Source organism: Podarcis erhardii (genome assembly GCF_964252035.2).
Source record: "Podarcis erhardii genome assembly, chromosome: 13".
NCBI lineage: Eukaryota > Metazoa > Chordata > Lepidosauria > Squamata > Lacertidae > Podarcis > Podarcis erhardii.
Window position 1 is genome coordinate 16,861,727 of NC_138502.1, and position 242,290 is coordinate 17,104,016.

General features: G+C 45.8%; 5 protein-coding genes and 1 long non-coding RNA gene across 7 annotated transcripts; 2 read left to right on the top strand and 4 right to left on the bottom strand.

The window, feature by feature from the left end:
• Window positions 1-22,451: 22,451 nt before the first annotated feature.
• Window positions 22,452-34,762, bottom strand: LOC309327848 (beta-2-glycoprotein 1-like). Its single transcript, XM_081837423.1, has 8 exons — window positions 34,425-34,762; window positions 27,708-27,863; window positions 26,674-26,859; window positions 26,354-26,465; window positions 25,500-25,576; window positions 24,881-25,060; window positions 24,516-24,713; window positions 22,452-23,918 (listed from the first exon to the last, which is right to left on the bottom strand). The coding sequence occupies exons 1-8, from the start codon at window positions 34,492-34,494 to the stop codon at window positions 23,854-23,856; spliced, it is 1,044 nt and encodes a 347-aa protein (XP_081693549.1). The 5' UTR covers window positions 34,495-34,762; the 3' UTR covers window positions 22,452-23,853.
• Window positions 34,763-34,885: 123 nt separating this feature from the next.
• On the top strand, window positions 34,886-85,142 carry PRKCG (protein kinase C gamma). Its single transcript, XM_081837386.1, has 18 exons — window positions 34,886-36,171; window positions 53,746-53,777; window positions 59,778-59,860; window positions 62,098-62,209; window positions 64,296-64,427; window positions 67,229-67,385; window positions 67,539-67,673; window positions 68,117-68,204; window positions 68,536-68,565; window positions 70,854-70,991; window positions 72,427-72,600; window positions 73,293-73,384; window positions 77,034-77,096; window positions 78,058-78,196; window positions 79,309-79,389; window positions 79,556-79,663; window positions 80,682-80,822; window positions 81,786-85,142. Exons 1-18 carry the CDS (start codon window positions 36,005-36,007, stop codon window positions 82,056-82,058), a joined length of 2,145 nt encoding a protein of 714 aa, XP_081693512.1. The 5' UTR covers window positions 34,886-36,004; the 3' UTR covers window positions 82,059-85,142.
• Window positions 85,143-97,565: 12,423 nt separating this feature from the next.
• On the bottom strand, window positions 97,566-128,908 carry CACNG6 (calcium voltage-gated channel auxiliary subunit gamma 6). Its single transcript, XM_081837493.1, has 4 exons — window positions 128,380-128,908; window positions 101,058-101,132; window positions 99,190-99,327; window positions 97,566-97,907 (listed from the first exon to the last, which is right to left on the bottom strand). The coding sequence occupies exons 1-4, from the start codon at window positions 128,702-128,704 to the stop codon at window positions 97,669-97,671; spliced, it is 777 nt and encodes a 258-aa protein (XP_081693619.1). The 5' UTR covers window positions 128,705-128,908; the 3' UTR covers window positions 97,566-97,668.
• LOC309327910 lies at window positions 99,791-174,279 on the top strand. Of its 2 annotated transcripts, XR_014150672.1 has the most exons (5): window positions 99,791-100,693; window positions 107,852-108,057; window positions 158,708-158,741; window positions 167,035-167,133; window positions 173,964-174,279. It is a non-coding gene; the product is annotated as an uncharacterized lncRNA (long non-coding RNA). The 2 variants fall into 2 exon arrangements; XR_014150673.1 differs by lacking the exon at window positions 167,035-167,133.
• On the bottom strand, window positions 137,553-161,953 carry CACNG8 (calcium voltage-gated channel auxiliary subunit gamma 8). Its single transcript, XM_081837458.1, has 5 exons — window positions 161,438-161,953; window positions 151,317-152,696; window positions 146,903-146,986; window positions 140,048-140,188; window positions 137,553-139,230 (listed from the first exon to the last, which is right to left on the bottom strand). Exons 2-5 carry the CDS (start codon window positions 151,537-151,539, stop codon window positions 138,587-138,589), a joined length of 1,092 nt encoding a protein of 363 aa, XP_081693584.1. The 5' UTR covers window positions 151,540-152,696; window positions 161,438-161,953; the 3' UTR covers window positions 137,553-138,586.
• Window positions 174,280-178,644: 4,365 nt separating the features above from the next.
• Window positions 178,645-218,513, bottom strand: CACNG7 (calcium voltage-gated channel auxiliary subunit gamma 7). The gene is made up of 7 exons (XM_081837478.1): window positions 218,260-218,513; window positions 216,920-217,173; window positions 201,576-201,815; window positions 199,605-199,709; window positions 190,468-190,608; window positions 185,040-185,185; window positions 178,645-180,411 (listed from the first exon to the last, which is right to left on the bottom strand). Exons 3-7 carry the CDS (start codon window positions 201,769-201,771, stop codon window positions 180,154-180,156), a joined length of 846 nt encoding a protein of 281 aa, XP_081693604.1. The 5' UTR covers window positions 201,772-201,815; window positions 216,920-217,173; window positions 218,260-218,513; the 3' UTR covers window positions 178,645-180,153.
• Window positions 218,514-242,290: the final 23,777 nt, after the last annotated feature.

Here is a 242,290-nt window from a genome sequence, read left to right on the forward strand (position 1 = left end):
AGGCACAGATTGCAGGTATAACAAAGGCGGCATTTTTTCATCTCCATCAAGCTAAGCAGTTGGCTCCTTATCTCTCTTGCCCTGACCTAGCCACTGTGATCCACGCAACGGTCACCTCCAGACTGGATTATTGTAACTCACTCCACGTGGGGCTGCCCATGAGACTGACCCAGAAACTACAGTGGGAGCAGCGAGACTCCTTACAGGGTCCTCGCCACGGGATCACATTCACCCGGTGCTATACCAGCTGCACTGGCTCCCGGTAGAGTACAGGATCAGGTTTAAGGTGCTGGTTTTAACCTTTAAAGCCCTATACGGCCTAGGACCCTCATACCTATGGGACCGCCTCTCCTGGTATGTCCCACAGAGGACCTTACAGTCTTCAGACAAAAACATCTTGGAGGTCCCGGGCCACAGGGAGGTTAGGCTGGCCTCAACCAGAGCCAGGGCTTTTTTGGCTGTGGCCCTGATCTGGTGGAACGCTCTGTCACAAGAGACTAGGGCCCTGCAGGACTTGACATCTTTCTGCAGGGCCTGCAAGACAGAGCTGTTCCACCAGGCCTTTGGCCAAGGCACAGTCTGACCCCCCTGCTTTGGTAATCCTCACAGAACTCTAGCCCAATGGTTGCCATTAATTTGATTTTGAATTGATTTTAGAATGAATTGATTTTAGAATGCTGTGTTACTTTTATCCTTGTTAGCCGCTATGATTATTATGTCCGCCTCCGCCTCCCCCGAGGATTGTGCAAAGGATTCCTGTGGCTGCAGCTGCTTCCACTCCAGTGGCAAGTTCTGGCTGTGCCTCAGCCTTGGGATGAGGTCATCGTAATATGTGTGTGTGTGTGTGTGTGTGTGTTTTGTGTGTATATCTGGCAGGAATGTGTTTTCCCAATACTGTGGCTCGCCTTGACGCTAAATCCACGCCCAGGCTGAGAGCAGGATCCAGGTCTATGGGTGTGGGTGAGGGAGAGGGAGACTCTTCATCGCTCCCATTGTGGAATAATACATAAGGAGTCTTCTATGTTTAGTCCTCGAACTCCGGCTAGCTGGGTGTGTCCAGCAGCTATTATTAGGCATTACCTCCCATTCACCATTTCCAGCTCATTCTCGATACTTATTTAGAATATTTATAGATTGCCATTAAGAAAAAACCCCCAAACAAACATTTTTTTAAGCAGAGTGAAATTGGGGGGGGGAGCCCTCCTGAAACAGCTTAAGGTTTTCCCTAGAGTAGGGGTGTCTAATGTGTTTCAGCAGGAGGGCAGCATTCCCTGTCTTCATTAAGCATATTTAGGTGCCAGGCAAAAACATTCCTCTAATCCCAGGCCTTTGACTAATTAAACAATCTATGGCCCTTTTAATGTGGAGATGGAGGCAGTGTTTTCCTTTTTTTAATATAGAGAAAAAGGTGAAGGTACTTGCCATGAAGTTGCTACAGTAAGTGCCACACTTTTAACATGGTGGAGGGGGGCCATGGGCGCAGCCAGGATTTTTATTAGGCGGGGCAGGCCTTTTGTTTTTTTTGGGGGGTAGAAACTCAGTTTGCTATGTATTTTTATTGAAGGGGGGCAGCTGTCCCTCCCTGGCTACGCCCATGGGGGTGCTGGTACTGCGTACCCTTGAGTATCCCCAGGGGGGGAAAGCACTGGTTGGGGATAATGTTTTTGCTCGTTACTATGGTATGTACGGTGGGGTGTGGATGGCACTGTGGGTTAAACCACAGAACCTAGGACTTGCCGATCAGAAGGTTGGTGGTTCGAATCCCCGCGACGGGGTAAACTCCCATTGCTCAGTCCCAGCTCCTGCCCACCTAGCAGTTCGAAAGCACATCAATGTACAGGTAGATAAATAGGTACCACTCTGGCGGGAAGGTAAACGGCATTTCCGTGTGCTGCTCTGGTTCGCCAGAAGTGGCTTCGTCGTGCTGGCCACATGACCGGAAGCTGTACGCCAGCTCCCTCGGCCAGTAAAGCAAGATGAGCGCCGCAACCCCAGAATCGGCCACGACTGGACCTAATGGTCAGGGGTCCCTTTTACCTTTATGGTATGTACAGGGGACGCGGGTGGCGCTGTGGGTTAATCCACAAAGCCTGGGACTTGCCAATCAGAAGGTCAGCAGTTCGAATCCCCGCGACGGGGTGAGCTCCCGTTGTTCGGTCTCTGCTCCAGCCCACCTAGCAGTTCAAAAGCACATCAAAGTGCAAGTAGATAAATAGGTACCGCTCCGGTGGGAAGGTAATCGGCGTTTCTATGCGCTGCTCTGGTTTGTCAGAAGCGGCTTAGTCATGCTGGCCACATGACCTGGAAGCTGTACGCTGGCTCCCTCGGCTAGTAAAGCAAGATAAGCGCCGCCACCCCAGTCATCCGCATCTGGATCTAATGGTCAGGTATGTACCGGGTGAGTCTTTTAAAAGAGGCCCCGTGGAACATGTGTACTCTGTATCCACAGGGTCTCTTTTAAAGGACTCGCCCTGTATTTTTGTGGTTTTATGCTGTAAACCACCCTGTGATCCTTGGATGAAGGGAGGTATAAAAATCAAACCAATAAACAAAAACTGAAACCCTCTGAGGGGCACATGCCAGTGGTGGCCATGGCCAAAGCAAAACGGGTATGGCTGCATTACCTCCATCCCACCCCATCCTCTCTCTTGCCAGAGCAGTTATACACATACAGATTTTGTTATTAGGCAGCTGGGGCTGATGCGAATACTAGTTCAAAATGTCTGGAGGGCACCCAGTTAGGGAAGGCCATTGCCTTTTGGCCTAGTAGCTTTTGAGATCCCACATGCATATTTCCAGCTAAAGTCAGAAACAGAATGCTGGTCTAGAGAGTTCTTTGGTGCATCTAGACTACAGTTGCATGGACACCGTACATTTTTAAAAGTACACACATACCCCCAGAATCCTGGGAACTGTCGCTTACTATAATTCACAGCACCCTTAACAAACTTGCTGGGTTTGTTTTGGGTGGGGAAAATGTGCTTTAAATGTATGGCTGTGTACTAGACATTCTACGTGGGTGTAATCCTGCCCATTTTGGGGTGCCCCCGCCCCCTTCTGTTTCAGCCTGCCCACCTCTGGCATGCAGACCTTGAAAGAGTAGCCATGAGGGAAGGAGGCCCTTGGGGTGAATCGTGTCCCTGCCACCTTCAGATCTAGAGCCAGAGATACTGTACATGGGAGACTTTTTCAACCATTAATTTTATGAGCTGATCACCAACTTTCAGCCTGGCCTACGTCATAGAGTTATGAAAGAGGTGGTGAGAAGAGAACCAAATCTTTTGCCCCGAGTTTGTCCTTGAAGGAAGGGCAGGAGAAAACGGTACTTTAGATTAGAATAATGTTCTGACCTAGAACAACTCTGGTTTTTTAATTTTTTTGGGTAACCTTTAAACCTGGCTCTCCTCCTTTTGCAAACCAGCATCTCCACCTTTGGCTTTGCTAAATTAAGGGCTTGCAAGACAGTGTTCCTCAACATTTTTGAGGACGAGCCAGTTCTCATGCACAGACTTGTTTTCATGCAGAAGAGATTTTGGCTTCCCAAATTCCATGAACGGAGCAGGGGAGGATTCAGCAACATAGGCACAGCCTCAAATAGTGTGGTCCAGTTTGCACCTGTGATCTACGGCAGGAATGGGGAACCTTTGGTCTCCCACTTGTTCCTGAACTACAGCTCCCATCAGCCCTAGCAGGCATGGCCAATGGTCAGGGATGGTGGAAATTGCAGTTTAGTAACATCTGGAGGGCCAAAGGTTTCTTGCACCTGATGTAGGGCTATACGCTTTAATACATCTAATTTATAGCATTAGTTACAGGTTAAAATGTGTCCTTCCACTAAACTGGTGTTTCTCAAACTTGGATCTCTAGCTGTTTTGGGATCACAGTTCCCATCATCCCTTCCCACTGGTCTTGCTAGCTAGGGATGATGGGAGTTGTAGTCCAAAAACAGATGGAGACCCAAGTTTGGGAAGCGCTGCACTAAGCTGTGGAACAGGCGGCAAATGCTTTGGGGTAGGGCTAGTCTACTCATGGTCTCTGGGCCCAGCCTGACTCCCATGTCTCCAGCTCAGAAGGAAAGGAGAAGGAGATGAGCTGATGCATTAGGGACAAGGCGGCAATTTGGAAGAGAGCGTGTGTGTACATACTTCCAGTGAGTCCTTAGCTCTCGTCTAAAAAGTGACCCATCACCAAAACTAGTTGCTAACCAAGGCCTGAGAGCAGGGATAGGCAACTACTACATGCCTATGAGTTGTATCCAGCATCAAAATAGTTCTAGCCAACCCATGCAATGGGTGGGGAGTGATGTGACCTGCTAACATTTAAGCAACATGTTGTAACGTTTTTGCTTGCAACGAGGAAAAGGCATATAACCGTCCGTCCTTATTTCTCAGGGCAACTCCCAACTCTCTGGACTTAGTCTTGTCTTTGGTTATTTACTATCTCTAGTTTCACCTCCTCAAATGCTTGAGTCAGCTGTGTTCTTGTTCTTCAGCAAATTTAGGGAATGTGTGGCCCTGCAGATCTTCTTTGACTCCCGCTGCCAACAGTACCAGGGTCAGGGATGCTGGGAGTTATATTTTGCCAGTATCTGCAAGGTTCTTTAGCTAGGTCTGTAGACACTAAAGCCCCTGAGGGTCAAACTTGGTGTGATGTTCCTTGCACAGTGCTCTTGCTTCTTCTCCATATGTCAAATGTTGGCGGGTACGAAGATTATTTATAAAAGATTTTTTTCAGGAAGTAGAGAGCCCCCAGTATAAGCTTCTCTTTGTGGTTTTGCATGTGATGCCTGAGCATGTGACTCATAGAATCAGAGAACTGTAGAGTTGCAAGGGACACCGAGGACCATCTAGTACAACCCCCTACAACCTCCATCCAATTTGAAAGCATACCAGACCCTGCTTAGCTTTGCAAATGTGCTGGCTGTTTTATTGCTGTACCACTGTTCTGTACTTCATGATTTCATAATTTTACAATTTTGTGATGATTTTGTTGAACGTCATCTTATTATTTTTTTTAGTGAGTTGGAGGGTTACAAATATTCTTATAAAATAAAAATATGTGATCTGTAACTGTGAGGTCCTTTCTGCTAAATTGGGGGAGAGGGAATAGCTTTATAATGGGGTCAGCTTGGGAAACTAGACTAAAATATTTCTCCCTGTTGTTCTGGCTGACTTTCATGGGGCAGCTTTCAAGTACGGTATCTGTCTGATACCTGCAGTATGAAGCCCATTCTGCTATCTCATTCCCCCTTACTTTGGCACACATTGTACATGCAGGCAGCTTGGCCTCTGTAACGGGGGACAATGAACAGCACTTTATGGAGAAGTGTACAGTGGTACCTTGGGTTAAGTACTTAATTCGTTCCGGAGGTCTGTACTTAACCTGAAACTGTTCTGAACCTGAAGCACCACTTTAGCTAATGGGCCTCCTGCTGCCGCCGCGCCGCCGGAGCCCGATTTCTGTTCTTATCCTGAAGCAAAGTTCTTAACCTGAAGCACTATTTCTGGGTTAGCGGAGTCTGTAACCTGAAGCGTATGTAACCTGAAGCGTATGTAACCCGAGGTACCACTGTACTTACTTTTCTCTGTCCTGTATCTTTGTCACTTTCCACTTAAAATCAACATCCGTGCATCTATTAAATTTTGGTCTTTTCATCACACAGCTGCATTTTGAAGTTGTTTTTTTAAAAAAGCTATTTCTATTCCTTATCTATTCCCCAGTAAAGATTAAGTGAAAATGTTAAAGATGCCCTTTTCTCCTGGCTAAAGGTAGCAGATGGTGTTTATTTGGTAAATGTCAAGTCATCCAATGGGAGCCATGAGCTAGAGGTTTATAAAATTAGGTATGGAGTATAGAGAAAGTGGATAGAGGGAAGTCCCGGCCCCCCCAGCCCCCAGTCTCAAAATTCTAAGGTAAAACTCTGGGTCACCAAATGAAATTGATGGGCAGGTCATTCAGGGCAGGCAAAATAAAAATTTACTTCATAGGACATCGGTTAATTTATGTTCACTGCCGCAAGATGTGACAATAGCCTTAGGCAATTTTTAAAATGGGATTAGATAACTTTACAGAGAGTAGTCTTAACCAATGGCTATCAGCCATGACTGTCTTATTTTTTAATCTTTGTACAGTACTTAGAAAATTCTAGACACTTTATACCGTAAGTGATAAATTAAAAAAAAAATGATGGTGATGGCAAATTGGATCCTCTGGATTCAGAAGCAGTGCTGTATACCACTGAAGATGTTGCTGTCCTAGCAGAGACTTCCTGGAGGAAATTGGTTGAGTAATTAAGGGAAGCAAGATATGGAACTAGATGGATCAATTTGTTGGATCCAGTAAAGGCTCTTCTTGTGCAATACGTTTTTCTGCCAATGTGAAGGATCCTGCCTTTTTATCAGGTTCCAGTTCAGGTGGACAGAAGTAATTTGTAATGATTATGGCTACAAACAGCAAGCAAGTCCTGTGATGTTTCTAGTGAGGGCCAAAATACTGAGTTTTATGTAAATTCTGATGGGAAGCTGGTGCTGAATGAGACATTGCTATTTGGTTCCAATCCCAGAAGCTCAACTCTGAATTTCAAAGGATGCAATGCAACACCCCCACCCCCTGTGCAAACTCAGCCAAATGAGCAAAATTGCATGAAGGTTATTGATTTGTGTTATTTATTTTGCATACTGTTTTTTAAAAAATGTGTGTAATATACCGATACCGCACAGGCTGCCCTGTACAATGTGTCATATTTCCTGTTTCTGATTCTATCTGTTCTTTTAATCTGAAAAACAAACTAGTGATAGAAAGGGGTGGGGAGGGGATGTTTTGACTGACTAGTCTTTGCTACACCAGTTTAAGACTCAATATATAAAATTGGGGCTACTCGGTTTTTTCTTCCCTCTCCCCCGCCCTGCAATATTGATTGATGTGAAATGTAATGAAAATGCAGGAATTATTCTCTCCAGGTACTTCAAGGTGGAGCTTAATATTGTAAATGGGTTGTTCAGATGTTGCAGGAAAGGTATTGGGAACAGGGTTTCTTTTTTCCTTAATTTTTTTTTTTACTGTACTTGGATTCTTCCCAGAAAGAGTAAATCTGAATTAGATGGGAAAGGGGGAAATATGGCTGCCATTTTTATGCCAACAGTGTCATGTGGATACGGTAAAATAAAATGCATTTATTATGAACGTCTGACAATGGAAGCCCCCCCCCCCGCAAGCGTTCCCTGCTTTCCCCCAGGCTGCAACAATAAATTAACCTACTAGTAAATTTCATGTAGGCAGGAGGATTGTGCAGAAAGTGTCTCCATTTCTTTGTTCCTTCTAGCTCTTTCCTCCCAGCAATAATAAATTGCTTCCTTCCCAGGCTCCTGCCTTGTTCTGTAAATATGGCTTAATAGGATTGCTTTTCGATCCCTGGAGAGGTGGGGTGAGGATGGTCCGGCCATGAGCTAAGAGGGTGGTTCCCTCCTTCTCTCCGATGAATCATTCAGAAGTCATTTCCGAGAGAGCTGCTAATGGATTGAGAAACAGGAGAGAGAGGGGGAAAAACCCCTTTATGACCAGAAGTCTAGCTTGGGCTTAGGGAGCCACTACACTAGGGACAGATGTCTGCACCAGTCTGCACAGGGGTGAGCCTGAAGTAGATTGTGGTAGACCGCTGGCCAATTTCTGCTGAACCACAGAGTGTCTGTTGGTTATTGGGGATTTCTGCAAAGAATGCCAGATGGGTGTACTTTGGTCTGACCTTGTTGGGGCAGGTCAATATATTTCTAGGCAAGACAACAGGATCTCTTAACCCAGATAAGTTGTGCCTGAACTCTGAAGAGATCTTGAGATTTGTAAAGGCTGTTTGCTTTGTATGCTTATTTTCATTTTCGTTTTCCTCACTGACTTTTTATTCCTTTGCACATTTAAAACACACGGGTGGAGCAGGGAGAATTATCATTAAGGAAGTAGGCAATGCAAGACTGCTGTCAGCCCAACCTTAAATTAGGAGTAAGAAATAAAACCACCAGGAGGGTAAAGAGATAAGCATTGTGTACTAAATGAATACAATGCGTGTCTGGTTTGCCGGAGGGCAAAAGTAAACATTACACAAAGATGCAGGTAAGATTTCCCCTATTTAACCAGAACAGTTACTTCTGGAGAAGCAGCTAGGATTGAAAATGTGGAAAGGCTTAACCCTTTCCCAAACTTCCTCGAACTGCCCCCAGGTGCTTTTTCAAAAAAACGAGAAACTGACCACATTTTTGAACTTTGCAAAATGGTTTCTTAGAAGCCATTTGGACCACCCTCCCACAATTGGCTTTTCCTGCTTAAAAACACCAATAGGAGTTCAATGTTACAAACATCTCTGCGTAATCTCTACTCTGACTTCTTAAAAATGTCTTGTTGGTTCTGCTTCAAGCTGGAACCATCTACTCCAGGGTAAAATGAACAGTTGTGAATTATGAATCAGTTCCCACACTACAACCCAAACTCCTTGACAATGGTGTCTAGCCACCTGCAGTTTTTATAAGTGTTTGTAGTAATATATGCAGAGACACTTTTTTAGTAAATCTATTGATTAAATGTTACACCCATGGCCCCCAGTCCTGATCTACAGGTACAAGGGGGCATTTAAAAATGTGGTGCACACCCTTGTAGTCAGATTGGGACAGCCCCCTCTGACATTCAGCCCCCTCATTCTGCTGCATGGGCAGGCCAGGTCCGAATGTTGAGTCGTTCCTCATGGAGTGCATGTTCCTGTACGTAGCAGCAGCCCTCTGTAAGCTTCTAACTTCACACACTGGCAGGGAAATTAAGTGCCAAGAGATCAAACGTGATATGTCATGCCAGTGCTGTGACCAGATGCACAAAATCCAGGCCCAGAAGGGTATGTTCTGCAACTCACGATCCCTGACACCATGCTGGTGCCTGGGGCTGGAGCCACAGCGCTGGAGTAGCTGGAAGAAGTATCTACTTTGATAGCCAGGCAAAGGCAGAAAGGAAAACCAGTGGGAAGCTGGACTATCTCCAGTGTGGAAAATTGCCACCTTTGGAAAATTGCCACCTAGAGGCCCACTTCCTCTTCAGTGAGCATCCTTCCTGATGCTGGGTGCCTCGGAAACCGCCATTTAAAATGGGCAACAAGCACCAGATGTAGGTTGTGTACTCTCTACACTTCAAAAGGACATTCAAAACACATTTTCAGCCCTCCCTGAAGGATTCTGGGCTGTGTACAGTGGTACCTTGGGTTACAGAGACTTCAGGTTACAGACTCCGCTAACCCAGAAATAGTACCTCGGGTTAAGAACTTTGCTTCAGGATGAGAACAGAAATTGTGTGGTGGCGGCGCGGCAGCAGGGGGAGGCCCCATTAGCTAAAGTGGTACCTCAGGTTAAGAGCGGTTTCAGGTTAAGAATGGACCTCCGGAACGAATTAAGTTCTTAATCCGAGGTACCACTTTAGTTTGTTAAGGGTTGCTGTAATTTGTGTGGGATAAACTGCTGTGCCCAGAATTCTCCTGAGGATAACAAGGGGCTTTGAATGTTGTTTGAATGTATTCCCACACTGGGGCATTGTGGGAAATTTTAAAGGTGGCCTGTCATATTCACATACTGTCCAGCATTCCTCTGATGAAAATCGGGATGTGCGTTTTTTGATGTCGCACTTGTGGGAGCCAGCTGAATCAGCTCATCCTCCTTCCTGAGCTTGGTGGTGGCAGTGCAGGGAAGGGATCAGATCAGATCAGAAGCTGGGGTGGCTTCTGTAATTCTGGGAATGTCTCTGAAGGGCATGTTCTCAACCATCCAGTATGGTGGGGCTGGGAGAGGCGTTGATACTGGTGGCCCCTGCTTGAGTTTTGGGGTCACTGCAGCTCCTGGGCCTCCCTTTTAGTATTTATTTGAAGCCTAGTCAATCCAAGGGCTTCATACCGCTAATTAGACACTGTTTCCTTCACTACCTCAAGGGAATTGTGGCCTGAACTCGCAATCACTGGACCAAGTTCCTGCCCCAGGTTATAAGATTCTGGATTGAATCCTTCACACATGGCCGGAGGAGGGGCTCTGATCAGGATTGGGAACCTAAGTATGGAAATAGGGGATTTAAACCCTTTACCCTTGCTGTGTTCCTGATCCAGATTGGGCCCTGGTGTCTGCAATTTGCCTTTGGAACAAAATTTCCCATTCACATCAATGACTGGGATTTGGCTAGATCAACAAGAGAAAAGGAAAGGTCTTCTATGAAAAAAAACAAACCTTAAGACCTAGAGAAAAATATTGATGGGTAAGCATAATCTTGAAAGTTGCTGTTCCAGAACATGATGGATGATGCCTACTTTTTAATACAATTGTTTGTTTGGTTTTTTTATATAAATAAAAGTTTAGGAGAATTGCATCAAATAAACAATACGTTGTACACAATCTTGGCTTCAATACATCACAGCACTCTTAAACGCCCTGCTATTATTTCTCATATGTTCTTATATATTACATTGCAACTTGTTATATTAAGCCCTTGCTTCTGTTCTGCAAAAGGATGGAACTTCCTCATTGATATGTTGAGGTCCTTGCCCCCCAAAATCTGTTATCCAGCTGAAATGATATGACATCACTACAATATATATTAAAAAGAATACTCCCCCAGTATAGGGTTGCCAATCTTTCACAAAGTGAAAATCCGGGCATATGGCAACTGTACCCAGTACATACTTACTATCCAGCCAACATCTTGAAACTTGTGGCAGTAGCACCATCTGGTGGATACTGTAGTATCTTGTAAACTGCAACTTTGAATTTTTGCCAACAAGTCAGAAGGCAAAGTTAGTTCCCCCTCATTGTCGTCCAAACTCCCCACAAACAAATCAGATGTTCAATACTCAATGAAGGCTGAGTACAGTCTAAGCTTTGTGTAAGTTCTGGCAAGCAAATTGGTATGAATGCTAAAAGAACAGTTTGTCTGGAGGAGCCTGCTGTAATTATTTTGGGGTGGGGGTGGGGAGTGGGATTGTGCCTGCTAACTACATATTCAGTATGTTTGCAAGCCAAGCTGCGTGGACGTTCATTTGCTGGTGGTTTGAAACAAGATCTCTGCAAATTCAGATTTGGGTTTCCAGGGTATATATGAGCCCTGTATGCAGACATCTGCATACCTACATGTAAACTCATTTTAATCTGCTGCTAGAAGTGTGGCTAGTGGGTGCATCAGGGGGGGTAGTGGGGTAGCTGTAATTCCAGTCAGGCATTCACTGAATGGTGGTGTGTTTGTGTATACATTGTTTCTCAAAACCTTGGTGCTCAAACAACTTGGAACCCAAACACTGCAAACCTGGTAGTAAGTGTTCTGGTTTGCAACCTTTTTTGGAAGCTGGGCATGCTCCATTTTGAGTGTTACGCTTCCGTTTTGAGTGTTACACTGAGGTCTGTCTCTTTTTGCTATTTATTTTGCGGCTCTTTTTTGTTTTGTTTTTGTGATTGTGTGGAACCCAGTTCAGCTACTGACTCATTAATTGTGTGACTAGTACATTGTTTATTGCTTTAATTTTATGGCTCAATGGTCTTGTTAGAGAGTAAAATTCATGTTAAATTGCTGTTTTAGGGGTTGTTTTTAAAAGTCTGGAATGGATCAATCCATTTTGCATTACTTTCTAGGGGAAAGCGCGCCTTGGTTTTGGAACGCTTCGGTTTTGGAACGGACTTCCGGAATGGATTAAAGTTTGAGAACCAAGGCACCACTGTATGTGTGGATGTGGAAGCCATTTGCATGGGCCTTGTGTTTGGCAAGAGAAATCTCTCCTATGCCACATCCTTAGGCCTAGTTTATTGATGCAGCAGAATGAGATGGAAGAAGGCTGTTAGACTTATTGGACTGTATTACTTCAGAGAGACCCATTTATGAACTATTATTACTATTATTTATTTATCTATAACTTATGATCTTTTCTAACCACCGTATAGAGAATAAAAGACAGTCCTTGCCCACAGGCTCAGTATCTAAAAGGCTGGATTACAAGAGGGGGACGTGGGTGGTGCTGTGGGTTAAACCACAGAGCCTAGGATTTGCTGATCAGCAGGTCGGTGGTTCAATTCCCTGCGACGGGGTAAGCTCCCGCTGCTCGGTCCCTGCTCCTGCCAAAGCACGTCAAAGTGCAAGTAAATAAATAGGTACCACTCCGGCGGGAAGGTAAACAGTGTTTCCGTGCGCTGCTCTGGTTTGGTCAGGGGTCCCTTTACCTTTTTTACAAGAGGAAGGCAGGGAACAATTATGATAAACAAATTCAAGCCCCAATTCTTGAAGTTGCGTAACTGGTCAGCATTATTATCTGACCTAGACAGGTGGACCTCCCTGCTTTTAAGGGCACCAGTCCTCACTGACCTGATGCCCTCCGGGTGATTGGCAAAGCTGTTGGCACCACGTTGACAAAGGATGAAACATGCATACAACCTAGCAGCCCTTAGTCCACTGGTCAGTGGCCAAGGGCAGAGTCTGTTCCCTTCAGCTCTGCAGTCTCGGGACAGCTAGTACCTTAGTTTATTGCACAATCACATTAAGGAGAGGAGTCAATTTAACTCTGCAGGTCACCTACAATGTCAGAATTCCACTCTCTCATCACTCCCTTTAATAGCAAACACAAGTGGTAAGTGCTATCGACAGAAATGAAGCTTTAAAATGGGGCTGCTGAGAAATAAGTTAGGGAGGTATCAGCACATTAAATGGAGTCATGAGGACTGTGTTGGTGCAAGGGCGAAAAGTAGGTATATAGAAAGGATAATTCCCTGGATGCCAAATCCAAGTACAGTGGTACCTCGGGTTAAGTACTTAATTCGTTCCGGAGGTCCATACTTAACCTGAAACTGTTCTTAACCTGAAGCACCACTTTAGCTAATGGGGCCTCCTGCTGCTGCCGCACTGACAGAGCACGATTTCTGTTCTTATCCTGAAGCAAAGTTCTTAACCTGAAGCACTATTTTTAGATTAGTGGAGTGTGTAACCTGAAGCGTATGTAACCCAAGGTACCACTGTACTCTGTGTGTCACTTGTACATGACTTGCCTATTGAGCGACTTGATTTGCTTGTGGGGAGATTGGCTATGTATTGAACATGCACTCTGATTTGTTCGCAGGTTGGTTCTCCAATTCTGTTGCAAGCAATTATTATGCCACACTTTCCATGGCATCATCTTGACGCTTTCCTTGTTGCAAAAACGTCCAGTTTTGAGGGGACGTGGGGTTTTTTTTTTTGTACCAGAGCTCCAAATAACGTTTAATTGCACAACCTGAATTTGCTGGTGATTGAATCCCACCTGAAAATAGTAACAGTTTGGAAGAGCTTTAAGTGTACAGTGGTACCTTGGGTTAAGTACTTAATTCGTTCCGGAGGTCCGTTCTTAACCTGAAACTGTTCTTAACCTGAAGCACCACTTTAGCTAATGGGGCCTCCTGCTGCCACTGCGCTGCCGGAGCACGATTTCTGTTCTCATCCTGAAGCAAAGTCCTTAACCTGAAGCACAATTTCTGGGTTAGCGGAGTCTGTAACCTGAAGCGTATGTAACCTGAGGTACCACTGTATTTAGCGAGGGCAAATGGAATGGCATTGCCTGCCGGAAGACAGAATTGCTAGTGGGAACCTGAAATAAGAGCACTCCTATTCAAAAGTGAGTATATATTCTAATTTTGTCCTACTTGTCCTGTATACCAATAGCAAACTCCTTTTCCTTATACAGCCAAAACAGCACCACCCATGCACAAGAGAGAAGCATTGGTAGGCTTGAGGAAACTGCAAGGTTTGCTGGAGATTTTTAGTTTTAAAAATCCCTAAGCAGAGGAAACCCTCAAAACAGCCTGGAGGGAATTGCATATGCTCAGTAACTATGGAATGCTGGGTGGCTGTTGAGAGGGAAAAAATTAAGCAGTGGAGGGGAATGGAGTGGCAGATCATGGAAGAAGGCATGCCTGGAACACCAAACAGGTGCACTCCATACCGCAACATTTTGTTGCAGTTTCCCACCACCTTTCCTGCCCTGAATCTGCCACTTAAATCCCTGCAACTTAAATTTCCACTGCACATTTAAACCAGTTTCAGGCTCCTGAACTCAATCCAATGTACAAAGATGTACACAGAGGCTATAAGGGATCTTAAAGCAAAGACTTCTCAGCACTCACAAACTAGTTCCCAGGGTTTTTGTGGGGGAAACCCAATACAAGTGACGCTTCCTTATTTAGCCTTTGTATTTGCCTTTGGTGACCAAGCAAGTGCTATTTACAAAAGCAGTTTTCCATTTGTATTACAAACACAAGGAAAGGCAAAGAGCACTTTTAATGCTATGCGTGAAAGTCATCTCCATAACTGACTGAATCTGCTTCCAGGCTAAGCTGTGTGTCCTCTGTGTTTATGTGTAACTGGAATTCCCGGTAGTTTTTCTTACTGACTCTGCAAGGACGCTCTCTCACCACTGAGTGCTGTGGGCTCTTCTGATCAGACAACCTAGGAACATACCTGCTGCCAAACTGGAGGATAGCAGTTTTTCCAGGAATCCCTCACTAGAGGCCAGCCTGTACCTTTTAGGAAAACTATGGACAGGGAACTGTGTTCTCTGCTCTTGGGCAAGACCCTACCTCTTTTCTACCCACTCCTCCCTGCCATTGACTTCACACTCTGTTCTTTTGCTCATGGCTTGCAAATCATTAATAGGTCCAAGGACGGGACAGATAGGACAACTCTCGGAAGGTTCAGAATCAGCCATCATACGACAATTCAGCAAGAGCTAGGAGCAGCAATGGAGGAAAACCCCGACTCGGTTCGAATTTAAAGCCTAAACTATCACTTTTGCACTTTCTGAAGCAATATGAGAACTGAATCTCAGCCGTCCTTTGAAATTTTTGGCTTATCTGCATTTTGTGATGCAGTTCTCTAACCAACCAGTGTTTACAACAATGCATATGGAAGGCGAAAGTGTGCATTAAAAAGAAAATAGTATTAAAAATGCCTTATATCAGGAGACAATATGTATGCTAGTCAAAATTACATACAAAACTGTGTTTAGTAGGATAAATATGTGCTATAATACTAGAAAAAATTCATGTGGGTTTTCAAAGAAATTGCAGAAATAGGGAGAACTGAATTCCAGATGAGAAAGAGGACCGAAACCGACAGAACTTTCCATCCTTAGCTAGGAGCAGACTCTTCTTCACCATGTAGAATCTTCTGCCTGCTGTCAACACTCATCAGTGCTATTGAGATTAGAAGGCCCTGCCATTAAACAATGGGCCTCACTCACTGCCCCAAATACCTTACTTAGTACAGTGGTACCTCGGGTTAAGTATTTAATTCGTTCCGGAGGTCCGTTCTTAACCTGAAACTGTTCTTAACCTGAAGCACCACTTTAGCTAATGGGACCTCCCGCTGCCGCTGTGCCGCCGGAGCACAATTTCTGTTCTCATCCTGAAGCAAAGTTCTTAACCTGAGGTAATATTTCTGGGTTAGCGGAATCTGTAACCTGAAGTGTATGTAAGCTGAAGTGTATGCAACCCGAGGTACCACTGTATTCTGTTGATGGGGAAAGTGTCAACAACGGAATGCTCACAAGCTACATCCTAAATGTTCCAAATGCTGTGGGGAAAAGAGTCAGGGTGGAAAGGGTAGCTAATTGGACTCTAGGAAGGCTGAGGTGAAAGAAGCCTCAGCTGAAATCTATTGCTGTTAAATGAGACAGGAAGTGACCTAACAATGCAAATCACCTGCCTTGTGATAGGAATTCTTAGGATGTTATGTAACAGGGAATTGTCCTCCACTAAAACTTCCTTTTTGTGAAGCTATATCCCAAGTAGGGATGGGGGAGAGGTTTGTTTAAGTTTGCATTTAAAGGTGGAACTACCTAATTTGCAGTTTCCAAAAACAATACTCTGCACTTCTGCAGATTTACAGTGCAATTCTCCAGCCAAGTAAACCGAGTAATTGTTACAAAAATGCATCTACTAGGGTAAAGTATGCATAGAAACTCATATATTAGTGAAAGAATACTATATAGAAATGCTTTCTGTCTGGGAAAATTGCTTTGTGAAAGAGGTATATTTGGCAAAATTGCTTAGAAAAATGTATATATTAGGGTAATGTCACACTAAAATGTAGATGATTTTTCAAAAGGTCTTTAAAAATAAATTTCATTCTGACATGTGGAGGACTAAATTTAATGCTAGAAAAATGAGAAACTAAGAGGAATAGAAACTGACAGATTCAGCCCTTCTGAAATTCAGATTTTGGGCTGGGAGAACATGTTGCTCTAGGTCAGTTTAGCTAGCAAGTGACCTAGGTTTTGTTTGGGCATTTCTCTCCCCCTGCGTTGTGTGGCTCCACTTATTGGCTTAAACCATCTCTGCTCTGCAGGTAAAGGTAAAGGTAAAGGGACCCCTGACCATTAGGTCCAGTCATGACCGACTCTGGGGTTGCGGCGCTCATCTTGCTTTATTGGCCGAGGGAGCCAGCATACATCTTCCGGGTCATGTGGCCAGCATGACTAAGCCGCTTCTGGCGAACCAGAGCAGCGCACAGAAACGCCGCTTACCTTCCCGCCGGAGTGGTACCTATTTATCTACTTGCACTTTGACGTGCTTTCGAACTGCCAGGTTGGTATGAGCAGGGACCGAGCAACGGGAGCTCATCCCATCGCAGGGATTCGAACCGCCGACCTTTTGATTGGCAAGTCCTAGGCTCTGTGGTTTAACCCACAGTGTCACCATAGGCGCCGACTCCATGGGGCCTGAGGGGGCCCGAGCCCCCTCAAAAATTTTAAGAAAATTATTAGTTATATTATGCTTTGTAAAATCACAAAATTATGTTGGTATTTTTTATTTTCCTTGTTTGACGATAGTTACCTTTTAAAATACATTCAGTAATGAGTTAAAACAAAGCCACTCCCGATCTAGAGAGGGGGTGGGGTTGCGGGCTCTCGACCCATCAACAATCTCGCGGGGCTGGCGTTAGCCCCGCGAGAGGCCCTCACAGGTTCACTTAAGGTCGGGGCAGCCCGGGGCTCGCCCCTTTCGTTCCCCCAGCAGCAGCGGTTTGGAGGTCTTGGGCCCCCCCAATATTTTTTATAAGTCGGTATGGGCCCCCGCCCCCCCAATATTTTTTATAAGTCGGCGCCCCTGAGTGTCACCCGTGTCTGCAATTTTCCTGTTCCTTCTCTTGTCTGGACTGGACTGCCATTGACTATGGTTGGCAAGAGGAACAAAGAGAAGGTGGGTTTTGCTTTGCAACCAGATCTTCGTAGCATCCTTCTGTTTTGCTTCTGTTAACATGTCATCCAGGAATATAGTTCATGCAACCATTCTGCAGGGAGTTCAAGAGATGTATCTGGAAAAATAAATGGCACAGTTCCTTCTTCCTTAAGCCTAGACAGTTGCAGCAGGAGTAGGTCCAGAAATGAAAGGGACACTGCTGAAAATGGCTGTCCCCTTGAGAGGAGCTTCAATTCCCCATCCCACACCCTCCAACATTTCATAGCTGAAAATAAGGACATACTTGTGCCCCCCCTTCCTGGTTATTGCTTGTCCAGTCCCAGCCCCTCCATTATTTCACATGCTTACAGGCTCTTTGCCTGCAGTATGCTGCATTCGTTTATTCTGAAATTGCCCAGTGGGTGCTCCTACAAACCATAAGAGTAACTGATGGTGCTTTACAGAAAACATAATTGTCCTAGAATATCTTGTCAACTCAGCAGTGGAAGCAGCGGGCTATGCTCTTGCTTTGTGTTCATGCCTAAGGCTTGATGCCATAGTGTTTGTGCATGTGCCTTCGGTGTTGTGGAGCAGCGGTTGCCAACGTAGTGCTCTGCCACCAAGTTTTGCACTACAACCCTTATCAGTCCCAGCTGAAGATCAATGATCAGGGATGATGGGATTTGTAGGCCAGAGCATCTGGCAGGACAGTGTGCACCCATTCCCCACTTAGAGATGATGGCTGCCCTGGCAGCTTTCATTCTGGAGGAATAAGATCTGGAGGGTGGGGGGTTTTGTTGATAGTACAGGAGAAAGAGGTACCTCTCTGTCCTCATCGGCTGTGGTCCTAACTCTGGAGATGATGGCTGCCCTGGCAGCTTTCATTCTGGAGGAATAAGATCTGGAGGGTGGGGGTTTTTGTTGATAGTACAGGAGAAAGAGGTACCTCTCTGTCCTCATCGGCTGTGGTCCTAACTCTGGTTGTTTCTTCTACACCTTGGCTTCCTTCGTTCCTTCCAACAGGTACATGAAATGCAAACACATATTTCACATATTTCTGGATTGACCCTGAAACACTGAATATTTGCAATGCCAGCAACTCAACTCACACAGTGATGCACTTAGGTAATTTTTAGACTCTGGACTTTTATGGGGGTGCTCATCTTTTGATGGCAATGGGTATTACTTGGTTTGCTTAATAATGTAAGGTAGCAATGCTGCATTTTTTTGAAGGGGTCTGTTTATTCTGATTGTTGGGTTCCTGGATTCCGCCCCCCCTCCCCCAAGTCCTGCCATGAATACCACACAGCTCACACTCCATTAACATTTTAACAAGGCATCTCATTTAAAAGCAAAAATTAGGGACAAGAAAAGAGGCTTGGCTATATTTACCAGAGTCTAGATAATAGGGGCTGTCCCTGGCAGTTGGAGCATATAGCATCCTAGTTACTCACTAGGTCACTCACCCTTTTCAGGTGGCTTCCAGGAACTTGGAGGGATGTGGAGGCTGTGTTTTTGCTTTTATCTCAGTGGCAACCATTACTTATACTTGGCCTGTGGTTTGGCAGGCAAGAGAGAGAGAGAGATCATTTTGTCGTCAATAGTGACCTTCACCTCTTTTTCCTACACACATGGTCACACATTGCATACAAAAATTGTCGGATTATTTTTTTTTCTGGAATAAATGCTTGTGTACATGACCTTTGCTAGCAGCTGGCAGCTATACTTTGCATATCCAAAAACTGAAGGTTTTTATTTTATTTTAGAAAAGCGATGATTAACACAAAGGGCAATCCTGTGCTCAGCCATTTTGTTCACCTTTTGCCTCGTTTTATCTTTTGTTCACCTTTTGCCTCGTTTTATCTTTTGCAGTTTGTAAATCTTCCGTTTATATGCTTCTCTCCTCTGTTTTGTTTTTGTTTTAAACCACGTCCAGACTGTCAGTATTTTGAGAGAGCAATTCATGTGCATACCAGGGAAGTTTGGTTTGCTCAAGTGGATCAAAGTCATTCTAGCATATCAAATGCACTTTTGAAAAAGAAACCAACTTTTTGCAGCTAGGAAAGTGACAGGGAAATGTCTTGAAAAATGTGAGATGGGAATTAATGGGAAGACAAATGCAAACCCCATAAGCAAATTGGAATGACTGCTCAGTGTCATATAACCTCCCCATAACCAAATCAGAACAAATGCTCCATAAAGACTGGATATAATCTAAGTGCCCCATAAGCTTTGGGCAGCCTGTTGATTGAGCATTCATTTTTATTTGTTTGCAGGGACAGGGAGGATTAGTAGACAGTGGCTATTTAATTCATTCTGAATTCATTCTGAACAGTGGCGTAGCGTGGGGGGTGCAAGGGGTGCCAGCCGCACCGGGCGCAACATTTTTGGGGGCGCACTCGGAGCTCTCTGCCCCTACCTGGTCCTGGCTCACTCTCTCTCTCACAGTGCTGGCTGTGCGAATCTGATCCGAGCTGCCGGGTCGCCGCCCACTGTGGAGGGGGAGGGTGCCAGGCGTGCATTGCGGAGCGGAGAGAGAGCGAGGGAGGGACTATCTGGGGGAGGGAAAATGCAGCGGCCGCCCAGCGCAGAGCTGAGCGCAGGAGAGAACTACATCCGACCAGCCCAGTTTTGGAGGGAAGGTGTTAGTTGCGGCGGAGCCCTGGCGCCCCGGGAGGCTGGCCGGGCCGGTAATGGGGCTGGCCGGTGGCGCCGCTGCCATCCTGCGGACAAAAGGGCTGCCGCCCCCGGCCGAGCCCCCCCCCCCCCGCGAAACCAGGAGCAGCTCTCTGGTGCTCGAGGGCTTCGCAGGCCCTTCATCTCCCCTCCATTGGCGCCTCAGCCCCCAGCCCTGCCTGCGCGGCTCCTGCGTCTGGGGGCGCGCTCGCGCGGATGGGGTGCCGCTCCCCGCTTGCAAATGGTGCCCGTAAAGTCACATCAGAGACGCCCCCGGGACCCAGTTGCTGCCTTCTTCCCCGCCATGTGATTAAGCCTCGCACTACTTTGTGGCAGTGGTGTAGCGTGGGGGGTGCAGGGGGGGCCGGCCGCACCGGCCGCAACATCTGGGGGTTAGGGTTAGGGGGCGCAAATCCACGGGTTAGGGGGCGCAAATTACTTGCCTTGCCCCGGGTGCTGACAACCCACGCTACGCCACTGATTCTGAATTGTTTGCAAGTGAGGTTAGATGACATTGCATCAAAGCAAGTGTTATCCCTCACTTTCCGGTGCATTTTCCCATCACTTTCCTCATTGCAAAGAACTCTGACCTTTGGGGGAAGAAGGTTTGCTCTGCAAGACCTCCAAATCAACTATAATTGTGCAACCTGCAATTGCAGGGATGTGATTGCATCCTTCCCCAAAATGATGAGAGTCTGGAAGCACCAATTCACCCAAGCAAATCAGGATGAATGCTTAACAAATAGGTTGACTGGATGAGCCCTAAGTTTTCTTTGTCTGGTTTGTGAGCAATAATGAACATATTTGAAGATGGTGATTATTGAAATGTTCCTTCATATTTAGTCCCAATGGCTTTATTCTGTGGTTATGCATGATTTTCTCAGTCAAACAGTTCTGATGTCTTTTCAAGTCTGTAATAGTAACTTTGATAACCAGTGACATGGGTTTGAAACTAGAGCCACTGTAGCTCAAAGTGCACTGGGTAGGACTCACTGAAAGGCATCATACTCAATACTAAATTTCCTGGTTTTCTGTTGCTTTTGGGTTTGTATAGTCTTTAGATTTGCTGCCTCCCTTTTCTACACGTTAAGTAGTGAGGTGAAATCCAGTTCCCACCCAACATCTTGTCACCTCTTTGTTAATCTAAGGGGTTGAGTTGACCTCACTTGCAGATCTTTGTGGGAACTTTAAGGCCCTCCTCAGAGACTCACCCCACCACCCACCCCAGGCCCCATGTTCCTTATATTTCTCTCAATTTAGGCGCTGGTGTCGCACCCCAACCCCTGTCACCATTGCTAAGGCTCCAGGGGGAAATAGGCCTGTTGTCTAGCAACAAGCCAGGAAGGGGTTGGGGAGCACTTTGTGACAGAAAGGGGACTGCTAAATGTTTCCCGTCTCTATTTGTAAAGGAGCTTAAAAATGGAGGCACAAGACATATGGTTTTCCCTTCCACATTTTCATCAGGCTGAAATATGCTTGGCCCCAGTCAGTCTAAATCTCGGCCTAGCCTCTCTCCCCTTGAACTGGCAAAATGGTTGGCCAAAAAGCATAGAGTGGAGAGAAGAAGGTACATGTGAATGGTAGCCAGTAACCTCAAATTGCTGCATCCCTGTCAAGTAGTGCTCCTTTGTCTTTTAAGAGCTACATGAAATGCAGAAATTCAACAGAAGTAGACCTTCCCAGTGTCCATATTTTCCAGGGATGTCCCTCATTTAGATAAGACATCCCAGTTTCTGATTTGATCCCAGAATGTCCAACTTTTCCTTAGGGTGTCCCTATTTTTACTGGAGAAATGTTGGAAGGTAGGGAGTTATCCGGCCCCCAAGCCATCTGAAGACAATCCTGTATAGCAAAGTTTTTTTAAAAATTTTTTAATGTTTAATTATCTTTTTATATATGTTGGAAGCTGCCCAGAGTGGCTGGGGTAATGCAGGAAGATGTATGGGGGTATAAATAGTAAAATTATGGAATGGGACACCCCTGTTTTCACTGGAGAAGTGTTGGAGGGTATGCAGATGCAGCCAGAGCCCTCAGTTCAGGGGGCCCTCAAGACAGTGCTACTTGTAGGCCTTGCCCTAGTTAGAGTGGTATGGGCTACATTTGTAGTCCTGTTAGAATGGTAAAATCTGAATTTGTTGTGGATTCCCTGCATTCCGAATTGGCACAAGCTCTTCTTGGTGTCCTTCTACCTGCTGATAGCAGACTGCAAGCTATTGTAATTAGAAACTGACTTAGAGCAGACATGTCAGTGCTGGGAAAGCAAGGTATGATCAGAAATGCCTACCTGCTGTGTTGATCGCAGTGGGTCTCAGGTCATGACATTCACCTGGGTCCCATTTAATGACACCCCAGGTTATCAAAACATGGCGGACAGCCACTTTGGATGGGAGCCGAGGTTTGCTTACATTAAAGAGTTTCAGTGCCACCCACCCAAGTGATGGGGATTTCCCTAATTTCATCTGTGGAAAAACCCTGCTAGAAAGAGTGACAACTCTAAAACCATCTGCAGCAGCATGACCAGTGCACCTCAGAGGTCTGTTTTGTTTCTCTCTGTTGCATGGTGAGCACAAGTTCACACTGTTGTATAACAAGTGCCGTTTATTATGTACAAATCAATTTACACGAGTATTCAGTAGCATCAGCTGTAAACCTCATTCCAGGCTTGTTTTTCAGTTGCCTTATGTTTCCATTCTCTTCATACACAGCCCCATGTCACAAGGCCTCGGGGCCTGGGATGAATGTTGCACCTGCCCATTGTTACGATTGGCTCCAGCCTGCTTCCTGTAGCACCACCAATCTGAGGCTATGTTCAGTTTTTTTGCCTGTTGCACAGCTCAGTTCTGTGGATGAGTTGTAAGAAAGAAGGCTGCAGTTCTACATCAGCTTCCCTGGGAGTAAGCTCCGTTCAGCTCAATGGGACATACTTCTGATGAGATGTGTAGGACTGCATTGTAAGCCTCCCTCATCAAGTTAATTTATGTTTACTCCAAGTAAGAATGCATAAGATTGCAACTTTAAACTCTTTTCCTTACCCCTTTTTAATTTACTTGAATACAATCCCTTTCGTGGTGGAGGAATATTTTCTAAGCATACAGAAAGCTGGTGTAGCATAATTCGTAAGATATGAACTGCAATACAGTGGTACCTCGGGTTAAGTACTTAATTCGTTCTGGAGGTCTGTTCTTAACCTGAAACTGTTCTTAACCTGAAGACCACTTTAGCTAATGGGGCCTCCTGCTGCTGCCGCGCTGCCAGAGCACGATTTCTGTTCTCATCCTGAAGCAAAGTTCTTAACCCGAGGTACTATTTCTGGATTAGTGGAGTCTGTAACTTGAAGCGTATGTAACCTGAAGCGTATGTAACTCGAGGTACCACTGTATAAGATCAGAAGTCCTTGGTACAGATTAACTTCCTTGAGCCACATATACTCTCTGGGTAACCTTAGCCATTCACTGTTTACTCAGACTCAGCCCTCCCCTCGTATATAATGGATAATTCAAATCTCACCTTCCAGGGCTATGGGTAGAATCACTGCAAATAATTTATGTGAAGTGTACTGAATGCTTGACACACTATATAAAAACTACTGCATGAAGCTGCCTTCATGTTTAAAAAGCCCTCCAGTGGTATCATGTTGGCACTGATTTGTCAATCCAGCCATACAGCTTGATGAATGGAGAAAAACAAGGGGTACATAGGAAATTGACTTGCATGTTTTTATGACCTGAAAGGGATCTCTTGCTCATCTGGGGAGCAACAAAGATAGAAAATAAATAGAGTACAATAAAATAGCTAGCTGTTGGCCATCAGTATACTTAAATTCCCAGGCCCGATCTCTGTTTCAAATGTGGCTGGTTTCCTATTTGCTTGTGTTGATTGCCTCTTTTCCATCTGTCTTTTCTGCACTTCCAAGAGGCCTGCTGAGCCAGAACAAGAAGAGAAGGAATCATCTCATTGGGGAATGTATGGGTTGAAGGTGTGCTCAACAAGCAGGTATTTCAGATACAACTCTTTTGGGAAACAGGTGGTACTGCAGATAGGTAGGCTCTGTAAGAAGAAAGAGAAGGGAATCAGTAAAGCTGTTTGCAATGAGGGTTGGAATTTAATGAAAATGGACCCTCTTGACTATGTATGGTGTCCCCCATCCCTCAAACAGGGGGTGGTCAAATCCTCTGTGAAGCTAGCAGAATATCTAAAATAGGAATACTAAGATTTTATGCTATGCATTTCCCAATCCCATCTCAAGCTCTTTGATCAGAAACGAACGGTTCTATAATTGCGGTTAATTACTCAAGTGTACTTCGGTTCCTTTGCGTGCTGATTGCACAATTTTGGTGTTAGAGGGATGAATTTTTTTTTATATACTTGTCAGACTTCAAGTTCGTTTTAATGAGGAACTGAACTTCTCCACAATGAAATCTGGAAGTGGAGCCCCAAATCGAGGACAGTGCCTGGAATATGGCACATACCGCGCCAGTCATGAGCTCAATGTTCTGAGATATATTGCAAGAGAGACTAGCTTGTGGAGACCTGCCTCCCAAGAGCATAAAGCAATAATATTCGTAACAGTTCCAGTCTCCTGCCCCCAGTCTACCAAAACTTAACACCCAATGTTGTTTTGTGCAGGGTTGTTTTCTGTCTCACCATCGTAGCAGTCGGGCATCTTCAACACACCATCGAAACACTGGCTGTCGGCCGTAAAACTGCAGGTCTTGTTCTCACTACGGCAGAAAAATGTGACAATTTCTCCATGATGAACCAGACCATCAGGGATCTCATAGACCCAGAGCTTACGCCCTTGGTAGATCATCCGGCTTCTCTTGGCAGTGATGGGACAGCGGGCTGGTAAGGGTAAGAAACAAAGCCTGTTAAGTATGGTTGACAGACCCATTGGCTTTTCACCATCTGGAACCTCAAAGACAATGGGGATGCTGGTATGGAATATAATGGCTGGGTTGATAAAGTAATTGTGAGTATGTAAAAAGCAGTGGGGATTAGGAGGAAAGTACCTCTGCAGTAGGGTAGTTGGGACCAGTTTCCATTCTCCAGGCAAACCACTCGATTAGAGCCATCTAAGAGGAAGTCCTTGTTACACAAGTAATAGATGACAGTTCCCACGGGGTATTCAGACTGGTGCACAGCAACCAGGGTTGCTTCAGCAATATTGGGGGGTCGGGAACAGGTCACAGCTAGGGAGAGAAAAAGAAAAGTATTCTAAGTATGTGTGTGTGTGTGTGTGTGTGTGTGTGTGTGTGTGTGTGTGTGTAAATGGATGGAAAGGATGTACAGATAGAGAACTCATGGATGGGTGTTTATTTGGATTTATGAACAGAGAAATAAATATGGAGTGAAGTATAGAAGGATGACGGATGCTTTATTGGGTAGGTCAGCATATGTATGTGTGAATGGATGAATATATCAGCCTATTGGTTGGTAAAGGCAGAAGTTGCTTGGCCTTTGACTCAGAACTTATAATGTACTTCCAGGTGGAGTTTTTTTCTGGTTTATTTGAGGTATATGTGGTAAAATGTGTGGATCTGTGTTACCAAGGAATAGAACACTACTGAAGACTAATCAAGCGGCCAGAAAGAAGCTCGGTCCTCTACCCCAATAATCTTGACTACTTACGGTGGCAGGTTGGGGCTGCATGTGACCATTCCTCATTCTCTTGGCATAAAAGAGAACTGGGTCCCTCTAGGCGATATCTGTGAGGTAGGAAGAAGAAGAAATCAGAAGGAAGTATTCAGTAGCTTTCCGCTTGAGGCCAGATATGAGATAGTATTTATTAGATTTATATTTTGAGGCAGACAATGTTTTTATGCTTTTTAAAAACAGCTGACTGACTTTTTTATTGTTCTACCTCGTTTTATGAAATTGTAACATTATATATATGTTCAGACACTCTCAGTGGTGTTTTTGCATGAGAATGGTATGATAAAGGTAAAGGTAAAGGACCCCTGACAGTTAAGTCCAGTCGTGAATGACTCTGGGGTTGTGGTGCTCATCTCGCTTTACTGGCTGAGGGAGCCGACGTTTGTCCACAGACAGTTTTTCTGGGTCATGTGGCCAGCATGACTAAGCTGCTTCTGGCGAAACCAAAGCAGCGCATGAAAATGCTGTTTACCTTCCCCCTGGAGCAGTGCCTATTTATCTACTTGCACTTAGACGTGCTTTCGAACTGCTAGGTTGGCAGGAGCTGGGACCAAGCAATGGGAGCTCACCCCGTTGCAGGGATTCAAACCGCTGAACTTCCAATCGGCAAGCCCTAGGCTCAGTGGTTTAGACCACAGCGCCACAAATAAAATAAAATGGGATGTGTATGCTGATCAGCGGGTTGGAGTAAGTGATGGAGTTGAGGATAGTTTTATTTACATCATTTCTAACACGCTCTTTAGCCCAGAAAGACTCTTTGAGCCACTTAGAACAAATCAGTTCTAAGACAGTCCCTGCCCTCAGGCTCACAACCTGAACAACTGACTTACCCATAGTCACACCAGTAGTGCACTTCCCTTCCTGTGTTGTAAGGGCCCCCTTCATGGGATCCATTTTCGATCTCTGGTGGAGATTTGCAGTGGGATGGTGGGTTACGAGCATCTGATAAAGAAGAGGAAGGGGAAGAAAGAAAATGCTTGATAAGTCTGTATCCTTGGTGCATTAGACCAATTGTTGGGTTTTGTTTGTCATCTGGTGGAGGCACTGTAGTGGTGGAGGGTTATCAGTGGCTGTTCTAGATTGAATAAGAGGTGCTTGAGAGCCTGGTCCCTCCTGGTATTGATGACAATGGTAGGAAATGGTTGATTACCTTCACAGGGTAAAGTGAAGCTCCACTTCGCGTCTCCTTGGCAGCGACTTACTGCCACTTCCTGCCCATCAGCCATTATAAATCCAGGCTTGCATGTCACCTCCATTAAGTCCCCAAACAGAGTGGATTCCTGGACCAGTTGTGTCTCAGCATTGTCAATTGTCACCGGCCATGCACACCTCAAGCCTTGGAAGAATACAGAAAGAAAGATGGTGGCTGATGAGAACCCTGAATTTTGTGGGAAAGAGTTGAGCCTGGATTCTCAGGGTCTAGTGAGCCATGTTGGAAGAAGAACTCCTGGGTTCTTGTGAGGAAACGGAAGGTCTAATGGACAGAAAGAGATGAAAACCAGGAGTTCTGATCTTTTGGGAACTGGCAATCAGGAATATTGAATTTTCTTAAATGGGGCAAAGGAGGGGTTAAGGAATCTGGAGACCAGGACTCCTCTGGAAAAGGAATAAATGGAAGGCTAGATGCTAGAGCAGGGCTGGGAATACTAGAAAACAGTTCTTCCCACCTAATGGGATGGTGAGTGTGGGCTAGGTGGTGTTTTGGAGTTATGGGAGCCGGAAGAGGAATGAAACCTGTTTCATAAGGAAAAATGAGAGGCTATGACCTAGCATCTTGGGATCATTGCAAGTGGAATGTGATTGGAGATGTGCAGGGAGGAGAGAAGGATCTGGGAATGATTATTTATTAAATTTATTGATTTTTTTTAAAAAAAACCAAAGTAACTCAAAGCAACTTTCAATATATAAATAAACACATACATATCTTGAAACTGACATAAATCTTAGGTTCTTAGGTTCTTCTGGAATGGGGGATGAAACCAGATGGCTGAAGTTTGGAGTTTGGGAATCAGAAGTCTCAAGTTCTCTAAACTGGTTTAAAGGATTTTTTTCTGGTAACGGAGCACTTCTGAAATCTCTATAAAGTGGCTAGGGCAGAGTTAGGTAGGAAGGACTGGGAAGCATGTAAATGCCTGGATTTTCTGTGAATTTTCCTGTGTATGGACTAGGTAGTCAAGTTTCTACCTGTAGAAATGCAGCTCATTCCACATTCCCCGTCACATTCACACTTCCTGCTTTTAGAGCATCTGCGGCGCTCACAGTTCTTCTGGCACGTCTGCCCTGTCAGCATTGTAAAATTCTTCTTCCGCAGTGGACATTTGGGGTCAGTCAGATTCCTGACTGCAAATAGAAGAAAAGATAAGTGGTTACACAGATACGAGGGAATGAGACCGGGGAAAGAGGCAAGTGATATACAATCGTATTTAAGAGCTACGTCTGTGTGTCTGTAATGGGGGAGTCGAAGGTGAAAATACCTTCCTTCCCTTCCCTAACACATAGCTGTCAACGTTTCCCTTTTTTTTAGGGGAAATTCCCTTATTCCGAATAGGATTCCTCACAAGAAAAGGGGAAAGTTGACAGCTATGCCCTAACAATAAGCTCCAAGATGCTTTGTTGCCTCAAACAAAAAATTCAAATAGTGTCTCCTCCTCTTGAGGCGATAGAAAATATCACAGTAAACTAAATAATTGGCAGTTGGCCATCCTTTAACGTTGTTTTGAAATCTCCCATCTGAGTGGGCTGTCTCATGGTAGGCCTGGTCCTGCTTTTCCCTGTGGTGAATGAGATAATTTCGGCATCGTGGCTCATTTCCTCCTAGCGAGCTTCTCAAATGTCCCTCAGCTGAACCTAATTTTTAAGCTGTGCCTCATTACTCTCGCAATGTCTCTGACTCCTGCCGTGTGCTTGTTTGTTTAGGTTTGTGTACAAGCAGGATGTCAGACTGAACCTAAATCTGAACTCAAAAAACCACACAGAACCTTCACCCCCCCAACCAAATTGTAACAGAATAAGAATTATTATCTGTTGAATCTGTTGACGGCTATCAACAACAATTGGGTTACCTGTTAGAATATGAACCTAGCTTTTTTTAAAAAAAACAACAACACGCCAAATCTTTTGTTTTTATTATTTTTAAAAATTCAAAACCATTTAAAAACTGCTTATTATTAAACCAATATTTAAGTGATGTACAACAGAACATAACACCCCCCCCCCAAAAAACCCCAGCATGTTGTGCTAACCCCACTGGCTCCAATCAGAATGAATCACGATGAGCACATAAAAACAAAATAATATCTGGAGATTTTGGGAAAGATATTTGGGGGCTGCTCAGTGAAGAGAAAGGCTGACAGCAGGGAATATCCACTGAGGTGGGAGAGAAGTGAGAGACACAGGCTCCCTGATGCCTTTAGGAAGCCTGAGAGCAAGGGCCCTCTCCCTCCTGTGGTTGCCACCAACTGGTATTCAGAAGCGTACTGCCTCTGACTGGGGAGGCAGAGTGTGGACTTTGTGGCTTGTAGCCACTGAAAGCCTCTACCTCAGCGGACTTGTCTAATCCTCTTTAAAAAGCATCCAAGATGGCGGCTATCACTGCCTCGTGTGGCGGCAAATTCTGTAGTTTTACTGTGTATGTACTGTGTGAGGAAGTACGTTCTTTTGTCTGTCCTGAATCCTCCAAAATTCAGTTTCATTGGATGTCCATGAGCTCTGGCAGAAGGATTCCCCCCCTTCTCTATCCATGTTCTCCATGCCATGTGTAATTTCATAAACGTCTAGCCTTTTACTCGCCTCTTCTCTAAACCGAAAAGCCCCAAATGCTGCAACATTCCCGCACTGGGGAGTACAGTGGTACCTCGGGTTACATACGCTTCAGGTTACATATGCTTCAGGTTACAGACTCCGCTAACCCAGAAATATTACCTCGGGTTAAGAACTTTGCTTCAGGATGAGAACAGAAATCGTGCTCTGGTGGCACGGCGGCAGCAGGAGGCCCCATTAGCTAAAGTGGTGCTTCAGGTTAAGAACAGTTTCAGGTTAAGAACGGACCTCCGGAACGAATTAAGTACTTAACCCGAGGTACCACTGTAGTTGTTCCATCCCTTGATTATTTTGGTTGCGCTTTCCTTAACCTCTTCCAACTCAACAATATCCTTTTTGAGGTAAGGCAACCAGAACTGTACACAGCATTCCAAATAGGATTTACCCATGGATTTGTGTAACCACTTTATAATATTGGCACTTTCAGTTCCTTTCCTAATGATTCTTAGCAGCAGCAGCAGCAGCAGCAGAGGCTGGCAGCCGGTGCCACCCCTTGGAAGGCAGACACATGGGGGCTGGCTGAAGGCAACTTGACCTTGGTGGGGCAGTGCCCCATTCACTCTAATGGGCTGTAGTTCCACCGGCTGTAGTTTCCCAGTCCAAGGTAGACGACATGTTCCAGTCAGGGTTGTACTCCCTCTAAAACTCTTATTATCACGTCATTCACTTTCCGAAGCAAGTTGGGTCCATCAGTTACCCTGGTTCTCTTACAGATGACAGAATCACTGGTGGCCTGAACAAAAGTCCCAGAGTTGTGTTCCCTGTCTGCTAGGCTACCGTATTTTTTTAAAAATAGCCATGAGTCTTGACTGTGTACTTGCAGTCTCAAATGTGGGGCTGAAATTCCACATATGCGAATGTCGAAAGGCTACTTTGTCACTGGTCCTGATTACGGGAAGGGTTACAAATGGACCAGAAAGAAACTTCTTTGGCATGCTGTTCCCATAGTTTTAAGAGCCTTTTTGCAAGTGCCAGTGAAATCAGCCAGTGGAACTTTCCACAATATGGAGATAATAAACATTATCACCTGCTAATTCCTGCAAAACTAATTGTGAGCATGACAGCAGTTGGTAGGGTGTTAATGGGAAGTAACACTCATTTGAAGAGATCTTGAGACTTTGGCTTAAATATATTCTGTATGGAAGGGCATGAGGGTTAAAAAGAGGGATATTTAGAGCTTTGTATCTTAAGCAAAATGAACATTTCCTTCCTTTCCAAACTTGAATGAGAAAAGTTGTGATGCTGGCAATGGCCACCAGGTGGAGAAATATATACTTGGCTTGAAAAGCTGCCTTATACAAGAAATGCTGTCTACCTGTTTATGTCCATACATGTTGTTGTTGTTTTTTTTAAAAAATATTTATTTTAATGTTTAGACTGCAACACTCGAAGGTGCCATGTGAGTAGCAATACATCCAAAGGTAACACGCCTAATTATAGCTGACCCAGAAAGGAAAAAACCTCCAAAATCCATAGCTGGGTTTTGGAAAAAACACCCACCCCAAAGATCCACTTTTATTAGGGCCAACCAAATTAAAAAATAATGGCAAGCTTTTACATTCTCCAGAGCTCTGCAACAGGCAAAGTGTTTCACAAAACAGGAAGCAAAGGGACAATGGGAAAGTACAAGGAAAAGTACAAGAATTAGATTGCATGTTGTAGCTCTAACATCAGCTTGTAAACTCAGTTCCCAAATTATATTGCACCGAGGTACAAATTTTAATGGTCCTGTAAGCTAACAAAATTAAAATAAAATGCACAGAATATTGAATAATAAATATATAAAAAGATACTATTATTAAACAGCTTACATTTAATAACATGACTTATGCAGTCCGTCATGAGGATGGTTTATTTGTGCAGGTAACCTAGCTATGTAGCAGTCAGTGTGCTTACCCTGATGATCTGCAAAGTGAGCCTCAGTTGCCTTGCTTGCTTTGTATAAGCTAAATTGCAATAGTGCTACATCCATTCTGCAGTCACGTTACTTCACATAGCCCTCTAAATTCAAGAACTAACTTGTGGGGGAGGGACAGGAAACCTATTTTCTGGGATTGGTAGGAGATATATATATATATATATATATATATATATATGCTTTCGTAGATTTTCACGGGTACAGGAATGCAGGTTTTGGTGTCCTCGGGTGTCTTCCCGTGTAAAAGTTGGGGTGTCTAGGCGACGTTTCGACGAGGTCTCACTCGTCATCTTCAGGCTGGTGCTTTCGGCTTCTTGTTACTGGAACAGAGCAGGATCTCAGTGTTTGAGTTCCTATAAATACTGTAGAGGGGGTGTGGTGTATAGCCTCCAATGTTCTGGGCAGAGAGGAAGTTCCCAGGCTAGTGTGCCTTTTCTTCTTTTGTTCCTTAATTACTTGAGAGATATCTTGAGTGATTTCTTGAGTGATATCCTGAGTACCACTTAGGTGGGTCATTAGGTGTGGATTAGTTGTTAAAGTCTTTGTGTCTTGACCTCTTGAACTTTGTGAAGAGTTTTCCTGAGAAGATGGCTGTACTGTACTTAGTTGTGCTCTGGCTTGGCTTCGTGTATAGGGGCGAGCTGTGGTTTTGTGGCTTGTGTCAGCCAGATCTGTGTAGCCAGATCTGTATATGCATGCTTTTAATTGCAGGGGAAATGTGATATCCTTGAAATAGAAGTGTGAGCTTAAAGAAAGATGTCTGGATCTTTCTCAAACCCATTAATCCTCAGCAACACATTAGTAACAACTGTGTGCATTAAAAAATTTTTTTTTGACAATTTGCACCATGAGTAGATGGATAGATACATTGATTTAATAATAGACAGAGATAAAATTAGGCATAAAAGCTTGATACTTCCCATTTTAGAAATTGTACACTGGATGGAGAGAGAGAGAGAGAGAGAATATGTGTGGGAATAGAGAGAAGAAAAGTGAATGGAAGTTAGGAAAACAGCAGAAAGAAAGAAGCCCTACCTGGCAATCCTACACAGTAGGCAGAGAATAAGGTATCTGGTTAGCCACTGTGAGGACAGGATGCTGGACTAAATGGGCCACTGGCCTGATCCAGCAAGCTCTTTTTAAGTTCTTATGAGTAAGGGGCTCAGACTTCAGTGAGCTAACTAGATTCCTATTGTAGCTCAGCCCAATTCCAGTCTCTCTCTTTGTATGCTTGGCTTTTGCTTCAGTTTTCTTTCTATAAAAAGTGTTGAAAGTGACTGCGAGGGAAGGGATTCTGGTTATACATCCTCAGTTTTAAGACTGCAGAGCCTAGAAATCTAAATATATGCAAGTGTCTTTATGAGGGTAGAGCGTGTTAGGTAAATGGAAAACTATTTGGACACAGGACAGGTCTGAGAAGGTTAAGAGTCCTGGCGTCTTAAAGTATGTGTCAAAAGCCAACAGATAGTTCAGGATATATAAATTCCACAACTCTGTGGCTCTACAGTTCCTTCTCACAAAGTGGTGCTTTATACTTCGGGCTGCTTGTATTCTGTGATCCTCTCCAAACACAGAATGAGATCAGAAAAATCTGGCACCCTGAGCCTTTAGTGAAAAACGCTTTAGGGAAAAGTACAAAGGGGTGAGAGAAAATGAACAGATAATAAAGTGTTCATGGGAAGCTGTCTTATACCAAGTCAGACCATGGTTCATCTAGTTCAACACTGTCTGCACTAACTGGTAGCAAGTCTCCAGGATTTCAGACTGCTTTCTCTTCTAGCATAGATTGAACCTGGGACCGTCTTCCTGCAAAGCAGCTGCTCTACCACTGAGCTTATGGCCCTTCCAACCTACTCGTCTTTGGGGGCAGGGGAGAGTATATTATTTTCTCCTGTGTCCTGTTTGAGGCACACAGCTGGTACAGCTGGGGGTTTTCTGCTCCAAGTGGCTGAGCACTACAGTCAGATCCCCAGAATACTCCAGGACCCCCTGCAACATTGCAGCTGATGCCAGGATATATCATTTCGCTGATGGGCCTAACAAAAATTGTTGCTTTAACTATGTTTGGCTTGCTTGTGCCCAGCAGCCTGGATTTATATAAGATTGGAGCTCAAGTTGCAAATGGGCAGAACGCAAATACAGTGGTACCTCGGGTTACATATGCTCCAGGTTACAGAAACTTTAGGTTACAGACTCTGCTAACCCAGAAATAGTACCTCAGGTTAAGAACTTTGCTTCAGGATGAGAACAGAAATTGTGCTCCGGTGGCACAGTGGCAGCGGGAGGCCCCATTAGCTAAAGTGGTACCTCAGGTTAAGAACAGTTTCAGCTTAAGAACGGATCTCCAGAACAAATTAAGTTCTTAACCTGAGATACCACTGTACAATCTTTCCACAGTGTGTAGAGATGGAGCACAGCTCTAGGGCCGGTCCAAGACATTTTTCTCCCTGAGGTAGAATAGCAAATGCTGCCTTCCCTTGTCCCTCCCTCAGCAAGTCAAGAGCTTTGAGTTTTGTCAGTGGCTGGAAGGTGGAGCGGAACTGGCCCAAGACATTTTGCTGCCTCAGAAGGAGCGGCAGATGGCACATAACACACCTGCCCTGCCAAAGTGAAGGCACATAGTAGTACCCAAGGCTTGCTTTGGCACATGAGGCAGAAAATCTCTCTCACACGCCTCTCCCAGGAAATGAAAAAGAAATCACAATAATCTAAATCACTGTTGTTATTTTAAATCACCATTATTTATTAATTTATACAATCCTTAATGAAAGATAAAAGTCTCCCAAGCAGCTTGCCAAATATAAAAACTAATCACACAATTCTGTTGCCCTTTCATGATACCCCAAATCATGACTGCCTCACACTTCCTAATGGTAGAGCCGGCCCAGCATTGCTCACTGCTTAACGTGCTGGACGTCCCAGGTTAAACCCCTGTCATCTCCAGTTAAAAGGATCAGCTAGGAGCTGATGGGAAAGACCTCTTTCTGCAGAGCTCCTGCCTGTCAGACAACAGAGGACTAGATGGATAAATAGCCTGACCTAGTATATGGCACCTACCGACGTTCCTAATATAGCAGCTTGTAAGGAATATGAGGAAGGGGAGGTGAAAAGTCAGGTAGAGGGACTGAAAGCAGAAAAGGGGTGAAGTGACTGTGGGGACTCACCTCCCACTTGTCCAGAGCCTTGTGAGAACCAGAGAACCGCCAGCAGTGCCAGGAAAAGGAGCGAGGACATGATGCGAGGAGGATGCAACCCGCGTCTCTTGATTACACCTAAGTTTTGGGGAGACAGGTTCTTTCCTGCGTTCTCTGGGAGAGAGGCAACGGTTAGCTGGTCTGAGGAAAGTTTTTGGGAGTGGGTATTAGCGCCTCCTAGATAATGCAGTTTGAGACAAGGGGGCAGAGACACAAGATTCCTGGGTGCTCTGAGAAAGGAACCAAAATTAATGGGTGCCAGGGTGGCAGCCGAAGCTCCTGGATTTTGTCTTGCAGGCTGATGGGACGGCCTTATAAGTAACTGGGATTTGAGCACCCCTCTGAAATATATGTCCATTTCTCCCACTGTGTGTCCAAAGTTATTCATTAACAAGGCCTGGATGGGACCCTGCCAAAGGGCAACCTGCCTTCCACATTTGTCACAGGGAACTCTGAACTCCAAAGCAAGACAACAGACAGCTGGGGGGGGGGTCAGCATACAGAGAGGAACCCAGGAGTCCTAAACCTCCACAAATCCCACACCTGCCTAAGCCCTACTCTTCTCCAAAAAGGATCACCCTAACTCTCTCCACTCTGGATTTCTCTGCTCCCCCAGAGAATCCAGAAAAGCTGGCTCCCTGTTGTGAGTCTTCTTTAATAGCACCGCTTTATTCTTCCACAATCCCATTTAGGAGGCGATCCTTTTAGTATCTCAGCTTCTCACCTCTGCTGCTTTCACCAATTTCTTTAGATTTTCCTTACTCTTGCTTAGAAATTCTGGTTTCTTCAGGGAGTGAGAAAGAAATCCGATGGGTGTGTGCATGTGCCTGGTGTGTGGGCGAGAGAGGGGTGGATACCAAGGCACCTGGTGGGTTTTCTTAGTGGGCAGCACAATGTAGAAAAAGGGTTAGAGGGGAGAGATCCCTGGCTGCTTCTGTGGGGGGAGAGAAAAGCCTTCCCAGCGATTCCTCTTTAAACTCTGACTCCTCCCCCTCCTCCCCCCTTGCTCAGCCTCAGCCTCCCCCGTCCAAATCTCCCATTCCTGGGCGAGAAACAGACACAGCCCAAATCCACAACCTGTTTGTTTCTCTCTCTCTCCATCTCTCTCTGTCTCTCGTTCTGTGGAGCTGTTGCTGGGAGCTTTCACCTCTGCCTCTTCTTTTTTTTCCATCAGCAGTTTTGCCATTCTCCCTATCACTATCTTCTTCTCTTTCTGTTCTCTCTTTCTCTTTTTTACTCCATTCACCTCTTCGTTGCCCATCCCTCCTTCATCTCCCATCCCTCCCCATTCCTTTTTCTCCCCATCCATCCTTCTACATCCCTCCAGTCCTTTTCCGTCCTCCATCAGTTCTCCACTTTCCATCTCTTCTCTCATTCATTGCACGATCCACCGGTCCCTCTTCCTCATCCACCTATCTGCTCCCTCCAGCTCCCATATCTTTCTTGCCTGCTTTTAATCGCCTCTTCCCTCTGGTTCTTTCCTACCCCTCCGCCCCTCCCTCTTGAAGACCCTAGCAGTTAAGGTGCTGGGGCTTCCCCCAGGTGGCACCATGGCGCTGCTGAGCTCCCCAACAGAGACTGAATGCTTGACTAAGCCGCTTTTCTGCCGCAAGGGGGCGCTACGCCAGAAGGTCATCCACGAGGTGAAGAGCCACAAGTTCACCGCTCGCTTCTTCAAGCAACCCACCTTCTGCAGCCATTGCACAGACTTTATCTGGTGAGAGAACCTGACCCTGTGATGTGACCCTATTTGCACTGACCCCCTGTAACCCTTTGCCTTTGATCTTGCCACCCCTTTTACTGCTGCTTGTGCAATCCTGCGCCCCACGTTCCATAACCCTGTGGTCCTATCACTCTTCTCCATAAAGGGCTACCTTATTCAGGGCTTCCTGTGTTCTGTAGTTCTGTCTAGATGCTGAAACAGTAGCAAGCACAGAATTCAGCACCCTGATAACCTGATTGTTCTGTTTTTATTTTCTTTCTAGTCCTCATTGTGGTTGTGCAGATTAGTCTTGGGCCATGCTTGGTGAAATCTCTAAAACTCAGAGGTTACTAAGTAGGAATTCTAGTGGTTAAGGGGGTAAGGCTGCAGTGTCCTGTGTAAGTCCTTGTTCATCTCTGTAACAAAAAAGTGATGCTAATTTATGTAAAATTTGGATAGGTCATATAATTTCTTGCTGGAGAATTTGGGCAGTCTTGGTCCTGAAGTTGAGCTGACCAATGGTCTTGTCCTCCCCTACCATTACTGGCTTTTATTTCAAGTTTTTTTTAACTAAGGTATCTACTTTTACTCTGCCTCCCAAGATGATGCCAAGGTTCAAACGGAGGAATTTATACAAGCAAAGTGATATTCTCTCTCTCTCTCTCTCTCTCTCTCTCTCTCTCTCTCTCTCTCTCGTCTTCCTTCTTGCAGATGTTCCTTGTCCTATAATCCCATTACTTCTCTATATGTCTCTGAAGCCCCATAGATCTACATGGTCTGATCACCTTTTACCACCCTAGTTTTGTTTCTGTAGATTTTCCTCAATCTATAAATCCATACTTCCATCCATGCAGCCTCTTATTTATATTTATATTTATTGTATTTGCATGTAATACCAAGCCTTTGGCACAATTGATCTAGTTAGTTCTTTCCAATATATCTCTACATCTTGCCATATCCTCTGTCCCTTCATCTCCCCCATAACCCATGGCCCTATATAATTCAGTTTGACCCTGCAGAGCCTTTAGTTTCAGCCAAGAGCCCCCATGACTACCTGTGTCTCTTCTGTGCTTCTCTCTTTTGCCCACATTTCTGCTTCCGGGAAATCTAATTCTGCAATCAGAATGTGTTGGGCGAATTGAGTGTATCAAAATATATTATGCAAATTAAGTGTATTTGCGTAATGTGTCTAGTTTTGCATAATTCATCTTACTTTCTGTGATTCAGCTGTGGAAATAAGTAGGATTTATTTGTGGCAAAGATGATGTTGATGGAGGTGAATAGAAGTGAGGGAAGGGCAAGGAGATGTTTCAACACATAATAACCAGGACTAGAAACTTGGATAAATATTTTTAAAGGATGTGATCCTTAGGATGTCAAAACCCACACTAGAAATAACTGTTTAAATAGTCATCATTTCCAGGATCCATAATCCTGACCCATATTTTGGAAGTTTGGAAATAGGTTCTGAGTTTAAACAATAATGCATGACCCATGCATTGCCTAGGAACACTCAGGTATTCCGAAGAGATATTGCTGGTCAGAGATATCCCTGGCCTTTGGTTTCAATGTGTTTTGTTACTAGTTGTCCTCATTTTGGGATTGTTTTCCTACAGCCTGTAGTTCTGACAGGTGCAGAATTGTGGTAAGGTTGCTGTGTTTGTAAATTCTCAAATGGTGGACTATCTCTCCATTAAACCCATTTAGTGAGGAAGAGCATTTAAGTTTTATATAGTAGGATATCAGGGGACTTGCTAAAATCACAGTACTCTCATGGGCTTCTTGTCATCTTGAAGAGATACATATGTTATTAAGTATGGGATATAGGTCCCTGCTGCCTAATACAGTCCTTTATATACCAAATGGCAATTTCAGCTTTCAGAGTGGGTGTAGCAAGAAAAAACTACAATGTGATGCTCTATATTTCTAAATATCAATGTGCCACAATTATGTATGATTCCCTCTCCGCAGCCTTTCTTATTTGGGGTTCCTCTTTGCTGCCTCCCGAAGTGCCTTTTCTCAAACACACACACACACACACACACACACACACACACACACACACACTTCTCTCAGACATATTCCTGAAGGCTGCAGAAGTGATGGAAATTTGTTCTGACACATGGTTCTGTGGTCACACACACACAACGCACACACACACCAAACAGCACATAATACATTTTTTTCCTGCTTATTATGGGCAGGGAACATGAAGGATCCGTAAAAATATAACCAACAGGTGGGAGGCAAAGCAACGGTTGTAAGGCTCAGGTAACAACTGTTTTTCAAGTACGCAGAAAGGTTGGATTGCTATGAATAGACAAGGAGAGCAAGCCATATTCCTCTGCAGCTGAATGGAGAAAAACAGGGGGATGGAAAGAAAGTGTTTTGTGTTAAACATGTCATGCTGATGATATATTTCTCATGGTTAAGCTGCCCCCTTTATCACTCTGCGCTCAGATCCCAATACAGATCCCCTCTCCAAGACTATTGCTCCTTCAGCAGCTTCACCACCCTCAAGCTGAAGCCACACCACCCATTTAAAGGACTTTTATAGCGCTTTTAACAGTTATGGCTTCCCGCCCCAACCAAAAGAGAGAGGGTGCTGGGAACTGCAGCCTGCATCCTTAAAAAACCTACAGCTTCTAGGCTTCTCTGGGACTGTTAAAGCTATACGAGTGCTTTAAATGGATGCTGTGGATATGACCTCAGCCATCTAAATGTCTCCTGTTCCCACAAATGACTCCAGCCTTTCTCCCACGCTGCAGTCAGTAGGGGACATGCCTCGATGGCAGAGGACATGCTCTGCGAGGAATGGATCTCAGGCTCAGTCCCTGGCATCCCCAGGTAGGCCTGGCAAAGACCACCTGAAACCCTGCCAGTCAGACAATAAGACCAGTTTCCCAAACTTGGGACTGCAGCTGTTTTTGAACTACAGTTCCCATCATCCCTGATCACAGCTCTTGTTAGCTAGGGATGATGGGAGTTGTAGTCCAAAAAAACAGCTACAAACCCAAGTTTGGGAAACCCTGCTATAGGCAGTGCTGTATTTAGGCCTTGCAGAATCCCTGTCTGCTGCTGCTTCTCTCACTTCCTTCAAATTCCATCTCAACCCTTCCCCTCGACCTTTTCTGTAACTCCTTAGTCCAGGGATGCAGAAGCTGTGGCCCTCCAGATGTTGTTGAACTACAACTACCACAGAATAGTACCAAAAGGCACACAGCCTATAGCAACGATATATTAATAATGATAAGTTTATATTGAGGTAGACAAAATACCAACACAATTGCAGCATATACATTTCAGCACAGCTTACAAAGAACCATATGGCTCAACAACAATTATTATTGTGTTGAAGAAGGCTCTGTAGTGCAGCTGCCTATAACTTTGCACCCTAGCAATGGTGTTATCCTTTTGGAATCAAGCAACTTCCTTGGAGATATAAACATTCTGGTTGTGAAAACTGCGGCTGGGGCCTTGAAATGCTTTTTGCGGGTTTGTCATCTGAGGAAGGCCTTCGAAGCAGGACCTTATCCAGAAGCCTGTCTGTTGTCAACTGCTTAGAGCATTCTTCGATGCAATAATAATTATCGTTGCGCCATATGTTTCTTTGCAAGCCTTGCTGAAATGTACACATTGCAACAATATTTTTCCTACCTCATTGTAAGCTTCTTATTGCAGTTACAGTTGTATGCCTTTCCACACTTCTCTGTGGTGGTTTCATCTAGGACGGTGTCCTTGTATGTGATGTTGAACTACAACTCCCATCAGCCCTAGTCATTGTCCTTGCTGGCCAGGGCTAATGGGAGCTGGAGTCCAGCAACATCAGGAGGACAACAGCTTCCACACCCCTGCCTTAGTCCCTGACCCCTACTGAAACTGAAGCCTTAGTACAAGCACGTGAAGTTCTTAGCCTCCATCTCTCCCCCTCTCTTTTGCCTCCCTGAGGTCATTTGTTAAGAGCCGTGGATTTTATTGATTTTTAGAAACAACAAGCAAAAGAAGAAGCATAACAGGTGCCTCATGTCAAATTTTAGATGGTAAGCTCCTTGCAGTAGGAACCTGTCTTCTTGTTCTTTGTAAAGGTAAAGGGACCCCTGACAATTAGGTCCAGTCGTGACCGACTCTGGGGTTGTGGTGCTCATCTCGCTTTATTGGCCAAGGGAGCGGGCATGACTAAGCCGCTTCTGGTGAACCAGAGCAGCGCACGGAAACGCCGTTTACCTTCCCGCCAAAGTGGTACCTATTTATCTACTTGCACTTTGACGTGCTTTCGAACTGCTAGGTTGGCAGGAGCAGGGACTGAGCTCACCCCCGTTGTGGGGATTCGAACCGCCAACCTTCTGATTGGCAAGTCCTAGGCTCTGTGGTTTAACCCACAGCGCTACCCGCGTCCCTCTTGTTCTTTGTAGGCTGCTACAAAACTTTGATAGCTCTATATGAACAGAAACAAACAAATTCAGATAAAAGAGCAAAGGTCCATAAGAAAGACAAAAAAACCCCTCTGATATCCACCGTAGGGTATTAACTTTGTTAGGCCTAACCAAACTGTCACAGAGTTGTTGCAAGCTTTTGAGTTCTCTAGAACTGTTTATTGGGCAAGATGTTGCAGGAAATCAATGGGCGTGGAGGGAACAGGGCAGAAGGACAAAAGAAGAAATCAGGGTCCCACCAGACTGTCACTATTTTGCAGGAGTGATTAAGCAGCATACTGGCAAAATTAGGATTGCACAACTAAAAGTGGATCAGAGAGCTCTTCTGCAACAAACCCACTTCAAAACAATTCAGACTTTTTGTAGTAAGGAAAGTGATGGGAAGGTGAAATGGGGTGGAATGGTGGGCCAGACTATATTTCTTTTGGGTGGGGGAATGAACGAATTTCTATGTCCCACAAATAATCCAGAGATGCATTTTAAATAAAAGGACACATTCTACTCATGTAAAAACATGCTGATTCCCGGACTGTCTGCGGGCCGGATTGAGAAGGCAATTGGGCCGCATCTGGCCCATGGGCCTTAGCTTGCCTACTTCTGATTTTGCTGCTGTGCCATGCTGAGAAAATCTATGGCTTGGCTTAGTGTGTTCCCTGAACCTGGGTGCTTGCAATTTAGCTCTCTCTAGGCTAACCAAGGTTTGTACTTGTTTTAGCTCACTGTGGCGTAGCAGCAAACTCCTCCCCTGCTTTCGAAAAAGACATCATGGGTAGGGGGAAAGCAGAATGATGTCACAGATCCCAAATGGGAACCTGCAACAAAATGTTGAAGTGCTTTGGTTCACTGGATCTGTCAGTCAGCCATGATCTCCTCTAAGATTCCTATTTCATGCTCTGCACCCACAAGAGGCAGTCTGTGGCCACTGAGCATGCTAGAACCTTCTTTGGGCTGCTCTTTTTGAGGGTGGGTGGGTGGGTGGGTGGGGGTGCACATTAGGTTGTTTTTCCTATATATTCTTTGTACTTTTTGCAGGTTAGCGTTCACCCAGAAGTTCTGATGCTACCTTGCTATTTCTTACTAGGTAGCATCCTGTTGGCAATCACCAGCTGAGTTCATTATTAGAGGGAACGACGACAGGGTCTGTCACATTTAAGGAGAACTTGTACAAATGACACCAGAAAGTTCATGAAATTACAGTATTGGCCACACCATCTGGTTATGTGTGTGTTTTATGCAGCTACCTCTTCCTTCAGGCAGCTCAAGGGAGTAAACATGGCTCCCCCTTTTGTCCCACTCAACAATTCTGTGTGAAGCAGGTTAGGCAGATTGCCGATGACTGGCTCAAGCTCACTCAGTAAGTTTTACAGCTGAGCAAGGATGTGAACCTATGTCTCTCCATTCCTAGGTCCAGTACTCAGTATTTGCATCGCAGGGGGTCTGAGTCCATGATGTAACTAAATTTGAGGGGAGCCAAGGGGTTGAGCTTGTGGATTTCATTAAGGGCACCCTTGCTTTTCCCTCCTAAGCCCTGACAACACTTTCATCACTGCCCGACACTACACTGGTCCATGCTGGCTACTCTTTAGATAACACAGCAGCTTCTGCTTGTAACGGGATGTGGAGTGTTGACTTGGTGGGTGGGTGGGTGGGTGGTGGTGGTCCTGTGCTCTCACTGGTGGGTGGAAGAGATGGGAGGCATCCGGGTCAACATGGCTGCATCATGGCTGAATCGCCAGAAGTGACTGTGCTGGCACTGGGCTCTGATCTCACTGAGGGCTGGGCTACACTCCCACTAGTCCCACGGCTAGGAAGCACGAGTCCGAGTGGTTTTCCCCCCTTGCCCCACTCCCTTCCCAATGAAGACCTGCTCTGAATCGGAACAAACGCCAATCCTCGGAAAAACCCAATTGCCTTTTGCTCCGACTGAGTGCTAAAGAACAGTTTTCCCCAGGAAGAAGCAGCAGGACAAGAGGAAGTGTGGATAAGCCCTTGACCAGTTAGACAGCTGAGGTACTTACAGCCTGATCTTAGGTGTTTTTATAGGGCTGTGAGCCCTGTTGAATCCACCTTATTCTTCAAAGGGGTGAACTACATGTTACACTCGGCTATGAGGAACTTTTATCAGATTTTCTCCTTTAAACCAAAGGCTGCTTCTGAAGCTGTTTTCTGCATGGATATGAGAAAGTAGTAAAGGGAGAGATGTGCCACTTACCCCTTTCCCTTCCAGCTGCTTTCCCATTCAACCCCCATGGCTGCTTCCCAGCCCCTCCAGGAAAGGATACAGGTTCCTGCATGTCTCCTCCACAGGGCAAAAATCCCCCCACCATACTGGGGTGGGAAGGAGCTTCAGTTCGGAACAGGTCAGAGAGGCAGTGGAGTGTAACACTTTCTTTCAGTGCTATTTTGCTCAATTAAAACAATCTCTTCCCAAGTGGAGTCCCGTGGAGGAAAACTTGCAGGTACCTATATGTTTTGCCCAGCAGGCCAAAAAAATATTAGGACTTGGAAAAAACCCCTGATAATAATCCCTGCTCTTGAATCTCCTGTCATGCCATGCCAGACATGGCCCTGATTCTGCACAATATTTCCCCTTGTTAACCATTGCCTTTGTTCTGTTATCCTCCATACTATCTAGATTTGTAAGCTCCACAGGGCAGGGAGTTCTGCTATGATTGTGTGACTCTATAAAGTGCCACATACAGTAATGGCACTGTATGGATAAGAGGATCCTTCCCAAAGACTGATAAGGATGTGATGAGGAGAAAAGGCTGTTGGAAGAGGTATGAAATTCTGTTTGAAGTTAGCCGAAAAGGCAGCTGTGTGTCAGCTTGTGGAAAAACCTGGAGCTTCGACACCAGCACCCCCGCAGCCTCGGGAGTTAGTGTCAGGCGGAGACAAAATATGCTAAACCCCTCATCTCTGTTAATGACTCACATAGCAGAGGGCACAGAAGCCTTTATAATAACTACTAACTCCAAAGACATACAAACATTTCCATCCCCATTTGGGGGGTGTGACAGCTGGGGACTTGCCACATAGACACCCAGATCTTACCCTCGTATTTATTTCATTCTTTATTTATTTATAAAATCTCATGAGTCAACGTTTGTAGCCCATACTGGGTGCTCAAAGTGACATAACACAAACATACAGAGAATCTATTTAAAACGCATTAAACACAGTAAAAGCAGAAAAGTAAAAATAATGAAAACCGTCAACCCTTAACTCTGCTAGAATTTAAGGCAGAGAAGAAACAACAGAGGGACAAATCCAGTTCCCAGCTCATAAGGCAAGAAGCAAAGTTGCAGTCTGTTGAAAGTAAGACTCCGCTGTATTCAGTGAGACTTACTTTGAGTAAATGTGCATTTGCTTGGGCTGTGAAACAGAATGCTGGCAAAGGCTGAAGAAACCAAACAGTTCCCACTAGTGTGTCAAATGCTCATTTGGGAAAGGGGCCAACCAGCCCAATCTCTCTTGGGAATAAGGTCTTAAATGGAAGTTACCACCATAAACACGGTCCTTCTGAAGCAGGCTAAAATATTTCACCTGTTGATCTTACAGAGCAGGTGCAGTGGCATATAAGGGAGAAGATGCTGGGATAGCTCAGTTGGTAGAGCAGGAGACTCTTAATCTCAGGGTTGTGGGTTTGAGCTCCACATTAGACAAAGGATTCCTGCATTGCAGTGGCTTGGACTTGATGGTCCTTGTGGTCCCTTCCAGCTGTACAATTCCATGATACTTAGAGCAACATGACCTAGGACCACTGCCTTGAACTGGGCAAGGAAGCAAACTAGAAGCCAGTGCAGATGGGTCATGCACCAGAGTAAAAACACTTTTTCCTACTCAAGCTGGCTAACGAGCAGGCTTGCTGTATTCTGCAGAACCTGAAGCTCCCGATTCATTTTCAAGGGCAGCCCAGTGCCAATGCATTCCCATAGCAGTTAAAATGAGAGGTTACTGTTGCATGCATGAGAGCGTGCTGCATCTCCTAGTCAGAAAGGAGGGATTTCAGCTGGTTTGTTGGCCAAAGCTCATGCAAGGTGCTCTTGACTGTGACCTTCACCTGGATAACTACCAGCAAAACAGGACTGAGGAATAGGGTAGCCCCTTTTTGAACCAACACTTACCCCCCTGCTTTAAAGTGCCGTTTGGTCTGCAGGTGTTACCAGGCAATTGATACTAGGTGTTTAGCTCTGTGTCATGAAAAGCTTTGCTTGCTGATTTCCGTAGAACAAGGTCTCACTTCCAGACAGCCTGTTTATTGAATGTTCATCCTGATTTTTTTGTACACTGTTTGCAAGGAGGTTAGACAACACAAGCTATTCATGGAAAATTCATTCTGATCTTTTATATGGGGAGGCTTCACAATGCAGTTGTTACCCACAAAAAATGTGGGTTTTTGAGGAAGTGGATTTGTTGCAAGAGTGCCAAGTCAACTTTGATTATGCTACTTTAATTTGCCAGTATGTGATTGAATCCCACACGAAAACATCAACAGTCTGGAAGTGTCCTAAACCTCAGTTAAAGACAGAGACACAAGACAGGTCCCCCCACCTTGATTAAGTAGAATAACTACCATCTCCTGCTTCCATAAGCACAATTGCAAATGATATGTTCTCCACACCGGTCATTTCGCTAATAAGCATGCTTGCATGGTCCATAAGAAAAACCACAACCATGAACATGCCATGTGAGTTCTGAGATTCTGCTAAAGCATGGGGCCACGTGTGCATTTTGACATGGTGTGCAGAAGTTAGCATCATGAGAATCTTAGCTTTCAAGTAAAATGAACCAAGTTTCTAGTCCTTAAGGCTGTAAAGATAGGCCTTGAAAGAGTGTTAATGTTAATGCTTTGCAAGTAGAAGGCCCCAAGTGCAGTCCCTAGCATCTCCATGGAGGGCTGGGGAAGATTTCTAAACGAAATTCTAGGAATTTAAATTGGGGGGAAACATCATGGCTTTCCTGTATAACCTATGGTTTGGTCCTTAAAACAAGGTCTGCAGTTCAATTTCAGGTTACCACTGAGAGCAAAATGGCAAAAACAGAAGGCCCTTTTCCAGAGCCAGGAGGGATTGAGTCCTGTATCAAAATGCAACTCCTTCTAGATTCCGGTGCTACTGAACTGCAGCATGCAGAGCGAAGGGTGGGGTAGGGCAGTATTGCTAGATGTTGCTAGAGCTGTGAATGCTTTGTGCCACTTCCAGTCCATGCCCTTTGCTACCTAGATGCATTTTCCTTCCACCCTGTCTGTTTAGTAGAGCTGCACCCAAGTGTTGAAAAACATGAGTGTTAATTGCCACAACGTAATAAAATAAGTGGTGTGTTGCGAGGAAGCAAAGCCAGCCAGCCAGCCTACTGGTTGGTTTGTAATATTAGAATAAGAATTGCTGACATATCTGTTTAACAGTTCGTGCTTTGTTGGATTTTAAATACTAAATGTGTGTGTGTGTGTGTGTGTGTGTGTGTGTACACCCACCCACACCCATGCACAAATTGTACTGTGAAGCCCCTTTACCCTGGCCATGGGTTGGACAAACCATGTGGTCATTCTTTCTACCCACCTGCCACCTTGCCCCTCCTTGCTTACCTTCAAAGAGGTTGACAATTTAATTTAAATTAAAGAGGTTGACAATTAAAGAGGTTGACAATTAAACTGTTTCTCCTTAGGTCTGTATGCATTTATGTGGCAGCAAGTTCCTTTTAAATCACCAGGGCTTACAGTTTATGGTTACAGATTCTGCTGACATTCACCTACTATGGTGGGCATCTGCAGATGTTTGCCTGTTCTCCGTTCTATGCAGACAGAACTCTCTCTTGAACTTTATTCCCAAACCCCCTTCAGTTTCCAGATTTATCAGTGGGAAAACCCCCTGACCTCCTCCTGTACCGTTCACAACACTTTGATCTGCAAACATCAGCAAATACAGTAAAAAAAAAGTTTCAAGGCCTGGTGGCAAACATTATCACCTGCTAATGTCTTCAGAGCAAGCTGCTGTTAAATGCAGAGCAGAGGAGCAGGGGGCCGGTGTGAACCACACACCACACAGTGCCTGTTTATTTTGGCATCACTTTCCAAGATTATGCACGCCCCAGCAAAATCAGAAGTGTCTATGTAGAGCAAGCATTGAACTGTGTGCAGTTTTGGAATGATTAAAACACGTGTTCTCATGGACACACAGAAAAATATTTATATAAACCCAGTCTTTCCCTGTTCATCAGTGGCTACTAATTCTAATGTCTCTTTTCTAGCTCCTCTGTCAGAGGTAGTATGCTTCTGAACATCAGCTGTTGGAAACTTCAGGAGGGAAGAGTGCTCTAGTGCTTAGGTCCTGCTTGCAGGCTTCCCATAGACATCTGGTTAGCCACTGTGAGAACAGGATGATGGGTTAGATGGGCCATTGGCTTGATCCAGTGAGGACTTCTTATGCCCTTAGTCTCAGTGTTAACCCTTATAGAACTCAGCAAGGAGGAAGATGGGAAGAAATGCTGCTTGTGGGCTTCTCTGAGGTGTCTGGTGGCTTAATCTGAACAAGCTTTTCTTTTGTTCTTTTGCTCAGCACCCCCTAACAGGTGGGGTTATTGAGCTGTTTATAGGGCATAACAGGCACGAGACTCAAGGCTTATCCATACTTCCTCATGTCCCATTGGTTTCCCTCAGGGAAAGCTGCTCTTTGGCGCTCAATCAGAACAAACAGCAAGTTTTCCTTGGGTCGCCATTTCTTCTGAACTATCACTAAAGAGTGGGTTTTCCCTCGGAAAGGAGCGAGGCAAGGGGAAAACTACTTGGACCCGTGCTTTCTAGGCACAGGACAAACGGAAGTATGGATGAGCCCCCAGGGTCGTTCCTGATTGTTTACTTGCAGGCCCGGGCTCCCTACTTGACTTAAAGGAGCAAGGGTGAATCCTGGATGAAGTTTCAAATATGTCTGCCTCTTCAGATAATCAACAAACGACCTTAGATCATATTTCCATACAACAGAGAAACTGCCTCCTATGTGCTGCTGTAAGGAGCTGTCCAATTTTGTAAGTGGGTTTTCTTCAACCCTCACATTAAAATAACAATTATAATAAAGGGTTGGGGCACTGCACTCCCAAATAGTCCTTGGTAAGTCTTCATGAGGTACTTCCTGATCTATGGTTTGGGGTGGTCCAAATCCTATTTTGGTGTACAGCTGTGTTTAATCCCCCTTCCCACATTCCCGTACTGTTCTGAACCTGTTTTTTTTTAATAAAAAAAAAAAGCTAAAAAAATAGGGAACTAGGAACTGCAGATAAGGAACTAGGACAGGAGCCATCTTCAGCTTGTCAGCCTTGTTTGTTGTGATCCCCATTAAGGGATCTCTAGGCTTCCCCCTTGCTGCTCCTCCACTGAGAGAAAAGCATCACCTGTCAAATGTCCGCTTGTCATGAGGCAGCTGTGAAAGGCAGAGAGGCTCTGACAGGGACCGGGGAAAAGGCTGGCAACCCGAACTGTGGGGCAGAATCTATTCTTTACCCAAAAATTCAAAGCCTACAATTCTGGGTTATATCTCAGCATCCTTCCTGGCCACCTCCTGCTCCGTCTTTGTCCTCACATTTTAAAAGCTGTAAAGATGTAGAGTGGCTTTGATCCATCCCTGGAACACCAAGGGATCTGGAAACTCAAAGACATAGACCTGTAGTGGGGGGAAATAAAGAAAAACACCAGTCAGAAACAGAGAAATCAAACCCTTTCACTGCACCCATTAGTCTTTCCTCCCTCCCCCCCCAAAAGAGGTGGGATCAAATGTTTCAGGGTCTTCACCACCACCGCCCCACCCTGCCAGCTTTCCGTTTCCAAACATTTGTCAGGCCCAGAGATATGAGCTGTTTTTCTTTCTACACCCCCTTTTTTCTTAAAATATCTCCACAGAATCTCTGGGTCAATTTCTCTGGTTGTATTCACCCACTCAGGCCTGGGAAGGGAACGCCCCTCGGGCATATATATCTTCAGGATCTCTCCTTGTGGAGTAATTGCTACGAAACATACTTCAGCTCACATTTCTTATCCATAGTTTGGGAGGGGGGGTCTCTCTGGGTTTGTGTTTAAAAATAAGTTTGTTTTTCCTCTTCACGGTTTTTTGGTGATAAATGGGAGACACACTCCCGTGTTGTACTCACATGTTAGAATGTGGGAGGGGTGAATTCCTATAAAGTGGGGTGGAGATAGAAAACACAATACTGGAGAGACGGAAAGGGGCATGAATCTTCCCAAGTCTCCTCCACCAAACTTTTCCATCTATTTACATTACTTAGAGCGACAGTAAAGAAAAAGTTGCTTGGGAAATAGTGCTGTTTTTATGCCTGGGGGAGGCATGGGTGTGAGGAGGATTCAGCCCCCCCTCGCATACTATGCTTTATGTTGGTCCTACATCTCTACCCCTCCCTATAGGAATCCAGTTTTAAAACACATGTCCGCTGTGATTATGTATCATTTACCCCAAGAGGAAGATCTACCTTAGAAGGAAGAGCCCACCTTTTGGGCCTCCGCATGAGTCACTGTTCTATTATTTATTGAAGATATTTTTAGGTTGCCTATTAGGGCCAAGCCCTCACAAGCTTCCAACTTGTAAGAGCACAATATACATAATAAAATTATATATCACTAAAAACAGCAGTATAATCCAATAACTGTTTTGCTGAATAAGAGTACCATTCAACCCAGTTGTGGGCATGTAACCCTGCTGCATCTCTTGCTGTATGAATTCATCCTTCCTGCAGCAATGACCATAGAATTGTAGAGTAGGAAGCGATCCCAAGGGTAATCTAGTCCAACCCCCTGAGAATACATGCAGCAGAATGGCTTGCCACCCGTAGAAGGTGATTGGAAGAGGTGAGGCAAGAACAGGGACTCATTCAGAGATGCGGTGGGCAGCCTCGTTTTGCAGTAGGTTCACAAGGTGCATCTATCTATCATCTATCTATCTATCTATCATCTATCTATCTATCTATCTATCTATCTATCTATCTATCTATCATCTATCATTATCTATCTATCTATCTGTCATCTACCTATCTATCATCTATCTATCTATCATCTATCTATCTATCTATCTATCTATCTATCTATCTATCTATCTATCTATCTATCTATCATCTATCTATCTATCATCTATCTATCTATCATCTATCTATCTATCTATCATCTATCTATCTATCTATCTATCTATCTATCTATCTATCTATCTATCTATCATCTATCTATCTATCTATCTATCATCTATCTATCTATCTATCTATCTATCTATCTATCTATCTATGTATCTTGTATGAAGGTGCCCTGTTACACATCTTAGGAATTACTATGCTTGCTAGCGATCATGAATTGGCAGGCAGTGGTAATTACCTTGGATTACAGTGCAATCCTACCTGTTCCTATTCAGAAGTAAGTCCTATTGAGTTCAGTGGCACCTACTCCCAGGTGAAATGCAAATAGGACTGCCTCCTTAATCTGGAATAAAAGGGTGGTCTCCTGAATGCCAGCCACCTTTATACCCTCCCCCTCCAAACCCACACTCCTCTTTTAAGATTGCTGCCTTCCCTTTATGGCAGAAACTCTCTGCTTTTAACACACACTTTCCTGCCCTGCAGAAATTCAACAGGTAGAGCATTCCCCCACAAGGATATGCAGGGATGGGGAATGTTGCACACGATACGCACACACTCCTGTTTGCTCTGGACCCAGTGAGCTCCCACTGCTGGTTTGAGAAATGGTATACACATGACTCCAGCCACAATCCATATCCTGTATCCATACAGTTCTTTCTTGTGAAACACGGCATTTCGAGTTTTGACGCATCTTCCCCACAAGCCGGCTTTGGTTCAAACTGAGAAAAAGAACAGCCTTGCTGTGCTTTAAGCCAGTAATGCGTACACAGCATGTCTTATTTGTTTCTAATGGCACAAAATCTTTTACATCTTCCACACAACACCTTCTTCCTCCAAATCCCATCCCATATCCCCCCCTCCCTTTTACTCTGGACTTACCATTTCTACCTTTTCTGCAGATATAGTAAAACTGGATGCAATGAGAAAATAATGCAGAATAGCAGTTTGGTGAGGACAGTGTCGTGTGGATGCTGGGAAAAACCCTGCATGCATGAGCAGGGCCTACAAAAACTATTGTGCGGAACTGGACAGGCCCCGTTTTTGTTTTTGTGCGGATGGGTGGGCAGGAGGAACAAAATTTATGACCACCATTCCTGGCCCAGAATTCCTTTCTTTCTGATTGCTCAGAACTCAGGACTGCTGAATCCTAATTCTTGCTCCTTAACCCCTTTCCTTCACAAACAGCCAAAGAGTCCTACATTTCTCAGGCTCCTCCCCCATGCCCCCCCCCCCGTTTCCTATTACAGTGGTACCTCAGGTTAAGTACTTAATTCGTTCCGGAGATCCGTTCTTAACCTGAAACTGTTCTTAACCTGAAGCACCATTTTAGCTAATGGGGCCTCCTGCTGCTGTCGCGCCGCCAGAGCCCGATTTCTGTTCTTATCCTGAAGCAAAGTTCTTAACCTGAAGCACTATTTATGGGTTAGCGGAGTCTGTAACCTGAAGCGTATGTAACCTGAAGCGTATGTAACCCGAGGTACCACTGTATTTCTCATTTATATTTAGACCCGGAGTAAGCAGACTCCACACCTGCTGAAATCCCCTCAGCAGAGCCCTGCCCTCTTATGCTTCTGGCTATCCTGATTAGCACCCCACTTTCAATCCTTGGCATCTCTGGGGAGGGTTAGGAGAGACACCTGCCTGAAACCCTGGTCAGCTGCTGCCAGTCAGTGTAGACAATACTGAGCTAGATGGACCAATGACCTTACTCAGTACAAGGCAGCTTTCTAGTGCCCAATTAAAAACTTACCATGAGTTAAAATATGTGTGCATTTGTGTATGTGGCAGAGAGGAGATGTTTGCAGCTCGCTTTTCTAGCACCTTGTTTCCCACCCCCCTCCTCATGTTCCCAGTTGCTCTTGTCATCATAACCTCCTGCTTGGCTAGTTTATTCCTTTTGTGCATTTTTAATTAAAGCCAAATGCTGAACCTTAAAATAAAAAAGCGACCTCATCAGTATTCTAATGACTACAAAGAGAAGTACAGATACACACACACACACACACACACACACACACACACACACACACTGTATTTCCCTACATGCTGAAAGAGGCTTTGCCATCTCCAGTGTCTGTTAGAGCTGGTGGAACATTGAGATACTGGCTGTCAATTCTTGGAGACTATTACCATGGCATGTGCGTATGTGTGGATTTAACTAGCTGACATATTTAACTAAGAATCCTGGCTGTTCCACTCCCCCCCCCCCTTGCTTCAGTCTAAAGGCTCATACTACAGGAGAATCCTGGGTACTGTAGTTGGTTAAGAGTTCTGGGAATTGTCACTGTGTGAATGTGTAAGCTACAGTGCCCAGGATTCTTTGGGGGAAGCCATGGGACGCGGTGGCGCTGTGGGTTAAACCACAGAGCCTAGGACTTTCCGATCAGAAGGTCGGCGGTTTGAGTCCCCGCGACGGAGTGAGCTCCCGTTGCTCGGTCCCTGCTCCTGCCAACCTAGCAGTTCGAAAGCACCTCAAAGTACAAGTAGATAAATAGGTACCGCTCCGGCGGGAAGGTTAACGGCGTTTCCGTGCGCTGCTCTGGTTCTCCAGGAGCGGCTTAGTCATGACCAGGTAGCTGTACCCCGGCTCCCTCGGCCAATAAAGCGAGATGAGCGCCGCAACCCCGGAGTTGGTCACAACTGGACCTAATGGTCAGGGGTCCCTTTGCCTTTACCTTTATGTGCCTTAAATGTGTAGCGTGGCTCTGACTATGGTCAACCTGTCACGGTGAGGAGGATTAGGAGCAGCAGCAAATTGTTGGACAAGAGATGTTCAGGGCCCTGTGCCCCCTAAAGTAGCATCCTGCCCACAGGAGAACACAATTGCCCATTGTTGAAATAATATTTACCTGTTAGTCTAGTGTTGGCTTCTGCACATGGAAATGTGGGGAGAGAGGGTGCCATCTTGTCCTTTGCCTCAGGCAGTAAAAGGAGCTAAGACTGTATCTGATACTAATTTAAAGACTGTTTCTCCCCACATGAACCAACCTGACCCCTGTGCTCATCATCTGAGACCCTTCTCCGTGTTCCCCCTCTGAGGGAGGTGTGGAGAACATCAACACAAGAGCAGGCCTTCTCAGTGGTGGTTCCCCACCCCACTTACAGAACACTCTCCCAGGGAGGCATGCCTGGTGCCGTCGCTACTTATCTTTAGGCACGAGGGGGGGGGGGAGTTTTAACTTTCTCCAGGCTGTTTGCTTTTAATCATCTGCGGCCTCCTTCAGTGGCTGGAATTAGTGTATTTTAAAAATACAAATGAGTTTTAGATTTCATTTTGTTTTCGTTTTATGCTGGTTTTAATGTATGTGTTACTTTTCTGTTGTGTGTAGCTTTGAGTTACTTTTTGATTAGAGAGAGTGAGAGAGTGAAGTGATTGATAAATTTAATAAATAATAATGCATGGAGGCTGCAATCCTGCACACACTTACCTGGGAGTATGCCCCCCGCCCAAACACAGTGGGACTACTGGTAAGTAAAATTCATCGGATTGTGCTTTCAGTCACCCAGTGATAATTATCGTCAGTGTAATAGAATGGAGGATTCTGTCTCCACCCTCTGTTTATGGAGATTGTAACCCATGTTAGGGATTATGAGTATGTAACCAGGAGGATTATTGTTATTGCAGGTTAAATTATCCAGTTAATGGACATAAATTTGTATTAGGGTTGCCATATTTCAAAAAGTATAAACCAGGACAACCCTTTTTTTTTAGAAAGACCCCAAAAATGTTGAGCCCCTGCCCCCGGGTGACTTGTCTAAGACGTATGGCAACCCTAACTTGTATGGGCATGGTAAAAGAGACTTTGCATTTTTGAAATTCACAGTTTCCTGGCATTCTAACCACTCAGCATGACTCCCTTCCTATAAGTCTGTCTTATCCCCCACCTCTCCCTGGCACATGAATGTGCTGCTAAAGTCACATCTAAGGGATTTGCTAGCTGAGTGCTCCTTAAAGCTGGCATCCTACGCTTTGTGTGAGCTAACAACCTGTTTCTTTTCTTCCTTCTTTTTATTTTAACTTTCTATGCAGGGGGATTGGAAAGCAGGGGCTCCAGTGCTTAGGTAAGAAATTTTTTTTTTGGCTTTCCTCTCTGGGTTGGTCCTCCTTTCATGAGGAGAGCACCACATGTTGTGAAAGCACAATCAGGCATATGAAGCACCCCAGCAGGGTCACAGCGGGAAAGGAATTGCAATTTTATAAAAGAGAGGTTGCAGGAGCAGAAGCCACATGCATCTCTCAGCCCAGATAATGTGGTGGATTGCTTGTAGCACGTCAGTGCTCAGGGAAGAAGTGCACTCTGCATGTACCTCAGAGGCACTCTCTCCACTCAGTTTGTATGTGCATAAAGACAAATTCTGGGTCAGGAGTTTGCTCTTGGGGGGAAAGGGCTGCTGAAACTTGAAATCTTTCTTTTTGATGGCGGTTCCATGACTTTTACAACAGATCATAACAAGAACAGTGTTCTTGTGACTTGGAGTTAGGGAGAAGATACACTAGTTGAATTTGTTTCTGTTGGGTAGCTTTTCAATTTACAGAACCTCTGTGGGAAGACAAAGCAGCAGATCTAGTTGGAACAGGAAAGCTGGGAATAAAGGGCAGGATTCACCCAGTATACCTGAAGGAGCGTCTCCACCCCCATCGTTCAGCCCGGACACTGAGGTCCAGCACCGAGGGCCTTCTGGCGGTTCCCTCACTGCGGGAAGCGAAGTTACAGGGAACCAGGCAGAGGGCCTTCTTGGTAGTGGCACCCGCCCTGTGGAACGCCCTCCCATCAGCTGTCAAAGAAATAAACTATATGACATTTAGAAGACATCTGAAGGCAGCCCTGTTTAGGGAAGTTTTTAAATAAGAGCCAGGGCACCTGGGTTCTTTGGGAGAAGAGTAACTTCCTGTGGTGTACAGCCTGGCATGTAGGGGACAGAAGAGCTGGGATTCAGGACTCACAGGCTCTTAGTAGGAAGGGAGAGCTGGATTTGTGTGGGTGCTGGGCTGGGTTGCTTCTAATTTCCCTAATTCCCTTTTTAATCAGGCAGTTCACACACACATGGCCCCTGAGCCAGGTTTTATTGTTTCGCTGAACTAGATTTCTTCGTCTATTTTAGGGCTGTGAAATCTCTCTCTCATTCTTCTTGTATTTTATATACACTTCTGTCTCTTCCGCTCCCCTTGTACCTGACACTTCAGTCCAAATTTACCTTCACATTTGCACCTGCCTCCAGCTCCCTTGTGCTCTTCCCCCACCCCGGTCAGGGGTGCGTGTGTGTGTGTGTGTGTGTGTGTGTGTGTGTGTATGCCAGTATACATATGCACAGTAGTGTGGAAGATGGCAATTACACCGTCCACCAAGATACTTGTAAAGTTAGCCATAAATCTTCACCTCATACTTAGAAGATCCTACCTCCATTGGTTTCAATATGTTTGGAGGGCCAGCAAAATCCACCACAACTCAAAACATGTTCAAAGTATGTTTGGAGTTGTTTGTATCCACTTCACATTTTGTGCATTTATCAGGAGTGTTTTCTTCCACCGTGTGTGTTCATGTCAGAATCCCCCTGCACACCCTCCCAGAAACAAACCCTGCACTTTATGGCATTACTGTATACACATTTACCCCCTGTATAGAAATGGTGGTGTGTTGTTGTTGTTTTTTGCATTTTTTTGTTGTTTAGTCATTTAGTCGTGTCCGACTCTTCGTGACCCCATGGACCAGAGCACGCCAGGCACTCCTGTCATCCACTGCCTCCTGCAATTTGGTCAAATTCTCGACCTCTGTCGTCCCCTTCTCCTTGTGCCCTAAGTCTTTCCCAACATCAGGGTCTTTTCCAGGGGGTCTTCTCTTCTCATGAGGTGGCCGAAGTATTGGAGCCTCAGCTTCAGGATCTGTCCTTCCAGTGAGGACTCAGGGCTGATTTCCTTAAGAATGGATAGGTTTGATCTTCTTGCAGTCCATGGGACTGTTTTTTGCATAGGAAATTATAATCTATGAAGATGCACTAATTCTTTGGATCAACCTCCGCATGAAGCCGTCATATGTGGTTACCTTGCAACTCCCTACTCCCCTGATTTTAAATACATATATACATTTATTGACTACATTTTTATCTATTTCTCCTTCTCCAAAAAGCTTGGGACTGCATACATGGTTCCCTCTCCGCTTTATTCTGACGACAGTCTCACAACACAGGCTAGACTCAGGCCATGTACATGTTAATGGCTGACAATGCAGCAAGATGATCTGTCTCCACCCCCAACCCTTTGCTTCAAGAGTTGCATTTGTATGCTGTCGTACACACCAGATATCTGCACCCGATGACCTATTTGCTTTCCCTGCCCCTGCAAGCCCCTGCAACCCCTCTGACTCATATTCATGAAGCTGTCATCTGCCCATGTGCAATGGCTCCCTCAAGTGTACACACCTCAGCTTCACTGTGAAGTGAATGTGGCTTCAAAGCAGCAGTATTTCTCAAGGAAGTACAGAATAGCTCTGCATTGTGGGTAACATTGTGTGTGCACAGATTCAAAAGCCTGTGGTGAGACTGCACTGGAGGAAGAGTAAATGATAATGTAAACACAATTGAATACAGAGTTACTGGTTTATGGTCACCCAGTGGGCTTCATAGCTGAGTGGGATCACGCAGGTTCTAATCTGGCGCTCTAGCCACTACAGTGGTACCTCGGGTTAAGTACTTAATTCGTTCCAGAGGTCCGTTCTTAACCTGAGACTGTTCTCAACCTGAAGCACCACTTTAGCTAATGGGGCCTCCTGCTGCTGCCGCGCCGCCGGAGCACGATTTCTGTTCTCATCCTGAAGCAAAGTTCTTAACCCGAGGTACTATTTTTGGTTTAGCAGAATCTGTAACCTGAAGCATATGTAACCTGAAGTGTCTGTAACCCAAGGTACCACTGTATTTGATCACACCAGCTCTTCAGCACTGTGAAGTATGCAGCCTTCCACTAAAGACCAGAAGAGGACAGTGGCTCCTTATCCCTTTATCCTCCAGTATCTTCCTGTGGAAAATCACACACAATTTGGTTTTCATCCCACAGGGGAAAAGATAAAGTCACCTATATATTTTCCTCTGCTGGGAGTAGGGGAAGCAGCTTGTGGTATGTTTCCCCCCCCCCTTCAGCAAACAAACTGGAGGGTAAGTGGTTGGTAACCCATATCCTTCAGGCCTCTATGAAAAACCACATCCTGCGGGGTTTTTTTGCAAAATAAGTAAAAAGCCAAAATGATAAACAACATGTGCCATGCGCAGTTAGGCCCTCATTTATCCATAGGCCTTTCTCACATGTCACAGAAAAACGTAAGTTAATTGCTTACTGGGTTGTGCCTTTCTGGTCTCTTTTGCTCCTCCCTGCAAGCATACGGAAGAAAGAAATTCACGAGCCCTGGCGTAGCGTTATGTCTTAACCAGGGACTGCGTCTTGTTTCACTGCCAACAAACCACAACCTATCGACGAGATTTGTTCTTGGCATACTGACTGTGGTTCGTTGGAGCAAAACAGACGATTGCTGGTTCAGACAAAAGTGTCAGCAGGGGAAAGAGCCCTTCTAGGCCCCTTCATGACATGTGAACTGGGCCGTAGACACAATTGTGCTTAATTAGACAGCACGGATGTGCTCTACTGCACACCCAATGAAAATGTAAAAGCACATGCCCTGCCATGTGCTCATGCCCTTTCGCTTGCCATGAGATGCGTGGCCCCCCCACAGACACCTTTCTCCGACAGGTATCCACCCCCCCTCTCTGACCTTCACCCTCATGCATGTGAGCACGTGCAGAAATTCTCCCATGAACATACATTTCGGGCCTCCCATCCCTGCACATTTTCACAGGCCCCTATGCTTGTGTGGAATTCCCTCCTCTACCAGTTGCACTTGTGAAGAAGAGTCATGCTGGCAAGCCAGCACTTAACACCTGGAGATGCCCCTACCCTGCTTTTCACAAACATTCATGTCAGCTCCCGTCCAGTTTAATATTTATGGCTTCCCCGTGCTGTTTCTTTCCACAGTGCATGTTCTAGGTTCAGGTTTCCCTTCCCCATGGAGGCCTAAGGATCTCCCCCTGCCTGCCTGCCTGCCTGCCTCCCCCCTAACTGCCCCCCCCCCGCAACTTTATTACATTCTGCAAAACACATCTTCAGCTCTCTGTGTCCAGACCTGCCGGTTGCTAAGAAACCACACTACGGCTGCTAAGCAACCCCCCTCCTCACTTGCCAGCTCTGTCAACACCTGCCAATCAACTGATGTCCCATATCATATCCTGCTTTTCCAACTATGCATCCCTTTAGCCAGCTGAGAGGACCCAAACATCCTCGTTCCCGCACCCAGTTTGCCCTCTTAACTCATCAGCCGCCATTCCTTTCCTGGAGAATTTAGGAATTCTGGATCCAGGCATGCTCCATCATAGCCCTCTGGGTAACATTCCTGCCCCTTCCCACCCCACCCTTAGGTATTCTAGGTCTCAGCTCCCACCACCTCCACTTCGTGTTGTAATTCCCCTTATGTACGCTGGACATCACACACACACACAGGGCAATGGCTCAGTTGGTAAATCCGTTGCCATGGGAACCCAAGGCATTGACAAAAGTGAGTGAGCAAGAGATATGGATCAGGGATAGGGGTTGGGGCTAGAAATTCATGGGCTTGGGCTGCCCTTGTGTATTTTACAGCGGCTGGATACGCAGGAAATAGCAGCAAAACAACAATGGCATCTTAAAGATGAACAGGAAATAGCAGGCAAAGGTTTCAGTGTCTGGACTGCACACGATCCCCTTCTGTTTGCTGCAGGTCAAATGCCTGTTAACTCGGCCCAGCTGCAAATGAAACATGGGCAACTGTATTGTGGAGAGGGGGCGCTGAATGGATAAGTGAAAAGCAGGGCTAGGTTATCGGGGAGAGGGCTGTATCCTAATTGTCTTGGAGGATGTCAGTGTGTGTGTGCCTGAGCAAAAGTCTTCCCTGCCCCCTTCCTCTGACTCCGTCCGATCCCCCTCCCCCGCTGTGTGCGGGTACTTGTGGATTCGTCCCCCGCCTGTTGCCATGGAGACCCATCTTCCAAATCTCAGGCCTGAAGATGCTGAAGGCGTGGGGGGGGGAGGAAAGGAGAGAAAAGTTACCCCCTCACCCTGCACCTGCATTTGCAGACTAATAAATATCCAGTCTCTCCTCTCCCCCCAGAAAGCCCACTCACTCCTTGCACTTTTGCTGCTTGGCTTTAATGGAAAAGCCCATGGGTACAAAGTCGAGATCAATTAGCACATATGAATATTGGCCCATTTAGACAGCCTGGCATACTAACACAGAGGTGGTAAAAGGTTAGGGTCCGCCCTCCCTGACTTCACCATTTCAGTGAAAGCAGATAGGGGAAGAAAAGATTCTAATGTGCCATAGCCAGTGCCAGAAGCCAGTGAGGTGATAGTTTTCTCCGCAGCATTAAACACAGAGTACTAAGTTCCAGCGCCGGGAGGAGATCCCATAGCTCAGTGGTAGGCCTCATGTTTTGCGAGCAAAAGGTCTCGCGTTCAGTCCAGGCTTTGTTTTGTCTTTAATGATCAAGTAGCAGGGATAGGAAAGGGACTCTAGCCAGCCGCTGCTGGCCAGAATAGATAACACGGGGGCTGTGTACACACCATTCACTTAAAGCCCATAACTTCCCCCAAAGAACCATGGGAATGGTAGCTTACCCATCACAATTCAAAATGCAAAGCAAAACTACAGCTCCCAGGATTCTTTGGGGGAGGGGAAGTCATGTGCCTAGCTGTCAACTTTTTCCTTTGCTTGTGAGGAATCCAACGTTGACATCTATGGTCATGTGCTTTAATTGTGGTTTGTATGCAACCTGGAATGAAGGACCAATGGTCTGCCTCAGCATATGGTAACGTCACATGGTCATGTTTTTGTGCTGCTGTTCACCTGGGTCATGTATGGTTTCGTGATGCAGTTTCCTCCAATAAAGAACAACAAACATTTATTCCCAGCCCCCTTTCTAATCAGCACTTAATCCACCCCCCTTTCCCCAGTAAACTTTTCTCTCTTTCTCCGTCCCCTTTCTTAGTGTGCAGCTTTGTCTTACACAAGAGGTGTCATGAATTTGTCACTTTTGAGTGCCCAGGAGCTGGGAAAGGACCCCAGACAGATGTAAGTGAACCCCTTCACATTGTCAGATTATAAGTGGCTACTTATAACTCTTTTTGCTGCTGCCTCCAAAATTGATGGGGATTTGTCGGGGTGGGAGGGAAATAAAAATTGGGTTGGTGGTGGTGGTGGTGGGGAAATGGATAAGTTAACTACTTCTGTTTCCGTGACTTTGGTGGGCAGAGTATTGTGGGGAGGGCTTGGCAGCCAGGACTTCAGGCCTCACTCCTCCACTCCAGGTGAGTGTCCCGGTTTCCTTGCTATTTATATTGCAGAGAGCGGGGAGGGGGGAGTGGATGTCTTCATGAGGCTGACACTGTCCCATTTCTGTTGTCCTTGGCCTGGAAGGAATAAGGAAGGATGGGAGGGCTTGCCTGACTCGCTCCTTCAATTGCAAACAAATTGCCTTGCAGAACTGCTTCGCACAGGATTACCTGTCCCCTGAGTGCCTTCTCAGTTGCATGCACTGAGGCATGTGTCATGCAGCTTCACTTGCATCCAAGCTTGTAACATGCATGCCCAGACCTGCATGTTCTTACATGAGAAGAAGATGCATTGGTGGCACCCAGGCCCTAAAGGCAGAGTTGTTAAGCACACGTGTTTAAAAATCTAGCATTTAGTACTATGTGGTTTTGTTTGAAATTACGTCTTTCTGCCACCCTAATTGTGCTCCAAATGTTGAGTATGTTTTTGTGCTATCATGCACACCTATTTGTTTATTTATTGCAGCTATTTATATACCGCTTATTTCCTGAAATATCTAAGCAGTGCTACATGCTTGTGGAATGTACTGTGTACATATTCATAGAATAGTCATGGAAATTCACACCCGTAGACCCCCTATTCATGTTCGTAATCCATAATTGTGTGGTAGGAGGACACGTAGCATCTATATTTGAGGTCCCAGAATCAATCCCTAAAATTTATTTTCAAAGGCTCTTAGGGCCAAACTACACATGATGCTAAATGTGTCACTGGAAGTAACATGTATTCCCAACATGTTCACCCCCACCATTTAAATAGCCGCTGTTCATGAGGTTAACCTGTACCTTTTGTGATGTGGTCCCAATTAAAATCCTCCCGAGTTGCTATTGCATCTAGGAGGGGAGCTTCAAGGTGAGCTTCCCTCCTGGGATGAATTGTACCTTTGTAGGGAGAGGAAGAGGAAAGATGAGGTTAAGCCCTCCATACACCATGACTCTGATCTTGATTGCCCTTCCAACATGGCTAATACAGTGGTGCCCCACAAGACGAATGCCTCGCAAGACGAATAACTCGCTAGACGAAAGGGTTTTCCGTTTTTTGAGGTGCTTGGCAAGACAAATTTCCCTATCGGCTTGCTTCGCAAGACGAAAACGTCTTGCGGGTTTGCTTCCTTTTTCGTAAAGCCGTTAATACCCAGGGAATACGCGCTCTGCAAGACGAAAAAATTGCAAGACAAAGCAACTTGCGGAACGAATTATTTTCGTCTTGCGAGGCACCACTGTAATAATAATAATAATAATAATAATAATAATAATAATAATAATAATTTTGTTATTTATACTCTGTCCATGTGGCTGGGTTGCCCCAGCCACTGGGCTGATATTGAAGTAAAAGAAAAATACTGTATTTTCCACTCTACAAGACTCACCAGACCATAAGACCCACATAGGTTTTGGAGGAGGAAATCAAGAATAAATATATTCTGAATCCCAGAAGCCAGAACAGCAAGAGGGATTGCTGCACAGTGATCCCTCTTGCTCTTCTAGCTTCTGGGATAGCTGCGCAGTCTGCATTCGCTCCGTAAGACGCACACACATTTCCCCTCACTTTTTAGGAGGGAAAAAGTGCATCTTATAGAGCAAAAAAATACGGTAATACTTGCAGCTTCTAGTGCTACCCTGGGTGTCACAATGTACATTGTGCACCCCCTTTTTCTCATGTACTTGTTTCCACTCCGTGAGCACTCTCATAAAAGTCCTTTTCACTTGCACACAAACCGCACATTCACATTCCAAGCCATACCTTTTGCCTTCCACGTGCTTCTTAACAACTGTGCATTCTCACTTCCAACCTCTAAAAGGTGGCAGCGGTGGGGGGGGGGGCTGAGTCTCCCTTAACAACCTGCATGCCAGAGGTTTTTACGGGCGGTGTTGGTAGGGATGGAACTAGGACAAAAGACGCAAGTGTTTTAGAGAATCATGTGTAGGTTCCCTTCGTCATAGATGCTGTGCTTCTGTGCCTTTCCCCTTTGACAGGATCCTCGGAACAAGCACAAGTTCAAAATTCACAGCTACAGCAGCCCAACCTTCTGTGATCACTGCGGCTCACTCCTCTATGGGCTGGTGCACCAGGGGATGAAATGCACCTGTGAGTAACCATTTGCCTTCTGCAAAAAAGAAATAAATCAGTCCTGTGGTGCTGTAAAGGCTAACCATGTCATGGGATCTCCAGAGCAAAAGCCTCTTTTGTCAGAGGGCTCTTGTAGTGTGGGGGTTACGTGTGTGTGCTATGAACAGGAAATTCTCAGTTCAGAACTGGCTCCATCATGAGTGCACTGGGTAGGTAAGGTGGTATTCTTCAACCTCTGCTCTACACCTGCAATGTGGAGGTAGTTGTCATCCCAGGGTTGCCTCAACAGTGGCTGAGGTTGCATATGTCCATCTTTTCAATGATTTAGGAGAAGTGGTCCATACATGCATTGGCGTAGGCAGGATTTTTGTTGGGGGTGGGCAGGCCTTTGGGGGGTGGGGTGGCAGAACCTCAGTTAGCTATGTATTTTTCTTGATTTTTATTGATTGGGAGGCAGTTGCCCCTCTCTGCCCCTCCTTGGCTACACCCATGCATACACGTCAACTAGCCTTACAAAATATATATATTTTTTATAAAATATTTATTAGAGTTTTACAAAAAAACACATACATACATACAACAAAGAAAAAGAAAACAAATATAGCCAAAAATGCAGAAAAAATACACAAAAAATACACAAAAAAATCATCAAAAAAGATAATAAAAAAACATAAAAAAGAAAAAAAATCCAATTTTTAGCTTTATACTTATTTAACCCTGTTTCTTGACTTCCTCACACCTCCCTTTTTTGTGTTCCCATTTGCCCAATCAAATTCAGCAAATCCTTCTAGCCTTACAAAATAGACCGATAAGGCAGAGGGTATATTATCCATGCCCTCAGTGTCATGAAAATTAGCAGTGATTGAGGCTGGATCTACATATGCAGCAGGACAAGATGATGGTGCCCTGAGATGAAAGAAAATAGACTTCGCCTCTTAGGAAGACAGCAGGGGGGAGATTTCCTCAAGTAACCCCCGTCTGCGGTCTGAATTGGTATTATAGGCTGTTATATCACATCATTCCCACCCAGTGTGGACTGATCCCCATGGGGATTGGTAGGTTGGAAGGCAAAGAGACCACCAGCAGGTGGAGCTAGAGGCAATGACAGGCAGTGTTGTTCTCCTCCTCTTTGCTCTACTAGGGCAATACTGAAATCAGGAGGAGGAAGCTGCCACCTCTTAAACTAGTTGTAAGAAAGAAAGCAGGCAGGCAGGCAGGCGGAGGGAAGTGTCCCATTCGCCCATATGGACTAGCTTCCTCCTATCCCATCTTCGTCTTCTGCATGTGTAGGTCTAGCTTAAAGGTAAAGGTACCCCTGACCGTTAAGTCCAGTCGCGGACGACTCTGGAATTGCGGTGCTCATCTCACTCTATAGGCCAAGGGAGCCAGCGTTTGTCCGCAGACAGCTTCCAGGTCATGTGGCCAGCATGACTAAGCTGCTTCTGGCGACCTTCTGATCGGCAAGTCCTAGGCTCCGTGGTTTAGACCACAGCACCACCCGCGTCCCTCTTAGGTCTAGCTTAACCACTAAATTAAGCTTCATGGATTTCAGTGGGAGCTAGTCATTATTAACAACAGCTGGACTGATACCCACATTTATATTTGGAGTAAGAGGAATCTGATACAGTTTTGCATACATCAATATCGCAAGGAAGCACCTACAGATTGACCTGAGCACACATGGACAGGCTCTTGTGAAGTTTGCAAATTCATGCACCTGAAACTACCAAATGGATGAAATTATCATCATCATCATCATCATCATCTATACAATGAAATTGCCCAGTTTTATGTAAGCCAAGTATATTGTGTATCCTATATCAAAACATTTCTTAAAAATCTGTTGGATTAATAAAACACAAATGTAGTGAATTGGAAGTCGTTGGTTTTTCTGTTGTTTGTTTTTTAAAAAAACAACTAACCAGTTAGTTGCCTGGACACTCCTATGTCTGCTCAGAAGTAAGTCCTATTGAATTAAATGGAGCTTACTCCTGGGTAAGCGGGGTTAGGATGGCAGCCTAAATGCTGCAGAGGGAACGGTAGCATTGCTGTCTATGGTTATCTGGTCCTAGCTTAACTCGCCCACCTCTGTTGCCCCCTGCAGGCTGTGAGATGAATGTGCACAAGCGCTGCGTCCACTGTGTGCCCAGCTTGTGCGGTGTGGACCACACAGAACGCAGGGGACGCCTGCAGCTCCACATTGAGACATTTGGGAGTGACGAGATCCATGTGACTGGTAAGACGAGAATGGTGGTGACTGGGGGAAGTGGGGAAGAATAGGAATAGGTCAACCTGCTCTCACCTGAAGCAGACTCTTTGTTGACATCTTCATTGGAACTTAGGTGGGAGACAACAATACACAATGCTCCAGTTGTGGATTGCCTTCAAACCAATGTTTGGCTCCATCTCTTCTCTCTTCTCAATGGCAAACTCCAGTAGCTCTTTTTGCCCAGTCCTGTGATGAACTAGGATGAGAACCCTTCCTTTCCTCTTATGCTGCTTTCAGTTCTCTCAGTTGTCTCATATTTAAGGGAGCAAACAAGATGTGATGGGGTAGCTAGATCAGAGGCTCTGCTCTTTGGCCAGGGAAAATCCTGCTCATCCCTTCTATAGCGACTGAGATTTCAACAGCCATTGTGCAAAGCTTATTGCTTTAGCAGACGAGGACTGGAATTGTTGTTATTAAATAAAATTAAAACAAAAGCTGAGATGTTCAGGATGTTTGATTCTGCCTTTAAGGGACCAACGACACATGTAAGGCAGCCCCATTGCCCAAGTGATTTTGAGAGGTTGGGGAGGAGGTACAACTGCATAACGTCATTTCTTCAGCTGAAAAAGTCTCCCACAGTGACTGACAAATCCCACCCTTTACACTTGCATTATAAGAGACACAACACAAAAGGAAAAGGGAGTTGGGAGGGAGTAGGGAAAAAGCAAGCCCAGGCACTAATTCTTAGTTACAGGGATCTTGTAGTGAACAGCAGGAATGGAAAAAATTGGCTGGGAGCCAGAAGTTCCTGGTCTTTCAGCAGAGCTTGATGGAGGGATGCAGTTTGGGCCACCAGTACTACTCGTTTTTTGGCGGGTACCAGCCATCAGGGATATCTAAATCTACATAATCTACATAATCTAAAAGCAAGCCCTCATTTTTTTAAGCAGAAACTGTCATGCCACAAATTAAAAAGCTTCTTTTTAAAAATTTTTAATCTTAGCAGATGCAGACGCAAACTCCAGGCATTCTGCTCTGCATACATCTGAAATGGTGTCAGGTGAATTGAGAATGATAGACAGGAAAGTAAGCTGTCGTAGACTTCCAGGGGTCTGGAGCCATGATTCAGAGTTCCATGTAGCCTTTTCTGGCTCCCCGTCGCAGGCGGGGAAGGAATAAATTATGCAAATGCATGCACACTTGCTCAATCTGCATAATTCATGCACCGTTTGCTTGATTCATACAGATCACAGGATTCAGCTTAGTTTGCTTCTCGGACTGAAAACTGCCTTGGTGCCAAATCTTTGAATGTGCGTTCTTGTGCACAGGGAAGGGCAGTAGCTCAGTGGTAAAGCACCTGTTTTGCCTGGAGAAGTTATCAGGATCAGTCCCCTGGCACAGCCAGTTAGGGTTGGGGGGAATAACCCTCTGTCCGCTAGAGAGCTGTCAGCTGCCAGTCAGTGGAGGAAATACTAAGCCACATGGACCAATGGTCTGACTCAGTCAAAGGCAGCTCCCTGTGTCCCTCAGTATGCACAGCTCAACACAACCATGTATCTAACTATTTATTTATTTATTTATTTATTTATTTATTTATTTCTCTTCCTTTCTTTATATCTACCTCAAAATAACAATAATGGCTATTGTTATACAGTGGTACCTCGGGTTACATATGCTTCAGGTTACATACGCTTCAGGTTACAGACTCCGCTAACCCAGAAATAGGACCTCAGGTTAAGAACTTTGCTTCAGGATGAGAAAAGAAATCGTGCTCTGGCGGTGCGGTGGCAGCAGGAGGCCCCATTAGCTAAAGTGGTGCTTCAGGTTGAGAACAGTTTCAGGTTAAGAGAGGACCTCTGGAACGAATTAAGTAGGTACTTAACCCGAGGTACCACTGCAATACAATATATTGATTGACCGATTGCATCTGTATCCCATGTAGCTTCCAAGGAGCTCAAGGCGGTGCACATAGTCCTTCTCTTCTTTATTGTATTCACACAACAACCCTGTGAGGTAGGTTAGTCTGAGAGATGGTGACTGGCTCAAGGTCACCCAGCGAGGTTCATGATGGGAGATTTGAACCCCAGTCTCCCAGGTCCTAGTTCAACACTTTTACTTGCTACACCACACTGGCTCTCTAATAATAGTGACAATCAGGGATGGCATTGCTATTAAGAACAGCCAGGCCAGATAATGGGGCTGCTGGAACATCAAGAAAATGCCCTGGGCCCTGCAGCAGGGAAGAAAACCTTTTGGGGTTGAGGCGGGTGGTGAACAGCATGGGAGCAGGAGGCCTGGCTGTGGCTCTGGCTGGGGCGGCAAGTGGGATTGATTGAGCTGGTGGAGGCTGAGAGCCAGGACGCCTGGGTTCTATTCCTAGCTGCAGAACTTGACATCCCCCGCCTCTGCTTTTCACACCTTCTTTCTCTGCACACTTTCTTCCCCGCTCTTGTTTCCCTCCCCCCCTTCTGGAACCCTGCATGTAGGTGGTGAGGAGAAAGCCATCGCTGCAGTCTTCTTGACAGAAAGGGATTTCCTCACCCACCCCTCTACTATCTCCTTCACGTTCTCCACCCCCAACGCGCACACAAGCCACATATGGGGGTGTTAGCAATTGCTGCCACAGCAACTTCCTTGGCCCGCAGCAGGTGGCCTGGGATGGGAGCCAGTGGATCCTCCTTCCTCCACCCACTAGGGAACGCAGGAGGTCTGTCTTCCCGCCCACTCGCCCTCTCCTCCAGTACTTACTCTGCTGGAAGCTAATCCTCTGTTGGAAGCTAATATGCGTGTCTCCCCTTCCCCCCTCCCTCCCTCCTTCTCTTTGTTAGTTGGTGAAGCCCTTAACCTGATCCCGATGGATCCCAATGGCCTCTCGGACCCCTATGTGAAACTCAAGCTGATCCCTGACCCTAAGAACCTAACAAAGCAAAAGACTCGGACCGTTAGATCCACCCTCAACCCAGTGTGGAATGAAACCTTCACTTTGTAAGTCCTGCAGATGTGATGGAGGACCTGGAAGCCAGAGTCCTGGTTGGGTTGTGTGTGTGTGTGTGTGTGTGTGTGAGAGAGAGAGAGAGAGAGAGAGAGAGAGAGAGAGAGAAAGAGAGAGAGACTCTGACCTTCTTTATACCTCCCCAGCACCCTGCAGCCGGGGGACATGGAGCGGCGCCTCTCCATCGAGGTGTGGGACTGGGACCGGACAACCCGCAATGATTTCATGGGAGCCATGTCCTTTGGGGTGTCTGAGCTCTTCAAGGGTCCTGTGGAAGGCTGGTAAGGGGAAATCTGTGGGGAAGCAGGGCCAGAGGGGTGGTGGTGGTGGAGAGAAGCAAAGATGGAAGAGAATGATGGGGCAACTCGGGGGACCACCAGTGGCTCATTTTCTTTCTCTTTCCCCGTCCGTCTTGGCGTCTCTTTGGGTTTTTATCTGTTTGCCTGGATGGCTCCATTATCTAATCCAATCTGTCTATCTATCTACCTGTCTTCTCTGCCTTACCTATCTACCTTATCTATTTTAATCTACCTTAACTACTTATCTATCTTATCTAATCCATCAAATACCCCTCATTTCTCCTCCCACCCCTCACCCCACTCTTCTGTTTCCATTTCCTTCTGCATTCCTCCCCATCCATCTCTCTCCCTAATCACTCCCTCCTCTTGTTCATCCTCTTCCTCCTCCTCCCTGCCTGGTGTCCCTGTCTGCGTTGCTGTCCCAGGTACAAATTGCTCAATCAGGAGGAGGGCGAATATTATAGTGTCCCTGTGGCCGATGCAGAAAACTGTGGGCTGCTGCAGAAATTTGAGGTAACCTTGTGGCTCTCCGGCCCCGCTTGGACTGGCACCCCCCCTGGTCTGCCCCCGCCAACTATGTGCCATATCCAGCCCAAACAGAAACCACACCCCTAGCTGGGGGTGGTGTGGCAGGGCCACTGCTGTGATGAAAGGAGCCAGGTTGGAGGGAATACCTCTGAATCACTTCTTCTCTTAGGACTCCAAGGGAGGGAGAGAGGGTGGTCGGACTGGGTAACTGGCAATCGACCTGAAATGGTACTCCTAGCCAGGAGAGAGGAATAGGGCAGAGGTTACTTGTGCATCTGTCTTAAACCCTGATTTATTTCTATTTTTGGTCTTCCAGGCTTGCAACTTCCCACTGGAGCTCTATGAGGTACCTGCGATTCTCTTAGTTTCTTCTGCCTTTTTCCTGGTGCAATGAGATGGGGAGGGGGTGAAGTTGGTTTCCCATTTGCTGCCCGTAAGGACATCAGCCAGTCTTGGAGCTGATTTCAAGGGCTTTATAGAGTGGGAGGGAAGCAACATAAGAGGAACAGCTATGTTTGGATGGGGGGAAAGTCCATCAAGACCAGCAGTGCCCAGCGCGAGCCGTTCCTGGGCAGCTCCAAGCAGTGACACAGATTTGGATCTTCGGGTACTGTTGTTGAGGCAGCAGCAAACAGGCCCTGCATCTGCACTTGGGCTGGCATGGGCATACTTTCCTTTTATTACTATTATTATTTTTTAAAAAACCTAATAGCACTCTTTATAGGGGGCAGCTGGCTATAAATGCACATGCTTACAGACATCAATCAATCAATCAATCAATCAATCAATCAATCAATCAATCAATTATCCTTTTCTGCAACAAAGTGGTGCTTATTCCCAAGTCAGTGTATTTAGTGTCAGGGCAGCAGATGCAAATTCTGTTTTATTTCTGTTTTATTTCTTTCCCCGTAACATAGCAGAAATGTTAAAGCAGTTGAGCCATAGAAGCAGGTGCCTTGTGGAGAAAGCCACCCCCTTGTTGTTTTTCTCAGCATATATATATATATATATATATATATATATATATATATACACACACACACAGTGGTGCCCCGCAAGACGAATGCCTCGCAAGTTGAAAAACTCGCTAGACGAAAGGGTTTTCCGTTTTTCGAGGTGCTTCGCAAGACGAATTTCCCTATGGGCTTGCTTCGCAAGCCGAAACCGCTAATAGCCGCTAAGCCGCTAATAGCCGTGCTTCGCAATACGAAAAAACCGCAAGACGAAGCAACTCGCGGAACGAATTAATTTCGTCTTGCGAGGCACCACTGTGTGTGTGTGTGTATATATATATATATATATATATATATATATATACACACACACGTAATACATCTGAACACAAACATTGCATTCTGTATCATGGCTCATAGCCACAGATGTCAATACAAACCCTCTATTATGAGTGGCCACTCTGAGCTGCTGTTTGAATCCACACTTGCAAGAGAGGAAATATTTCCTTTTGACTGCCCCGAACCTCCTAAAGGAGGTGATCAGAAGGTAGAAAGTACTTGAGGGGCAAATGGATTAAAGAAAGAAAGGCAGAAGGCTCTGAGACAGAACTAGGTATTCCTGGGCCTCCCGTATAGGATAAGCCCTTGAACATAGCATGCTGCCTTGCACTGTGCCAGGTGCCGTTGGTCCAGTGAGGGTCATTCTATCTGGCAGTGGCTCTCCAAGGTTTCAGAGGTGCTTTCCCAGTCCTGAGATCCCACTAACCAGAGATGCTTGGGGTTGAACCTGAGACCTTCTGCATGCAAAGCCCTGAGCCATTGCACCTCCCCTTTTTGTTGCATGCATCTGCCACTCCACAAACTTCACACAACCCCTGCTTTATAAATGTTTATAAGGAACTACACATACAACCAAGCTACTTTACAGCTTTTGCACAAGTTTCACAAACTCTTCCTAACATACAGAGTGTGTAATAAGGTAATAGACTGGTGACTGGGAGCGGCCGCTGAGATCATATAACACTGGTCTTGAAATACCTACACTGGCTCCCAGTACATTTCTGAGCACAATTCAAAGTGTTGGTGCTGACCTTTAAAGCCCTAAACAGCCTCAGTCCAGTATACCTGAAGGAACATCTCCACCCCCATCATTCCGCCTGGACACTGAGGTCCAGTGCCCAGGGCCTTCTGGCGGTTCCCTCGCTGTGAGCAGCCAAGTTACAGGGAACCAGGCAGAGGGCCTTCTCGGTAGTGGCACCCGCCCTGTGGGACGCCCTCCCACCAGATGTCAAAGAGAAAAGTAACTACCAAACTTTTAGAAGACATCTGAAGGCAGCCCAGTTTAAGGAAGCTTTTAGTGTTTAATAGGTTATTGTATTTTAGTGTTTTGCTGGAAGCCGCCCAGAGTGGCTGGGGAAACCCAGCCAGATGGGCGGGGAATAAATAAATTATTACTACTACTACTACTACTACTATTATTATTATTAAAGTGAGTAAACATGGGGCAGGGGACATATTGACTAAAATAAACCAGTGTGCCACTATTGGCATAGATACTGCATTAGTTGTATTGCCGGCTCTCCTGCCCCTTGTTCTGAGCTTAAGGAGGAGGTGGTACTCATGCATATCCATGTCTGTGTTTTCCTTTCCTCCCTGCCTCGAACCACGGTGCGCCCTGCAGAAGGTTCGCCATGGCCCCATCCCATCGCCATCCCCCAGCCCCACTGACACAAAGCGTGGCGGGTTCTTTGGCATCAACCGCTTCCACATCTCCGACTTCAACTTCCTGATGGTGCTGGGCAAGGGCAGTTTTGGCAAGGTAGGCCTGCCTTTTTTAAGGGATGTGCACAGAGGAGCAGTATTGCAACTGCAGGCACAGCAACACATTGAACGCATTCCCGTTTGAGAAAGTGCGATGGCGAGAAAAGGATGTACGTGCACGAAATACTTCACCTCCAAGAAAGTGTGTAAAGTCACCTGCTTCCCCTGCAGAATTGTCACGGGATTTGGAGAACCTTTCTTTGTTTTCTTTTTGCCGCCTGCTCCTCTGGTTCTTTGGAGGCTGAGCACACCCTTCTGCAGTGCTGGAACTCTCATCCACCCAGAGGATCTATCTATATCTATATCATCTATATCTATATCTATATCTATATCTATATCTATATCTATATCTATATCTATATCTATATCTATATCTATATCTATATCTATATCTATATCTATATCTATCTATCATCTGTCTGTCTATCATCTATCATCTTCCTTCCTTCCTTCCTTCCTTCCTTCCTTCCTTCCTTCCTTCCTTCCTTCCTTCCTTCCTATTCATATTGAAGCTTGGCTACTTTGAAGCTTTTAAGAGACACCACTTGTATAACAATCAGAAGGAAGGTTCAACAAGCAGGACATATGGACCTACTCTGTGTCCCAGCATCAGACATGCAATTGATTGGGGAGCATGGGAGGGCTTCCTTTGTGGCCACACCTACATTGTGAAACTCACAGCCCAGGGAGGGAAGCCTGCCTTTTTCTCTCTTTCTCTGATGGCCTTTCACCACCTCAGGAAAACTGCTTCATTTTAACAGGCTTTGGGCCTGTCGTTAAGCTGATGGTGCTTTTGCTCCCAGGAATTTTTGTGAAATTTTAATCTTCCTTCTTTTCTCTGCCTTTAAACTGTTTAGTTTTTAATTGTGACATGTGCCGGTGTTGTATTGTAAAAGTTATATTGGTTGGTTGTTGTTGTTTTTTGAAAAGTGGAAAGGCAAAATGTAATGTATTTCAGGAAAAGGACAAATAAGCAAATGGAAGCTTCCAGGTGCAAAAGAGCACTTTGCAAAAATGTTGAAAGAAGTTTAAGGCGGGTGGGGAGGGAATAACTAAACTGCATCCCACTGCCCATGGGAAACGTCCCTTCCATAAATCATTTGGCAATTTTTGCCCTATGAAACATCCTAGAATGTTCCCTACAAAAATTCAACACCTGCCAATGGGGCTTTCAATTTGTGTTAGGGGTGTTTGTGTGCTGTTTTCATTTAGCACCACCTACTGTCTTTGTTCATAGGAAAACAATGTTTTTATCATACCACCTTGAATTCAGTAAAAAAACCCAAACACTGCTGTCCCTACGTGAGAAGTAAGTTCTGTGTAAGAGTTGAAGTGTGTGTGTTCCCTGAAGGGTTAGAGGAGCCCAGGTTGTTATGAGTTTCCTTTGGGTAGGTGTGGGCAAGACCCAAACTTTTGGGGTTCTCTCCCCACAGGTGATGCTGGCGGAGCGCCGTGGAACGGACGAGCTGTTTGCCATCAAGATCCTCAAGAAAGACGTGATCATCCAAGATGACGACGTTGAATGTACTATGGTGGAAAAGAGAGTTTTGGCCATGGGGGAGCGTCCACATTTCCTAACCCAGCTGCACTCTACCTTCCAAACCGCAGTAATTGCGTGTGGTTATTTACTTGGTTAAAGAAACCGTAGCTATTTAACTGTATGCTGTTTTGTTGATTAAGTAATTCATTGCCTCCACTTAAATTTGCATGCAGGGGAAAATGGATGAATGCATACGACACAGCAACATCTCGGAAGAGGCATTTCCCCTCATCTCTTTTGCGCAGGAGGGGATGTCTTCTTATAAGATGGCAGCCATCTTTTTAGAACTAGTTTAAAATAAGTTTCTAAAGGTTACTGTCCAATTAATTGAGTCACATTCAATCAAAATGTATCTTAATTTAGGGGTTCCCAAATGGGTCACTGTGCTTCATTCAGGCGTCTGCGGCATGTCCGTGAGGAACACACACAATATGAATTCTGTGGAATTCCCAAACAGTAATACAATAAAGGGGGTGGGGTGGGAAGAAGCAATAAAAAATACAATTTAGAATTATATAGCATCTGGCACAGTGCATTGCAATTGCTACTAGAGGCAAGAAAAATAATTAAGAGGTCCATCAAGACCCTTAGCAATTTTCAAGTGGCCCATGAGGGGAAAAGTTTGGGAATCCCTGTCTTAATTGGTTTAACCGACTAAGCATTGCAGAGAGGGAAGGGGGGCATGCTGTGGTATCTGGATCTTTCACTTTATCTGCCTGTGGCAATAATGGACACACATCCTGGTTTTTTTCCTTCAAGGACCGGCTCTATTTTGTCATGGAGTATGTCAATGGAGGAGACCTGATGTATCATATCCAGCAGGTTGGGAAATTCAAGGAACCTCATGCTATGTACGTGAGTCTCTTGGGGAACTCAATTGCGAATGGGTCTCTCTCTCTCTCTCTCTCTCTCTCTAGCTGCTCTCACACTGGAACAGCTCTGCTTCTTCACTCAGTTCTTACAGGGCATTTGTACAGTATCATTAGCTAAACACCCCCCCTCTCAAGTTTCCCCACATTTTTCCTCCTGGGGGCTTATAAAACCCAACCCTTTTTTGTAGACAACTCAGTGCACAATTTCCCCTGCTGTAGACAGCCTATGTGCTGCTATTCCATCCTACTGGATTGCTCTAGCTGTTTCCTGGGGTGTCCTCCAGCCATTTCCTTCTCAATCATTTGTCTTCCCTCTCTAAGAATCAGCTCTGCCACTCCATTCCTTGCATTTCCAAATAACTTTGGCTTTCTGTATCTTTTTTTCTCTTCCCTAAATTGCAGAAGGGGGGGGGCGCACTACCATTACTGGGAGGGGAGTGGTGGAGTCTTTAACTTTTTCTTCTCACATAATGATCCCAATGACAATTGCCTTCCAACATTTGGAACGGGCGGACGAGGGACTGCCCAGTTGGCTACAGAATGCCAGAGGTTTGTAAGGAGAGCTGCTATTCCACTTCCGGCTTCAAGCAGGACAGCGATGAGTGTGTGTTGCTAAATTGTCCTTGTCCAGAGGTACCCTCTGCCTGCCTGTCTTTACTTGCATAGTCACTCCAGTCCAAAACATGATGACACCTGAGAACAGCTTTTCTTACATATCTTAAGACCAGGGTTGGCTTCAAAGGGTGGTCAGGTTGGGCATTTGCAAAGGCCTTGTGTTTGGCAGATGGGCCCACAGTCCCAAGTGTCACCCTCTTTCAGTTCAAGGGGACCCACTGAAGATGCTTAATTTAGGGATTCCCCAAATCCTGGAACCTGCACTGCCCCCCTCCCCAATATTTTTATTGATTTTGCAATAGTATTCATTAAATGAACACAATGACTTTCATACAAAGAAAAATCATGTCATTGTCTCTGCTTCTCCTCCTGTTGCCAGAAGCCTAGTAAGTATTCTTATGAATATTCTATTGTACGCCCTTCACCCATGTTTACTACCTACTTTTGGCATTCTCTCAACAGGGATCTTATATGTCATATCATCAAAATCTCTTGAACATAGTTTTAACACTGTTTAAGAGACAAACTACACATGACCGTTGTCTAAATCCTTTGCGTAACTAAAGGCTGTTATGGGGTGCTCGCTAGATCAGGGAAATAGCTTGGGGGTGTAGGTGTTTAATGCTTACACCTCCTGTACTCTAAGCCTAGGGCTTCCTGATCGGAAGGTCGGCGGTTCAAATCCCTGCGACAGCATGAGCTCCCGTTGATCAGTCCCTGCTCCTGCCAACCTAGCAGTTTGAAAGCACGTCAAAGTGCAAGTAGATAAATAGGTACCGTTCCGGCAGGAAGGTAATCAGCATTTCTGTGCGCTGCTCTGGTTCGCCAGAAGTGGCTTTGTCATGCCGGAAGCTGTACGCCAGCTTCCTCGGCCAGTAAAGCGAGATGAGCGCCGCAACCGCAGAGTTGTCTGTGACTGGACCTAATGGTCAGGGGTCCCTTTACCTTTAACTGTGCTGTTTTCCTGATCTAAATCCCCTGTCGCCCGAACACATGTACACTTGCTGTTTGCTCTGTGGCTGAAAACATTCCAGCACGGTGCATGCAGTCCCCCTGCAAATCCACTTAGTAAGAGCATAAAATAAAATGTCTAGAGTTCAATGGAGGATTCCTGGTGAAATGTGTACTTTGGTCCTAAGAGCCATGTGTTTGAAGATCCACCTCCGTGTCAGGTGAATCAGGAGTGCTGCACATACGTAGCAGAATGAAGTGGGAGTGAAGTAATTAATAGAGTTCTGAGGTTGTAGAGTGGTCTGTACCACTTCAGACTGCAGGTGAGACCTCACATTTAAATACCTTTCTATGTAAGGAAAGCAAGGAGACCCACTTCCTGCACTTGCAAATGAGCATGGCAGGGAGTTAGCTGGGCAAGAATTTTTCTCCCTGACGTACTAGATTTCTCCTTGTGGAGAGCTTTTACCTGGATGAGTGTTCAAAAATGTGGCCCCCACACACCACCCTCTCACAGCGGTCTGAAGTGGTACAGTCTGCTCTATGGCCTCGGGATTCTACCGCTTCATTCTGCATGCTTACGTATGCCAGAGCTCAGTTTCATGGGAAATTATTACACTCCAGTGAAGTTGTGTAATTGAGTGACCTGAATGTGAAATCAACAAGCGTCCACTTGCTCTAAAAAGAAACCTAATTGACAAGGAGTTTAAAACACCCACTCACCCACCCTCTGTCCAAGCCGCTGAGAAGAACCATGGGAAGTAAGCTTGGGCTACCAATTTTTGCAAGAGACTCCCCTGTTTTAAAATGACATTCAGATGGAATGTGAGAATGACAAGGCAGGCAGCTACGTTGGAGATAGGATCCCTTTTGCCTGAAAAGCCAGAGTCTTAGGCTGCCTGCACACCATTTAAAGCACGTTGTAGTTTACCCCCTTAGAGAGTTACAGTTGCCAGCACCCTTAACAAACAATAGTTCCCATGATCCTTTGAGGGAAGTCATGTGCTTTAGATGTACGATGAGTGTAGCAGCCCTCCTGTTCCTGGCGCGCCGTGTTGGGGTGTGGAGTGGCCATTCTCCTATATGCATTTCTGGGACCACTCCATACCTCTAACCTTATCTTAGCTCTGCCTTGCATGCAGAAGGTCTCATGTTAAAGGACTCCTGCCTTAAACGATGGAGAGCCACTGCTAGGTGGACAACACCGCGCTAGGTGGACCATTGATTTGAGATGATAGAAGGCAGCTTCCTGTGTTCCTATCTCCTTCTAAAATGAAGCCAACATAGGTGTAGGGCTGGTGTGCGCAGCTGGAGAAAATGGCCTCTCTGGTAAAATTAGGATCACTGCTGGACCTAATTAGGCTTGTGGGCTGGAGGTTTCCCATATTTGCTCCAACCACCACACTCTGCACTGTCTCCCCACATACATACATACATACATACATGCATGCATTGTTCTTCCTATTTATCCTTGCCTGCATTGCCCTGCTATTGCCTTCACTGGGTCTGAATTCAGATTGTAAGTTCCTTGGCCCGGGGACCTGCCTTCTTACTGCTCTGTACAGCGCCGTGCATGTTGCTGGTGCCATATAGATAACAGAAAACCTTTAAATTCACAAGAATGAAATCTAACCTGTGTGCCTGCCAACCCACGTCCCTGGTAACATGTAAAGGTTGGTACCTGTACGTGGAATATGCTTTAATTCTAACTTGATGCAGCGGGAAGCAGGTCTACACACAGTAACTTGCAGCCACTTGTACGCTGAATAAAAAGCTCTCTTGTGATCATGCATAAATTAACATATTACCTTTCTGATATGAGTATTATTCCAAAGGTGGGGGAGGTGGTACGTACTGTGTGGAGGAGCTGTATGGTACTGGAATGGCATGGCTAGTGAGTGTGCCTGCTTGTATTTTTCAAACATCATGTGAAAAGTGGCTGTCAGAGCCACCATGATGACTTCAGTGCCGCTGCTAATGAAATCCTTGCCGTGTTATCTCTCTCCCTTCCTCCCTCTCCCCCCCTTAACCCTCCTCACCCTTTTCCTCTTCTCTGTTACAGGTTTTATGCTGCAGAAATTGCAATTGGCCTGTTCTTTTTGCATAACAAGGGAATTATTTACAGGTGAGTCTATTCTGTTCTCTATAGAGGTCCCAGACTCGACTGCAAAACCCCACTCCCCCCCCCCCGAGAATCCAGGGGTTCTGGCTCCATCTCTTCTCCCCCACCCTGCCCCCTCTCCAAATCTCTACAGGACTGCCTCCTTCCTTCCTTCCTTCCTTCCTTCCTTCCTTCCTTCCTTCCTTCCTTCCACTATCAAGATTCTAATAGGCAAAAAATGCTGGCAACATTACGATAAATTCAACAGAGTAAATAAGTTTTGATGGATGTAACAGTGGAAAACCAATTTGAATAGTTATTGTAAAAAATGTGGGGATGTAAGATATGCAAAATGAACCATGGAAGGGGAAGAAGGTAAGTCATTGGATATTCTAAAGTATGTAAAATGTTTATTTGAAATCGTAAAACAGAAAAAAATATATTATTTTTTTTAAAAAAGAGATATTCTAATAGGCAAATCATCTTTCATTCTGGGTTGTCCTCTTGGAACTAGGAATGGGGGAGGAATTCAGTTTGCATTTAAAGGTGAACATGCCTTATTTGCACTTTCCATAACACTGCACGAACTGAAACATAGCCAGTGGTTGAAATGCAGGCTTCTCTTAATGTTCTCCAGCCAAGTAATGTGCGCAAAGATGCATATCCTAAGATAAAGTATGCACAAAGATGCAGATGTACACATGAAAGTAACTTACAAAAATGCATTATATTAGGGGAAATTGCTTTGCAGAAATGTGCACATCAAGAAAAAAAATCATACTGGACTGCTGGTGAATTTTCATAAGATAAAAAATCACAAATTGATGTGGAAGACTGAATTTCAAACTGGAAAAGTGAGAAACTGGGAGAAGCTGAAATTGATGAATCTGCCCATCCCTTCCTTACTTGGAGGATGTAATTCCCAGTTGTAATTTGGCGCCCTCTGCTGGGCACTCCTATTGCTTGCTTTGTCTCTCCTGCCCAGGGATCTGAAACTGGACAATGTAATGTTGGATGCTGATGGTCACATTAAGATTACTGATTTTGGGATGTGTAAAGAAAACATTTTTCCTGGCATCACCACACGGACCTTTTGTGGAACACCGGACTACATTGCTCCAGAGGTACAGAATGCTCCTAAGTCTCCCATCCCCAATCACACAACTCACCACCCTTCCAAAGAAACATCAGGTTCCTTCTGCTCTAATCTAAACTCTCCCCAGGAATTTAACCTTATAGGTTAGACTTGCTGCCTTCTAAAAACTCCAGAGCCCTGGTTTCAAATTCCTACCTCTTATGCTCGGATCCAAAACAACTGTATGTGACAGGCACACCCATTATTGTATATTTCTGTGCCTGGGGTCTAATTTTACAGTTAAATGTGTGGGGTTGTGAGTGGAATAGTTGACCTCCTCCCCTGCCTTAATTCGTTGTGTCCTTTTCATAATCCGTTTGACCCTCAGAGCATTTGGGACGAAGCAGGTTGTTGAATGAATGAATCTGCTATCCCAATTCACCCTCTTGCCAGGAATCTTAGAACTTAGCTCCCCAATGCATGTCTCGGTGACTTATAGACGAGGTTACTCCCCAGAGGATGCAGGTGGCGCTGTGGGTTAAACCACAGAGCCTAGGACTTGCCGATCAGAAGGTCGGCAGTTCGAATCCCTGCGACGGGGTGAGCTCCCGTTGCTCGGTCCCTGCTCCTGCCAACTTAGCAGTTCAAAAGCACATCAAAGTGCAAGTAGATAAATAGGTACCACTCCGGCAGGAAGGTAAACGGCATTTCCATGCGCTACTCTGGTTTGCCAGAAGCGTCTTAGTCATGCTGGTCACATGACCTGGAAGCTGTACCCTGGCTCCCTCGGCTGATAAAGCAAGATGAGCGCCGCAACCCCAGAGTCGGCCACGACTGGACCTAATGGTCAGGGGTCCCTTTACCTTTACTCCCCAGAGAGGCTCGCTTTGCTACTTCTCTGCTAGTTTTTCAGACATTGGGCAAAAGCAACTTAATTTCTAAGGACATTTAGGACCAATTGAATCGTGTTTGTTGCTTCTATTGGAACTTCTTGGTTTATATGGTTTGGATTTCTGTTATTGGTTGTTATTTACTATGTTGCTTATGGTTTTAGAGTTTATTTTTGTAAGCTGCTTTGTTGGACCTGTTTGGGTAAAAAAAGTGGAATGAAAAAGGTCTGTAGATTTAAAGGACCTAACCTCCCATTTCTACCCATCTTAGATTATTGCCTATCAGCCATACGGGAAGTCAGTGGACTGGTGGTCATTTGGTGTCCTTCTGTATGAAATGTTAGCTGGGCAGGTAAGTATGTTGAGGTGGGTTTTTTTCATGATCCAGTCCAGGTCAAGGGATACATTTGTGGTATCATGGGATGGTTTGTGGCTGTTGCCAAGAGACCTCAAGGCATTAATTCCTTAGTCTAAATATTCCACCTGCCATAGTTCTCACACTAGCTTCTGGTCCACAGCCACCATTTGATGGAGAGGATGAGGACGAACTCTTCCAGTCGATCATGGAGCACACGGTGTCCTATCCCAAATCTCTTTCACGTGAGGCTGTCTCCATCTGCAAAGGGGTGAGTCCTGGCACATCAAAGAGGAGAAAGGCTTTGTGCCACATTTCCTTTTGGCTGCCCTGAAGGTTGAAACCAGGTGGTTGTGAGGGAAACAATGGGTGACTCTCCTTGAGAATAGAAGGACTTTCAGGAAACAATTGGCTGAAAGATGGGAGGTGCTTAACTCTGAATTCACAAGCTGATTTTTCTGCCCCTGGACATTTTTAATGGACAGCAATAATGGAGGAGCAGGGATCCACAGGGGAGAATCAGCAGGGTTGTAAAGGGTTAAACGCTTCTCCCTCTCACCCAGGGCTGAATTTAGGTTTGATGATGCCCTAAGCTATTGAAGGTAATGGGGCCCTTTATATGTCCAGCTGTCCTTTGTCAACAACGAATTGCCGTTATTTTTTGTGTCGAATATATGCTATATGGTAATTTATGGACCTAATAGGTATCTAAAGCCATTTGCACATAACAAAATACGTATTTTACCAAAGTAATTGTTATATATCAAAGTAATTGATATCAAAGTAGTCTTATATTTTGGAAATATACATCCAGTTTTTTCCCCTTTATTTTTTTGGGGGGGACCCCAAGAGAGTGGGGCCCTAAGCTATAGCTTGTTTAGCTTATACAGTTGTACCTCCGCTTACGTATCCCTCTGGATACGTACATAGATCAGTTTATTAGTATATCCCTCTGGATACGTAAACTTCAGGATGCGAACATGGCAAATCCGGAAGTATTTTTTTGGGTTTCGCCGCCTGCGCCTGCGCATAAGTGCTAATCCACTTGCGAATTCCTCGGGATGCGGCTGGACCTCCGGAACAGATCCCGTTCGCAACCAGGGGTACCACTGAACGTAAATCTGGCACTGCCCTCACCTCGCTTCCCTGTCTTGGTACATGCAGATTGGGAGACATGCCTTTCTTGATAGAATGTCCAATTTCCATCCTGTAATAGGCAGTCTCGGACTGTGGTCCGCACCCCTTAGAGGAGGAGGGTGTTCCTAGCAAATCTCTTTCTCTTTCCCCAGTTCTTGACCAAGCATCCACTGAAGCGCCTGGGCTCAGGACCAGAAGGGGAACGGGATATCCGGGAGCACGGCTTTTTCCGCTGGATGGACTGGGAGAGGCTGGAGCAGCTGGAAATCCCCCCGCCGTTCATCCCCCGCCCAGTGAGTAGCTTTGGGTCCCCAAATGAGCTCAGCCACATCCAGCTGTGCAGACTCCTGCCACCAGGTGTGAATAGGCACACACCTGTATTTGTGCATGTGGATGGGCACACTCAGGTTGTCCTACGGACCTGTGGCTCAAGCACAGTGTCACATACCTCCATTAAGAATGCATGCATTGCTGTACATTACTCAGGCAGAACTTTGCATATCTACCAATCGGAACCTCTTCACACATTCATTGCAATGTGCATAGATCACTTTATTAGTATATTTACTTTCTGTATGCCTTCCTCCAAGGAGTCAAGGCAGTGTACATTGTGCCCCCTCCCATTTTATCCTCACAGCAACCTTGTGAGGTAGGTCAGCCTGAGAGTGTGTGACTGGCCGAGGTCACCTTCATGGCAAAATGAGGATTCAAACCTGAGTTTTCCCAGACTTATTCCAACACTCTTAAACTACTACACAATACTGTGTTTCATATCTATTAATATCTGTAAACACCCACAGACACCAGCTCTAGATATATGAGCTGCAGCATGCAGAGACCTTCACACAACACAATATAATGACATGCACCAGGAAGAAATAAAACGGTGATCAAGATTCAGGGCTGTATCCAATGTTAGTCATACCCGTAGATCCATTTCAAACTCCTTTCCATTCCTCCGTCTCCCTGAGATGGAAAGAAATGTCAAACAAAACTCAGAAGGCTAACAGAGCGGTGGGGTTTTTTTAAGGTTAAAAATTCAGAGGTTGTGTTTGGTTTTTAATTCTGGAAACGTTATGAAGGAACGCCTTTGAAGATGTAGCAAGTTCAAGAAAGATTAAAATATGGAGAGGGAGGGGTTGTGTTAAAGAAACCAACAGAGATAATTCTTGTTCCCTTTCTCTTTCCATTGTCCTTGTTCCCCTCACCCCTCCTATTCCCCTTTTCTTTCTCTCTGCCCCCGTCCCCCCATCCAGTGCGGCCGAAGCGGCGAAAACTTTGACAAGTTTTTCACACGGGCACCTCCAGCGCTGACACCCCCAGACCAGCTGGTCCTCGCAAGCATTGATCAGAGCGAGTTCCAGGGGTTCACCTACATCAACCCTGAGTTTGTGCACCCGTCCACGTTGCGGCAGGGGAGCCTCTCCCCAACAGCCCTGCCCCTCTCTCCGACCAGCATGCCCCTCTCTCCGACCAGCATGCCCCTCTCTCCGACCGGGATGATCCCTTCCCCAACCTCCCTGGTGTGAGAGTGTCTCCTGGATAACCCTTGACCCTAAGAACCCCAATTCAAGCCCTTAGAATTCTGCTCCCGGGAGCATGACTCCTGCTCAGAGCTCAGCCCTATAAACCCTATGCTTGACCTTATCACCCCTGCCTCCCCTAGAAAACACCTTTTTGTTGTTAATTGTCTCCAGTGAGTTGCTTCCCTCCTTCCTTACCTCCATTAGGTGAAACCCAGATCAGTGAGGTTAAGAAAGCAGACATATATCTATAGAGGGATTTTTAAACTCCACCGCCCCAATAAAATAGGAATATTCCCTAGGTCAAGGCTAATCTTTTTTGAGCATCCCCCAATTAAACGGAGTTTGCATTGGCACAAAGAGAGAAAACTGTGCCAGGCTTTTCTGTAAAAATGGCCCTTTCAGTACTGTGTTTGCAAGGCTTCCCCCCTATAATCAGAGCAGTGGATAGCTTTCACACCATCAGAAATTCCTCAAAATTGGCCAAAACATGGGATGGCCTAAGCAGGCAAGAGGGCAAGAGACAGGACTGCACACACTTTGTGACAAAATGATGGAAATTGTGGCTGAAATCTGCCCAGAAGACATGCCCTCTGCCCTAAATCCAGGTTGGCCACATGACTGCAAAGTTCTGCCAAATGGGTTGAGTAGGCAGTGAAATGAAGGTATGTTGCAAAAACAGAGGTCCAAACAGGAAGCAGTTGTGGAACTCCTTAGCTCAACGTGTATTTTTCCATCCCTTACAAAAGGCCATGCGATTGTTTATTTATTTGGCCCTTGCAAATTTTTCTTTGATGAGTTTGGTTTCTCTAATGGATAAGGGGAATGCAGTGGGCATAATTATACTCTGGAATCGAAGAAGCAACCATAAGGTGAGCATGTGATCACTGACCAAAATAGCAGCCTGTGAATTATTATTCCATGTGTTGCTCTGCACTAAGGTGGGGGCTGGGGGAGGAGAGCCCACCCTTTCATTGCTGTCTGTCCTGATCATGAGCCTTTCCTTCACAGGGCTATGGCTGAGTGGTAGAGCGAAGGCCATGGGTTCAATTTCTAGCTTCTCTAGGGCTGGGAAACCCCTAAGGAGAGCCACCACCAATCAGTGCAGACAGGACAAAACTAGATTGGCCCAGTGGTCTGACTCAGTATATGGCAGCTTCCTCAGTCCCTTCGTACAGGCTTAAAATATGAAGGGATGCCTAATCTACGTTTAAATGATCCTGAGTATCTGTTTGCCTTGGAAGTAATTTTTAAATTTGGGGAAATGTCAGGAAGCAACACCTTCCTTCCCTCTCTCTCCCTGCCTCCCCTGCTGATTGACTGCTCAGATAATTTCCGAAAACCCTTCTGGTCTTCATCCCTTGCCATGTTCCAAGATCCTAGTCCTAAATTTCGTCTCCGTGGTGCTTTCCTTACCTGCTACAGTGTGACGATGTAACCTTGAACTCGATAGATCTTACCCAACTTATTTCGAGCCCTTCGATTTTACGCATAGCTAGGATGCCTGCCTGCACAAAAAGAGTGTAGAACCCCAAACTGGTCCTTCCTCTACACCCCTACCCACCCACCCACCCACCTCACTCTTTGTGACACAGTCCTGCCCTTGTTGAGCCCCGATGGCTCCGTCCCCCATTGCCCCCGGCCCCCAGCACTGACACCTTTGCCTTGCTTCCTTCAACATGGCTGCTTGCATCACCCACTCAGCTGTTGAAAACCAGACTTTGGAAAGGAAGCGATGACAGCAACAGAGGTGGCACGCTAGACTCTGAGGAGAAAATATCGCCCTCCTTTATAGCAACACACAGCATGTCCAAATGCGACTTTTCTTTTGTTCTTTTCTTTCTCTCTCTCTTTCTCTGGTGCATGGACTATATTACATGAACATTATAGTATATTTATTTATTGATACCTATCTTCCACGTTTCCATCCTGCTCAGTGGACACCGCCAGCCCTCTACATCTGCCCTCCCAAGTTAACACCTGGCAGCCTCTTTCCAGCTTTAAAACTCGAGGTGTGTGGTAAACTGAAGATGGCACCTTCTCTCCCCCCCGCACCCCCCCCCAATTCTCTGGGACTCCTCTTAACAGATCATTTCATTTATCATGAATACCCTGTTGCTTTTTGATGTGGGAAAGACACCCTGTCAAGCTTGTGTTGTGAATATTTTTCATTATGTGGCAAAAGACTGGTATTTGTTTTTACCTCATGAGGGAAGCCCATCGAGAACTGGTCTTTGTCCTGATTTGCCCAATGCTGGCGATTTCCGTAAGAGCGAGTGCTTGCCATGTTAAATGGGTGCATGTTAGATGATTCTGGGGTGTCTCTGCTGTGCTGAAAGTTACAAAAACTGGTCTTAGTCGGCGACTGATTGATGGGCGGAGAAATAATTATATTCTGCTGGCAGGTCATGTAGATGAGCCAAGCGAAAAATTTCAAGGCCATTCTCTTCCCTTCATGCATCAGGCTGCAGATTCTGGTGCATCTGGGCCAACAGTCCCTCTTTACCTTTCTCCTCTCACTTTGAAATTGATGGAAGCTAGATTCGGCCTCTGTCACCTCATGCCTGCCCATTCTATGCCGACCTCATTCCTCCTTCTCTGGCAGAGGGTTTTTATCAAGCACCCAGCAGGCTATAGGCTTGGGCAGATGGGCGTCAAGTGGGTAGCCCTCTTCAGCCCATCCCTAACTCAGCAAGGGCATGGGGTTAAGAGCGAGCATGGGAGCTAGACCACAAGTACCTTGTACCTACCTAAGGAAGAGATAGCCTGTCGTTAGACCAGAAGATGTTGGGATCCAGAACTGCTGCGCTCATGAAAGATGAGTAAGATTGCTAATAGGACCGGAATTGTTCTCCTGAGTCATTTCCAGAGCTCTTTCCCCTTTGGTTTGCCTGATCCTTCCAGCACATCAGTCTTCCGCCAGTTTCCAGCCTCGGTCTTTTTTCTCTTTGCTGACAACCCCCCCCCCCCCCCCGCAGCTTGGGAATAATCCACTCACACCTCCTTCCCTTCGGCTTGTGGTTCCCTGTAGCCAGTACCATAGATTAATGGACTCACCTATGCATTTCAATATAAAAGATATTTATCCAACCCGCAGTGTGCCTTGCCTTTCTGTCTCTGTTGGTTGGCGAGACGTTGCGTTGTCATACTGGATGAAAGGGACTTGGGCTGCATTTCCTAAGCATCATGACCAGGGAGTAAGAAGGAAAGCGGACAGTGGGGTGGCACCCTTCACCTGACCCATGTTTGCTGGAAGGTGCAGGGGAGAGGCAGCGGGGAGCATCGTCTGGTGCAAACGCGGCAGCAGGAGCATGAGATTGGTTCTGCTGATGCATTTGCACCGAGCCTACTTTGCTGCTGCTTCGCTCCTCCCCTTCTACCTCCTGGCAAGCAGCAGGAACTCAGCCAATCTGAGGCCAGGTGAGCAGCAGGACCTCTTCACTTTATAAATAGCAAATGGCATCCAACACCATGCAAACTCTGTGCAAATAAATCAGGGCGAATATTCAGTGAACAGGTCATCAGGAAGCAACAAAAGGTCCAATTTGCTGGTGCCGGTGAGAAGCACATTTGTTGCATCAGGGTGCCAAATCTTTAGAAACACAGCCTGAATTTACTGGAATGTGATTGACTCTCAGCCCAAAATAGTGACAGTCCAGCAGCAGCCCGGGTTTTAGCCACTTTTGGCCAGATGAATCCTCCAGAGATTTCTACAGAATTCCTACAAAGTTTCCATGTCCGGATCTTGTCCAGGAATGTTGTCTAAATTGATGCAACCCCATGTGGTTTAGCTGATCTCCACCTGAACAGAACTTAAGATGTTGGTCAAGCAGAGAGAATTGGGATCATCCCTGCCACATTTGGGAGAAAAGATCAGGCTATGATTCACACCACAGTTAAAGTGGAGTTGGGTGCAGACTACCCAGGGGTAAACAGCATCACACTCTGAGTAGTAAAACCTCATAAGCTTAGAGGGACTTGCTCCCATCCCCAGTTAACACGGGGAGGATCACAGCCTTGTTCCGGCTTAACAGAGCAATCCTAAATAAAGAAAACTATAAATTATGCACCTGAATTACCCATTCAGGACGATTTTTTCTTACACCATCCTTTCTCTGGCTATGTTTTGCTGGGTTGCTAAGTTGTCCCAGAGTTGAAAGGTGTTTGGAATAGGTGCAAATCCTTGCCCCGCCCCTGGAACACTCCTTTTTGGGGACATGCTGATGTAAGTTACACCAGTTTTAAGTTCTGCCAGCTGTGCCCCAGTTTAGGGAGTTAAGCTGGTATATCTCCAGCTGAGCTAAGTTTAGGGACTTATGCCAGCATAGCCCCAGCTGTGCCTAGTCTCAGCGAGGAAAGACCAACACCTGCCAAATCTCATGCTGTTGGATCTTGGGTTCGGATTGCATTGTTAGGGAACCTGGTTTATGCATGCCCTTGTAAACATTAATCACATGCACTCACAGATCTACAAATCTGGGATTCTTTTGCAATGTGGTTTCCACTGATGGTGTTGGTGTAGGAGGCTCCTATTTAAAGTATGAGCTGTTTAAGGGAATAATCAGAGGCTCACTTTTCTGTCTTACGCCTCCATCCCCCTCCCCTGCCACAAGCCTGTCTCCCAAATCTCCTTGATTGGAACAGTCCCCCTTGTATGTTGTTGTTGTTGTTGTTTAGTCGTTTAGTCGTGTCCGACTCTTCATGACCCCATGGACCAGAGCACGCCAGGCACTCCTGTCTTCCACTGCCTCCCGCAGTTTGGTCAGACTCATGTTTGTAGCTTCAAGAACACTGTCCAACCATCTCGTCCTCTGTCGTCCCCTTCTCCTTGTGCCCTCCATCTTTCCCAACATCAGGGTCTTTTCCAGGGAGTCTTCTCTTCTCATGAGGTGGCCAAAGTATTGGAGCCTCAGCTTCAGGATCTGTCCTTCCAGTGAGCATTCAGGCCTGATTTCCTTAAGAATGGATACGTTTGATCTTCTTGCAGCCCATGGGACTCTCAAGAGTCTCCTCCAACACCATAATTCAAAAGCATCAATTCTTCAAAAGCATAAATTATTCCCTTGTATATTTACTCCAAAAAGAGTAAGGGTAGCTACCATTTATTTGCTGTTAGCCAAATACCAGTCTTGCTTACAACAAATAATTTTTTGGGGGGTGGGGGATAATAATAAGTTGGGAGAGAGGAAGGAAGGCTTAATTGCTTAATTGTTCAGATGGAAACAGTGAAACACATATGCATGAACACCCTAGTGTGGGCACATCCCAGGACTGGGGGAAGCCCAAAAGGTTAGATCCAGGTAGATCGTTTGTTTCTGATGTTTCTAGTGACACTAGGCATTTGGCCTTCCCTTTCTTGCAGGAAAGTCAGTTTCTAGGCACTCTGCACCTCATTCCCCGAGGACTCTGAAGAACAGTGTGCTCTTTGACATTTTCAGTGGACAATTCATTTTCCCCCAAATGTAGCTAAAGACAATGGTCACTAGAGGGAGCTGCAGGACTACTAATGAAAACTACTGCTTGCAACCTTCCCTGCACCCCAGCCTCAATCTAGCAAGGCTCCTGCACTTTTAACAACTGCTTTGTGTCTGGAAGAAATTCAGCTGCTTCAGGTTTTCCTATGCTCTAGTTCCTGGAAAGGAGGGCTTAAGGTGGATGGGCATTGCTGGGCTGGGGAGTGAGCCTGCTGCTGCTCCACCCTCCCAGCATCCAAAGTCTGAGGTGGCTGCTTCACTCTGCCTAATGGTAGGGCTGGCCCAGATGCTTCAACTGGGAATGTCTAGGGCAATGCCCAGTTTTTGCCCTTATCTTAAAGAGCACTGTTCCGTTTCCCTTTTACAATACGAGAGAAAATGTATATTCTAAAATGAGTACTGTAATTTGACCATATTCTCATTTGAATTATTTTCCCCCAGTTCTGTAACATTTTTAAACACCAGCAAAAATAACAAGGGGCACTCCCAGGCGCTCACTATTTCCAGGTGGGATTCAATCACATACTACTGGCAAATTCAGGCTGTGCAATTATACTTGATTGGGGCTTCTTGTATGGCAAACCTGCTTCCCTCCCCAAAGAGCAGACTCCCCCCCCCCCAATAAGGAAAGTGACAGGAAAATGCACTGGAAAATGCGGGATGACACTGGATTTGACACAATGTCATCTAACCTCCACACAAACAAATCGGGACGAATGCTCATTAAATAGCCGATGTTATCTAACTTCCCTGCAAAGAAATGAGAACGAATGCTCAAGAAGCAGGTTGTCTGGAAGCAGCCAAGGTACTGTATTTAACTGCTGATGCCTAACATTCCTGCCTTAGCATTCCTCAGCAAAATATAGTTTGTTTGAAGCATCTTGCAGAGGTGTGGGTGTTTATTTGTGCGTCATCCTGCCTTCCCAGATGATCAGGTTGATAGATGCCACCTGTGCGTGTTTTTATGTGGCAGTCCTCAGTGCATGGTGTTTAGACAATATATAGACCACTTAACATTTCTAAATGGTTTGCAAGTATCATAAAATATTACAAATAAATGTGTTCCAGGTGATGCGAGTTCTGTATGTTCTGTCTACCCATGTGTTTATGTTTAATTTTATATATTGATATATATATAAACCCCAAGTGGCAGGAAGGGTCCCTGCCTCTGGGAGGTTCATAGAATCATAGAATTGTAGAGCTGGAAGGGACCCCGAGGGTCATCTAGTCCAACCCCCTGCAATGCAGAATTTTCTCACCTAAAGCATCTATGGCAGATGGCCAACCAACCTCTGCTTAAAAATCTCCAAGGAAGGAGAGTCCACAACCTCCTGAGGGAGACCGTTCCACTGTCGAACAGCTCTTACTGTCAGAAAGTTATTCCTGATGCTGAGTCGGAATCTCCTTTGTAACTAGAAGCCATTGGTTCGAGTCCTACCCTCCAGAGCAGGAGAAAACAAACTTGTTACAAGCTAACTGTTGACTGTGGTCTGTACATGGACCAAATGCAATGATAGATACAGTGGTACCTCAGGTTATGTACTTAATTCATTCTGGAGGTCCGTACTTAACCTGAAACTGTTCTTAACCTGAAGCACCACGTTAGCTAATGGGGCCTCCTGCTGCTGCTGCGCCGCCGGAGCACAATTTCTGTTCTCATCCTGAAGCAAAGTTCTTAACCTGAAGCACTATTCCTGGGTTAGCGGAGTCTGTAACCTGAAGCGTATGTAACCTGAAGTGTATGTAACCTGAGGTACCACTGTACTTAGACTTCTTTTCACCTGAAGGCAGGACCTTGCTTTTAAGGCTTCATGGAAAATGTGTTTTGAGGAGAGATCTGAGGGACGAAAGAGCTGGCACCATGTTTTCAACCAGCATTTATTCACTGTGCCAAGCAGTAAAACATGTTCTCTCAACTAACCAGTGTGTTCTTTCCAAGTAACCATGAGAAATCAGTAAACTTCAGATTCAGCCAGGTTCTAGCTATAACCCATGTTTCCACCCAAATGTTGTAGAAACTACAGCTTCCATCAGCACTAGCCAGCATGGCTGGCGTTCTGGAATTATGGGAGTTGTGGTCCAAAAACATGGGTGTGGGCACCACATTGGCTTACTCCTGTGCAAGATTTTGCCCGGACTCTTCCCTGCTGAACTTCCAGATTCTATATGGACTAAGGCTACCAGATGTCCCCATTTCCTGGGGACAGTCCCTGGATTTACAAATCAGTCCCCTGACAAAATCCATCTATTTAATAGGAAGTTGAAAAGTGTCCCCGGAGTCATTGAAAAAAATCTGGTAACCTTAATATGGACACCATCCAGATTTTTACAGATTCAGAGAGCTGGAGATGTATGAGTGGATATGTGTGGTGCATGGCTGTGAATGGGGACATGATGGCCTGTATTTAAACCAGCTAATACACTGTCCATTGAGTGGCTGCAGCTTTAATCCCATAAAGTCACGCACCCTGTTGGACACTGGGTCTTATTTCCAAAAGCATCGGTTTTAGCAGTTTTTCTGTCTGTGCCCCTTGCATACAGCTGTTGCTTGCAAGAGATACACGGTTGTCTGGCATGGTCTGGGTGTTTGATGGTTGCCTCCCAATTTATATTCCAGCTTGCGAAGCCTAATGAAATTGCAAAGCAGTTTTATTAAGCCTACAGTATTACTTGGAGTAGATCCTGATTACCGTAGGTGCCATTCCCATTATGTAGATATGGGCGACATTAGTGGGGTGCTTCAGTGGTGTGGACAATGGCCTGAGGCTTAAAGTTAATTCATACATCATTGTGTGTGTGTGTGCTTTGTCTGTCTGCTTCATATGTAAACAGCTTGGTCTCTCTCCAGTCAGGCTGATACGTCTCTGATGTATATGTGGGTTTCCCTCCCCGCCTCCCGCTTCATGTTTCTCTATCATCTGGCTGGTGGCTGTGTTTGTGTGCTGTGTATCTCCAGGTGTTGTGGGTGTGTGTGAGAGAGGTGCTTATGTGTGTGTGATGTCACTATCTGCAGTGGTTGTGCATTCACATTCCAGTCCCCAAGTCTGAGATCGACACAGAGACAGCTGGGCATCCCTCTGCCCTCTTTTTCTCTGCAAAAGAAATGAAGAAGCGAGAGGGTAGCAGGCTGCACGGGAGAGGCCTAGAGAGGAGCCATTTCACATTTTCATTGGAGGCCAGGTGGGGTGGTGGGAATATTAATGAGACCTGCTCTTGGATGCATTCTAATTGAAAAACGGGTGTATTTTAATGACATTTCTTTCCTTCCCCCTGCATGTCACAATATAGCAATATTATCACCAGAAGAATATGAGCTGGCTAAAGAGAGTTGGGTGCCTGGGAAGGAATTACAGTGATGTCTAATAATATATGGCTGAAATAAATTAAAAAATTGTCCAGTAGCACCTTAGAGCAGTGTTTCCCAACCTTGGGCCTCCAGCTGTTTTTGAACTACAATTCCCATCATCCCTGACCACTGGTCTTGCTTGCTAGGGATGATGGGAGTTGTAGTCCAAAAACAGCTGGAGGCCCAAGGTTGGGAAACACTGCCTTAGAGTCCAACTACTGTAAGTTTGTTCTGGGTATAAGCTTTTGTGTGCATGCACACACATGAAAGCTTATACCCAGAACAAACTTAGTTGGTCTCTAAGGTGCTACTGGACAATTTTTTAAATTTCTTTCGACTGCATCAGACCAACATGGCTACTTACCTGAATCTAAAATATGCCTACCAGCCCATAGGGGAGGGCAGCAGTTAGGAAAACACCTAGGTTTCTCTGGGGATGAATGTGAAAGATGGTTGGGGAATATAACAGATTATGGAGGCAGCTGAAATCAAGGGCTTCTTGGTTCTTTAGAAGGGTTGCCAACTTCTTAGCTAGCATTTCCTCCTGCACCTTTAACCGACTGGACGGCAGAATATTAGCAGATGACGATACTTGGTCTCATCCCCAAACAGGCTTCACTTGCTGATTTAATCAGATCAAGTTCCTCTTGAAGTAAAAAAAAAAAAAAGTGCTCAAGACCCCCCCCCATTGAGTTGGCAATTTTATTCCTTAAGTGCACATACAACAGATTATGGTTGGAGCCAGGACTCCAGGGTTTGATGAGAGGAACATGCATAAGGAAGAGCTGCAAGCTTAAAAACAAACAAAACCCTGGCGGGGCTTCCGTAGACGTTGATAGATAAAGAAATTCGACAGGTGCAGCACTTGGCAGGGCTGTGAGAAAGCTGCTCCTCCGGAATGGATGCCCCACCAGAGTTTCCCTCGGGAGGGACTGGAGGTTAACAAAAAGGGCGTGCTCCTGGAGGTTGCTAGGAAGCAGGGCTACCGGGTTGTATTTTCCTGACCTGCCTCTCCCTTGCTGCGCAAAACACTGCTGAGAACCAAAAAAAGCTCCCTCGCCCTGTTTACATCTCAGGGTGTAACTGGAGAGCCTGAGGGCAGGAGGACCAGAATAACCGAGGGGAGAGACGTGTTCCTTGCTGGAGAGCATCCCCTTCTCCCTCTCTCTCTCTGCCCCCACCCCCAGTGGGGACGCCCTGTCCCCAGGCTGAGATGCTGACAAGGAGGAATGGAAGATGGGCCGCTGGCTCCCTGCGTAGCAAGGGCTGGGCAGAAGAAGCCATGCACATTTTCCAGCAATTGCTGCCCCCCACTCCGCCGCCTCACCTTCCCTCACAATGCCCCCCAAAAGCCCTCCTGGCCTTGCCACAGCGGATGCCAGGCCTGGGCGAAAAATGAAGATGGCTTTTTGTATTTGGGAGGTGGGAGGTGGGAGGGGTAGGGCAGGGGAGTATCTCCGTCTTAAATTGGTTTTTGGCATTTCTCTTGTTCCAAACTGATTTTAATATTTTATTTTTTTAATTACTGTAACCTGCCCTGGAAGATTATTGTGAAAGGTGGATAATAAACTGAAACAATAATAATTCTGTGTAATGTAAACATCATGCTGCGGTGACCAGAAGATACATTTGCTCTGATTCTTAAGAATTTGATTTTTTTTTTAAAAAACGGCTGTTTCTTCTGCTTTCACATTTGTGCTGTTCAAAAGGCATTACCAAAAGGTCCAAAAGCACATTGGAAACTCATTTTAACCAATGGGAACACTTTGACATTAATTTATTTGCCCCTGGGTCATGTTGGCCCTTCAAGGAACCTGTGTGTATGGCATAATAATTCTAGGGAAACTTTTTATAGGGCGCACACTCTTAAAAGGGCCTGCTTTTTTAAAAAAAAAAAGTTTGTGCAGGGTAGTCAGTGCAGCCTGTCTCTTTAAGAGACTGGCCTTGCCTCTATGAGAAACTCTTCTCACCCTTTTTGGGTTTGGTTACCTCCATAGCTCATTAGGAACCCAATGTAACCTTAACCTTGTCTGTGGAGCAGTTGAGTTGCTGTTCTGCTGCTCATGAATAAATGCAAGTAATGAAATGGAGATCTCCTGCTGCTTTCCTGGTATTAGGGCTGACTTGTGGCATGGTTCCCCAGTGAGTACCCTTACCAAACCCACAGGATGCTACGTTGTGTTAGAAGTGGATTACGGGTTGAATAGAGCCACCTGTTTTAATACAGTGTGTGCCTGGAAATAGGCCAAGCCCCTCAAAGCCATCTGGAGATGATCCTCTGTGGATGCCACAAGTTACTCTTTACACCCTCCTGAAGTGGTTCTGGGCAATACAAACTGGTCTACCCAGCAGGGCTGGTTCACATGTGCGCACAGATCAGCAAGTAATAATGTTGGATATATATCTGAGTGTGTGTGTGCTTCTTGCCCCCCCCCATGCGTAAGTACAGTTAATTCTGATCAGGAATTAGCGCCTAGAGCATTCTAAATTCAATACAGTTGTGAGATTGGCATAATCCCCATTACTGCTTGTTCACAATTAATCAGGGTGGGGGATGATCTGAGACTGTCAGACACAGACATCTTCAGAACACCAAAACTCTCCACATACCTAGCACCCAGACCTTCATCATTGCACCCGAGTGCCCTTTGAACCCTTTAGCACTGAATTGGAACAAACGGCAATCGGGTTTTCTGTGGATTGCTGTTTGTTCCAATTTAGCACTAAAGAGCGGGTTTTCTGGGAGGAAGTGGCTCGGATCCATGCCTAGAAAACACGGCACAAGCAGGAAACTGCTCACACCTATGCTTTCTAGGCATGGGACAAGTATGGATGAGGCCAAACTTAGCAATGTCTCTCATGATTATGGTTTGCCTTTTTGTGTTAAAGCTTTAAAGAGCAATTACCATTAATGGGCCCTAGGTATAAATTGACTGGGCAAGTGATGTATCTCATCTCGTATCTTTAGGCTGCTAAGAAAATAAGGATGGAAGCAAGTCTCAGGCAGAAGGCAAAAATAAGGGGGAGAAACTGATAAGTAGTGAGGGGAGACTTAGAGATCTCAGGGAAGTTGGAGTTGTGAGGATTCTTTTATATTTTATCTACTACATTTATTTGTATTCTACCTTTCCTCCAAGTTCAAGGCAGTGTACATGGTTCACCCTCATTTTATCCTTACAGCAACCCCATGAGGGAGGTTAGACTGAGAGATAGTGACTGGTCCCAAGTTTACTAAGTGAGTTTCATGGCTTTGAACCCAGGTTTTCCTGAGCCCAGCCCAATGCTCCAACCACTACACCCTAGCAGTCTGTGTGTTTGCACCTCAACCATAATCTCAGTAATCTTCCACAAGTTTGTGGATGCTTGAACACCATGGATAAGATGGTTTCCTTTCATGCCATCTATCCTTTAAAATACGGTATATTTGAGGGCTAGAAACCATGTTTGTTTGTTTGTTTGTTTGTTTGTTTGTTTGAAAAGGAACCCAAGAATCTTAACAGCTACAAATTCTCCACGATGTAGATTCAGGTGATACTGGATTTTTACCACCTGCCATGGGACCCAGTCCCTGTCGCTCCCTCTCTCCTTTATTCCTTAACCTCTTTCCACTTTAGAGAGTATAACACTCCCATCTTCTCTCAAAGCTTGCTTTTTTGCCCTTAGATCTGCGTTCCGCTTGTCACCTGGTTCGCTGATGCTACAACTTGACAGTCGTCTCTTCCCATCAACCCAAGCCAACACATGAATTTTCAGCACACAGAGTACACCAAGGAAAACGAGTTCTCTCTCCAACTCCCACCCCAATCTTTCTTGGAGAAATTCACTTAGATGCAAAGCCGAACAGACAGCCTGGCAACGATGCCTCAGTGGCTCGTTCGTGGTAAGGCTTGGACAGTGTATCCTGAAATTATAAGAACACGGAGAGCCTTTTCAGATCACAGGAGAGGGAAAGTTCTTTTTCTTTCTTTTTAAAGCACATTTGCCCCAGCTGAGCATTATTAGCACAATATCCAGTTCGCAAACAGTCTGCGTGTGTGGGGAATCGATAGCCTTGCTCAGAGTGGGTCGGTTATGCTGCAAGGTAACTGCAATCTGTTCATTGGTCAGTGTTGATTTTAAACACAGGAAGTAAACACTTATGCTGGAGAATGGAAGCATGCAGCCTAGAGCCAGGGCTGCCATCAAGGGTTGGCATCGTCTGGCAGCTGCCAAGGCCCATGCCTCCACAGAGGGCCCTGCAGTGCTGCTGTTCCCCCTTTCCATGGCCACCCGTTTACTCACACTATCCCTGTGGCCTAGTGGGATCATGCAACCGAGCAATAAATATGAGAAGGGGCAGTCACTGCCATTGCCTGTTGACTCATCCGCCCTTTCCTTCTGGGCGGTGGTGGGGATTGGGGCCAGAGGTAAAGGGAGACTGAATGAGTGATGTCAGCAAGGTGGAAGGAGTCCAGCTGAGAGCATCTCACACCAATATGTAATACCCATCCTATCTAGAGAACCTGTGGCGCTTTAGATTCTGTTGAAGTCCCACTATCTCCGATGGGAGTCCATCAACTTCTGGAAGGTCGCATCCCTAGCCTAGAGCTAAACTTTTAAAAGAATTTGTAAAAGGCAGTTGCTTTGGTAAGAATATTTTGGTAGGTGTACCCTTCCTCCTTTTATTTTTTTAAAAAATGGGCTCATGAGTGTACCCCCAGCTGTATGGAAAGCTGAGCCTCATAACAAACTTTAATCAACAGGTCAATCGGCTGAAACTTTTAACAGCCAGTTTTAACCAGGCAGGACGGTTTTTAACAGGTGCCGAGAGTTGGAAGCACACAGTTGTACTGGTGACTGGTGTTCACTGGGAGGGCTTGGGTAGGAGGCAGGGAGACCAACAGCAGGTGGAGCCAGAGCCAAGCCAGGCAGAGCCCCCCCCCCCCCGGTTGTAAGGCAGAAGGCAGGCAGGCATTTGCGGAGGGTATACGGAGGCAGGTGAGGCAGCGCCCCACCCTCCCTGAGGGCCAGCCTCCGTTGCACAGCTGTTGTTGTTTAAGGCACTTGCTTCTGGTGTGTTGCCATAATAAGATTGTGGTACAGAACTTCTTGAACTCTCAGCTTCAAGGGAGACTGCCAACAGCTCAACAGCTCTCTGCATGGTCTTTGCCAGGGCTGAAAGAAAACTTTGCCCAGAATCAAACAGTGGTGCATTTACAAAGTCAAATCTGGAATTTCAAGTTGTGAGAAGTATGTATTATTAATTATTATTAGTACTTTCTATATTAATGCTACTCCCCTTATTTATAGGTTTTGCCAAATTCTCCATAACATTTATATCAACGACCTAAGATTTAAGGGAGTCTTGTTGAGCACAAATGCCCTGAATTCAGGATATGATCCAGTTGCTCTTTGTGTTCTCCTAGTACCTCTTCTCCACACAGTGCTCTTAAGGTGGGCATTTCTACTCCCACAAGCAGAGAACTGCACCTGAGGAAGAGCTGCCAGCTGGACTGGCATTTAATATTTTCCATGCTTTCTTTAATACATCACCTATAACAACAGGAAGAACTGGGAAATGTTAACTATTTTTTTAAAGGTGAGAGTAGGATAATTTTACTTTTTTGGAGGAAAAATTCATGTTTTGAGAAGGTTGCCTCTAAATTCATTTTGGGGGCTTCCAGATTGTCACTATATTCTGGTGGGATTTAATTGCGTACCGGCAAATTCAGGGTGCACAATTATAGTTGATTGGGAGAACTTGTGCAACAAACCCGCTTTCCCAAAGGATCTGCTTTTTTTTGCAGTAAGGAAAGTGACGGGGAAATGCACAGAAAAGTGCGGCATGGCACTTGCTTTGATGCCACTTTGCCTAAACTTCCCACAGACAAATGAGAATTAACGCTCATTAAATAGCCAATACTGCCTCATCTCCTTGCAAACAAATAGGGATGGGTGCCCAATAAGCAGTTTGTCTGGAAGTCCCCTCACTTTTGAAAGCACTGAGCTTCGTGGCTGCTGGCAGGGCCCATGACAGAAATTAATTATGGACCCAGAATTTTTAACCCAGAATGACTGGTTAAAAATTGCCCTGTATTTCAGGGTACCTGTCCATAAATTCCTTGGGATTTCTAGGCTGATCCTGTGTGTGGTTTTTTGCCACCGTGTAAGAGTCACAGGGCCAGTTGGGGACAAGGTGCTTTTAATTTTTGTACTTGGAGGTTGTACGAAGAAGAAAAAGGAAGAAACTCAGTTTTACAGGGGAAGGATTGGGATTTTTGCTCAGCGTGGCACATCACTCAAGGGGGGAACTGAGACGAGAATCTAACGCTTGACCGCATGGCATAGATTTAAAGGAGTCCAAGACACGGCCCCTCCATTGAGCTATAAATAGCCATTTATAAAAACCGGGTTTAAAATACAGCCCTTTATCCTCCCTCCCCTCGTAATTTCTCAGTTCATTAGCACAGCTGTCCCCTCATTCACAAGCAGAGCCCTTTCCTCATAGCTGCCCCCCCCCCCCCCGCCAATCTAAAACAAAACAAGCACTAGAGGTTCTATTTACAAGTCACAAAACAGGGAAGGAGGAAAACTGAGTCCAGAGGATGGAGAAAGAGGGCAGGCATGTAGGAGGGAGAAGGTCGGTTCTTTCTGCCCCCTAGGGGTGGGTGGAGGTATATGTATGTTTGTTTGTGTGTGAGAGAGAGAGAGATAGTGTGTGTGTGTGTGTGTGTGTGTGTGTGTGTGTGTGATTGTGTGTGTGTGTGTTGGCAGAATGAGAGAAAGAGAGACTTTGGGATTCTCTCCCGTACGGTTTTTAGGAAGCGTTGCTGCTGCTGCTGCGGCTTTTCATGCAGTATTCCCAGGGCTTTTTGGGCAAGCCAGGGATGGACAAAAGGATAAAACAGCCTCCGCCAAAGATCAGGATAGCCCCAGCCGCCACTGCACAAGCCACGGACCAGGAATACTCGTACTCCAGTGGGATGGTCTCATCAGAGGTGATAAGCCACCGAACCGAGTGCCGGAAAACCTCCAGACATACGAGCACCATAATGCCTAGAGAGGGAGAGAGAATAAGTGAGAAGGCAGTCCTGGGAGTTTCGATGAACTCCCTGCCCCATCCCTGGTGTCCTCCCCAAATTCTAGTTCTGAACAAAGACTGCAAACAAAGGACTACGGGAAGCTTCCCGGATAGACATTTGGCTTAGAGTTAACTGGACCACATGAAGGTACATTGTGTTGTGTTTTCTTTTAACTGTCACCAGTCGCTCACTTAACTCTGGGTGCTTGGCCCATCTAGTCCAGCATCCTGTTCTCACAGTGGCCAAGCAAGTGCCTGGAGGAAACCCGCAAGCAGGCCTGAGTACAGGAGCATTTTCCTTGCAACCTGCCATGGCTTCTAGCAACTAGTATTCAGATGCATCACTGCCTTCAACCATTGTGGCAGAGCATAGCCATCCTGCTTAGTAAGCTTAAAAAAAGGTAAAGGGACCCCTGACCATTAGGTCCAGTCGTGACCGACTCTGGGGTTGCGGCACTCATCTCGCTTTATTGGCCAAGGGAGCCGGCGTACAGCTTCTGGGTCATGTGGCCAGCATGACTAAGCCGCTTCTGGCGGACCAGAGCAGGGCACGGAAATGCCATTTACCTTCCCACTGGAACGGTACCTATTTATCTACTTGCACTTTGACGTGCTTTCGAACTGCTAGGTTGGCAGGAGCAGGGACCGAGCAACGGGAGCTCACCCTGTAGTGGGGATTCGAACCGCCAACCTTCTGATCGGCAAGTCCCAGGCTCTGTGGTTTAACCCACAGAGCCACCCGCTTAGTAAGCTTAGGTTTCCACAATTAAAGTAGTCTTGAAGTTCTTTTGCAACAAACCTGCTTCTGTCCACTCCCCCTTTACTCATGAAGGAAAACGATGGGAAAGTAAAGCATAGGTTAACCATTGCTTGATGCAGCATTGTATAACCTCCGCCCGAACAAAAAAGAATGATCCAAACCAGACAGCATTGTGTAACCTCCCTGCTGAAAAAATACCGAGTCTTTATTGTTGCATTCGATGCCCAGTGCCAAGCAAACAAAATAGGAAGCACATAAAAAATGCAACAGAGTGAAAGAGAATAAAATAGATTAAAAAATGTCACAGAGTAAAATGAGATGGGCATCAACGACTTAAAAAAGGTTGTGTAACCTCTCTGCTAATTTTGTGCAAGCAAATTAGGACAAATGCCCAATAAAGAGGTTGCCTGGAAATGACATTTGTTTTTCAGGAACGCAGCAGCTGGGGCAGCAGGCCTGAACAAGGGAAGGAGGTTTTGCAGGGTGGGCTGCCTTACCTGAGATGATAAAGAAGCAAGATGCTGGTTTCAAGAGAAATTCAACCCCTTTGCTCAGAGCCACCGTGATGCAGAGGGACCCCATGGCCATTAGGGTGATGCTGACGAGGGACACAATGGCCGCCGTGATGTTCAGTTCTACACAGCGGTGCCAACCAAGCCAGCAGGGCGGTGGAGGGAGATAAAGCAGACATTTGTAGACGCAGAGAGTGATGGATTCACAATTACCCACTTGACCTGCTTCCTCTGTGTGTGTGGCACAGAAGGGAATGCTCAGCCTCTGTGGCATTACAGGGACACACAGCCACACAATCATGTGCTATGTGATAAACTGCCACGGCTGAGGTGTGGTGTTGAGTGAGGCCCGATAAGAATGGAAGTGTAGGAGATGGGACAGGGCAGCTGGAGAGCGGCTTGGTAAACCAGCCTGAAGGGACCTGGGGCTGCAGACGGAGAGGAATGCCAGAGAGAGATTCAGCTAACTGCAGGTTATTTTATGTTTTCGAAGGGAGAGCCGCCCGCCACTGCTTGTCTGTCCCAGCATGCCTCTGTGTAATCTGAGATCCTCTGAAAAAGGCACGGGCCTTAACCTAAATAGCCTGCAGCACGCCACCCCATGCCTGCTAAACTAGGGCAGGAGTGATGGATTGACTAATCAACCAAAAATATGGGCAGATCTTTTTAATTTTCTAAAAGTTATTTTGCCTTCGAGGACTTGTATAAAACTGCAGGGGCTGGGCAAAATCCCTCCTGGCTTTCTCCCACTCTTCTAACTGTGGTGATGTTTGCTATGACACATGCTCCAAAAACAAAAGGAAGCGCGCCTGTTGCTTCAGAGCTCTTGCTTTTAATAAAAACAAAAATGTATGCGTTTCCAAATGGTTGCTCAGTAGATTCATTCAAGAAAACACGTGGGTCACTGACCGCAATTTCCTTAATCAGGTGGCAGTCCCAGCACTAACCCCCGTTTTCTCCTCAAGTTTCAGTCTGTAGAATGGCCTGCCTGAGGGAGGAGCTCTGTGAAACTCAAAAGCCTGCACAATGCACTGTGTGTGATGGCAGAGACTCTTGCTCTTCAAGAGTGGGCCTTCCCTGTACATGTATTGCGTAGGGTGTGTGTGGTAGAAAAGACTAAAGAGGTGTGGAGGGTCATGTCTTTGTGTGAGCCGAAGCATTCTTTTGCCCTGTCCCTTTTATTATTTACTTATCCTACCCCTCACACCCAAAGTCTGTAAAACAGATGAGCATAAAATGGCGGGCAATTCAGTTACCGTATCTTTCCGTTTATAAGACGCCCCCATGTATAAGATGCCCCTTATTTTGGGGGACTCAGATTTAAGAAAATGGGGGGGGGGAGATGGCCCAGAGTATAAGATGCCCCCTAATTTTTGACATTATTTTTTAGGGGGGAAACCTAGTCTTATACACAGAAAAATACGGTAATTCCAAATCTGTCTCTCCTGTTGCTTTTCCAGCACCTGCTTGGAGGAAAGTACCCTGGAGGGTGAGGAGATACAAATGCCTATGTGTAGCAGAGCCCGCCCCCCCCAAGACCCTTTGCCTCTTTAAATATTGTGTGTTAACTGCTCAGATAAAGCTGTTGTTATTCTCATCTAGGATTCCTTTAAGAGTATTGGCTGCCCCAGCATTGAAGAATCCTGTTTAGAAGCGACATAAAGGGCTATGTCATATATCGTTTTAATTGTGTTTTATTGATAGTTTATTTAAGTTTGTAAACCACTCTGAGCTCTTGGGCAGAATGGTGGGATAATAACGTAATAAACACGGGTGTTTTTAATTTGTTCCTGCTGGGATTTTGCACAACGGGCCAACAAGGCTCCCTGTTTTCGATGGGCTGATGGACTCACCTTTTTTAGTAGTCCTCTGGAAGATGTGAGCATTCTCCCCAGTAGTGAAGAATTTGAAATAAGAACAGTTGGCTTCTGAAAGGAAGGCAGAAAAAAAGGCATTGAAAGGAAGGCAGGAAGGGCATTGAAAAAATAAGAGCAGAAGGCGAAGGAGGGAAAATAAATGGAAGCTATTGTAAATTCTCACCACACACTTTGTGCCAGATATATATGGTGTAGAATTTTTTTAAAATGTGCTTTGCTGGTGGTATAGTTTTCCGGTTTTGTGCAAATCTGATGCATCAAAAGAAATAGAAAAGGAGTGAATGCACCAAGAAAGCAGTGGTTATGGGAAAGGGAGTAGCAGAAAGTGTCAATTGATCCACCCAACCCAAAACACAGAAACAAATAGTATTTGACCCTGAGTGGAGCACTTTGGAGCCCAGTTTTACCCAATTTGTCAATTATCCCTGTATCAGATACACCCTAATTTACAAGGGGGAAGCATAAAAACTGGTGTTACATAAATTACAGTAAATGGAATTGCAAAAAGCTGCAAGTGCATAGTAAAATCTAGTGTGGTCCAGTCTGCAGCGACATAGGTAGTGGAGAACACAAGAATGCAAATTCACTGCTCTAAGATGCCGCTAGCTAGGATGCTTAAGTTAAAACGCAAATATATATGCCTGCTTTCTCTCTATCCTGCTTAACACAAGAGCAAAATGCACTGTGGTTCCATTCTCCTAGAGCAGAGTTCCCCAACCTGTGGGTTGTTGCAAAGCCTTGGCAAGTGGGTCATAGGCTTTATAAGTAAACCCCAAATAATTACTGCTTCTAATCCTTAACTGGTACGATGAGTACCTCTTTCAACTTTTTGTTTCATTGGCATATTATAACACTGTGTTGACACTTGTAACCGAGCATCAGAAAGGCTCGAGTCTTACATCTTGACACCTGGGAGCTGCTCTCTGCCGGCTGGTGGCAGATCTGGTGACAGTTCACCATAAGATGCTCGTAGAGGGAGTTGTTTTGAGTGACTATTACAGCTCACCTCAGCTGTGCAGGCTCTTCGGCCCCTGTCAACAAATTCTGCATTGACAGGGGAGTTACATAAATTTTTTGCTTGGATGCCTCAAGGAATTGTTATAAAATAGGCAAACCTGCAGTGAAACTTGCTCGAAACCAGGGGCTGCTGAAGACGTAAGGAGTAAAATCCATGTGACAATAAATTGATAGGCCAGCATACCACGTAAATTATTATTATTATTATATACATACATGTGGAGCTCATCACTAAAATATAATATGTGAGCGGAAAATAGCTCAGTTTGTTTAACCACAAATGTTGTGACAGTCCCTTTTTCCTACAGTATAGACTAGTTGGCATCTGCCTGTCTCGGGATACAGTGGAAGAGTGTGCCTTTGGGGGTGGAGTCGAACTGTTGGGAGGTTATTATAGACTATACAGGCTAATATATGCAGTGCATCTGCTAATTTTGCAACATACAACATTGGCTCTGGGATAGCTCCGTTGGTAGAGCATGATGAGCATCTTGATCTCAGGCTCGTGATTTCGAGCCCCACATTAGGCAGAAAATTCCTGCATTGCAGGGGGTTGGACTAGATGTCCCTCATGGTCCCTTCCAACTCTACAGTTCTGTGATTCTATAACCTTGCTGCAAACAAGTCAGAATGAATGCTCAAGATAGAACAGGCATAATAAGATTTGTGCAAGAAAAACAGGATGAACAGGTCATCTGGAGAAGCCTTTCAAAGCAAAAAGCAGAGAGCACATCATGATTTCTTAAAATGCTGCACAGTTCTGTGATAACTTAGAAACGGATAGATGCCTAGATTTTCCAAATTCCCACCATATTTGCTGGTGGATATAGATTTTAAGCGTCATATAGGGATATTGTTGAGAAACTTGGGAGTTAAGGTAATTAGCCAACGTTATGTACACACACTTTGCTCAGGAAGGAGACAATTTCTAGAACATGGCAACCGAAGCAGAGGTTTTGGGGGCAAAGAAAGATTCCTTGCCTCTCAGGCCTCAGGGATTGTCCTTTCCGAGATTTTACATTGCTTGGTGGAGTGGATTTAATTGTGTCCCCAGAGAGAGAAGAGCTAGCAATTACTGTAGCCTTTGCAGCTGGACAAATTCCAGGTAGCCCCAGGGTATGGGGAGCAAGTGCACCATGTGGTTGAGTGAGAGAGAATGTGCATGCATGCATGTGTGAGACATTTACAGGAATTATAATTGTGCTCACAAAAATGCTCAATGTTAAGTCTACTGGCTCCCTGGTTCTCCCCAATAACAGCTGCCTCTAGGTTTTTGACCAGTAGGGTTATATTCAAAGGAAGGCAGGGAAAGAGAGGAAGGTTATGGTCCGGCACAACATCACATGTAATTGCGAGATGTATACGCAATACATTAATAGTGTGACAGGGCCCTGATATGTTTAACAAGTGTGTAGAGGAGGATGTGGCCCATAGTGTTCTGACAACGGCCACTACTGGTACAAGTGCCTCCCCTAGTTGCCTTGCGCCTGGCAGTGGCAGGCGGCCATTTTATATTCTCAGAGCAATCTCAATGCAGTGTTGCTTTGGGGCACTCTGAGAAATTAAAATGACTGCCTGCCACTGCCACCACCAGCTAAGCACACCACTGGGGTTCTATCAATGTAGAAGGAGCCCCAAAAGAGGGCAATTTGCCAAGGGCTCCCTCAAATGTGGTGCTGGTCCTGGACAACATAGACTATGAAAAAATGAAAGAACGGCATCTCTGAGCATATGCTTGGTCCAGGAAAAATTATTTGGAATGTACAAAAACAATGCTGAATTAGAGAATACAGCATACTCTCAGATCTCTCCTCAACTCCGCCCCCAGGCTAACTAGACTAAATTGAATTTGGTTCAGAATTGCACTCTGGCCCAAAATTCATTTTCCGATGTCAGTTCTAATTATTAAATGGTGAGTTATCTCACCCTGAAAAGCAGTGATGTCTTATCTAACTGTCCTCTAGAACTGGGGAGAGTTCAAGGCACACACCGTATTATATGAAAATTATATAAGGGCAAAGGAAGAATGGAGATTAGTGATGGCAATCAATCTGAATTGGTTGCTGAGTTTCAAGCACTACACTTGTCCTTGGGAAAATAAATTTCCCAGCAGCTATTTGCATAGCAGAACACCAGGCAGCAGAGGAAGAAGGGGAAACCCACCTTCCTTCGCTTTCTGCCTTCGCTGGAGCCACCATTAAAAAGGTAAAGGGCCAGTCGTGTCCGACTCTAGGGTTGTGCGCCCATCTCACTTAAGAGGCCGGGGGCCAGCGCTGTCCGGAGACACTTCCGGGTCACGTGGCCAGCGTGACAAAGCTGCTCTGGTGAGCCAGCACCAGTGCAGCACACGGAAACGCTGTTTACCTTCCTGCTATAAAGTGGTACCTATTTATCTACTTGCACTTAAGGGTGCTTTCGAACTGCTAGGTGGGCAGGAGCTGGGACCGAAAGACGGGAGCTCACCCCGCCGCAGGGATTCGAACCGCCGACCATGCGATCGGCAAGTCCTAGGCACTGAGGTTTTACCCACAGCGCCACCCGCGTCCCCCTAGGAGCCACCATTACCACCAAATAAATAGATTGGAGAAAAGGGTACATTTGTATACCACCCTCTGGAAATGACCATCAAAGTAGGATCGGATCCACTGCAAAGCAGCGCCACACACTCATAACTCAGACAGCTGCTCCAGAAGGATACCATGGTTGATGGTGTCAAAAGCTGCTGAGAGGCAGAGGAGAATTAACAGGGACGCATTTCCCCGTCTCTCTCCCAACAGAAATTTGCACCCTGACATCGAACAGCCTTGGAAAGAGTTTACAATTTGATTTGTTGATTATGTTAAGTTGTGGGTGAACATATCAGACGATGCAGCGATTCTTCAAACAGCTCTTGTTTATTCACAGGCCAGAACAGAACTGAACTGAACTGAAGGGTTCAGCCAGTCTGCTTATATAGAGCTCCACTACAACGCAACAGTAACCACTTTCTGTAACTATTCAATCACTGAACGTGACTTTCAATCCCTTATTTGCATATTGCATTGCATTGATGTATCATAGTATTTTAATATTCTTTTGGAAGCCGCCCAGAGTGGCTGGGGAGGCCCAGCCAGATGGGCGGGGTATAAATAATTTATTTATTTATTTATTTATTTATTTATTTATTTATTTATTTATTTATATGCGGACCTGAGTGAAGACTATCTACAGTATCCCCCTGCTGGCCCAGGGTGAGAACTTCAGTACATAACAGATTATATAAACTGGCTCACACAGTTTGAGCATATGGATGGCGGCGTGAGGGGGGGGGGATATTAGCCCCACTTCCTTTCCTCAGACACCAATTTTGTTTGTAAAGCTTTGTCAGTGAGCCGAGAGCAATGCTGAGGTAGACTGCTGAAATATAGTGCTTTGCCCAAGACAACTCCATTGATGACTTTAAAAAACAAAACCTATTACACGCCAGCAAACTTGCATATGATTGCCATGTGTACACTTTCCAGACATGTCTTCCAGTGGTTAGTTACTCAGAGTTGGGCCTAGCTCAGCAAAACGCAGGGATGGCTCTGGTTACAGGGAGATAAGCCAGGAGTATTAGCCAAGTAATTGGCTCCAATCCCTGTTTTCCGGGCTGCGCTCCAAGCTGTGGCCCACCAGCCCAAGCCGATGATTGAGTTACAGCACAGTCACTCAACCCTGTCAGGCTAAGAAAGAAACCAATCGCTCCTGGACCCAACCGTGGGAGACAGCTGGATATAGGGGCACTGGCTCTCAGCCTTCCCATTATGTCACACCAATCCCCAGTTCCTTCCCACAGCAACCAAAAACAGTTGCTGCAACTCCCTTGATTTCACTTTCTTCTCCTGGACAATCTGGGAGTCCTGGCTTTCAGCCAGATGTAAGCCATCAAGCTACACCCTATTCCAGTGAGGCCTGGTTGTCCATTTTGCTAATCCATGATTGATTTGCTTGATGTATTTTTAATCCCATCCTTCCTTGAATGAACTCAGGGCCAAGAGCCAGGTGTGCAAATGTGTCTGTGTGTCCCTTTCATCCTCACAACAAACCCAGGAAGCAGGTTGGGGCTCAGGGTCCATCCACACTTAAATTTCCTCCACGTTTTTTTACACCATGGCCCACACTTTAAAGCTCTGGGAGCAACCACACTTTGTTTCGCTCCAGAGTTTTCCCTGCAAAAACTTCCTATTTACTGAAAAATGGCAATCCGCAGAAAACGCAAATTTGCTTTAAAGAGACTGTTTTCAGCGTCACTGAATAAGCTTTGTGGCTAAGGACTGGGCTTGAACCCAGGTCTCTCTAGATCCGTGGTTGCCATATTTAACCTCCTCCCATGAGCCACTTGAAAATTGCTGAGGGCCCGGGGCGGGGGGGGGGGGGAAGAACCACTTAATTATTATTTTTTCTGTCAATTGCAGTTCCATATAATTCAAATTGTAATACAATATAAGAAATGAAAGAAGCAATAAATATACAACTGAAAATCAATATGAATATTTAATGTGATGGATGTGCCGTCTCCCATATTCAGCCACAAACCCACAGACACACCACAGACCACCTGAATGAGTTTTCTCTTGGAAAACTGGTGGTTCATGACTACAGTTTGGGAACCACTGCTTTGAATGTAAATCTAACACTCAAAATCATTACACCTCACAGGTGTAGCAGTTGCGACACACAATGGTGCCTTCTTACTCGCTGACTCCTTGTTCATATACTCCTTATGATCCTTTTTTAACCTTGTAACTCCTCCTGTTTGCTTTATGGGGACAGAAGAGTTCTACCAATTTTGAAAATTAAAAAGGAAACAAGAAAGCAGCCTTAGTGCAGGGCATTTTTCTGAGGTCAGAATCAATCGTCTGGAGTTGCCACAGAAGCCTCATGCTGATTTCTTACCCTCAGTCACCCATCCCCCTTTATGGTAATAATTATAATTAATAAACACTCTCATTAAAATATGTTGGACTTTAGTTTTATTAATAGCATGCATATACTACTGAACAGAAAAAAGATATCTTTAAAGATGCCCCAGATTCTTCCACCTGAGGCAGGTCGCACACCGCCTTGCCCAATCAATACAACCTAAGGCAGCTTCCCGTGCCTGTTCATGGTCTAAGGGGGACTGTGGAGTAAAGCAGGCTTGGCAGGTGGCTCGGTCTGGGTACCCACCATTTAAATTTCCCACAATGCCCCAGAGTGGTGCTTGGTGGTAGTGGGGTTGTGAGGAATGAAAATGGCAGCTGCAAACCTGTTGCTGCCTGTCACCTCGTGCTGCTTCAGGAACCTGGAGCCTGGTGGGGACAAATGCAGCCCCCCCAAGCTTCTCTGTCTGGTCCTTGGGAGTCTCCTCACACTCCACCACACCCCTAGGCATGGCTTTGCACCCTCGCTGAATGTTTTAGCCTATCTTATTCAGCCCTTTTCAGGCATTCATTTGTTTAGGATAAATGCCCATGGATAGCAGGCACGTGGCCACAGGCTTCCAACCTATGCATATTTGTAAGAATGTACAGATATTTTAATGATTATGTTTTGGTCAGCATAAGAGCCTGCCACCCCCCCATGGGTATTTATTCTATGCAAATGAACAACTCTCTTTATTTGGAAGTCTTATTGACAGCCTGTCCTTAGGACTTTGAAGGTTTTTGTTTGTGCCCCGTATTATTTGTTCATGTGCTTAGATGCTAAGTTCCAGTATTCAAAACATGTGAACTGTACCTTTTTGTTTGCAGCTGAAGAAGATATCAATGATCCTTCACGATTACATCTCAAACACAATGAAGTGAAATCTCATACAGGTGATGGTGAAGGCCAGAGTCAAAATAATGTGGAGCAGTTTTTACTGGAGAGATTTGACTTCTAACTGGAATTTGAACCTGCTTCGCTTGGACATTGTTGCTTTGAAGCCTATTTATACTTCAGTTTTTCCACTGACTTTGTAAGTTTAATTTTGCTTCAAGTGCATGTTTTCTTATGGATCTTTAATAGCATATTAAATGTGTGTTTAATGACCCTACTTTGAGTACAATACTCAGGTTTGGGGTTGCATCGCCTATTCTTGTGGGGACTTTGTTGGGTCACATATAAATAGACGTTGCTGAATTTCTCAGCTCTCAGTTATTCTATGATCAATGTTTTTTGTTACATTTCTATTCCACATTCACCGAACACAACACAGTACAGCATACATGTGGTTCCCAGGCAGTCTCTCATCCAAGCACAGACTAGACCCAGACCTGCTTAGCTTCAGCAAGGTGACGGCATCATGTGCCTCCAGACCATACCATTCTGGAAAGACTTTTACACATTAAGTGTGCAGCAAACAAGTGATAGCTATGCATGTGTGAATTGGTCCTGGAATGCAGTTTCGAATAGGCAGAAGTAAAAATAAAAGCTGGTGTCACCCCTCTCCGCTTGTCAGTAGATTAGGATTGATTCAAAAATATATTATGTCTTTAAGATTAATCCTGCCCGTAGCTGTCAACATTTCCCCTTTTTAAAGGGAAATTCCCTTATTCCAAATGGGATTCATTGCAAGAAAAGGGAAAAGTTGACAGCTATGATCCTGCCTATGACAGTAATGGGTTCTGTTTTATTCTACATGTGCTCAGCCCTTTATTTTTATTGTGCCAGCCTGATGTGTATTTTTGCTGCTGTATCTGAAGAAGTGTGCATGCACACGAAAGCTCATACCTAGAACTAACTTAGTTGGTCTTTAAGGTGCTACTGGAAGGAATTTTTTTATTTTGTTTTGCTGCTGCTGTTAGCCCAATTAAAAACAAAACAAAAAACAAAACAAAGATTCATGATGTTGTAGTTTAGAGTGTCAGACTAGAATGGGGGAAACTGAGGTTCACCCCCAACCTCACCCGCTAGAACCTCACTGGTGACCTTGGGCCAGTAGTTGTCTTAGCCTAACCTACCTAACAATATTGTGATGATAAAATTTATATGTGAAAGACAACTGTGTATGCAGCCTTGAGCTTATTGGAGGAAAGGCAGAATATAAAAATGATAATTAAATGAAGTTCTATTTCCCTGAGTTTTTAAAATAACCTTTTATGTTTGTATTGCTGCTTTTAATTGATGCCCTGCTGCTGCTATGTTTATTATATATCCGATTTTGGCCCTTGCCGCTAATTTACTCACCTTATGTTGATTAGCTTTGCCACCAGCTGCTTCCCAAATAAGTACTTGTTAGATAATTAATGCTGAAGCATGCTTCAAAAATCCTCAGACTTTTGAGAGGTTTTTGTTATTCTAAGCCTCATTCTTCTTCAGATATCGCTCAACTTGAAAAAGAGAATGGGAGGGTGATTGCAGAGCCACAGCTGTCAAAGGTCATTCATATAGCTGGATATCAGACAAATCTAATGCTTCAGAAATCCAGTAAAGCGTTGCAGCTCTAGGACTGGAGTTCACCAGACACCAAATGTGAATTTCATTTATGGAGTGACAGAACCTAGGTCATCTCACCTTTGTTTAAATCATCTCTCAGAAACTTCTATCAATGACAAGGAGCCCCAGTGATTCTGCAATAAAGTCTTCTCTTTGGAAATAATAGCTCTCTGCCTCTTCTGCTCTGTCTCTCCGCTTTGACAGTAGGCTTTCTTACACGTTTCCTATCTGAACTTTCTCCAGACTTCAAAAAAACATTTCATATTTTGTAGTTTCTCCTCTTCCTATATCCTTTCAACTCTACCACCTCACCCTTCATCTTTAGCAAGCTCTGTTTTCAATGGCTGCTGTAGGCCATAACCATGGCCTTCATTAGAACCTACACAATGGGGAAAGGAGTTGGTTCTTTAGCTCATTTTGTATTCTGCTGCTGGCATTACACCTTAGGATAAGAAAATACATAACATGAAAGCAGAGTATGAGGCGTGTGCTTCAGTCGTATGTCTTTCTAACATGCTTTGGGTTTCTCATATGAGAAGTGACTATAGATCAGTTACAGAGCATCCCACATTTTATCCCTGGCAGTGTTGGGTGAGAAAGGATATTGGGAAGCAGATGAGGAAAAATCTCTTGCTTCAGACCCCAAAGAGCTACTGCCAGTCAGACTAGATCCTAGTGCTGCTGCTCAGTTAGATGGACCATTGGTTAATCTAGTAGCATTACTGGTTTATATGGGAGGATGTTCATACATTCACTATGCTAAGAAGAATAGTCTTGGACTATAGGAACCTGTGGTCCTCCAGATGCTGTTGGACCCCCTCCCATCAGCCCCGGCCAGCATAGCCAATGGTCTGAGATGATGGGTGTTGTAGTGCAGCAACAGCTGGAAAAGTTACCCATCCCTGTACTACAGGAACAGCTTGTGAATCTTGTCTATGGGGATTTGGTCCAAGCTCCTCCTGGCTTGAGACACTAGGGATACACATCACTCACACATTTTCCTTCGTGCTTTCACGCCGCGCATGAAGAAACTTGCAGCTCGAAGGAAAGACGAAGTCACGGCACCAACAACAATCATCCTTATTGCCCTGTTCCATAGCAAAGAATTGCCTGTCTGCTGGTCCCTACAGATTAACCAATGCAGCCCTGGTGATTCCAGTGTGCCAAAGAGAGAAAGCTGATGTAGAAAGACTGCTGGCAAACCAAATGGTGTTAGATTACTCAAGCAACTGGGTCAAGTCACAGGAGGAGGCCAATAGCTAACGCATTCAGTCTGGAAGCAGTACTCATGTTTAGGGATGGTGGAGAAATTCATCTCGCTCACATTTTTCCTTTGAATCTCTCTAATTCACCCTTTCTGCATTCATAGGAAAACCAAAACACAGCTATCCTTTGAAATTTGCAAAATGCAAAAAAAGTGTAAAGGAAAGTGTACCCAAAAATTAATTATATTAGGAAAGGTTTCTTTAAAATGTGTATATTAGGCAAAATACATACAAGAATGCTAGCATGATAAATATACACAATACTGTGCACAAATTTCCATGCAAAAAAACCCACACCTGATGTGGAAATGGAGCTAACTAAACTGAAATTGAGATATCCATCAATTCCTATATAAATTTAATCTTGGGGTCACTACTTCCTCCCAAACAATGACCAGGTTCCTTGCAATAGCTTAATAGAAGAGGTGCTTCCAGGTGGGTTGTAAAGCAGGTTGCTGAGGTATTACAAATGGGTAGTTGGTAACCAGTGGGGTTTTGTTTTGTTTTTTAATTTATCAGATTTCCCCCAGAAAGGGAAGATCCAGATTAAATTGAAGTTTGGTGGGGTGGGGAATATAGGCTGGCATTTTGGTGCACATGACATTGTGTGGATTCTGCAATAATAATAATAAAAATAAAATAAAATACATTCATGAGGAGCACTGATCCCACAGCAAACACCCATTTGGGTGTACCCATAAATATACAAACAGAAACAAAGAAAAGGTTAATGGAAAGAAAACAGTTGGCTCAAAAATCATTAGAAAAAAATCAGCAAAATAAAAACAGAGCAGACAGAAATATAAATGTGCTATTCAGACAGCTATTCACTCGAGCTGCATTGGTTTTCAGTGCAGTTTTTTGAGCTCCAGAACATTTGAAGTAAGAAATGGTTAAAGTTTCCCCTGAGGAGGCACAGTGTGCATTTCTCTCACCACGAATCCATATACAGTAATATGGTGTTTCTTTTTAGATAGTCTTGAGTTCCAGCATCTAGAAATGTATCTCTCCTAAGTTTAATTTCTAGAAACAGAGATATCACAGTGTCGAAGTCTTTCTATCTGTCTAATTAACTGTCTGTCCTTTCCCTCTCTCTCCTGAGCATAATAAAGGCTCAAGATTTTTTGTTTCCGGGGTGGGCAGGAGCTCTCTCCCACAAACTGGGAACAGAGTACAGCCTGCACCAGGTGGTGCCTTTGATTTATGTCCTCCTAGGCAGTTGTCTAGCCTGTCTATATCATTGTGCTAAGCTTGTGCAGACAACTGGATGCAGAACCAAAGTGTATGAGAAAAGCTGTGATTAAAGCCAAGAGGGACATCCAAATCAAGCCCTTCCATCTTCTGTCTCTTTTAGACAGGCGTCTAGTTTCCGTTTGATGGAGAGAGTCCGTTTCCCTGCCATGGGTGCCTGGCTAAGTCATTACCCTCCTGCTGTGAAAAACCGGTGCCTCGTTTCTAAACTGGGAATGTGTCCAGATATAACTGGCACTCTTTCATTTCCAAGGTTTTCTTTAAACCAGGGGCGCCCAAACTTTTTTCAAAGAGGGCCAGATTTGAAGTGAACATGTGTGAGGGCTGACCAACGTTGATGAGCTTTTTTTTTACAATTTTACCTCAGGACATATACTGCCACAGGGACCGGATTAGATGGACCGGTGGGCTGGATTAGGCCCCCAAAACGGGCTTTGGACATGCCTGCTTTAAACCTTCCCAGCGCCCCCCCCTTTTCAGCCCCCCCCCTTTTTTTTTGGTACAATCTGATCAGTCTCTGGAGCTCTGTATTGAGACTGTATCACTGGACTATTTTTTGAGCTGCATGGTGATGGCTCATTTTCATATTGGAAGGACAGGATTATAATCTGTGTGTCATTTTCAGGGAAAGCTCCAACATTGGGCATCTTTGCATTCATACACTGTAGTCCTCTTCAGGCATTTGCCTAAACAGGCAAGGGTCGAAACTGTACAGAGGGGTATGCAAGGCTCACGGCCAATAACCCTGTGTGCATGTGCTCCTTTCAGCAGGTATCTATGTGTGTTCAGTTGAAAGAGTTTAGAAGTCTCTGCCAAATTAGGAAACCTGACTTATAAATAAATGGTTGGTGGTTGGTGGTTTGGGGCCCAATTCAGTTCAGATCAATGCATATCTGATGTGATTCAAACCCCAAATCTGAATTCAGAAATATGAACCTTCAGATCTCCCATTAACTTGTATTGGGAAACAAACACAGCCATATTTTTTTGTTTGTTTGCATGAAAGTTGGTGACATGGTAGCATAATAATAATAATAATAATAATAATTATTATTATTATTATTATTATTATTATTATTATTATTTATTACTTATACCCCACCCATCTGGCTGGGCCTCCCCAGTGGCTTCCAACAGAATATTAAAAACACAATCAAACATTAAAAATTTCCCTGAACAGGGCTGCCTTCAGATGTCTTCTAAAAGTCAGATAGTTGTTTATTTCCTTGGCATCTGGTGGGAGGGCGTTCCACAGAGGGGATTAACCATACCAAATTTCAGACAGGTAAATCCAGGTTTTTTGTGCTAGCCATGTTAAAGATGATTCCCCCTGCCAAATTAAAATACTGTAAGTACTTTAAAGGTAAAATGGCCATAACCTTCTTGTTGTTTCATGTAAGTGCATGCAACTTGGAGACATGCTAGGCCTTCCAGGGGTGATTAGCTGAACCAAATAGCAGGTCCTGGATCCAGGGGTTTTTGTGTGTGTGTGTGTGTGCTAGCCACCTTTAAATTATGTCTTTTTCAAAAAAATAACATATACAGTATTTTTAAAGACTATGCAGTCAGCATAGTGCTCAGTCCTGCCACTTCTCAAGCTCCTATGTTCAGGCAGCTAAGGACAGCAGACACATCTCCTCAGAGATCTTGATGTCCAACAGTGGACTGGATTTCCTCTCCTTTCCAACCACAGTTGATGCCCCTACAATGCTGCTGCTGCCAGTGCCTACTTCCTCCTCAAATAATCTCTTGGCAATTGGAGTAGGCTTGTTCCCACTACCAGCAGACTCAGGACAAGGAAGAATCTGCATGGGCTGCTGCTGCTGCCCACCACTGCAGACTCCACTAGGATAGACTAGCTTAACTGGGAAAAGGACCAATTTGGCCAGTGCTGTTGCTGCTACTGCCAGCACTGCTTGTCATCTCTGTCTCTGGTACCGGCTGGCAGCTCTGCAATCTCCGCCTCTGGTGATGGCACCATGGTTGCTTTGTAGATGTCTCATGCTAGTGCTAAAACTTCAATATTTATACACTCACTGTGTGCTTGTGCACTGACTGTGTACAATGTACTTATAAGACTTTCTGGCACACACACTCAGGCCAAAGTATTAACAAAGGCAGGCACAGAAAACAGAACATGGCTGCAAATAAAACTAATACCTAAGCTAAAAAAAACTTGTACCAAAATTGTGGGCGATAGGGATACGGGAAGTGACACAGCCTGAGTCAATAGTAAGACTAAGACAACAAACTGCTTTTATTTTTAAGAGTAAGGATGGAACTGGGAATGACTGGGAAAGGACTCGCAACCAACAGTTAAATAAGAAAGTTTGGGTACTGGTATGAACTGAAGGATTAACATAATATAAACTGAACGAGAGGATGGGGCAGGGATTGAGTAGGAAAGGTTGGAAAACAAACAGGTATATATACACACACGAAAGAAAGACTGAGTAGGAAACAAGTGCAGCAAATGCTGTCAAATACTTTCTAGTGTTCAGAGAGCTTACCAATGAGTGAAAGGCAGTGAGAGCAATTGTTAACACTTCTCTACCCCTCCCCATAAACACTGATGAGAAAAGTGTTGGCTCTCCTGCTTCCCCTTTCCCCACCCTTGCATTCTTCTTATTTGGTGTTGTTTTGAAACACTTTGGAGACAGGCTGTCTGGCTTTCTTAGAGAGTGTTTTATGCTCTGGATTGGTCCAAAGCACTTTATATCAATCAAACTCACTTCTGACCAATCTGGAGCTGTCTTAACTCACTTCAGACAAGGCTTGCTTTGGTTTGAGATTCATCTGAAGTGGTTGCACAGCTTGTATTAGTTGCTTAATGCTGCTTATTGATTTGAACATTTTTTTTGCCATTTTTTGCTGCTTAGTATTTGTCATTTTCTGCTATTTTACTGTTTTTAATAACTGCTCTGGGACGCGGGTGGTGCTGTGCCTAGGGCTTGCCAATCGTATGGTCGGCGGTTCGAATCCCCGCGGCGGGGTGAGCTCCCGTCTTTCGGTCCCAGCTCCTGCCCACCTAGCAGTTTGAAAGCACCCCCAAGTGCAAGTAGATAAATAGGTACCGCTTTATAGCGGGAAGGTAAACGGCGTTTCCGTGTGCTGCGCTGGTGCCGGCTCGCCAGAGCAGCTTCGTCACGCTGACCACGTGACCCGGAAGTGTCTCCGGACAGCGCTGGCCCCTGGCCTCTTAAGTGAGATGGGCGCACAACCCTAGAGTCGGACACGACTGGCCCGTACGGGCAGGGGTACCTTTACCTGTCTTCTTTACTGTTCCATAACACTGTTTTTAATGGAATGTGTAAGCATAAGGTAAGTAAATGTTATTTAAAATAAATTAGTGGTGCAGATAAATCCATGCGTTGCTGTTGCCATGACCAAGAATCCTATCCCCTCTTCATCAAGTTGCCTTTTTATTAAACAACAGCCCAGTGTTTTAAACCCTTTCCCTCCAAATCATTACATATCATGAAACAAAGTGTGATAGGCAGATTGTAAATTCCTTGGGGCAGAAACTTGATCTCTTACACTTTGCAAAACATCATGAACAATGAGTATGTTGATGATGATACTAATAACACCACCTTTTAAAATCTAATAAATGAAAGAAATCAATGACCTTTAATTATGTTCTGAACCTGTTTTTTAAAGTAGTTGCCACAACCTGGCTTGTTTTAGGCATTTTTCTTGTGATATGTAAAGCCAAACTGACCCAGCCCACCTAATTCAAAAGCACAATACTTTTTTCCACAGTTCAGAAGTGAAGGGGTGTTCATTCCCTCTGTTTTCCTTCATGCGTTCCATCTGCCTCTTAAGCATCTGAAACCAGTTATCACGCCTTCGTTTAATCTTCTTTTCTCCAAGCTAACTATCCTGCTCCTTCCGTCTCTCTCTCTCTGCCTCCCATTTGTCTGGCATTCTAAGCTCTCCAATTTGTCTGCAAAATGATTGTGGATGGAGTAGTTGCTGTTGGGGGAAGAGGACCATAATGATAAGGATTAATCCATCAAAGGATTCTTTTAGCCCATTTTTGCGATCGGTTTGCACCTGGAGCTCACAATCATTTAGCCAGGAAGCGATTTAAGAGCAGCTCTGCTATGATGAAATGAAGCAGAAAGGTTTTTGGGTGTGAGTGAAAAGGGCAAGCCTTCAGAAAAATGTAGGTTGGCTAGGAAAGCCCTGTCAAAGCAGCACACCAAGCAAGTATTTGGTCCTGGCAAATACATTGCTTCTAACTTTGGCCTTGGTAAGTCTGCTGACGTGAGTTTTGAGAGGACGAAACTATTGATAGCAGGCAAACTGTAGCCCAGGGCAATGGGTCTTTTGCCAAGATTGCTTCTCTACTGAGCCATTGTCTGCCAGTTCACACATGCGTCTTATTTTTTCATCAGGTAATTACCGTATTTTTTGCTCTATAGGACGCACTTTTTCCCCTCCAAAAATGAAGGGGAAATGTGTGTGCGTCCTATGGAGTGAATGCAGGCTCCTTGGCTTCAGCGATAGCAACGCGAAGCCTCCGAAGCGCAGAGGGAGAGCTCCCCCCGCGCTCCGGAGGCTTCGCGTTGCTTTTGCTGAAGCCGCCTGAAGCTCCCGGAGTGCCGGGAACTCCCGCTGCCCTCCGGGGGCTTCAGGCAGCTATCCGCAAGCCTTCGGAGCGCAGCAGAATCCCCCCCCCCCGTTCTCCCACTCCTATGGTCCAGTGCATCTAGAGCGAAAAATACGGCACTTAACACACTTCAGCAGCCAACCTGGTTGGCTCATGTGCCTCTAACAACAGTTTCATATACAAAAACCATCAGGTGAAACATTGCACAGCACAGCGATAAACGTCGTCACCTCACAACAAATCCTGAACCACAAAGGCATAGCTGCTGTAAAAAGTTGGCAACCTCAGAAGCATGACGTGGTATGAAATTTCAGCCAGCGGTGCTGAAGGTCCATTCACACATGTACATTGTAAGACACACACAAGGCTTGAGGGGTTGACTTTGATTTGGAAAGTGGTGCATGCAGCTTCTCCGATCAAGCTGACGAGCTCCCACAGCTGCATTTCATTCATAAAGAATCAGCAAAGGTGATGTGCAGTTTGGTTCTCAAACAATCTTAATTTTTGGCACGTGCTCAAGATTGGAGATGAATAGTTATATATTGGCTTGCTCGGGGCTTGAGAGAGAGGAACTTTTCAGTGATCTTTTGCCTGCGGCATCATGCAAGGAAGCTCATTCATCAACAGAATGCTTCTGATGGGTGATGAGAAAGTTGAAGTGATGCAGTGCTGGGCACCAGCTGCAGGAGGATTTAAAACTTATATAGGGCTTGGGTTTTTTTGTCACGGCACACATCAGAATGGAGTACCATCATGTTTTTATGCCCATGGTAGCCATTTCAGCACTTTTATCAAGATGTGAGTTTCCCTACCTCCCCATTTATTTTAAGGAGGACCAGTTCACCTCAGCTGTGAGAAACTGGAACTTTTAGCAGCAGCACTGTTAAAGATCCACAAATGGTTTTATTTTCCTCTAGTATCAGTTCCCAGGAAATGACAGGGTTAGGTGTAGAACTGAGATGCTGTCCTGGACCTCAGAATGACTAGTTATTAACTAGTTTTTGCTAACCCTGTATCCTAACACCAAACCAGGGTTTGGCAGGCTTTAGGCTTTTGGGATCTACTTTGCTTTTTACTAGAACCCCCATATCCACCAGCTGCACCCCAGTGCAAAAGACATACAATTAGAATTAAATTATTCTGAGCCCAATATTGTTTCTTGAGTACCAGAACTGAAAGGGGCTCAGAGACCCACTCCTGGTTACTCTGTAACCCCCCCCCCGCCTGCTTCATTTCTACAGTACAGTGGTACCTCGGGTTACATACGCTTCAGGTTACATACGCTTCAGGTTACAGACTCCGCTAACCCAGAAATAGTGCTTCAGGTTAAGAATTTTGCTTCAGGATGAGAACAGAAATCGTGCTCCGGCAGCGCAGCAGCAGCCGGAGGCCCCATTAGCTAAAGTGGCGCTTCAGGTTAAGAACAGTTTCAGGTTAAGTTTGGACCTCCGGAACGAATTAAGTACTTAACCTGAGGTACCACTGTATAATCTAGAGCAGGGAGTAGAGATAGACCAAGGTGTCTATTTCAGTTCTCTGTTTCTCGTTTTCCTAACCTTAAATTCAGTTCTCCACATTTCTGCAATTTGCCATTTTATAAAAAGAATCCTCATAAAAATTCATCAGCACTTTAGGGCAAATATCTCCCAGCGAATACATTTAGTATGCAGTTTTGACTAGTGTATATATTTTTTGCATCTCTGTAGCTTACTTTCACTAATATGCACATTTTTATCTACAAGTTGATCCAGACCTGCCCTTTACCCACCCTTGGATGAAATCACAATTTGTCTGGCCTTTCTCTACTCGTACTTGGCTCCAGCCTGGTGCTTTCCGATTCCTTCCCCTCTTGACTCCATACAACAGGCATTAACTTGGCTTTTGGCCTCACCATGCTTGGGTGCCTGTTGTTTCTGATGGTCTCGCTTGCCAGTTGTTTTTATATCACACTCTGGCTTGTCCTGCCTTCTGGCATGTCCCCTACCCACTTTTCTGAAACAACAGGGCATGTTGCAAGTTGGATTGTTGCTATTCCAGCTTCGGGCCTCATCCCAACATAGCCGACTGACAATAACAAAACAGGAGACATACTTGAGCCGAATTCCAGTCAAACCTTGGTTCCCAAACACCTCTGTTTTGGAACGTTTCAGCTCCCAAACACCAAAATCCCAGAAGTAAGTGTTCCGGTTTTCGAACATTTTCCAGAAGATGAACATCTGACACGGCTTCCACTTGAGTGCAAGAAGCTCCTGCAGCCAATTAGAAGCCGTGCGTCAGTTGTTGAACATTTCAGAAGCTGAACGGGCTTCCAGAATGGATTACGTTCAATAACCAAGGTTTGACTGTACTTGCTCAGCCAAAATGGCCCCTTGCTCCTAGGCAAAAGGTAGCCATAAATCACTTCACAGTGTCTGCATTAGAAGCTGGCTGGAGGCCTGCCAGAGCGGTGTAGTGGTTAAAGCGTTGAACTTAGGATGTGGGAGAGGGTTCAAGTCCCCACTTGGCCAGAAAGCTTCCTGGGTGGGTGTCTTTGGGCCAGTCACTGTCTCTCAGCCTAACCTAACTTTCAGGGTTACTGTAAGAATAATATGGGAGAGAAAAAAGCATGCATGCCACCTTGAGCTCCTAGAAGGAAGAGGTAGGATATAAATATCTTGCTGTACAGTGGTACCTCGGGTTAAGTACTTAATTTGTTCTGGAGGTCTGTTCTTAACCTGAAACTGTTCTTAACCTGAAGCACCACTTTAGCTAATGGGGCCTCCTGCTGCCGCCACGCCGCCGGAGCACGATTTCTGTTCTCATCCTGAAGCAAAGTTCTTAACCTGAGGTAATATTTCTGGGTTAGTGGAGTCTGTAACCTGAAGCATATGTAACCCAAGGTACCACTGTATACATAAAAATGTGAGGCTGTCATCTTGCTGCAGATTCCATGGGTGCCAAGGTGGACGTGCCAACCCCAGCATGACGACAGGGTGGTAAATGACCTAGATGAGCAGTTTAATGTGCTTGCAAACTGCTCTGTGAAGTTCCTCCCTTCATTCAATGCATTCAATGCCACTGCAGCCGTGCTTAACAACGGGAGTGAGAGGTGCTTCACAAACCGTTCTGTGAAGTGCTTCTTTCCCCCTCTTTTAAATGCAGCTGCAGTGGGGCTGTAACAGACTGAGGAGAGGCACTTCAGGAAACTGCTCTGAAGTGCTTTCCCTCTCCTTTAAAAGGGGTAGGAGTAGTAGTGAGCTGTGAGGGGAAGGGCTGGGGATGAGCTCTGAGGCTGAATGGAGGGGCTTGAGGCAAGCGGGGGGGGGGGGATAAGTGTGTGGGGGAATGAGGGTTAAAGGGAGGAAGGATTGCCAGCTGTGAAGGAAGCAGGGGAAGGGGTTGGGGAGTAGGAAGGGGTTGGGAAGTAGGTGGGGTTGGGGAGTAGAGTGAGCAGGGGTTTGCTGTCCCTAGTAATAGTATAAATAAACATTAGTTTGATCCATCATTTTAAGACACTAAAAGGCAAACTTCAGCCTTCTTCACCTCTACCTCCTCACCATGACATACGCATTTCACTCCTCTGCCCATTCGCTTTCCAAGCTTTCTGTCTCCTCCTTCCTTCTGGACCATACCCTCTGCCCCAGCTTACCTAGGTTGCTGTATTGTCCGGCCCCTGCCTCATTCTTCCCTAAGCCCTCTGCAACTTCCGTCCTTTCTTCCTTACATATTGCTTCCTGCCATTCCCTGCTCTAGGCCCAGACTGTGTTAGCCAATGGCATTCAGAGACATGCTTTGTCCTTCTGTGATGCTAGCGCAGCTCTAGTCGATTACTGCCAGAGGCGACTTCATCGCCACCAAATCTCTGCCTACATCAAAACACCTGATACTCTATAAACAAGATTCCATGCACCAGAGGATCTTTGCATTTAAAGAAGCAGACACTGTGCAATAGAAAATTCAGACATTTGTAGAGAAATACTGTGCTTTATCTTCTTCTCCCAACTCACTCGGTGAGACACACCCCAAATGCTAGAAAAGGAATACATTATGCAAATTCAATAGCACACATCACATATAAGGAAGTCTAAAAGACACAAATGCTCTTTTTGGCTTTAGCTATTCAGTGGGTCTCACTGTGGAATGATATGCATAATCATGACTGATGTGCAGCCCTTAATGGATTCCTCACCTCCCTCCCCTTCCCCCCAGAACATGTAGTTGGTAGCAGGAATTAACTAATATAGAAGCCTCTTTAAGCAGAGGCTTGACAACCATATGTCAGGAGTGCTCTGATGGTGTTTCCTGCTTGGCAGGGGGTTGGACTCGATAGCCCTTGTGGTCTCTTCCAACTCTATGATTCTATGATTCTAGAAGGGGACGGAGGGGCATTTTTTTAAAAAAGTGAACCTGCTTGTTTTACAGCTTCTAAATTTAATATATAAAAAACTGAAAGTTTAAGTTCTCAGGGGGAAAGGGGGATTAAGCCATGAACAGGCACCCTGCCTTTTTCTCAGGGGCAAATATGTTCTCTAGTAGGAAGTCTGGAGACCAGAACTATATATTCTGTATATGAGCTGACACCTCACCCATAGTAAAGTTGGGACTATCTAGCAGTAAAGGTTTCATAAGTTACAGAGCACGTGGACTCAGGCACAGCTCAAATTTCATAAATATGACATAAAAAAATCCAAGAGAGGATAATTAAAGCAAGGAGTATCTCCTTTGTGTATAGCTTTGTAACATTTTTCTCGCTTTTCCCTTATGAGCAAAAAGATGGGGAACAAACTTTTTACTACATCCTGATGAAAATTGGTTAGGACTGCCAAAGGCCAAATAAAATGGTCTTATGGCCTGTATCTGCTCCCCAGGACCTCAGCTGCCCACCTCTGTATTAGAGAGCAAATGCTATAAAGAGCAGAGTTGCATAACTGTTGTTTTTCTTTTCTGTACACTGCCTTTGGATAGTTCTTATACATATTAAGCAGTATAGAAATGGTCTAAACAAAATAATAAAGAAAGAAACTGATGAATAAAATAGAAAGAAAGAAAGAAAGAGACTGATTAAAACACCATCAAATAATCCACACTTGAACAAGGAGTCTTTCAGCACTGCTAAAAACCTGGCAAGGAAATGCAAACAAGGACTAGGGTAGACGCAGATACAAATCTGTACTCCATCATGAAAGTCACTGAATGACCTTAGGAGAGTCACCATCTCTTGGCCCAATATGCTTGCCAGGGGTGTGGTGGGGGGGGGGGGTAAAAGGGGGCACCATGTGTGTTACTCCCAAACTCCTCGGAGGAAGAGTGGGATGTAAATGTAATCAATAGCTGATATTAGCATATCTCAAGTGCAAAGAGTACAGTGGTACCTCGGGTTACATACGCTTCAGGTTACAGACTCTGCTAACCCAGAAATAGTACCTCGGGTTAAGAACTTTGCTTCAGGATGAGAACAGAAATCGCGCGGCAGCTGCGTGGCAGCAGCGGGAGGCCCCATTAGCTAAAGTGGTCTTCAGGTTAAGAACAGTTTCAGTTTAAGAACGCACCTCTGGAACGAATTAAGTACGTAACCAGAGGTACCACTGCTTTCCAGGACTACAGACTAACACCTTGTCTTCAACACTGAGAAGAGATACATGAATCATTCCCAGAAAATTGTGTGTGTGTGTGTGTGTGTGTGTGTGTGTGTGTGTGTGTGTGTGTGTATCCCAAGAAATCTCTGTAGATGTGTCCCCTGAATAGGCTACTCCAAATTTCCTGAGATTTGGATTTAGGTGAAATTCAGAAAGAACTCCAGATAGTGGCTAGTGGCAAGGTGTTTCAGAAAACCCATCTGATGTGTCAGTGCAGAAGCAAAGGATTATAATACTCTTAAAACCTTTTAAAGTTGTGTAGGACAGGAAATTTCAGGAGGAACAGAATTTTGCATCCCTGCATGGCAACCTGGACCATTTGAAATTCTCTCTAATTGAAGGGGCAGGAATTCTCCCTTTGTGTTTAATGATCACAACAGTTTCCTGGAAATCTAAGAAATGGGGGTTAGATATGGGATATGATGAGCAAATCTGTCAATTTCAGTTTTGCTCATTTTCTCATTGTTCATATCTGAAGTTCAGTTCACATTACTGTGCCAGTTTGCAATTTTTAAAAAGTCCTCATGAAAATATGTCAGCTTTTTCAGTGTGCATTACTCCTAATACACACATTTGTATATGCATTTTTTCCTAATTTGCATATTTTGCAAATACAATGCACTTTTTAATGTTATTCTCACTAATACGCACATTTATACACACTTATCTATGCTCCTTGAACACATTATTTGGCTCGAGTGCCATTTGCAATTTGGATTAATGAGACTTCTGAAGGGGATGATTGTGTTCACGTATTGTTTTGGCAAGTGCAAATTAGGTGTATCTGCCTTTAAATGTGAAATGAACCGAATTCATCCTCCATCCTTCAATGTGGATCTGAATCTCTTAAAAATGACTGTCTTGGATGACAGGAGTGAAGGCCAAATAAGGTGAAATCTCTCTGCCACTCTTTCTGTCCCCAGTGTGTGGACATAGGGTCGGCTCTGTCATGAAGGAGAGTGAAGCAAACAAAACCTTTCAAAGTATTGACCCTACTAGGAAATGGGGACCCGTTATTTGGGCCCTGCTTCAGGCATCAAAGTGTCCTGTACCAGCACTGTGCACAAGTGCATATATGCGAACATTAGGAATGGGAGAGAAACTTAATTTTGTTTTGCAGTTTAATGAGAAACTACATAATTTGGAGAACACACAAACTGTAACACAGGGATTCTTTGAAATTTGCACTTCTCTGAATTTTGCACACACACACAAATGTGTACAAAAATGCACACATTAGGGGAAAGTGCACTGATTCACAAAAAATAGCTACAAAAATCAATTATATTAGGGGAAAGTGTCCCCCTCCCTTTGAGGACTAAGAAGAAAGGAGTTCCCACAGTGGTTCTCCCTTAGGCTGACTGTGGTTTCACACCCATTCCTCTTCAGGCTGTCACAGGGTGCTGCTGAAATTTAAAGCCCCAAGCCCACCATTGCCTTGTTCTCAGGTTGAAACCTAGTTTAGCTGTTTCACATTGCTGTGAAATCTCTCATGAGGGCTGTTTTCAGCTGAGCAAATGTAGGAATACTCACGCTATCGTTTTCAAACAGCAGGTTAGCATTGTGCCTGCTGGCTTAATTCCTAAACCCCTCACATTTATTAGTTCTTTTGTACTTGACCTGTATAAATATATATTACACTTTCAGTGTGACACAGACAGAATGAATGAAGCCCCCCCCTACACTGGTGTCTTATTGCTGATGTGTTCTGCAGCAGTGCATCAGTTGTGAACAGATTCTGCTTCGTTAGTTGTTCTGCAATGCTTCTCCAATGCTACCACATTACTGCTGTCCAGAGGGGTTACAGCACAGCCAAAAGTTTGTGTGGTATAGCAGTTTAGCTCAGAAAAGTAGCATGGGCTAGGGCATAGCTGTCAACGTTTCCCTTTTTTTAAGGGAAATTCCCTTATTCCGAATAGGATTCCTCGCAAGAAAAGGGAAAAGTTGACAGCTATGGGCTAGGGGTGTGGGCAAAGGGTTAAGTAACCTCAACCTCTGCGTTTCTTCCTCAATCATATTGGTGGTGGAGCCTCTCCTTTGTATGCAGAAGGTCCCAATTTCATTCCCTGGCATCCCCATGTGGAGCTGGGGAAGACCCCTGCCTGAAACTCTGGAGAGCCACTTCCCTGTCAGTGTGGACAATGCTGAGCAAGATAGATCAATGCTCTGACTTGATATAAAGCAGCTTCCTGTGTTCCTTCCTTACAGGTGTATTTCGTTTAACATCAGCAATGGGAGATCATCCAGGGATCTTTGGGTGTACAGTGGTACTTTAGGTTAAGTACTTAATTCGTTCCGGAGGTCCGTACTTAACCTGAAACTGTTCTTAACCTGAAGCACCACTTTAGCTAATGGGGCCTCCTGCTGTCGCCGCGCCGCCGGAGCACGATTTCTGTTCTCATCCTGAAGCAAAGTTCTTAACCTGAAGCACTATTTCTGGGTTAGCAGAGTCTGTAACCTGAAGCGTATGTAGCCTGAGGTACCACTGTAATGTGTAATCTGACTCTCTGAAACCCCAAAACTTTTCTTCAATTTATGAGTTTTCTGAGCGCACAGTCTTCTCTGCCTCTATCCCAACCAGTCTTCTGTCATCTGTCCCTTATTTAACTCAACCTCAAAGCCGAGCAATGGATTTACATTGAAACATGTGCGAATATACAATAGCAATGAGCAAACAAGTTCAGGAGGGAAACGCAAGACGCTTGCAGCTTAGAATTATATATGTAGCCTATTTGGGGCAGGGGAGATCAGCTGTATGGATTTTTCCTGTGAGTGAGGAATCCTGTATGTGTATTTCTGTGTATGCAAAGTCTCTAAACTCCAGGTTGAGATCACAGGTTCCAGTGCAAAGCCACATTTATAAGTTCTGCAAATGACCCATCGTAGCTGTCTAAAAGCAGCCAAGTGAGAAAAAGAACTATTTGAAAGATCTCTGCTTCCAAACCATAAGCCAGGGGAAACAAAAAATAGAATCAGAAAATAGACCTGCACAGATTATAATTCTGCATACTGATTTCCCATCCAAATTAGACCTTATCATCCAATGCATAGTCTAGGAAGGCATGAGGCAGAGGCCCAATTCAGAGTTAACAATAATAAGAAAATGTTTGTTAACCAGAGGTTGTTGTAGGAGAAGACTAAGAGGCAATCTGTACTGGGTGGCTCTTCCCAGCTGAGATATTGCTGTGTCGCTTTATCTTACAAATGGAATTGCCATTCGGTGGGCAGAGTGTGCTATATTAATAAAATTAATATCAAATTCCTTGCCACAGCCCATTGATTACAGTGGGAAGTTGCTGATTAGTAGACAGCATTTTCTCTCTCTCATGGAGAGAGGAGTCAGGCAAATGCCTGTGCAAGAGTCAGGGGTAGAGGAAGGAGGGTGCGGTGGGTGCTGGCCGCCCCGGGTGTCACCACTTGAGGGGGGGGGACAAAATGCCAGGCAGCACTCACAAAACACCAGGCGGTCTCCTGGGAGAGACGCGGTGGCTTGGGTGTGCGCAGGTTCCACGCAGCCCAAATGGTTTGCCTGCTGCCCCAGCTGTAGGGCAGCTGAGTGGGAAGAGGCAGGCAGACTCTGGAGGCCCTGCAGTGTGCTCCGCCCTCGCCCCGCCCCTATGGGCGGCACACACTGTCCCTGGGCGCACCGCCGCAGGGTCCAGGCACCCGAGCGGCTTCCTCTGCCGCTGGCAAGAGTCAGTTGGTGCAGTGGCGTAGCGTGGGTTGTCAGCACCCGGGGCAAGGCAAGTAATTTGCGCCCCCTAACCCATGGATTTGTGCCCCCTAACCCTAACCCCCAGATGTTGCGCCCGGTGCGGGCGGCCCCCCCTGCACCCCCACGCTATGCCACTGAGTTGGTGTTTGGGCAGGCAGACACGTTGGACAAAACCTAATGCTAAAAGTACTCTGCAGCGCTTCACGGGATGTGGCAATACAAATGAAGTTGTTGTTTATTCATTCACTATTATTTCAATTTATATCCTACCCTTCCTCCCAAAGGAGGGAGATTAAAAGATTTAAAAAGCAGTTCCTCGCTGCTTCTCTGAAACAAAGCCCTTCTTTTTCCTATTGTTGCAAAATGGAGGTTCAGGAATGAAAACAGCTGACAACACTTTATGGCCCAAGAAGCCACTCCTTCTATCCATAAGTTAAGATACAAGTAGGGGGGGGGGAGTGTTGAAAAAAAAGTTTTTCAAGTTTAAGGCACTCCCAGTGATTTCAGGGAGAACTGTGCCATGCCACAATCTGACCTACCAACAGCAGAATAATAACAAAACCCAAAACGCCACTTCACACACACAAAGCTGCTAATAAAACAATTCTGAAAACACACAAAGAATAAACAGACAAAAATCACAGAGGGGAGACGGATGGACAGATTAGCTAGTCAGTGCATCATGTGGCGCACATGGAACCCACGCCCTGCTGCCGTGAAGTGAAAACCTTCGTGCAAATTGGCCTACAAATAGATGGCTGGGTTAATGCATTTCTCAATGCCTATAATGGGAAATGCCACATTTTGAGCCTTCCTGAAAGCCACACAGACTTGGAGGCAGAGATTTTGTGACGATGGGGCCTGGGCAGGAGCAGAATCATTGCAGAACAGCCAGAAGATAAATACAGGGGGTTCAATATTGCAGTTACTTAATTGCATGATTTTGTAATGAATGATTGAGTAGAAAACTACTTACATTGCTTTGGCTTATGCTTATATCTTGATAAGTAAAATAATGAAAGTCTTAAGGCAGCAGCAGACCCAATGCTATTAGCCAACCTTTTTAATTAGTCAATAGCTGTGGGGGGGGGGGCCCAGTCTGGTTTGGGACCGTGATGGGGGCAAATAGACACACTATTGTATTTTAATATTCTGTTGGAAGCCGCCCAGAGTGGCTGGGGAAACCCAGCCAGATGGGTGGGGTATAAATAATAAATTATTATTATTATTATTATTATTATTATTATTATTATTATTATATCAGTGGTTTGCTATGTCTAATTGCAGACAGCATTTGCTCAATTACTAATTGTGTGAATAACATCATGTTTGCTTTGGCTGTTCCATTTTTCAAAAGTGCATTAATATTCAGAAAGGAGGCCTAAAATATCTCTGAAAGGGGCAATCCCCCTTACCCACCCCAGTGTCCTGGCCATATCTTTCCCTAGAAGCTCTGCTAATCTAACATCAAATACATGGGTGTTGGTTGTCTTGATTAAGTGTTAGCTGGCAGACTCTCTGCATAGTCTCAGAGGCACTCTTTTTTTCCTTTCCAGTTTACACATGCAGTGAAAAAATAGTTACAGTTAATATGGAAAACTTGGCTTTGGGGTCTCTATGGAGGCTCCTGATTCTGTGAACTGTCATCCTTACGTCAAACAGAAGATGATACTTTCAACCATAACTCCCCCGTTTCAAGCTATACTGTATTCAGGTAGAGCCTCTCCCTGTAGAATGGGAGATGGAAGAAAGATGCTAGCAGAGGCAAGGAGATTATCCTTCATTAGCAGGAGGTAATCAACGCATCAGCATTCTGCATTGCAAGTGCTTGGGCTAAGCCTGAAATTGCAAACAGATGCCAAGGGTGAGGTTGTGAGCCGCGGGTCACATGAAGGCCTGATGGATGTGTCTGGGGTGGAGCAAAAAAGGAAAGGGAGAAAGACAAACACACTGGACTGCTTTTTGGTAAATAGATGAGAACAATGTGTTGGGTAGGGGCGGCATATGCAAAGAGATAATTAATTGATGAATGGATAATGGAGGGCTTTACTAAACTGGGGAGGAGGGCCTCACACTTAACCAGGGGCTACCAGCAGTCCAGATCTAGCCACCATCTTCCCTTGTTAGTCCGCACATCCCATCCCTTATGATCCTGCATGTAATGCATTGAACGTGCTGTATCACATGGAAACACCAGCCCACATTCCCCGGATGCATAGCAGAGAAGATGGTGGGGTTGGGGGTGGGACACAACAATGTTGGGAAGTGGAGGAAGCTGATCAAAGGGAGGGGGCAACTTCAGGAACAGGGTGTGTGTCTGTGTTTGTTTATGAAAGTGTGGGTGGGGTCGGGTGGGGAGTAAGGGAAAAGAAAACGGGAACATGCTCAGGTAAACCATTACCTCCAGGTAGCTCTGCGGGTCCACAGGTAGCCCTCTCCTCTTCCACAACGTCCATCCAGAGTTTCTTGTGGCAAAACTTCCACAAGCCATAGTGGGCCGCCTCGCAGACGAGGGATTGGTTCTGCTTGTAGGTGTTGAGCTCCACCCAGAATTCTGTGCCTACGGCCAGCACTGTCAGGGTCATCCCCACGATGGCCACGAAGAAGGCCAGCTTGATCTTGCCCTCTTGCTCATCCGTCAGGACCTTGCGCCGCTTGACCCCTGCCCGTGTGCGCCCCCCCATGCGCTGCTCCTCGTCCTGGAGGAAAAAATTTGGCCACATCATTGCCCCTTGCCCTGCTCCCCCTTGTCTTTTGAAGGGATCTATTTTGGCTCTAGAATAGCTACCCGGAACCCGGTTTGCAAACCCCCCAGGCTTTAAGCTGGGTCTTCCGTGAGGGCTCCTCGCAGCTTCTCTTGGCTCCTATCTAGGTCAACACGTTGCATGCAGTGCTGAAAAGTTGCTTGACCACCCTCACCCCACCCCTGCCTTCTCTACCCAATGCCCTGGCTTCTCAGGGTGAGGCCAGGGTTGGAACAGCAGCTACCTCACCCCCCCCCCCGGCCGCCTTGGCAAATGTGCGGAGCACCTGTTCCTGCTCTTCATCGCCTAGGCAATCAGGGTTATTTTAAGGCTCCAGGGCGCATAGACAGTCTGGATGTGTGTGTGCCTGTGCGCCTCTGAAGGTTTTGACGATGCGGAGGCCAAAATGGAAAGCTCTTTCAGCAGCAAGGGGGGGGACCCTCTTGCCCCACCTTACGACAGCACCCCCTGCTGGGACCGGAATACCTTGAGGCATTTTCACAAGTCTCTGGAACTTGCACCGGCTGCAATACCTCTTTTGGATTCACACTGCCCTGATTAACAGCAAGTATGCACAGCACTAAAATCATGTACAAGTCGGTCTACTGCTAGGCACACTTCTTTAGAAGTCCCACGGGAAGCAAGCGTTGTTTCCAACAAGTGCTTTCCCAATGAGTATGCCAGCGCTTCCTCCTTCTGCATTTGCAGTTGTAAATCTTTCCTCTGCTATGACTTTTCCTTAGGCCAGGAAGGGAAGCCGTAGCCCTCCAGACATTGTTGGACTACAGCTCCTTTCTTTGAGCCATGCTGGCCATGGGCATTTGAATTCAACAACATCTGGGGGGCTGTGAGTTTCCCATTAGGCAAACTGCTGTCTCTCAGCCCTCCCTTCTCTCTCCCACCCCAATAAACAGTACAGACAATAGCAATGCTGACTGACCTTTCCAGCTTGTTGTCAGGATTAGCAAGTGGTCATCTCCAGACCATCAGTGTTTTGTGGGAGGGATTCAAGTGCATACCAGACATTTGAGCAATTAAAGGGAATTAATGTGCTCTGTTGGCCTGATGCAACAAATCCTCTTACAAAAAATACTTGATCATTTTGCGGTTAGGAAAGTGGTGGGGGAGTGGACTTCCATTTGCACTTAAAGGAAAGCCCACCAAACTTGTGATTTCTGAAACAATTCCTGAACCCAACCAACCTTAGAACTTCACCTTTTTTGAATTTTGCAATTTTGCAGGGCTCCAGCCAAGTAATGGCTACGGAAATGCACATATTAGGGTTAAAAATGCACATATTGTTGTTGGGGTGTGTGTGTGTACAAAAATGCATTGTAAGAGGGGAAAATTATTTGCAAAAATAGGGCAAATTCGCATGAAAATGCTGATGATTTTTTCTGAGGACTTAAAAAAAATCACACACTGTGGGAATGTGCAGAATAGAATTTAAGTTTGAAAAAAATCAGAACTAGACAGGAAATTAACAGAAACTGACAGGGAAAATGTGAAACTATCAGATTTATTCTGTAAATTTTTGTATGCAATTTTGCCGAATATACACATTTTTGCAAAGCAGCTTTCCCTAATACAATACATTTTTCAAATAGAAAATATGCATGTATAGGAGGCAGTGGAGGACAGAAGTGCCTGGCGTGCTCTGGTCCATGGGGTCACGAAGAGTTGGACACGACTAAACGACTAAACAACAACAACACATAACTTGGCAGGGAAAACTGCATTGCAAAATTAGAAAATGTTTGTATTTTGATGCACAGCTGCATTTTGGTTCACTTATTGTTTCAGAAAGTGAGAATTAGAGAGAAATTTTCCTTTAAAATGCAAACTGAATCATTTCTCTCCCCCATCCCAACTTAATCTCCTTACACAAGCGTAGCTGAGCATTTTATATTGCCAAATAAGAGAAGCCTCTCTTGTGAAGAATTTCAAACTGTAGGTTCCTCAGGGCAGTGACCTGTCTTTTTGTATTTCGTAAAATGTCATGTGTATGGCTGGTGCCATGCATTGGTGTCAAATGCAACACACATTGAGGAAGGAATGAAGGATGACAAAAATAAAGAAAATAAGAAAGAAGTATAAACACTTGGGGGGGGGGTTGACACTCTACCCTTTTAGCGGCATCTAAATCTAAATCTAAATATCTAATCCTCTGTGTGAACATAGAGGATTAAAAGAATGATGTTGTTGTTGTTTAGTCGTTTAGTCGTGTCCGACTCTTTGTCACCCCATGGACCAGAGCATGCCAGGCACTCCTGTCTTCCACTGCCTCCTGCAGTTTGGTCAAACTCATGTTAGTAGCTTCGAGAACACTGTCCAATCATCTCATCCTTAATTAAGAAAGTAGACTATGAGGCTAGGGAGAGAGGATTGTGGTTCCCAATGGCTGATGGCTGGTTTTCCAGTTCTTCACTCCTCATATTTCCTTTTGCTTGGTGACTTGGATATAATTTTTAAACTTACTTGCATATTGTTCTTGTTGCTATTATTGTTATTGTTATCCCTCAAATGCGCCTCAGGCGGTTGAAAGTCTATGGTTTGGAAACAAAATGGGGCCACCCAAATATAGGACGGCGCTTTTTATATACTCTGGAGATTTCCAAGTTTATAAATTTGCAACTTAAAAGGAAAGGAAAAGTTAATCTTGCAAAAGTTGGCTGGAAGGACCTGTGAGCTTCCAGAATGTATGGAATGCTGTGGTGGCAAGAGAGAGAGAAGAAGAAGCTGGAAAATGGGGGGGGGAGAGAGAGAGAGATAATAATAATAGAGGGGGACAGGATTAGGGTTGTGGAATGCATGCTGTAAGATTAAAAAAACACCCATGGATGTTTCAGGAGAAACAAAAGAAAAAAAATACATTTTTTCTTTCCCTCTCACCAAAAAACTCCCCTCCCCATTTAGCTACAAAGTGATTAGATTCAGGGGGTTGGCAGCCCCCCAGGGTTTGAAATCTCTAGCGCTGTAAGGCAGAGCAGGGGAGGTCTTCCAGAGAGGTGAGAGGAGACTTCTTCCTTTCTCTCCTTCAGAAGAAATCTTTCCCCCCTTCCCGCTATCACACTCTCCTGAGAGGCCTGAACAAGGCTCCTGTTCCATGCTGGCTACATATGTCCCTGAAAAGCAACATTCCTCTTGGGGTGGGGGTACAGAAATACGCTGCAGTTTGTGTTGCAAGCATCACCACCTGCAACCTTGCGTAGATTCCTGGATTTCTGGAAGGGGAAATGAGGCCCAGCAGGTTGTCAACATGTGTTCCATCACAGAGACACCTGTTCAGATCCTAAGAATGGAATTGAGACCTGCTGCAGAATGATGTGCTCTCACCTTGGTGCGCTCCATATAGTCTCTGTTTTTTTCTTCCCTTGTTCCACCTGTTGCTCCTGCTGTTTCTGGCTCCTGATTCCTCACCCCCTTCTTTGTTGCTCCTGTCTCCCTCCCCCCCGCACCTCATCTGTTGTCCCCCTTTCCCTTCTGTCTCTCGCTCTTCCGGCTGCTCCTGTCTTCCCTCCACCACCAATTCCCTTCTCCTAGTTCTTCCTCCTGCCTTCATACACAGCGGAGAGCCATTGAAATGGCTTTCGAATGCCTGTTGCACAAGCCTTGCTTAGAACAGGAGATAAGAGTAACTGAGCAGGGTGAGTCACTCCTGCGGAGCAAGCATGCTCAGCAGACATGTATCATTTGGAGGAATTTGCCCCTTCTAGTGAGGTCTGGCTTTAATTTCTTATGAAACTTGAATGCAGATTTCCAAAAAATAGCAAGGAGAGACAAGAAATGAGCAATGCAAAGAAATAGAGGAAAACAACAGAATGGGAAGAACCAGAGATCTATTCAAGAAAATTGGAGATATGAAAGGGAGTAGTACCACTGCACTGTGGAGAGCGTACTAACTTATGGTCTGTGCGTGTGGTTTGGGAGCTGCACAGCCAGGGAAAAAACAATGCTATCCAGGGTTGTAAAGACTGCAGAGAGAATTATTGGGTGCACTCTTCCCACCTTAGATCAAATCTATGCTGCCAGGTGCCATAAGAAAGCGGCAGAGATAGCACATGATAGTACGCACCCCGGAAATGATCTCTTTCAGCTTCTGCCTTCTGGAAGAAGGTATAGGGTTATAAAGGCCAGGACTCGCCGCCTGAAAAACAGTTTCTATGCTAATGCAGTTCTGGTTCTAAACGCAGCATAAGGGGTCTCTGTAGTATAGTGTATTTTAAAATGGGGTTTTAGAGTTTTTTAGGGGGGTTTTGAATGTTTTATGTAGTTTTATGTAGTTTTGTGGTAGTTTTATGTAGTTTTTATGTAGTTTTGTGGTAGTTTTATGTAGTTTTGTGGTAGTTTTATGTAGTTTTTCAATTTCATTGTTCCGCAAGGGACAATGACAATAAAGATATCGTATCATATCATAGTAGCAATGTTCCTGTTTTTCTGAATGGCTCACGGTTGCTTTCCAGCAATCCTGGGGCACCTCTCTTTCGATTGTCCAGCGTTCCCTCTGTTGCCCATCAGGAGGCAGATTTTCTCATGAAATTACGCTTTGTTGTTGTTGTTTAGTTGTTTAGTCGTGTCCAGCTCTTTGTGACCCCATGGACCAGAGCACGCCAGGCACTCCTGTCTTCCACTGCCTCCCACAGTTTGGTCAAAGTCATGCTGGTAGCTTTGAGAACACCTTCCAACCATCTCATCCTCTGTTGTCCCCTTCTCCTTGTGCCCTCCATCTTTCCCAACATCAGGGTCTTTTCCAGGAAGTCTTCTCTTCTCATGAGGTGACCAAAGTATTGGAGTCTCAGCTCCAGGATCTGTCCTTCCAGTGAGCACTCAGGGCTGATTTCCTTCAGAATGGATAGGTTTTAAATTCTTGCAGTCCATGGGACTCTCAAGAGTCTCCTCCAGCACCATAATTCAAAAGCATTACACTTTAGACAAGGGCTAAAGGATGAGTCTAGGACAGGAGGGTCCAGGCCTGAAGGTGTTAAGTAAAATCCACAGAGGGCCAAGTGGCGATTTTAGAGTGTTCATCCATGCAATTAGGAGCAGGCCTGAGCATCTGGTGCCACAGTCCCCCTGCTCTGCTGCCCTCAGGGAGCGGGATGCTGTGTGTTCGCAGCACAAGCTGATTGAGGAAAAACACTGAGTTAGCATGAAATGACAGCTGTTTCAAGGCTGGCAGGAAATGGCAGTGGGAGATCTGTAGGGGGTGCTGTGCTGCAGGGAGTGAGATGGAGGCCAAGAAGACATGCTGTGCTGTCAGGAAGAAGGATGAATTGAGTACTGCTTTGTTTATTAATTTTTTGTTATGTGTGTCTTGCTTTATTAACACCTGAAATGTGTGGTTGTACCATGGGGCTTTGCTGAAAATTAAGTCAGGTTTGTCAGCAACAAGCTAGGCTAGTACATTATTTGCAGCAAGCTAGGCTAGCACATTATTTGCATCTCAAAACTGCTCTGTGACAGCTGTCAGCGTCTAAGGGCAGAGGTGACAAGAGTTGACGTTTTGGGAAATAAAGAAGTATTTATTTATCCTATGGCACTTTTACCCCATACAACGTCTGAGGTTGATGGGGCAGTGCCCCATTCACCCTAATGGACCAGCCTCCACTAGTTCTTAGTCAGACAACATGCACTCATGTGCTTTGCATGCTGAAACATCCAGGCTTTATCTCTGACATCTCCAGCTGAAAGGATCAGATAGCAAATGGTGAGGAAGACCCTCCACCTGCCTGAGCCCCTGGGGAGCCACTTGCCAATGTGGCTAGAAAGACAAATGGACTTACTTGAACCTTTCCAAACCAAATATTATAACCACATCTTTGCATAATGGTTTATGGGATAGATGAACAGGTTTTTGCTTATGTTTGGATACAACTGGATGCCAAGCGGATCAAACCTTTGAGAACTGCACTGATGCTAACCAATTTTGCATCATGGTTCCAGAGATCATGGAGCTGGTTTCTGTCTATGTTTGGATACAACTGGGTGCCATTTTGAATCTTTCAGAAAACTGCCCCGATGTTAACCATCGTTTTCAAAATTATTTTGTTTCTTCAAATTCCCAAACAATGCCAAGCATGAGGCTGCTAGCGAGTTCTAGCTCAGGAGCAGGGAACACATGCTTTGACTGCAGAAGGCATCAGGCCTCATCCCTATGACTTCCTGCAGCAGCAAGTGGTGTGAATTGTCTCCGCTGGAGAGCCACTGCCAGTCAGAGGGGAAGGCTGAAGCTCAGCGGTAGAACATCTGCTCTGTGTGCAGGAGGTCGCAGGTTCAATCCCTAGTGTCTCCAGGTAGAATTGGGGAAAGATTCCTGCCTGAAACCTTGGATTAGTGGATTAGTGCTCCTCTTTCCTTTTCTCCCACAGTTCAAACATGTCCTGACAGCGAGCTTGCTGCCAAACATAAGGAAGAGATGGCATCCAAAGGAAATACAGACCACAGAGTGGGAGAGACCAAGAGCTGCCTATGAGCTAGCTGTCTGCGCAGCCGCTCACCCTAGCGAAGAATGTCCAGGTGTTGCTGGACTGCAGTCACCATTGGACATGCTGGCTGAGCCCAAGAGTATCTAGAGGGCCACAGGTTCCCCGTCCCTACTCTAGTGCAAAGAAGGGGGGTCAACCTTTTCAAAATCCCCAGAATGCAGACTTGATGAACAGTGGGGCTAATATATTTAACGCACATGATTCCCCCACCAAAGTACCCCAGGAACTGTTAAGGGTGTTGGGAACTGTAGCTCTGTGGTGGGTAAACTATAGTTCCCAGTGATCTTTGGGGGAAGCCATGTACTTTAAATGCATGGGGCATATGCAGCCCGTGTGTCTGTGATCTCCTCTAGAAAGCAGCTCTGTAGTTAATAGGAAGGGAGCAATGCCTCCTTTTGTGACATACGCCATTTTGGCTGTGTCCCTTCCCCTCAGTAACAACCTCCCCTGGACATATTTTCATAGGACTTTATTTGAAAGGTAGATTCCAGTAAAAATCCATGCATTTTGTTGTTGTTATGACAGACAGACTGTTGTTTTTATTTGTATTGTTTTTTTCCCCTTCCTCTTGCTTTATTCACCAGTAAGTAGCACAATCAAGTGGATTTTGCCCCTCTGAAAAAAAAAAAGTTCTTGTATTTTTGTCTTTTTTTTAATATGAAACCCACTTTTATACAGAAAAAAATTAGAACAGGTGAGGCTTTTCCACTGAAAGGTTTTCTTTCTCATTGCACATTTTAAAACGTACACTTTTTTCCTCTCAAATTTTAGATTGTTCATCCTCTCACATGACCACAAAAAAAGGAAAAAAAGCCCACCTCCTTACACAATTCTAAGCAGCCCCCCCTCCGAAAAAAACTATACACTTTCATTTAAACAAATGAGGGGGGGAAATACTACTTCTTAAAAGGCAGGAAGAAACAGTAAAGAGACAATCACAGTTTCTAACTGTTTTTCAGACATGGCTTTCCCATAAGATTAGCTACTGAAAGACAAGAGTGTAGTAGTCTCTGACAACCCTCTTACCAAGCAATATTTCTATTACCCAAGCACTTAATTGTTTTGAAGTTTTAACATATTGTCTTTCACAATAAGGCTAAATCAAGCCGTGCTGTATTCAGGGATCCTTGAATTCTTCATAGGTTGATCCTTAATTCTTCAGTCGGAGATTTTCAAACCAAAATTCTTGACCTGAATTTTATGTCAGCTGGTTTATTAGCCAGATAGTAAGCATGCTTAATCAGAATGAAGTCCTACCGCTTCTCATTGTGCTTACCTTCCTACTAAGTGTGTTTAAGGTGGCAATAGTCTGCACCACCCTTTCCAAAGTCATTTTGGTTTGGTTATACAATTTGGTTAGAGTTTTATTTTAACATATATATTTTTTATATATTTGCCGAATGTGAGACATTCTGTTCCAGTTTTATTCTCATTCATGGAGAAAGAGAAGTGGAAATCGGGCGGCTGTCTTGTCATTTTTTACGTTTAGTTTTTGATTTCTTGCCTTCTCTTCCCCTTCCCCTCCTCCTTCCCCATTAATGGTGAAATATATCCATTTTGTTAAAATCTATTTATTGTAACTCTTCCCTGAGTCCATGTTTTAGGGTCGCTATAAAAATAAATAGTGTGGTTCTGATCTGACACCCCTGCTGCCAGTGCTGCCAGGATAGGCCTTAATTAACCTGGCACTGTAGTTACAGTCTCCCCTTCGGCTCTTGCTGCAGATGCAGGATATGTGAGTCCAACCCCCGAGAAAAGCAGTCAGTAAAACTAATTTCTGGGAGATTATGTTTTCTAAGGAGATGGAAAGGGGTATACATTATACATTGGGCCACTTGGGATCTTGCGGCACCCGGTCAAAAAAGGAAATCCATCTGGATCGGCAGTGAGGATCTGCAGACCCGTTTCTGCATGCAGAAGGGGAGCAAAGTCGAGCATGGTTCAGGATCAGGATACCAGGATTGTAAAACCGATTGCTTGCCAGTTGGCACAAGTTCCGCTGGGGAAATAGTAATCCCACTGTTGTTTAAAAAAACAAAACAACCAACGTAAATCAACCAAGTCCTAAGAAACTTCACAATCATTTTGTTCGTCTTCTCATATATATGTGTGGTTTTTGTTGTTGTTTATATCTATCTATCTATATCTATCTATTTATATATTTATAATACATGTAAAAATTCTCCCTAGGATGCTGAATTGGGGGTGGGGGTAGGTAGGGATGAGCAGAAGTGTAATCCATTTCTATTTTTACTTCTTGTTTCATTTTAAAAGTTCTTCTTCCCAATATCGAAAAGAAGATTAAAAAAGGGGGATCTATCTATCTATCTATCTATCTATCTATCTATCTATCTATCTATTAAATGGATGAGACAAACAAATAAAGTCAATAATGACTGGTTGAGTATCATTTCAATGGGTAAAGGGTGCCTGTGTAAATAGCAGGGACCCTCTCCTCCCCAGAGACCTCTTCATCTCAGGAAGAGCTATGGCTCAGTGTTAGAGATGGGCTGGAAACTGAAAAAAAGACTTCAGCCATACATGTACTAGAAGGAGATTGAAGCAAAGCCTAGTGGATTAGAAATACTTCTAAAAGCCACCAGGGGGCAGTCGGTCCTTTTGGATTTTAAAACACCTTCCCCGCCCTTAAAAAAAATAAATTCTGGCACTGTGTTTTGGCACAAACTTTTTTGTCAGCCCTTAATTAAGCTGCAGTGAAGGAGAAGAGAGGGTTCCCTTATACCCGCTGAGGAACAAAACACCCTCTTGATCCACACTGCAGCCCCAAATTTGGCACAGTACACTGTGGAAGCCATCTTGTAAGAGGCTTATGAGTGGAGGAGCCAGGGTCTTCAAAACATATACACGCACACGGACGTCCCTTTCAGATTCTGAATCTGGCTGCCCATTAGAGATCTTAACCAAGTAGGCAAGGAAAACTATCCTCCTTCCTCAAGCACCTCTGAGACACAACAGCATCCCCTCTTCTCCATCCCAATGTGGGGTGGGGAAAAGTACTCCATCTAGGTTATCCTTGAGGTGCCTGTTTTGAAAGGACAATGGTGTTTGGTTTAAGTGTCTCTTAAGCTGTAGGAATGGCTGATCCCTGTCACTTCATTCATGAAAGCCCCCTGGTGAACATACTCCTCCGCTACTTTGCCCTCCCCCAAGGTGTGAATTTGGGTTCTATTGGCGGGTTAGAAAAAAGGAAAGCAATGCGAGTTCATGGATGGATGAGGGAAGGGAGGGAGGGGAGGAAATGCATGGATGGATTGTTTTCTCGCTTTGCAACTTTCTGACTCTCCCAACCTACTCTCTGAGCTGTGTCTTCTCTTCATCTTTCCTCCTCCCTATGCCCCCTCCTCCCTTAACTCCATCCCTACACTGGCGTTGTCTTCCTGTTGAGCGTGTTGGTGTTGGAGGAGGTGTCTTTGCCCAGGGTGCCAGTCGCCCCCGCTACACCAGGCCCAGTCACTGTGACGGTGACACCAGGGTCCTTGGGGAAGGTGTTGTGCAGCTGCAAGAACCCACCGCCACTGCCAGTTGCGCCCGACGCAGCCGCGCCCGTCGTTGCCGTTTCGCTGGCACCGCCGTAGAGTGAGCTGACGTTGGCTTTGGAAGGGTCCCTCGATAGTGTGTACATGGAGATGTCAGTGGAAGGGAAGCCTTTGAGGCCCACTGGCGAGGTTTCTCGAGACTGTGATGGCTCGGTGGAGCGGGAGCTGGAGCGTGACCGGCGGCGGTATCGGAAACGGTAGCTGGGCAGGCGCAAGATGGCCGACGATGAGGAAGATGGGTTTTTCAGTAGCTCCGTGCGGCTCTTGCAATGGGCTTCCCGGTTCTTCTCGATGTATATGTTGACGGCCAGGACTCCAATCATCTCAGCCAGGATGAAGGAAAGGCCACCAAAATAAAAGGACCAGCCGTAGGAGTAGTAGCTCTTCTTCTCGTCGTCGCGTTTTGTGCCAGGGTCTCCGGCATTGGCTGAGATGTAGACGATGACACCGATGATGTTACTGAGGCCTGAGGAGTTGTGGAAATAAAGAACAGTGAAATGAGGGAGGCTGTGGGGTGGGCAGGTAGAGAAGGCAGATGACTCACTGCATATGGATATGGGTTAGAGAAAGATGAAAGTGGGAGGGGAAATGGTGGCAGTGAATGGATACGTCAGGAGTTGTCAAGGCTCGAACTGGGAGCTCCTGGCTCCGTACACAGCTGCCCTATATGTTGAGACGCTGAGACACTGTAGCTGCACTGCCCTAAATCCGCCTCTGGTAGGATAAGCAGGAAGAGAAAGGAAAGATGAGGGAATGGGTAAGAAGGTTGAGGTAAATAGTTGTGAAGTTGTAGATGCATGCATGAAGTGATAAAGGAAGGGTGATAGATTGGCAGAGAAATAAGCTGTGTACACATATCCAGCTTAAAACACAGCTAGGTTCTTTTCACCAATTCAAATTGAAACTGGTTTGAGGGGGGAATGCACTGAAATGCAGCATTTCATAAGAAATGGAAGAATTGATACAGATTGTGGCTTACATCATGTGTATACCTCTTCCCAAAGCAGTGTTGGGAACACCTGGATGCAAAGCAAATGGGAGTGTATACACAGCTATAGACTGGGGGATAAAGTTTTTGGTGGATCTCTGTCTGTCTGTCTGTCTGTCTGTCTGTCTGTCTGTCTGTCTCTCTCTCTCTTTCTCTCTCTCTTTCTCTCTCTCTCTCTCTCTCTCTCTCTCTCTCTCTCTCTTTCTCTCTGTTGTGTGTGTGAACTGACCACTGAATAGACACACACATGGAACTACACTAGAGAACCAGAGAGGGATTGTTTACCCCCACTCACCTGCAGCAACAAATAGAATGCCAGCACCTAGGATGATGTTGCGCTTGGACTTGTAGACCCGGCTGGCAGCCACGCAGAATCCTCCCAGCAATAGCAAGATTGCACTTAGAATGGGGAAGATGCTTGAGGCTCGTACCACACCTGTGGGGAGGGGAAGGTAGGTTGGAGGAGATTACAATGCAGGAAATAATATATGTCTGAGAGCAGAGCTCTCTCCACAGACAGAACTAGTCTCTCAGGGTGTGTTCTGAACCAGCCTTCCTCATCCTGACATGCTGGTTTTCTATGCATACAGGATTTCTTCAGAAAAAATCTAGAGGGAAAGAAGTATTTGATGGTGCACTCTGTACCTTCACTCTGAAATGGTGGAATCCAGCAAGGTCAACGCTACAAGATTCTGCCGATAGTTTGTTTTACATAAGTAATGCCTAAATCAATCCACAGCCTCTCTAGAGCCAACTTCATTTACCTGCCTGGTTTTATTGGTTGTAGCACAGCATTGATGACTTGTGGCTACTGAGCTATGACACACCCTGTGTGCCTGTGTGTGGGCTGGAGAAGCTGTTGGAAACTGATGTGGGAAATGTTTCCTGTCGAAAGGTTAAAGATGCTGTTCATATTAATTATCTCCCCCACAACACGTTGAAAGGAGAGGTTGAAATTTTGGTAATTCACCTTGGACCAGTGCCTTGCCACAGTAATGGACTGGATGAAAGCCAGTAAACTGAAGCTCAATCCGGAAAAGACAAAGGCACTGTTAGTGGGTGGCTTCCTAGACTGGATGGATGGGAGACTGCCTGACCTTGAGGGGGTTACATTCCCTTTTAAGGAGCAAATATGTAGCTTTGGGGTGCTCCTGGATCCATTACTGTCATTGCCAGGTGGCCTGGGTGGTGTGGAGTGCCTTTGTCTGGTGGCCCGATTACGCCCCTGTCTGGACAGTGGTAGACTAACTTCTGTGGCCTACGCTCTGGTAACCTCTAGGTTGGATTACTGCAGTGTTATACAAAGGGATGCCTCTGAAAGTGGTTTGGAAACTTCAGCTAGTGCAAAATTCAACAACCAGGTTGCTCACCAGAACAAGACAATTTGAACATATAACGCTGATCTTGGATCGGCTGCACTTGCCGACAGTTTTTGGGTCCATTCTTCAGGACCTCAATACCTGAAGGACCACCTCTCCTCATACCAACACTGACCCGGACTCTGCACCTGTCATCCAAGGCCCTCCTCTATGTCCTCCCTCCCCAAAATGTTTGGAGGGTGGCAACATGAGAAAGGGCCTTTTCTGTGGTGGCTCTCCATCTGTGGAATGCTCTCCCCAGAGAGGCTCACCTGGCACCACCATTACATGTCTTTAGGCATCAGGCAAAAACATTTATTTTTACCCAGGCCTCTGGCCATTAAAAATCTATTTCCTGTTAAATAGGGGGGGGCTGTTATTATAATTGTTTTATTATTATGCTATGTATTATGTTGTTATTATTATGCTGCATAAATTATGTTCTTAATGTTGTACACCACCCTGGGATCTTTGGATAAAGGGTGGTATATAACTTGAATATAAATAAATAGACTTGAGCCACCTCTTAGAGTTGCACATAGAACACTTGACTGTCCAATCACATTCCCTGAATCCATGCCCCACACTTCTTCCCTCCTGGCGTTCCCTTAGCATGTGGCCATTTTTAATAAATCATCCTGTCCCACAAAGAAAAGCAACAATCAAACCCCACTGGAAACAGACCTTGCATACCTGCCAACATTTCACGAGTGAAAATGTAAAGGGCACGCTTGTAACACTCTAATTCTCATAGAAAGATTTACCGCCTCAGCACTCTGAGCCCCTTTATTATATGTTGATGAAGGCTCTCCTCCACCTCCTGTGTTCTGCATTTATTTTAAAGTCAGAGCTCTTAAACTGCAGCAGGAGAAGGGGCAGGCTGTGCACTCCATGGTGCCTTAGTGGTCATGCACAGACATTTATATGTTTGCAGATACTCTAGTTGTTCTTACTTGCCATAGGTCATCCCTGATTTTTTGTTTTGTTTTGTACTCATCCCTCACAAATCACAATCTTTTCTTTCCTTCCGTCCTTTTTCTTTATTTTCCTTTTTGGCCTCTTGGGGATGTCTTGTTGGTTTCTGAGAGTGTGAGAACTGTCAGCCTTTGGAATTCTGCTCTCTTCCTGGAATCTCTAGAGGTTTCATGTCAGAGTGAACAGTGACTACATCTTGTCGCTTTTCAATGCATGTGCATGCATGCAATGCAGTGTGCAGCCAGCTGTTCCACACACTGCAGCTGCTGAGATATATTTTGAAATGTTGGTAACTTATTGTTATGAAAATTATTATTATTTTTCATATAGGTTTATTCCGTTTCAATTGTTTGTACATCACATACTTCTAAAAAAATCCCTAGCTTTAACCAAGTGAGCTAGCAGTCTCCCAGCTATTAAATCTGTGTTAAGGGGCAGGCAAGTAAATGATTAAAGTAAGCAAGTCAATGACCAGGGCTTTCAGCAATGTTGTAATGGGAGGGAGGGTGGCTCAGACAGCTATCCTTGGTATGAGAGCTGGGGTGTAATAAGCATGTCCCTATTTTTGTCTGTGAAAATTGTTGGGAGAGTATGTGCTTGCGTGCTAGAGACAAAATGTATCTTACCCCTCACGCAGATATTTAAATGTCATGGGGGCCTCAGGAGGGAGACGAACCTTGATGAACAACAATATTAGTATATTTCACACATACTTTAGGCATCCTCAAAAGCTAGATCAGTCATTTAGGGCCCCACTCAGCAGAATTAGTGGGGAATCCCAAACACAGAAGGGCTGGCTTACCACATTGGCCTGGTTCACACATAATGCTAAGCTGCAGTCTATTTAACTGTTTTATTAAACCATGGCTTAGCATTATGTTTAAACAGTGTCACAGTGACTGAACAATGTGGGGGGTTTGGGGCCATGGTTTCACTGGTGGAGGAAGGCGGGTGCGGGAGGTGCGGTGCACACCGGATGTCAGCCGTGAGGGCGGTTGACATCGCCGCGCCAACCCCACCCCACGCTCGCTGTGTGGGCGGCGCCCCTGGACGCTCACCGCGCAGACAGCTAGCAACACCCTTCCAGACGCTCACCGTGCAGGCGGCTAGCCCCGCCCCTGTGCTGCTCTGGGTGCTGGGGCAGCTAGCTTCGCCCCTGCACAGTTTGTAGCCATGGTTTGTGGTTGGTATACAAACCCTTCTTTGTTTTTACTGTGACACTTTTCCATGGTTTGTTTGGCCGCTGCACTCCAGATGCTCACCAAACTACCAGGCCAGGGTAATTGGAAAACAAACCAAATTTGGGGGGAACAAGCCATGGTTTGTTTGACCATCTTTGGGACAAATTGTGGATAACTCATGGTTTGTTAAACGACCCACAGCTTAGTCTTATGTGAACCAGGTCACTGTGAAGTAATACACCTACAGAGAGAGAGAGGGCATAAGTTCAAAATCTAAAATTACCTAACCGCGCCACTGGAATAGGGACAGCAGTTTAACAGCGATAAGGTCCAGAAAAAAGAAGGTACTGCCTCTGATTAAGAGAGACAGGGAGCAGCATATGATAATTTTTTTCAGAGTAGAAGAGTAGATTTACTTATGCGCAAGTGACTCCATCCTAACTCATGTCAAATCAGAATGGATTTTCAGAGGCACAACCAAGAGAACTCTCTTGCCGCCAGGGCTAATGTCAGTTCCAAAATGTGAACTTCTGTGTCTCAGCTGTTACAGGCATTGGAAAGGAGGAAGGCTAATCTGTCTTGCATTGTTTTTGGTTTAAAGGGGAATGTGAAATGGCTGCTCCTCTTTCCCTTTGAAAAATATCAGGGTATTATTTTAAAATATGTATTATTTATTTATTTTAAATCATCTGTAGGCACAGGCCTGATGGAGCTGTTTAAGCGAAAGGTGAGGACTTCTGAGAAGAAGGAACTGTTAAGAGCACCTGCCAGAAAAGATTGTCATTCATAAATTCTTGGCTAATCTTAAATTGAAAAGATGAGAGTAAAAAGTAGTAAAACTATTAAGATGACATTGGCTTGCAGAAAGAGAAGCGCCTCTGAAATTGTTTTGGTCATGAAGAACACCCATGCTGGGCAACAAGGATTTGCCTTTGAGCACCCAATCCTAGAAATGTACATGGGATATTTGTACCCATCACTGGCCTGAAGGCTCCTTTTCCCCCACCTCCCTCTCACCACTGCAAGAGACTTGCTGTCCAGGTTAGTGTTTAGGGGCGACATTATTCTGGACAAATATCTGCACCAATTTTTGTCATCCCCAAAAGTGTACCATAAGTGTGTTGTTTGAATCAAAGCTTTCATGAACTGAACTAGCCTTGCTAGCTTGCTTTTGGTCAGAGGAGGTGAGATACAGGAGGTCTCTGAATAAGATCTTCCATATGTGTTTTCTTGTTGTTATTATTATTGTGGTGGTGGTGGTTATTAAATTTATTACCTGCCCTTCATCAGCAAGTCCCATGGTGGGTTACAACAATATAGAATTCAGAATTAAAAACAGGTAAAACAGAATACAAGAATAGGATGGGCCTTGAAAACATACACCTCAGGTATCAAAGGCACTATTTGGTGTCAAAGGTACAATTTGGATTAGGACCTGAGGTCAGTTTTGTGTCTCCAGCAGTGGCCAATGAGATGCCCCTGGAAATCTCATCTGGATGGAGGCTGTAACCTGCTTTGGGATGGAACTATCCCCCGCCCCCTGGCTGATGCCACTGCCCCTGCCTGAAAAATAAAATTCACAGCCTGAGAGTACTCCTAGATCCAGTTGGACGTCTGTCACCAGAAACTCTTTTCACCTGTTTGGCTGGTTTGCAAGCTGTGTCCCTACTGAGAGGAGGTGGATCTGGCCTCAGTTTCCCATGCACTAGTTACATACAGACTGGCCTGTTCCATTGTTCTCTACAGGAGAACAATGCAGCTTGGAATTGGTATAAAACCCAGTTGCCAGGATGCTTGGTAGGAGCAATGCAGCTGAATCATATGCAACTTATACGACCTCAAACGCAGTAGTTTCCAATCAGTGTTCAAGGATCAGTTTCAAGTGCTGATTAATAGCTTGGTCTCAGAACATTTAGGGCCTTAAAGATTATCTTTATATTTTCCCATATGAACCTGTCTAGGCTTAGATCAGCCAGGGAGACTTTGCTTGTTGGCACACCATTAGCAAAGATTTGATTGGTGGGCACCACGGACAAAGCCTTCTCAGCAGCAGCAGCACTGTTGTGGCATTCTCTCACAGGGAAGGTCTAACAAGCTCCTTCCCTTCCCACTTTTAGACAGTGCTTGAATATGATTGACAGCACTGCGTTTTGCTGGTTTTGAATGCTCCCATGTTTTTCTATTTTTGTGCTCTACTTGATTTCTAATACAGTGGTACCTCGCAAGACGAAATTAATTCGTCCTGTGAGTTTTTTCATCTTGCGAATTTTTTGTCTTGCGAAGCACGGATTTTGGAAAAGCTTCAAAAGTCACCAAAGTCTTCAAAAACCTCAAAAAAAGGCTACCACACCGCGTGCTATGAGTTGCTCCTCGAAGTCAAGTCGCAACTGCACCCCCTGAATGCACCCTGGGTATTAACGGTTTCAAGAAAAAGGAAACAAACTTGCAAGACGTTTTCATCTTGCGAAGCAAGCCCATAGGGAGATTCGTCTTGCGAAGCAACTCAAAAAATGAAAAACTCTTTCGTCTTACGAGGCATTCGTCTTGCGAGGTACCACTGTATTGTATGATATTGTTGTTGTAATTATTTTTCTTTGAATATAAGTCACTTTGGAAAGTTGGTTTGGCAAAAGGGGTATAAATTAATTAAATAAAGATAAATAGACAGATAAATAAACAGAAACAAGGAGATAACTATCTAATGCTCCAAGCGCCTGGTAATCTGAGCTGTATTGCTTCTGAATATGGAGGATGCAGTTAGCTGTCATGGTTAATGCCATTCCCCCATGAATGTCTAATCCTTTTACATGAATGACCTCCTGAGGGCTAATGTTACTTATATGCAAGCACACAGGCATCTCTCTCTCTCTCTTTCTCTCTCTCTCTCTCTCTCTCTCTCTCTCTCTCTCTCTCTCTCATCTCCTTCTGACCAGGCAGTTTGCATTTAAATTTACCTACATATGTGAATCAAGGCAGCACCCCGCCCTTTCCTTTAGAAAGTTTCATGAAAAAATGTAAATGATATTCAGGGCAGGGAGGAATACTTTCTTTTTTTGCAATTGCTTTTGCAAATTCCAGGCAATTAAATCACTGCAGAGCCCTAATTTGGCTGGAGCCTCTACCCCAGAGAGTAGCCAGCGTAGTGATGATTCCAGCCCTGCATTTGGTATTTACCTGGCAGGGGTGGGGTGGGGGATGCAAGAAGCCACTCAGCAGAACTGATGGGGAATCCTTGGCATTTCTGACACAGCTGCGTCTACCCTGCCACTGCCTCTTTATAACTTGTCAGTAATCCCCAGCATGAAGAAACGATGAGTGAACTCCTTCTCTGCAACATGGCAGACTCAAAGGAATCCATAGCACTGAGAAGCAACTCCCTTTTGCAGTGCAGTAACCCCCCCCCTCCCGGAAACCACAATATTTGATGCAAACCCCCCCCCCCCTTTGATACGTAGGAGTTGCTGTCCATCTCCAGCTAAATCTTGAGGGTGGCTTCTGGATCTCAGCCCCAGCAACCTCTGACACTGAGATTCAGTGGTATTCAAACTCTGTTTCCCCTGGTAACGGAGAACAGTAGAGACACATTACTGCCAAGGCCAAGGCAGGGGAATGAATAAGCCCCCTATTTATACGTACGTAGGAGGTATTCCGCGCTGTCGTGATCGTAGTCTGTGTCCTCTGGAAAATGGTTGATTTTCACGCACACCCCTCGCTTTAGCCCTAGAGCAGAGGGAGACAGAGATGACCAGCATTCAAAGCAGTTCTGTGAACGTGGCTTGAGCTCAGAGCAGCGTTTTTTGATGCCTCTCCTGGTAATTGGCTCCAACTTTGTTGGATTTTCCGTGACACACAATGTTCCCTACCAAATCCCAAGCTCTTACAAAATCTCAGCGCAGTCTGCCAAGCCCCATTTCTCAAGGCAGGCCCGGCCACTATAAAGCGCTACCTCATAGGAACATAAGAAACTGCCTTCTACTGAGTCAGACAACAAATCCATCTAGCTCGGTATTGTATATGCTGGTCAGGGTTTCAGACCAAAGTTTTTCTTAGTCCTATTTGGAGATGCCAGGAATTGAACCCAGGACTTTCTGAGTGTAAGGCCAATGCACCACTGAGATATTGCCCTTCCCAAGAAGCCACCTAGAGCACCTAGGAGCACTGGGGACCTTCTTCAGGTCTAGAGTGGTAGGTTACCATAGTCACCAACATTGCTCTGGTAGTCCCCCAATAAGCTGAGTTACGACTGGCTAGTTGTAAGACCTATACCAGGCTTCCTCAACCTCAGCCGTCCAGATGTTTTGGCCTACAACTCCCACGATCCCTAGCTAGCAGCACCAGTGGTCAGGGATGATGGGAATCCTGGTCTCAAAACATCTGGAGGGCCGAGTTGAGGAAGCCTGACCTATATGGTGGTTGCCAGCTCATTCGGGAAAGGTGTCTAAACTTTAAGGCACAGTGCGAGTCTCCATTTCATTCTCGAGATGTGGTGATGGGCAGTGTCTTGGGTGGATTTAAGAAGGGATGCATACTTTCACAGGTGACAGTTCTATCAATGGCTATCCAGCCACAATGACTAAATAAAATAGTCATATTTATGTGTGCCATTCACTAAAGGTAGAGAGGGTTATTATCTTTGCGTCCTGCTTTTGGGCTTTTCTGAGCTGTCTGCTTGGTTGCTATGGGAAGCAGGATGCTGGATTAAATGGTTCTGTGGTCCATCAGGACCCTTCTGGTGTCAGCCTTCACCAGACCTGGTGGTCTCCATATGTTTTGGGCCATTGACCCTGCCTGTTCTCCTTTCTACACCAGGCCTTATTGTCCTGTGCTGCTGAGGCATTCAGTCAGATAGAAGCAGGCCTATCACTATGATATCACATTTAAATGGCACTGAATTTAGTGCTATGTTTCTCTTAACAATCTCACAGTGCCCATTCCCCATGGAAAAGGCAAAAGCAGGCAGCATGGTTGCACCAGCAGGAGTTTGGATGTTTGTCTCTTTTTAATTTAATTTTTAAAATTCTTGTGCTTTAGTGCAAAAAAAGAAAAGCAAAAAAGGAACGAACATTAAAAAAAACAACCCAGAAAAAGGTGAATGACAGCCTGTTTAAAAAGTAATGAGGGAAGGAAGGCACTGCATTGTAAGTCGGGATAAAATAAAAAAATCAATTTTGTTTCTGTTTTGCCGAGAAACTACCCAGTGAACCAAAAGACAATTACTCTTTGAAATGTACATTTCTCTGAATTTTGCAATGCTGTTCCACATAATATGCACAAAAAGCATATATGGCAAACAAAAAATTCATTATATTAGGGGGAAATAGCTTGTACAAATATGTGTATTGGACAAAAATGCATAAAAATAAGTATTTTAGGAGAAATGTGCAAAATGAAGCTGACAATTTTTTCCCCATGAGGACTAAAAATATATTCAGGTTGATGCAGAAACTGAATTTAAGACTGTAAAAATGAGAAACAGAGAGAACCCTAATTGGACAGTTTCATCCATCCTTAGCTGCTGGCCATGTAATGATGGAAGCGTAGGAAGCCAATGCAGGCAAAAATCTTGCTAATGAGCAGCTTGATGAGGAAAAGGACGGGGGCTGAAATTAGTCTCCCTCTCTGGAGCTGATAATCTGCATCATTCCAACCTTTCTGAAAAGTCTCTGGAATTCAGGTACGAGTGGTAGGTAGTGACAGTGTAATGAAGGAATGCAGAGGCAAGACATGCAGAGCTGAGGGGCTTCACCAACTCTGTCATCATGTGCATCACAGATTGTAGGCCATGCCAGGTGGGGCCCAAGTGGATCTGGTGAGCTGGAAGGGACCCTGAGGATAATCTAGTCCAGGCATAGGCAAACTCGGCCCTCCAGAATATTTTAGGACTACAACTCCCATCACCCTTGACCACTGGTCCTGTTAGGTAGGGATGATGGGAGCTGTAGTCCCAAAACATCTGGAGGGCTGAGTTTGCCTATGCCTGATCTCTGCCTGCATATTCAATGCAGGAATATGCAGTTATCCCATATGGGGATTGAACCTGCAACCTCAGTATATCAACACCATGCTCTAATCCACTGAGCTATCAGTGATTCTGTTTAGGGTCAGAGATATCACCACAAGCCGTGACTCTATAAAACCGGAGCACCAACAAGGGATTTCCTCTCAGTACGAACAGGGCTTCAGAGGCTTATTTAGGGCCACAGCAGGAGAGGGAAACAGCTAGTGTGGAAGGACCCTAATTTTGCTCTGTGGGGTGTAGCAGCATGAGCAGGGGGAAGAGGGCAAGGGGCGCAAGCACCTGCAGACCTCTGAGCGTTTAAAGGCTTTCTTTTTCTTGGCGAGAACCTGGGATCTTTGACTGCACCTTGTGTGGGCAACATGGCAGCCTGTTTACTGTTATGTGGGTAGAGTGAGGAATTCTAGAGCAAGGAGAGAGCTTCATAACAGCAACAATATGTACTTGATCGCTGTTGGTGTCCTGCCCACTGTGACAGGCAGGATTGTGGTGGGTTTATAGACTGCAAGCGCCGCATGGGGGAGGAGAAATGGGGCAGGGTTTTGCCCTCACTGCTGCTGTATCTCCAAGGACACTGCTTAGGTTTTCTTTTGTAAGATTGCATGCTTTCCCAGTTACACTCCAGATGAGGGACTAGCCCTGCTCCCTGCCCCTGGTGACCCCACCCATTAAGAATCAAGCCTACTCCTCGCTCCATTGCTCCATTGTGTATTCTGTTCTTTGGGCACAAGTGTGGCTGAATGGCGGGACAGTGGAATGCAATGTTGGTGACTGGCTTTTAGAATATATCTGTATAGACAGATTCTTTCATTGCTGTTCCAGCTGCCTTCCTCTCATCCTGTCTCATCAACTGAATCTCTCAGTCAACAGCTGCCAGGCCATACTATCGGGTATTGGGTTGCTGCCAAGCTTGCAGCTTAAGTTTGGAATTGTCACCCTTTGTTTCCATTGTGTTTTACAGAGAATCCAGATATTATTGCCAGCTTGTTGCATTCCGGTGTTTTCTTCAGAACCGATTTGTATTATTTGTATTCATTTATGCAATAAAACTGCTGCGTCAGCCTGTCTGGTGTGGAGCAGGAAACCATTAAACTTTTCTGAGCTACTGTGCCTTTAGTTAGAAGCCTCTGTCTTGTGGCTTCTGCCTCTTAATTGCTTCCCATTCAGCATGGCTGGTGAATTGCCCTGTAATCAGCCAGATTCTATTCCCTGTAAATGCCGGGGGAGGGGGGAGGTTGATTACTGGTATCCTCTCATATTTTCTTCCCCTTTTCTTATTGTGAAATAACTTTATTTTACAATACGGAAGACAAAATAATGAGGGAAATTAGTAATCAAACCCTCCCACCCCACAGGGTAGGAACTCACTAATTAAGAGCAATTAAGAGGATTCATAGTTAATACTGCTGACACATTACATAGGAAGCAATTAGAGGTAGAAGCTGCAAGGAGAATTATAGAATCGTAGAAGAGTTGGAAGGTACCCTTAGGGTCATCTAGTCCAACCCCCTGCGATGCAGGAAGCTTCCAAGTAAAGTTGCAGGGGGTGTCTGCTGAATCAAGCTTACATAACATTTTGCAACAATCTTAGCCATGAGCAGAACCACCACCTGAATTTTCTTTCGTGCTAAGTGGGGGAAAGCAGTGCCTCAGCAGTACTAAACCGCCCTTGTGTGTAGATGCCCTTCATTTTTAATCATTACTGAACTACAAAGATTTATGCCTTAGGACCTAGGCCCAATACTTTTCTCGTGAGTTCTTTCCACTAGTTTCATTTCCTCTTCTTCCAGCCTTTTCTCATGCTAGATGAATCGTACACTAAGGGCTTCTCCCTTGTCGCATCTTTGTTATTATTTGCTCCAGCTTGGTGTACTGTCCTACAATTCTCCTGTCTCCCTCTCCTTATTTTCCAGTGTTTTTTCCCTAAACTTGCTTTGCAGAGAGGGTGTTAAGGTTCCTGGCCAGTGGCCACCCCTGAAACCTATCCCAGAACTTTATGGAATGGATTAACAACGTTTGGACTGCGCCCCTCACCTTCTAAGCAGCATATTCTCCAGAGGCCTGAATGGGTGAGCCCTCCAGGATCTTTCTTGTCTTTCTGGGGGGTTTCCTCAGTAGATATGTTGGTGGTATTGCAGATGAAGGCACGGGCATACAACCAGTAATCTGTGCCAATGGCGATGATCATGAGGCCAAAGGCTGCAAAGGCCCCCACAGTGGTGAGCAGAATCTGGACACCTTTCTCACACCAGACCATCCTCTCCTCATTCCAGCGTTTAAGTGACTCCAGCTTGGCGGCAGGAAAGAAAACTGGGAGTGGTGAAGAAAAATAGTGGTGGTGATGCTTTCAAGGAAGCAGGTGATGAGTGCCTTGTCTATTGTGGTCGGCTTCCTCTTCCAGTGGGCAGAATCTAAAAGCACAAGAGCTTTTGGAAAATGGCACCAGGGGATTATTGTCTTTCACCAAGTTCAGTGTGTAGAAGAAACCGGGATATAATATGGGCTGGGAAGGTTGTCCTACAACTGTTGCAAAACCCTAGGGAACCCTGTGAAGAACACAATCAGAGCTCCTTCTGAATTGCTTCTTACTATTAGATTCTCTTGGAAGTGCTCTCTTCAGATATTCTGTAGAATATCTAGTTGGACTTCAATATAAGTTTCCAGAGAAGGTGCGATAATTTTTGGAGAATAGCTGGGAATTTTATGGATGGTTTCTGAGGAAATTCTGGAGATCTGTCAGACAAGTTCCCTCTGGAGGCCACAGTCAGAAGATGAAGGCTTGGGTAGCAGTTGGAAATAGCCAGGGGAGGATAACTGAAGAGTTTCTGGGTCACTGTTGTGCAAATCCTGAAGAGCAGGTAGAAAAACCTCTGGGAGGCTTCATCTGGATTGCATCTAGATGCCTATTGGTGGAGTACTGGAAGGCTACTATGGAATATCTAGGTACCTACTGGAGATTTTCTGCAAGCTTGCAAGAGCCTTTCTGGAGGTGTACTAAATTACAACTGGAGAGCTACTAGAGATTTCTGGGGGGAAATCTGGATTGCCTCTAGCTGCTGCTGCTGCTGCTTCTTCTTCTTCTTCTTCTTCTTCTTCTTCTTCTTCTTCTTCTTCTTCTTCTTGGACTTTCAAATATATTTTGTGGTAAAATTCTGTTTCTTCTTAATATGCAGCTTCAGCAAGTTTCAGGGAAGCCTAGAAATGTTTCCTGTTTCTTTATGCCAAGTTTACTTGACTTCCTTTTTTTTAATGTGCTTGTCCTCTGTTTCTTCCCTTCGGGTTTCTCTGAGTTTGGGAGACTTTGAGTTTCAGCTTCTGCTCTTCAGTTTGAGGCACACGTCGGTTTATGTGGATCGCTTGATTTCTCTGACTCAACTTGACATGGAGCCAACTAGCTGTGTGACTTAATGATTTCTGGGCAAAGGGGAGGAAATGAAGAGAGACAGAAAAAAAGAAGAAATTGAGTAAAGACATGCAGTGGGGGAAAGTTTTTAGCCCAATCCCTGATACCTTGATGTTCACTGCAGGTATTCTGGTCCTCAGATAAACTATTTATTTATTTATTTATTCATTTTAGAAATTATTATTCATTAAATAAATCAATAGTTCATCTAGTGATCTGCACTCCTATCCTTATCGCTAGTGGACTTGTTGGTTTACAATAACAAAACCAGCAACAACTGCAGAAGCAGGAGAAATTGAGTGTAAAAATAATGTAGGCATCTGTAAACAGTAAAAGGCAATGAAAAGGGCCTCAGCCATTAGTCAAAGCTATTAAAGGCATTTGATAACAAGACATTATTAATTTAAACAACACAGTTTAAAAGTATATAGTTTGATGAGGTGGTGCTTAAAATGATTCAAAACCGAATTTCCCAGCTTTGTGTCCTTCTTTCACAAACATGTACTTTCCCTCAGCACCATAGGCTAGTTGCCCTCTGATGGGTTCTTCTCAGACTTGTATTTTACTTTCTTTCAAGATTAAAATAGCTTTGCGGTCATCCAGGGGTGGAGGAAGGGGTGACGGTGGGGGCGGTCCGCCCTGGGTGTCACCACTGAGGGGGGGTGACAAAATGCTGGGCGGCACTCACCACGGGGCCTGCAGTGTGCCTGAGCTACACGTCTCTCCTGGGAGTGACGGGGTGACTTGGGTGCCCGCAGGCTCCATACTGCCCCACACGGTCCTCCCGCTGCCTCCCCCTCAGCTGTAGGGCGGCTGAGTGGGAGGAGGCAGGCAGACTCCTCGGAGGCCTCACGGAGCGTCCTACCCCAGCTCACCCTGCCTCATGCGCGGCTGGCCCCACCCCTGGTGCCCAATCGGCTTGCTCCACCGCTGCAGTCATCCCCATAATCAGGATTTTTCTGTGTCTCGTATAGAATCTTCTGTGAAAGGAAGATGGACTTACAGTCCCTATCACCCTGGCTGTGTAGACCCATGCATGTAAAGCACACACACACCAAGAATAGTGTGAACTGCAAGTTACCTCTCACAGAGCTATAATTCCCAGCACCCTCAAGAAAGTACAGTTCCTAGGATTGTATGCAGATGGGGGCATGTGCTTTAACTGTGTGGTATATTCGCAGCCCATATCTAATTTGGCCCACAGAGAGCAGGTGAAGAGGCAAACTTCCCTCTGGGTGGTTCCATATCTCAGAGGTGGATTTAGGGGAGCGTGATCAGTTCGCCTGCGCTTGGTGCCAGGCCAAGAGGGGGCCGCAGGGTCCCCTGCGACAGTGACTTACAACAGAAGGCAAGAGGCTGGGGAGGCACTGAATTTTGGCGTTGCACAAGACGTTGCTGAAATTTGAAAGCCCAAACTCCGCCACAGGATTTCTAATTGCAAATTGGCGTGTGTGTGTGTCACATGAATAACTGCTTCCCTCATACTGCATATACATCTGTTTGTGGGAAACATGCCCACAGCCACACTGATTTTTATGGGGATATATGCAGATTAGTTTGAGAGATGGTTTAAACATGCAAACTCCTTTTCAGGCTTTAAGCCAAGAAACATAAAGCAACACTAAAAGGGTGCTTCTCTGTCTAGCATGTGCATAATGAAGATCCTTCACCACTGAATACGCAGGACTACCAATCAATTGCAAGTCCTTTCTATCAATTGCAGGTTGGCCAATTGCAAGGGAACATAATTATATTTTTCCAGCTATGTTTATGCAGTGCATACCCAAAGCCACTATTTGTCAACGGAATAAAACGAAAAAATATATAACACATCAGGTGGGACCATTTATTTCTTCACTTGCTGGGTGACCAGACACAAGAGACTGCCTCTGATCATGTGCCGAATTCGCAACCATTGAATTGTCATAGCAAGCCCCTATGAATCAGAAGGGGCAGGGATTGGATTTCAGAGAAGAGGTCTGTGGCTTCTGCAGAAATTTAAGCTTATTTTAACTTTAAGTACTTAGTACATGTCTACACCACAGGTGTGAACTGGTTTCACAGTCATTCCCTTTCTGCAAGCCTGGATCTTAGGAGTCTGCGAGATCTCAAACAGAATACTCTGCCCTGTCGCCAAACTAAAATTCCCAGGATCCTTTGGGGGAAGACATGAATGCTAAGCAGGTATAGAATTGATACAAATTTGAAGTAGACCTGTATACTTGTTAGTTTTGCATGAAGATTGCTGTTCCACTGTGCCTCATCAACACATTGCACCCTTCGAGACTATTGCTGTTTTCAGGAGGGGTTCAGTCAACATACTGACCAATTCAGGTTGCAGCATGAAAGATGACTTGGTGCTCCTGTGAAACAAACCTGCTTCCCCAAAAACCACTTTTTTTTGCAATAAAGAAAATGTCTGCACTGGAAAGTGTGGGATAACATTTGCTTGCTGCAATGACATCTAACCTCTATGCAGACAAACCAGAATGAATGCTCAGTAAATAGCAAATGTCATCTGACGTCCCCATCAACTTTGTGCAAATAGATCAAGGTCTGGAAGCGACTATTGTGTGAGGATACACCATGCAGGTTTTAAACAAAACTTGGCTTATTTTCTTAATTCCTTTACAGCAGAGCACCCAGACTTTCTCTTTCATCTTTCCTTCTTTCTTCGGTTTATTCCCACACCCGCCTCCACACCCTCAGTATCCTGGAGGGCCCAGTTAACAAAGTTTAAGGGGATGACTAAAAAGCAGTTATTGGCGAAAACTTGCGCACTGGGTGGTAAGTGATCATCTGGCTCCACCTGTAATGATACAGAAGGTATCGGCAAATTTGCAAATAGGCCACACATTTATGAAGCTGAAGTACTAAACAGTTGAGATCTAAGGTCTTGCAAGCCAACTGTACAGAAGTGGCCTAAGGCTACACACCATATATGTAAAGCATATTCTTCTCCTACAAAGAATCCTGGGAACTATAATTTGCTAAGGGTGCTAGGGATTGTAGCTCTGTGAGGTTCCCAGGATTATTGGGGGGGGGGGAGCGTGTGCTTTAACTGTATGGAATTCAGAATTTACCAAAAGAGAAGAGTGATCCCAAGCATAGAATATGAGGCGTCTTGTTTTAGCTTTTGCACAGATTTAGTAACGTTGCCAACCAAACAGAAAAGGGGAAAGCAATATATTCCACCCTTGTATACCTTGCAGTTCTTACTTTGGGTTCTTCCTCGGACAAGCCCAAATCTCCAGCCATGCCAACCACTGTGGAGTTTTGCCCAGACCCATCAAAATTTCACAAGTAGCAATAAGAACACATTTAAATCTGAAATGCCTTGAGCAGTGCTATTTTTCCAGGGGGTTGAGTATGCAGGGATACGCATACCCCTAAACATTTTGTGAATCTAAGTTTGGCCTCATTGAGGGGCAGTATTTCAATATGAGTAGGAAAATGAGAAGACACCTAAATATTTTTTTTAAGAAAAAAAGCACTGGCCTTGTGTATATTTTAATAGCATACAGAAAAGTGAAGAGAGAGCCTTCCCCCAGGATGTGTACACATCATACCTTATCAGTATTGTTATATATTTATTTATATCCCAACTTTCCCCCTCAAGGTGGCTTACAGATAAAATAAAAGCAGCTTAAAACATGGGGGGGGGGGTGTTAAAAAAAAATTATATTTGCACACCATCCTTATCTCTGAGCAGTGTGAGATTCCAGGGGTTCCAAGTGCTTACCCAGGGTTCAAACTTCTTGGAGTGAGGGACAGCAGAGACTGCAGTGTCTTTAGGATATGTTATTTCTTTATCCTACTACAGAACTGCAGTTCCCAGCACCCACTGCAAACTACAGTTCCTAGGGTTCTTTTGTGAGGGTGGGAATGTGTTTTGTATATGATTTAAAGGTATGCTGTGTATACAGTGCCAGACAAATGCTGAGTTTAGCCAACCTAGTTTTTCATTTGAATTACACATGTGCAAGATTCAAGCACCAAAATACAGTGTCACTTATCAAATCAGCGCCCAGGTGTGTTTTTCTTTGCTTTGCTGTTTTTGGCCTCCTATAAATACTAATTTTGGCTGGCAGAGGCTAAACTTTATATTGGGGTCATCTTGTACCTGGTTTGACAGCCTTATTGATTTGCTGGGTACTCCTTTCCATTGCAGAGAATCCTGGATTCTTATTCTCCAGATTTCCCACATCTACATCTCTTTAACACACCCTGTCTCTCACCCAGTCCCAAAATATTCCGCCCCCATCCCAGACATTCAGAAGACTGCAAGATACAGTTCCCAAGTAAAGATGGATGATAAAACAGCACCAGGGAAACAGACTGATTGGGAATGTGAGCTTCAGTGTTCTCTACCCCAGTAGCACTCAGGTGTACATGGTTAGAAATTAACTACTGTACAGTAGAATAAAAGGGGCGCGGGTGGCGCTGTGGGTTAAACCACAGACCCGAGGACTTGCCAATCAGAAGGTCAGTGGTTCGAATCCCCGCGACGGGGTGAGCTCTCGTTGCTCGGTCCCTGCTCCTGCCAACCTAGCAGTTCGAAAGCACGTCAAAGTGCAAGTAGATAAATAGGTACCGCTCCGGCGGGAAGGTAAACGGCGTTTCCGTGTGCTGCTCTGGTTCACCAGAAGCGGCTTAGTCATGCTGGCCACATGACCCGGAGGTTATACGCTGGCTCTCTCGGACAATAAAGCGAGATGAGCGCCACAACCCCAGAGTCAGTCACGACTGGACCTAATGGTCAGGGGTCCCTTTACCTTTACTTACAATAGAATAAGAATAATAAAAGAGAATAATAAACAGACAAACAAACAAACAACAACAATAAACTGGTTACACAATCCTACGCATGTCTGCTTAGAAGTAAGCCCCATTGAATTCACTGGGACATGATGCTTCCAGACAACCTGTTTATTGAGCATTCATCCCGATTTGTCCGCAAGGAGACAGATGTTGGCTACTTAATGAGCATTCATTCATATTTTTTTGGGGGGGGTGGAATGGAGTTGGATGACGAGTCAAAGCAAAGGTTATCTCACCTTTTGTACTGTATTTCCCGACCACCTTCCTTATTGCAAATAGCCCGATCTTTGGGGAAGGGGCTTTGTTGCACAAGATCTCGCAACCAGCAATAATTGTGCTACCTGGATTTGCCGGTACATGGTTGAATCCCGCCTGGAAATAGGGATAAGTCTGGAAGCGCCTTTATTTTCAAGTAAGTGAAATTGGATCCTGGCCTTATATAAGAACCTAAGGTGGGCCTGCTGAATCAGGCCAGTGGCTCATCTTGTCCAGCTTACTGTTCTCACAGCGGCTGACCAGATGGGAAACCTGCAAGCTGGACTCAAGCGTAACCACCACTCTGCCTACCTGTGATTCCTAGCAACTGGTATTCAGAGGCAGCAGGCCTCTGGCAGAGGTGATGGGACATGGCTGCCGGAGCTTGAAAGCCTCTTTTGCTCTCTGTGCCTTTCCTAAAAATTCTGGAAGCCTTGACTGCCTCCACTAGCCAATATTTTCTGAAAACTACACCAAGCTCGCTACAGCCCTGATGGAGAGAACCCAGGCGTCCTCCTGACTCGAAGGACCTTTCCTGCTGTTTGAGTCTATGGTTCTCTGCTGCACAACTGCTGAATCCAAAGGGTGGTAGCTTATAGCCCCCAAGCCAGCAGTGCCTATTCTCTTGCTAGAGTGCACTTGATGGGTGGGAAGCAATCTATCCTAACAGTATCCATGGATACCATTTATAAAATATTGGTGAGAGCTTTAACTCCACCCCCCCCACCACTAGCTGCCTTGAGGCCTAGAGAATAGTGGAGATGCAGATAAGATAGGCAATGCCATCTTCAGTGACCTTGGAGCCAAATTTGTAAAATAAGGAGTGTGCTTTACCATGGTAGATAACTGAAACATGGAAAGGCTTCAGGAATGGTCTGGTTAATTTTTCACAGCTATGATAGCTGGCTGGGTAAATAGATCTTTTCTTTTTTCTTTCCTTTTCCAGGTTGTGCTGAATATTGATACCTGCACTGTTTCTGGTGAGTTTTTACTTTATAACTAGTGTGTTCAAGATGCTTTTTCTTTGCCATCTTTTGTCTCACTTGCCTGATAGCATCTGCTTGACACTATATGACCTGACCGATATGGTCAAACCCATCTGAATTTCCGTGGTTTTTTTTGGGGGGGGGGGAGTTGCTTTTGTTCAGTTCTTTCAACTGTCTCATCATGCGACTCATTCAGCCATTTTGTTTGCTAGGTAAGAACTTTGCTTGGGAAAGATAAAGAAAAATAAAGAAAGAAAAATTTACATCTGGTTTAGAGAGCCTTGGACGCAGGAGGAATTTGATGGGCAGATGGCTCATTTGGGGATGAATGAATGAATGAATGAATGAGTATATGTCTGGGTGTAGGTAGTTAGGTGAATGAATAGATGGAGGAGGAAAAGTGAGGTAGGTCGACTGGCTGGTGAGGGTTTATGAATGGATGGAGTGTAGGTTTTGGAATGGCTGGATAGACACAGGGAGATGAATGGATACTACCAGGAGAGACACTAGGGGTGCTAATGGAAAGAGGGCTAGAATGTTTTAATTCATAGGATGTTATGTTTAAAGATCAACTGGTTAACTAGTAGATGGGTTGGTAGAATATGTTTATGGTGAAAGATGGTTGAGTTAAGAGTTGAACAAGATAGAGAAAGACTTGACCTTATTATCCTAATAGGAGCCTAAGTAACATCCATCAGTTTTCTGTATCCTTTTCATTGATGGAGGTTTCTCTTGTACCATCTGCCCAGCCATCAATAATAATAATAATAATAATAATAATAATAATAATAATAGCAGTAGTATGGTAATATATAATCTGCTTTACTTGGGCTGCTTACAATGGCCCCATATCCCCATATAATACAGCGGAATCATAGTAAAGCACAATATCGGAGTAAAACAAATACTGTAACTACAACGGGAATTGAGAAACTGAACAAGGGTTTCAAAACAACCACCCCCAAGACCTCTGATAAGCAAATGCAACGCACTTCTCCTTATTCAAGGTGATGCTCTAAACGCCTTTCTCAGTCAAAAGGTCTTGCACATGACCTCCCCCCCCCCCAACTCTGTTTCTTCCTGCCCAGAGTCAACTGTATCAGCAGGTTCAAAATCTCTAGTCAAAAGCCACTTCCAACTGCCACTTTGAAGACTATGCAAGCTCAGAAATGCTGAGGACTGAGACCCATATTATACAGCTGGTTCTGAATCCAAGGCCCTCTAGACTGGACAATCAAGCACCCAGATAGACTCTAGAAGTACTGGTACGTAGGTTTCTTTACCTGCTAGGTGCAGCTCCCCTCTCACATAGGACCCTGGAGACTCCCCACCCCACCCCCGCCATCTTAACCTAATGTAAATCTGTATAACCCTTTCTTTCCAAGAGAAGCCAGGAGTTCTGCCTTTCAGCATTGGAACACTCCCTCTTGTAAGCCACAGGACTTGACTTCCTTTATGCAGAACCCAGGAATCCCAGGAAGGAAAGCCAGGAAGGGCCCCCCACGTCCCACTATCAAAACCCCTCTCCTTCTTTTACAGGGACTTTGATGCTTTGCATTTTCGGAGGTTGTCCATCCCCCCCCCCCCAAAATATTCTGGTGATTCTTCTAACAAGAAAATCTCTCTTGTCAGTGGCAAATGGCCAGATGGGAGATGGATCTGAACCCTGGAAAGCCAAATTGGCATTTTGTTGGGGTGTGCGTAGCCCCCCTTTTGCAGAATAAGGCCTTAACCTTTGCAGCCAAACTCTTCGAAAGGTGGACTGCGGTGATGATACCTTCCCCCCCCCATCTTCTTATTAAAGGCATGGCTGGTTCGAAGCCTCAATGCAAAATGCCAGGAAGAGCTGGCACCTGAGTGGCAGCGCCGTGCACAGTTCAACCTAACACTGACATGGGCATATCTTCCTTTGCTTGATTTCCTCCAAGCCCTCCCTGCTGAATTCCCCATTCATTCAACAGCTGCTCCCAATCGGCAGTTCTTTTCACTAAGGCCAAAAAAACCCCAGCATCGCTGGAAATTTCAACCAGCCTCCCCTCGTCCGGCCCCCCCCCCAATATTCTCAAGCCATGCTGCCATTCCCAACATGTGTATGTTTTTTTCCTTGTCTCCCAAAACAGGGGGAAGGGGGGGGGAGTGTAAGAAAATAAAAGAGGGGGGAAATGCGATGAATAAACCTGGCTGGTATACAATTCAAACCCACCTTCAATGTCTTATTTCCCCCTCTTGCACATGCAAGCCTGTGTGTGCAAGCAGTAAACGTGGAGGGAAATTCACCAAAAGAAAGAAATCCACAGGAGAGGGACACAGAAGTATGGTGCCAAGGGAAATTTATTCCAGTAGATCTGTTGCATATATGCTTTAGCAAAGGCAGTCCGGAGGTGGACATCACCTGAAGCGAAGAGGGAAAAGGCAGTGCCTGGGAGGACCAGAAATTCATTCTAGCAACTGGGGAGTTGTGGATTTATTCCTTGGTGCATGAGAGAGAATCATGACACAGTTGTAAAATCCTTCTCTTGTAAATCACAGGCATATTCCACCACCACCACCCCCAGCTCTTGAATGTCTTGCACGTATATCTTTTGCAGAACAAGGGGGGAATATTGAGAGAGAGAGAGAGAGAGAGAGAGACAGACAGACAGACAAGAGAGAGAGAGAGAGAGAGAGAGCTAGCTAGCTAGCAGGCTTACCTTGCAAAAAAAGGGGGGTCTGTTTTCCAAAGGTGTCACACGCTGGGGGTGGTGAGAGACGGCTTCTCTTTTTGTCCCCCCACCTAGCAGTGGGTTGTTGGTGGCACCAGCCAGAGAAGATTCTGCGAAATGGCGTTTTATATCGAGGGGTATTTTGCTGTATAGGAGAGAGATGCTAGCATGCTGTTATTATGTCATTGGGAGAAACCATTGGACGAAGGAAAAAAAGAAGCAGCAAGCGAAAGAGGCTGGTTAAAGGAACGGAGAGGCATATGGGGTTGGGATGTGTGTATGTAGGGGAGGGGAGGATGGGGGGGCTGTGTGATGCCAGAGCGTTGTTAGGCATTGTGTGTGTGTGTGTGTGTGTTTCTGCATTGGGCCGCCACGCATACCAGAATGGATTGCTTACTGTGTGTTGTGTGGATGGATCACTTGAGCATTGTTGTGAGCTGCAGTGTTTGTGTGTGTGTGTGATGAGCAAACAGTGGGACTTGGGGTGGTGTCACACAAGTGTTGTTGTGAGCGTTGTTGTTGTGCATATGCATCCTTCTTTTCTGTGCTGCAACCCCTCCCTACACAGTATATTTGGAGCTATAACGTGACAAGACATGATCTTCTTGCTTACATGTTCCTATGTATGTTCTCCAATGGTTATATACCCTAAAGTGTTGCATTTGTAACATTGCATTGTGTGTCGGGGGAGGTATACAAATAAATATTGGGGGGGGGATATGTCTTTCTGAGTTTTCTTAGACAAGTCTCCATTAGCTGCCATTAGATTACAACTGGTCATATTGGACTGTACTGGCTGGGATGCAACATCCAGAATGGGTACATCATTGTTGCATGTTGTGCATCACTTTCATCTGGCTAATGCATGATGCGCTGGTTGTGTGCCACTGCATGTTGGTTGCACTTTAGATTATGTCCATTGCCTGTGACTTTCCACCATTTTTAAGTACTGCATCACTGTCATATAGCATTATGCTGTGGTATGGGTGTATTTGGGTGTTTCGTTGAACTCCGACTGGTGCTCCTCTTGGACTGGCCTCAATATCACATCTGGGTTTGCATTCAGGTCTGCTTGCGGGCTTCCCATAGACATCTCACTGGCCTCTGTGAGAACAGGTTGTTGGACCAGATGGCCTGATCCTATAACGTTTGTGACAGCCCTATATTATCCAGCATCTATATAATCTGGTTCAAAGGCCAGAACCTGTAGATGTTCTTTCCTTCATCACAGTCCTGGAAGGTAGGTTAGAATAAGAGGGAATTGCTTGACCAAGGCCACAAAGGGAGTTCCATGGCTGAGTGAGGATTTGGACCTGTGTCTCTAACATCAGGCGTTCCAAACCCAAAGTGTCCACTTGTTGTGTGAGTGATCAAATGTGCAGGCATCTTAATTGGTCCTTTGAGAGAAATTGAGTCCTTCCCATACAGTGGTAGCAGCTGCCTTTTGGGACCGAGAGCCCAAACAGTAGGTAGCGCTAAATCCAATGACTAGCAGAGCCAACTAACTCTAGTTTTGCACCCATCCTCTTCCCTGCTGAATTCTACAGGGGCAATTCTGAGAGAAAAGGGGGAGGAACCTGCCAGCCTCTGAACAGGGGGTTGCCTGAGAACAGACTAAGGTTGGTGAGGCAATGTCTCTGTTGCCCTCATGAACCAGTCTCCACTGTCCCCCGTACATATTCCCCTAATGCCTTCACAACCTCCATCCGCCAGCTCCCTGTGTATTCCCTGCCTCAGAACTTCATTTATTTAGCCACCCAGAAGTGGATGGCTAACCTATGACTCACCAGATGTTGCTGAGCTGCAGTTCCAGTAATCCAGTGATTGTTGCTTATGATGGCTTGAGCTGATGGGAGTATCTGGGGTGAGGAGCACAGGTTAAGCACCCTTGCTCTACAGAGTAGCTATTTACTCTGCAATGTAGAGTCACAAACAATCAGCAGTTCCTGCTGTAATTTATGTTTCTGGATTTTTCATCATGCAAGGTATGTGTCTATCTTGGTTATTTACTGATTCAAAAATGTCTAGTCTACCTGCAACACAACATGAGCTCAAGGTGGCACATTCAGTTTTCCCCTCCTCATTGAACAACAACCCTGCCGGGTAGGTTAGACTGAGAGGCAGTGAATGGCCCAAGGTCACCCAGTGTACCTGGGTGTAATCTCTCATTGCCTGGGTGTAATCTATCATTGAACACTGATAAGGCCTCTTCCTTACCTGGCATGTGACCGCCCCCCCCAAACACCAAAGGTTGCCCAGAAGGGAATGTGGCTCTTGGAGTTAAAAGGGCTCCCCAAGCCTTTTCTAAAGGCATCTAAAGTAGGTGGGGCTTGTTGAAGAAAGTGTTACATAATTATGGAGGAGCCACTTTTAGGAAGGTCCTGCTATGAGTTCTTGCAAAGTGGGCAGGTTTCTTGGTGGAGGGCCTTCTCCAAATATTTGGTGGGTCTTGGTGGATGGGAAGACTCCCAATGGAGTCTGTGGGTTAAAAAATAATAATCATATTTTGAATTGCACCCAGAAATAAAGAAGCAAGCAGTATTTCTGCACTGCATAATAGTTCCTGGTCATGCACAGAAACCCCGTATGCCTGTGGTTTGTACACACTTGTGAGGTCTATTGTGATGCCCTGTATGGATGTTGTATGGATCACGGGTTCCTGACTTCCACAAGTTGTCTGATAATACCTGATAGAGCAGGGCATCTGGAGGGTTCTCAATCTGTGAACCAGGAGCCCTGATAATTCAGGGATCCTGATGGCATGAAGAGATCCATCTTTGCATTCAGTTGAACATGAGAGGGCTCTTTCAGACATGCAGAGGTCAAGGAGGAGCATGCAATTCACTCCCCTTCTATGTAGTCACATAATATCCAGAGCAGGGTTTGTCAGTCTATTGGATATGCAGGTTTTGCAATGGAAGCTGTCACTGCAGTCCTCATTTCATTCCTCCCCGTGTGCATACAGTCTCACTGGATTTGTCATCTGAAGGCTTCAGGACAGGGGACGAGATCAAGTGGGCAGGAGCGGATGTGCTGTTACATATCTATAAGCGCATTCACCTGTGTCCATCTTTCTGTGCTACCATGTAAACTACACTCAAAACATTTTACAGAGGCTGGAATATGCAGTGATTCAGCAGAGTGCCCCAGCCCTTGAATGTGAACTTGTCCTTCCCAGGTTTGGCTTCACCAGCTCCCCTCCTCTGTGTGAGCCCAGGGGTCCCGCAGGTGACAGTGGCCCACCCACCCACCGTGCTCACTTCTCCTACACAGTCTAGACTGAGCTTTCCACAAGCAAAAGGAAGACAGAGGGCTCTAAAGAGGGATGAACTTGTGCAGGAATCAAGGGTAGATTGTATACTTATCTGCCGTACCTTGCCTTGTTTGGGACTTGCATCGCTGGCTGGGGCTGATGGAAGATGCAGTCCAATACCATCTGGGGCAGGGAGTGGCAGCAATGCATTGGTTACCCTTCCAGATCAATGTGCATTGTTAGCATGTCCACCATGATGGTGGAGGGAGTCAGGCGGAATCCACCTAGCAGCAGAATCTGTGGCTGGAGCTTCTCTCAGCACATGACCACCCTGCCTTCCCTGCTTTGGTCATGCTAGATTGTGACAAAGAGACAAAAGCCAGGAACTGGGTGATTAATCTGAGTGACCAATACAAGTCATCATCACAGTGTACTGATTATAGTTGGTTATGTGTGTTGTTCTGTGGTGTTTTGATGTGTACTGTTGCACATAATGCATCCTTACCTTGTGCCGTGCACTATGTATTACATTTGTACAGAGTATATGGTTGTATACCTGTGATAAATGTCATTGCCACGGGTTACTGCATCTCCCTTCTCTGTTGTGCTGCAGTGTGTGAGCTATTACACAACACTGCATTAGTGTATTGCAAAGCAGGTGTGTACTATACATTTTGTGCTGTTCGTTGCAGTAGCATTGCAAATTGTTAATTACTTAGGAACAGTGGTGTGTGGCATTTTTGTGTGTTTTATTGTCAGCTATGTATCACCATCATCTATCATGCTGTGTTGTTCTACATAAATCCGTGGGCCTTGGGCGCTATGCATGCCTTATGCTCACTGTTCATGGTGCCTGTTGCATATCCCTGTGCAGTGTGCGCACACAAACTGCATTGTCGTTGTGCATGACTATCTGCCTGTTGTGTTTGCGTCACCGTGCACTGAAGTTGTGCACAGCCTTGCTGCCGCATTGCATAGCACCGGTGTCCCCTCGGCATAACTTAGAACTATCCAGGGTTGCACACAGCGCACACTGCTGCACAGTGTGGATTGCCCCTGTTCTTTTGGCATATGCTGCTGATGACTGTGAGCTCCAGACGCAGCCGGGAAGCTGCTGCCTCCCTTCTCCCCCCTCCCTGCCCCGGTTGCCATGCCAATGCAGAATGCTGTATCTCTCTGTTCAGCAGATGCCAGTGCTCACAACTCCACCTCTCTCCCACCCAGAAGTCTAGGCTTGAAGGAGGAGTGGAAGGGAGGGGGGGTGATTCTGAGATTGTTGTGAAGAACTCCCTGTCTTCTCTCCTCCTCGGCTTTATTTGAGCGAAGGTTCAGCCCCACAACCTGTTTTGAATGTCAGAGCTCATCAGTCTGGGAACGGCACATTTCCCTCTCTGACAACGCTGCGTAAAAGCAACAGGGCTTGATGGCAATGTGGATCACAAAACATGTCAATAGAGGACAAGTCAATTCGTTCCGTCAAACCCCTGAATGCACCATCCGTCACCCGTCAGTCTTGTGAAAGTTTGGCATTGTCTGCTGGGATAGCAGCCCTTGTAAGAAATAATAACTCAAGACAACAAAAAGGATATATATGTACATAGGCACAGACTTGATCCTATTCTATTCTTATGGACTGAGCTCCTCAAATACAAATGATGAGTTGCCAGCTCTGAGGTTCCACCCTAGGGAGATTATTGGGATGCTAGACTCTGAACAAGATAAAGCTACTGAACAGGGGAAGCCCAACTAATGCTCAACCAACAGCCAAAGTCATATTGCTGCCCTCTCCAACTTCATGCAAACAAATGAGGATGAATGTCCAATAAACAGGTTGCCCGGAAGCATCAAAAGTATACGTACACTATAGATATGAAGCTCCTCCAGATGGCCTATTTATTGAGCATCCATCCTAATTTGCTTGCACAAAGCATACCCAGTATGTCCTGTCTTCAATGAGCATTTGTTCTGATTTATTTGTGTGGAGGATAGTCAACAACAGACATTCATTCTGATTTATTTGCACAGAGGTTGCATTCCTTCCGGTCCATCAATCATTAACCCACGCTTTTTAGCACATTTCTCTGTCACTTTCCTAACTGCAAAATATTTAATTTTTTTAAAAAGTGGATTTGTTGTTCCAAAATCCACTTTATTTGGGCAAACCTAACTTTTTGGTATGCAGCTGAATCCCTCCATCAAGATAGTGACAGTTTGGAGGTGACCATGCAGTGTGATGTTTACTCAGAAGGAGATCCCGCTTTGTTCTGTGAGGTTTCTCTTAGATATAGGACTCCACCCTTATCTTGATTTATGTTATTTCCTCTTCCTCTAGGAAAAGCATAAGAAATTCTCGGAATTGCAATTCCATGTGTTGATCTCAGCATCATCACCAAACTTCAATTTCCGGGTTTCTTGGAAATTAAAAGCCAATGTAAGTTTGTAGTGGAGATAAAACTGTTGTGAGGGTCCTTCTGCAAAATGTGAGCCATGAACCATTTTAATCCTTTTGACCCAATAGTGCCTTCATGATTCTGATCTCTTCCTTGCATTTCTTCAACAGCTCTTCCTGTTCCCAGGCACACTTACACATCCACCGAACCTCAAGTCTTCTATGCATCTCTTCTCGAGTCTTCTTTGCATCCCTTTAATTTCGCTGCAGAACCTTTCCCAAGCTTCCATACCGGGAGCACTCTCCATCCTATTTCCTCAACTCTGCATCCACTGTATGCTTCCATTTCTCACTGGGCAATTACAGTCATCTATTTACATCCTAGGTCATGACCTCCTGTAAATTTGCATAGCACCAAATAGGAAGGGGGTCAGCTGTAACGTTAGAACATGTTTACCACGGTCTTGCTTCTCCAGCTTCTTGGCTGATTGTAGCTAAGTAGTAAAACACACATACCACCACCACCAACAACAACAACTCAACACCTGACTACAAACAACTGCCTTCTTTTGAAATTCATTGTTGGATGTGGCATGCCTCGGAACACCAGCTTCCGGGAATTGCAAGTGGGAATAATGCCCTGTTGCATTTATATCCTGCCTGTGTTCTTTCCACGGGCATCTGGTTGCACGCAGGAGGCTGGACTTAGATGGGCCATTGGCCTGATCCAGTAGGGTTCTTCTTATGTCCACCTCCCTGTTGAACTTCTGGCACATATTGAAGACAAACTTTTAAATTGAATTCTGATTTTATGGTTGTAACTCATTTTTAGTCTTATTGCATCGGGTCTCCTGTACACTGCTTAGAGACAACTGTGATTAACCAATATACAATTTTTTTAAAATAAAAAAGGTATTAACTGCCTTTGCACTATGGCAAGTTTTCCAGTCTTCTGTTCTCTAAATTTCTACATCTATCTGTGTTTTGTTTTTTTCAACGTCCCCATGAAAATTCATCAACTTCTCAGTGTGAATTGTCCTAATGTACATCTTTCTGTATGCAATTTTGCCTGGTATACCCATTTTTTGCAAAGCAATTTCCCCTAACATCATGCATTTCTGTAGGTTGCTTTCACCAATACATGCATTTATAAGCACATTTGTACCCTAGGCCATAGCCTATGTGCACGTTACTTCTATGGAGAGCTGCCTTGCAAAATTCAGAGAAGTGTGGATTTTGATGGGTGGCTTAGTTTTGTTTCACGTATTGTTCAGAAATAGCAAATTAAGTAAGTTTGCCTTTAAGTGGTAACTGAATCTGATTTCTCCTGCATCCCTAACAGTAGCTACCTTGGATCACACATCTTCCACTGGCGGCCTTCCCACAACCCCAACCTTATCCCTTCTTTGTTCCGTGACTTCCCTTCCACCTGCACCCACTCAGTCTTCCTCCCCACCTCCAATCTCTCAGACAGGAGATTTATTCTTCTCTTCACCCTCCTCCTCCTCTTCCCTTTCTTCCTCTAATTTCCTCCCCCACATCCTGTCGCCCTAATGGCTTCCCCCGTATCTGCTCTCCCACCCTCCCCACTTCTCTGTAGTTAACTCTGCCTAGATTCTATCTCTCCCTCCGGCAAAAAATATTGCTAACTAGACTCACGCTCTTTTTTCCTCAGTTCCTGTTTAATTGATTCCCCCCTCCCATCCCAGCAGAGGTTCTCCTTCCTTGCTCCTCTGATCCATTTCCCCCACATTCACTGCCAAAAATCTTCCCCCCTGCAGAACCCTGGATGCTTTTGATGCAACCATCCCCATCGTTCCCTCCTGCCCCCACTCTTTTTGGTCTCCCAGACTTCTCTCCCCCACCCCGTGTTCCTCCTATTCCTTTTGCCGCATTTTCCCCCTTTTCTGCAGCCCCAGCTTGTTTTTCCTCCTTTCCCTTTTCTCCACGCCCCCCTCTGCATTTGATTTCCTCCTCCTATTAGCAGCAGTCGTTGTTCCCGCAATCTACCCACCACCTCCTAGCCTTTTCTTTTCATCTCTTTCCCCTTCTCCAGAACTCTCCCCGCCGCCACTGATCCTGTACCCCAAAATCTCACACTCCTCCAAACACATTTGCTTTATTCAGCTGCCTGCACCAGCTGCTCCTGTATTTCCTCCTCCTATTATTTCTCTTCTGCTCTCTTCCCTCATCAAAGTGAATCCTCACTCTCCCTGATCTCTCCCTGCACATTCCACATTCATTGCATCCTTCCTGATTCCACAATCCCCCTCCATTCCCCCCTCCCGTCTTCTCTATGCGGCACAGTTTCTGCCAGTTCCTCCGTTGCCACGTGTGCATCCAAGGTACCATATTCCCAGCTCATTGCCATGGTGACCATTAACCCATTCCACATTTGCCAGGAGGAGGAGGGTGCTCTTGTCGCTAGGCCTTCCCTTCTTTTCTCAGGTTAGTGTAGCCCATTAGCTCTCTTATATTGACATTGTTGGTTCCTGATGGAGACTGGGGAAATGGAGTCACAGGGAAATGCACCCATAAGGAATGGGGAAAGCTCCAGAGTTCTCCTGCCTTCCAGCCTTGTCCTCTGGTCCATCTTCACTCAGGTGCTAGTGAGCTTCATGGCTGAGTGGAGATTTGAACTCTGGTCTCCAGGCTACTCTAACCACTACACTACACTGGCTCCTTGAACCTTCTTGCACTCTACTCCCTGGAGATCCTAGAACTGTAGAGATGGAAGGACCACCAGGATCATCTAGTCCAACCCCCTGCAATGCAGGAACCTTTTGCCCAACATGAGGCTTGAACCCACAACCTTGAAATTAGGAGTCTCATACTTTACCAACCGAGCTATCCCAGCTTGGATCCAGCTTGTCGCTCCATCACAATGGCCATCACTTTATTGTTCCATTTTCTCAGAGAGCCAGCGGGTCCTTCCACCTCAGCCCCAAAACGTGCAAAGCGATAATAATAAAGATGATAGTGCCTCTGAGCACACACAGAGTGATCCCCCTCTTACAGCTGGAAAGGAAGCTACGTTTTAATGAATCGAACTACTTGTCCATTTAGCTCAGAAGTGTCTATGCAAAGTGGCAGTGGCTCTCAAGGAATTCAGGTGGTCTCTCCCAGAGTCCCGTCCCTGCCTGGTGAGGAAGGAATCATTGCAGGTCATAATATGCGTTTTATAGTAGCCTCATCTATACTCTGATACCTATCAATCCATCTAGATCCTGTCTCACAGGGAACTCTGTTTCTATGGTCATGAAGAGGAGATATTTTTGTTTGAAATAAAGTTTATTGAAGTCTTATTTACATTATATTACAGAGTAAATAATGGATTGTTTTTTTGGCCCAGTCCCTCCTCCATAGCAAGGAGGACTGGGGCCGGGACATTTTTATTAACCATAATAATAATAATAATAATAATCATTAATAACCATTAATAACAATTTTCTCGTAATTAATTATTTTTTTCTTTTTTAAAAAAAAGGTTCCTTTGTTGGTTAATTAATCCCCTCCCCCTCCCGTTAGGTTCCCCTTCCCCCCAACCCCATTCACCCCAAAATTCTAGGATGCAGCCTAAGAAAATAGAATCAGTGCCACCTCTCAAGACCAGCTGCACCAATTCTGCCTCCATGACCACAGGATCCACTTTTCTCACCGTGGCAGGCACTCTCCTCCCCGTGTTTCAAAAGTTGCATTCCATATTTAAACCTTAGATGCCTATAGAGAATAAAATACTCAGCTGCTTCCAAGATGTCTCTCTCTCTGTGTGCAAATTTAAGTCTTGTAAGCACCACCAGAATATTTCCACTTCCTCTGCCCAGGTGTGGCAGAGAGCTTTCACAAGAGGGAGAGAGAATGATTTACCGTAATTGGTATAAAAACTAATACTTTGCCTTTGAGTGTGCCACACATATCGATATACATCTGTTTATTCCAAAACGCTTCTTTTAGCTTTAATGCTGCTGACAAAATACCCCTATTCCCATTCTCCTTAGTCTGTGTAAATGTACAAGATGGCTTTTAGCCCTTATATGACTTCTTCCATCCCAAGGGTTGTTTGTATCCATGCACAGGGGGGGAAGGAAGCAAGGCTTAGAGATGTTTTAATGCTTTCAGTACCAAAATTCATCATGACACTATTAAATATGCCTTCCCTCGCCCCCTCTCCTGTGGGGCTCTTGCACTTTTAACCACTCCGTGGTGGGTGGAAGTTGAACAGGTGCAGCTTTTCACAGTGATGGCGAAGGCTTCACCTGTTGAATTTTTGTTTGTCCTCATGCACCTGTGAAAGCCACAGGAGAAAGCTCTGCCCTCCCCAAAGATGGCAGATTACTTAAAACAGCAAAAGCAAAACGTTTTCCCTTGCTGCTCTCAACTCTTTCTGGTTTCTAGCATGACTGTTTGTTCAACAGAGAGCCCCAAATGCAGGGCTGCCAGATCTAGACTCAGAATCCCCTTGTACCTTCAAGGCTTGCATGGGAGAGAAATTCTTACCGGGTGTGGCTTTTTCTACTCTTAAAGGCACAGAAAGCCTCTCAGAGGCAGGCCCACCAACCTTACCTAAAGGGAATTTGCAACATTTTCTTTATGGTTTCCCTTCCTCCCCCAGAACAGCTTCAGCTCGCAGGGAGAGGAACACATATCAACTTGGATCAATGGAGAACTGTAGAGGGCAAGTCTATCCTTTGATGACTGCAAGGGTTCGCTTGCCTGTGTGAATGAGCCATTCGATACCAGACAGGATTGATACACCTTTCCTATCATCTCAGAGCAATGTTTACCCCCCAATGGATTTGGTACACACATTCAATCAGGGTGGGGTGGGTGGGTGGTTGAGTCACCCGTCAAAAGAACTCAAGTGATGCCGCCTTGAGTAATACTACATAGGTATCAGAAAGGTGACGTATAAATCCTTTATAATAAATAAAGTGTGTGTTGTCTGAATTATGCAAAGGTGATTTTGCAGTGAGGAGCGAACAACTTCACCTTAGGCGATCATCTCAGCCGTCCGTGTGAAATTCGTGTGAAGTGGGACAGAGATTACCGAGAAGCTGACAGTTGCCTTAATTTTAGTGGACAAACTCCTGTGTCTTTAAGAGCTTCATGACACTCAAGAAATGCATAGCTGAAGTTTTCCCCACATTACTGCATCTCTAGGGACAGGTTCTCCTGCTGGAGCGTTTTGCCTCTTGTACTGCAATGGATGGAGACACAGGTGGTTGCCCATACAGAATGGAGCAATAGTTGCTGGGGCCATGATTCCTAGTCCACTGACACTTTCTAGATGTGTGAGAAGTCCACTCACACCCTGCAATACTTTTTTTTTTTAAAAAAAAATGCCTTATGTTGTAACCCAATGCAGACATACCTGGGGGTATGCCCTCACTGAACATAGTGAGACTTCCTTCCAGGTAAACGTACATTGGATTGTGCTTCAGTTTTCCTTGCTGTAACATGATCCTGCGTTCAAACTGCCCATTTATGGATTCTGCATGTTGTCATGGTTCTGCTTTAGACACTTAGTCATGGGTTTGCTTTTTGTGAATCGTCTTGAGATGTATGATTGGTAGCATTAAAAACAACAGCCACCATAACCCTTTAGAAAATTGAGCATCCTGAACGGGGGATATTTTATCAAATAATACTTTGGGAGGAGGTGTAGGGAACAGCATTCCTCTCCTCCCTACTCCATAAGTTCACGTGTATTACTTTTAAATAACATGCTTATAACTAGGGCTGCAATGCTGAATCAATCAATCAATCAATCAATCAATCAGGTAAACTCAATTAAAACATTTTGATTGACTAAAAAAAGCTGCCCCTTATTAACATCATGTAAAAACAAAGTTTGTATTAGGCTGTATCCAACAAGGTTCAAGTCAGAGTAAACCCACTGAACTTAATGGACCTACGTTAGTAATGCCCATTAATTTCAGCGGGTCATCTCTGAATATGACTAATTGGATGCAGCCCATTCCTCCACCCCCACCTTATATGCACATTTATTCAGATTTGATTTATAGTACAGTTCTGTTAACCAAGTCTTGGGCTGATTAACTTTCTGTGTCCTTTTAAATGTGTTTGTGGGATGGAGGGTTATCAGTCTGTCTTGGTTTTTTTTATGTGATTTGTGTTCTCATTTTGTATTTTTATGTTGTGAACCACCCTGCCATCTTCCGATGAAGGGCGGTATAATAATAATAATAATAATAATAATAATAATAATAATAATAATGATGATGATGTTAGAAGTCTGCTCAGAAATAAGTCTAATTGAGTGCAATGGGCTTCAGTTCTAAGCCTACTTACTAGGGAAGTAATTCCAACTGAACTTAGTGGGACTTACTTTTGAGGAAACATGCATAGGGTTGAGCAGTAAGAAGTTAAGTTGGTGAGTGTTGCATTCATTACATTTGTTTCTGAATTGTAAGAGCAGTGGTGGAAAACTGCAATGGGAAGACCAGGGTAACAACTTGATGGCGACGTCATAGAACCTCTGCACAAATTTTGTGAAAACAAACCAAGAGGATGTTTCAATATCTGCTTTGTCTGATGGTGACCTGTGTCAGGAAACCTGAGGGCCCATAAGCCAACCTGGGCCTGCTTTGTTTTCCTGTCTACAACCTTGCTGCACCATTGGCTGGCTTGCTCTCATGCCTTGAGCATCAACCTGATTTGCAAAAATAAGCAAATATTGCTTCTCAAAACCTGGAGACTGACACCATCACCTGCTAAAGTCTGTATATCAAACTGCTGTTAAAAGCACTACTACAGTGACCACATGGAAAGTTGGCAACTTTGCTTGCAGTTGCCCGTGACCTCTATAAATTCCTCACACCCCGTCTCTCTCTCTCTGCCTCCCATTTCAGGCTATTATTTATTTATTGCACAGCCCCAGCCCCACGGAGACTAGATGTCCAGTTGCAAAGGGAAAATTGCGGGTCCTATGTCAAGCAGATTTCCAAGGAGGTTTCCATGCCTATCTATTTGGAAAATGGAAAAAAGAGGAGACTGACACCTTACAACCGCTAGCTGCAAAGCTGAACTCCTACAAGAAGCCATCATCACTGCACCTACATTGCTGCTTGGCGATGGCTATTGCTGCTGACCTGACCGAACCTCTGAGCCACATGCTCTGCTTTCCTCTCTTTATTTGCACTTTGGAATCAGAAGCCATCCTTCATATTCCTTCCTTCCTGCATTCTGAGTTGCCATTTTTGTAAAATCTCTACATTTATGGAGCCACCACCTCCCTGATCTGGTATTGCTATGGAAGCTTGGCTCACAACAGTCCAGTTATTTAAAAAAAAACACCTGAGGCCCTAGTAGGGAGGGACATGAGTGGCAGCAGTCCTGAAAGTTGCACCCATCTGCTTTCTGTTTTCTGAGCAACTGCTTGCATTTCCAGAGCTTCCCCCCCTGCAAATAAATAAATAAACACCGGTAAGTAAGTAAATAAATAAATAAATATCCCAACAACAACAACAGATGAAACACAGGTTCCCAAATTCAATATAGCTTGGCAAGGGCAGCAATGGTTGAGTGCACTGGACAACTGGAAATAATGGGGTGGGACTTATTATGGGATTAATGGAAGGTTGAGGAGTGAGTGCCTTCTCTTCCCTCCCCCTAATTTGCAAATTATAGATTTAGGGCTAAGATTGGTACAACCCAACTGCAGAATGGAGGCGGCCAAATGTTGTACCTATCTTCAAAAAGGGGGGGAAAGAAGACATAGGTAACTACCAACCCAGGTAACTTGACATCAGTACCAGGGAAGAAACAGTTGGTCTGTGAGCACTTAGAAAAAGATGCTGTCATTACTAAGACTCAGCATGGGTTTCTCAAAAACAGGTCATGCAAGATGAATCTCATTTCTTTCTTTTTTTGATGGAGTTACAAGCCTGGTAGATCAGGGGAATGCTGTGGATGTAGTTTAGCTTGATTTCAGTAAGGCTTTTGACAAAGTCCCCCATGATATTCTTGCAGAGAAGCTGGTAATATGTGGACTGGACGAGTATTAAGTGGATTTGTAGCTGGTTTACTAACCAAACCCAAAGAGTGCTTACTAATAGTTCCTGATCACCCTGGAAAAAGTGACAAGTGGAGTGCCAGAGGGTTCTGTCCTGGGCCTATTGTTGTTCACCCTCTTTATAAACGACTTGGGTGGAGGAATTGAGGGGATGCTCATCAAATTTGCAGGTGATACCAAACTGAGAGCAGTAGCCAATGCTGCAGAAGACAGAATCGGGATTCAAGGTGACCTTAACAGATTGGAGAACTGGGCCAAAACTAACAAAATGAACTTCAGCAGAGACAAAGGCCAGGTTCTACACTTAGGCAGGAAAAACCAGCTGCACCAATATAAGATGGGGGACACCTGACTTGCCAGTAGAAATGAGCTTGGGGTCTTACTAGACGACAAGCTTAACATGAGTCAGTAGTATAATACAGCAGCAAAAAAAAAGTTAATGCTATTCTAGTCTGCAGCAACAGAACTATGGTGTCCTGATCAAGGGAAGTAATAGTTGTGCTCGGTTCTGACTTGGTCAGAACACACCTGGTGTCCTTCCTTGGAGGTTTTCAAGCAGAGGTATCTGTCATGGATGCTTTAGTTGAAATTCCTGCATAACAACTAGTTGATCTAGATGACCCCCGGGGTTCCCTCCCAACTCTATGATTCTATGGTTCTATTAGGGTGGCCAGAGAGAGTGAGACCAACTCCCTTTACACCAAATAGAGCTCCCTCTACCTCCACAGTGGCCCTGCCACCAAACTGGCATCTGCCAAGTGGGAAACAGAAGTGTAGGCTATCTGTCACTACTGTGTTTCCTTAGCTCGATGAGGTCAAGTGGACCAGAAACATGTTATTTGTAAAGCATTAATTTGTAGGATTGCATTCAGTTCTGTGATGTATCACTTCCTTCCACAGCCTTCTGGCTTGGAGACGACACCTCATCCCTAACTCTCCTTTGGCACAGAAGCGACTCCCAGAAGTGAAGGGCTACTCACTGAAACAGGGGGTGCTCTCTTGCAATAGGTGATGATTGTGGACCCCTGAAAGAATAGATGCGGTGGGGTGCAAATATGGTGATGCTGTAGATAGACCACTTGATAGATGGCAGGAAAATCAGAAACCAGTGCTGGATTCTGATTCCCTAAGCAATGCATGAAGGTGAACTTAACTGCAGCTGGTGCTGACTCTGCAGTGGGAGGAGGAGGGGACATGCGGAAAAAGAGAATCAGAACTCTCTCTCTCTCTCTCTCTCTCTCTCTCTCTCTCTCTCTCTCTCTCTCTAAAGCTGATTCAGCAGTATCTTTCTTCTCATCCCTCTTCATAGCTATGGCACGAGAGCATCTGCTCCTCACCCTTCAAAAGTCCTTGCTGCCTTCTCTTCCCCCTGTGTAAGATGGGTCCATGTTGTGATTGCATTTATAGCATCCAAGGATAATTCATCTTTTGCTCAAGGGAATTCTGACATAGTGGGTGCTAAAACTTGCTTCAGATTGGGAAGACTGGGGGGGGGGGCAGTGCCACGAGGAAATCTATGCATTGGCATGACACCTCTTCACAGGAAGCCATATTGCAATGTTGCCTGCAAACACAGTGAAACTTTTTCCCGTTGTGCCTCACAGAATGCCGTTCCATAAACCTTTGAATGCCCCAGGGGAAACGGGTGAGACTAGCCCAGTCTAACAAGAATGTCATTTCCTGCCCCACCTTTTTCCCTGCAAAGGACAGGAGCGGAAGTCCTCCCCCATCACTCAATTTTCTGCTGTGTGACAGGAAAAGAGGCTGGTGACAGGCAGAGAGAAAGAGAGGGAGAAAACACGAATTCTTCCTTAGCTCAAGTTAGATCTTTGGTCCATCTAGGTCAGTATACTTGTAGCCTCCAGCTTTTTTCAAACTTAGGACCCATCTTTCAACCAAACATGGATTTGGGGAGGCCCAGTTTCTTCTTTTTCTTTTTTACCATATATTTGTATGGCAGTCGTGCCAAAGTTCCAGCCCACTTTAGATCAGCTTGTGGTTCTGTAGTGGGTGCCTAACCCACCGCTTGAAGACTGATGCCCTGCAACAACGGGCAACAGGATTCCAGACAGGAAGACTTCCAGTCCTACCAGGGACTGGTACATGGGCGTAGCCAGCATTTTTTGGGGGGGGGGGCAGGACTTTGTTTGGGGATGGGCAGGACTTTTGTTGGGGGGGCAGGACCAATGTCATCTGTCAGTTAAGTACTTCTATTGTTTTACTTGATGGGGGGCTGCCCCCCCGCCTCCCCTTGGCTACGCCCATAGACTGATACTGCGGTCTTCTGCCTGAAAAGTAGGCTCATTTACCGCACTGAGCAACAGCCTTTTCCTGTAGCTGAAGCGAAACTGGGGGTGGTGGTGGGGGTAAAGCAGGATTAAATTTTACAGGGAGAGTGAAAATAGTTTGAGCTGAGCAGCCAGAAACACCGCAAGATTTCCCCCTCAAGCCTTCTCTTTCTATTCAATCTTACATCCAGTAATATCCCTTTTTTCCCTTGCCATTTTCCTCTTTTTCCATCACATTCCTTCCCCCCTTTTTTTATTTCCCTCCCCATTCCCATACTCCTTCCGTTCAGGTTTCCCTCTTCAGCAGCTTCCTCCCCTCCCCCACTCCCACCATTTTGTGTGTGTCCTGTCAGCATCCCTCTTCTACACAAAATTCATGTCAGCCTTCCTTTTTTTCCTGCGCCATGTTCCCTCTTTGGTTGAACCACAGAGTATCATATGCAGGAGCTGGAGTTGCGAAGGCGCAGCGGAGTATTATAGAGAGAGGAACTGGAAAGGAAAGAGACAGTTTCAAAATGAAAGGGGGTGGGGTGGGGAATGCACAAAATGTTAAGAGGAATTAAATGAGATGGGCGGGGAAAAGGAAGAGGCAGAGGAAAACCAGAGAATTATGCACACTGAATCCTTAGGAAATGAGTGTGTGTGTGTTTAGCAATCCAAAAATAATAATTCAGAAAGCCCAAGAAGGTGAAATGTTGTGAAAAGGAAAAAATTAAGAGGGGTACAGAAAGGGGGAAAAACCTCACACACGAATGAGTGAGGAAATGGGGGAAAAACGGTTACGCAAACGAAACAAAAATAAAAGTAAGACGAGAAGAAACTGATGCAGAAAATATAAGCTGTTAAGTCAAAACAAAGGAAAACCAAGAGTGAGAAATATAGGAAAGGAAAGGAAACAGGGGTTCAAACTTTACTCCCTAGTGTGGTAGATGATTGACAGCTGGATAATAAATTCTCTCTCGCCCTCCCTCCTTCTCTCTCTTTCTCTCTTCCTTTCCCCTTGAGTCTTTAGCCTTATAAACCCCAGGTGGCATCATCATGACTGAAGGGAACATGCTTAAAAAAGAGTCATCTGGAATTCTTAAGAGTTTCCATTTGCACCACAATGACATGGCCGTGGCCCCTTGCTGATGGACAACTGAATGATGGGGTGGGAATATTTGAGGCATTGTTGGCTGGAAGACACAGTTATTTCCTCACCCCTCCATAATTGTGTTTTAGTTGTATCAGTTGTAGGGGCACCATTTTTTTTTTAAAAAAAGGTCTTTTCAGATAATACATTGGGTTCTTCTCTGAAACGCTGACAAAAATAAAGGTGGTGGAAGAGCCAGGAGGTGGAGCCAGGAAGAAAGCAAATGGTACGAGATCTTGGAAGAAAATTTAGATGTCAGACTATTTTCTTCAACAATAAGAACAGAAACGGGAGTGGGGGCGTGCACATTTCCTGACAGGAAAAGGCCTTATTTTAGCCAACCCCAAATGGTGGTGCGGCACTTTGCTGTTGGGTTCCAAGGGGAAGTGCCTGAGAGAATAATGAAACCTACAGGATTGGTGCCCAAGCTGGTCATTTGTGGGCATACAAAAATGATGATTAGTCATTTCCTGTAAGAACCTAGAAGGCAAGAATGAGGCACAGAGGGAGCAGGTTTGTGTGTGCGTGTTGGGGAGGGAGGAGGACATTTAGGGCACAGAAGAACGGTGAGGGAACAGTTTCATGCTATAATTTGGTTGACTGAGATTGAGATATTGGTAGAAATAAACTGAATAGAGTATTTCTCTCAGGGCTAGTTGTTTTGAGACAAATAAACATAGCAGTATTTGTAGAGCTATGTCACAAACCGGCAAGATGAAAAGGGGAATGGAAAATATAGCACTACATTTTACCTGGTCATTTTTGGCTGAACCAAGATGGCAGTCTAATGTATTTCCTGTCATCACCTAAGAAGCTGGGATGGAAGGATGGCTGTTGTCAGGTAGATAAGCCTGAATAATTAGGGCCTTTGAAGGATGGAGGTAAAAATGTCAAGGAGATGTCGTTTATAGTCAGAAAACTAGAGAATGATGACAATGGTAAAGCAATTACTTCTTGTCAAGCTAGTTTTGTTTCTTCGTTGTTGTTTTGACAGAGGGAGATGTTGGCAATGAGCCCTCTCCTTTCAGGAATTGGATTGATGGGAGAAAATGGCTTCTGGGCATCTTCCTCTCACAAGATCTGAAAAATGCAGATGGTTTTGAACCTGCTTGCTGTCGAAACCTCTTCAGGGAGAAGGTTGAGGGGAACATGCTTCACGAGTTATTTCCCACTAAGGTTTCCAACCACCTGAGTGAAAGGAGAAGTATTCTGAGGCAGCAGAACTGAACTGGGAGATATATATCTTCTTTCCGCTGCTCTGTGGAGAATGAACAGGGTGTGTGCATGACTTGAGTTTTGAGGGGTGGGCTTTTCAAATTGGTAGTTTCCCAGGGAAGCAAGGAAATAAGGACAGTTTCCAAGAGGGCGGAAGGGGAGGTGGGGGGGGGCACTGGCAATCTCAAAAGTTGGTTGAATAGTTCCCACCAGAGAGAGAGAGAGAGAGAGAGAGAGAGAGAGGACATTTCTAGCAGAGTAGGTGGTAAAGAGTCTTTAGAGAGGGGAAGACAACCCACACTGGTAGGGGAGTCTCCTAGGCAGGTTGGGGTAGAACGATACAGTCTGCAAGCGAAAGCTGGCTTCCTTGTCCAGCCCGTTCTCTGGTGCGTCTAGCAAGGTGAGGTGGATATGTGCATATGTTCAGGGTACTTGATGGCTGGTGGGTAGTTCTGAGTCATCTGGATGGAAACGTCGCTGGAGATGTCGGAGGGGCTACGTCCACGGTGCCACACTTCGGGGTGCAAGAACTGGCCGGAGTAGTCGGAGCAGTCACTCAGGCGTGGCCGGTAGAAGGCTGGGTGAGGGCGGTACATTTCCTCCTCAGCGTAGCGCTTGGTGAAGAGGTAGACAGACATCACCCCTGCGCCCTGCAAAGAGCCGTTACAGAGGGAAATATCAAGAACAAGACATACCCCTTAGATGCAACCATATGGTCTCACAAGTTATGGTGCCAGTATGTTGTGGTGTAGCGGTTACAGTGCTTGGCTAGGTATTGGGAGGCCAGGGTGCAAATCCTCGCAGAGCCCTGAAGCCTGTTGGGTGGACTTGGGGCAACCACAGTCTCTCAGCCTAACCTACCACCACAAGGCTGTGAAGATAATATGGGAAGAGGGAGAACCATGCAGGCCCCCTTGACTTCCTTGGATGGAAAGTGGGGCCACAGTGTAATAAACAAATAAATGTGTGTGCATGTGTTATGTCTGTAACCCATGTCGCTCGTTGTAGCTCACCTGTGATTCACTGCATCTAGTTTCATCCCACTCAAGGATGCCTTCAGGGCATGAGGAGTCATGCTCTGGAATGCGCACATGCACAAGTAACACTGAAGCTTGTGTAGACTTAAGGCCGTAAAGCATTCTGTTGGTCACTGTGATGATACTCAGCTTTTTGCAAGTGGGGATGATCATCCTAGCCCATAGATGTTTGACTCATGCCAAACATACCAAGAACTTCCTTCATGGTTTCTGTTCAACGTGTGTTGAAGATCCTTCAACTCCCAACCCCTGTGTTCAGCATCAAATGGCCACCATTTTAATTTTCCACAGTGCCTCAGAGATAGGGAGCAATATGGGAAATTAAAGTGGCAATTCTCAGGCACCAATTGGGGGCCCCACTAGCCTAGGAGGCCCACTAGAGCAGTGTTTCCCAACCTTGTGCCTCCAGCTGTTTTTGAACTACAACTCCCATCATCCCTGACTAGCAAGACCAGTGGCAAGGGATGATGGGAATTGTAGTCCAAAAACAGCTGGAGGCACAAGGTTGGGAAACACTGCACTAGAGGCACTATGCTAAAGCCTTCTTCAAGCTTAGAGTATGTGTGCTTGTGAAATCGGCACTGAAATATCCTGTCCCCCACCCCACCAGTTAAACTGTAAGAACTGCCTTATATTATCAGATCAAGTTTTCAACAGCTGCCAAGTAAATGCCACTAGGAAACTCACAAGCAGGTGAGGAGGGTGATATCTATCCCCTGTTGCTACACCTCAGCAATTGGAACATAGAAATATGCTGCCTTCATATAAGAGGGTTTCATTTATCTATCCTGGTTAGTTTTATTCACTGTTTTATCTTCTCTTTTATTCTATTTCCTCATCACTTTTCCTCATCAATTTGTATTTAAGAAAGAAAGAAAGAAAGAGTCCTCATGAAAACTGATCCACATTTTAGTGTGGCTTTCTCCTAATTTACATGTTTTGGCAAAGCAATTTTTCCTAATATAATGCTTTTTTTGTATGTTATTTGCACTAAAATATGCATTTTTATGCACACTTTACCCTAGTAAATGCATTCCTGTACAAATTATTTGGCTGGAGAAGTGCACCGCAAAATTCCCGAATCACGCGACTTTTGGATGGCTGTGTTTCGGTGCAGTTGCTGTTTCTGAAAGCGCAAATTAGGTGGAGTCACATTTAAATGCAAACTGAATCAAGTATCTCCCCCAGCCATAGTCATGTCCAGTTGGGCCCAGTGTCTTGTGCTGCTGCTGAATCACTGTGAGAGTCAGGGCTAGCTTATGCACCAACATTTCTCTTAGCAATGTTTTTTTTTTGGGGGGGGGGTGAGTGCCAGTCTTTATGAGAACAAAACAGAATCATCCATGCACAATAGGAAGTATTAGCATGCTTGAAAGCCCAGTATTTGTAGAAGTACAGAATACAAACAAGCAAACAAACAAACAAACAAAACTTAAGGGGAATCCCTTCCAACCCAGTAGCTTCAGAATACTGTGGTACCTCAGGTTAAGTACTTAATTCGTTCTGGAGGTCCAGACTTAACCTGAAACTGTTCTTAACCTGAAGCACCAGTTTAGCTAATAGGGCCTCCTGCTGCTGCCGCGCCGCCGGAGCACGATTTCTGTTCTCATCCTGAAGCAAAGTTCTTAACCTGAAGCACTATTTCTGGGTTAGTGGAGTGTGTAACCTGAAGCGTATGTAACCCGGGCTACCACTGTACTGAATCAGTTGGCAGGAAAAACTGGAGGTGTTTTTGGGTGGATGTGTGTGTGGAATGGTCTGGCTGGCTGAAAGGAGCAAGGGAGGAGGGTAATGTGACTGAAACAACTAGGGAAGCTTCAAAACTCTGCTGCTTGGGCAGGTGTGAAAGAAGGCAAGAACCACCCTCTGCTCTGTTCCCCTCCTTGCTGGAGAGAAATGCATGAAAAGATGATGGAGAAAGAGGCACAAAGAGATAAAAAGGACATCATTTTTGTCTGGACAGGTAATTTCCTGGTTCATACTGAGTTTATTTTTAAATGTCCTCAGAGAAAAGTGAAAGTAAGAGCTGCCCATAGGTATAAGTGGATAACATCCAAAATGTTAATGCAACTGGAATTGGACATCATTGTGTCCACCCACCCACACAGCAAAACTCCAAAAGGTAGCAGCAAAGACGAAAGAGCTCCTGTTCTTTTTAATGCAATTCTTATTCAGTGTGAAACATTTAAATATATATTTTTTGCTAATATAAATTCCAAAGCAAATGTGGTTCACATTGCCAGCTGGAAAAGGTAGACTTGAGGTTTTTTTAAAAAAATATCTTGTAGAGCCCCTACTTTAATTCTTGTCATAGACAAGGAGACTGGGTTGTGTCAAGATAGGTCCATTAATTTTAAGTAGAACTTAAGTTAGCCATGCCAGTGGGCCTCCTCTGGGTATGACTAAAAGCGAGTCTATCCTGTCAGGGAGATGTGCCAATCTCAGATTCAGGGATTTTCTTACCCTCTAAAACCCTTCATGTTTTGGGACCTAATATAATATCTGTTTAGGAAAGGCTTTGGCTATAATACAGCCCTGAAGTAACATTCACACAGAAGGCTGGAGGCCAGGGGACATTTTAACCTCTAAGTAGTTTGCAACAGTCCTACAGTGCTGTTGAGAGATGTTGTCCAGAGGTAGAACCTTACTGCAGCCTGGGGTTTGACCAAACATGGGGCAGTAGCTTGCAACACAGCTGTAATGTTATCCTTAGTTTTTAGTTGTGTGTTTCAGGTTGGCTTGAGAGATTAGTAATCAACAGTGTAGCTGTTGCAAGCGTAGCTCACTGCTGTATCCTTACTGCAGGTTGAGAGACTTTGCTGAATATAGGGGAGAATTTTGGTTCAGTTCGTATTTTGATGGGAATCTATCTAACCTGCACTTCCCCAAACAACATGTGGACAGGTAGCCATCAAAAATTAACACCTCTCTGAATTTTGTGGTGCAAACTTCAGCTATATACAAAAATGTGTACGTTTGAGGGAAAGTGTGCATAAATGTGCATATATTTCTGAAATAAACACACAAAGATGCATTATATTAAGGGGAACTACTTGCTCAAGTGTGTATATTTGAGAAATGTGTGCTAAAATGCTGACAGCTTTTGTGAGGACTTTTAAAAATAAAAATTTAAAAAGTAATTGCATATTGATCTGGAAAACTGAAAACATTGAAAAAGAGAAACCGAAACTGATGCGTTTGCCCATCCCTAGCTGGGAGGGAATATTTTATAGGAGTAATGCAGTACTCTGATGCCCTGTTAATAATCACTAGTCAAGTTGCTGCAAAAGTCAAAACTGAAATTGTCCCTTGAAACCAACCTCCAGCCATAATGCGGGGCCGGGGGGGGGGGTCATCATGCTTGGGGAAACTCCAAAGTTTGCAGAAGTTAAAATAAAATAAAAGTATATTGGTGGCAGTTGAGGGGTAGTGGAAGAAACAGAATTAATAATAATAATAGTAATAATAATAATAATAATAATAATAATAATAATACCCTGCCCATCTGGCTAGATTGCCCCAGCCACTCTGGGTGACTTCCAACACATAGAATAATAATAATAATAATAATAATAATAATAATAATAATAATAATAATAATATAAAAAACAAAAAAAACAAAAAAAACCAGGAAACATTAATAGTAACAATCTGATCCAGTATAAAAATAACTTTAAACTTGAGGGAGTGGAAGACTGGGCTGTCCCGCTTAGGTGGTTTGACAGGCAGGAACCCTAAACAGGAGCAATAGCTTTAAGAGGAAGGAGATGTGCTGGTCTCACTTGTTAGACTCCTAATGAGGACATGGACTGGCAATAGTACAGTGGACACCCTTTCTGCCTTCTGGCCTTAAAAGCCCTGTAAGGCCAGCAAAGGAAAACTTGCTTTACCCCTTGGCCAAAATTTAAATCTGTGATTCAAGATTGGGAGTCAGGAGAATGTGTGTGTGTGTGTGTGTGTGTGTGTGTGTGTGTGTGTGTGTTTGCGCATGCACATGTGCAAGTGCAGTGTGGGAGCTAGTGTTGTGTAACAATTAGAGTGCCGGACTTTGACGTGGGAGACCAGGGTTCGAATCCCCGCTTAGCCATGAATCTCACTGGGTGACCTTGGGCCAGCCACAAACAGCCTAACCTACACCGCAGGGTTGTTGTGAGGACTCATGGGAGTGGGGAGTACCATGTCCACCACCCTGAGCTCCTTGGATGAAAATGTAATAGATAAATAAATGCTGTGAAGTGTACCTCTTTGAGCAAGAAGGAAGAAGCAGCAAAGGCAAAGGACCATCCGTAACGGTATTGGAAGTACTGCTCTGAGCCACTGGGGCGGTTCATCACTTCGTCATTGATGCTGGAGATGTACAGAACCAACCCCACCACCAGAGAGAGCCCTGCAGAAAGAGCACAGAGGGAGAGGGGTGGGAAGGAAGGAAGGAAGGAAGGAAGGAAGGAAGGAAGGAAGGAAGGAAGGAAGAGGCTGTTATTTTCAGCTGTTCATAAAGGCCTCACTTGTGGGGAGGAGCCACAGCTCCAGTAGCAGAGCCCCTGCTTCACAAGCGCAGAAGGTCCCAGTTCTAATCCCTGACATATCTAGGTAGGGCTCAGCATTTTCAGTTTGAGACCCAGGGAGAGAGCTTCAGCCAGTCAGTGTAGACCAGGGGTAGGCAACCTAAGGCCTGGGGGCCGGATGCGGCCCAATCACCTTCTCAATTTGACTCACGGATGGTCCAGGAATCAGTGTGTTTTTACATGAGTAGAATGTATGCTTTTATTTTATTTAAAATGCATCTCTGGGTTATTGATGGGGCATAGGAATTCATTCATTTCTTTTGCCCAAAATATAGTCCGGCCCTCCACATGGTCTGGGAGACGGTGGACTGGCCCACGGCTGAAAAAGGTTGCTGACCCCTGGTGTAGACAGTATTGAGCTACATGGACCAGTGATCAAACTCAGTACAGTGGTATCTCATGTTAAGTACTTAATTTGTTCTGGAGGTCCGTACTTAACCTGAAACTGTTCTTAACCTGAAGCACCACTTTAGCTAACGGGGCCTCCTGCTGCTGCTGCTGCGCTGCCGGAGCACAATTTCTGTTCTCATCCTGAAGCAGAGTTCTTAACCTGAAGCACTATTTCTGGGTTAGCGGAGTCTGTAACCTGAAGCTTATGTAACCTGAGGTACCACTGTATAAGGTACCTCCCTCGGTTCTTATGTTGTACCACAAACCTACCTCACTCTCCACATTTAGCTCAGAGCAGAGATGCCACTGCAACCAGCTGCAGTGCGTGCATGTACACACACACACACACACAAAATAAATAAATAAAATGCACACACATCACCCCTTTATGGGTTCCTTTCAGACTGTATGTGTTGGGTGGTGGTGGTCAACAGCATACCCACATTCCGTCTATTAATTATATCATATAGAAGACAACCAGAGCTACTGTAAATCCAGCCTGCTCCTATCTACATAATTGCACCCCTTCAGCTGCATAGCTTCACCCTGCAATGCATTTCTTGGTCGTAGCAGCATGTGACAAAGAGAAAGAGTGCTAAAATGCAGCTGGCTCAGTAGTGCAGCACGGGGCCGTACTGTGCTTGTGCTGCAGCATCACAGACAGGCCTATGTGCCGCTCTTCTGTTTCCCATTAAGGGCCCAGTGCTGCCCTTTTCGGCTGCTCACAAATTTACTTCTGGGGTTGCCTTGCAGCCATCACTCTTCAACTCTTAATATCATCTGAACTGAAGAAGGCCAACCTGGATGTAATTGCCTTCCACAACCCGTTCTTCCCTTGCCATGCAATTAGAACTATAACATTTTTGTTCAGCCTCACTTGCCTGGCCCCACTGCCTTGGCCCCCATAGCCCCTCTGTCCTCCACCCCTCCAGATGACAGATTAAACACACTTATTCTCTAAGTAGAACTGATTAGACTCTGCAAGGCTTTGGAATTTTTTGGGGGGAGGGGGTGTTACTATTTTATTATATATTTTATCAGAACTGGCCCAGCCATTATACGGGGTAAAGCTACTGCTTCAGGAGGCAGAAACCCTGCAGTTGACACGCCCATGGGTGCCCCACCTGCCCCACTGCCTCCACCAGCGATGGAGAAGCGCTACTGCCATTGGCGCCAATTTTGGGCAAGATCACGTCCATTTGTGGTAAGATCTTGCCTGAAATCGGGGGGGGGGGGTTTGAGGAGTGCACAAAATCTCATGTGATTTGGAGTGAAATCTCACCTGAAATGAGTGTGCCCTTGCCCAAAATCAGTGCCGGTGGCAGTGCTGCTTCAGATGCAGCTGGGTGCAGGGCAGGAGAAGGTAGGTGGTGGCGGCAGGGGCAGGGGAAAGCAGTGCTTCCCCTTTCATCTCAAGTGGTGAAATGGGATGTAAAGGTAAAGGGACACCTGACCATTAGGTCCAGTCGTGGCCGACTCTGGGTTTGCGGCACTCATCTCGCTTTATTGGCCGAGGGAGCCGGCGTACAGCTTCCGGGTCATGTGGCCAGCATGACTAAGCCGCTTCTGGCGGACCAGAGCAACGCACGGAAATGCCGTTTACGTTTCCACCAGAACGGTACCTATTTATCTACTTGCACTTTGACGTGCTTTCGAACTGCTAGTTTGGCAGGAGCAGGGACCAAGCAGCGGGAGCTCACCCCGTCGTGGGGACTTGAACCGCCGACCTTCTGATTGGCAAGTCCTAAGCTCTGTGGTTTAACCCACAGCGCCACCCGCATCCCTACGAAATGGGATGTACCAGCCCTGTATTTCATTATTACATTTTACCCCACCTTTACTTCCAAGGAGTTCAAGGTGGCTTTCATGGTTCTTCCTCTCACCACTTTACCCTCACAACAACCCTGAGAGGTAGATTAAGCTGAGAGGCAGCGATCAGCCCAAGGTCACCCAGTGAGCTTCGTGGCTGAGTGGGGATTTGAAGCCTGGTCTCCCAGGTCCAGCACTCTAGCCTTTACATCATGCTGGCCATCTACTATGGCCCGCTGCTTTATTACTACTTGTATTTGTTGCTACTTATTGTGTTAATGTTTTAATAAATATGCACAGGCAGGCAGCACCATTTGTTCCTCCTCCTCTGGTCCTCCCCCCCGGACCCCAGTATGGATGTGGGCCTAAGGTTGCCCTGCCCGCTTCCCTCTTCTTCCCCCTCCTCCCGCACTGGCGAATGCAATGGCAGCAAAATAGTCTGAGGGAGGAGGCAGAAGTGGACAAAACTGGGCTTTTGTCGTAAATCTAAAGGCCGTTTTGTGCTTCGGTTGTGTTCTGGCACTTCTGTCATGCTTGAGTTGGAGCGTGACAGAAGCGGAAGGTGGATGCGGCAGGATGCAGCTCTTTGCTCCCTGCTTTGCTGCCATTCCTCCGCTTCATCTCCTTCTCCCATGCTGGCCAGGGAGTTGTGTGTGTCCCCCCCCCCCCGGGCCTCAGCAGTAACGCCAGCTCACCTGCCTTCTGAAGTGATGGCTGCTTACTGCTGGAGCTGGTGGGCAGGGAAGCTAATGGGAGGTGAAGCCAGAGGCAATTCTGGGTTTTTTTTCCTGTCGTCCTCTCTTGCAAAAATACAGTGGGTGCTTTAGCAATTCTCAGGCAAAAGCACCAGAAGAGAAAAGCTGGACACAGAGAAACTTCACGTTTGTACAAGCCAGCATCCAGTTTCTAAATATCTAGCTGGATAAATGACTCTTTATAGCGTGTATAGTGTGTATCTGAAGAAGTGTGCATGCACACGAAAGCTCATACCAAGAACTGACTTAGTTGGTCTTTAAGGTGCTACTGGAAGGAATTTGTTTTGTCTTTATAGCAAGTGTCTGCAAGTTAGGGGTTTAGCCTTGTTTTAAATGCATTTGCCCTTTATGGTTTTTTTAAAAACTTTTAAATTTTATATGTAAGTTGCCTTGAGATGATGGTTTAGAAGGTGATTTATAGTAATAATTCTGTAATTTTTCAGTTCTGCTTTTACCAAGATGGATGGAAAGAATGCCAGGAAGTCTTGGAATAATAAGAAAATTATTAATATGGCTCGGGGAGTGGGGCGGGGCATGAGACTGCTGGACTTTGGATTTGGGGTGTAGAAAAAATAATGGTAGGACCTTGCTCCTGGCTTCTGAAATATAAGTGTTGGTGGGGGGGGCAGAGAAAGGGTGTAACAGGGAAGGCATATCGCTACCTTTCTCAGCTCCTTTCTAATTGGTGCTTCTTCAGGGTGTTTGAAGAGAGCATTGCTGAAGCTGTCTTGGAGAGAAGAGTGATAGCTCAGGGGCAGAGCATCAGAAAGTGCCAAATTCAGTCCCCAGCATCTCCAGGTGAGGCTGGGAATGATGCTTGTCCGAAATCCTAGATAACTGCTGCCAGTGAGATCAGGGATGAGGAAACTGTGACCCTCCAGGTGTTGTTGGGCTACATCTCCCATCATCTCTATTAAATGGCAATGTTGGGTGTCCAACAATATCTGGAGGACCACAGACTCCCTGGACCTGAGCTAGGTAGACCAATGGTTTCCTTGGCAAAAGGCGAGTGCTCATTCTAAACTCTATAGCAGGCCATGTCAGCTGGTAAGTGATGGGAGTTGTGGTCCAAAATAGCCCTAGACTATGCGGGTGGCGTTGTGGGTTAAACCACAGAGCCTAGGACTTGCCAATCAGAAGGTCGGCGGTTTGAATCCCCGCGACGGGGTGAGCTCCCGTTGCTCGGTCCCAGCTCCTGCCAACCTAGCAGTTCAAAAGCACATCAAGTGCAAGTAGATACATAGGTACTGCTCCGGCGGGAAGGTAAACAGTGTTTCCATGCGCTGCTCTGGTTCGCCAGAAGCAGCTTAGTCATGCTGGCCACATGACCTGGAAGCTGTACACCGGCTTCCTCGGCCAATAAAGCGAGATGAGCGCCGCAACCCTAGAGTCGGCCACGACTGGACCTAATGGTCAGGGGTCCCTTTACCTTAGGAATCTTCAGAGACACAGTCCTCAGATGATGACATTCTCATGTGGAGCTACAGTCACTACAGCCTACCTCTCCTCCCCTGAACCCTGAGGAGTCACCTCTGCCACAGACACCAAAGGCTGGACCACAGATTTCAGAGGACTGGAAGATCTCTGTGAAGAGATCCCCATAGCTTGAAAGCCCAGGGCCTAGAAGAAGCAGCCAATGGCTGCAGGATAAAAACTTTGGCCTCACTGGCCAAATGAAGCATTCATATGGTGTAGTCGCTAGTCAATAAATAGCTAAGCGAGGCTATGAGGAACTATTTATTAGGTGCTTCAGGGCATTGACTCAGTAATGTATACAGTCTGGCTCAGCTGCATGATTGCTGACCATGGTCCTGAAATCCACACCTTGACCCTTCTCCAAGGTGCTGATCCTTGCCTGTGCTTTTCCTTCCTATCGGCCTAGGGCTATGGACCTCCTCTGTGCTTGGGCCATCACCCGTGTTGAGAATCCCCACAGAACAAGGTTGCGAAAGGCTACTCTGTGGCTTGTCAATTCTTAACAGAAGCCACTACCCCACTACAAGAGTTATAGTCCCCCTGTTGCCGTGACCTATCCCTGCTCCACTCTGAAGACTACCACGCAGGGTTTATTTAGCTATCCCAAATGTCATGGTTAGCACACAGATTCCAGGAATAAATTGCCCTCTGATGAATGTTCCCCCACACCTCACCAGAGAGGATGAAGAAGATTCCTGAAACGAAAGCCAGGATGGTCCTCTGGGGGCGGATATGTCCAATGTTGCTAATGACAAATGCTGTGAAGACGAGAAAGAGGCTGACCATAGGGAAAGGGGTGGCTGTGCGGATGGTCTCTGCCAAGAGAAAGAGAGAAAGAGAAGAGTCAGATTTTCTAAGTTAAATTTGAGTCGATCGTCTTCATCAAAGCGCAGTCCTAGAACCAGGTTTGAATGCTCAGATTTCTGACATGTGAAGCAGTTGTATTCCTTGGAGAGCCCCCTGAGCACGCACAGATATATTCCCCCTACTTCCTGAGTAACCACAGGCTGCATGCATTCCTTTAGGAGTAAAAAGGCTGGGGCTTCTAGATGAGCTTAAACTGGAACTCTTTCTTTTAGAAATGACCCCACAGTACACACTTCAAGTTTCAGTGAGTTGGATGCAAAATCATGCCTGGTTCTCTGCAAATTCTATTTATTTAAACTGAGATTCCTAACATAGCCCTTTTTCTAGAATTTGATCTTACAGACATCACAGATGAATACTCCACACATAAAATAACTCACATCTGTGGCAAGCAAATGTAGTAAAATTTCCAAAGTAATTTCAGGATTGAGCTTTGATTAAATGGAAGCGGGGAGTAAAAGGAGGGGAGCAGATGATAACATGTGGGACTGAAATGTTTGAGGCAGAGCTGGCTCAAGACATTTTGCTGCCTGAGGCAACAGTGCAAAGTACCCCTGAACATGTACAAAGGCTACAGACATACCTTACAACTGAAGCATGGCAACTGTGGTTTGTTAAGGGGGCTGGAAATTGCAGTTCTGTGAGGGGTAAACTACCATTCCTAGGATTATTTGGGGGGGGGGCATTGTGCTTTAAATGTATGGTGTGTGCACATCCAAAATTGACTTTAAAGGAACATTTTATTTCAGATCAGTAGGTAGAGCAAAAAAAATCATACTGCTATGCCACCTGCCATCTCCTCCTATAGGACCATATATGTGGCTTCCCAGAATTAAAAGAAACTGAGGCAGGGGCAGAGGTAAACATCTGCTATGACATTCAGTAAAGTGGGTCCTGGATCTGCAAAGGTTGAAGATGCCTGAATTGAAACGTACAAAAGTATGTAAACCGTAATACATGTGCCATAATAATGTAAGCTTACAAGTGCTACACTAGATGCATGTCCACCACGTATCAAAACATCTCTTTGCCCTTACATTCAAGAGTCCTTATCTTTAGACACACACACACCTATTTGATGGACAAATGTGCATGAGTGATAAAACCTTGTATCTCAATTGTTTCCCAAGCACATGGAACATTTCCACATACAGGTGAATTCTTATTTGCATGCAGATGGTCCACACGACAAAACAACACAGTCCATCGGATAAATGCTTGCACCAATACATTCTGGAACCGATCCAAAGTGTTCTTTTCATTTTTGAATATGATCTTAGGTCAACCTTAGTCTATCTTATTTGCCAGGCCCTCTTCCCAAACCCACAAATTTGACTTTGGTATACAACATGAAGTATACCTTTTCACACACAAAAATTGAGTTTTCCAGGACATGAGATTCAATTACCCCAAAGATGCCTTTCTAAAAGTCTCTTTAAACTGCGTGTCAACTGCGATTCCTGATAAGGTGATTCCTGCTTCTGTTAAAAGGACATGAACCCCATTTGTATTTGGCAACCCTGAACACCAAAGCATCTAACCTTGATGGCTCAGAACTCAAGCTAAAGGCTCCACCCTTTTTGGACAATGTCAAGTTATTTAAAAAATTAAGAGTGCCACTGAATATGTGCGGAGTTGATTGCCCTCCACTCTGTGGAACAGCAGCTTACTACTAGCCATTTCTGGAACTACAAGGTTCACTACTAAACAATAAGACACCTCTCTTGGCTGGAACTGAGGCCTAGTCTGCACATGCCGCAGATCTGAGGAGGTTGAATTCTGAGGTGGTAAATGTGCAGTAGCATTTCAGACTTCAGCTGAATGCATCACATTTTTGAATACTCCCTCGGTTTCTTCATTTGTAAAGCCCTCCCTGTAAGTTAAAGAAACAACCACAACTATAATTAGGGAGATTCTGGCCTAGCCTGCTCCCCGCTGTGTTGGTTTGTGCTTGTTGGAAGATTTCTTCTGCTAGGGGAGAATTGGAAATCCAACACCCTTCCTCACAGCTCAGTTGTAGAGCTGGAAACTCTTAATACCAGCATTGTGGGTTTGAGCCCCATGTTGGGTGAAAGATTCCTGCATTTCCTGGGAGGTTGGACTAGATGACTGTCATGGCCCCTTCCAAGTCTACAATTCGATGATTCTTCCACCTTTTTCTAGGTCCCCTCTACACCTCCAAAAGAATGGGTTGTGGCAGGGTGTTGAATGCCAAAGGTGGTAGAGTGGACTGTGGGGAGGAGATAGTTCTCTGTGTAAATACTCCCTGCAAGTAGAAAACTATATACTGTCGGGGTGTTGCTACTGGCTACTGGCTGCTTGCCCAATGAAGCAGAGAGACAGAGAAAAAGTGAACTTTTCAGTTCCTTTTTATTATTAGAATTACCAGGACAAAATTCCATCCACACCGTTCATTATCCGGCGTTGCCTCGAGTGAAGCTCCACTTCCTCTTCTCTGTACTTCCCTATTCATCAGACTCCTCCTCCCTCCTATGGCAGCTGTCAAGTGCCACCCACCTCTGAGCCCTCTTCTCTGCCATTCTCAATGAACACCTGGTTTGGGGTTCTGGGGTACTCTCCAGCGACAGCTTGTGTCAGCCAGCCACTGCTCAAGCTCTGCCTGTTCTGTGCTACCTGTTTCTTGCTCCTCATCTTCCATTATTTCCCAACTTCTTCCTTCTTCTGGGTTGTGACCTGTGTCAAACCACTCTTCTAGATCTATACTATCAACAAGCTCTGCCTGTTCTGTGCTACCTGGTTCTTGCTCCTCATCTTCCATTATTTCCCAACTTCTTCCTTCTTCTGGGTTGTGACCTGTGTCAAACCACTCTTCTAGATCTATACTATCAACCCCTTCCTCCTCTCTGGAAGGCTCCTGGGCAGGCTGTCTCCACCATTCCTCTTCATCTGCCCTGTCCCTGACATATACATATGCTAGAAAAATTCCAGACTTATCCACTCTGCTTTTTTCTACTCACAGAGAGGTTTTTAAATAATAATAAAAGGCAGGAGAGCATTGAAAAGTGTGATCCCCATGCAGCTGAAGTAGTATAATGTATTCTGCAATCTCCTTCCCACCTTTAACTAATAAGTATGTTCACCCAGTTAGCATTAAGGCAGATGCAACTAAAAAATAGCCCTCCTAGGGGCTAGGGTAGCCAACATTATGTTCTCCAGATGTTTTGGACTACAATTCCCATAATCCCTGGTTATGAGCTATACTGGCCAGAGCTGATCAAAATTAAGAGCCCACAGCATCTGGAGGGCACCATATTGCCTATTCCTGATCTAGGAAGAGGACACATGCTATATGATTCCAGGAGAGAGAGAAGGGGTAAGGTGAAGATCACTCCAGAGTTTGCTCCAGCTGCCTATTCACTGGGTCATCAGTCATCAACTGCCCAGTGGGAAGAAAAGAGAGGGACTCAGGCAAAGACCATCTCAGAGCTTCCAGTGGTGGCTGGAACCCATTGCTACTGGTAGGGTGGGAGGCAGGGAGTCCAACAGTAGGTGGCGCCAGAGCGAATGACAGACAGAGCTGCCCGCTGGACTGGTTGTCAGTAAAAAGGCAGGTAGGTAGTATAGGGCCTGGCTGAGGGCAAACTGAGGTTGGTGGGGCAGTGCCTTATGGACCAGCTTCCATGGACCTCCTCCAGTGGAACTCTCTGCTTGCCACCATTTTACCACAAACTGGGAAGGATCCTGAACGCTTTGTTTAAGTTGCTGCTGTTTGCCGTGGTTTCTTTAAAACATAGCTTAATGTTTCTTGCATGCCACCTTGGGAAATAAATTGTTCAAATAAATATAAAGCCTGATGCTGTCCCCGTTCCACCTCATTAGCTTTCGCTTGGCAACGGCAATAAAACTTAGCGCACGATGATTATGTCATCCCATGCAGTTTAGATTGCCAGGTGTTAAAGCATAGAAGGGAAGACTGAGGTACGGAGGTGGTGAATTTGGCTGCAGCCTGGAAATGGAATATTGCTTGTGTGACATCACCATTAATGACGAGCTGCAGAAATCTTCTCGCTGCTGCTCTGGAAATTCAAAATATTTTTCCAGTTGAGATTATAAGAGCCTAACTATTCCTTCTTTTGTCCAGCAGGGGGCAATGATATTCTCTCTCTCTCTGAATCAAACACACACACACACACACACACACACAATTATCTCAGTTCTGTTTTCAAGATTAAGTCTTTAGTAACTGCATGAAATAAATTTGGTACTCCGGGAGGGAAACTTGAGAAGTTATGTCATAATCAGAATAGAATTGTTGTCAACTGACCAGAAAAGCAAGCTGTGCTCTTGTGCCTTTTGAAAGTAGATTGATTTTGCAAGAGAACAGCAGGTGAGGCTTTTCATAGCATGGAGATCAATGGTAGCTCCTCTGCTAATGCATGTCAGTTCACTTGTTCAGAGCCCTGGGGCTGATTGAAAAGTTGGCAACCTTGAAACCAAGCTATTGTTAGAAGTAGGGTTTTCTTTTCAGGTAACCTGGCCTCTCCTGCTCCCACCGCAAAGGCCCTGCTTGTTAGCCTTAGTAGTCAGTTTTCTAGCTTTATTGCCTATGTTGGTTCTTCATAGCCAAGGCACACAGCACAGTTGTCAAGGCCAACTAAATATTTTCAGGGAAGAGCTGTAGTGGTAGCTTCCACTCCTCTCCTCAGCTTAAAGCAGTAGTGAAACCCACCCTCCCCCAAATGAAAATGGGGGCAGGTACACAAGGGGCAAATTTGGTGTGTGTGTGTGTGTGTGTGTGTGTGTGAGAGAGAGAGAGAGAGAGAGAGAGAGAGAGAGAGAGAGCGCTCTGTGCCACATGTAAGAAATTTTTAAAAGCGAAACAATGCAATATTTTCTGCTAATGCTCCCATCTTTTCTCTGAAGTTCCCAGTACAGGGTGGCCAAAATAGAAGGTTTGCTTAGGATTTCAATGTGAACCTCCCCAATTTGCACTTTCCAGAAAAATATATGAACCGAGAATCCTTCAAAATTCACACATCTCCCGAATTTTGTGGTGCGGTTCTTCAGCCAAAGAATGTGTACAAAAATGTGTATACAGTATTGGGGTGGAAATGTGCATTAAAATGCCTATATTACCATATAACATGCATTATATTGGGGAAAACTACTTTAAATAATGTGTATATCACACAAAATTGCATACAGGAATGTGTCTATTGGAAGAAATTTGCACTAAAATGCAGACAAATTTTCATGGAGACTTTGAAAGCATACATTGCAAACTGAAGCAGTAATTTGGAGAACAGAACTTAAGACTGGTGAAACAAGACGTGGAGAGAAACCAAGTTGGCAGGTTCCTCTATCCCTAGTACTGTGAATGTGACAGTTGTACAGAAAAGGGAATTTCAGCAGGTGGAACTGGCGTGCCAAGATCACCTGTGGAAATTTCCTCTTTTACACAACTGTTAAACACTCAGGAGCCCTGCCTGGTTTATTCACCTGGTCGGCTTAGCTCCTATTGATTTTGAGGGAGCTAAAAATCTTCCCTACCCCAGTTCTGTCACCATTGGACAGACGTGAGCCCACAGGGAACTGCTCTCTCGCTCTCTCTGTCTGCTGGAAATAAAGAAAAAGCGCTGTTCTGTCTGTGGAAAGTGCCTTTCCTTTAAGTAGCCATAAGGGTCCTGCAGTGGCAGTGGGATGGAGGGTTACTTGACCAGGGAGAGTGCTGCTCCCTCTAGCCCCCCCCCCATGCCACTTATGCCTCAAAGACCTTCATCAACATTGTGCTCTTCAGGTGTTTTGGACTACAACCCCCATCAGCCCCCAAGCTTTGGTGACTAGGGCTTATGGGAGTTGTAGTCCAAAACATCTGAAGGGCACTAGACTGGCAAAGTTTGACCTAGGAGGAGAAGCATTGTGTCAAGCCCACCTGAAATGCCAGGTGCCACACAGACAGTCCCAAGCAGTTAGCAAATATATGTGTTTTGTTGCATGAATGGTGAACTACACCAACCTTGAGCAATTTTGGCTGTCTCTGGCTTGGTTGTCCAAGCTGCAGGTAACCAAAATCCAAACTGCACTACTTGTTGAATAAGTGGATATTTCCCAAACTGTGGTCCATAGACCACCAGCTTTATTCAGGTTCATACAGAATTCAAATCACAGACTTCAGATTATAATACAATGCAATGTAAGAAATAAAGGAAGCAATAGAAATACAATTAAAGAATCGTATAGCTTCTAGCACGTTAGAATTGCCACAGCAGGTAGAAAAACCATGAGGTGGGCTGCCAAGACTGCAATTTTCAAGTGGTCTGTGAGGGCAGGCAGTTTGGGAACCATGGGGATATTTCATTGTTGTAACTAGGCCTGGGATCTTATGGTAAACGGTAGGTCAAAAATCTAATTAATTAATTGTTGTTTTTAAATAACAGATAAGTGGATTTCCGCTGCAAAGGTGCCCTTCAGTCCTCACTCTTAAAACCAAGTTACCGTATTTTTTGCTCTATAAGACTCACTTTTCCCCTCCTAAAAAGTAAGGGGAAATGTGTGTGCGTCTTATGGAGTGAATGCAGGCTGCGCAGCTATCCCAGAAGCCAGAACAGCAAGACGGATCACTGCTTTCACTGCGCATTGATCCCTCTTGCTGTTCTGGCTTCTGAGATTCAGAATATTTTTTTTTCTTGTTTTCCTCCTCCAAAAACTAGGTGCGTCTTATTGTCTGGTGCATCTTATAGAGCGAAAAATATGGTGAGCGTCCACAGCATGTTGGATGTTTGAGGGGAGAAAGCTGTGGCAGTGCCAGCCAGCTTTTGTGGGGAAGAGCCATGGTAGTCCTTCCGCAGGCTCCCATAGGAGTGGGCAGCTAATGCTCCCTTTGGAAGGCAGTTCTGCTGAACCTGGCAAGTCTTACCTGCAAGTCAAGAAAGAGTAGAACTGGGGTGTGAGAAGAGCTTGTGTTCCGTGTCCTTCCACAGCATTTCAAAAACTAGTCACTGTAATGGAACAGGGCCACCAGGGGGCGCCCCAATAGCTACAGATACATCCAGCCTGCACCTTCGACTGGAGTTCAGGTAATAATAATAATAATAATAATAATAATAATAATAATAATAATAATAATATAGATTCAGTGATGGCCATCAGTGTGGCTGGCTTTAAAAGAGGATTAGACAAAAATAGTCTACTAACAACGGCTCCTAGCCATTATGGCTACATTCTGCCTCCACTGTCTGGGGCAGTTTGAATACCAGTTGCCATGAATTGCAGGCAGGGAAAACTGCTGTTGCACTCATGCCCTGCGAGTGGGCTCCCCTGTGAGAACAGGAAGCATTGCTAGCAGCTTCGTTGCGTCAAAATAGCATTCCTAAATGGACTTTGCCCCCCAAATACACATTTCTAAATGTATTTTCTGTCAAAATAGGCAGCCGTAGATGTATTCTCTTGTCAAAACCACACACTTTAAAATGGATTGAGATACATTGTTTAGGCAAGAGCTGTACCACCGTAACATTTGGATGAGGGTGAAATCCAGCGGATAGCAACAGTCTGATCCTCACCTTAGTCTGGGAAGTGTGGATCAGTTCAGTTTGTATTGGAATTCCCAAGGACTGAGCTCCTCAAGGAGCCCTAATCCTTTCTTAGAGAGCAGTGGGATATAAATCCATACGCTTTGGAGAGTTGGAGTTGAACGGCTTGTTAACCTTTCACTGGCGTGAGTGGCTGGCCCTGTCATTCTTCAAGGGCTCAAATCCTGCTCCATGTCGCTAGAAGTTAAATCTCTGAGCAGGTGGGTGAGCGCATAGCCTCTCAGCAGTGCATGTAGGCAAATGCCTGAACATGAGCGCAAACTGTGGCTGCCGAGGGGTATTTTGAACTGCTGCTGACACATTGGGCCCGGCCATTACGTGTGCTTGTTTTGTTCAAAAGGACAACCACCCTCTTGGCTTTTAAGTCAGCCAAGGGCAAGCTGAACAGCAGGGAGCACCAACCTTGTGGAGTCCATGGGCCCATGTGCAAGTCTGAGAAACTCTTGTGGGCAACACACACAGAGCAACGAAGAACATGCCACAACCTATCCTGTTGGTTATAACCGAATGCTTCTTGCCCATCTAATCTCAGCAAGGGGAGGGGAATCTGTGGCCACCAGGGGAGGCCTCTGTGAGCACCCTCAGGCACCATGCTAGCAACCCCTGTATACAAGATAAAGTCAGGTGAAGGGTGCCTACAACCCTGCGCCATTGTGGAGGGAGTGTGTGGGTGTGGGTGGAGGTGAAGGTGGAGGTGGCCAAACAAACATTTCTCATTTTAATCCAGTGGTTCTCAACCTGTGGGTCCCCAGATGTTTTTGGACTACAACTCCCATCATGACTAGCCAGCATGACCAGTGGTCAGGGATGATGGGAGTTGTAGTCCAACAACGTCTGGGGACCCACAGGTTGAGAACCGCTGTAAATCTGTGAAATGTGCATGGGGGGGGGGTTGCAGATGTGGTGGGTGGGATGGGAAGAAACAAATAAAGGCCAAAGACGAGGAGTAGGCATTCACTCTCCCTTCTCCCCAAGGCGGTCACCCCACATTGGTTCATGGGTGGGCCCGCCCTGGGAATTTAACCATTTCCCCGCCAGCTGGGACCCTGGTCTGGAGCAGGGCCTTCATGCCTGTTATTTAGTTGAAGTAAGCCATCCATCCTATTGCTACAAGTGGGGTTAACATCACGTCTAGGGTTATAGGTACACCATACATTTAAAGCACATGGTTTCCCCGAAGGAATCCTGGGAACTATAGTTTGCTAAGGGTGCTGGGAATTATAGCTCTGTAGTAGAAACTACAGTTCTCGGGGTTCTTTGGGGGAAGCCATGGGTGTTGCAATAGTATAAATATGCTTTAAATGTGTAGATGTGACTGAGTTCGACCTTCAGAGAGGCCCTCTTAGCTTTATTTTTCTCAGTGCCCAACAAACAGAAGCATATCGACTTACTAAGTATGTTTTCTGTGTTCTCCGTTACGAGGGGGCCTTCAGGGTCAGGGTCAGGCCTGGGCTCTAGGAAGTACTCAGAAGCAACACAGCTGCCCTTTTTCTGACCTGCAGAAGAAAACACATTCATGGTGTCAAAAGCTTCTGGGAAGGGGCCAAAGGTTAAATCAGGTGGGAACCTCATACAGGTCCAAGGGGTGGAAAGGACTATACGGTATGTCACTGAGGTAGGTCTGGCCAAGTGAGAGGATCAGCAGGGCCAGCCCTACTATTAGGCAGAGTGAGGCAGGTGCCTCGGATGGTAGATGTTGTGAGGAGCAGGAGGCAGTGGCAATCCCCTATGGCCATTCCTATCCCCTGGAGCTGGAGCCCCAGCAGCAGTGGTGTTTCCTTGTTGCCAGTCTGGTTTGAGGAGGGTCTGGTTGCCTGCACCTCTCACCCATTCAGCTTCTTCCACATACAGCACTGGTGCGAAAGGTCTTGCACCAAGTGAGCACCAGAGCACAAGGCCCATCTAGTCCAACATGCTGTTCTTACCAGATGCCTGAGGAAAACCCACAAACAGGACCTGAGCACAAGAGCCCACTTGGGATTCCTCCAGCAACTGGTAGTGAACATAGCCACTGTGACAACGAGCCACTGACAGCACACAACTCAACTCAGGCCACATATTTAAGCAGGCAGAGCATGTTGCTCTCCTGACCTGATGCACACCAGCGCTGCCACACTGCAGGTTTTATTCAAGTGGGTAGCAGAGCAGGGGCTGGGAAGCAAGGCCGCCCCAGGACATTTTGCTGCCTGAGGTGATCTGCTCCCCTCCCCAATATTCCATCCATAGAAACCTCCTGAGCTGTTGACTCTTGCTTCAAGTTGGGAAAGTATCTTCTACCACACAAGAGGGCAGCTGACTAGCTTAGGGAACATGCAGCTGGCCATGTGGCACACACAACTTGCCATTGTGGCTACCTCCAAGGCACCTGAAGCTTTAGTCAGCTGCCTCACTCTGCCCAATGGCAGATAGAGCAAGCAGCAGCAGGGTGGTATTATTATTACTTATTTCATTTGTGGGAGTGAGTTCCATAGTTTAACCACGTGCTCCATGAAGAAGCACTGTGTGAAAAAGAGGCAGGACCTTTGCATTAGGGATTTGAGGAATGGGGAAATGAGGGCTAGAGAGGTTCACATAGGGCCTACAGGCAGCAGATACATGTATGCTCTTGCATGGGGAAAGTGACCACAGAAAGAAGTTTCAGAGGTGAACAGGTAGGATGGGGGGATTATAGAAAAAGAAGGCCAAGAATGTATATTGCAGCTGTGTGGGTGAGCGATGAAACACACATTATAATTTGAAGTAACCAACCAAAGTACAGGATTCAGGTCTTGTGGTTTTAAACTAAAGGAAGTAGGCTAAACCCTCCCTCTGAAGGCAGTTCTGAACCTACAGAATTCTTCCACATTTTGAGGTACAATCTGCCAGTATTGATGCCACTGTATCTTGAGTGGTAGATTAAGATTCAGTGGGCAGTTTGATCTCAAACATTTGTTTCAGGAATGAGGTTCCTGAATGATGGTTGTTCAAATCACCTTTTTGAAAGCTGAGCTGCTGTGTCACACCACAGCTCCTTGGAAGAGTTTTGCTCTTCTTTTAACAACCAGCAGTCAGATTGTGTCCAGCAACCTAAGCTTTGCAAGAGTTCAGCTGCAAGTACATGTAGACTTGCAGGCAAACAGAGCAAAACCCAGATATGTGTTGTTGTTTTTAATGCCCCAATGCATGGCCTTACAACTCACTCCCCTCTCCTGATCACTTTCCTCAATTAGATGAAAACACAAATTATGGAAGCAGAGGAGGCCATGCAAGCCTAACGAAGCAGTTTAGATCTGGCCTAGTGACATCATCATTTGTAACTGGAGTCTCCAGGTGTGACACGAGGCAATTTTGAGAGGGGAAACTTGACTTTTCAAGGCTCTTACCAGCAAAGAAACAGACCCTCCAGAGCCCAGCGTGCAGTGCCATGACTATCTCGGTGGTCTGGTTCTGCGGAAACACAATCCCTTCCTCCATGAACAGCCAGTAGTCAGTACTGACGGCGATGCCCACCAGGAGCAGTCCACACGCTCCGAAAACACTAGACAGCAGGGTCAGGGCGCGGCTGCTGCAGTTACTCATCCTAGGTGACAGGGGGAGCCACTGGCCAAATGCAGCGCAAGGACCTGGAGGACAAATTGATAACAATCAGCCAGAGAAACCAGATATTCACACAAATCACACACAGACACCCCGCCCAAAAGCTATACTCACATTAAATTTGAGCTTTTCCTAGTCAAACCAATGGGTTCTCAGAGGCCCCAATAGTTACTGGCTCCCATATTCTTCCTCTTTAACCACAATATCTTTATTTTCACCAAGAGAACATGGCAGCTGGCTCTAAGCACCACCCTAACTCACCAAAACCTCCCAAAGAGTCCAAGGGGTCTTGGCTACAAGACCCTTCACCTTCTAACTCAGGAGTGAGGAACCTCCAGCCTGCGGGCTAAACTAGGCCTGCCAATCTGGCCTGCAGAAGCCGTTTTTGGCCAGCCACGCCCATCTGTCACTCATATGATGTTACCTTTTACGATATAGCATCAGGTGCTGGATAGGCAAAGCCACAGCTGCCAAGGAGCCACCAGCAGGGCACAAGTGCACTGGGGCTTGCTTTTGGTGCAAGAGGCAAGCCCTGCTGCTTTGGGGGGTGGGAATTGGTTCTACTTGCCTGCCTATCAAAAGTGAACCCATGGAGGGTTGGACACCTTTTTAATCCAGCCCACAGGACAAAAGTAGTTCTCTACCCTTGCTCTGACCTAGTAGATTTTTTAAACATATAAATAAATCCATATCCCAACCATTCTCCCAAAGGATGACTCAGGGCAACAAATACTTCTGTGATTTAAAAAATTACAGTTAAAAACAAAATAAAAACATATCAAAGGCATTTAAAGACAGTTGGAAGCTTTTAAAAATAACAGAACAAAACATCTAAAACAAATTTAAGAACCAAATCAGGTAACTGGATAGCACCAATGAAATAGAAAAGATTTCAGCAGGCACCTGCCGGATTTTAAACTTCCACTCTACCTTACAACCCTGAGAGGCCTTCTAACGACCCTCTCCTAGCTTTCATACTCTGATGAGGAACCCCTTCATGACTGCCCTCAAATCCCAGAAAACTGCAGAAGATTCTGGGGCAGTGTTCTGTTTGTGTAGGGTGTCACCCAGGTCTGCTGGGCTTACCTATTACAAGGACTGAGAGGGTGCCCAAGAATACTCCCACAATGACCCTGAATAACACTATTCCTGGTGCCCTAGAATATGCCCACAATATATCCTTCAGGCAGCTGGTCCCCCATTATTGGTCTCAATAAAGATCTCACAGTAAGTTTCTAAGGAGCTCCAGATTTCCTGGAAATACGGTAGTTTGAAAATTATTTTACCAGAAATGCTTACTTCCACCTACATGTTCTCCTTAAAGGTAAACATAAAGGACCCCTGACAATTAAGTCCAGTCGTAGACAACTCTGGGGTTGCAGCGCTCATCTCGCTTTACAGACCAAGGGAGCCGGCGTTTGTCCGCAGACAGTTTTTCCAGGTCATGTGGCCAGCATGACTAAGCCGCTTCTGGCACAACGGAACACCGAAACCAGAGCAGTGCATGGAAATGCTGTTTACCTTCCCACCAGAGCTGTACCTATTTATCTACTTGCACTTTTTGGTGTGCTTTTGAACTGCTAGGTTGGCAGGAGCTGGGACTGAGCAACGGGAACTCACCCCTCTGCAGGGATTCAAACCGCCGACCTTCTGATCGGCAGTCCCAAGAGGCTCAGTGGTTTAGACCCCAGTGCCACCCACGTCCCTACATATGCTCTTTTCTCTCCCCCCCAAAAAAAAATCTGGGTTATGAAATCTCCACCACCCATACCCTAGCTAGCCCATTAGACCTTCTGACATAACGCAAGCAAGATTCATAGTTCTCTCCATTCCAGCATAATTCTCTAGCTCAGTGTTTCCCAACCTTGGGCCTCCAGCTGTTTTTGGACTACAACTCCCATCATCCCTAGCTAGCAAGACCAGTGGTCAGGGATGATGGGAATTGTAGTTCAAAAACAGCTGGAGGCCCAAGGTTGGGAAACACTGCTCTAGCTCACAGTTCATGGATTTTCATTCCAACCAGTGTAGATTTGCTTCTTCCAAGAGCCATAGAATCATAGAGGTGGAAGGGACCACACAGGTCATCTAGTCCAAACCCCTGCAATGCAGGAATGTTTTGCCCAAGGTGAAACTCAAACCAACAACCCTGAGTCTCATGCTCTACCAACTGAGCTATCCCAGAGCTAATGTGAAGAAGCCAGACACTCTGGAGTCTACCGTGTCTGAGGAGTCCTCAGTAAAGTGCCTTCTGGTAGGACCTGTCCTACATTTCTGGGCCTCCTCCCTCAGGTAGTGGCTGCAGCAGGGCTGCCATCACCACTGGGCATCTGGGTCTGAGATCTGCCCTTTTAATTTCCTAGAATTTCCTGAAGCGCCAGACTTTGTTTTTTCAAGAGGAACCCAGGGCAGGTGTCAGAGGGGGACCCTCCCAGGGTGTGGGCTCCCAAGCACTTGCCCAATCAATCCACTTCATGGTCATGATCTCACCAAGTTTTCTTTTAAAGGGTCAGATGGCTTTCCAGCCTTCCTTGCTCTGGGCCTTCCTGCCACCTTCCCCAGAACAATCCAGCATTCCTGATCCCCAGTTTAGGAATATACATTCTCAATAATAAGAATAATAATTTATTTATACCCCGCCCATCTGGCTGAGTTTCCCCAGTCACTCTGGGCGGCTCCCAATCAAGTGTTAAAAACAATGCAGCATTAAATATTAAAAACTTCCCTAAACAGGGCTGCCTTCAGATGTCTTTTAAAGATAGGATAGCTGCTTATTTCCTTCACATCTGAAGGAAGGGTGTTCCACAGGGTGGGCACCACTACTGAGAAGGCCCTCTGTCTGGTTCCCTGTAACCTCACTTCTCGCAATGAGGGAACCACCAGAAGGTCCTCGGCGCTGGATCTCAGTGTCTGGGCTGAACGATGGGGGTGGAGACGCTCCTTCAGGTACGTGGAGGAAAAGCTGTAGCTCAGTGGTAGAGCATATGCATCTTAGGAACAGTGGAAGTTGCCTTATCTCAATTTCTTGGTCCTTCTGACCATATTCCAAGCCCTAGCTGGAGATGCTAGGGATTGCATCTGAGACCTTTTGCATGCAAAGGAGATGTTCTGCCACTGAGTTCTGGTCCTGAGTTAAGGTCCAAGGTTCAATCCCCAGCGTCTCATGGGGGAAAGACCCTTGCCTGATATGCTGGACTGCCAATTGACGTGAACCAGCCTTCCCCAACCTGCTGCCCTCCAGATGTTTTGGCCTTCAGCTCCAGCCAGTGCAGCTGTGGTAGAATTCTGCTGCAGGCCAAACTAAGCTTAGATGGACTAAAGACCTTGGCTTGGCATAAGGAGGCTACCTATGTACAAAAAAGCACATTTCTTTAGAATTTTGTTGGGATTTTTAACAAAGCAAAATGCAGGGTGCAAGATAGACCATCACAGTCCTCAAAATGAATATTGCAGAATCATAGTTGGTTCATGCTTGTTGCAACCACTAAAGCAGAGAACTCATCAGCAGCTCATAATGACCAGGCTCATTACAGAGATAAGAGACACTGCTGACTTTAAATGCTCTGGGTAGAGCTGATCCCAATACAGTGGTACCTCAGGTTACATACGCTTCAGGTTACACACTCCGCTAACCCAGAAATAGTGCTTCAGGTTAAGAGCTTTGCTTCAGGATAAGAACAGAAATCGTGCAGTGGCGGCACAGCAGCAGGAGGCCCCATTAGCTAAAGTGGTGCTTCAGGTTAAGAACAGTTTCAGGTTAAGAACAGACCTCCGGAACGAATTAAATACTTAACCTGAGGTACCATTGTACACCAAAAATGATCCCATAGATTGGGAATGGTGAATTATGAGCATGTTTACTCATAAATAAGTCCTGCTGTGTTCAATGGGGCTTGCCTCCAGGTAAGGGCTTAACCCCGCAAAAAAAAAAAAAAAAATGGGTAAAGAATTTATATTGTAACACACTAAGAGATCTGGCTGCCACATAGGGCTGAGGGAGGCATAATGGTTTTCGCTTTCCTCCTAGGAAGTCAGAAGGGTCTAGCTCAGTGGTGGGGAACCTGTGGCCCTTCAGATGTTGTTGGACTCTAATTCAAGTACACACCATAGACACACACGACTTCCCCCAAAGAATCATGGGAACTATAGTTTGTTAAGGGTGCTGGGAATTGTGACTCTGTTGGGGTAAACTACATGTCCCGGGATTCTTGGGGGGAAGTCATGTGCTTTTAATCTACTTTAAATGTATATTGGTTTGGTATATTGGCATGCCTTGGTTTGGTTCCAGATGGTTTCAATAAAGCGAATATCGCAATAAATCAAGTCACATCATATTTTGGGGGGTTTCCCAGTGCATATAAAAGTTATGTTTACACTATACTGTGGTCTATTAAGCCAGGCCCCCTTGGCAGCTGGGGAGGGAGGGGGGAAACCCAGACCCAGCCCTAGCCAGCTCCACTCCCTTGGACAGAAGAGCTTTGGTGGCGGACTTCCTTCCCCTGCTGGCACCTGCACCCACGTCCTCGTGAGAAGCAATATCTGCGAAGCACAATAAAACGAGGTGTGCCTGTAGTGTGTATATGCTGCCAGAAAAGAAATGGCCAGCAGAAATGGAGGGAAGGGAGAGAGAAGGGAGTGTGTGTGGACAGGGAAGAGGAGTAATTGTAGAGCTGCCATACGTTCAGATTTTCCTGGGATTTCAAAGGCAGAATTAACATCCAGGGAAAATTTCTGAAAGGCTGCGCATTGTCAATCGAAAATTGTGGTGTTTTGGCTCAACAACTTTTTGGGTTACAGATAAGTAGCCGTGTTGGTCTGCCATGGTCAAAACAAAATTAAAAAATTCCTTCCAGTAGCACCCTAAAGACCAACTAAGTTAGTTCTTGGTATGAGCTTTCGTGTGCATGCACACTTCTTCAGATATCTGAAGAAGTGTGCATGTATCTGAAGAAGTGTGCATGTATCTGAAGAAGTGTGCATGAAGAAGTGTCAGATATCTGAAGAAGTGTGCAGGTATCTGAAGAAGTGTGCATGCACACGAAAGCTCATACCAAGAACTAACTTAGTTGGTCTTTAAGGTGCTACTGGAAGGAATTTTTTTATTTTGTTTTAACTTTTTGGGTGTGCTGGTTTTTACCCTTTGAAATATGACTACCCTAAGTAACTCACAAGGCTAATGTTCACATGTTGATTTGAAATGACTAGACAAACCTTTGGCTGCAAGCCTCTAGTCCAGGGCTCTACAATGGGCAGAAGTTTAACTTTGTGCTGTGTGACATATATTTGTATCTTGCTTTTCTGCCCAGGAGCTCAAGGTCATGTATGTTTTTCTCCCCTCCCCCCCCCCCTTTATATTTGCAACAGTCCTTTGAGGTAGGTAAGTTACTATGGTCCCACCACCTGGTCCCATCACCTCCTGGCAAATAGAAGGGGAAGAAATGGAGGCAGTGAGAGATTTTACTTTTTGGGGCTCCATGATCACTGCAGATGGTGACAGCAGTCATGAAATTAAAAGACGCCTGCTCCTTGGGAGAAAGGCGATGGCAAACCTAGACAGCATCTTAAAAAGCAGAGACATCACCTTGCCAACAAAGGTCCGTATAGTGAAAGCCATGGTTTTCCCAGTAGTGATGTATGGAAGTGAGAGCTGGACCATAAAGAAGGCTGATCGCCAAAGAATTGATGCTTTTGAACTGTGGTGCTGGAGGAGACTCTTGAGAGTCCCATGGACTGCAAGAAGATCAAACGTATCCATTCTTAAGGAAATCAGCCCTGAGTGCTCGCTGGAAGGACAGATCCTGAAGCTGAGGCTCCAATATTTGGCCACCTCATGAGAAGAGAAGACTCCCTGGAAAAGACCCTGATGTTGGGAAAGATGGAGGGCACAAGGAGAAGGGGACGACAGAGGACGAAATGGTTGGACAGTGTTCTCGAAGCTACAAACATGAGCCTGACCAAACTGCGGGAGGCAGTGGAAGACAGGAGTGCCTGGCGTGCTCTGGTCCATGGGGTTATGAAGAGTCGGACATGACTAAACGACTAAACAACAACAACAACAAGTTACTATACGTCCATGTCAATAGATTATTGGGGGGGGGTGCCTCAGAGGGAAGGCAGGGACAGCAATCCACAAACAGTGGTCCCTTGGATTACAGACGCTTCAGGTTACATAGGCTTCAGGTTACAGACTCCGCTAACCCAGAAATAGTACCGTGGGTACTATTTTGCTTCAGGATGAGAACAGAAATCACATGGCGGCAGTGGGAGGCCCCATTAGCTAAAGTGGTACCTCAGGTTAAGAACAGTTTCAGGTTAAGAACGGACCTCCGGAACGAATTAAGTTCTTAACCTGAAGTACCACTGTACAATGAACTGGACCTCCTCCCTCTTGCCCTCTCCTTCTGGTGCCAATCTGTGCAAGCACTCAGAGGAAAAGAGGGTGGCCATGTGCCCTGGTTTACAGAGGACAGCCCTCTCTTTGATGGGCTCTATCCTGTCCAAGTCTGGATTAAGGAGAAGCAGGAGAGCCCTTGAAGTTGCCTGTCACTGGTGAGCACCTGAACAGCAGACAGAGCAGGCCACCAGGCTGCAGCCTTTCCCAACCAGTGCTGGTCCTACTCAGGAGTAGACCCGTTGAAGTCAAATTCACACTACTTACTTAGGTGCATGCCTTTTCTACTACTCTGACCCGAACTTAGTTGAATGGATGCATCCCTGAATTTGCATCTTGACAGAAAATCAGCGTATGGAAATTTGACGCAGACCTGGCATCCTCTCTTTTTGTTGATGCGCCGCTGTTCCTCTTTTGAGCCAATGCGCGTGTAGCCTCCTCTCTTAGAGGAGAGAGCACAAGGGGACCAGGAGGCTCCAGAGGTCGGCAGTTGGACCTCTGCAGGGAGTGGGCCTTAGCAGATGCCCAGTGTTGTGACCCCTTACCCCTTACACACACGCCCCACAAAGTCTTGAGCCACGCTCTACCTTCCTATCCCCAAACACCAGTCTTTGGTTCTGGTCCTTCCTGCTGACGTTTTACAAAGAGACTTGGAAACAGCAGAAACAATGTTGTACCTTCTCATTCTCACTCTTCTTCCCACACCCTGAATTATCCATCACACCTGTGGCTGGTTTCTCCCCTCACCCACCCACCCACCCACCCACCCACTGGTTTCTGGGGTTCAAGCTTGCAGTGGTTTGAACTGGCTGATGCTTTTGAACCTCTCCACCTCTTATGATTTCCTGTCTGACCTGGAAGCCCTGCACCAGTTGTGCCTGATTGGGCTGTAGTGAACATAGAGAGCACTGGATGGAACTCTGCACATGCTCAGAGACAATCTTCTTGATATATTCTGGGGCTTAGCACTGATACAAAAACGGTCTGTTCTAGGAATGCAAAGCAGTGAGATCTCACCTGAAGCACTGAGCTCCCCTCATCCCTTCCTCAATTTCCTAGCCCTCAGTGCTCATAATTTCAGGCCAGTTCTCTTGATGGGTTTCTGTGGAAGGATGGTGGGGGGGAGCAAGCCTTCTTGTGCAACCCACCCCCCACTCCACTGGAAGACTCATCTCTTCCATTGTTTTATCTTTTGCAGAAGTTGATGTCATGAAACAAAAAGATGACAACTGCCCTCACGTCCCAGACCGATATATGGGAGTCACATGAGAAATACATTTGGAGCAGTGGGGTGGGGGTTGAAAACATGTAGAGCATGGGTGAGTTGCTTCAAGTACATGGCTGCTGCCCCAACCTCCAGTCTCCTCCAATTACATGGGCCTCTGGAATCCAGAGTGCCCCCCCCAGTCTGCCCCACATGCACATCTCCACACACACACACCCCGCCCCTGACGCCCCCAGCCATCAAGGCTTTGCTCCCTTCCGTTGCATAGTTATGGTTTTCTCCAAGATATGTTTGTGCTTTCAGAGAGTCCAGCATCACCCCCCTCACAATGGATTTTCAAGCACTTTTTTTCCGTGGCTTGTGTCTCCAGGGGTTTCTATTTATGCCCTCGACTGCATTTGTGCTGAAGAGAGGGACCAAAAAAAGACCTAAACTCTCTGTCTCTCTCTCTCTGTCTCTCTCTCTCTCTGTGTGTGTGTGTATGTGCATGTCTGTGAAGGATAGGAAAATAGTATCTGGCCTAGAATGGAGGGCCATGGGGATAGGGGCAGTCTGAATGGCAGAGAGTCTGTCATGGGGAGGGGTGGCACCAGAAAAAGGGTGGGGGGCGCAGAAGGCACAAAGTATATTTTTATATAGAGAGAAATAGCAGCATATGTTAACCACAAGAGTCCACAAATTGGGGGGGGGGGGATAATGGGGGCAGTTCCTTGTTAGAGGGCCCAAATCCTTGGGGGGGGGCAGATCCTTGTAGGGCACGCTCTCTGATACCGCCCCTAGTTAAGGAGAGAAATAAAAATACATCCTTTCCCCCCTTTCCTCTTTAACCCCACTAAATATCAACCTCCCTGTCCTATGTAACAGCGCCCCCTACTGCCTGCCCACAGCATTGTTTATAGTCCCTTAGCAGTGAAGTGTCAACTCCCCCCCCCCCCCCAGGAGAACCTTTATTCAATTCCTCCCATCTGTGATTGTTTTATTTTGGTTACAGAAGGCGGCGCAATATGGTCACCCTACTCACACACATTCCTCTTCCTGTTCCAGATCTGTATATGCATACACAACATTCAAGGGAGAAGGATTTTGTGTGTGTGTGTGTGTGTGTGTGTGTGGCGGGAGAGGGGGAGAGAGAGTGGATGATATGTTTGTGGGAACGTATAGGAGGAGGTTTGTAAGGACAGCCCAAGGCCCCATCTGCACTATCCGTTTCAAGACGTATCATACCACTTTAAACAGCCATGGCTCCCCCTCACCCCAAAGAATCCTGGGAACTGTCATCCGATAAGCTTGCTGAGAGTTGTTCGTTAGGAGAGCCCTATTTCCCCCCACGGAGCTAAAGTTCCCAGAGGGGTTGATTGTTAAGGGGAAGAGGGGTGTCTCCCAACAATGATTGGCACCCTTAGCGAGCTACAGTTCCCAGAATCATTTGGAGGAAGCCATGACTGTTTCAAGCGGCACAATACCACTTTCAACGTACTGTGCAGATGGGGCCAAAGACAAAGGTACGGATGGGAAGCATCTGCCTTTATGCTGAGTCCGACCATGGCTCCATCTAGGTCAGTATTGTCTACATTGACTGGTAGCAGCTCTCCAGGGTTCCATGCAAGGTCTTTTTTCCTAGCCAACCCTGGAGATACCAGGGATTGAATCTGGGGCCTTCTGCATTCAGAGATGGTGCTTTGCCACTGAGCTATGACCCCCCCCACAAACAAACAAACAGTAGATCACATGAGCAGAGAGAGGTTTAAAGACCTGGGTGAGGCTGTCACTCACTGGAAGTCGTTAGGCAGAGGCTGGGCAGCCACCGTAGTGTAGTGGGTAGAGTGTTGAACTAGGAAGTGGGAGACCAGGGTTCAAATCCCCACTCGGCCATGAAGTTCATTGGGTGACCTTGGGCTGGCTGCTATCTCTCAAGCTAATCTACCTCACAGGGTTGTTGTGAGGATGATGTGGAGAGAGAGGCGCAGAAGTATGTACGGCCCCTTGAGTTATTTGGAGATATGCTGTGATATATATATATATATATATATATATATATATATATATATTAAATAACAATAATAGTAAATATGGAGGTGCTCTGCCTCTCAGTTTCCTGCATCATCGGGGAGGGAGGGTTGGACCAGATAGCCTACAAATACATTTTCCAACTCTAGAGTATAAGAGTGGACAGACATTTACAAGAGAAGAAGAGGAAGGATGATTGGCAGACAGATATTTATTGCCATGATGGATGCGCAGATAGGTATTGGTGGATGGGTTGTTCTGTGGCTCAGCTTGATGACATAAGTTTTTCATGTAGTTTGTGCATAATTTACTGTAAGTGATATGTTGTTTCCCACATTGCAGGGATGCACACAATAGCAGCTTAAAATGCAGCAATGTCACTTCCCCTCCCCATTTCAAGGCGCACTTGCATGTTGCTGTATGCGCCCAATGCCTTTACCCAATGCACTTTATGTTTCCCTGTGCCTGCAATGCGCCCCCCAAACTCCTGTTCAATGAAGCTGTCATCTGGCCATGGCCTGCCATCTGCACATGTGCAATGACTGTTTCTAGCGTACACACCTCAGCTTCACCATGGCTTCCATCTTCAAATCAGATGGGAACTGGTTTGTGAGGAAATGCCTCCAACAGCTGTATTTCTCAAGATAGATAGGGATTGTGGCTAATGTTATGTGTACATCGCTTCAAACACCAGCAGTGGGAGCGCACTGGAGCCAGAGTAAGTCGTAATGCGTACACAGTATCAATCTGCAGGATAGGGCCAATTAAAAAATTAAGGGCAATATAGTTGTACAAGGAAAACAGACAGGATTGTGAGAGGTGCATGAGCAAAAGACAATAACTTGGCAGGAGAGGAGATCCACACCAAGAAAAGGATGAGTGGAAATCTCTCCATTGAACTTATATTCAAAGAGCTGGCCTGCAGGGTTCATCATACAATATGTCTAATGCAACTTTCCAAGACCTATTATATACTGATCTGTAAGTGCTCGCTGTCACGAGTCCTAAAGTTCTCTGTACTCTATTTCCATGCTCAAAACAACTCATCTGGAATAACCATTGTCCATTTTTAATAGCAATCACAAACTCCAGTTGCTCAATAAACATGTTATGAGAGAGTATGAGACATCTACCTTTTTCACCCCCCATGTCTAAACTCAACTCGTGAGTCCCAAAGGGTGGTTGAAGATACTTAAGGAGCAACAAATCTGTGCTATGTTGCCTTGAGTATGTTCTCCTAGCCTGAGTACAAACTTGCTGAGTAGCACCTACAGATCAAGAACCAATGCTGACCAGTTGTTAAGAGTGAATGAAGCTCATGGCTATCTATAAACCCATCACCTCAATTGGGTTTGCAGTGAAGTGCCTATAATCCAAGGCTGTGAGTTTGAGATGCACATGCTTTGCATACAGAAGGTCCTAGGTTTGAGCTCAACCATTCAGTAGTATCTGGTGCTCACTGGGACTGGCAGGGTGGAAGGAAGGAGGACAAACAGAAGGTGGAGCCAGAGCACCAATGACTCGCAGAACCAACTCTAGTTTTGCTCCCGAGAAACCTGAGACCCTGGAAAGCCACTGTCCGTCAGAGTAGGCAATATTGGTCATCTGGTCTGGTTTAAGGAAGCTTCCTATGATCCTATGAGTGTTGACATTTGACCCCTTTCCCTTAAGTTAGGGTGACCACCCTTTCCCCCAGTCTTGCTCCCGAGCCTTTAACAGCAGCCTGCTCCATAGAAATTTAGCTGGTGGAGCTTTTGCTGCCACATATTTCCATGGCAGGAAAAGCTTCCCGTTAACTGCAGTGGCTGGTGTCCGTTGGGGCTGGTTGGGCGGATGCAGGGAGCCTAGTCAGTAGGTGGCGCCAGAGAGCCAATGACCTGCAGAACCAACTCATTCTAGTTTTGTTCCCATCCTTCTCCTCCCTGCTGAGTTCTACGTGGAGATTCAGGAGCAAGAGGAAGCTGACAGCCAATGCCATAAGTAAGAAGGCAGGCAGGCAGGCAGGCAGGCAGGCAGGCAGGCAGGCAGGCAGGCAGGCAGGCAAGGGCTGTTTGGAGGCCAATTGTGGAGCAGTGCCCCTTTTGCCCTAATGAACCAACTTCTATGGCCTGTTAAGCCACTGACTGCAGTGTGGTGTTGTGACTAGGGGGATGCAGGTTCAAATCGCTGCTCTGTTATTAAACTGAGTGGATGATTTTGGCTATCAATTGTCCTAAGAGAGCTGTTGCAAGACTAACACTGGGATATTATTAGGGCAAAATGGGATAAGCCCATGTATTTTGCCCTGCTCACTCTGGATCGGATTGTGATGAATTAAACATATAAATGGGGACTGCTGCTGAAATGCCACCGAAAGTGAAATCCAAAATGAACTTGTAGGCTCCTTCTCAGGTGAAGCCTCTGCAGAATTTCAAGAAAAACCAAAAGTGTTCCAATAAAACTAGCAACATTTCCCAGGAGATTTTTGCGCATGCACCCATGTGCGCACACACACACACACACACACACACGGGTGCACTTTCCACCTAACACAGACTTTCCATGTTAAAAGGGCCACCCGTGTTCATAGGCCAAATAAATAGGCCAAAGGAAACCATCTTTGTTACAGTTTAATCTCACTCTTCCTGCAAGGAGTTCAGGATGGCACTAACTGTCCCATCCACCCCAATTCATCCTCACAACAACCCTGTGAGGAAAGTGAGTCTGAGAGAGCATGACAGGCCCAGAGCCAGCCAGTTAGCTTCATGGATGAGGAGGGATTGAGGGTGCAGGGTGTCCTCCCAACACACTAGCCACTATACCACACTGCCTCCCATACAATAAGCATAAAAGTGTTTCCCCTCCCCATAACCACTAGTGTAACTCATAAAACGATTCCTTCTCCTCTACCACCACCACATGGGTCCCCCCACATTCTGCCCCACAGCATGCTGTTGTCATTGTATAGTTGATTGTGTGTGCGCCCCCCCCACAAATGTAACAAACCTAGCACAAATGCAGCGCACATTCTGCTTGACCCCTCTGTATCTCATGCACCCTTATGCTAGATTAAATCTCACCCTTTAGCTCAATGCCAGAACCCACCCCAAGTACCTCTTCCTTTCTCCCAGCTCCACAGCAACCACATCTCTTCCCTCCAGCAAATACTGTACCATATTCATCTGTGGCGGGGAATACAATCTTACAGCAATGTCACCATCTGGGATTAAACATTTGTGGGTTTGTTTGTTTTCAGGGGCACGCAGTGAGACAGAAATATACACTGCATTATATGCAAAATCTTGCTCTTTTGCTTGAAGCCCATCTCTCTTTCAAGTAGACTCACACATCCAGCAGAAAAACACAGAGGGGGGAGTAGGAGGGGTTGGGAATAGCTCCTGGACGCAAGCTAAAACCTCAGAATTGCTGTTACAATTATAATATCGCAGTCTGTACAAACAAAGGGCTCGTTCTGAGAATTTTGTTATTTGTGCGCTAGCATTGAGAATTCACACACACAAACATGCACACCGAGGGTATAGAATTCACATAGACTTCAATGTTGAAAGGAATTCACTTGTGCGACCACAGTACATACTCTCTCAAAGAGGGCAATCTGCCAAGAATTAATGGGAAATATGCAAACATTAAATCTACTCCTGCCACACACACAAACAAACAAACAGTTAAATAAGATGCACATATAAGACTACACACACACACACCTCATCCTCATCTTTATGTACCATGTAATCTAAGCACTGAGGCGTTAAAGGAGCCTCCCATAAATCAGGTACCCTTACGTGCACTAACATGAAGAGGGGTGGGAGGTAAGCGTAAACATAATTCAATTGACACCACCCTGTGAAATTGCACACACAAGCTAGAGAGACAGGAGCTAATAGTAATCACAAACACAGACACACACCATTGGATAATCTAGACAGATTGATGTTAAAAGGATTGAAGAGGAGCTCTTGCTTGCTTGCTCGCGCTCTCTCTCTCTCTCTCTCTCTCTCTCACACACACACACACACACACACACACAGTGCTGTAGAAAATCACAGGCACATGCATTACATACCAGTGCAACACCTTGACAAAGGTGTCAAAGCTACCCTAATGCTGCATGCTGTATTTAAACAGAACAAAACCAGTGAAACATACTAGTGCTATGTTGGAAGTGTGCTAAAGGGACAGTACCAAACTACGGGCTGGAATCACTCTCCTAACATAGAACACTGTTTTTAAATCACAGACATCCTGCCTGCCAGGCAGTGCAGTGCACAGAGAAAGGTGCAGAATGAATTTACATCCATCAATCCTCCCTCTCTCTCTCTCTCTCTCTCTCTCTCTCTCTCACACACACACACACACACACACACACACACACACACACTATACTGGTGCAGCATACGGCTCATCTAAATTAGCAGTTCTGGCTGTTTTGCAACACACATACAAAATGCATTTAAAGGGATTTGTATCTATTAGGCGTCAAAAAATAAATAAATAGGAAGATGGGTGTAGTGTTGTATAAAGGCATGAACCCACACGGCTCCGTAGGTAATGTTATAGTTGAAAAGGTTTAACTGAAGGCAGCTGTTTGAAATCAGTTTTGTGTTTGTGCTTGGCTCTACAGGAAGCCAGAGAAATCTACAGAAAGGACGCTGAACCGTACATGCTTACTGGGTGTAACGGGAATCACACACACGGAAAAACATGAGATTTCATATGAAGTGACATGCAGTGTTTTGTATTGACTATACGCACATATATGTACTAGCAAGGGAAGTTCCCACCTGCACAGACTCCACATCTCTGGGGGAGAGGAGGATTATGCCAATAAAAATTGCTTCCCATGCACTTCAGTGCAATAACAGAACCGCACAGAAACGAGTTAAGGATGTATGTTCTCTTCACTAACTTATTACCAAAGAATCCAAACACATCATCGCCAATCTGTGCTGTTATGTACCAGAGAAAACCCATCCTTCATCCAAGAGGATCTAGAGGAATTCACTAACACACCAACCAGAGGGCTTAAAAGTTAAGCATCTGCAATGCACATCAGGTGCTACAAAACAGCCATTCCGCTGCCCCTCAAGGAAAGGCCACAAGCTCACACCCAGGCCAAAGTTGTCCAAAGTAACACAACACTGGGCGAATCATCCAGAGTGGGAACCCAAAAGAGCAGCATGACATTACAGTAGCGAGATTCTCTTTTACTTAGGGCCAGCCAAGCAGGTTACAAGCTTCTTAACTGCACAGAACTCCGGGGCTGCCAGGGAAGAGTCCTGTGTAACTCTGAGGCTTCCATCCTCTTAGAACTATTAGCTGATCTGAGCCATGATAACCCCTCTCCTCATTCTGGGTCTCTAATGCAGATGGACACACAGAGAGTGCAACCTGCCTTGAAGCGAAGGGAAGGCGATTCCCAAGCAGGACAATGTAGCAGCTGTGTTACTAGCAGGGATTTCAGCGCACCGTTGGGAAGGGAGGTGGGCTAAGCCGGGGTCTGTATCTCTCACCTTGCTGTTAGAATCCCACCGGAGCTTTGAGATCCTTGCTCTTCCACCGCACCTGCATCGCTTTCCTGCTTTTTATTCTTAGTTATCTCTCCTTTTTTTCTCGCTCCAACCTTCCAAGGGGTGGCTGGGAGTTGGGATGGGATGTCACCCGTTCCCTCTTTCTTAAGGGAGGGTATCTTCTTGAAGGGCCGGTGACTACGCGACCCCCAAGCGACGATGGGTCTCTATCGCGGAAGGCCCCATCCAGAAGTTTGCTTCATCCAAAAAGTGGAAGAAGGAGAAGAAGAGGAGGAAAGAGAGAGAGAGAGAAAGAAAGAAAGAGAGAGAGAGAGATGGATGAGAGGAGAAGGGGCTGCAGTCTTCTTCGAGGAGGGGGGACACGGCAGAATGAAAGAGGGAGAAGGAGGGAGCTCTGGGAAGGGGGGGGGCCGCGACGAATGCAGCAGCCAGCCGCGGTTCTGTGGGGTGGGAGCAGGAGGGCGAGCTGGCGGTGGTCAATATGGAGCTGGGGGCCGGAGGAGCCGAGCTGGGGGGCCGGAAGAAGGAATGCAGCAGGAGCAGCAGGAGGGAGACGGGGAATGACAGGATGAAAAAGGGAGCCAAGCGGACGAATGCAGCAGGGGGAAGAAGGGAGCGCGCGAGCAGACGACAGAACGAGGGACGCAGAAGGAGAGGAGGGGAAGAGGCAGAGGGGTGCAGGAGAGGGGGGAGGCGGAGGGGGGGTTGAAAAGGGGTGCAGCGGATGGGGGAGGGGGAAAGGGAAGCCCTCGAAGGGACGAAGGAATAGGGGACGCGGAAAAGGGGGAGAAAATAGAAGAGGGATCCCGGCAGAAGGAGAGAGAGGGAAGGAAAGGAAGAGGGTCCGGAGGAGGAGGAGGAGGAGGCGGAGGAGAGGGGAGTGCTATGGGGGGGGGTGTTTCCAGGCAGGAGGCAAAGGACTGAAAAAGCCACGCAATGGCGAGAGGCTCGGGGGGGGGGGGGCAAGGGAATGCAGCAGCAGAGAAAGGGAGAACGAGCGAGTGGGGAGCGATCAGAAATCGCAGCAGGAGGAAAACCCGTTTTGGGGGGGGGGAGTCAGGGAGCGCAGCAGAGATGCGGGTAAAAGAGGGAGGGGGAGAATTAAATCAATAAGTCCCAGTTGGGGGAGAGGAGGGTCTCCCTGAGCCAAAGATAGCCTCGTTATCTGGAGGGCGACCCCCAAAAGGGGGGGAGAGAAGAGTGGCTGTGCCGGGGGGGGGAGGGATCGTTGGATGGAAAAAGAGAGCGGGCGAGGGGGGCTGCGGTGGAGGCGCGCCGGAGGAGGGAGGAGGAGGGAGCCCGAGAGAGAGAAAGGCTGCTACCGATTTTGTCCTGGGGGGCTTCGATCGGGCAGTGATGCCGCAGTCGGGTGCCGAGAGGTGGCTGCCTGTCTCTCGGTCCCCCTCCCTCCTGCTTTCCCCCTCTCTCCCTCTCACACACTCGCACACTCACACGCACGCACACAAACACACAGGCTGGCACGCACAGGGCGCCCCCGCGGCCGGATCCCGCACGATCACGGGATCCGCTTGGCTGGGAACTGACGAGGGGCGCGAGGAGAATTCACAATCGCCCCAGCCCAGCGCGCGCGCACACACACACAGACAGACAGACAGACAGACACACACCCCAAGCCCGGCTCCCTGCAGCTGGCCGTGATGTCAGAGGGACCACTCTTAAAGGGACACGACGCCCCGGCTTCCCGCCCCGACCTCGCCAACCTGGGGGGAAGTGGGCTCGTCTGCTGGGTGGTGTGTGTGTGTGTGTGAGAGAGAGAGAGAGAGACAGAAAGCGGATAGATCTGAATAGGAGAGGAACGCACACGACAGATAGCAAGCGAGCAGGATGTAGCGGTGAATATCCGAAACGTGGGGAATGTCGACATTCTCCACATGTCTGACACTCGCGGTAACATTCGCTCTGCCCGCATTCACATGTGTGTGGAGCGCGCGTGTGTTGGTCTAGACTGTCGACAGTCAGATATAAAAGTCAGGCTTCACCAAATTTCGGGCAATGAGCTAGCCTGGATGTCTGCGTATGTTTTGGTACACACACACACACACACACACACACACACACACACCACAACACATATGTGTGCCTTAGTGCGCCCAATACATTCACAAAACCGACCTGGGATTGTCAGCATTTCGTCTATGAAAGCGAAGAGCTAACCGATGTTTGGATAGTCATTGTAGCCTATGGAAGTGTTTTGTCTCTCTTGGTACCTGTCATATACAACAACTATCATCACTATTATTACCTTTATCAGCACCACCAAAGATTCACAGCTGATGCTGCTGGGATAATGCCAAGTAAATACAGTTCGTTAAAAATGTTAATGATAACAAAGCCAGACACCCACAACTGGCACCTGCGCCTTAGAGCACCACCTTGTTTTCTGCACACCTCTATGAAATGCACGTAAATCTCCTTCTCACCACCACGCGGGCGCGGAGTCCCCCCTAGTGTGAGCATCAGGATGGGTGGCGAATGGAGAAAAGAGGTTTTGTAATGAGCCTTCATACGAGGAGTTCCTAGGACTGGCCGTGCGGGGACTGAGCGTCGATGCTCTCTGGAGCCAGAAATCTTGAAAAGGGGAGAGGGATCTGGCTTGGCTTTCTTTTTTCCTTTTTCCTTTTTGTAGTCTGGGTTCCTGAGGTCTCTTCGGAAGCTGAAGGGACTCCAGCCGAAGTCAGAAGGGCTCCTGGTCTCTCTCCATGAGAACCTCGTTCAGTACACAACAGAAGATAATCCTGTTGACCCACAAGAAATGACCCAATCCCATATTATGGCAAAACCTTTATCAGATGCTCATTAGATATCATGGCCTTATGAAGCTTATTGCCATAGTTATTAATATGAGTTTTGGTCACGTTGGAAGCTTTAGATTCGTTGGATCTCCAAGTGGTAATCTCGTGAGTTCACAGAACTGGGTTTTTTGGTTCCCTTGGTATGTGGAGGAAGTAAATGGGAAGAAACTGGGAGAGGAGCATCTGTAGACAACTGGGAGGCAAGAAACTGGGAGACGAGCCAGCAGCTGTCATAGCTGAGGATGATGGGAGTTGTAGTCTCCAAAACGTCTGAGGGGCACCTGGTTGCGGAAGCCTGAGTCACAGGAGAGACACATCAGTGGGTTTTAAAAATTTATTGTTGTGATTTATTCATTACCTTCCGCACATGTCCCAAGGCGATGCACAAAATAGGATTGAAACAGCTAAATAGCAGTTACAAAAATAAACAGAAACAATGCAGAATGAACACCGTATGGGAGACACTTATTCATCCAGCTGGGTGGAGCAAAAATGTCTTCTGGGGAAATGTAGAGAGTGGGCGCCTGGCCTATCTCAACAGGGGGCGCTGTTCCACAGAGCAGGGGCAGCCACACTGACCCCCCCCCCATACCTCAAAATTTATTGTTTGGAGCTGAGCTTCTGACCATTGCAGGAAATAGGAGCCAGTGCTCAAGGAAAGTGGCAACAGGTAAAGGGCCCCAGAGGCTGATGGGAAGTGAGGGCCAGAGACAGGGGGAGCAAGCTATAGGAGCTTGTGGGAACCTGAGGAGCAATGAAACTGATGAGGCTGGGTGGGAAGGAAGAAAGGGACTGAGACTCAGGTAGACGCAGCTGTTGGGGTGAAGGAAGAAGGAGGGTCTGTTTCAACATTTCAGCATGCTTTAATCTGATCCTCTGTGTGTGGGAGTTAGGACTATTCAGGACCCACACTTTGCACATGCTCAGAGGCACTCTTTTTAGTACAGTGGTACCTTGGGTTACAGTCACTTCAGGTTACAGACGCTTCAGGTTACAGACTCTGCTAACCCAGAAATAGTACCTCGGGTTAAGAACTTTGCTTCAGGATGAGAACAGAAATTGTGCGGCAGCAGCAGGAGGCCCCATTAGCTAAAGTGGTACCTCAGGTTAAGAACAGCTTCAGGTTAAGAACGGACCTCCGGAACGAATTAAGTTCTTAACCCGAGGTACCACTGTCCTACTTCATACACTGAACGTGCCTCTTGAATTTTTGCATGCCATGTGTTTGTTTAAAAAGCAACACAAACACACAGCCGTGCTAGGGGGAAAAGAAGTTGCCAACTTTGCATTTATTTGTTTGTCAACTGTATACCCGCACCTTTCCTCCCAAAGGAGCCTAGAGCGGCAAAGAACAAATGATAAAAAAACCCCTCTTTAAAACAATTCCAATGCAAATGTAGACTGTAGAAACACGCAAACATTCCCCAGTAAGCCTTCAATGAACTTCAAACCACAACCAGGCACTCGAAGAATCTGAAAAGATAAGATACCACAAAACCCCAATTTGCAACCCTGTCCCCTCCAGAAGGCAGCTGGGCCTTCCCATTCTGTTGCAGAACTGCGCTTCTTTTGTACCAGGTGCTTCAAAAACACCAAATGGCGTCCATTCCTCGCCTTGAGGCATTTTGAGTGGGCGAATGTAGAGATATATTTATCATCAGACAGTAACAGAACAGAAGCCTCCTTTTATCCTTCTCCCCCCACAGCCCACAAACTCAGCCTCCCTCTGCTCCAGTGACAGAGATGAGGGAAGATGGAGAGAAATCTCAGAGCTGGTGAGACTGTAAACAGTCAACAGGAGGAAGGTGGCCAAAGGGTAGGCTGGAAACTGCAAAAGTTTTGGGTTGTTTCTGCAGAGGGTATTTAAAAATCTCCAACTCCTTCTGTGAGATACAATAGGCTGAGATATTTAATTTGTAAAATTAAAGTATCAAATATGCAAACACGAAGACACAAATCACCTTTATTAAAATCAATAACATGAATACAAAAACAACATATCCCATGATCTGTGGTTGACATACTCCTCTGTTGTTCTGTTCTTTAATCAAATGTGTGATCAACCAAGCTGTTTACTCTTAATTCTTCATTTACGCCCCCAAAACTGAGAGGTTTTTTAAAAAAGAAAGAAAGAAAAAGATGCAGAGGTAGTCTTCTCAGGGTTGTTGCCACAGTCACACATCACTTGCTTGCAGACCACTTTGGATCATGCAATGAGGTCATCATTGTGCGTCATGAGAGGCAGTTGCCACCACCCTGTGACACTTCCTTCTCCTTGCCTTCTCCTTCAGTATTGCGATGTCATCAAACCCAGTATTTCCAGGGCCCTGATCCATTTCATTGACCATTGCTTGTTAATGGCAGCCAGAGAAACACTGAGTGTGACTGCCACCCCTTTATGAGTATTATCATTATTACTAATAATATTTATACACTGCTTTTCAACATAAAAGAAATCTGTAAAACCTAATAAAGCAACAATATGAGAGGAATTAAGACCAGTCAAACAAACCATTAAGCAATGAAAACAAAGCATGTAAAATCCAGGGATTCTGCATAAAACAAAAGCTGCCATTTTTTTAAAAAAAAACATCCCTCCCTTCCCTTCTTCCTTTCACACCATCTATGTGCATGGTGCTGTACAAAGGACTCAATTCCCCAAAGGACTTAAGATCTACAAGAGACTCAGGGAAGTAGCAGGTGAAGGGAGCAAATGGAGACGTGAGGAGGCAAGGGAAGAATATGTGATTGCATCAATTAAATGTTCTTTAGCTCAGGGCCTGGGCAGCGGGCGATCCAAAGACTTGTGGGAAATGTGAGGTTTGGACTTGAAGCAAACAGGACTGGTGGTCACACAGAGGCGTTATGGGAGGTGGTTCCAGGCATGGGTGGCAGCAAGAGAAAGTGGGTAGAGTCCATTCAGGGTGCAGGAGACCCTTGGACGACTGAGCATGGTAGAGTTGGTTGGGCGAAGATCACAGGAAAGGGCCTTCTAAACTAAGTTCGTGAAATCCCACCTAAAAGAGAGGAGAAATGGGGGTTGGAGGAGCCCTCTGGAGTGTGTGCTTATGCCTTGCGATCTTCAGACAAAGGGTAGTATACAAATTTAATAAATAATATAACCAGGGGGCCACTGCGAGCAAGGCCCTGTTCCTGGCATCCAGCAATCAGATCTAACCTGGCAACAGATTCAAGGGAAATCCTCCAGTAGGAAGGCTCAATTGCCCTGGTGACTTTTTCTACTACTCAATGGTGCCTTCCATATGTCATCTATTCTGGGCTACAGATTCATAGAGCGATACATTGGTTTATCAAAGACTGGAGCAACAATATGTGACCGGAGTAACAATCACACAAGGACAACTGGCGAAAGTGAGTGAGTTCTAAGTTGATGGCAGCCACAAGTGTCCCATCCCTGCATCTTGCCCATACCTCATTTGAGCCTGTCCATGCCACCAACCAGAGATAACAGCTGTGCCTGTTCGCTCCCCACCCCATATTTCAGCAGTATCCCATCATGATACTGCTGGGGTTAACATTTGACACTTTGCTAGAGTGAGCTACCACTGTAGAGAGGCATCAGTGTTTAGCCTCCCTTCCCAGGGTTTCTAGAAATTGGTGAATGCATCAGAAATTTGAGTGGGTGGGTAAATGCATTGAGTCCCTTGGGCACACAGAGATGAAATGCATGGGCATGAAAGCTAAGGTGCCATGTAGGGCACAGTCTGCCATTTTAACACATACCACAGCTACCAAGGATAGCATATTGTCAACCCCGTTTTTCACATCTAGGGAGCTCGTAGCTAAGATGAAATTTGAGTAAAGATGTGAAGGCCAGGGAGGGAGATGTTTGTGGGAAAGACTCAAAAGCATTTCCTCCCTATGAAATGGGGAAATGTGGGTCTTTGGGGCGGAGGTGATTGGGGTTTATATCTTGTGAGCAAGTTTCTGTTTCAGAAGGATGAATGAAATAAGTTTTAAAAGAAGTGACCTGAGCTAATATTGTTACTCAGCCAATTCACACTGCCTGCAAACCTGTTAGTTCCAAGCTTCATAGGTGGTAATGTTAGTGATGACAGCATCGCTACCATGTTGGATTTGGCGGCTAAGCAATCAACACTCTTTGGTGTTAGAAATGTACTTTCAGAAGTTGCAGAGCATAGGCCATCTTGATGTGTTTCAGTCCAGAAAGGCAGCCTGGGAGTCTGGCAAGCATATTGCTCCTACAACAGGGATGGGGAACCTGTGCCCTCCAGATCTCATTGACTCCAACCCATATCGGCCCCAGCCACCCAAGCCAATCCACAGGGATCATGAGACTGTATTCGAAGGGTGTGGAAGCTCCATCCCAAAGGCCAGACTTGGTCCACCAGAGGTCTCTGTTTGGCTTGCAAGGCCATGTCCCTCCAAACCGTGCCCACTCGCTCCACATTTGATGATGTATGTGATGTCAGGTGTGGGGCAAATACTGATGTGGCTGAAATGAAGCAACTGTGAGCTCCAGGATTGTTCCTTTGCTGCTGGAGCAAGGAACGCTCCCACTGCTCATCTTTTGGCTTTCAGAGATTCAAAGAGCAGCTCAGAGCTGTTTGCAAAAGGGCTTTCAAAAAGCCCCTACACTGCACTTTGAAGTTGCAGCAATCTGAACTTCAACGCACAGCATCATCTGATGTTGTAGTGATACTAAGTGATTGACAGGTGTGTAGCCCTCCCCATGTGTCAAATTTGCCCCCCAGCCCACCCTAGGGTTGGGGGATATAAGGGTCTGGCATGCTGACTAGAAAACATTTGCCCTTTGCCAGGCTTGCATCAGAAGTGCAAGAGGTGATGAGTAAGTAGCCATAGGCTGACAGCCTCAGTTTGAAAAAGTGCTCTGCCTCCCCCCCAATTCCTTACACAGACTTAGGCACCTCCATAGCAAGAGTCTACAGAGCAGCCTTCACCAACTGGCACCCTCTAGATATTTTGAGCTACAACTCCCATTGGCCCCAGCCAGCCCCAGGTTAGCAAAGGTTGCTATAGAGCTTCATCTCCTGGCTTGCACAAATCTTTTAGAGGGGGGAGTCTGTCCCATCAATCTTGGCCAATGTGGCCAATGGCTGAGGATGATGGAAAAGGTACAGAGGTCTCCTCACATATGCACATTTGACCCGTGAGTGACCACATATATATGCGGGGCTGGGAAATAATTAAATCAATTTAAGCTGCAAAAAAAAAAGGCACACAAAAAGGGCGAAAATGGCCAAAGAACAGTGAGAAAGCTGCAAAAATGGAGGAAAAAGAGCAATCCCAAGCACTTTGGGGTACCAGTATACTTCTGAATCACAGCCAGGCATTCCGGGGTACTGGTCTACCCCCCCATTGCTGTTTCCACATCATCAGCGATGAGGAAGACTGAGAGCCACCATTGCCACCATTCATGCCAGTCTGGTAACTGCTGCTGGTTTTTCAAGGGTTTTTCAAGGGTTCCCAGTGGTTTTGAGGGTGTTTGCAGGCTTTTCGGATTATGTTCACCACTACACGTGATTTCACATATATGTGCGGTAGCCGGGAATGTAACGTAACCCCGTGTAAGTGGGGAGATGCCTGTATGTGCACATGAAACACAGAAGGTTATAACTGACCCCTTGCCAAACTATGAAAGCTCACGAACAAAAGAAGTAGTTGTCCCCGTGCCCCTTTGGGGGCTGGCTCAGACCTTGCCAGTCTGCGATGCTGCTTAAGGCCTCACCCTCTCCTGTTGCCCATTAAATGCCTTGTTTGCCTGTTCCCAATCTGACCATCACCCTTCTTAAACTATTCCCCCACAACGAGAGCCAGGCGCAATTGTGAAGGAGCTCTGGAAAGTCAAATTTTGAAAAGAAGATGGGGGGGGAGAGAGAGAAGAGCAAGGGCGGGTGTCAGATAACACTGAACTCAGCACCCAGAGCTCAAAGTGCTGAATTGCCTCCTCTCTCTCTCTCTCTCTCTCTCTCTCTCTCTCTCTCTCCTCCCAAGTACATTTTCCTCCTCTAATAGCTTCATGTTTCCCTTTGCTCAGCTGTCACAGCTCACGTCCCCTTCAAAGACTCTGCTTTGAAACACAATATTATTTATTGAACAGGCAATTTGCCGGGGATGGGAGGAAGTGGGGGGGGAAGAGGTATCCCTGCCCAGTCCTGCAGATGACCCTTGATCCATGGACACCCATAAACCAAGGGACAGTTGGCCTTTCCCTCTGGTTTTCCCCAAAGCCCCTGGCACAAAACTGTTCAAAACATCTCTCATTTCCTTGCGGCGTCCCTGGGTTCCCTGCATTTTCATGATTTGCCGACAACAATGTGCAGCAGCAGCAGTTGCTGAAGATTGCTGCAGCGCCCAACAAATCCTGGAATGTCAACTCCAACTCAGGGCAAGCCCAAGGCATTTTGCTGCCTGAGGCAAAAGATGAGAGGCCCCTCTCACCCATTCCATGCCAACCAGACTGGTCGCTGAATCTCAGTGGATGAGACAACGTCCTCCAGAATATCTCAGGGCAAAAGACTTGCTTAGGGGGCACAGGGCAGGCTGTGTGACACATAGCTTTTCCATCCCAGCAACTCACCGCTGACCCCAACACCTATATCTGCTGCTGGAGGCTGCCACAGCATCCTGCCTGATGGTAGAGCTGGCCCTGGCTCCCAATCTCCCTTAGTGACCAGATAGTGCAGGAGAGCAAAACAAAATTCTAAGTGCTTTTCCATAGCATTTTTTTTCTTTTGTATTTAATTTCTGACTTATTTATAGTGTTTTTTTCCCCCTGGGTGTAGATCCACCCCAAGTGGATCCACCCTCACTTTCCAATGCATTTCCCCATCACTTATTGCAAAAAGTCCAATCTTTTGGAGTAGCCGGTTTGTTGCACAAGAACTCCAAATCAACCTGAATTTGTCAGCACATAATTGAATCCCACCTGAAAATAGTGATAGTCTGGAAGTGCCCGCGTTTGAGAATGTTGAAATGTGTTAGTCCAAGTTGTGAGTGTTGTCGTTTTTCAGAATTCATTTGTCTGTCCGTCCGTCCGTCTGTCTGTCTCTCTCTCTGGGTGCCCAGAAGTTAGATCTCTGAGTGAGGAAAAGGTGAGTCTTGCTACCTCTAGTGCACATGTGCACAAATGCTTGTGCATGAACACTAAAGCATAACGCAGTGTACACAACAGCAGTTTGAAATGCTAGTAAGGCTTTGAAACTTCTGTTAACAGATGGTAGGACAATTCTACACACCCCACCAGCATAAAACACCTTGGTTTTGAAAAGTGGGAAATGACATGTTACTGCACACAGCAAATATATTGCCTTTGGCAATATATTGGTGCAATAGGCAGGGTGAGCATGTGTCAAAATAATATTCCCTTGTGTGTATTAAATGTTTCCCTATTTTTGTCTGTGAAATTATGGAGGGGACAACTAGCAAATTTATGTCACAAACACAGCTGTCAATCTGGGTGATAACAACTTCTGATCACTCTTCAACCTCTGATATACTTGTTCAAAAGCAGGGTTTGGTTATCTCGCTCACCCTCTTCACTATAGCTCTGAACTGAAGTGGGAGCAGAGCATCTTGGCTTGCTGTGTGCATTGTGCCCAAGAGCCATTGTGAGCTAAGGACGCCCACCCAGGGCTGTGGCACAGCAAGCCTCAGCCCCCTTCTGGTTCTGAGCTTGTTTTCTTCCCTGCCCCTAGGGGCAGATGGCTCTTTTAATTTTGGTTTCTCTGAGTTACTCGGTTTTCCAGTCTTAGGTTTGGTTCACTGCCCTTGCACATCCATTTGTAATTTTTTTCGAAAGTCCTCATGACAATTTGTCATTATTTTAATGCACAGTTCTCCTACTATATACATTTTTTACAAGCAATTTGCATACAATTGTGTATGTTGTTTTCACAAACATGGTATGTTGTTGTTGTTGTTTTGCATTCTTTAGTACACGCTTTTTGTTTGGAAAGCTGCCTTGCAGAATTTGGAGAAGTCCAAAAGGTAACTATGGGGTGTTTTTTTATTTGCATATTGTTTTAGGAAGGTGCGAATCACCAAATCAAATTTCTGCCCTGTGTGCCGCCTCCTGCCTCAATTCTAAGCTTAGAGCTGGAAAGATGAATAGGTGCTTTCTGCCAGAATTCATGCTACATTTTAGAGACATATAGCATAAGGTCAGGGACACCACCTTGTCCCGTATGTATGTGTGTTTGTGTGTTAGCAACAAGCAAATTTGGGATGGCCACTGAGGCCACCAAAGATTTATCAGCCGCTGCTCAAGAGGTAAAGGAGATTCAGACCTGGTCTAAATAGAATAAGCAAAAAAAGCTGGCGAATGAAGTGATGAAAAAAACTCGAAGTGTTAGTGTGGATTGTACCAATTCAGCTAGGGAATCCAGTTTTTGAATTCTCCTCTAGTGCTTTTCTTCTGGGGGGTATGCAGGGGTACGCATACCCCTAAACATTTTGTGAATCTAAGTTTGGCCTCATTGAGGGGCAGTATTTCAATACGAGTAGGAAAATAAGAAAAAAGCACTGTTCTCCCCTATGCATGAAACCCGCTACGTAGAAAAATGGCATGGTTGGGAGTGGGCTGAGCTTGAATCCTCCTCTCTGAAGTATTTTTTAAATTTTATTTCTTGCTTGCAGGGATTAAAATTATTTTCTGAGGTTCTTCTTCTTGTTGTTTTCGCCATACCTAAACAATAACAATTAAATGAGAAGCTGGCTTGCAGGTTCTCTGCATGCGGTGCTCAGAAGTGCTTTCCCACTCAGTCTGAAGTGGTCCAGGTTCATCCCATTATCTCTCCACCGCATCGTTCTGCGGGGTGTGCAGAGCAGGCCTCAAGGGGCTGGGAATCGAAAGAGAGTCAACAGCACTTGTTGGCAGCAAGGGGGCGGCTTCTGAGTCCTTGTTCTTTCATCCCAACACCAGTTTAAACTGCAAAGCTTTCTCTGCTGTTCCCTAGAGGAACAAAGCATCCTTCGAATGAATCAAGAGCGTCAGAAGGAGAGTGAGGGTACTGGCCCTGTTTAGAGACCCTTCTGGACTTCGGCCCTAAAGTCCTGCACTGACGATAATCAACGCAAGAGCCTATGATGGATGTAACTCAGGCGGTAGACTTGAGACTCAGGGTCGTGGGTTCAAGCCTCACGTTGGGCAAAAAGATTCCTGCATTGCAGGGGGTTGGACTAGATGGCCCCTGTGGTCCTTTCCAATGCTACCGTTCTATGATTTTATTATTCTAAGAGAGCGTGTGGCCAGGTAAGAATTCTGGGACTTATGGACAGGGCCTCTTATGTCTGGATAACCACCTTGAAAGGACAACCTCTGAGCTGTGGTTGTGTAAACATGACATCTCACCAGAAGCTTAAGAACAGTCACATGTCAGAGATCTTCTCCATGTGGTAGAGTTAGCTGGAGACTCTGCGCTGCAGAGAGCAGGGTGAGAGCTTCATCAAAGCAGCACAATGTATTTCGGTGAGAAAGTAAACATGGATGACTGCCTAGGTGATGCCTAAATCCAAGTGATTATTAGCTATCAACTAGGCTTTATGACAAGGGACACCGGTGGCGCTGTAGGTTAAACCACAGAGCCTAGTACTTGCCGATCAGAAGGTCAGTGGTTCGAATCCCCGTGACGGGGTGAGCTCCCATTGCTCGGTCCCTGCTCCTGCCCACCTAGCAGTTCGAAAGCACGTCAAAGTGCAAGTAGATAAATAGGTACCACTCCCACGGGAAGGTAAGCGGCGTTTCCGTGCGCTGCTCTGGTTTTGCCAGAAGCGGCTTAGTCAGGCTGGCCACATGACCTGGAAGCTATACGCCAGCTCCCTCAGCCAATAAAGCGAGATGAGCGCCACAACTCCAGAGTCAGTCACGACTGGACCTAATGGTCAGGGGTCCCCTTTACCTTTACCTAGGCTTTATGACAGAGGTGGAGAAGTGATCCTCATGTCCATGCTCTGTGGCTTTTCTTTGATAGGTGAGCAGAACCGCCCACCTGTCAATCATCTGGTGTCAGAATGACACTAGATGATGTGCTTTGCCTTGCAGCATGGTTTGAAATCAGACCACCGCAGGCAAAGGACTTTGGGGCAGAGGGAGGAGATAGCAGATGGGACAGTCTGCCAGCATTTGGACAGCGAACTGAAGCGAGTGACTGTTTAGTCCCTACCAACTCTCCACATTGGCAACTCTCCAGAACTGATCAGGTTAGAGGGGAAAGGAGCTTGCTTTTTAGGACCACTATCCTCATTGCTAGGTTGGCAGGAGCTGGGACCAAACAAAGTCCAAGTAGATAAATAGGTAAACGGCGTTTCCGTGCGCTGCTCTGGTTAGCCAGAAGAAGCGGCTTAGTCATGCTGGTCACATGACCCGGAAGCTGTACGCCGGCTCCCTCGGCCAATAAAGCGAGATGAGCGCCGCAACCCCAGAGTCATCTGCGACTGTACTTAACTGTCAGGGGTCCTTTACCTTTTATTCTCATTGCATTAATCACTGCCTCAGCCACCCTCCTAATACAATGTCTGGGGCTGCCGCCCCTACCATTAGGCAAAGTGAGGCAACCTCATCAGGTGGCAAATGCTGGCTGTTTCTCATGACTCTTCCTGACAGAGCTGTGTATGGCACATGGCTTGATCTGGCCTCTCAAAGAAGCCGGCTTCCCCATGGGTGGTCAGAGATGGTTTTAGGATAGTGTGACCAGTTTGGCCGGACTGTCTGCTGTGCTGCAAGGGGCGCCACAGCAGTGCTGTAGAATGGAGCGCAAGAGGCAGGGAGCAGCAAATTTTAGCATCGCATAGGGCGCCACTGTAATTGGAGAGCCCAAAGTCTGGCACTGGAGTTTCCGAGGCCCCTATCTCATTGATGAAGTCAGATTAAACAGCCAGCCCACTCGGCTTTGCCTCAGGCAGCAACATGCTTTGGGCTAGCCCTGACAATGTCTGCTGCGTGTCACAGTGTTTTTACTTTGCATTAGTGGGTTGGTGGGTTGGGGAATCTGGCTTTTTGTTAAGAACATAAGAGCCACGCTGGATCAGGCCAGTGGCCAATCTAGTCCGTCATCTTGTTCTTGCAGATGCCTATGGGAAGCCCAAAAGCAAGACCTGAGCACAACTGTTTAAATCAGGCATAGGCAAACTCGACCCTCCATATGTTTTGGGACTACAATTCCCATCATTCCTGACCACTGGTCCTGTTAGCTAGGGATGATGGGAGTTGTAGGCCAAAAACATCTGGAGGGCCGAGTTTGCCTATGCCTGGTTTAAATCAATACACCTCAGCATCTGTTTCTGAGATCTAGTTCTCTGTGAGGGACAGAGAACCTGTGGTGCTCCAGTTGCTGTACTCCAACTCCCATCAGCCCCAGGCAGCATGGCCAAAGGTCAGGGGTGATGGGAATTGTAGTTCAGCAAAGATCTGGAGGGCCACAGCTTCCCCAACCATCCTTTGGAGGCTAGAGGGGGACCTTACTCATGTATGTTATGGGGTCCATACACTGGGGTGAACCTTTATCATCAGCCCAAGGGCTTCCTTCCTTCGTGGACAACCTTCTGCATGTCAAGAGATGGGCGTGGCCAAAGGCTAACATGGCAGAGCAAGGGACATGACTCTCGTTTCTGTACCGTCGGCTCCATTCCACCCATGAAAACTCCAGAGGTTTCTAAATAGATACAAATCTTTACATCATCCACCCAGGCAAACCAGAAGCATAATCAAGGTATCAAGGACACAAGCCAACCAGCCAAAAGCATGCACTGAAGGTGCAGAGTGAGGCCCAGGGAGAGTTCTGAGGGCCTAATGATGAATGGAGGGCCACATTTGCCCCCGCCCCAGATCTAAGGTTCCTTACCCGTGTTGCAAAACCTATCTGTCCCACTGGCTCCCTCCCATTGCCTCTGGGATCTCAGTGCCCCTGATTATTAGTTGCTTCTCCCTCCCTCCCCCCCTCCCTCCTGCTGCTAGCTGGATGCCACAGCCAACTCAGGTAACCCAGCCCCTTCTCCCCCTATGCTTGGGCTAAGTTTTAGGGCTTTCAAAAAGGCATTTTCCTTCAAGTGCATCAGTCACAGCAGCAAAAGAGGGGGGAAATGCTTCGCTCTCCTTGTGACTGCTAGCCTCTGCCCCTCTCTCTTGGTTTGCCACATTGCTTACCTCTCCTGGTCTCATTTATTCCATGTATAACACTGTGCATATGATATGTCCTGTTGGACAAGATTAAGCAGACCTTGTCAGATTCAAGGCTGAGACAGGGGACCAGAGCTCCCTCTGCTGGCGATGACCCACACTGGTTCATTTTACTCCTGGGAAATGTTCAGGGTACAGAGAGAGTGCCAGAAGGTTTGAAGGGTGAGGCTCTTGTTGGGGGGGCTGCGTGTGCATGCACACAAAAGCAAAGGGAACCCCAATGAGTGTGCCAGCAGCTCTGGTGTTCAATGCGATTACGAGAAGGGGGGAAACTTGCAGGTGAACACACCAGGGTTTTGTTTTTTAAAAATAAATCAACAGCGCTTGGAGAAAGGAGACCCACGTCCTTGCTCCTTTAGCAGCCTGCTTTCCTCTGCAGCCCCTATCCCAGTAGGCAGCCCTGTCCATTGACATCTCTAAATTGTCCCTCCTTGTCAGATGCATGAGACTATCTGAGTTCCCACCAGTGGCCCATGAGCTTCCTTCAAGTGGTCATAGAATCATAGAATCATAGAATCATAGAGTTGGAAGAGACCACAAGGGCCATCGAGTCCAACCCCCTGCCAAGCAGGAAACACCATCAGAGCACTCCTGACATATGGTTGTCAAGCCTCTGCTTAAAGACCTCCAAAGAAGGAGACTCCACCACACTCCTTGGCAGCAAATTCCACTGTCGAACAGCTCTTACTGTCAGGAAGTTCTTCCTAATGTTTAGGTGGAATCTTTTTTCTTGTAGTTTGGAACCATTGCTCCGTGTCCGCTTCTCTGAAGCAGCAGAAAACAACTTTTCTCCCTCCTCTATGTGACATCCTTTTATATATTTGAACATGGCTATCATATCACCCCTTAACCTCCTCTTCTCCAGGCTAAACATGCCCAGCTCCCTTAGCCGTTCCTCATAAGGCATCGTTTCCAGGCCTTTGACCATTTTGGTTGCCCTCCTCTGGACACGTTCCAGTTTGTCAGTGTCTTTCTTGAACTGTGGTGCCCAGAACTGGACACAGTACTCCAGGTGAGGTCTGACCAGAGCAGAATACAGTGGCACTATTACTTCCCTTGATCTAGATGCTATACTCCTATTGATGCAGCCCAGAATTGCATTGGCTTTTTTTTGGTCCATGGCATGTTGGTAAAAAAATGGCAGTGGCTGTGAGTGGTGGGTGCAGGGACCTATCCTGTGTTCTCAGAACCCAGCAGTCTGGCCTGCCTGGAAGGTGAAAGGGACAGAGCCAATGGAATAGCTCAGTCGGTACAGCAGAAGAATCTTAATCTCTGGGTCAAGGGTTCAAGCCCCGCATTCAGCAAAATATTGCTGGGGCTAGATGACCCCCCCCACCCCACCCCCGCTGATCCCTTCCAACTTTTACAGTTCTATGATTCCATGAAGGGAGTGGAGAGGATTATCATCGCAAAAGACAGAGTGACAGGAAGAGAGAGGAGGCAAATTGAAAGGTGTGGTAAAGGTCTACAGAATTTAACACCAGTGGAAATCTGCTTATTTATTGGAATGGTTTTTAATAACTTTTAAAATTGTTTTATCACTTGTGGTTTGCTGCCCTGGGCTCCTTTGGGAGGAAGGATGTGGTGGGGTGTAAATTAAATAAATAATGATTTAAAATGAAATACAATATAGAAGAAATAAAAGAAGTGTTAAAAGTGGCTGGGGAAACCCAGCCAGATGGGTAGGGTATAAATAATAATAATAATAATAATAATAATAATAATAATAATAATAGTAGTAGTAGTAGTAGTAGTAGTAATAGTAATAATAATAGTAATAATTAAAATACAAAACATAGAGCATCTGCCACAGCACATTCTAAATTATCACTATGGGCCAAAAAAAAGCATTAAGTGGTCCACCAACACTCTCTGCAATTTTCAAGTGGTCTGCTGGAGAAAAAGAAGAAGTAACTAACCTAAGTGGCCTAAGTGTTCTGAGTCGAGGACTTTCAATGATGATTGAATTATTCTCTCATGCTCTCCAGCTATCTTCACAGGTACTTTGCAATCTGGGCAATTAAAAAGTATGGTGTTTTCCCTATCCACTCTTATGTGGTTTTATGGGCAAAAATAAAAATAAAAATCCCCATTAATGACAATGAAAGATATGCCAGACCACTTTGATCCATCTAAGCCCAGCCATCTAAACTGGCAGTGTCTCTCCAGCCAAGGTCTTTCCCCATATTGGCTTACCGTGACATTTCTTTTTTTAAAAAAAACCAACAGGGGATGGTGGGAGTTGAACCCAGGACATTCTCTATGAAAACCATGTGCTCTTACCACAGAGCTATGGGAACAAGAAAGAGAACATTTAAAGCTGCTAGGTGGTTGATCCCTTTAGCCCTGCTACAACCAGCATGGTCTCCTGTGTAGTAGTCTATCTGTTAAGTATTCTTTGTTGGCTGAGGAACTGCATGCTGAAATTCCTGCATTTCAGGGGGTTGGACTAGATGACCCCCAGCCCCAGGGATCCCTTCCAATTCTAGGATTCTAGGATTCCAGGCCTTGCTAATAGTCACCCTTCGCCATCTGGTGGCCATGTGTCCTCACTGCGCTTAGAAGGGACGCATCTGCTATCGTTTGTTATGCACACTCTGCTCATTCCAAGGACCAGCAGTCCTTGCAATCCCTGTAAGGCTGCATAACCCCAGCCAGGGTTTCAGCCCCTGCTGTCCACACACGCCCTTGTGGGTGGTAGCAATACACACTCAGTTTCCCATCGTCGGTGCTGCGGTATCCAGGGGCAGGGAGTGGCCAGCAGGGAAGAGATGGCTAAGGCTTTCTTTATCCAGGAAGACTTCTGGTTGTGCACTACGGCATGCAACTGAGACTTCTGCTCAAGGGCACAAAGGCAGACATGATATTTGTAGGGTACTGAGGATATTTGTAGGGTAGTGAGGTTTTCCATAATCGTACTGCTATGCTCTGCCCACCCACTTTCACCAAACACTGAGAAGCTCCATGATGCAGCAGATCCAGTTTTCTTTGGTAGGAGGTGAGCGGAGGCTTACTGACATTTCTGTAATGTTTGCATTTGTTTACAGGTTGAGCTTAGGTAGAGGCATCTGGTTTAAGCAACACAAAGCCAAAGCGCTTCTGTTGGTTCTGCATCAGATGTCTACTAGGGAGACAGGGCCCCAGGGTCGCACTTGGAAATCTAAGCAAATGTAATGGTCACCGCAAAATGCTTATTCCATACAAGAAAAACCGCTGGCGCTTAGCTACCTCCCTCCCAAAATAAAACAAATAAAACACAAACAGTAAAGTCACCACCCTGAGGAAGAAGCAATCCAGCTCAAAGTTCAAACATTTCTAAAAGTAAAAGATAAAAAATATATATTTGGGAGCTGCAAGGGATCTTGGCAGGCCCCAAGGGGGCGCTTGAGGGTGCCACAGAGTCCATATTGGGGACCCCAGTAATAGTGGGTATTATATACACATAGCTATAAGGGATCAGGGGTGTGTGAGGTTTGAGGGGGGTAGTACCTCTGGTGGGGGACATGTCATGCTCCTTCTGGGGCACTTTGTCCTTTCATCCCTACCCTGCACTGCGCTCTCACCTACAGCTCCTAGAAGCTGCCAGCATGTGACAGAGGCCACGCCTGGGAGTGTCTTTGACTGGCTAGCTAAGCCATGTGAGGAGAGCCGAGGTGTCTCAAACCCTCGGTGAGTAAGGGACTTCCTCTGCGTGTGAATACAGGCTCCAGTGGACTGAGCGGATGAGATCAATAGCAGGTCTGATGGTCAAGAAGGCGGTTTCTGCACATACAGAAGTGAGGGGCAGATGGGACTCCTCAATTTGGGAAAGTAGCCCATCTAGGAGAAGGAAAACTCTGGTCCTAAACCTCCGCTGCATTGTGGGACATATTCAGGAGAAGAAAAGGCAAAAGAGTAAACCCTACACAAATCCAGAGTGGACTCACTAAAACACAGTTATGCCTCCTTGCGACAACTCCTGTTGCCAAATATTTTGCTCTGCTATCCTCTGGACCACATCAGCGAGGCTGAGAGGGAGGCCTTGTCGTCTGGGCAGCCCAAGACCTCCATGCGCACTGCCCAGGCTTGTGCCCCGAGGAGCTCACTTTAGTGCTGCTTACATAGCAATTTGACTTCACCCCCCCGAGGTGTTCTCCATCGTCTCTTTATACAGATGGCTGCCAACAACAACATAATGGATGAGCACACATTTTTGGATTCTCTCTGGGGGTGTAGCGCAGAGGGTTGTCACGGGGAGCTCCTGAAATCCACCACAACAACTCTGATGGCAGCTGCTACAGTCACCACCACCGCCTCCCCTCCCACCCATCATTGCTGTCCCCAAGCTACAGAGAGGGAGCTGATTGCAAGGCGCTTTATTCCCCAACAGGAATGGGGTGCGGGTGGGGAGTGGAGATGGCGGCAGTGGAGCAGCTGGCCAGGAGGAGGAAGAGGGGGCTGTAACAGATACCAGCATTCAATACGCGGCTATACGGAGCTCAAAGCGCATTTGCAGTTCTGGGGGGCCTCTTTTTGACTGACGTTTGTTATGTCATAGAGCTTCACTGATTACTTTGGGCTTGCATACATACCCCATCAAAAACACACCCCCCCCCAAAAAAAGAATATTTGGAACTGTATCTCTGTGATAGGAAAACTACAGCTCCCAGGATTCTTTGGAGGTGGGATGTATGCTTTCAATTTCCTTTTAGTGCATGGTTTGTGGGCAGCCTAGGAGAGACTGCCCACAGAATGATCCAGAAGAGAGATGATCCACGAGGACTGAGAAAATACACACCTCAGTTTTTGGATTGAGAATTGTAGCAGAGCTGCAGTGGAGAATTCTAAACATCCTCCCCCAATGTTCAATATACCACGAAATTCCTTTGTACCTTAAGCAATAGCCTGGGGGGTGTTCTGAAACAGTTAAAGCATTCTAAAAACAATCACAGTTAAAAACATCTAAAAGCAGTTACAGCTGAAAACATTCTGAATGCAATGACAGTAAACAGCATTCTTCTGTCCAACGATCACAGAGTTGCCAGGAACAATATTCTTGAACCACCAAATGCCTGGGTAAACAGGCTTGTTTTTGTATTCCTCCGGCTATTTAATAATGATGGATGCAGGCATGCACCTCACAAGGGAGGGCATTCCACAACGAGGGGGGGCTACCACTGAAAAGGCCCTGTTAGTGCGAGTTGCTGGCATTGTCAGCTCCTTCTTCAGACTCTCTAGGCCTTCTGTACTCCTGCTTGAGCTGCTCTCCAGCGACTGCTCACTGTTGATGGGTAGCATCAAGGACCCCCATGCTCTCTTCTTGGGGTTCTTTGACTTGGATGGGAGAAGAGAAGAAGGGAGTCTCTGTCAGCTCCAGGCTGTAAGCATCCTTTCCAAAATTTAAGGTTGGCCGCTAGGGTGAGTGGAGTGCTGCCTTGCCAACTTCAGTGTGTACTCAGCCCATTTTCATACTTGCAACCAGCTCAGAGGGTGGCCCTGGCTGCCAGCATCCTCCTTAAGCCACATTTATGCCCTACGTTTTAAGCACCATGATATTACTTTAACCCGTGGGTAGACAAACTAAGGCCCGGGGGCTGGATCAGGCCCAATCGCCTTCTAAATCCGGCCCATGGACAGCCCGGGAATCAGCATGTTTTTACATGAGTAGAATGTGTGCTTTTATTTAAAATACATCTCTGGGTTATTTGTGGGGCATAGGAATTCATTCTTTTTTTCTCTTTTTTTCAAAATATAGCCCAGCCCCCCACAAGGTCTGAGGAACAGTAGACTGGCCCCCTGCTGAAAAAGTTTGCTGACCCCTGCTTTAACCCATCATTCTTCCCTCAAAGAGTCCTGGAAGCTGTAGTTTGCTATGGACACTAAGAAAAGTTGGGAGACACCCCACCCACATTCCAATCACAGAGCTACAGTTCCCAGAGTTTCCTGTGAAGGTAAAGGTAAAGGGACCCCTGACCATTAGGTCCAGTCGTGGCCGACTCTGGGGTTGTGGTGCTCATCTCGCTTTACTGGCCGAGGGAGCCGGCGTACAGCTTCCGGGTCATGTGGCCAGCATGACTAAGCCGCTTCTGGCGAACCAGAGCAGCACACGGAAACGCTGTTTACCTTCCCGCCGGAGCGGTACGTATTTATCTACTTGCACTTTAATGTGCTTTCGAACTGCTAGATTGGCAGGAGCAGGGACCGAGCAACAGGAGCTCACCCCGTCGCGGGGATTCGAACCGCCAACCTTCTGATCAGCAAGTCCTAGGCTCTGTGGTTTAACCCACAGCGTCACCCACGTCCCTTTTTTTCCTGTGAAGAGGGATATTACTCCACTCTAGGAATTGGCCCAAGGGGCTCCGGGCATCACTGCCTTCCACCACTCCACAGATGAAAACAACAGCATGCTTGTAGTATTGTTAAGATCTTCCTATTCACTTTTCTGGAAGGGGCAAATATTTTTGTATATCTTTTGCAGGGGGTGGAGCAGGGAATGGTACACCTGGTGCCTGTTAAGTACCAGCTGTATGGATGCCCTCAAAGAAGGTGAGCTGAATAGCCAATTGAACAACAGTAACAAACCTTCCCAGGTTTCACAGGCTGCCTTTGTGTGATGCCTGATCGCCAGGCCTGCCAAATCATCCCTGCCAAATTGCTAATTCAAGCTCAGCGTTTTGTACTGGGAAGCCTGACGAAGGCAAAATGGCTTTTTATTGACACGTGGCACTCAAACGTACAGACTGGCTGTCGGGTTTCAGGCACCATTAAGGAGCGCGGAGTGGACTGTAGCCAGATCTGACCCAGGAGCCGCCATCTGCCAGGAAGATCACCTGTACAGGACTTCAGGGAAATGAATGAGAAATACACAAGAACTTGGCAAAATTATGCTTTTCCCCCCTCCTGCATTTCCAGTTCATTTATGTGGGGCTTGCCCTAGAGATCTTCCTAGTGCATCCCACATGGGATAACTGGGTGCTGTAGGCTTTTACTCCTTACACACTGGCCAGGCTTGCACCCCAGAGAGGTCACTTTGGTGCCGCAAACACAGACGTTTGGCTTCACCCTGGAGGCACACTCCATTGTCTCTTGAGACAGACAGGTGCCAACAGGCTTTTCCTTAGAAAGCAAAATAAAGTAGTTCGGAGGATCTGCTTTGTATGCAGAGGCTCCCAGTTCAAACTCTGGTATCTCCAGGTAGGAGTGAAAAAGGCCAATGCTCTGACCACATGAAAAGCATCTTTTTATATTCCTATTAGAAATAAAGGGTGGTGGTCCCAGATTTTTAGGGCTGGGCAGCTGCAGTCCAGTGGCTGACCACCTGCTTTGCATGCAAAAGTTCCTGTGTTCAATTCTTTGGCATCTCCCTACATGACCTGAAAGGGACGCGGGTGGCACTGTGGATTAAACCACAGAGCCTAGGGCTTGCTGATCAGAAGGTCGGCGGTTCGAATCCCAGTGACGGGGTGAGCTCCCGTTGCTCAGTCTCTGCTCCTGCCCACCTAGCAGTTCGAAAGCACGTCAAAGTGCAAGTAGATAAATAGGTACCGCTCTGGCGGGAAGGTAAACGGTGTTTCCATGCGCTGCTCTGGTTCGCCAAAAGCGGCTTAGTCATGCTGGCCACATGACCCAGAAGCTGTCTGCGGACAAACGCCGGCTCCCTCGGCCAATAAAGCAAGATGAGCGCCGCAACCCCAGAGTCGGCCACGACTGGACCTAATGGTCAGGGGTCCCTTTACCTTTACATGACCTGAGGTGGGAAGGGGAAAAAAAACATTCCTGAAACCCTGGAGAGCTGCTGCCAGCCAGTGCAGACAGTACTGAGCTAAATGGACCTGTAGTCTGACTTTTATCAGGCACTACGGCTACCTGCCATGGATGCTTTAGCTGAGATTTCTGCATTGCAGGTGATTGGACTAGATGGCCTTTGGTGGTCCCCTTCCAGCTCTATTATTCTATGATTCTGTGTTCCAGCCAAGAAGCTCAAATGCCTCCGTCATCCTACAAGCCCAGCAACCTCACCATCTGCCACCCAGCCTCTCCTCCTTTCTTTGAAGACACCCTTACTTTTCCTGCGAGAGAAACTAGGTCAAGGAAAGATACCTCCTTTTGCAAATGACGTTTCGCACTTGTCACGGCTTGGGATCCTCATAGCAACAGCCGCCGTACTCTTGAAATGGCCTCCCCGCCCTCCGGCTCTCATCTCATCTGCACTTCCTGTATGCTCCAGCCGGGGGCAGCATTGTCTATCTGCCTGAATGTCTCGCATCCACGCGCATGTAGACGGAAGGAGATCAGATTGCTTGCAGCCCCCCTTTAAAAAATAAAATAAAAAGTGCTTAACTATTTAACAAGCAATGCTTCGTGAAACAAAAACAACAGCACACACACGCCACCACTGTTTTAAGCAGCACTTCAGCTTGTGGTACATTATACTTTCGGAATTGACCGAAAAATAACAACAGATGAAATCATAGTTAAAAATGATGTCCTTGTGTTCTCCTCCATCATCATCATAGTGTGCCAGAACGTTGTAGGGTCAAACGTGTTACTTTGGACAATGATTGCCTACATCATTCCTGGTTAGAGCGCTGGGCTGGGGAGGCCCGGGCCCCATCCCTTCTTGGTCTCAGGGCTTGCCCGGTGACTTTGGGACAGTCAGTCTCTCAGCCCAGTCTACCTCGCAGGGTTGCTGCGAGGATTAAATGGAGGCTGGTGGTTTCTATGTGTTCTGTCTGAGCTCCCTGGAGGAAGGATTGGATCAAAACGGAATGCCGCCCCTACTCTCAAAAAGGATAGGAAGAAAAGTGCAGGGGCTTAAATTCTGTGACCTGGTTCCTCTCCTATGGGAAAGGGATGACCTCAGAGGCACTCTTTCTTCTTCAAATATCCCTAGGGTGTGAAGATATGGAAAACTGGCAGCGGGTGTGGGGTCGGGAATGATTTCAAATATTTCTAGGGCTGAGATCCTGTTCAGATTAAGCGCTGGCTGGATAGATGAGGCATTCATCATCATCATCATCATCATCATCATTCCACCCTTCACCCCAAGGTTCTCGTATCAGATGTGTCCGGGGTTAAATCTCATCCACAGCCCCAGCTGGCGTTCCCTTCTTAGATGCACGAAGTACAGCGTTCTGCACATGCTCAGAGGCACCCTCTTGGTTTCACATATTATACAGACGAGCCCTTGCATTGAAAAAAAAATGGTTCTGGGGGAAAGGCTTCAATTTCATCCGATGCAGCCTTAAAACGGGGTGTGTTGGGGGGCGGGGGCGAGCTCTTCGGCCACCCTCTGCCTGGCGTTCCTCCCCACCCGCGACCCTCCCTTTGCCCCACTCTCCCCAAAGCCCCGGGGAGCGTTGCTGCTCCTGCCGCCGCTGCCTCCGCGTGTGGTTATTGCTGTTTAGCATTCCATCACGCACTCGCTTCCCCCTAATCACTGCTAGGAAAGCGGTGCCTTTACCGGCAACTTCAGACCTGCCAGGAACAGCTAACGGCCCTGACTGCGCATGATTAGCTCATAAACACCACCCAAGCCAGGAAGAGCAGGGAAGAGAGAGGGAGAGAGCGCAGGGCCAGGACGCCTGGGTTCTCTGGCCAGGGAGCGAAGGGTCCAGAGCGCTGCTGTGTCAGGATGCCGAGGCTCTCTCACCAAGGGGGAGTGGCGAGTCGCGGCTGGCTCCGTGGCTCCTTTGGGGCGGGTGCCTTGAGCTGTGTGTGTGTGTGAGAGAGAGAGAGAGAGAGAGTGTGTGTGTGTGTGCTGGATTGCTGTAAAATAGAGATACATCTCTCTCCACCCCACCCCCCACTCTTCCCTGCCCCCAGCCATTGATATTGGATGTACTGATTCCATTGTTTTCTACTGCACACACAACTGATCGGGGATGGACAAGAGATGTTGCAGCAGCAACCAGCACCTATTCTGCATCCTTGACGCAATGTGTATATTCATTAAGCTCACACTTCTGGGACCTACTGTGAAAAGAAGGGAGAGTGCCAGTCGCTGTAACTATTAAGAGGGATTTGCGAACGAAGAAGGATGTAAAAATGATCATTGTACGTCAAGCATGCCACTTTTTGCAGACTCATTCAGCACTGCATGCACACCTACATATAAACACATCTGCGCATGGGTAACATTGCCCATACAGACCCCACGTGCTCCATAAGCACTCACCAGGACGCCATCGCACTGTACATTCAAACCAGGATATGTACATATAACACCATGTGTGCAAACTGTGTACACTCCCCCCCCAAAATGTACACAGACACTGTACTGAAGCACAAAATCATATTTGTCTGCATGCTCCTCATGTGTCAGATATAGGGAGAGAAATATACACACCCACATTGGGCATCATATATGAAGGCATTTTAATG

What these genes read in the sequence shown, in the direction of transcription:
- LOC309327848 (XM_081837423.1), bottom strand. Translation starts at nt 34,494, where the DNA reads ATGTCCTCGCTCCTTTTCCTGGCACTGCTGGCGGTTCTCTGGTTCTCA. An exon ending in AGGCTCTGGACAAGTGGGAG is followed by an intron (nt 27,864 to 34,424) that starts GTGAGTCCCCAC and finishes TTCTATTTGCAG; the next exon opens with TCAGGAATCTGACTGACCCC. An exon ending in AATGAGCTGCATTTCTACAG is followed by an intron (nt 26,860 to 27,707) that starts GTAGAAACTTGA and finishes TATTCTTCCAAG; the next exon opens with GCTTGAGGTGTGCATGGCCG.
- PRKCG (XM_081837386.1), top strand. Translation starts at nt 36,005, where the DNA reads ATGGCGCTGCTGAGCTCCCCAACAGAGACTGAATGCTTGACTAAGCCG. An exon ending in GCAGGGGCTCCAGTGCTTAG is followed by an intron (nt 53,778 to 59,777) that starts GTAAGAAATTTT and finishes CCCCTTTCTTAG; the next exon opens with TGTGCAGCTTTGTCTTACAC. An exon ending in TTCAAGGAACCTCATGCTAT is followed by an intron (nt 73,385 to 77,033) that starts GTACGTGAGTCT and finishes TCTCTGTTACAG; the next exon opens with GTTTTATGCTGCAGAAATTG.
- CACNG6 (XM_081837493.1), bottom strand. Translation starts at nt 128,704, where the DNA reads ATGATGTGGCCAAATTTTTTCCTCCAGGACGAGGAGCAGCGCATGGGG. An exon ending in CCAGAGGACTACTAAAAAAG is followed by an intron (nt 99,328 to 101,057) that starts GTGAGTCCATCA and finishes ACCGCTGTGTAG; the next exon opens with AACTGAACATCACGGCGGCC. An exon ending in TTGCTTCTTTATCATCTCAG is followed by an intron (nt 97,908 to 99,189) that starts GTAAGGCAGCCC and finishes CTCCCTCTCTAG; the next exon opens with GCATTATGGTGCTCGTATGT.
- CACNG8 (XM_081837458.1), bottom strand. Translation starts at nt 151,539, where the DNA reads ATGGTCTGGTGTGAGAAAGGTGTCCAGATTCTGCTCACCACTGTGGGG. An exon ending in CAGCGCGGAATACCTCCTAC is followed by an intron (nt 140,189 to 146,902) that starts GTACGTATAAAT and finishes CCCTCCCCACAG; the next exon opens with GTGTGGTACGAGCCTCAAGC. An exon ending in CATTCTATTTGTTGCTGCAG is followed by an intron (nt 139,231 to 140,047) that starts GTGAGTGGGGGT and finishes ACAACTCCTCAG; the next exon opens with GCCTCAGTAACATCATCGGT.
- CACNG7 (XM_081837478.1), bottom strand. Translation starts at nt 201,771, where the DNA reads ATGAGTAACTGCAGCAGCCGCGCCCTGACCCTGCTGTCTAGTGTTTTC. An exon ending in AATCTTCTTCATCCTCTCTG is followed by an intron (nt 185,186 to 190,467) that starts GTGAGGTGTGGG and finishes CTCTTTCTGCAG; the next exon opens with GGCTCTCTCTGGTGGTGGGG. An exon ending in CTTCCTTCTTGCTCAAAGAG is followed by an intron (nt 180,412 to 185,039) that starts GTACACTTCACA and finishes GGCTCTTTGCAG; the next exon opens with GGCGCAGGGGTGATGTCTGT.